Source organism: Acomys minous (genome assembly GCF_964271855.1).
Source record: "Acomys minous genome assembly, chromosome: 3".
Classification (NCBI taxonomy): domain Eukaryota; kingdom Metazoa; phylum Chordata; class Mammalia; order Rodentia; family Muridae; genus Acomys; species Acomys minous.
In genome coordinates, this window is record NC_140485.1 from 131,150,528 (window position 1) to 131,438,885 (window position 288,358).

At 44.8% G+C, this 288,358-nt stretch overlaps 2 protein-coding genes across 16 annotated transcripts in view; both read left to right on the forward strand.

Moving 5' to 3' along the window:
- The first annotated feature begins 16,993 nt into the window (after positions 1 to 16,993).
- Positions 16,994 to 158,421, forward strand: IYD (iodotyrosine deiodinase). Of its 4 annotated transcripts, XM_084777826.1 has the most exons (7): positions 16,994 to 17,215; positions 25,790 to 25,981; positions 27,296 to 27,455; positions 31,857 to 32,013; positions 77,730 to 77,823; positions 155,098 to 155,183; positions 158,398 to 158,421. In XM_084777826.1, exons 1-7 carry the CDS (start codon positions 17,053 to 17,055, stop codon positions 158,404 to 158,406), a joined length of 861 nt encoding a protein of 286 aa, XP_084633952.1. In that variant the 5' UTR covers positions 16,994 to 17,052; the 3' UTR covers positions 158,407 to 158,421. The 4 variants fall into 4 exon arrangements, with proteins under 4 accessions (XP_084633952.1, XP_084633954.1, XP_084633955.1 ...); XM_084777828.1 differs by lacking the exons at positions 155,098 to 155,183; positions 158,398 to 158,421 and adding an exon at positions 99,317 to 99,366 and having other exon boundaries at positions 16,996 to 17,215; XM_084777829.1 differs by lacking the exons at positions 155,098 to 155,183; positions 158,398 to 158,421 and adding an exon at positions 78,039 to 78,073 and having other exon boundaries at positions 16,997 to 17,215.
- Positions 158,422 to 183,266: 24,845 nt separating this feature from the next.
- Positions 183,267 to 288,358, forward strand: part of PLEKHG1 (pleckstrin homology and RhoGEF domain containing G1) — a 211,379-nt gene continuing 106,287 nt past the window's right edge. For 2 of the 12 annotated variants that reach the window (XM_084777823.1, XM_084777818.1), the window contains exons 1-2: positions 183,267 to 183,425; positions 242,603 to 242,664. Coding sequence is in view for 2 of the 12 variants with exons in the window: in XM_084777810.1 (XP_084633936.1) it covers positions 275,477 to 275,594 (118 nt within the window). In the remaining 10 variants the exon portion in view is untranslated. Of the gene's footprint in view, positions 183,426 to 184,977; positions 185,097 to 185,188; positions 185,597 to 207,271; positions 207,294 to 224,079; positions 224,134 to 242,602; positions 242,665 to 275,401; positions 275,595 to 288,358 lie in introns of those variants that run through there. The other 10 variants (XM_084777824.1, XM_084777819.1, XM_084777812.1 and 7 more) reach the window with 6 other exon arrangements.

Sequence of the window (288,358 nt, forward strand, 5' to 3'; positions counted from 1 at the left end):
CTTGGACCACAATCCTTCCTGATGCAACAGGATAGGAGAGTGGCATAGATCTTCCTGGGCAATGGGTTTATAAAGGGGCAAAATTGTCAGGGGGTTTGTGGGTCACAGGAATGTTGACTTTTAGGTGGGTTGGGTGGAGGTTGGATCTCAAGGGGAAGTTTTTTATCTCAGAGGAACATTGGATGCTGATTGTATCTAATCGCTCCAGTGGAGTTTCTGGAGACTGCTGGCAGGTACAGTTTATAGCAGTGCGTGGTCACTCCTGGAATGCAGGGAGAAGTAAGGGTCACCTAGAAGACAAGTTCTCACAGAACATACAGACCATAGCATTAGTTACAGAACATACAGAACATGGCATTAGTTATGGAACATGCAGAACATATCATTAGTTTGGTCCTTGCAACATAAAATGTTGGGTGCTAGGTACTTGTAATGCCAGCACTGAGGCAGGGGGACAGAAGGAGTCCTGAAGCTGGCTGGCCAGCCTGCCTAGCCTAAGCCAGTGATTCTGTCTCAAAGGAGGATGGTGGCCTTCCTGGGGATGATGCCTGAGGTTATCTACTGGCTGTCACAGCCCTGCACACACACACACACACACACACACACACGCATTCCCAAGAACATGTAAATGCATGCATGCACACATATACATTGGGGGGAAAAGCCATTGGTATGTGATCGCCTGAGCCCAGTCTGAAATGTGACTGGAGTGGGGTTGTACTATTTTTAAATGGCCTAAAAAAATGGTAGAGGAAAACTCCGTAGAGCCTGGAGGCTCCTCCATCAAGGCTAGCATTTTCTTCTTTGTTGTTAAGCACTCACAACTCTCTTGGTCTGCCATCCCTTGATGCAGCATTTGGACCTCCTCTTCCTTGTGTCAGATACCATTTGCAGACATAGGTTGCTGTTGTTGTTGTTTTCCATTCTACTCAGCAGTTGCTAGCCATCACTCCACTCCTTAGCATGGAAAGGCACTATGGAAGATTCCAAGGGTTTAAGAAGTTGGATGCCAGGAAGCAGGACCAAATATACATTTCACAGCATCACACTATCCAGGCTTCTGAGCATGCAAATTCCCTCCTCCACAGCCAGCACAGGGAGATCTGGCAAACACTCATGGTGGGAACACTAGCTATGGGCCTTTTTTGTGTTCTGGTTCAGCCAGCCAAGCACTTAGTGCTGTTGAAGTGTGACTTCCAGTCTTAGATGGGGAACCTGGTCTGTGAGCCCTTGTCAACAGTGTTGATCTGACCTAATGTTATGTTCCCCTGCTATTATTTCCACCACCAGACATGTGCTCTGGTGTCTGTCTGTCCTGGCTAGTTTTATGTCAGCTTGACATGAGCTGAAGTCATTTGAAAGGAGGGAACCTCAATTGAGAAAAATGCCTTTGTAAGAGCTAGCTGTGATGCATTTTCTTTATTCGTGATCATGTGGGAGGGCCCAGCCCACTGTGGATGGGACCACTTCTGGGCTGGTGGCTCTGGGTTTTATAAGAAACAAGCTGAGCAAAGCATGAGGAGCAAGCCAGTAAGCTACGCTCTTCCATGGCCTCTGCATCAGCTCCTATCTCCAGGTTCCTGCCCCATTAAAGTTCCTACCGATAAGCATTCTTCCATCTGATGAAATGAGCGAATGCAAGCCAAGTTAGAGTACATAAATGCAGGTTTATTGGGGGGTAGCTCCAGGTGGTTTCACCAGTGCCAAGGAAAGGGACCAGGGGAGTCACAACACAGGGGAAGACAGAAAGGAAGAGGGCAGAGAGAAAGCAGTGCTAGAAAGCAAAGAGAGACAGAGGGAAAATTCAAAAAGAGAGAGCAGGGAACCAAAATATCTGGATTATATACTGAAAAGCCTCAAGGAGGGGAAGGCACCACCCGACCGCTGGCCTGGAGAGTTCAGGGTAGAGGATGGGGTATACCAGCCATGCTCTGTAACTGCTAAGGACTGAGGGATGCTGGGAGAACCTGAAGGCTAGGTCTGCTTTGGTTAAAATTGCACCCCAGTTGCTTGTCCTGGGTCAGAAGCCCAATACCCATTATGACCATGAACAGTGCTATGGAAGAAGAAGCCAAGTTAACCCTTTCCTCCCCAGTTTGCTTTTGGTTGTGGTGATCCATCACAGCAACAGTGACCGTGTCTGTATTAATTTGAAATGGAAAGTAGTTGTCCCATAGTGTAATACTTCTCTCATGGCTACACTTGACACTTCATCTTTAGGATCCACTTGGGACTTGCGTCTTACAGACCTGAAAGGGAAGGGAGGAATCAGAGCAGGCTCTGAGCAGAGACATCCCAGAGTCTTGTTTGGCAACTGTCCCAAGGTTGTCCTTATCATCTGCACAAGTGTGGAAACAAAAATAGTATTCTTTGAGGAAGCCCAATTTCATTTAAAAAAACAAAACAAAACAAAACAAACCAACAGATCTCTTTCTTTGCAACAGAAGCCAAAGTATACAAATAAAAATATTAATGTTTCTCTAAGCTTGTGTGGCTACGGTCTTCCAGCTATTCTTGGAATACAAAGAGACGCCTCAAGAGTCCCTGCAGGGAAATCAGAAAAAGAAGAGTTGGCTGTGCAATTTACTGGAGTTTCAAGGAAAAAATGTAAGGTTTCACTGCTGAATATTGTTAGTCAAGTATGTTTGTTCGTCTATTCATTTACTGAATATTTGCTGAATGCCTACAGCAGCAGGTACAATCATGCTTACGCCATGCTTTGAAAGTGAAAGCCAGCTCAAACTATTTCCTGGGAAGGGAACTTAAGCTGGAGGAAGATAGTATTAACCTTCCAGTAGCTGTCTTTTCTCTTGCATTTTAGGCTAAGATGCCAGTCTCGTTAGAAGGAGAAGCAACAGCAACAGTGGTGTGTGGGGTGCTCTTACATATCCCCTGACAGACACTAGAGAAGAACAGACGCTGATTGGAAGGAGAAAAAGGGAGGTACTGCCATACTTTGTGTTGGTTTGGATATGAAATGTCCCCCTGGGAGCCTCACATTTCTAACTACTGGGCCCCCAGCTTGCCAGCTTGTGACTCTGTTTTGGAAGGTTGTAGAACCTTTGAGACTGTCACTTAGCTAGCTGAAATGGTTTGTGGGAGATAATATCTACTTTCTATCCCATCCTGCTTCCTGATCTAGTAAGATCAGGTACAGGACATGCTACACGCTCTCAGGATCACAGAGTCAGTGACTTCATCCACCATGCCTTCCCCTGTCACAGTCAACTGAAACTGTGAACCAAATGAATCCTTTTTCCCTTAAGTTGCTTCTGTCAGGTGTTTGGTTATGGTGACATACAAATAAAAGTGCAGAAAGATGATACCAGGTATTGGGGTTGTTACTGTGCTGATAACCATTCTCTTGTTCATTATCTATGAAAAAAAACCCACCCACAGAAAGAAAGTCACACCTACAGAGAAGAAGTCCCATCCACAGGAAGGAAGTCCCACCCACAGAGATGTTCCACCCTCAGAAAGGAAGTGCTACCTACAGAGAGGAAGTCCCACCCACAAAGAGGAAGTCCCACCCTTGGAGAGAAAAGCTCACCCAGTATAATAAAGTCCTACCTACATAGTGGATGGTCTAATGCTGCCTTCCCTTTGTAACACACCTACTCGTTCCCAAGGCTTCACTTACAGCTCCTGAATTTCACAGCTACTCTTTGAGGCAGGGAGAGGGACAAGGTTTTGTCATCTTCACTTTATAGATAATAAAAGGCCATTGGAAAGTGTTTTAGGGTTTCTGGTGCTGTAATAAAACCCCATTGCCAAAAGCACCAGTTGGGCAGTGGGGGCAGGGGAGTAGGGGAAAGCAGGTGTGGTGAGGGTGTTATTTCATCTTATAGCTCCATCTTGGAGGGAAGTCAGGGCAGGAACCTGGAAACAGGAAACTGAAGCAGAGGACACATAAAAACACTGCTTACTATCTTCTTCCTTACAGCTTGCTCTGCCTCCTGCTTTCTTAACATTCTTTAGGACCGCCTGCTAAGGGATGGCACCACCCACAGTGGGCTAGGCCTTCCTACATCAATCATTAATCACGAAAATGACCTACAGACTTGCCTGCAGGCCAATCAGATGGTGGCATCTTCTCTATTGCAGCACTCTAGCTTGTATCAAGTTGACAAATAAGCAACCAAGGCAAAGAGGCCCAGTGATTTGTCCAAGGTCAAGCAGCCTGGAGATTGTTAAGTAAGAATCAGGGTTTTGACACATAACTCAGTAGGAAGCATTTTGATCTGGGGATCAAAAGGTCTGGTTAATATTTTAGATCTGGTGAAAGCTACTTGTTATGCAGAAAACTGGGAGTTGTGGCTCCCTGAGGAACCCTGAGGGTCTGTGGCTCTGCTTGCTGGGATCTGTGACCATCCATTTCCTCCTTCTTATCTCTAGTAAGTAGTAGCACACACATGCACTTTCAGTACTCAGGAGGCTTAGGTGGGAGGTTTATGGCTTTGAGGCCATATGCAGCAAGACCCAATCTTTTTTTTTAAAACATATAGACATTGGCTTTGTAGGCTATTAATTACCAATGAGAATTCTCTTCTTGCCTATAAGCTAGGATAGTTGGGGGGCGGGGGACAATACTGGGGAATTAGCTAATCCCTTAGTATTCTCAAACCTCCTTAAGTAATTTGTGCTGCAGAAATCCAAAATTAAGCTCTGGCTTTGGTCTAGGCTGTTGGCAAGCTGCCTAATTACAATACTGCAGGAGTCTGTGGCAACAGCTTTACCTGTAATTCTTCCTCAGGAGAGCTGTCATTCAGAAGATGAGCGTCGGACGGGATGAGCCTGCATTTCAGTCTGAACTCCTGGAGTTTATGCCACACGCTGAAGCCACCTCTGTGTGTTCTTCACTAACCTGTCTGCAACTGGCCTTGTCCCTTCAATCAGGCCTTTTCCACATCGAATATGAGATTCAGCTCCCAAATAGAGCTTTGATTTCTATGATATTCCAGCAAAAGGGAAACAAAAAGGTAGGTCCATAACATAAATTCTCTCTCTCTCTCTCTCTCTCTCTCTCTCTCTCCCTCCCTCCCTCCCTCCCTCTCTCCCTCCCTCCCTCTCTTTTGGTTGGTTGGTTGGTTGGTTGGTTGGTTTTATGAGACAGGGTTTCTCTGTGAAGCCTTGGCTCTCCTGGACTCACTTTGTAGACCAGGCTGGCCTCGAATTTACAGAGATCCACCTGCCTCCACCTCTCGAGTGCTGGGATTAAAGGCGTGCACCACCACCTGGCCTCACTTTTTATTTCCTTTTCTTTCTTTCTTCCTTCTTTTTTTTAAAAAATCAATTCTCTAACCAAATCCACATGAAGAAATAGACTCATGGGTTGGCAACACCAGTTCCCTATAATCCACCTCAGCCCCACACCTTCCGCTCTCCCAGGAATACCCTCCTTTTAGCGTTGCTCTGTTATTCCGTGTTTTACTGCAGAGTGCTGGTGATCGCTGTTAACGCTCTATTAAACAGCTAAGGATAAGCCTGAGACATCTTGGCTAAAAGGCAGTTCTACCCAACTCGCTGAGCATCCTCTCCTAGGATTTAATTGTGTTCCTCTGGTGTCTGAGTAATGACAGCCTTTGAGTCACCTTGCTCTGTCACCATTCCCTGAAGATAAGAAATAAGATCTCCACTCGGGAGGCAGGCGGATCGCTCTGAAGTTCGAGGCCAGGCTGGTCCAGGACAGCCAGGACTGTTACACAGAGAAACCCTGCCTCAGAAAAACCTTTAAGAGAGAGAGACAGGGAGGGAGGGAGGGAGGGAGGGAGAGAGAGAGAGAGAGAGAGAGAGAGAGAAAGAGAGAGAGAGAGAAAGATCTCTCAGGCCTTTCTTTTGATGGGCCAGGGTTGGGGGGCGGGGCTTACGAGTTCACCATTGCTGGTAAATAAATGGGACAGGCAGCCTCTCTGACAAATGACAAGGAGGAAGGGAAGAGATTGTGACTGGCACCTAGCACTTGAAACACTACAGAAGGTCATTCTGCGGCACTCAGTGCTGGTAAATGCCAATCAGCAACTTGACAAGACCTAGCATCACCTAGGAGACACAGTTCCTGGCACAGGGAGGAAGGATTATCTAGAGCACATTAGCCTGGTACAGATTGTCTAGCTTGACTTAACTCACGTGGGAAGAAGTGTCTTAATTGTCGCTGGCACCACTCAGTAGGCTAGCGTCTCAGCTTATGAAATAAAAAAAAAGAGAAAACAGCATCATCACACTTTGTGTCCTGGCTGTGGATGCAGGTGGCTGCTCCCTGCTGTGATGGGCTGAGTCCATGTAGACCTTCCTTTCCTTAAGCTGCTTTTGCAGGGGGTATTTATCACAGCAAAGAGACAAATAACCAATGCAGATGCTGTGGCACTGTGGCACTAAGGACCTGTGCTTTGCAGGAAGCCCTCTAGGTACGCACTGAGGGCTGGTCTTTCTTTCTGCTTGGACATGTGTTTTGTAGATCCGGTGTTAACAAGGGCTTGGCGCGAACCTTTCATGATTCATCCAGCTTTGTCTACCTTCAGTCTTGTTTCTATGCCCTTAAGGCTTTGATGCCATCCTCCCATTTTAATTTCCTGGAGAACCACAGGAGCGCCAGTCATTGAAGCTGCAGTGGCCCTCTCCTGCCATCTTGTGGTGCAGTTGAGGTGTGTGTGTGTGTGTGTGTGTGTGTGTGTGTGTGTGTGTGTGTGAGAGAGAGAGAGAGAGAGAGAGAGAGAGAGAGAGAGAGAGAGAGAGAGAGAGAACATATAAATGTGTGTGTGTGTGTGTGTGTGTGTGTGTGTGTGTGTGTGTGTGTTGACATTTGGTGCCCTATTGAGTTTCTTGCTGCCAGGGATTTGCAGTGTCTTGATGTTTCTGGGGCTACAAATAACTGCCGTGTGTCCAGCTTTTTATGTGGTGCTAGGGATCCAAACTCAGGCGCTTGTGCAAGCACTTACTGAGCCACCTCTGCATCCCTGCCTTTAGCTCTTACTTTCCTTCTATTAGTTCCCCCAGCAACAGCATTCTCTCTCTCTCTCTCTCTCTCTCTCTCTCTCTCTCTCTCTCTCTCTCTCTCTCTCTCTGTGTGTGTGTGTGTGTGTGTGTGTGTGTGTGTGTGCGATGTCCTCCTTCTCCCCCTCTCCTTTTCTCTCTCCCTGAGACAAGCACTCACTATGTAGATGAGGCTAGTCTGGAACTCAGAAATCCACCTATGTGGGACTAAAGGCTTGCACCACCGCCTCTAACCACGGACAATTTTTTTAAAAGCTAAATTAGACCTAGTTTCATAGTACTTAAAGTCCTCCAGCCCAGTTAGAATAAAATCCATCTCTTCCCCACAGTTTGCAAGCGCCGTTAGTGAAAGCCCGGGCTGCAATAGGACCCCCTCTCACACTGACCCCGGGCAGGTTTGTTCCAGTGCCTGACACTCTGGCAGCATTGGTCATTGCTCTCTTTGACGCCTTCTATTATTTAGTTCTCAGTCTCACAGTGATGCCCTCACAGTGACATTCCTGAGCATCCTATCCACGCCCCACCGGAGCTTATCAACCTCCCCTAGTTACTATACCTAGAAGGATTGTCCTTCAGTATCCTGGAGGCGGGTGTATTCCAAGAAATTCCCTCGTGGCTACTAAGAATCAAGATTGTCTAAGTTCCTCATGTGAATGGTGCGCTATTGTCACATAGCCTACACACCTCCCCGTGTGTGCTTTTAACCGTCTAGATGACTTATCATCCCCAATTCAATGCAAATGCTATATAAACAGTTGCCTCAATGATTGTGTTGTTTAGGGAAAGGCTGTACAAGATCACAACGGGAACAGTTTTCCCCAGATATTTCAAATCTGGTTGGTTGAAGGAGAAGATGCAGAAGGCGTGGCAGGGGAAGACTGTGCTGGCAGGGAGGACCGACTGTGCTGGCAGGGAGGACCGACTGTGCTGGCAGGGGAGGACTGACTGTGCTGACAGGGGAGGACCGACTGTGCTTATTGTCAAAGCACGCGTTGCTTTGCTTGCCTCCTTGTGGCTCCCTGTGGGTGTCAGCTCCAGAGGAAGAGGCCTGTTCTCGACTCTGAGGTATGCCTTAGGGCACAGGCACTGATCAAGGCCACCTCTTGGGATCAGGAGAGGGAGAAGCAGGATTGGGCATGGGGATGCCATTCCGCTCAGCCTCAGCCCATCTTTGAGGGATGTCTAAGAATGGGATGGCCCTCAAGGCTGTCTAGGTCTGAGCCTGAGGCTCTTCGGTAATTCATAACAGGCATGTGAGATGCCTCTGGAGGATGTGATGTTGGCGGGTTTTCTACTACCCAAGGCCCAGCAGGCTGGTTGGTGGCAATACAGCCACTGTTGGTACAGGGTCCAGCAAGCTTCACCACCTCCTCTCTTTTATTTCAGGTCCTCATTTAAGTCCCCAGACTCAATATCACCTTACTATGATCCTATGTGTGATCTGGTTGCCCTTCTTGACAGATTTTTAGCCAGGAACAAAAGGTGTCCAAGTACTCATATAGTTCCATATGTTGCCAGGAGGTGGCAGTGTTGCTCCAAGAGAAAACAGCGCCTTTCAGTAAAAATCTAAGGTTTATTTTGAGTTTGTCAATTAATATTAAATAATAGTATTTTAATAAAAATATAATTATGTCAATGCTGCCACAGCATTTATCTTGACAGGTGGCCTATACTGCGAAGGCCATCTCTGACTGTGTAGGCTCCTGCAGGAGTAACAGGACATGCTCCACCTCTTACCTTATAGTGGAACACCAGTCCTGGCTCAGCACTATTGTGGAACTGGGTTGTGTCAGGAGGCAGGATGGAAGAGATGGTATTAAAAATGAGCCTTGCTTGTGAGACATGTGCTGTGCAGCTGGGGCAGACATTTTCTTTTTGTTCTATACAATGAGAACTGTCAGAGGGGTAGTAAGATATAGCGTTGTATATATAATACAATACGTATATAGTATTAATTATTTAATGTATTTATTATATGATTAATTTATAATTATATAACAATATGTTATGTTATATAGCAAAATATATAATGCAGTATATATTTCTTACTCATTCATGTGTACATGCCTGGATTTTATTATTTATTTGGGTATATGTACTCATGTGAATTTGTAGGTGTCCAAGTAGGTAAGAAAAGATCACCAGACACTCTGGAACTGGAGCTTAAGGTAGTTGTGAGCCCCATGTAGGTGCCAGGAACTGAACCCCAGATTCTCTGCAAGAGCAGCAAGCACCCTTAGCTGCTGAGCTATCTCACCAGCACCTTCTGTACATGTGTTTGTTTGTTTGTTTGTTTGTTTGTTTTTGAGACAGGGTTTCTCTGTGTAGCTCTGGCTGTCCTGGAAGCCCTTTGTAGCCCAGGCTGGCCTCAAACTCACAGCAATCTTCCTGCCTCTGCCTTCCTGAGTGCTGGGATCAAAGGCAAGTGCCATCACACTTGGCTAGGAATTTTTACTGGAAATGTATTTTCAGCCTTTAAATGCTATAGAAATATTACATATATTTGTTGAAACTATGAAACTATTGAGAAATATAAATAGACCACTTAAAGCCTTGCATTACTCAGAGTTTAGTAATTTTTATATTATTTATACAAGGCCTGCATTTTTCTGTGCTCTTTCTGATATTTATGTAGATGGCATGTGTACTGGCTAGTTTAAGTTAACTTGACAGAAGCTGGAGTCATCAGAAAGGAGGGTGCCTCTGTTAGGATTTGGGCCCCAGTCTGCGTACCTGTGATGTCACTGCCTACCTGCCACTGGGGGTGGCTCTGCCCACCTCACCCCTCCCTCGTACCTCCTACTCCCTTCTTACCTCTCTCACATTTTATTCTCTTCCTCCCTCTTCCTTTCTTCCTCTCTTGCTGTCTCTGTCTCTCTGTCTCTCTTTGGGGTACCCCTCCCCCCTTTCCTCCTCTTCCATGGTCATTTAATAAACCTCTCCACTTAAGATCTGTTGCCTGGCATCTTTTTTTTTTTTTTTAAATCATTAAAAGCCTCTAAGACCAGGCTGTGGACAAGCCTGTATGGCATTTTCTTAATTAGTGGTCAACAGGGATAGTGCAGCCCATTGTGGGTGGGGCTATCCCTGGGTTCTATAAGAAAGCAGGGTGAGCGAGCCACTAGGAGGAAGCAAGTAAGCAGCAGCCTCCGTGGTCTCTGCATCAGCTCGTACCTGCATGCTCCATTCCTGTGCGGGTTCCTGTCCCAACTTCCTTCAACAATGGGCTACAGTGTGGGGGTATAAGATGAATAAACCCCTCTCCTCCACAAGTCGCTTTGCTTGTGGTGGTTTTACCCTCAGACAGTATGTTTTATATTTTCATACTGTGCTGCAGGCTTATATGATAGTCCTCTCTCTTGGCTGTGACAAAGTACATGAAGGAAGCAACATAAAGGAGGAAGCATTCCTTTGGGCTCACAGTGTGAGTGGTACAGTCCGCCGTGGAGAAGTAGGTATGGCAGAGGGTGTGGCTTGCAGCTATGGCAGCCGGGAAGCAGAGCGCTAAGGATGGAGGATGAGAATGGGACCAGGCTATAATCCGGAAAGCCTGTCACTCACTTTCTCTACGTAGTCCCTGTGTCCTAAAGGTCCCATCACTTTACAGAAGAGTGCCAACCAAGTGATGGAGCCCATTGAGGGCATTTCACACTCCCACCACACCAGTGCTCCAAATAACTTAAACAGACTTTTTTTTATGACCAACGAGACTGAAAGAGCAGCAAAGAGTCTTTCAAAGAAATACCCAATGTTGTCAAATCCCACCAAACTATTCCAGAGAACAGCATAGAGGAGAAAACAGAACAGTGGATCCATTATGAGATTTCAGATTTGTGTGCCGTTGGTCATCGTAGATTGCTATTTACCCCATCACCCTTTCTTGTGCCCTTTCTACTCTCCCACTGCTCCTCCCCGCCAATAGTCTCCCTTCAATGTCATGCTCTCTCGCCTTTTAAAGAGAAATATAGATTTTACACATGAAATGTGATGTTTATCTTTCTGAATCTGGCTTATTTCTCATAGTGATCTTGAGTTCCAGCCATATTCGGGCAAAATAACAAATTTTTTTTTGTTTCTCTTTATAAGTGAGTGAAGCTACATAATGTTTATATGTTGCCATCTATCTATCCATCTATCATCTTTCTATCTATCTATCCATCCATCCATCTATCTATCATCTACCATCTGTTGTGGGCATCCAGTTTGGTCCCATGCCTGAGCTCTCATAGATAGCATCACAGTGAACACACCTATGTGGACATCTCTGCTGTGGACTGGCTTAAATTCCCTTCAGGGGGCCACGGGAATGGTGTGTTTGGATCATAGGGTAGTTTCATCTTAGTTTTACTGAGGAATTTCCACATTCAGTTCTACAGTGGCTGGATTAACACACATCTCACAAACTATGTACGCGGGTTGGCATTGCGCACGTTCCCCCCAACCACTCCTTACAGATTTTCTCGCCTAGAGGATACCTTCTGTGCCTGGGATGGTGGCGTCTCAGCATAGTTTCATTTGTATCCTTCTGGTGGTGAAATCGGTTCAAGGCCATCTGTGCTTCTTTTGAAAATTGTTCAACTCATTTGTTCATTTATCAGTTGAGTGGTTTGGTTTAATGTTGTAATTTTTTATAGTCTTTATGTTTTAGATCATAGTCCAGCTGATGAAGATTTTTGCCCATTCTACCTGTAGCAATTTTAAATATATGAAACATTTTCTCCCTGTTATATTTATCATAACTGTTATGGTTTGTTTTGAAATTTTACATTTACTATTTTTACAAGTAGATGCTTTGAATATCTCCCATTCAGCCATATACTAACCAGGTCCTACCAGCCCAGCTTCTGAGGTTGGCCGTGCTCAGGGAGGTAAGTGTGGCCACAGACAGTGGTTTGTATTTCTATGCAGTCGGTTTTATGAAATGTTTAGCTTCTAATTTATTCTGTTACTTTGACATTTAAAAAAAATAATAATGTGTGCCTTGGCCAGGTGTTCTGGCCAAACCATTTGCCCAGAACGTGAGCAGTGTGGCTCTGACGTCCCTTCTCCTGCTGCGTCAGGTCCCGCTCTCACGGATGAGGTCACCGGCCGTTCCTGCTGGGGTTCACTCTGCACAATGAATCTTTGTTGGCCAGGCTGCTGTCAAGAGGGTTCTAGCCCAACTACCTTTTGAGGGTTCTTCTTGGCCCAAGGAGACTCACTCATGCAGGCGAGTACAAGCCGCTCAGTAACTGTGTCCTGTGGGGACAATGTCACTTGTTGATGGACATGTACACCAGCAGAAACTTCCAGACCAAACTCACCTCCAACAAATGATACAGGCTTCTTGACCAGGTCTATACCTGGGCTCCATCATCATCATCCGGTTTAGTCCAGTTTTGGAAACAATCTTGCTGAGTCAGTTTCGTTAAAAATTCTCCAGTGTCAATAACTAACCAAACTGATCTTACCTCATTCTCAGTATCTCATCACCCAGGCCCATCTGCTGCTGAACGCCTGTTATGCATGCCAAGCAAGAATCCCTCTAGTCTTGATGTCTCCATAGTAACTCTCTATCCACTGACCCCAAGCATCTCCCTTGTTAACAATTCCCACCTGTCTCTGTTCTATTTGACGCAGAGGCCAATCTCTCTCTCTCTCTCTCTCTCTCTCTCTCTCTCTCTCTCTTTCTCTCTCTCTCTCCCCCCCTCTCTCCATTGGTTGCCATCTTATCAAATGAGGGAAGGGGTTTTTCTTTAAGTTTATATAAAACACCAATAGGAGTGAAGAGTGATTAACACGTGGAAGCCTGTCTGATTATTTTACAAAGGTGAACATTTGTTTGCCCAGCACACGGAAGCTCCCTTCCTAAGGCATTCCTCCACGGAACACTAACGCACGGGTCAGGAGCTTGTACACTGGGACCTTCTGGATGATGCTACTTACACCATCAGTGTCCTGTGGAAGCATGGTGGTCTGTGATGAAGACACACAAGGATGCTGTCCATCTTTCGAGGTTCTACTTCTTCTGCAAAAGAAAGGCAGTAAGTGTGTCCCTTTGTCTGCTTCTTGGAATTCAGACCCAGACCCAGAAGTTACACAGTGCAAACCAAAGTGTTGGTTTTATTACTGGTGAAAGTCAACTGTAGGCTGACACAGGTGCTGTCAGACCTTGAGAGCCACACAGGCCCCTCCTTTGATGTGCTGTGAGCATGGGCGGGTGGGAAAATGGCCCGGCAAGACAATGGGACAGTGGAAGGGAAATGGGAGCTTTATATAATTTTGCATAGATAAAGCCAGGCTCACCAGGGCAAATGCTCAGGACAGCACCAGCTAGCTGATATTGTCAGAAATGGTTGTTAGAACTCACCAAGAAAAGCTGCTGTCTCCTTTGCCTTGCCATGTTGTCTGTGGCTGAGCTCTTTCATAGAAAAGTATTGGTTTCAAATGATGACGTAACACAGAGATCAGAGTATTGCCATGACTTTTCATGGGGGCCCAGCTTGTACTCTGAGAAGCACATCTTGGCTGGTGCTCCGGTGAGGGAACTCCCTAAGGGACTCCTCCAGTCTCAGAATTATTTTCTTAGGATCATGATGGATGGATACATGCTGCCACTGTCCCCAGCTCTCTGAGACCCATAACTTCTCCTATGCTTCTTATGTGAGAGCTGTTTATGGCCAGGAGTCTGTCCCTGGAGGCTCCCAGAACTGGCACTCACCGCTTAGATGGCTTAGATGGGTTAGATGCCCACTGGGTTAAAAAAAATACATCAAGCCTGTGAGATCTCACACCTTTCTCCTATGGGGGACATAAGGAGGCAGACCAAGTATAGATTTGAATGTGAGGTTTGCTTAGAGAAGGAAGGTGTGACCTTCAGTTGCACTGTGTAATCCTCAGTGTCTGTCACTGTCACATCTGGCACTGGTGAGGCAGCTGCCCCCCAACATTCCTGTTGTCCGTGATCTGAATTCTAAGCATTCCTAGGAACATGGGACTGCTATAGGAAAAGGCACCATCTGCTTCGTCACCCACAGCCTTTATTGGTACCTGATTTTGTGACCAACATCATCTTAATATAAACTGAGACAACCAATTTTCATTCTTTACACCCTGAATCGATGTTTATGGTATTTTGTTCTCTGTAAGATACTGTGGGCGGTTGAAACACAGTTACCACTTAACTGTAGGATGCTCTGTCTCTCTGCATGGTGTGGGGGCTTTGGCTTAGAGTATCCAAATTTCAGGCAAAGTCAGGATTGAGTGTCTTTAGTCTAGTCTTTCCCAGGCACTAGAGTCAACTGGAGGGCTGAGGGCTCATGGAAACCAGACTGCTGAACCCTGCCCTCAGGTGTTTGCATCAGTAGGCATAGGATGGGCCTGAAATCAGCATCTCTAAAAGCCCTCAGGGGCTGCTGCTGTTAGGCTAAGGTCTTACATGGAGACCCCCTGGTCTAACCTGTTCCTCTGTGTAGCCAATGACACATAGATCTTCAGTCTCTGTTCTCTTTCTGGAGACTGGAGTTTCATTTATAATGTCTCATCCTGCAGATTCAATGGGATAATATTAGCAAACAGAGGAAGACTTGCCCGACACTGGCACACAGACTCGATGAGTGTAGGCGTGCTGCAACCCAGTGAGTGCTGGGTAGAGACCTATCCTCGGGTGGGATCCTTGTGTCTCCCTGACTTCATAGTTGATCTGAGATCAGATCTCCGAGTTCAGCCCACCCCTTACCCCCATCCCCCCACCCCTACCCCTACTTCCAATTTTTCCTTGAATAATTGCCATCACAGTAACTGGCCTCCACTCTGGTGTCTCCCTCAATCCCCCTGGCAGCCTCCATTACGCTCTGTAAACACACACTGGGGACTTTAGGAAGCAGGAACACAGACAGATGTCTTGGGTTTAACTTCAGCATCCTATTTGTCTGGAGGAGGGGGTGTCTTCTAGACTAATCCAGTGCCTGGTGCCAGTGTGCAAGGTGGCTGCAGGTCCTCAAATAATAGATTAAAACTGATGACTCTATGATCAAGAGCAATGGTGTGGAGACATCTAATGGCTCCTCCTGTAGCTTCCCTCAACACTTTCCCCCTTTTCTTTACTATATACGGACATAGTAAAGAAACTAAACAGACCAGGAGCTTTTATAGCTGGAGTGGTTCTCAACCTGTGGGTCGTGACCCCCTGGCGGGACGTCAAATAACCATTTCACAGGGGTCACCTAAGACCATGGGAAAGCACAGATGTTTACATTGTGACTCAGAACAGTAGCAAAGTTACCATTAGGAAGTAGCAAAGAAAATGATTATATGGTTGGGGGTTCGCCACAATGCAAGGAACTTTGCCGCCACCTTAGGAGGGTCTTGAGAGTAGAGAGGGCCCATCTGGGCCTCCCCCAGATCAGCCACATGGAGTTCTTTGACCCTTTGCCATAGGCTCTATTTCTCAAGGGAGACCACATTGTTCCCGCATAAGCATGCATTACGGTGGTGACCTGAAGCTTTGTCCTATAGTGACACTCTCAGAAGCCAGAGGCTTGGCCACTGAGGTCTTAGGTTTAGGGACCTGTGAAGCTCACTGGGCCCAGCTCAGATGAAAATTGGAGGAATTCACAGGGCTGAGGATGGATAGCAGGGAAGACGCCCCGCCTCCCCCTTCTCTGAGACCTGCAGGTGCACAGGAGCAGGAATTTGGCTGGGTTTCAAGCCTTGAGTCCCAGTGTCTTCCTTCATGAAGCCTTGGTTGGTCTCCGCTCTCTGCTGTGCCCACACTGCTGCCGATACAGTTGCTAGGCTTCTTGTCCCTGCGTTGTGCATATTTTAAAAGTCTTTTCTGAACCCCACCCTGCTCCCCCTAACCTCCTCCCCAGAGCTGAGCACTGAGCATGGGAAGACAGGTACCAATGCCTCCTACACCTGCACGGAAAAGCCTTGCCCCCGCCTCCCACTGTGACGCAGGCAGGCTCAACACTGCTGGCTCTGGACCAAGAGTTCTAGTCCACGCTGCAGAACTACACAGCATGGGCTCCTTTTAGGCAAATATACGGAGGCCATTTATGGTCCATTTATCTTCTACGGGCCTTCAGGCATGTTATTTGACCTATTTGTGCCTCATTCATATGAGTGAAAATGGGTGTTAATAGTGGGCTCTATGGCACGAGGTTCTGTGCACTGTGTGTGATTTAGCATGTGGAATACGTAGGAAGCATACGGTAAGCTTTCAGTGCGGTTCTCTTTCTCCCCCTTTTCTTCTCCCACCCCCACCCCCTCCCCCACCCCCAAGTTGTGAGAACAATACAAGCCAGGAGGGACAAAACACGCTGGCGCCTGGGCCACAGGCATCCCAATCTCTAGAACTGTGAGACACGCAGTTCTGTTATTTAAGTCACTCAGTCAATGACATTTTTGTTATGACAGCCTGAACAACAAAGACATAAGCGAAGATAAAAACTAAGACAAAAAAAAATCTCAAGTTTAGATGTAGTCATTTTAAACTTTTTGCATCACTTTTTCCAGATTACAGGGTTTTTTTTCCCCCCTCTAATATAAAACATGAGCCTTTCTTACAACCTCAGGGGAGTGACTCATACATGTGCTGCTGAGAATGCACTTTGACAGCCTCTTTCAGGATATCAGAATCTATGTTTATAAATCTGCTTTAAAACAAAACAAAACAAAAACAAAAAACAAGCTCTCAGGTAGTTCCTAGCTTAAGACAGGTTGACAATAGCCTCAGAGAAAATTTAAATAAGAGAAAGGTCAGATGCCTTTTTTACCATGGGCAGCAATCTAGCACATTACAGTGCGCAGCACACTCTATGGTGATTAATGTCTGAAAATATATTGATCCAGTGCATGGTTTTAAAAATGCATGCATCAGAGCAGGACCAAACCCATGTGCACTGGACCATGACCTTTGCTCCTTTGCAAAGTCCTCATGGCGTATGAGAGTTTGTACTTTGCCCCTTCCCTGACACACCTCCCTCATTCTGCTTCTACTCCCAGAATTCCCTGCTTCCATCTGTTTGCATAAATGCGAGTGTGGGGGGTGTGCACACCTTCCGGGTCAGACTTCAGACCATGTTTCTCCTCACTCCAGCCTTGGTAGCAGTTGTCTGTATCTTGATTGTGTGGGTCTTTAAAAATGCTGATAGAAGCCTGGAGAGAAAGGAGGAGCCTCGCGCTCGCCCCTGGGTGGATGAAGACCTGAAAGACAGCACTGACCACCCTCAAGTGGAAGAAGGTAAAAACCCAAGGCAGCACCCAGGGCTTTGCCTACATGTGTTTGTGACGGTGCAAACTGTGCAACTGAAGGTAGGGCTATGAGAAACAACCCGTGCAGTCAAACCATCACTCCTGCGGTGAAAGCAGAAAGGCATGTGACAGAGATAGGTCATCTCTCTCAGGTCGCTTGCTGGTACCAGCCCCTACTCAGTCCAAAGTCCTGGAGGCTTAAATCTCTCCTAGCCCAGCTCCTCTGCTTTCTCTTTCTCCACCCCCCCCCCCTTTCTCTCTCTCTCTCTGCAGCAGGGGCATCTCTTTATAGAGTGGCAGCGAGCATGGCCAGGTTAACTTGGAACTTTGAAACTGAGAAAGTGGCATGACTAGGAAGCAGGCAAGCCTTGAAGAGCTAGCATAAGGGGTTAGGAAAGGCTTGGGGGCTGGTGGGGCTTTGGGAAAGGACAAAACTGACCTGGAGGGTGAACAGGTGCGAGCAGCAGGGGAAGGGCGTGTCAGGGAGGAGCAGAAAGCCTAGACCAAGCCAAGCCTAATGCTTGGAGGAGATTCCGGGAAGGTGGAAGGCGCGCAGGTGAGGAGGTGGGAGAGAGGGCTGGCTAGGGCTGGCGCAGGTGAGGAGGTGGGGGAGAGAGGGCTGGCTAGGGCTGGCATTAGACCAGCGGTCCTCATCCTTCCTAATGTGGGGACCCTTTAGTATGGCTCCCCATGTTGTGGTGACCCCCAACCAAAAATTTATTTTCGTTGCTACTTCGTAACTGTAACTTTGCTACTGTTATGAATTGTAATATAATATCAGATATGCAGGATATCTGATCTATGAAGCTCCCCAAAGGAGTCTCGACCCACAGGTTGAAAACCACTGTACTAGAAAGAGGAGGTGATAAAGAAGGCAAAGAGCTAAGGGGGTTCTTATAGAGTCACGAGCAGTCTGCACTTGAGACATATTGCCTGAGCTGGGTGTGAGAAATAGATTCTATTTGGAAGAAGCTGTTTAATTTTCAGTGAGTCTTCACTCCCAAGAGGCTTCCTGATGTGCGTGTATGTATGTATGTGTGTGTATACATGCATGCATGCATACATGTCTACATATATGCACTTGTACATGTGCCTATATGCATGTGTACATATATGTACACATGTACATGTGTTTCTGTGTGTTCATGTGTGTATGTGTATGCACATGCATGCATGTGTATGTGTGTATGTTTGTATGTGTGTGTTTGTGTGTGTGTGTTTGTGTGTGTGTGTGTGTGTGTGTGTGTGTGTGTGTGTGTGTGTGTAGGATTACCCTGATCTCAGGACTAGGGTCTTGCCATCCTTTGACATTGGGAGTTAGCAGTTCTGCTGAGTACATGCACAAGCCTCATCAAGTTAGAGAGTTTCTCGGGAGGACTACATCTAATTGTCATGTGATGAAAGACACCCTATTCAGAATGCCAGCTGTATGGCCGTGCCTCACTGTGTGATGATGTTATGTCCTGCAAAGCCTGTGGCAAATTAAGAATACTGTGAGTTGAAAATGCATAGGCATAAGGCTTTTGTGTAATTCAAATGCTGGTTTCTGTATCCCCCATATCTGGTTGTAAGCCTTGTTCTGAGAAACTCCTGTCTCAGTGTTATATGCACTCAGCTCCCAATTGTCCCTCTGTATGCCAATAATGCAGCTTCCAGCCAATCAATGAGCAGGAAGGAAATAGAGCTGGACTTCCTGGCAGCCAGGGGAGGAGTTAGAAGAGGAAGTAGGGAATTCAGCAGGGGACTCAGCCATGGGAGAGGTCCAGGAAACATCAGGAGAAAGGAGCTGGAACAGGAAAGCTACAAAGTACAAGTATTGCTGGGAGAAAACCAAATTAGCTTAGAGGGTTAAGAATAGAGTAATCAATGCTCAGTTATTGTGCTTTGAAGCTTATTATTAAACAGATATGAAAGAATTTCAATTATTTGTGTGATAGCCAGGTTAAGGGAGAAACAGAGGAACACAGTTATATAAAAATAACACTAGCAAAAATGCACTTGCCACACCTAGCCTGCCAAGCACCACAGCTTAGCCAGACATCCTGAAGCCTGTGCAGAATCCAGCCATAGCCGAGAGTGAAACAAATCAAGTAACACGGAGTCTACCTCACAATCAAACACTGAATCCCATGTGGTTTGTCAAGTATTCCACGGAAAGTGAGACAAGATGGTCTTATGGTTGTGTTTTTGTGACTCTCCGTCGTAAAGCTCAAAACTTCTAAGTCAGACAACATAAATAGTGGACTGTCTGGTCCCACTTGGGGAGCACTCCTCTTAACACAAGAAAGCACTTCTCTTAACACAGATGTCTGCTCTAAGCTTTGGTGAAGCACGGTGCTGTGGTGGGAGAGCAGTGGATGCCAGAGTTACTGTGAAATGCATTGGGTTTTAGATATTAGGGAAGACGGAGGGAGGGGTAGGGACACTGTCATCAACGGGCAGGGGTAGGAGCATCCAGTTTAGGGGCGGGGAGCTGGGAGGGGGTGCAGGCTTTAAGACATCAGTGATGTTGGATGAGAGACTCTGACCAGAACAGCATCAGCTTGAGGGGGCACTCGGAAGCTAGAGAGCTGATGACGTCACCAAGTGGGTACTGTGAGAGAAGGGTGAGGTCAGAACTGGGGAGACGCCCAAAGATAAGAGAACTGTAATGGACAGATGTACTATAAAAAGAGGATGACGTGGTCAAAGAGCCTTGGGGACCACAGCACATTCTCACAAAGCCTGCAGCAGAGCCAGGTGGTGCCCTGTTGCGTGTGGAGAAGGCTCCTTCATTTTCACGGTAATTCAATGAGGTAGGCATCATCACTATCCCCCACTGCAGGAGACTGAGGCTCTAGTAGGACCCCATCCACCTAAGCAGGTAGAACTCTGGCAGTCTGCTGCCAGGGTCCAAGCATAGAGCTGTTTGCTGGGTAGCCTCTCCCACACACAGAAAAGCCTAGAACAAGGGAGGCATGAAAACAGAGTTTCAGAGTTAGTTTTCTTTCCCTTCCAAGGCCACATTCCTGGGAGCAGTCAGGAGTTCAAGAGCAGAGAGGAGTGAAGCTGCTTGTTTCTAGAGGTCCAGGCTAGCTCTCCACTGCATCTCTGCAGGAGGTTGCTGAGCTCTGAGGCTGGATGCTGCACCTCCACCCAACAAAGACCCTCTGTTCTGCCTCATCCCCCCAGACAGAGTGGGTACCTTCTGTCTGTCCCAGAGGAACAGGCTGGGGGTCCCGACAGTGCACAGCCTGGGGGCTTCACTTGGGATGATCCCAGTGGATGTGATGAGGTCTTTGTTTGACTTGGTCAGAGATAAGAGCTAGCACTGGGAAGCCTCCAGCAGCTCCTTGGCGCCACATCAGGAGAATACCTTGGATTTGGAAGCCAGCTATGCTTCTGAGTTACCTATAGATTATGCAAAGATGGCTAGGTCTTAAAAGTGGGTAACTTAGGGTTGGAGAGATAGCTCAGAGGTTAAGAGCACTGGCTGCTCTTCCAAGGGCCCTGAGCTCAATTCCCAGCAACCAGATGGTGGCTCACAAACCATCTATAATGAGATCTAGTGCCCTCTTCTGACGTGTAGGCACACATGCAGGCAGAATACTGTGTACATAATAAATAAAAAGATCTTTAAAAAAAGAAAGAAAGAAAGAAAGAAAGAAAGAAAGAAAGAAAGAAAGAAAGAAAAAGAGTGGATAACTTGTCGGGTTTTGGAACCAACCTTACATGGTTGGAGAGTGTCGCCATTGTGGGAAGTGTGTGTGGACACCCGACAAAGCTCAGGGCTGTCCAGAACTGATTGCTAGCTACGCGTGTGTGATGCCTCTCTCAATCACACCTATTTCCTTCTGACTCAGTGCTTCTCAGCCTTCCCAAGGCTGTGACCCTTTAATACAGTTTCTCATGCTGTGTCCCCCTCCAGCTGTAAACTTATTTCATTGCTACTTCACAACTGTCATTTACCTACTGCTATGAATTACAACGTAAATATCTGATAGGCAGGATATTTGATATGCAAGACCCATGAAAGGGTCATTAGACCCTTCCCCTAAAGAGGTCACTACACACAGGCTGAGAGCTATTGTTCTACCCGGTCCCAAACCACTGGACACATTTCCTCACAACCAGCTGAGAGCTGATATGGTACCATGAACACTGCTGCTGGGTTTCTCATCTCTGAAGCCAATCTCTTTCTGGTGAGCATTTCTTGTCTCTCTCCTCCAACACACAGGTCACCCCAGGTGCACATGTAATATAGATGTGTGGAAATAATCCTGTGCTGAGATTCTTCTGGACTCTCTCAGGGCTGGCTCTTCTACTCTCTTGCTTTCGTCTCTGAGTCTCTCGTGATTGCTCTCCTCTTCAAGCCAGTGCTTCTAAAGTGGCATCTGGCCTCTGGGCTCAGGCACTTATAATACAACAGACGTCTCTACTCACAGGTACCTTTGATGTCAACAGACTATTGATTACTGTTGCAACCTTAAGGCCCTGTGATCCCCAAATGGATCCTTTTCCAATCTTCCTTATCTCAGAAAATGGTCCACCACTACCCAGGTCCTGAAACTATAAACCCAAGAAGGACCCTGAAGAGGAATTTTAATTCAGAACATGGCTGCTCTGGCAAGAGATCACATCCAAAGACCTTCTAGGTCTGTGTGATCTGGCTGAAATACAAACACACCTTTAATCCATCAGACAGAGGCAAACAGATCTGAGTTCAAGGCCAGCCTGGTAGAGAGCAAATTTCTGGTAAAGAAAAGCTTAGGTCCAGGCATGGTAGCACATGCCTTTACGGTAAAGCTAGTTTGTAGACGGAGGCACCCATATTTAAAAGTGATGTCTAATTAAGTGGCAGAAAAAGAAAGTGATGAATCAGAGAAAGATTTGACAAAATAGGATACGACCAACTCTCAGAAGAGAGAAAAAAGGAAGGGACTTAGAGGCAATGCAGAAAGAGAAGTTTTACCAGGTCAGTGGTAGAAGGGCAGGTTGCAGAGAGGAGACTGAACAGGCCTGAGGATAAGAAAGAGCCAGGATATTAGAGCAGATATTGTAGTTAGTTTGAGGCCAAGAAGAGCAATTTAGATGCTGAGAGAAAATCCAGATTAAATAAGCCATCTGGAAGAGGAGTTTGAACCAGAACAGCTGAGTTGAACCAGCCAGCCTGAAGCTCCTCAGTAAGAAGAAAGGGTGAGCTTGTTAAGCAGTCTCAGAGGCTGAAACATTCTAGGCCTATGTTAGATTGTATGGAGTCTAGAAGCTTCCAGGACTAGACTTAGGTTAGCAGACAGAGTCAGTAAGCTCCCAAGACAACAATTACCTCAGGAGAATAAAAGATCCTTTTTACAGGACTCTTCTTTCTCTGCATGGACAGGACCCTTTTCCTTCTCCTCATGGAAGCAAGTCTCCTGGGTTTTGTCACCACGATGCTTTGGGAATCTGTTGTGCCTTCTTCTTCCCTGATGGACCCAGTCAGTGTCATCCCTTGAATAAGTTATAGCCACAGCATCTGTGTGGCCTCTCATTAGCATTCTTGTCTCTGTCTAATATGTCCCAGCACAAGCAAGTTAGAGCATGTAACTCTTACTCACCATGGGTGGCTTTTGGTGGCACCAAACCTTAATCCACAGTCGTGCTAGAAGCACACTCATTGGGCCCACATACCCTGGCTTTTGGGCTGCTTTATATTCTGTGAATGTCCTCCCTTCCTTTTCTAGTGAGACACAGCCATAGGTTCCTTTCAGCTGCTGAGACTGGCCTAGAATGCATTATTTCACACTGTCACTCTCCCAAGCAGAGTGTTAAAATTTGTGTATTTTAAAATGTACTACTTTTAATGTTTACTTATTTATTTAATATATATGAATGCTCTATCTGCATATACATCTGCACACCAGAAGAGGGCATCACATCATTTTGTAGATGGTCGCGAGCCACCATGTGGTTTGCTGGGAACTGAACTCAGGACCTCTGGAAGAGCAGCCAGTGCTCTTAACCTCTAAGCCATCTCTCCAGCCCTAAAATTCACTATTTTTTTCATTGAAAAAACATCATTAGAAACAACCTTCATTTTTCTTCTTACTTATTTTGTGACCTTGTGTGTATGTGTTTGTGTACACAGGCACGTATGTGCCATGTCGTGCAGGTTTATAACTCAGAAGACAAGTCGAGGCGTTGGTTCTCTCCCTCTACAGTATGGGTCCTTGGGATTGAACTCAGCATGTCAGGCTTGGTGGCGATTGCCTTTGCTACCTGAGCCATTGGTCGTTTCTCTGCCCCTGACTCTTACAGCTCAGGGTCCTCCCTTGTGTCCACCATCTCAGACACCCCCTTTGTCCTCCTTCTCTGGTCATTCCTCCAAATCCCTACAAATTCATAAAGAATCAATCTACTCCACTGGGGTGATCAGAGTTTATTATTCTATCCCTAAAAACACCTGCTGGTTTATTTACATATATAAATTCTAAGGGTATAAAAATTGGGCTTATCTTATCCATAAATTCTCAATAGGATCTTCTGGAACTGCCTATTTTAATATTCTAGGAAGGGTATGTGGTTGCTGTTTAAGGTAACTTATACATGCATCATATTTTGTGTTTTGCAACTATGTACTTATAATATTGAAAAACATTTCCTGTCAGTCACACCCAGTAGACGATCTCTCTGCCCTCAGCCCAGAATACCATCACCATCACCATGGTAAAAATCACTGCTACTGGCATCTCCTGAGCAGAGGCCTGCTCTCTGATATAAAACAGCCAATGCATGGATTTGGCTTGCTTTTCCATACTTTGCTTCCTACAGCCAATGTATGTATAGCATATATGTAACTCATGTGTCAGCCAAGCTTGCCCTATAAGAGTCAAAGCAAGCAAACAAAAGAACCCACAATCAACCAACCAGCCAATAAGCAATGGACCAGACAAACAAACAACAATAATAAGTCAAAAACAGTCTGAGGGTTAGGTACTGTGGTATGAATGGGCTGGCAAAGTAGGAACAGATAGATCCATGAAGCTTGCTAAAGCCACCACAGCCTACGGTGGTATGCCCCAGGCCAGTAGAGACAAACTATCTCCAAAAAAGATGAAGGGAATCCAAGGTTGTTCAGAGAGAGAGAGAGAGAGAGAGAGAGAGAGATCTCTTTTGGGAGACTGATGCCCTCTAAGTGATTTTTGAGAACATCAAGGAAACTACGGGGCCATGCACTTCTGGCCCCATGGGCTCCTGCGTTCTTCTGTGTTCTGATTTACCTGTGCGGAGCAGCCACATTAATTCTCCATGCTGCCTCCGGGTCCCTGCCACAAATTGTGACTGGCTAGCTATGCTCTCTTCCTCCTAAAGGCCTTTTCAGATACACTTTGTAGGCCTGCCTTTTGGTATTCTCTGCAAACTCCGTTTCCTCCACAGCCTCATCCCACCCTAGAGAAGCCACTTTAACTCTGAAACTTATTGCTTTCTTTGCTTTTCTCCATGGTCCTAAAGAAAATGGCTCTGAGTTTTTTTGATCTTCTATGTTTTCAGTCGTTTGATCTTTACACTGTTCTCGCCTCTTGTTTTTCTAATTTCCCTCCCACTTAGCTCTTGTTTATGTAATTTAATCCAAATAATTCTATTATTTTTCAGAAGTTCTATTTTCCACCTCTGCTATGTTGCTATGTTACCTTTTATTCTTTCTTCAGTAATGCACTATATCTTTTTTTTTTTTTCAATCTCTGAGCACAGTATTACAGCTGTTTCTTCTTCTACACCTGTGAATTCTTGGAGCCCTGGGGCATCTGATTTTATTGCTAAACATTGGTTTTACTAAATTTGCTCAAGATATTCGGTTCCTCTGTGTGCAGGATTTCGTTGGTAAATTACTGGAAATTGTTGCTAAATTCTTTACATATTATCATTTGCTTCCGCTGGGCAACTGTGGTGCTTCCAAAAAGAAACACCGTGCTAGAGGAAGAACTTACCAAAAATGTCATAGGCCCCTGAAGGATGACTTATTTATAATTCACACTTTCCCAACTGATTCAACTTCCTATTGTATGGCAGTGTGGGCTTTGGTTTTGCTTGTCCTTGATGCTCACGGATCAGAAAATGGCGACTGAACTTGTAGGAGCCGTCTGGTGCAAGCAGGGAGTGTGAGCCTCTGCCCTCCCCTCTCTAGGTTCCTATTTTCCCTTTGCTTTTGGCTTTGGAATTGCTTGTTGGGTTGCCATCCTAGTATTTTGACAAAGACAAAACCACTTTATTTGGTGACCTGAGTGGGAGACTGTGTCAAATAACCTACTCTACCATTTGTTTGGGTTTTTTTGTAGGCAAAAAAAAATCTCTTTCATTTTGATTTGTAACAGGTCTAGAACTTGAAGAATGGTCATGATCAGTGGTCAGGATTCTGGAGATTTTAATTTTGAATATTTTTCCCTTTTAAAAAAAATTTGGTTGATTAATTTGACCTTACATAACCACAAATATTTTTTTGAACTTTATTCCATTCCCCACCCCTACCCCCCCACCCCCATCCCCGCCAGTGACCTTATGACCAGGGAGGTGGCTGAATATGTTGCTCTTTGGCTCTCATTTGTAGATGCTGACGAATGGCAAGAGTCAGAGGAGAGTGTGGAGCACATCCCGTTCGCTCACACCCGGTACCCAGAGCAAGAAATGAAGAGGAGGTCTCAGGAGTTCTATGAGCTCCTCAATAAGAGACGCTCGGTCAGGTTCATCAGCAGCGAGCAAGTGCCAACGGAAGTCATCGATAACGTCATCAGAGCCGCAGGTTGGTAACTGAATGCAGAGCCTTGGAGAGTGTCAGCATTGCGGATGCTGCGTCAGCCACAGCAGTGAAATAGCGATGAAGTCCACACACGCAGGCAAAGCACGAATGGCACGTTCATGAAGGTTTCCACTGTTAGTGACTGACAGAAACATGGGTTTCTACTCACTACGTTTTGATACTTTATTCTTTCGAAAACAGAAGTGATGACAGTTTAAATCTTCTGATGTCAGTACATTTTTGAACTTTTGTTTAAATCTAAAAAATTCTGAATATGTTAGCATACATTGCAGGAGAACCACCTCTCCCTCCTTAGAAGAGGCCCCTTCCTCCACACTTCATTCACATTTCTTTGCTTATCCTCCAGGAAACAATCTTCCTGACACTCTAATATAGTAACTGGCTGAGCTAGAAATGTAGCAAGGTTTACTTATGTGGATCTGTAAAGCAAGATAAATTCACTTTAAATGTAAATTAATATCTCCACTCAAGGGAAGCTAAGAACAGTGATGTCACACACTCCGCTCTGACTGCCTGTACTCCCCTCTAAGCCACACTTAACATCATGAGATCCATCTTGAATTCAAAGGGCATCACAAGTATTTTATTTCAGTCAAGAATACAAATGTCTTGGATAGTTGTATTCTTTACCTTAGTGGCAACAGTCACTACTCCTTACCCTGTGAGTGTATGTATTTAAATTAAGGTAAAATTCTTCTAATTCTTCTTCTTCTTCTTCTTCTTCTTCTTCTTCTTCTTCTTCTTCTTCTTCTTCTTCTTTTTCTTCTTCTTCTTCTTCTTCTTCTTCTTCTTCTTCTTCTTCTTCCTCTCCTCCTCCTCCTCCTCTTCCTCCTCCTCCTCTTCTTCTTCTTCCTCCTCCTCCACCTCCTCCTTCCCCTCCTCTTCCCCCTCCTCTTTCTCTGCCTGCTTTTCTTCCTCCTTCTATCACTTTTTGACATAAAGTATTACTTCAAAGTATGATCCTCCTGCCTTAGCCTTCCAATTGCCAGATGGGATTATGGACACATATCACTACAATACCTGCTATCATATGTTTTGTTTTGTTTTGTTTTGTTTTGTTTTGTTTTGTTTTGTTTCGAGACAGGCTTTCTTTGTGTAGCCTTGGCTGTCCTGGACTCACTTTGTAAACCAGGCTGGCTCGAACTCACAGAGATCTGCCTGCCTCTGCCTCCGGAGTGCTGAGATTATGGGTGTGTGCCACCACGCCCGGCTGATACCTGCTATTGTATTTCCTCTTAATGAACAGTTGTACGTTCCTCTGCAGCCTTACGCTTGTTTTCATTTAATGGGCAACAGGAACGGCTCCAAGTGGGGCCCACACGGAGCCCTGGACCTTTGTGGTGGTGAAGGACGCAGACGTAAAGCATAAGATCCGTGAGATCATTGAGGAGGAGGAAGAGATAAATTACATGAAAAGGATGGGAGACCGATGGGTCTCAGACCTGAAGAAACTGAGGTACAGACCTGATGGAATTACTGTGGTTCCTGGGTTCAAGGGATTTAAAATGTTTTGTATTAATCATCTTAGTTTGGTGCCGTATTAGGTGTTCATATTAATATGGCTTTCATGTGGTATTTCAGAGCATGCATACAGACTGCACAGATCAATTTCACCTTGTCTCTGTTTTGCTGCTTCTTCTTCTTCTTCTTCTTCTTCTTCTTCTTCTTCTTCTTCTTCTTCTTCTTCAGTATTTGTGAAAAGTCAGACCTGGTGTCTGTAAAGGCTCTGATCCAAGTACTTGTCACTTTTAATTATTTTTAAAGTGTTTATAGATTTATTTTATATTGTAATGTAAGAGTGTGTGTGTGTGTGTGTGTGCACGCGCGCGTTATGCAGGGGGTATGTATGTGCAGGATTCTATAGAAGCCAGAGGTATGGGATCCTCAGGGGCTGAAGTTACAGGCACTTAATAACTGCCTGGTGTGGTTGCTGGAAACTGAACTTGGGTCCCCTGGAATAGCAGAAAGTCCTCTTAACTGTCCAGCCATCTCTCCAGTCCAGAAACAATTGCTTCTTAGCTAAAAGTGAAGAATTACTTCACTCTCCACCAGTCCTTAACTTAAGACTGTGACATGATTTTTAAGATCTTAAATGAAGCAAATCATGTTTTGCTACAGTGATAGGACCTTCCAAACCACGTTACTGCATGGGTTTTAGGTAAGGGCCACTTAGTAGGCCTGTGTTACTGCATAGGTTTTACACAAGGGAACACTTAGTCTGCACTATCAAAGAAACATTAGGACTGTGGGCTCCTCCATTTAAAAAAAAAACAGGGTGGAAATCAGGGTGACAGGGAGTAAGTGACAAGCAAGATGTGTGGGTATTGGCTCCCACCTCTCAGAGGCCCTAAAGGAGGCAAGCACAAGTTCTCAGAAGAGCGCAGAAAGGCCTAAAACCTCTGTCTCCAGCAGTGGCCTACTGTGGGTGGCTCTGTCACCTGCCATCTGAAACTCCACAGCGACAGGGGCCTGGGAAAGAATGATGGGACAACAAGTGTGGAGACGTGGTGGGACTTCTAGGAATCAAAGTGATAATAAGGAGATGTGGTCCTCTTAACCCTGCTAGCAAAAGGATGCTGTTATCATGAGAGGATGCCATTATCACAAAGGGATGCTACTATTGTGAGAGATGATTTTCTCTTAAGATATTTATGCTGTATTGGAACTAATGGATTATGGACTGCATAACATCAAACAGTGCTCTCAGATAAGTGTAGAGCATTAAAAATGAAACTATAACTCAACGTATATTCATGAAAAAAAATGAATGAGTACAAGTCAAAGTGAGCTCTGCAGTTAGTAGGACACTAGACTATAGTTGGACACAGAACCTTCAGAAATTGTCACGCCTCTTGCTGCCAATCACTGAGCCAGAATTAATTGTTCTCTCATCTATGTAATTTCTCATCTCATCATTGTCCATGCATAACCTTCCACATACCTGAAATAACTATCACTGTGCAGCATTTTAATTATTAGCTGACTTTGCTTTCCATTTCACAGACTTTTCTGTTTAGAAACCTAAAATCAAATTCCTCCTGAGAATACAATAAAGTTACAGAGCTGCTTAACCAACAATATACACACACACACACACACACACACACACACACACACACAACATACATACATAACAGAGAGACAGAGAGACAGAGACAGAGACAGAGAGACAGAGAGAGACAGAGGGAGATAGAGACAAACAGAGAGATGGAGAGAGAGAGAGAGAGAGAGAGAGAGAGAGAGAGAGGGAGGGAGAGAGAATAGCGAATGAACAATGTGCCTAGTCACGTTTTTTTCAGCTGCCTTTGAAGCTCATAGCTGGTATTTTCAATATATAATGTGGATCCAACTTACTTTTCTAACTTTACTGAGCTTGGGGAGCCTTCTATCCAGATCTGAACATGCCAGTGCTCCCTTCAGTGATCCTTGTTCCTTGCAGTCCTTTTATTCGCTCTAATGTGAGGTCCTAATAAATTAGTATAAAATTGAATTAAGTGAAACTAAAAAAAGATCAGTGATAAAGTATGCTTAGGAAAAGTAAGTATGAAAATATTTTTTGAATTATCAACTTGCCTTAGAATATAGGCAAATGGCTTAATCTTCCTCAAATTTTTAAAAACTGAATCATTTACCTCTTCTCAATACATATTTTACACACGTTTAAAATCTATTCAGGTCTGGAGAAAGGACTAGGTGGTTAAGAGCCCTTGCGGCTCTTACAGAAGACCTGAGTTTGGGTCCCAGCACCCACATGACAGCCCATGGTGGTCTGGTCCTAGGGGATCCAATGTCCTCTTTTGGCTTCCCTGGGTACCAGATATGCACATGGCACACATACGTAATGCATACAAAACACCCATACACATGAAATTTATAAAAATAAATAAAATTTATAGTTAATTTTAAACATTAGGAATATGTTCAGAATCTTGTTATGAGAACATCCAAAACATAATACAATTGACATGGCAGAATGCAGCCTGGGGGCAAAGGCTCGGCCTCTTGGCAGCTTTCAGCTCCCCCCGCCGGCCGCATGATGGAGCACAGCTGTTGGCCTGCTCATGGCCTGAAGGCAGCGCATGTTCTGCTGAATGCTAGAAATCTAGCTAGTCCAGAAAGCGATTAAAAGGGACCCTCTTATGCTGGCATTTCTGTGATCTCTAAGTGTGACGCTTGTATTAGTAAAAGCCACGTTGCACATTTTAACTTACGTCACCCTCACGATGGCCGTGCACGGGAGCAGGCTTTACACACGGGGAAGCAGCAGCGTGGATGTAACCAGCTACTCCTGGCTCCAGAGCTGATCTAAATAATGAGTGTCCTCCCTCTCTGTGACGTGGAAAACATACTAACCAGTGGGGCTAAGCTGTTAGGGGGGAGAGCGAAGAGTCCTGAAAGCGATGGCTTGAGATCAGCAGAATGTGCCTTTCTGATGTGTTTTAAAATGGTGAAGCGTAACCAGGCTAGACCATTAAAATGAATAGTAACCATTTCTTATAATGCATTACACATAATACCCGATGGGGAAAAGGCAGCAGTTTGTAATAGATGACTCTGTGGGCCTATAGCTCTCTTTTCGGTATCCGCTCTAGAATGAAGGTTCAGCACAGATGTAGGCGGGGAGAATAATGGAATCAAGGAAGATGTGATTAGAGTTGGAAAATAAATAATGTCAAGTTATCACCAGCATCCACAGGAATGACCACCTGCTCCCTCAGAAGTGCCCTGCCGCTCTCCACCGCTAGGATTTCTTCCTGTTCTTCTACCATCTGTTAATTCCCGTTGCCACCGATGCTGTCTCTTTCACATGCTTCTTTCTTTGCTCTGCCCGCCTATAACCCTTACCTCTTCCCCAGCCTGGGCCATGTTTGATGCCCTCCTGCCTGTGCCGTGGCCATGGTCCTGTGTCTGGTTCCCCTCCCACTAGGATGACTTTGTGCTTCAAATGCCACTCGTGGTGATAGCATTCTCCCCAACACAACACACGTATCTGAAGTGGATCTGCTCACATGATGCTTCGGCTCAGTGGTACAAGGTAAACAAACCATCTATCACCTACCGTATTAAGGCCAAGACCCTGCCAAATCTGCAGGTACCTTCCATACCACCCATGTCCCCGGCATGCCCTCCACCCTGGCCTGCCACACAGCCCCTTTTCTGAGTGGCTATACTCACCCATTCATTCTTTCTGGGACACTTTTTGCAAGCCCTGCCCCCTCCTATTTGTTGTTACCCAACTGGATGGCATTTTTTTTGTGTGGCTTCCACTGTTCTTTTTCAAATCAACACTTTGCTTTCATAGTGGTCCAATGCATTTGCTATCTAATTCTTTAGTAGCACTCAGCAGGCTTCACTTTGCTGAGCATCAGCTTGGTGGTCTAAGGCTATAGGATCTTTCTGTCTCTTTCAGCATTTTGCATGCTTTTCCATGCTGGGCACACACTAATGTATGCTTATCAACTTCATTAACCTTATAGAAAAAAGATAATGTGGCAAAATAATTAAAATCTAGTATTTTTCAATCTAAATAGAAACAGTAAAATAAATATGTATTTAAAAATCATAGATAAGGGGTTGGAGAGATGGCTTAGAGGTTAAGAGCACTGACAGCTCTTCCTGAGGTCCTGAGCTCAATTCCCAGCAACCACATGGTGGCTCACAACTACCTATAATATGATCTGATGCCCTCTTCTGGCCTGCAGGTGTACATGCAGGGAGAGCACTATATACATAATAAATAAATGCATCTTTTTAAAAAAAATCATAAAGAAGCTAAAGTAGTTTTTTTTAAAGAGGAGGAACCCCAAAATTTAGAGGAAATATTCTCCTGAGTATTCTTTTTACCGTGTCCCTGCAGAACTAATTGGGTTAAGGAGTACTTGGACACTGCCCCGGTTCTGATTCTTGTTTTCAAACAAGTCCACGGTTTTGCTGCAAATGGGAAGAAAAAGGTCCACTACTACAATGAGATCAGCGTGTCCATCGCCTGTGGCATCCTCCTGGCTGCACTGCAGGTACGTGGCTGGCCTGCAGGCCCAAGGGGGACACTGAGACCAAGAGTGGCTTTAGCAGGAAAGTTTCAGCCAAGTTTCCAACTAGGGGTCATTTGATGATTGTTTGTCTAGAGCTGTGTTCCTCAGAAAGGTAACTCTGGTGTGACAACAAGCCCAGAAACCTGTAGTGGTGAGTAACATGCTTCTGCCAGCTGAAATTCTCCCTGGAAACTCACTTGTAATAGCTCGGTCACAAAAGCTGCTGTGTTTGCTCTCCTCGGTAACAGCCTGTCCCTTGAGAGTGGGCAGTCGGAAGAAAATAAAGCCCAAGCTTGGTGGTCTTGAGGTGCACTCCCTCCGTGTGCATACTGCTGCTTTGCAGGCTGATGGGATGATTTAACATGATTAAACAGACTCCAGACTCTCCGCTGTTCTCTCGAGAGGTTTACCATGCTGTCCGGCCTCAGAAGGATGGCCATGTACTCACAAACGTCCTCTCTACTGAGGTGCTAGAGCAATGCAAATATGAAATGAGGCAGGGCTGAGTTTGGCCTCTCGAGCCCCATGCCCCCTCTGGGAGACACTGGGGATTAGATAGTTCATAAAGAGTTCATCTGATGGAGACTTGGGGTTCAGGTGAGGAATGGGGGCAAGATGCTAAACTGTCAAAGTAACGCAACGAACACGACTGCTAAAGAGAATGACCCTGCTTTGGAGGAAGGGTTAATTCTGTGTGTGTGTGTGTGTGTGTGTGTGTGTGTGTGTGTGTGTGTGTGTGTGTGTAAGCTTCCTCACTCTCTTAAAGAGAGACATGGCTTGTGTCTAACACCTTCTAATATATGGCTATTGCTGATTCTCGAGGCATCCTAAGGAAGCTGGCTTTTGCTTTTCCCTCCTGATGCTGTAGGCAGATAAATGAAGGTGACTTGGGACAGTGTCAGACCAGAGAGCATTGCCATTGATTTAGAGTTCAGGAGTAGCAAGACGAGCCTGGTGCCAGCCCCCTTCCCTCAGTGCTAGCTTTCCAGTTAAGCTTGCTACCTTCTTGTTTCCCAGAATTCCGAAGTAGGTTATGACTGAGGGGAGAGAGAAAACTGTTCCTGGAGCCTGATTCCCAGCACAGTGACTCAATGGGCTGGGCTGGCCATGTATGAAACCAAAGGCAGCTCCTGGCCTTCCCTGGGACTCAGGCTCCAAGGCAGCCAGGTGACTGAGGAAGCGTGGGTAGAAAGGGAAACAGTCAGAGGGGGGCCTAAAGGGCATTCTTTGTTTGCACAGATAAGTCCGTCTCTGCTACCTTAGCATCTATAATCATGTGTTGATTTTTATTATTTTAATAGTGGTTCTGTAAGGTTGAACTCAGGTTCCTATGTGTGCAAGGCAAGTACCACACTTGCTTTGATGACGGACCAATCTCCCTAGGCGTTATATGCTTTCTATGGATGGAGATATGTGATGATGTGTATAAGACCTCAGGGGGGGCCCATAGTATCTTATGCCAGATCCTTAAAAATATATGGGTTCAAATGTTACTGTTATGGCTGTCAATAACAAAACATAGCCAGATAGGTGACTGGGACTCTAGAAAAGCCATTCGTCAGGAAAACTATAGTGGACTTAGTCTGAGGACAGTGCTGATGGACTGCTGTTGCTGTCATGGTCAGATACGAGGTACAGAGTAGCCCCCGAAGCTCAAAGCTTATCTGTGTCATTCTTTAAGGACAGTTACACTCTTCAACCTTGTTCCTATAAAACAGCCATTGCTATTGCTCAAACATCACTGGTGGTGGTGGTGGGGAAGATGAGTTATTCTAGATGTTTCCAGCTACTTGTCTAAAAGAAGGCAGCAGGTCAAGGGGCACAGGCAAGGTTACAATATATTACCTGAGCGGGCAGCCTCTTTGCTGCTCAACTTCAGGGAAAAAAGGAAATGAGCAGGAGTAGAAAAGAGGAGAATGGCCCCAGGCTAGGAAAAGAGCTGTGGTTTTGCCTAACCTTAAATTGCTCATTTGTTGTCTTGTTTTAGAATGCAGGGCTAGTGACGGTCACTACCACTCCCCTCAACTGTGGTCCTCGTCTGAGGGTGCTCCTGGGCCGGCCCTCACATGAAAAGCTGTTGGTGTTGCTTCCTGTGGGGTACCCCAGCACAGAGGCCACAGTGCCTGACCTCAAGAGGAAAGCCCTGGACCAGATCATGGTGACCATATAGTTAGCCAATCTCAAGGAGTTGCTGGGATGCTGGGATGCTGGGATGCTGGGATGCTGGGATGCTGGGATGCTGGGATACTGGGATGCTGGGATGCTGGATGATACCAGCTTCTCTCCTAGGTCTGCTGGTTCCTCTGGCTCTCTGAGTCAGGTCTTCTCCTGCAAACTAGTATACAGGGAAGGGCACTTTTCACACAGTACTATCTTTCATACTTTCTAGAACTTAGCATCCAGGAGATAGTTTTTGATGAAATGTTTTAGTGAACATATGGGGGGGGGGGAGAAGAGGTCAATAAGCAGGGACACCTTAACTTTGCCACAAAATTATAGATGAGATTTTTCAATTACTTAAAAAAATTCATATAGAGAAGTCACATTAGAAAATCTACTATAGTTATATGCAATGATTTTTTTTCATGTAAGTAGTGACTAATCAGGTGGTCTATCTGTTCTGTGCTTTCTGGTGGCTTTGAGACTAAGATCATGCTATTGAAACCTCCACAGAGATTCTGCCAATCTTAAATGAACAACCATTAATGTAACTAAAATATGGCATTCATGGAACCGGAGAGGCATGTCTGCTTGCCATGGGTGTAGCTGACAATTATCTACACATGAGGTGCATGGGCTATGTCAGAGCATGCTTGTACTAGTGCATAGGAGCTGGTGGTTAAATATTCTGGAGTTATACAATAAAGTATTTGCAGTTTGAAATTGCCTGTAGTGAAGGTATTTGCACTAAAGGAGCCAGCAAGCAGCATGAGGCAGTTTCCGGCCCCTCAGGGACACTGTTTACCACACACAGCACCTCCTTCTTACTTGTTCTCATGAAACACACTTCCCTGTTCTTCAGATAACAGCAAAGCTGTTTGGGACTGCCCTGGCCACAGGTGTCATCTGGACCTGCCAGAGCCAGTCAATCATCAGTCCCCACCCATGTGCCCTCCCAGGGGCCTTTACTTTGTTGTTTGGGCAGTTCTCCATTCAGCTGGTCTACTCTCCTCTTCATGCCACTACCATGGCTCCTCCTCCTCCTCCTCGTCTTCCTCCTCTTTTTTTCCTTTTATCCCTTCATTTCTTCTTTTTGTCTTTGCACCTCAACTGGACCGTTAGTAAGAGAAAGCTGGTGCAACTTCGTGTCTGAGAGAAGGAAGGCATTTCTTTGCTCTGAAATAGAAGCAGCGCCTTCAGCTGTGACGTCCTCCGATAGAGCTGAAAGCTTCCAGCATCTACACAAACTTCAGTTTTCTATGCATGCGCTTTCTGTCCCTTCACTGAGATAAGTGTGTGTCCCTGGGGCTTTACTGAACCGAGGTTTCTTTCAATGCTATGTGGCTTTAGTAGATTCTCATGGGTGGGAACGGGAACCAATGGCTGTATGTGTTACTGTTATATTGGGCAAAGTTTCTCTGTGTTCCAAATATGAGAATAATAATCATACTTTCTTGTCACAATATAAGTAAATACACACACACACACACACACACACACACACACACACACACGTCCTTTTTCTAAGGTCTGGAAATGGAGCTTAAAAGTTCTTTCTTTTTTTTTTTCATCTGTTCTACTGAGTGAAACTAAGGCACAAAAAGGACCTCATCCCCTTTGTAGGGCCCCAACTGGCCTCCACATAGGGGATCAGGGCATGAGATGGAGAGGGAAGACGGTTCCCAGTGTGACAGTTCAAGTAGACAGCCACTTGAGAGGATGAAAAGAGTTGAGGATCCCACATGAGTGGAATGAGGGGTCCTCAAGCAAACAGCAGCATAGAGAGCCAGCTAGTCATTGTCCTATCATTGTCCCTAAAGATACATGACACTGGTTTTTCATGTTGGAAAAAAAAGCACAAAAAAATGTAGCTCTGGGAAGGTTTGTGGCAGACATCTTTTGGGAATTTGAGACATAGTGATAGTGGTGGTTGTGGTGGTGATGGTGGTGGTAGGGGTGGTGGAGGTGGTGATGGTAAGGGTGGTGATGGTGGGGGTTGTGGTGGTGGTGGTGGTGGTAATGGTGATGGTGGTGGTAATGATGGATAATGCTAGTGTTTACTAGCTAGGGAGCTCTGTGGGTTTGGTGTTGCTTATAGTACATATGTGACACATGATGGAATACATAGGGACAAAGCACCACATATACAACTTACTACAAAGTCAAAGAAGGAGCTTGTGGTACTTACACAAGTAGGAGGAGTGGGAGAAGGCAAAGCCTCAATAGTACCCTCCAATGATAGGTAGAGCATATGTTGCTCTGGTTGAAATTTGCATATCAGGAGTATTGGGAACAGTCTTTTTCCTGTTTTTTATTGGGTCTTATGGGAAGAAGAATGCTTTCTCTGATAAGCAAAATTAGGGAAAAATGAATATTGCACATGTTCAAACACCAACAATATGAACTCCATTTTAAGCCAAGTGGACAAATTGGGTGATTACTCACCTTGGAAAGATGTTTTACCAAGTGATGTCTCTGACAATTTGACTTTTTAAAGAGCATTCAAATTGATAAGCTATTTTTTTAAGTATATAAAAAATTTAAGGAATATTTATAACTGGAATAAATGTGGTTATCAGTGGATATTTTGCTTGAGAGGGACAAAAAATATAATGATGATTTTCCAGCTACCTATGGAGTATTCCTTTATGATTTGGGTGAAATAGAATTATGGAATTTAATATTGCCAATCTACACAGACATACAAATAGTGAACGATTAGAACAAAAATTGCACCTCCCCCCTTAAAACAAAGCAGAGTGGGAAAAGAAGCCAACGCTCTTCTGGGTGGCCTCAGCTAATGTGGAGAACGTGATGGGGAGACTCATGAGGGGACAGTGTCCAAGCCGCAGTGCTGCCAAGTTAAACAGAGTGGTGCTGACGGAATGTGGAATGCTATAATCCCATTTAGGGGAGTTTCAAAAATGTCACAGGAAGGGGAGCAACATGACTCAAGAGCTGTGCCCCAGGGTTAAATGAGACAGCATTGGAGCATCATCTTTAAGGCAGGATGGAAACATCTGAGCAGCATCTGCAGAGCCGAAGCACAGCCACAGCCTTTGAGGTCATGCAGCGAGTAGCACAGCCAGGTAGAACTCCCATTTAGGAATCCATTTGGGTTCTAGGATGGCATCCTCCTGAAGTGCACAGAATGGGAGCCCCCATCCATGCCATAAAACCCCAAACAAGGCTCAGGATCCCCATCCCCCTGCTCTGGAGGACCAACCTCACTCCTGTGCACCCTCCTCAGCTGATCTGAGACATCAGCCATGCTGTGCTCATGAGCTGCAACCCAGTAACACTGAATCCCATGGGGTATAAAGTCTGCCCACTTGTCGAACGAGTGACTTACCAACACTGGATTGGGTGGAACTAGGCAGAGAGGTGGTGAAAACCATCGTGTTGTTGATACCTTTGGGCTGACTTCTGGAGGAATCTCACTGTGTCATGCTTTCCCTGTTTAAGTGAATTAAATGTTTAAAGAGCCCATGATCCAAAGCTAAAATACAAAGTTGGGTTGTGATTTCAACAGAAAGGAAACCTGACATAGATCACTAACAATATTAGAACAGACTCATTATAACTTTACCAGAATTAGTACAGATGTTTTACTAGATAAGAATGCCAAGGCACGGTGGTACACACCTGTAATCCCACCTATGAAAGAGACTGATGCAGGGGAATCCTTGTGTTCAAGGCCAATCTAGGCAACAGTGAGACACCATCTAAAAAATAAATTAAAAAGTACAAGAGAATGGCATAACTGGCTGTAAACCATCATGCTAATTCAAATGTAAGGCATTTTTACAAAAGTTGGGGAAATTTTTAAAGATTTTAATTTATTTTTTGCTTTGTGTATCTCTGTGTGGAGGTCTGTGCATGTGTAAGTGCAGGTGCCTTCAGAATCCAGTAGAGGGCATTGGTTCCCGGGAGCTGGAGTTACAGGTCATTGTGAGCCACCTGACGTGGGTGCTGGGAACTTAGGTTCTTGAGAAAAGCATCCAGTCAGTTTTAGTTTATGTTGTGCTGCTGTAGCAACATATCAAAGATGGGGTCATATATAAAGAAGGAAACTTTCTTTAACTCAAAGTTCTGCAGGCCAAGGGCATATATTTCCTGGAGGGCTTTGTATGTGTATTATAACATGGCTGAAGACATCATGAATGAAAAAGCAAGAGATCAAACATCTGGGCTCAAATCCTTTTCATAATTGGCATTAATTACATCACAGGGGTGCAGCCTTTATCTGCTTCCTAGTGAGGCCCTGCCTCCCAGCACCATTGCCTTAGCTATTGCGTATGCTTTTAGGGAGTTGTTTTAAAACCACAGCACAGCCAAGAAGTAGCAAAGAAGCCAACAGTGGTGGCTTCCAGAAACAGGGCTTTCTTTCCTCCCCTCCTTCACTCCCACAGCCCGCATTGTGCTTGGAGAAAGACATTTCAAACCAAATCCATCAGGTCAGAGAAATCAGGACGAGCCTCAATGGTTCTCTTGCCCTTATCTCATAACCACAGGGGCTGCCGTGGCCTCAACCGTGACTACTACCTAGCTCAATTTTGGAAGCACAGCAAGCATTTGAAGATATGGTGTGCACATTGAATGTATGCAGAAGCACCAACCTATTATGCATCTACCTATCTTTTGGGTCACACAAATTCAAATGAAAGAGATGAGAATGATCTAGAAACCTGTATTTAACAGCAACTGCAGCGGGGGCAGGGGAGGGGCAGGGGGAAAGCTCAGGCAGCAATCTCTAGCAGCTCGTCAGTCATGAGATGGTCCAGACCTTGCATTTGGGGGATGTGTGTAGGGTGGGGGTTACCAGCTGTACCTCCAGCCTTGGACCTTGCTCCTAAGCCATGAACTCGCACCTGACTTTCCATGACCCCCTCCCTCCCCCCCCCCCCCGCCTTGCAGGTCTTGTTCCACCATAAACTTCCCCTGTTCAATGTAGCACTTTGAAGTCATAGGCCTTACCGAGACCATCAGTTCACACCCCTTTCCACGGAACACCAGCTTAGAAAGCATCTTAAATTCCAACCATCCTCTCACCCTCAATGTCCAAATCCAGTAGTAAACCTTACTGACTCTACCCTCAAATGTTGTCCGTGGCAAGGGAACAATAAGAAGTAATGTGAACAAGGGGCTCAGGCCACGTGCTTCTGGGAATAAAATATTTGCTCTGGCCCAGGAGTCTTGTGTCTGCTTCTACCACCCATAGTGTCCAGAATCAAGGCAGGCTCTTTTGTGAATTCCAGTGGTGTGTGTGTGTGTGTGTGTGTGTGTGTGTGTGTGTGTGTGTGTGTGTGTAAATTCTCAGACTCATGAGAATTGGGGTGCTCTCTCTACCCCAAATACTCTAGATTTTGTTGTAGCTGCCTGCTTCCTCTTGGCCATGATTTTAGCTCAGTTATGACCTCTTCTCTGAGAAGCCTCTGGTGACCAATCAGTCCTCCTATGTTGTCATCTTTCAGTCACTCAAACAAATACCTGTGGTGACTGACTTCATGGAGGACTTATTTTCAGTCCTACACCCAGTATTCAGCTCATGATATGTAGAGCCATTGTTTGCATGTCTCTTCTAGTACTCTGTGGGATGAACGCATCCTAGCAAAGTGCTTTTTTCATGGCCCGGAAGTAAAAGAAAAGAAAAGGGGTCCCATTAATCCCTTCCAGGGGACATCCTCAATGACCAGAAGACTTCCCTGTCATCAGCTAAAGGTCCATTGCCTTCCAGCAGCTTGTCTGTGGGCAATCAAGACCTTAAAATGTGAGCCGTTGATAACATTCACCTCTGTATGTTTAATGTATAGGATAATGGGTTGTTGCTATGTGTGTCTGTGTTGAATGTCTGAACAAAGAGAGGCTGGAGAGTGCCATGATTTCTCTAAGGTCACCCACCCACTGGGATTTGAATCCCCACTATTGACAGCATCAAACCTGACTAAGAGGGTCCAGCTGTTGTCAGAAACAATCTTCAGAGCTATGTTTCCACATGTTCTGTCCCAGGGAAGAACACTGAGCCTGAACTCATGCCGATAACCAGGGGCCTTTACACATCGAGTCAGAGCTGCCAAAAGCCAACACATGCTCCCAGTCCTGATGAGAATTGCAATTCTCCAGCAATTTCTTCAGCAAATGACCTTACCCCTTCTGTACCCGGGAGGCAAGGGCCACTCCAAGAACTAACGGAGTCTCTCTTCTAAATCCCAAGGTCACATTGATCTTTAATTTAAAAGGCAAGGAAGTAAGCATCAGAGGCCTTGCCCCCAGTGCTCCACATGTTCTTGTGAGGGCCTCCTGGACACTGCTCTGAGCTAAGGCTGGCCACCCTGGACAGCTCAGATGTATGCGCAGGCTTAGAGGCTGCTGGCTTGTGTTTATCTTGGCTTCTCCTTCTAGTCATTTGCATTTGCTTCTCATTCCACTTTGTCTTGGAGGCAGCCTGGGGTGTATAAGTCACTTGGTGAGCAAGCAGACGGCAGGGCCACCAAAGAGATGAAAAATAAAACCCCCAAAGAAAGGTCGGAGAAGAGCAACTGGGGAAAGGGGAAAGGATGGGGGATGGGCAGAAAGAAGCCAAGAACGTGCTCTCCCAGCAACTGTGCTAGTGCTGCCTCATCCCCCAAGGACCAATCTTATCCCCACCCACTGGTTGGCTGAACTAAGCTCTATTCTTCCCTTCCCATCTTTTTTCCCTATTTATGTCTTTTCAGATAGAGAGAGACGAGAACAGAGATAGAGAGTAGGAGAGGAGGGAGAGGTATCCAGCTCTGGGGAGTTTGACTATTATTCTGATGTTTTTGTTTCTCTGGAGGACTGGTTGATCAAATTAGGTCAAGGGCTGCTATATCTTTGAAGGCTTGTTTGCCTCCCTACCAAGACCCAGAATGCCCTTTCATGTCCTCTCTGGTTTATGGTCCCATCCTCTAAAGTCCAACTTTATATCATGCTTTTGAAAAACTGTCCCAGTGCACTCCAATCACGTGATAGTGAGTAAGACCTATCCAAAGGGAAAGACCAAGGCATGCCTCTTCTGGTCATTCTGAACCATCCGCTCCACTTTCAGCTGTTGGTGGCTAAGAGCCAAGTCTACAGCTGTGTGTTCTCAGAGCGCCTGGCACGGGACTGACCTGTGGTCCACCCTTGGTAAAAGTTGATTGGATGGACGAACACTGTAGAGTCACATGATATCTGGAAGATTTCATCAAAACCTTCTCTGAATTTTTGGTGGGGGAATTAGCATGTTTGAACCCAAGAATTGATAGCTAGGGGCTAGGGAGATGGCTTAGTCCGTAAAATGCTTGTCTGGGAAGCATAGAGACCCGAGTTCAAGCTCCAGAACCTATGGTAAAAAAATGCTGGGCATGATGGTGCCTGTTTGCGATCCTAGCACTGAGGAATACACCCAAGTTGAGCCCTGACCTACACACACACACACACACACACACACACACACACACACACACACACACACTTTCACACTAACACATCTCAAAATGTCCACATATACACAACGATTCAGCTAGATAAAGCAGCTGTGATGTGCTTGGAGGCTGCTGTAGTGGGAAACCACTTGATCTAGGTGATGATTCTCCACTCTTTAGCACTCACATTTTATACTTTCATTTCTGGTCCAAACTGGAGCACCGAGCTGAGTGAAAATTATTTCTGTAAGATCTTGGACTTAAAATGGACCCAGAGAGCTATTTCTAAGCTCATATTCGCCCTCACTGTTATTCTACACATAGGAGCCAGCCAGGTAGACAGACACGACTCTAACTTCCAGAAGGAGACTTTAAAACAAGAGATGCTTGTGGAGGGGGAGAGGGATTCTGGAAATGAAGTGGAGCAGTAAGGGTTCATCTGCCTGGAAGTGGCCAGAAGCACAGATGGCCTGCCTTATAGGGGTTGATGCCAAGGCAACACAGCCAAAACTAGGGAACCAGCTTGAGGCAGAGAGAGGGGAGAGGGAAGTGACCTGTTCCTTTTCCCAGCCACTGGTTGGTTGAACTAATCTCTATTCTTCTCCTTCTTCCTCTATTTTTTTTAAGACACACACATACACACACACACACACAAAATTAGGTGAAAGGGAAAGTGTAGGAATACAAACATGGAAAGTAGCACATGAAAAATGCAAGATGTATAAAGCTTTCAGACCTCACAACAGCTGTGGGGAACTGTTTCCTTTCAACCAAATCCCAAAGCATCCATGTGAACTGCAAAGCATGGCCCCATCTTACCTATGTCATAGAGTTATTGGTGGCAGGAGCATGGCCCTGGAGCCACAGGACTTGGCTCTGGTCCTAAGGGTGATTGCAGGTAAGCATCTCAACGCTTCCATTAAATATTTCCTTTATGAAAAGTGGTGGAGGCTGTGGCTAACTGTGGTCCTGGCCTTCTAGGGTTGAGGTAGGGTTGTAGAGTTGAGGGTTATGAAGCCAGCATCTAGACAAGAATGTGACTGATCCCTGAGAAGCTTCTGCTGTGGGGCAAGAGCTCACCTGTCCTCAGATAAAGCCCTTCCTCAGAGAAGCCCCCTCCCCCGTGAGAATATTTGGACTTCGAGATCAAATACCATACATGTTTAGCCTTTAGTCAAACATACCCCTTTTCAGTCAGTGGAAATCTAGCGTTGCCTTGACATCCTGCCAAATGTCACCTGGCTCAAAGGCGGTCAGACTAGGAGCGGAAAGCCGGAGGCACAAAGGGAGGCTCTTTTGTGTCCGGAGAGTGTTTCAGAGACTGCCAAGCTCAGGTCCTGCCCCATCACAAATCAGGCTCACCTGCTGCAGCGGTGGAGCGAGGGCCCTGCCATCAGCGGGTGAAGTATTCATCTAAAGCTGTGCCACAGGGCCAGACCAGTCCAGTGAACCTGGTGGGGGTGGAGGATGTCTGGGTGTCATCGCAGGTTGGTAGCTGAGCCAGTTTATTAGAAACCTGGGCCCCTGAAAATGCATTTATCAGTGAACTCCCTACTAGGAACTCAATAGTCATCCCTCTTTACTTCCTTATGCCCTTCCCTTCCTTTCCTGTGTGTGTGTGTGTGTGTGTGTGTGTGTGTGTGTGTGTGTGTGTGTGTGTGTGTGCGCACTAGGGTGCATCTGCACAAGTGTACCCATGCATGTAGTAGCTAGAGGTCAACATAAGATGCTTTCTTCTGTAACTCTCCACCTTATTACTTTGAGGCAGGGTCCCTCACTGAACCTGGAGCACATTGATTCAGCTAGGGTGGCAGGACAAGGATTTGTAGGGATGTGCTTATCTTTGCTAGCCCCTCCCCTGCTAGGGTTACAGGCTCACAGTGTCACATTTAGATGCTCACATGCATGCTGCACTCAGTTCCCCATGCCTTTGTGATACATACTTTACTGACTGAGCCATCTCCCTCACCCTCTACCAAAGTCTTTTTGTTTGTTTGTTTACTTTCCTTAGAGATTTTCTTATTTTGTGTGTCCTGATATTTTGCCTACATGTATGTATGCGCACCATGAAAGTACCTCATGTCTGTGGCTAAGGGCTGAATGAATAATATATTTTAGTAAGTATAGTGGTAATTTGTTAAATAATAAAAATAAAGGCCATGCTTCACAAGTATTTATAGTGTTAGAAACTATGTAGTGAACCTAGTGAAATAAACCAGGACTATATTAAAATCTAAAACTCCAAACAGACCAGCATTTGTTTTATAAAATTGAAACGTGGTCTTTGGACTCATATCACAGATGTGCTGTGTGCCTGAAGCTAGTGGACTTCTGACTTTCAATGAGGTGTTTAAATGTAATTAAATTAACACTTCTGCAACTCCCTTAATTAAGGGCCAAGGGGATGAAGTGATTTGGCTTCTGCCAAATTTTCATCTGTGTCTGATTTTTTTTTCCCACATTGAAAGTGGTTCTCAGAGTTTCCTAGCTTAAAGGCAGAAACTAAACCAGAGCCAGCATGAACCCTGGCACTGACCTATGAAGGGAAAATTGTTAGGAAGAAAGAAGCTGGGGCAAAAATACAGCTTAAAAGAGGCAGGATGTCCATTAATTAAAACTAATGCAGGGTGTGAAAATCAAAGCGGATGGACAATAGCTTTCATCTGTCAAGCCTTCACAACCAAAGACATGCCCAATGGCCACAGGCCCGCACTAGATGTAATCTGCTATTTGTTAATTACATGAAATTTCTTTCTCTTTCTCTGTCTCTGTCTCTGTCTCTGTCTCAGTCTGTCTCTGTCTCTGTCTCTGTCTCTGTCTCTCTCTCTGTCTCTCTGTCTCTCTCTCTCTCTCATATCAGCTTGCCTGTGACTAACGTCTTTTTTTCAATTTGTTCACTTTACATCCCTATTGTAGCCCCCTCCCTCGTCGCCTCCCAGCCCTATCTTTCTTCCCTCATCCCCTCCCCCTCCCCTGGTCCTCAGCAAGGAGGAGCCCTCCTCCCCTATCATCAGACCTCAGCCTATCAAGTCTCATCTGGACTGCCTGTATCCTCTTCCTCTGTGGCCTGGCAAGGCCACCCCACCATGGGGGAAGTGATCCATGAGTGGGCACCAGAGTCCATGTCAGAAGTAGCCCCCCTACTCCTCCTATTATGGGACCCACAAGGAGACTGTGCTGCCTATCTACTACATCTGAGCAGAGAGTCTAGGTCCTCACCATGCATGGTCCTTGGTTGGTACATCAGTCTCTGCAGCACCCCCTCCTCTGCCCGGATTTGTTGGCTCCATTGGTCTCCTTGTGGAGCTCCTGTCCCCTCTCTCCAGGTCCTTCTATACCCTGACTCTTCCATAAGACTCCACCTTGAAATTTGGCTGTGAGTCTCAGCATCTGCTTTGATCCCCTGCTGGGTGGAGTCTTTCAGAAGACCTTTATGACAGGCTCCTGTCCTGTTCCTTCTCCTCAACTGCTTCTGGTGTCTATTCTATTTGCCCTTCTGAATGAGAATTTATCATTCTCCCTAGGGTCCTCCTTGTTACTTAGCTTCTTTAGGTCTGTTTATTGGAGTATGGTTATCCTGTATTATAGATTAACACATACCATATGTGTCTTTCTAGGTCTGGGTTACCTCACTCAGGATGATCCTTTCTACTTTCATCCATTTGCCTGCAAATTTCAATATTTCCTTGCTTTTAATAGCTGAGTAGTATTCTATTGTGAAGATGTGCCACAGTTTCTTTATCCATTCTTCGGCTGAGGAACATCTCTGTTGTTTCCAGATTCTAGCTATTATGAATAAAGCTGCTATGAACATAACTGAGCATATGTTCTTGTTGGATGGTGCAGCATCCTTCTGAAACTTCTTTCCCTCCTTGCTCTCCTTCATTCCTTTTTCTTTTATAGTTGTACTTGCTTAGAGAATTTTTACTCTGCAATCCAAACTGGCCTGGAATTTACTACATAGCATCAAACTTATGGCAACCCTCCTGCTTCAGCTAAGTGCTAAGATTACAGGTCACCCCAGTGTGTGTGTGTGTGTGTGTGTGTGTGTGTGTGTGTGTGTGTGTGTGTGTGTGTGTTTACACAATAGGAATTGAATGTACAGCTTCACTTATGTATGGAAGGTAAGGTCTTTATCATTGAGCCTAATCTTCAGTTCTCTTTAATTTCTTAAATATCTACTTTTGAAAAGATTTAAAGCAGTTGACACTACTGAAAAATAATTAAAACAAACAAACAAACAAATTGCAGAAAAGACCATAAAGTAAAGAAGACTGCTTGTGTTGAGGCACACACCTTTAACACTTGAGTGCAAATTCATAGACTTTAATTCCAAGCCGTCACACTGCACTGAGCTAGCCAAACAGAACATCTCTTGAAAGCAGTCCTGAGCGTGGAGAGGCTTTTCTCAAGAGTACTTTACTATTTACTCTTCAGCTCATAAACCTGAAGCCACGGCCAATTTTCTCATGGCGCACCACATTCAGGTCCTGGCACAGGCTATAGATCACCGCCATTGAGATAAATGGCTCACTTCAGGATGATAAATTATCTCATGGCGCTAAAATAACTCCAAGCTTTTCATACAAACAGAACTTAAAATTCCATTTTCCCCTTTAAGCCATATTTCTATGATTCATTATTAAAACAAAAAAACTTAAACTGAGATGTGCCAAACAACTCCCAGGTCTATCTTCACCAACAGGAGGGTAAGGAAGGAGAGATTCTGAGGCTCACTGGCTTAATTCTCCAGTGTGGTATCCACAGCTTATGAAATGGTTTCTCAGATGGAGACTTGAAGTGAGGACTCATTATCATATTTGAAAATTAGAAAGCAAATATGGACTTAAAGCTATTAGGTCAACACAGGCCAGGATCCTACTGATTACAGAAATCCAGATCGTGTCAAGGGTGGATGCAGGCAACCACTCTGATGTTGGTTCTTCCATCTCAGAAGTCCAAATATAGTCTTTTGTTTGTTTGTTTGTTTCTTGTTTTTCCAGACAAGGTCTCTGTGTAGCCTTGACTGTCCTGGACTCACTTTGTAGACCAGGCTGGCCTCGAACTCACAGAGATCCACCTGCCTCTGCCTCCCAAGTGCTGAGATTAAAGGCATGTGCCACCACTGCCTGGCTCCAAATATAGTCTTGATTTGGCTAACATCATCTTGTCTGCACTCACTGTTCATTTAAAGTCTCAGGAAGATTACTGTTGAGGGTGCCCTCAGTTCAGATTCACAGCATTGACATAAAATCTGGGTAGAGTGGTGCATGTCTATAACCCCAATGCTGGCATGTTGGGTAGTGAATAGATCCCTTGGAGCTAACTGGCTAGCCCACCTGAGTAGCTCCAGGTTCAGTAAAAGAGCAAGAGCATGTCACAAAAAAGCTGGAAAGCAACTGAGGAAGACACTTATTGCTCTCTGGCTTCTACAAGTACACACATGTATACACACATGCACACATATATACACCACACACACACACAGACTCAATTTTGAGCTTCAATAATGTGACACTGTGCAGCTGTGCAGCACCACTCGTATTTAGACGTGGCCATTGTAGTGGGGACAGGAACACTGGAGATGCTGCAAACAATTGTTACTCTGTACGATGATCCCAGGTCTGTTCCTAAGAAACAGAATTGGTATAATTATCATTGAGTGTAAAGGACAAGGAAATAAATAGCTATGCCAAGAGGAAGTCAATCATTGGGATTTTTGAAACACAGCTTATTCTAATGAGCTACAGCCACAAAAAAGCACAATAGATCAGATAAGAAATTTCTTGCGGGTGAACATAAAATTGTGTTGAAAGACATGTTAAAGTCACAACAACTGCGATGATAATATGCTGGTCACACTGTGGGAAGCTGAGTCTATCAGCCAGATAAAGCTCAATCCCACTTACTTAACCATGGGATACAAATTAAGAGAAGTGGCTTCAGATAAGGCTAGGGGACTGGGCAGGGGGGTAGGGGGTGGAGGGTGGGAACAAGGAGGGGAACCAAGGGGTGAAGGATGGGGGGGTTGGGGGGGGGCGATAGCTCAGTCAGTGGCCTGCCTGCTGCACAAACATGAGGACCTGAGTTGGGATCTCCAGCGAAAACATTAAAGCTAATCCTAGTGCTAATCCTCGTACCAGGGGGTAGAGATAGGTGAAGGCTTGCCTTTCTGTGGCCAGCCAGTGTCCCCAACTGGTGAGCCCCTGGTTCATTGAGAACCCATCTTAAAGGTAAGGTGGAGAGATGGTAGCAAAAGGCTCCAGATGTCAACATCTGGCCTCCACATACAACACACATACACACACACACATACACACATATTTTCTAGGTGTAAAAAATCAGAAGGGCGCACGTATAATCTTGGAGGCAGAATCAGGCATGTTAGAGGCCAACCTGGTTTACCTAGTGTGTTCCAGGTGGGCCAGGACTATAAAAACAAAAACAACAACAACAACAACAACTGTGTCAAATACCAAACAAACAAAAAACAACGGTAACAACAACAAATAACAAAACAAATAAACAAACAAAAACCCTAGCCTTGTTATTTAATAAAGTACAGAAGTGGCTCACACGTCTTGGTTGACTTGCAGAGCTGCAGCAATCTACCCACAAGTTCTGTAAAGGAGAAAAATGAGATTTGTACATAGCTCCTACCAAACACAAGAATGACTCACTGGTGGATGCTTAGATATGTGCAAACCTTCTAGCTCATGAGCCTCAATCCACAAGAGACTTTTTTTTTTCTTAACTAGGGGCATTAAATAACTCACCCCAGACCCATTCTAGAGAACAAGATCTTCACAGTAAAGGTCTTCAGACAAGCTGAGTGTCTGTTTCAAACAGTTGTCAATGTCATAGTTGTCTAGTTTCTCATGACGTAGTCAGTTGAAATAGAAATTTAGAAGGTAAGAGAAGGGGTTAAAGTGCAAAAAGGAACACCTTAAAGAATGACATGACCTGGGATTGGGTAGATAGCTGAGACTAAGAGTGCTTGCTGCTCTTCCAGGGGACCAGAGTTTGCTTCCCAGCAGCTCACAATTGCCTGGTACTCCAGCTCCAAAGCCCCCTTCTGGCCTCTGTGAGTACTGCACTCACATGCACAGCCCTCACTGCCGACGCATGTAATTAAAACTAAAATTTAAAAACAAAAGAAAGACACAATTGCTACAGTCTACTAGCTGGTTACCAGAGAAAGATCAGAAATGCATTTTAGTGTCAGAGAGATTTAATTCATTGAGAAATTTGTGAACTTAATAATGTTTATGGTTCTAACATGTAAACAACAAAATGTTGCAAGACAAAGAAGGTGAAGATTTATTTTTTATCTCTTCAGAAAATTTGGAGCTTCTATAAGAAGCATGGAGGGAAAATCCTTTCCTATCTGGTAGCATAGAAATAATCTGTGGCAGTGCTGTGCTGTATTTCCCTCAGCCGCTACCAACTGCAGTCAATTTGCGTGAGATATTATGATTCACTTCCTAATGGCCTGGCTCTTTAAATAGAAGCTAATTGTTGGAGCTACTTGGGAGAATCTGCAGGCCAAACTGGGTTCTGGTTTTCCTGGTGTTGTCAGTGAGTGCCCTTCTACACTACATTATGAAGAATGCTATAAACAAACAATCTCAAGTAAAAATTTAAAGTCACATCTTTACTGACCTATGCTAAACTTGTTGTGATAAGCTTAGGCACCTGCTTTGACTCACCCCTGTAGCCTCAGCTACAAGATGGAGGACAACAAGTTTGATTCTAGCCCGAGCATCTGAGGGGAACATGCATCTCAAAATTAAAATGTAACAGGCGTCAGAATGCAGCTAAGTGGGAGAACACTTGCCTATTATGTGCGAGGCACTGGACTCAGTGGGTGCCTAGAGTAGAAAGGAAGGAAGGAAGAAGGACCAAGGGATGAAGGGAGGGAAATTAGATATGCCATGTCAGTCTGTGATTGATTGACAACAAAAACTAAGATATGGTTGGGTGGATCCAAAGAATTCTAGGAAGATACTTAATAGGGATTCAAACAAAATCATATCCTTTAGGCTTGAAAAACCAGATCAATTGCCCAGGAATTGTGGAGTGAGAGCCGATCATTTGTAACAAGTTGGGAATTTTAGCTGCCTGGTAGCAAGCCCAATTTGAGGAAATGTGTTCTATTGTCAAAAAGCCCCAAATTTGGGGGGGTGGTGGCAATTATTAAAAGAAATACATTGTGTATACATTTACTCATATTTAAGACTTGTTTAAAAGGACACTGTACTGACTTGGTACAAGCTAGAGCTATCAGAGACGAGGGATCCTCAGTTGAGAAGATGCCTCCATAAGTTCCAGCTGTAGGCAAGCCTGTAGAGCATTTTCCTAATTAGTGATTAATGGGGAAGGGCCCAGCCCATTGTGGGTGGTGCCATCCCTGGGCTGGTGGTCCTGGGTTCTATAAGAAAGGAGGCTGAGCAAGCTAGTGTGGCAGTACCCCTCTTTGGCGTCTGCATCAGCTGCTGCCTTCAGGTATCTGCCCTGTCTGAGTTCCTGTCCTGACTTCCTTCAGTGATGAACAGTGATGTGGGAATCGCAAGCCGAATAAACCCTTTGCTCCCCAACCGGCTTTTGGTCGACTCGCTTCATTGAAGTAATAGAAACCACCAAGCCATATGCTGATGTATTTTACACCCAGGAGAAGGCGTCAAGAATGACAAAAGGACAGCAGCTGTGATTTTATAGAAATGGCACAGCTCTGAAGCTGTTTGCTTAAAAGAGAGAAGAAATGAAGAACCGGGCATGGTAGGTAACTTGACATTGTGTTAAGACTTGTCGTGTGGTCTCAAACTTTATGAAAAGCTGTAAGACAGCACACTTTAAAGATAAACAAGGGCCTTGTAAAAATTACAAAGAAAAGGGTTAAGTCTCGTAGAGGGTAAGTCCCTAGAGAAGGATGAATTCATGCAGTGACTATTAGAGATGGAGTTACATCAGCGGGAAGAACTTCCAAGACAGTCCTGGCTCCAAGAAGACTGTGGTTCCGTAAAGCACCCTGGCAGCAGGGCACAGAAAGAAGGTGCACAGCTGTGATTATTCTCCTGTGGGCTGGGTAAGGTGAAACTTGTGGTTAGCTTGGATATGTGGGGCATGCTTTCCATCCCCAGATAGCCATCTCTTTATTTCCCATTAATGCTGTTCTTGAAGAAATGGAGCCAAAGCAGAGTGTGGATGGAGAGAGAGAGCTCAGCAGCTGAGGACACTTGCTGCTCCTGCAGAGGAACAGGGCTGGAGTCAGGAACCCTGCACCTCCAGCTCTAGGGGGTCTGATGCTGTTTCTGGACTCTCTGGGCACCAACACACACACACACACACACACACACACACACACACACACACACACTTGTTCATGCTCACCTGCATGCTTGTGCATGCACACAGGCATGCATGCAAATAAAAATAGCGTATACCCATGAGACCCTGAATACACACAAAATCCTCTGATTTGAAAATGAGATAGGGTCGACCCTGATTAGATGGAGCTTAGATGGAGCACATAAAGATGAATAATATAAATCTAAAACAAAAACCCTCAAATAGCCAGATATGGTAACCCATGCTTTTTAACCTCAGCATTCAGGAGGCAGAGGCAGGTAGACCTCTGTGAATTTGAAGCCAGCCTGGCCTACATAGTAAGCTCCATGCCAGCCAGAGCAACATAAAGTGACCCTGACTCAAAAATAAATATAACCAATGACCACTTCATAATATTAAGATTTCTTTAAGTGTTTTAAAAATAAAAAGCATTGGTTATTATATAAAGAAAATGGCCCTATAGACCCATATGTTTGAATACTTCCAGTCAGTGGAACTGCTTGGGAAGGATTAGGAGGTGTGGCCTTGTTGGAGAAGGTGAGTGATGGAGGAGGAAGGGATGGGGTTTTAAAATGCTTCAACTATTCCCATTATGCTCTCTCTTCTGCCTACTTGTAGTTTGAGACGTGAGCTCTCAGCTGGTCCTGCTGCCATGCCTTTGCTCCACCATATGGACTCTGACCTTCTGAAAACATAAGGTCAATTAAATACTCTCTTTTATAAGTTCTTGCCTTTATACATCAGCAAGTATTCTACCACTGAGCAGTGGGATAATTTGGTTCCGTTCAGGTGACATGTCAGAATGGGACAGTCCACAGAGACAGAAAGTAGGTTCCTGGTGACCAAGGTCTGCAGCAGGAAGGCGCTAAGAGGGAGTGAATGCTCTGGACATAGAACCTCTTCTAAGGCCGTGACAGCGTTCTAGAGTTAATCTGAGCTGATAATTTCATGAAACCATGCTGCTGTACACTTTAAAGCAGTCATTTTTCTACGATGTTCGTATTATTAGTTTTAAAAGGAGTATCTCTTTGAACAACATGATGTGGGATACTCTAGCATAGTGGAAAGTTCTGGTGCCTTTAAAAGATCAGTTTTGTTATGTAAACATGGTTTTGTTTTAATCCCAGGTGTGGAATATGGGACTGCTTCAGACTGTCCACAGCAGCAGCCTATTTGCCTCTCGCAGGCTGTGAGAGGGGCTCTTTGCCAGCTGCAGATAGTTTAATTCTGAGGATTCTGGAGCTGGAATAAATGTCAGATCCAGATAGAGAGACAGGGGGCTCCAAGAAAGAAGAAGACTGCTGCTCCCCTGCCCCCTGCTGCTCCCCTGCCCCCTGCTGCTCCCTGCAACCCTGCTACTCCTGGTTGCTGTTGATACAGTTTGATGAGAAGTTGGAGACATCCTGAAATGAGGATTGGACTTGCTCCAAGAAACCCAACAACCCTAACTAGCAGTAAGCAGCTAAGAAAAACTATGACCCCTCTCCCTGCTATATCCTTTTTCTCCTATCTGGTGTTGGGGTATTAGAAGGGATTGGGATGGAGAAGGGAGAAAGAAATATAAGAGACCACAATAAATTAAATAGTTTTGTAAAAAGCCGCCAGCACTGTAGCTTTAAGGGTTTTAGTGAAGCCACACTTCCTTCCCAGCTAAATCATTGCACTATTACTTATAGTTATTATATATTTAGTCACTATGTATACATATATATATATATATATATATATATGCACATTGATGCATTGATGTTTCTATGGATTCTTCTTGGAAGGAGCAGTTGTTTCAAAGTAACTTGTAAGATGCACCTTAACTCCTCCTTTGCTGGGGATTGTTATCTCGTTTTCCTTCTCTTAGCATCTTTTTTGCTCTATCCTGGTTGGCACTGAGCTCCCTTCTCCTACTTGAGAATGGAGATGGCTGAGCAGGGACCTGCACAGACCTGAGCAAAGGCCAGAGTGTGAGATGGTTCCACCTAGAGCAAAGGAGAGGCAGAAGCATCACTAGACATTCAGTTGTGAAGTTCAGTGTTAGGGTTGGGGATGAGCCTTGGTCTCCGCTTCCTGGAAGGATGGCCATTGAGGCGGGGAATTCTCCTGCATGCCTCAGTGTTAGAACCAGCATCCTCACTGCATCTTGCCATCTACACTACTAAAAAGAAGAAAAGTTGAGCAACAATTATCTTCAGCAAGCAAGTTCTAGAATGTAGTGGCTGAGTCTACAGCGTCATCTGATGTTTGGTGCATAGCCATGGCACATTTTGGGGCATGGAGTAGATACTTGGGCATAATGTCATCAGCAGTTTGAAAATCTGGCATCTGTGTAATGGTCATGAGCTCGCCCTCCAAGCTTAGGCTGAGAAACTTGAAAGTAGCCACGTGAGGGTACCATGGCTGTTCTGCTTCCGGCTCCTTTCATTGTGACAGGTGGGAAACAGAAGGAAGGCACCCTTCTCAGCCTAGTCTGATTCCCATCTGAGGCAGCTGTTGTGAGACCACTAGATGGCACAGTCTTGCCAGATGTGAGCCAGACCAGGGACAACCCAGACAATGAGTCTTGCTGGATGACATCACCAGAAGCTTAAGGGATCTCAGTTGACTGTTTGCTATTTTCTCCTGGAGTTTTCCTATGTGTTGGCAACTCATGCCCTCAGATTGTGTAAATACAGATGTGTTACTGTTACTCATCTGAGTCAACTGTTCAGCAACTGGAGCCAGGATGGAAAGGGCCACTTCTCTTTGTTTTCCCTTCAAATATTTTGATGACTTCTCTGTCACACATTCTTTAGTCTTTCATACAGTTACATCAGTGCCGGGGGCCTCTTTTCTTCTGTACACATAGAGATACATAGGGAAAATTACTCATCTTTAATACACAGGAAATTTTTGTATAGCAAATACATTTTCCATCTCTCGTATGCCATCTATTTTCTTTTGCAATGCATTCTCTTGGTGATGATTCCAGGACAAGGAAATGTCTCAAGACCTAAAGGAAACAACTACTTTCTTTAAAAAAATTTTTTTCAGTACTTATTTGTTTGTTAATTATTTGTAAAGATCACATATGGAGGTCAGATACACATATAGTGGTCAGAGAACAACTTTGGGGAACCAGTTCTCTTTTTTCCACCATGTGGAGCCCCCGGGATTAAACTCTTGGTAGCAAGCCACTGAGGCATCCTGAAAGCCTACGATTACTTTATATACCCATCTGTGAGATTTTTTTTCTCCCCCCAAAAAAAGCAAAGAAAAAGTTTTGTTCATAGTCAGGAGGTGTACCTGCAAGACCAGGCAGCTTAGTGAGCCTTTGATACAGGCCATTTAACATAGGCTACCTCCCAGCCCATCTGTGGTCTCCACCTGTACCCACTCATGCAGACCCAGGGAAGAAGTTTGGTAAGGCTTCATGACAGGCAATTCAGATACAACAAAGGAAAGCCATGGAAGAGAATAGGCTTACTTAGCCTGAAGTCACATGATGTGGCCAGCAGGAGGCCTGTCCACTGTGACCTGAGAGCCAGTGGAGTTTCTGAACTCTGGTGAAAGCCAGAAATTTGGGGCACTAGGTCCCTGCTCGTGCCCCCTGATGTGTTGGCATTTGAGACCTCATGAGGCATGAGGGAATCCCACTGAAGCCTGGGGCGATGGCTCTGTGGGTCAAATGCTTACTTTGCAAGCATGGGGACATGTGTAGATCCCCGAGGATCACCAGCTGTCCAGCTTAGCCCATTCAGCAGTCCCAGGACCTGGTGAGAGAGATTCTTTCAAAAAACAAGATGGCAGATGCACATCTGAGCTTGACCTCTGTCCTTGATACAATGCATACATATATGAATGTACCCCACCCCTCCCCCCCAAACACTTTCTCCTTAGTCTCTTGCGGTGATAGTAGCCCAAGAATGGACAGTGATGAAGACAAGACAACACATCCAAGGTGGGAAGTGAACAGAGAGAAGAGACCCATTGGTCAGTTCTCCTCCAATTTCGTTGTGGCGCTTAGTTTCCTCAGTGAAAGAACAAAAAGAATAGAGGCCAAATTATAAAGCAAGGGTGTGATCTAGGTTTTGTTTTTCTAAATGGGGTTTGAGAAACAGCCTTTGATTGTGTCAACGGGATTGTAGGAGCTATTTATGGTTGTGTTACTGCACTCTTTGGAGATGACCTTTAGCTCTAGAACCGTATGGTTAAATATTTTATTTCTAACTGGCCCATTCTCTGGGATATAAAAAGAACCTTGTGGTGGTTTGATAATTGTTGCGTGGCAGGATATCTTTAATTTTTGAATATGTGGGCTCAGTTTTTACATGCCATTACAGCATTTTTATAACCTTTTTTCACCTTTTGTCTTTAAGTCCCACCTTCCTCCTCTCTGTTCTTTTGACTCAGATACTATGAAATGAGCTCTGGCGTGGCACTCTTAATTTCCAAATTGTGTATCCTGTAAGGTGACACAAATATTAAAGAAAGTAGGCATAGATTCAGTTTTGTAATAATTAAATCTCAAGGTGGTAGAGACTCATATGATGTATTCTTTGACATTAGCCATAGAAAGTAATGATGGATACGGCCATAATATCTCAGATGTTTCATAGATTGGCACAGTGCAAGTATACGTACCATATCCATCACAGTGCAATGTGGATCTCTTAAAAGATGGAGAGGAAACATGCTCCATGCACTTACTCAGAGATCCAGGCTCTCTCCACCTGCTTACTCTACAGTGTGCTTCTCAATCTTCTTAATGCTTTAACCCTTTAATATAGTGCCTCATTTGTGCTGAGCTCCAACCATAAAACTATTCCATTGCTACGTCATGTAAGCATACTTTTGGGGGATATTTTATTAGATTTTTATATCTACCACATTTCCCACCCTGATTCCTTCCAATCCACCCCACCCCACCCCACCCCATCCAACACCTGGGATTAAAGCAAAAATATTCACATAACATAACTGGTTTTTAAAAGAACCAAAATTATCACTACAACGTCATAACTTTAATTTTGCTGCTTTTATTAATTGTAATGTAAACACTAAGTAGGTGAGACAGAAGGTTAGAGGGGAAAGTGGGCATAGACTTCTTTATACTGCATCCTGCTGATTAGGGCCATCAGGTTCCTTGGGGCAAGTTTGACCCTCCCTTCAGAGCATCTCCAGCAATCCAGCAAACCAGCAAACCAGCAATAACAAAAGCAACAGCAGTGCCCAATAGCATCTGGGGCAGCAGCAGCGGGGAGCGGAAGCTGCTGCAAGCACTCTCAAGGCTCTCCCATTTATACCTTCTGCAGAGCCCTCAGAATTAAACTCTCTTCAGCTGGCAAAAAATCATGTCCCCCTCCTACCTCACAAGACAATCACAGTTAATGGCTGTGGACCAACTGAAGCAGCTCCATATCCCACTCCTGGGATTAAAACAAAAGCTTATTCACAGAACATAATTGGGTTTATTAAGAGACTAAAATCATCGCCACAATTTCATAGCTGCAATTTTGCTACTGTTATGAATTATAAATATCTGATGTGCAGGATATCTGATATGTGACCCCTGTGAAGGGGTCATTCGACCCACAGGTTGAGAACCACTGCTACACTCTTCTATTGCCTTGGCTTCCTCTGCCAATGCTTTGCTTCCTGTCAACAGGTGAAAAGGTATGTGCATGCATGGCAGGGGGTACATAATGGAGGATTCATAGTCCACGAACCTGCCTCACACAACAAGTGGCACATCGTTTCTGCTTATATTCCATTGATGAGAGCTAGACACCAAGAACCATCTCAGGGAGAAGAGCTCCTGGGCATCCATGTAAAATGTTCTAGCCTCTACTACACAACAGAGAAATAGAAAGCTCAGAATGCTAAAGCTCAGGGGTCAGAAATGCCTTGCCTTGCCCTCTGAGGCAGTCCTTCAATTGGGCCTGTCTGATCACACCGTACCCAGGCAGGACTTGAAACATGCTAGTCTAGGAAGTAGCTTTCCTGTCCACTTTGTGTCTAATCTAAGGAATCTACATGAGGCATTGACCAAGGACATTTGTTTCAGGATTTTTCTCAAGTTGATTCAAATTCCTCCTTATGAAAATAGATCTATGTCAGTGTTTCTCAACCTGTGGGTTGCAACCCCTGGTGGGGGTGGTCAAACGACCCTTTAAAAACACAGATATTTACACTACAATTCATGAGAGTGGCAAAATTACAGTTATGAAGTATTGACAAAAATAATTTTATGCTTGGGGGTGGGGGGTCACCACAACATGAGGAGCTGTATTAAGAGGTTGCAGCATTAGGAAGGTTGACAACCACTGCTCTAGATCCATAAACATTTATCTGCTTGTTAATATGGGCTCCTTCCCCCATGATTTCTGCCTCCTAATATTCAGCCTGCATGTCTCCTTCTGGGGTGAAGATGGCCGACTGTGTAGCCAGTCAGATACTTTGAAACTGGTGGAGAGTAAGTCAAAGACTCTTCGTGGCTTCATCGCTCTTTCTTAGCTGACTTGCTTTCGAGGGAAGCCAGCTGCCAGACTGTGAGAAAATACTGAAGGATCCCTAAGGAGAAAAAAGGTCCACATGCCAGGGAATGAAATATCTTCCAACAGCCAGCACCATTGCGCCAGCTGTGTGAATATGCCATCTTGGAATCACAATCGCCCTCCAGGGCTAGTCAGAGCTACAGATGGCTACAGCCTTCAGTGATCTTCAGCCTACACTGTCCCGTGAGACCCCATACCAAAACTGCTCAGTCAGGGCTCTCTTAAACTCCTAATCCACAAAAATAGCAAGAGATAATAAAGGGCTATTGCTTATTTAAGCCAGTTAAGTTCAGCAGCAATTTACTCTATGGGGACTGCTAGCGTAGTCTGTCTATCCAGTCTATTATCCTGTCCTGGGTCACAAGGTTGGCAAAGGCAGGAGAGTGGACTCCTTGGTCCTTCCCGTTCCTTTTGGTTAGAATCCTCTTTGACTTAAGTCAGTGGTTCTCAACCTTCCTAAAGCTGTGGCTCTTAGTACAGTTCCTCATGGTGTAGTAACCCTCCTCCCAAAACCATCAAATGATTTTTGTTGCTACTTCATAATGGTTATTTTGCTACCATTATGAACCACAATGTAAGTATCTGTGTTTTTCAGAGGTCTATTGGGGGTCATGACCCACAGGTTGAGAACCGCTGACTTAAGTGGATTCACTGTCGTTTTTTAATGGCCGTAAAAAAAAAAATTGCCACTTCATCTAGATTAAGTTTGCTAACACGAAATTTAAATTTTACCTTAGCCAGTGTATTAGGTAGGCCTCTATAAAAGAAGAGAACCGATAGAATGTATTCACATTAGAAAGGGGATTTATGGGCTGGAGAGATGGCTCCGCTATTAAAGGTTAGGCTCACAACCAAAAATATAAGAAAGGGTATTTATGAGTTGGCTTACATCTTAGGGGCTGGGTAGTCTGATACTTTCTGTCTCCACATCAGGAAGATGGGCAAACCCAGTAGCTATTCCTTCAGTGCAGCCAGATGTCTTGCGAGTCCCAGTTCAGTGCAGGCAGTTCTGTAGGTTGCCCAGAGGGTCTAATGTTTATGTTTCGGTTACAAAACTAAAGAAATGGAGGAGTCTGATGAGAGAGAAGTACAGCAACAGTAGCAACAGGCACACTCGCTTTATACCCATGGGCAGCTGTCACCTCCTTTGAGGGTAGGACTGCCCCTGCTCCGTTAATCTTCTCTGAAAACATCCCAGGGGCTTATCTCCTTACTGAGTCTGAATCTCTTCAAGTAGACTGTCAAGAATTGCAGCATGGTTGTTTTACTTAATTTTTTTCATCATTTTTTTTCTTTGAAACTTTCATCCATGTGCACACACACACACACACACACACACACACACACACACACACACACACACAGAAGCTCGCACGTGCACAAATATGATCTTATCTATTCCCCATTTTCTCCTCCAACTTCCCTTACATGCCTCCCAATGTATACTCTCCAGCTTCATGTCTTTCACTTTGTTCTTGTTTATTTTGGATAACCCTCGGGCCTGTGTGTGTGTGGATGTGGGCCATCCATGGCAGCATGGAAAACCTACCACTGGCCAGATTCTCAATAAAGAATGCCTCTCCCTCCCTCGGCAAATGTCTACTGCCAATAGCTCCTCAGCATGGGATGGGGCCCGATGGTCATCTACCCCATCTATGCCAGGACACCGGCTAGCTTGATCTTGTGTAGCTAACCACAGCTTCTGTGAGATCATAACAGCTGTGCCAGGTCCTGAAGGCAGCATTTCAAAGCACTCCTCCCCATACTCCGCCTCTTCTTCCGCAATGTTCCCTGAGCCTTATGGGTGGTGAGGTTAATGCAGATGTTCTGTTTGGGATTAAACACAGAGTCTCCTACTCTCAGAACTTTTACCTATGCATCTCTCTATTGGTTGCCGCCCACTGCAAAATGAAGCTTCACCAGGCAGCGTTGATCTGTCTGTGCCCACAGCTCAAGACTGATTTGGGTTTGGAGTAAGGTGCTATTCATTTACATTTTTACACAGACCTTAATTGGGAGGTTACTGTCACTCACAGCTGAGCAGATGAAGCCTTGGAATGTTTAAATACATTAACCCGGATTCTAGCTTACAGTCAGAATTCAAATCCAGAGGAGTACCTCTTTAGGAGGAGGAAGTGTCTCATCATGGACTCACGCAAACCCAACCCGATTTCTCTGTCAGGAGTGAGAAGACACCACAGGGAGGCCATCATCTATGGGAACAGTGTACATGCGGAACAGGGAAGGACCCAGTTGCAGCTTGAAGTCAGTCCAGACCAGTTTAACAAGTATTTACAAAACACCAACCCAGCAATATAAAAGCCTCCTTAGATCTTAGCTGCTTGTAGATATTTGGGGGTGGTGGTCGGGGTGGTGGTGGTGGTGATGATAATGATGGTGGTGATGATGATGGTGAGAGCCTGATTCTAACCATATTTCAGGTACCATTCCAAGTCATTCAAGTAAATTAATCTGTTTCACCTCACAATTATATGATAAGAGCTGTTAATCATCCTTTTACTGATTGGGCACCAAGGCAATAAGAGAGGAGATAACCTGCCCGGTGTCACCTAAAAGTAGGAGGTGGACCATACCCACGGGGGCTAGCCCTATCGTCCAGGCATGTGCATCTTTCCTGGGCTGTATACCTATCTAGACTGATGAATTATTAAGTTAGGCTTGCCCCACGTCTGCTGCCCTGATAACAGCTCCCTAACCACATCTTATGTCTCCGCCGTCTCGCTTTATGTGTCTTGCCGTTGTTCAGACTACTGGCCGTTCTTTCTGGTCTGCACCTATGGGAGTGCAGCGTGATCTACCAAGCTGCTTAGCACTAACTCTGTGTGTGAATCTGTGTGGTGACTCCTGGGAACATGCAGGATGTCCTTCCTTGTTGTAGTCAAGCATCTGGGTACCAGTGGCTATGTTCCCCAATCTTGCCAACCTTCCTGCAGCCTGAATCAGTGAGCAGTAAGAAGCCCGTGCTTAGTCAGGGCAGGGCGGTTCTCAGACTGTGGCATGAAGGGGAAACATACAGGGGGTGGGAATGGGCAGGGACATGGCAGCTCTCAGGGGCCTCTTTTATGACATCGCATTCATGAGGACTCTGCACTTATGGCCTAATCATGTCCCCCTAGATTCAGTGACATTTCCACAAAGGGCCATATTTGAGGAGAGTATGAAGCCATAGTCTAGATCCAGGTTAGGAGCCATATCCCTAGGCCAAGTTCAGCCCCTATGTATTTGGTAAGAGCCACAAACTACAAATAGTTTTTACTTTTGTTGTTGGTGGTGTTGTTTGCTTGTTTGTTTTCTGAGACAGGGTTTCTCTGTGTAGCCCTGGCTGTCCTGGAACTTACTCTGTAGACCAGACTGGCCTCAAACTTAGAGATCCACCTGCCTCTGCCTCCCAAGACTAGGATTAAAGGCATGCACTGCCACCACCGCCCAGCTAGTTTTTTACATTTTTAAGTGATCATAAGTATCAAAAGATGAGTTACATTTTATGGTGCAATATAAAAGTCCAGTGTCAATCTGTATGAAGCAGTCTCTTATTGGAACGCAGCCATAAGCGTTTGTTTACACACTGCCTGTGGCTTCTTCTGGGAGTTGACTTGCTGCAACAGAGTGTGTGCCCCAAAAAAAGCATCAAATATTTACCATCTGGCTCTGGAGAGCAACCGTGTGGTGACCTTTGGTCCAGGTGGAAGAAGTGCTCTGGCCAGAGGCATAAGGCCAGAAAACACAAAGTGTGCAGGAAACTGTCTGCTCTGGGCAGAGTCCTCAGAGGAAGGGGGCTGTGGAGGAGAGAGGGGGTAGAGCAAATTGCCACATCATTATGGCATTTGGAACCTTACTGTGATCTTTGGTTGGCTTCGGGTGAGTCTATGACTCCTCCCAAACACTTCTTCCTCCTAAAGCGATACTCAACCAGATTTCAATGCTGACTGGAACTGGAATACGGTTAATGTATTTAAACCCTCCAAAACTTCCTCTGCTCACCTGTGAGTGACAGTAACCTCCCAACTAAGGTCCGGTGTAAAAAATTTAAACGAATAGCAACCTGCATAGGAGATCTCTTCTCCAAAATGTGATTGTCCCAAAGAGAACAGAGCTCTAGGAAGCAGGGCATCACAGCAGAAAAATGAACGGCAGGGGACCGAGTTGGCCATTTGTCAGTTTGAGAATGTATTGCTTACTCTTATGATCATGGTGACCAAATGCCTGACAAAACAAAAAAGGACTTGTGTGTGTGTGTGTGTGTGTGTGTGTGTGTGTGTGTGTGTGTGTATGTGTTAGTCCATGATCTCAGAAGGTTCAGTACATAGGTCCTACCTCTTAAAGTTTCCAGAGCCTCCCTAAGTACTGCCACCAAGTGGGAACCAAGTATTCGGTATGCAAGCCTGCAAGGGACACTTTATACTGCAACCATGACAGGCAGGATGGAGACAGATGTGGAAGAGCAGGAAGCCCAGACAGGTACCAAGGTAGCATGTGAGGGACACAGGTCATCAGGCAGTGTCACAAGACAGGCAGTCCTTGGCTGTGACGATGGTTACGCCATCTTGTTCTTTTGGTTTGGTCTAGTGTCTGAATAGACTATAAATACAGGTCTTATCTGTGTTGCTTATTTTTCAACTCCATAAGGAAGACTCCTAGTGAGAAGTTACACTTTTATATTTTTTTCCCAGACCAGGGTAAATATGATAGCATACCCCAAAGGCAATTTAGAATTGATAAAGGATCATATTTGTTGATTTATTGAGGTACAATCGGGGCAAGGTCCCACACAGTGGGACACTAAAGGAGAGACAAGGGCTACCTTTTCTTCATTATTGATTGTATCTGCACTTTTATTTCAGAGGTGGCGATTGTTCGCCTGTGTCTTTTCTCCTCTGACTTTCAGCATGCGTTTGTGCCCACAACTCACTAGGCTGGCAAACGGGTTAACTAGCTCCCATGTGTTCACAGCAAACAAATACAAGGCTCACCGCCTTGAGGGATGCTCGAGGATGGCTTGGGAAGGGAGGACTTTAGCCTTGTCTTATATGGTAATTAATCACTCAAGCCATTCTTCCAGTAAAAGGCAGGGACTCTGTGAAGGACAGGAACTGTGGGAGGGTGGCGAGGAAGGGTGAAGTACTTAAGGGAGTCTTCTTAACCTCAAGTATACCCAGGGAGCCATGAGTCTGGGCATGAAGACAAGCAAAGTGAAGAGGAAGCCACACGAAATGCTTTCTCAGCGCTATCTTGCCTTCTTCTATGTTTGGTGAGAGAATGAAGTCAGAATTATTTTTAAATAAGATTATTTTTTTAAAAACCCCAACCATTAAAAGGTACAAATTAAATATTCATAATCACAAGCCCTCGTCCTTTCTAGGCTATCTCTCACCACTTTGTGGGATGCCTTCCTCCTAGGCAGGGAGAAACAGTGGTCTCACCTGGAATCAGTCCCAGGGGATTCCCCACCCCCAGTCCAAGCCTACACACCCTACATCTTAAACCAACTATTCTTGGACTCTGGACACTGCCCACCCATGCTCATATTTCTGCGTTTTCTAGATTTGTCTTTCGTCCATTGCCATGAATGCAAGCTTTAGTTGGCTAAACTTATTGCTTGCCTCCTCCAACCATTATCCTTGTGTGCGTGGAAAGAAGCCAGCTTGGAATACTAAGCAGAAACCTGGGGTGCTGGGGGTGCCCTTCTGAGCTAACTGGGAGAGATGAGAGGGAATATTTTACTTCCCCTGGGCACAAAGGCCTTAAGATCAGACTAGCTCCTGTGACCTTGACCCTTCCCAACACATTTAAAAGGGGTGAAAATAGCTTCTGAAAGCTTAGTCTAGCCTGGAAGAAGAGGGTGTAAGTCACTAGAATGCATTCCAAGCATGTGTGTGAGTTAATAAACAATCACAAATAGAGCAAAGGGTTCTGAAGTGTCGTTCAGAAACAGCCACCAAAACGTGGCCCCGAAACACAGATGGTACTGAAGGGCTTAGTGCAAAATGAAAATCAGGGTTTCCTGTTCGGACACCGTTAAGACTCTCACAACAATGGGAGCCACTCATCTAACTTGATTACTAATCCCTTTCACACCTGGCGCCCTGTGCAAGCAGCCATGCACTCTGCAGACCTAGGCACGTTCACTGCAACTTTGAAAATGTGTCTAGTTTCCTAAGGAGAGTTCATCCAACTTCTAGAAATCTGCCTTCCATATGCAGAACAAGGGTACACTTGCCAGAGGCCATTCTTTTTTCCTTAGTTTGCAGAAGAGTAGGTTTGCATAGGATTGAAAAGTTGCTTAGGTGTTTAAGGGTCAAGATGTTTTTAGGTCTAGGTAGATGTTTTAAGTTGACAGAGATGAGATATGATAGATACTGAGTTACGTTCAGAATTTTAGACTCACAGAGACAGGAAAATGTTTTCTTCAAGGTTGCCAAATGCAAACAGCCAAAGCACTATGAATATAACATGAATATAATGCCTGATTGTTCTGTGGTTCTTCCTGTTGTGTGTAGTTTATTTTATATGTAGGTAATAATATAAATGTATATGTTAAAAAGGAAATTTAAAAAAAAAGTTACTTGCTTCAAACAAGACCTCTGTTAGTGAGGTGCTCAGCGAAGGACAGTCAGGTTTGAGTCCCAGCACTGGAGGAATTCAACACTTCTGGTTGTATTATCTTTGGATGGACAAACCAATACAATGGACTTTGTCAACACAATGCTGGGTTTTGTAAACACACTTGTGTAAATGCCAACCCCTAACTTTGTTTCCATCTGTTCTATTGCTGAAATCATCATTTCTAGCTCCCAAAACTTTAGTTTTGTTTTTTGTGTTTTTTGTTTTTTTGTTTTTTTAGATTCCTTTTCAGGAAACTGTCACATTGAAGCTATTTGTCAGAAATAGTCAATAATGTGAATTTTAGCCACAAGGCGAAATTCAACAGGTGAAGCATTTCTTTACCTTCTAGAGTGAGCGTGGATGTGGGATCCGATGAAAAATGGGGGTAGCAGCTGGCGAATATGTCTGGGGAACTACAGAGCAGCCCCCCATCATAAAGACAGCTTATTAAGGAGTTCTAGTTCTGCAGTGGAGAAGCATTGAGGCACAAGGGTCCAGGAAGCCAGTTAGGGAGTAAGTGAGCTGCTAAGTAGATGGCTACCGTCAGCCTGGTCTACTGACCAGCAACCGCCTCTACTATATATCCAAAGTGGTAGATACATATGCAATGTATGCAAAGTGGGCTGAGATGGTGCCTTTCTCAAGGGCGGAAAGCTGCAAAGCTCTGTGGGGTGAGCTGGCACGAGTGCCTTGAGGGGCTCTGATTCCAGGTAGATAAAATTTCCTTAGGCAAAGTGCCTTCCACTGTGGTAAGACTCTTTAACGCCAGATCTTGCCTCTAGTGTCTGCAGAGAGGCATCAGAAGGGCATCAGGACCAGACATGGGGCGACGGCAAACCTGGGAGGCTGAGGGAGAGTGTGTAGGGGCAACATGTGGCTTCCCAGAGTCCAGCGTGTGCAATATGACTTGTCAGCCTCCCCCTCCACTCTCTCCAGCAGTGAAGCTGGGGTCCAGATGGTCAGCTGGCTGCTGCGTTGTGGAGTAGAAGTGGGCTGACGTGACAAAAGCTGAGTGGCAGGCAGGTTCTAAGAGAAAGTACACAGCAGAGAAGGAACAAGGAGGCTGCAAAGTTAGAACTTAGAAATATTTTGGGTCCCTAGAGGCCTGAGGGGAAAAGATCCTTTGGGAGGATCCTGCAGCACCTAGCAACAAGAGGGAGAAGGATGTCCCTCCCGTCTGGACAGCTGTTTCATTTGGCTATGAATAAAATCACATACATAGACAACATAAACGCAGCATGATACTGTCTAGGGACAGTATCTAGGGACAGAAAAAGGAGGGAGAAGGCTGTGGGGGGAATATGTACAGTGTACATCATGTGCTTGAATGGAGATGACTTTATAAAATCCAGTACAATAAAATGACCCGGGAAAAGGCCTTTTCTGCACCGTCATTAGCTAAGCAGCTAATAGTGATCCATTTGCCAATAATAGCTCTTTCGTGTGTACAATTTAGAGTGAGGTGAGGGCTTTTGAATAAAACTTCCCCAACGTATTGAGTAACCAATATGTTGGTTAAAGGCCCTTGGTGCCTTTAAATACTTAGATCAAGCTGTGCTGAACTAACATCCATGCAGGATGTGACCCTTGCAGGAAGAGGCTTCAGCAACAACAATGACAAGAAGGACCCCACTGCTGCAACCTTCCCTGCTGGGTTGCTGAGCCAGCTGCAGAGGGCTAAGGCTCAGGGCTGGCTGCTCTGCCTGCGGGAGATAAACCAGCCTGGGTGTGTGCCCGTGTGGGGGTAGTTAATTCCGCTCGGCTTTTCTGGGGGAGCAGTGCTAACATATGCATGAGGTCACTCCACCACATCTTCATTCACCACCCTTTCCTAGCATTGATGTAAAAACAAAAGACTTCCCTCCCCCACCCCCAACTAGGGCTTATTCTCACAGTAAAAATGTAATAAAAGAAGCCAGAAGGGCTATATTTATTGTATATAAATATTTGAGCTCGGGAGATGGTTTAGTCAGTCAGTAATGTGCTTGCCAAGCAAGCATGAGCACCCCAGTTTGACCCCCCAGAATCCATGTTAAACAGAAATCAGGCAAGTGTTTGTAACCCCAGTATTGGTAAAACAGAAGCAGGCAAGGTCCCCAGGGTTTGCCCATGAGTCAGTCTCACCTACTCAGTGAGCGCCAACCCAGTGAGAGACTCTGTTAAACAACAAAAACAACAACAAACCTTCAGATGGATGGTGCCTGAGGAATGAATGACGCGGAGATGGCCCTCTGGCCTCCAGGCACCCCCCCCAACACACACACACACACACACACACACACACACACACACACACACACACACACACACACACACACACACACACACTTTCGCATGCATACATGCCCCTATGTGAACATATACACACACACATTTAAAGAAGGCAAAAACATGAGGTTTTATGAGCGGTCCCTGCTGATGGGCTCTTTTTTCACCTGCTTGGTTGTTTTTGTGAAGGCAGAGCTTGGGGCAAGGTGGGTGTGGCCTGGGTTAGAACAGATGAAGATCAGCCCCTCTGTTGGGTGATTTCTGAGGACACCCCTTCCCAGGCTTTAATTTCCCTGATTCTATACTCCTTTCCAGTACTGATTATTATTTTTTCCCCTCTCTGGAAGGGTGTTTGCTTTATTTCTGAATAATAGTTGGGTTTGGATGATATGGGCAGCTGCGCAAGAGTCAGTGGACGTCTCGTTTCTGATTTTTTAACTGACCTACAATCACAAGGTTGTTATGGTGAGTTAGTTACTTCTTTAAAAATTCTATTATAAAGTACCCGAGACAATCAGCTTATAAAGAAAAGAGGGGACCGTAAGACAGTACCACTAGAACTGGGTGGTTATCCAAAACTCATCATAGCTCTGTCCCAGCAAGCAAACACTGGAGCCACACTGTCATGATTGACCAGCCATATGCTGCTGCTGCTGCATCAAACCATAATGGGTCAGCATCTTACTTTGTCACTTGTTGCCTTGCTTCATTTACTCAACTCTGTGACAGAGCCAGAAGAGTCGTCGAACAAGTTATACCTACTGGCGGAGGGGTTCCAAGAAAATGGCACTCCATTCCAGCTTAGGTCCAGGGAGCTTTGAGGTTATTCCTGGCAGCAATGCTTTGTCATTGAGATGGTACTAGAAGTCATGTATTACAGTTTGAAGATCGGGCCGTACAACAGATTTCATGCAGGTTTCATGTGCTCCATTGTGAATGCAGGAGTCCATCCACTACCCACAGGATCTCCACCTGGTGTTCATCACAAGTCTGGAAGCTGAGTAGTCCAAGAGCATGCACTGGTATCTGGCAAGGGCCTCGCTGCCCCAAAACATGGAGAAAGGCATCCCAAGACTGAACACATCCGTGCATGCAGATCTCTCTTCTTCCTATAAAGTCACCAAGACCAGCATGGGTGCCCAAGCCTCATGGCCTTATCTAGCCCTGATTCCCTCCCAAAGACCTTACGTCCAAGTGCCATTAAGATAGGAGTTTCAAGATGACGTTCCTAGTATTTGGACTTTTGCCATCACATTCAAGCCACTGTTTCCTGGTTTCTTTTCATCCAAACAGAACAACAGCTGCTTTTCAACCCACATCTTATTTAACCAAACAGCAATGTTTAGACAAGTCTTACTTTTAAAAATGCTTGCTTTCCAGATGACAAATTATTCTTTTTTTTTCTTTTTCTTTTCTTTTTTTTTTTTTTTTTTTGTTTCTCTTCTCCCACTGGTTTGTTCTTCCTAGCTTTCCTTGTTGTACTCTGGGCCTACCTTAGGATTCCCAAGAATAAGTTCAGCCATCATCACGATATGATGCTTATACATTGATGGTTTACAAACTCTTAGCTCCAGTCCTAACCTCCCCTTTGATCTTGGTTAATCAGCAACCTGACATGTGATGAATAACTCAGATTGGGCGTGTCCAGGCAGAACTATTGAAGGCTTCCTTCATCTAGACCCTTATCTTGTCTTTTTCAGTCCCATTAGATATGAAAATCTTCTCCAATTTTTGCACCTTAATGCCTTAGCATTTATGTCTTCTTGCTGGTAAGTAAAACAAAAGAAATAAACCCAAGACTCCAGAACAACATAAAGCAAGCAAAACCATGGTCTAACCTAGCAAATGAGTCAGGGTTAATTTTTGGAAACAAAGTGTAGACACTCACGTAGAATATATTGAATGAATTATGAAGTAGGAAACTTAAATTATCACCTTAGGCCTTCATGATGCCATTTATCTGTGTAGTCATATACTCAGGGATTTAAAGAACTTCTCTGGCTGGCCAGACTTCTTGCCTACCATCTGTGGATGGTAAGATGAAATTTTAGTCTTGGGATATCAACAAATGGACCCTAAAGCTGATTCTGACCTAACCTTTCTTTTGTCTTGAGACAGGTTCTAAAGTAGCCCAGGTAGACCTGTAATCTGCTGGGGCTAAGGTGAACTCAAAACCCTGGTCCTCTAGCTTTTATCCTCTGGATTGTATGGGATGATGGGGATGATGAGGATGATGATGACAATGATGATGATGATGCTGGTGATAATTATGATGATGATGATGATGATGATGAGTGTATGTGTATGTGTGTGTGTGTACACATGCGCATGCATGTATCCAACACCTTATTTTAGGCAGTGCTGGGACCAAACTCAGGCTCTCTAGTTAGTGAGCCAGGCTCTCAACCTGTAGTGCTACATCCCCACCTAGAATTTTGATATTGAAAAGGTATCTTAAATTTTAAAAAACCCTAGGTCATATGCACTAGGCTCTCAGATACCAGTCTCCATACCAACTCAATGCACTTGAAACTGATCACCTGGCTCAGTTGTCTTTCAAGTGGTTGAGAAGAACCTCAGATATGAATCTTGATGAGTGTTTAAAAGAAGGTGGGAGCTTGTATTTCAGCTTAATACCCCCCCCCCACACACACACACAATTGCATGGACATGGACAAGATATGCCACAGGTCAAGGGACTGACTTAGGTCATCTCTCAATAAGCTTTTGAAAATAAAGTGAATGGCACCCATGTAGGTCATGCAAGTCATTTTGCCTTCAGATTCTTAAATTACGTAAACCCTTGATGGTATCTTCCTGTGGAGGACCATCCTTTAAATGACCTCCAAACAATTCTTCTTGTTAAAACTGTTAGTGATGAGGGAATTGGGAGTGGGTCAGAGAAACCAATTAACAGAGGAAGTGTGAGGTCATGACGGGCTGACATCACTTCTCTGCCGCTTGATAAAACCTCTCATTATATGCTGTAGGCTCCTTTGCAAGGCACAAGAAAAGGGCCAAACCCTGAAACAGGCTGTACTGACATTACTGATTGAGGAAACCAGCTGTTCTCTCTGCTCGGCAGACATGTGACTAATGGGAGGTGAGAGCTGGACCGGATGTGATCTGAAGAGGAAGCAAGCGGGGAAGAAAACCAGGCTTTGGGGGCCATCTCCGCTGTAACCGTGGAAAGCAGCGTGGGCTCCTTATTTGCTTTGGTGCTTTCCCCTCTTTCCTTTGCATGCCCTACCCTGGACCTCCCTCCAACTTTTCCTCTTCTGTCCCTGTTCTAGTTGCACCGCCGCTCCTTGTCTTCTCAAGTCTGAAGGCAGTAGAGGCAAGGAAGAGCCACCTCCTCTGCTGTGCCCCATCCCCCTTCTGGGGCCTTTGATCAGGATTTATCCCCACAGGAAACTTCCACTTGAAGGCAGAAAGCTGCTGTCTCCAGCATCTCTCACAGCAGAGCCAATATCATGAGAGTCCAGGAATGTGATACTCTTTCCTCCAAATCCCACTTCAGGTCCAAGCTGACTAGCCGAAGTTACTCACAACTTGGTGCCCTACACAGGGGACCACAGTGAAGATGAGGTGGGAGAGGAGCCTTTCTCTATCACCTAGCAGGGTAGGTGAGGTGAGCGCAGAACCAAAGTGGGGAACCAAAGTTGAGGTGAGGCGCAGAAGCGAAGTTAGTTATGCTGCCAGTGGTGTGTGTGTGTGTCAGGGCAAGAAGGAAGAATGGCCCTGAAGATAAAGGCTGAGATTCATTTCTTCATGGGAAAGTCATTCAAATAGTCTATGCTTTCTTTGATACTTTTATATTTGAAATATGCATACTGATGTGCACATGTTATCTTATGCTGATATACAAGTGTAGCATACAAACATATTCATAAACATAGGTCTTGTTTTGTAGAGCTAGGGATTGAGCCCTTGTACATGTATGCCAATGGCTCTGCCACAGAACTACAGCTCCATCCCATGGAAAGAAATATTACAAATTTGATGGCCCTACTGAGGCTAATATCCAATCCCCATGTATTTTACCAAACCAAACTAGAGGAGACAAGCCCGCCACTTGCTCAACACTTGCATTGCATAAGTATTTGAACTTGCTAAGACAGATGCACAGCAGCTGGTTACCGTGTAGCTGTTCTGGATGGTTTGCCCAGATATCCACCCTGAGCTGGGGGCTGTAAACTGCAAGTGCTTCCTGTACATCCTGAGATGGGTAAAGCCAAAGACAGGGAGGTTGAAGAGGAACCTTGGAAATCAGCACTGGCAAGGGGGAGGTGGGTCTACTGGGAAGCTGGATTTGACATTTTCATGTCTGAGAAAAGCTTGGGAGGCTGAATGGCATGAGTTGATTTCAGGCATTCTTGCTGTAGGCCGTTCTGGCCACAGAGCACTGTGGTCTGGTCAGTTGTGAGACCCACTCCCCATTTACCCTCCTCTCTGTGTGTTAGGTCATTGGAGCCATGGCCACAAGTATCTGTGCTTTATGCACCCAGGGGGAAAACTCAAAGGTAACATTGGCTTGCCTTGCTTCTAAGTTTTGCCTCAAAACATTTGACCACATCCAAGAAGCATCAAGGGACTGACTTGTATCAGTAAAGCAAGAAGGAAACCCAAAATAGCCTTTGCAACAAGGGAGGGGAAGGAAGATTACTGAGGTATTACTAGGTCTTTTCTTCCCCCCATTGCATCCTGGGTAGAGAATCCTTAGAAAAGGAAAGGATAATAAATGCTGTTTTCTAAGAAAAGAACACATGAGTAATCCCTCTAACACAGTGCCAAAGAAGTATGCGCAGGCTTCCTCTAACTGGCTGTGTGGTTTACATGTGCTGCTGTGCTTCTCTGGTCTCTGGTTTCCTCACAAATAAAGTAAATGGGCGTCCAGGACAGACACGGTTAGTTGCCTACCACATGACGACATTTCTCTTCCCTCTGCTTTGCTTTGGTGCCGACAAGCTCATGGAACATGAGTCCAACCTGAAGCCCTGATGGATGAATCTCATTGTTCTTAGCCACACACAGCAGCTACCTGTTCTGCTTGGGGGTAGGCATATGCTGTGATTTGCCTTGTGCCCCCCGCCCCCCAACAGATAGGGTAGATTCTTAATTTCCAAAACCTCAGGATGTGAGGTGATGAAATGGTGTCTTTATCAAGATGGTTGAGTTTAAAATAAAAATGATGTCATTAGGATGGGTTCTAGTCCAATGTGAATAGGGTCTGCACAAAAGGGAAAGCTGGAAACAGAGGGTGACACATACAGAGGGAAGCAGTGTGAAGGAAGGACATGAAGAGCGGTTGGCCAGCTACAAAGAGGCTACTGAAACAGACTCCAGCCTAAGGAACAGTAATTTCTGTTGTTTAACCATCCAACCTGTGGCAATTTGTGAGGAAAGCCCTAGGAAACAACGCAGAGTGTTCCAAAGAATCAATGGGAGTCAAAAGGGTCCTTTGGCCTCATTTTACACAACATGTGAAGCTGCGGGGCATGGAATTCTGACAGCCATTTTTATTTGCATGCCAAGAACATCGTAATCCAAAAAGTTTCTCCTGATGATAGGAGAACAGAAAAGGCCTGGGGCTTTAAGAGAACGCTTGTGGGGGCTTCTCTGAGGTTTTTAGTGTTATAGCTGTTTTTGGGCAATAGCATCTAGATCTGCTTTTTTCCCTCTGGAACATTCAGACAGCGCCAGAGCATGGAGGTACTAGACCCAAAGGAACCTAGCTAGATAGGTGGGTCCGAGGGTCCCAGTCCAGTGGTAAAAAGCCTTTTTCTGAAACAGCGCTTCACGTGTTACAGCCTGGGCCTCTCCCTGTGACACAGCAACTGTTAGATGAAATTCAGTGAGATAGCTTCTGCATGTTTGTTTGGGGGTGAACAAAGGTTATATAAACCTTGGGAGTGAGAAGGGATTTCTAGGGTGGGTGCATGTCATTGGCTGGGGCTGAGATGCTGGGAGTCCTCTATTTGCATGGAGAGGAATAGCAGGTGCTAGGCTACATGGCTAGCTCCAGAATTGTGGGGGCACGCAGGCACAGAATAGGGAGGGAATGATCCTTACTCCTGCAGGTCTCAAGGTTGGGATTTTCAGGTTTAGTCACATCTGGACTTCACTCTGGCTCCTGGCCAGTTTCCCAGCTGATACAGTCCACGTGCCCCACACTGAAATACCCAGCTGTACTCGGACCACTAGCTTCCAGGCTCTGTGTTTGTATGAGATATTCACACTCCTTTCTTGTATTATCTACCATAGGTAGTGGAAAACACATTATTCATGAATGGCTGAGAAAGAAATGCTTAGCATTCTTGGTCCTTAGAGACACACGAATTAAAACTACTTTGAGATTTCATCTTACACCAGTCACAATGGGCAAGACCAATAAGACGAATGATATCTCACACTGGTTGAAATGTGAGGTAGGAGGAACACTCATCCATTGCTGGTGGATACTTTTGGATAAGCACTATGGAACTCAGCACGACAGTTACCCGGAAAGCTGGCAATAGACCGACCTCAAGATGCAGTTACACCACTCTTGGGCATACACCCAAAAGATGGTACATCCTGCTTCAGAGACATTTGCTCAACCATGTTCACTGATGCTCTCCTCATAATAGCCAGAAACTGGAAACATTTTCCAATATCATCCAATAGATGAGTGTATCAGAAAAATGTGATACATTTATACAATAGAATATTACCCAGCTGTTTAAAAAAAGTGAAATCATGAAATTTGCAGGTAAATGAATGGAAAGAAAAAAAATCATGCCAAGTGAGGTAATCTACACCCAAAACAACAAATATGGTATTTATGCTCCTGTATGTCCATGTGTGCTTTTAAACCTTCTGTGGGCATATTGCTATCAGAATAACCGCAGGGGTTAGCTATAGAGTAAGAAACTGGTGGTGGGTGAGGAGCAAGTAACTCCCAAGGAAGGGGAAATAGAATATATAGTTAGAGTGGATAGGGGAGTAGAGCTGGAAAAGGAGGATTAAACAGAGGAGGGGGAAGGAAGATGCAGGTAAGGAAAGGAATATGGGTAGGACAATTAACAGAAAGGGCCATTGGGATCCTGCGGAAAGCCACTACAGTAGAAGCTTCTTAAACTATATGCATAGATGAGAGAAATCTAAAAGCAATCATCAGATAATGGGGAGACAAAGGCCCAACTAGACATCTCTAACCACCAGGAGTGGGTTACATCCAAGTGAGTTGTTCGTCGTAGGGGCCCCATGGAAACGCCTCCATAAGACAGACTATTGCCAAGGCTATTGGTTGCTCTCCACAAGCTGATGGTAAGGCCCCATTGCTAAAGAAAGCACATGCTTCATTGATCACTGAGAAGATGGACAAGTGTTTAACCAGACTCTTCACCCCCTACTGACTAGTGTTCCCGGTACTAGAGGGTACCTGTGTACTAGCAGAGTAGAAAGGTAAACATCAACACTGGGCCAAACCCTTTGATGCACAATAGTGACCTGCCTGCAAGATACAATGTTGCACTAATGGCAACACTATCTGAGTGGATTTAAGACCCACCCAAGAGTTAGAACTCATGCCTGAGTGGGACTAGATAGGTCGTGGGCCTATGGAAAAATCAAATACTATTTTTTTTATTTTTTTATTTTTTTTATTTTTTGCCAAAGGAATCTAATGATGAAATGGCTCCTAACAGTATTCTGTAAAACTCATGCACTCAGCGATCATCAGAGAGTTCTTCGGCAGCAGATGGGAAGTAACACAGAGATCCACAACTGAACAATGTGCAGAGAGTGAGAGACCTTGGAACAGTCGGTCTAAAGGGAATGTCGTCATCAAATCCCTCCCTTCAGGAAAAGGAGGGAGAAAAAGTGTAAGAGTCAGAGTGGAAGCTGGGCACGGTGACACACGCCTTTAATCCCAGCACTAGGGAGGCAGAGACAGGCGGATCACTGTAAGTTCAAAGCCAGCCTAGTCTACAAAGTAAGTCCAGGCTACACAGAGAAACCATGTCTTGAAAAACAAAAAACAAAAAAACAAAAAAATTAATAAATAAAAAATAAGAGTCATAGGGGATGAAGGACACCAAGAAAACAAGGCCCTTTAAAACAGCAGAAGCAAGGTGCATACAAACTCTCAGAGACTGTGTAGCATGCACAGGGCCTGAACAGGTCCAAACAAGACCCAAACCCAGTCTGAGATAGTAGGTATGCGAGCTTCCATCTATCTCCAGCTAAGAAATGCTTTTAAGTGAAAAATTAATTTTTCTAAGGGAGTCTGACTGGAAATCCAAACCACATGGAAGGGCACGCTCCAGGCCCAGAAGAATATAGCCAGCACAAAAAGAATGCAAAGGTAGTTTGGAGATTTTTTTTTTAAACTTATTGGTATTTTGCTTGTATACTATGGTTTCTGATTTTGTGCTCTTTCTTAGACTTTGTTATTGTTAGCTTGTATGTTTTGTTTTATCCTTGTTTGTCCTTTTATTTGTCTGTTTTTTTTTTTTTTTAAGAAAGAAAGATGGTGTGGAGTTGGAAGAGCCCGTAGGATCTGGGGAGATATAGGGGAAGAATAACTATAATTAGAATCAACTGTAGGAAAATTACTTTATTTTTAAGAAAAATAAAATTAAATAAAAAAGAAAAGGTGACCCATATTTTACCAGAGCCCATATCTAATGCGTTCATCTTTGTGTGCCCTCGGATCTGATCTTTGCACCTCAAAGCGAGTCTCTGGAGGGAAAGCAGGACTTGTTGGTTAACATGATACATTTTCTGCATGTGGAGCTCATTTATCTTCTAGATATGACGGGGAGAACATGGGCGGATGTTGTTCAAGTTAGAGTGGCATAGAATTCATACTAATTTATATAAGCCATTTTCAGGAAGGCTGGAAACGCTAGAAGAAGACCCTTCTTCAGACAAGGGATCACAAGACCCTCTGCCATGAAGCTGCACTCTTGTTGAATTTTTCAATCACCCTAATGGACAGGTGGAATAAAAAGTGGGGCCTGTGTGTCTCAGCCAGGAGGTTGACACTGGGCAGATACGGGTGTAATTGAATGTAATTGAAAGCACAGGCAGGCGTGAGATTGCCGCAGGAGGGATGCTGAAAGGGAAAGGAAAGTGGAGTAGGCGAAGCCTCATGGACCTCATTGTCAATGACTAGGAGATGGAGGAGGGACTGCCAAGAGATAAGGAGCACTGGAGACCCTGGGGAAGCAGGCGTAAGGAGGCTCATGATGAACTACACCGCGTGATGCTGGAAGCCAGAAGCCCCAGCAATGCACAGCAGCTTTCCTTACACAGAAGTCATTGCATCTAATTCTTAGTACATGTGGGGTGCAACAGCCAGATGAAACTGAGTGAGTGATAAGCCAGAGGCAGGGCCAGTGGAGAAGAGAGCAAATCTGGGGGAGTTTGGTTATGAATAACAGCAAACAGATGGGGTCAGCTGAAGGGATACGTGCAGTCAAGATTAGAATAATCAGTAAATATGTAAGTAGTGGCAGGCAAAGACTGTGTGGCACTAAAACCAGAGCTAAGCTAGGTAAATGGATTCGTGTGCAAATATTAAAATGCGTCCGCTGCCCTTCTCTTTCTACCTGCTTTTAAAGAACCCAATCTTTAAAAGAGGAGGGAGGGAAGAATGGGAGGATACAAGGGATGGGATAACCATTGAGATGTAACAAGAATAAATTAATAAAGGAAAAAAAGAAAAGAACCCCATCTTTTTGGTAAGGGAAATGTGGCTCTGCATTCCAATCTGTAATGCAGACTCTTGTGGCAACTACTTGAAGGTCACCTAACCAGAGTCCTTTAAACAGGCGGCGGGCGGTGGCACACGTGGTAACAAATAAGCATTCGACAGTGAAATGTTGTTTATTTGACATAAGTTGCAAGGATCCTTATAATACAAAATACAGAAGAGAAGAAGAAAGTGTTGCTCTCAGAATGCTATACCTAAACTTATACAAGCTGATTATGCTGCTGGGCAGGAAAAAGCCAGAGCAAAAAACAAAAACAAACAAACAAAAACAAATCAAAACACCCCCCTCCACCACTACCACCTCCCCTGCCCCCCCCCCATCACATTATCCCTAAAGCTTCCCAGTGGCCATACAAAGTGATACATCCAATCACAAGTTGCCGTAGACGCACAGGGATAGCAGCTCATCATGATATAGAGACCCAGGAAAGCTGGGATTCTTACAAGGGGAGGGGAGGCCGGGATCCAAAGGCAGCATCCTCCACAATCCCTTCTTCAGCACAGTGGGATGTTTGATGCACCTGTTTTTCATTTCACTCAAGAGGATGACAAGAAACATCAAAGTACCGTCTAAGCAAAGCAAGCAGGGGAGAGAAAAGCAATTTCCACACACATAAAACAACTCTTCAAATTACTCTGCAAACCTCTTCTTTGAAAAAAAAAAAAAAAAAGGAATTTACCTTCTCTGGGAAGAAGAACAATCTTTTTGTATTTGTACAAACCTGAAACACACTTACTTAAAACTAGATGATCCTGATAAAATTCAATAAGCACAACAGTATGATTTTCAATAATCCTGTTCTTCAAAAAATAACCACTGATTTTATTTATATTATAATAACTCTGAAGTGTGTTCTTTTGATTGTTTTGTGCGCATATGTGTTGACTTCTGCGAATTTACAAATTGGTGTCATAACCATTGTTACAGTTTGGGTGTGAGACATCCCTCACAACACCTGCGTTTGAGCACTTGGTCACCAGCTGGTGGCACTATCCGGGGAAGCTACAGAACCTCTGGGGTGTGGTTCCTAGCTGGTGAAGTAGGTGGCTAGAGTCAGGCCTCTAAGGTTATGCTTGCTGCTGGTTCCCGCCTGCACCCTCTACCCCTGGTCACTCTGGATGTGGAGACCAGCAGCCTCCACTCCTGCTGTCACAAACGGAGCTGCCTCTTGTCACCAGGCCCTCCTCCCCATGATGGGCTAAAGATCTCTGAAACCGTGAGCCAAAAGAAAGCTTTCTTCCCTGAAGCAACTTCTACCAAGTACTTTGTCACAATACTAGGAAAGAAATCCATATGCCCAGCTGAAGTTTAAAGCCTGTATTCTTAATAGACCTCAGGCTTACCAGATAGATGTAAAATACTTAGCAAACTCTCCGGTAAATATACGTGACTGTTATCAACCATTTTGCTATTAAAAAGGAAGCATCAATGAGTTTCCTGGAAAACGTAATTAATCCCTTTCAAAATTCTTTAGCGACATCTCCCCATTCCTTCCCTATGCCCCTCGTGCCATCAGACCTAGTATATTAGCTCCATTTTAAAAATCTTCTTTAACTTGGTTACCTTTTTCTTTCTTCCTTAAGGCCCTGCCTCTCCTGGTGACCCATCCCTTGGAAGAAAACAGTTCCCAGCAGGCAGTGTCACTCAGCACTCGAGACTGTGGAGTTTGCTATCCAGGTTAGTATTCATTTCCAGAGCTATCATGTACCTTCTAGCAACACATCAGCTTTTCAAAAGTGAGTGTGGTGGTCTGAGTGAAATGGCCCCCATAGGGACTCATAGGAAGAGCCACTATTGGAGGCGTGGCCTTGTTGGAGGAAGTGTGTCACTGGGGTGGCTTTGAGGTTTCAGAAGCTCAAGTCTGGCTTAGTGGCTCCCTCTCTCCTCCTGAGGCCTTTGGATCCAGATCTAGAGCTCTCAGCTCCTTCTCCAGCACCATGTCTGCCTCGTATGACACCATGCTTCCCGCCATGATGGTAATGGACCAAACCTCTGAACCTGTGAGCCAGCCCCAGTTAAGTGGCCATGGTGTCTCTTCACAGCAATAAAACCCTCAGACAGTGGGAGTCAGGAGGCCAGGTGAGGGGGTCAGAGACAGCAAGAGAGTAGGATGTAATTCTGAGTTCTAATTATCACCTGAATACAACCCATCATCCTCTGGCCAAAAATCCAAAAAAAAAAAATCTCAATGAAGGATTTCCTGTGTCAGATTGGGCATGTCTGTGAGGGATTGCCTTGACTGTGGGAAGACCCAGCCTGAAAGCGGGTACCATTCCAGGTTTGGGCCTCTACACTGTTTAAGAATGAAGCAAGCTAGATGGGCAGTAAGTGTTTATGGGCATCTGTTTGTTTCTCTTTGCTTTTGACTAATTTTGACTCCGAGTTCAAGGTAACTAGCTGCCTTGGGCTCCTGCTACTGTGCGACTCCCCTTCAATGAGGAACTGTAACCTGGAGTTGTAAGCTAAACATGTACACTTTATTCCGTGAGCTGTTATAGTACAGGAGGAGAAATAACACTAGGATAGTCGGCTCTGTAGAGACTGAGCCAGGGTTGAAAGGTCACAGAGACATCTGGACTGCATGAAGGCCTTGGAGCAGAGTGGCTGGTGGAGAGTTGGGAGCCCAGTGCTAGGCCTTGGCTCTGGGATCCTCTACTGGGTGTGTGTGTGTGTGTGACCTTGGGCAACAAATCTCGATGCTTCTGTTTCCTCAAATTTGAAGTAGATAATGAGTGAAGTCAAAATACATGATAAGTGCAACGTCCTTAGACCAAGGCTGGCACACAGTCCACTGCAGTAAATGTGTCTCATGTCCGAGGATTGACTCCAGGACCTTCTGAGATGCCCAGTCTTAGATGCTCATGCCCCTTATATAAGGTACTATGGCATGGCACAGAGCCTTTGACTATTCTCCAGTGTGTGTGTGTGTGTGTGTGTGTGTGTGTCTGTGTGTCTGTGTGTCTGTGTGTCTGTGTGTGTGTTGTTCTTTTTTTTTTTTTGAGACATGGTTTCTCTGTGGAGCCTTGGCTGTCCTGGACTCACTTTGTAGACTAAGCTGGCCTCGAACACCCAGTGATTCACCTGCCTCTGCCTCCCAAGTGCTGGGATTAAAGGTGTGAGCCACCCCCAGTATATTTTTAAACCATCTCTACTAATGGACACAACGTAAACACCATGTAAGTAGTTATGATGTTTTGTTGAGTAAGTAATGGTAAAAATGTAAGTATATACTCAATGCAGACACATTTTCCCAAGTGTGTGTGTGTGTGTGTGTGTGTGTGTGTATGAGACAGACAGACAGACAGACAGACAGATCAGAGGACAAATCTCAGCATGCTGTTGCTCAGACACTTTGCACCTTTTCTATGAGACAGGGTTTCTCACTGCCTTGGAACTTCCCACACAGGCTAGGAAGCCTCAGAGATCCACTTCTCTCTGCCTCCTCAGTTGGGTACTACCATATCCAGCTCCTGGTTAAAAACATGATTTCTAGGGGTTGAAGTCAAGCCTTCCTGCATGCCAGGCAAGCACTTTACCAGCCACGCTGTCTCCCCAACCCTTCCAAACAGTTTTGATCTAGTGTTGACTGAATCCATAGATGAGAGCCCACAGTTACAGAGAGCCTAGTGTGTGTTTTGTGACATAAGTATAATCCACTCTCAGCTCACCATTCTGACCTAGACACCTGGAGCCCTCCTGGCTTTGTGTCTCTTACACTGGGGTGATACCTATGGCTTGCCAATGTCAGGGCACAATTGTTCTTCAATGACCTAAGTCACCTCTTTATCCAGGTCTGCACCTGCCCTTATGCTCCAAGACTAATTTTTGTTGAATGCAATGTCATAAATACCACTGAAATCTCTTTTAGTCTATCATTGTAGAAATCAGTATTTCTTTAAATTGATTTATGATAGATCAGAAATTAGCATGAGTTACTTTTGGGGGTTGGGTTTAGTGAGAGACCCTGACTTTGAAAAATAAGGTGGATTAGCCATTGAGGACACTCAGTGTTAGCTAGCCTCTGACTCTCTCTTTCACACATTCATACATGCATGCATGAGCACACACACACACACACACACACACACACACACACACACACACCACATTCGAGCATACTCACACACAAGAAATAATTGCTACTGGTAGATTTATAATAGTTCAAATCCTTTGGATACTAGAAAGCATGACCATTACCAAGTCACTTGATATTAGGTGTAATTATTTTATATGAGTTTTTCATGTTTTTAACTTTGTTTGAAAACAAATGATACGACCAAACACCACAGGAGGAAAGAAAGTACTCCATCCATGAGCCTCACAGGACAGAGCAACTTTTCAAAGCAGGCCCTCACTCTGCAAGGGATTTTTCTAGGCTCTTTTCCAGATCAGCCTAGTAAATCAGTTTTATTATTTTTTGGTGAAGAGAGACTCAACAATGTCCACCTTTATTCACCTACAGAAGCACATTCTAAAAACATCATCACCCGTGCTTATAAACAATGGCTTTCCTATGCTCCATGTGGCCTGCCACAGAACCGTTACCAGGTGCTCTAGGAAGACTAAAATCACACACACACACACACACACACACACACACACACACACACACACACACACACACACACCCTCCATAAAAATACACTTTTAGCTCATTAATTTCTTCTGGGAACTTATTCTGAACTACAGTAGCTTCATCCTTGGTGACCTGAACTATCAAGGACTTTGCCTCACACAACCAGCTGGCGTCCTAGGACTGAGGAGCACTGTTGTCACCATGCATGTAAAGCAGTGTATTTTAGAAACCACTTTCCAATCCTCTCACAGATAGTACCTTGGGGCAAGACTTAGCTTTTCTTTTTTTCTTTTTTTAAAGGCCTGGCATGTAGAACCACTTGATTATGATCTAAATGTAGTATAATTGTGTAGGGGCACCAAATGTCAGTTCTTTACAGTGCCAGAACAAATGAGGCTCCCATCTCCTCTTGGGAGGAAGCATCAGGTTTTTCATTAGTCAGGGGATTAAATGCATGAGCAGATGCAGAACGCATAATCTGGGAAACACTGTCATCCCAATAGCCAATCAAGCAGCTAAAAAAAATTAATGAAACAAGTCAGTTGAAAACCCTACCTTTAACCAGGAAGGTTTTCTGGAAGTAAAGAAGGTATTTTCAGGGCTGGAAAAGATGGTTCAATCAGTAAAGTGCTTGCGTGCAAACATGGGGACCTGAGTTAGATCCTCAGAACCCACATTTAAAAAAAAAGCAATCCAGGTGTGACAGAAGTGTAATCTCAGTGTGGGGAGGCAGAGACATGAGGATCCCTGGGGCTTGCTGGCCAGCCAGCCTAACCTACCTGGCAAGTTCTAGGCCAGTGGTTCTTAACCTGTGGGTCAAAACTCTTTTGGGCTTTGAATGACACTTTCATAGTAGTTTCATATCAGATAACCTGCATATCAGATATTTACATTAGGATTCATAATAGTAGTAAAATTGCAGTTACTAAGCAGCAATGAAAATAATTCTATGGATGAGGGAGGGGGTCACCATAACATGAGGAATTCTACTAAAGGGTTGCAATATTAGGAACATTGGAAACCACTGTGCTAGGCCAGTAAGAGATCCTGTCTCAAAAAAACAATACTGAGATTTATTGTCTGTCACAGGCACATACATATACACACAAACACACACCATGTGCACACAAATTCACACACAGAAATAAAAAGAATTGGTGAAAATCTCCAGTGAAATATTAAATCAGCTTATTAAAACTATGTGCACACTCCCATATTTATTACCATATTGCTCCCAATAGCCAAGGCAAAAATCAAAGTGCCTGTAGATAATACAATGGATAAAGAAAATAGTACATATACACAATGGACTATTTACTCACCATATAAAACAAATGACATCCTTTCATCTGAAACAAAATGGATGCGCCTTAGCAGAACACTGTGAAGTGAAAGAAGCTAGGCATAGTTAGACAGACATCACACTGTCTTTACTCTCATGTGGAAGCTTAAAACATTGATTATGGTTACAGTCATGGTTACCAGAGGCTAGGAAAGGCCGTGTGGAGAGAGTATAGCAGGGGATGGATGATGGGTCCCCAGCACAGTTACCTAGAAAGAATACAGTTTAGGGGTTTATAACAGAAGGATGGCCACAGTCCCCCAACAACCCGATGCACATTCCATGAGCAGTCAGAATACACTAGCTTGAAAGCTGCAAACACAGGGGAATGCAAAGAAAATGGAAGTCATTGACCAGTACACATCATAGACACCAACTGAAATAACCCACCATGCCTTACAAATAGGTACAATTACCTGATAACTGAAATAAATAAGATGAAAATTGAAACAAACAAACAAACCTGTATTGGTGCAGATCTGTCTTAGAGGTTTCACCTAAAAGCAAGAGCACTACTTGTAGATTCAAGCACACGACTGTACAAAATACCGGCTGGCCGGCTCGTCTGGTATAGGAGCCTTGCCATTCATTTATCTCCAATGCCCTAGTGTGTAAGCGAGGGTGGGAAACAGAACTCAGGGTTTCCAGGGAGGATGGTAAGAACGGAGACTGCAGACCTGCTGCAGCTAAAAAAGGAGAAAGCTGAAGCAGGTGAGAGAGAGCTCAATGCGAAAAGGCACTTGCCACCAAGCCTAACAACCTGAGCTTGTTGCCTGGTGCTTCAAAAATTATCCTGCGACTTCCATATCCGCATATTGCACACACATGCACTCTCACGCACCTGTGTGCATTTGCACACACACACACATATCTCACACACACACACACATATCCCACACACACTACAGAGTAAATACATAAATAAAATATCTACTAAAAGGTGACTTTAATGATGAGGATTAAAAAACAAAATTTTAACCAAAATGATCAGAAGGATGAACTTTTCCTTAAAAATACCACATAATACCTGCCTTCTATTTCTGTTGCTTGATGTTTATTTCTTTTAAGGACTGAGTGATCTCTCTTTCTTTCCAATATAATTTTATTTATTTTTAATGTTATGAGCAAGAAGCCTTGGGTTGACCAATATGAGAGGAAATGGTAATTTGCAAAGCTTCTTTTCTTCCTCTTCACTCTGTGAGTTTGTTTACACAGGGAGAAAGAGTCCTCCTCAGAAGGGCCGTTTCCCTCTCAGCATCTATCATCTATGATTAATTTTGCTTTTTAAAAATTATTATTAACTTCTCTCCTGTAGGGTTTGATTGGTCTCTTCCTTGGCTCTTTATGGATTTAAGCATACTGTGAACCATTCATTTTAGGTTCTAGTTTCTTTTTTTTTTTAATATATTAATTTATTTATATGTATGAGTGCTCTATCTGCATGTACACCTGCTGCCAAAGGAGGGCGCCAGATCACATTATAGATGTTTGTGAGCCACCATGTTGTTGCAGGGAATTGAATTCAGGACCTCTGGAAGAGCAGTCAAGTGCTCTTAACCACTGAGCCATCTCTCCAGCCCCAGGAGCCTCATTTTAAAGGCAGGCAGGTGGACTTGAGTCTATGTAGGACAGGAAATGCATGGCACTACATCAGTGTACTGGCCTCGACTCATTCTGGGATGTGTTTAATGGTTGACTTTCTTTTCAAAGGCCATGCTGTCTGTTCGTTTCCTTGTGCCTGTCTAACTGCTCGCCCCAGTACAGAACATTTCCAATAAGTGATCTCATTGGTCAGGTCCAGGAAGCAGAGTCAACATACCCACTTGACACAGGACACTCAGGAATGTGCAGGGGGAGGGGCTTCTGCTGCCCAGGTGTCTGAGGCTTACAGATAAGGGTGGGCGGTGCAGACGGGTGCCACCCATAAAAATCCCAGGCTAAGCATATGGATGTGAACTGTGGACAGAGCTGCTCAGCACACACGGGCTTCATCAGCGACAGCGTGTGGAGGCACACAGAGCTCTTTGTGGGTCTTCAGGAGCATCCGCAATTAACCAAGAATAAGAGCCTCTATCTCTGTGAGGTGTGGTGGAATGGCTGCCCAGAGGCAGCAGCCTCGAGGGGAAGATACCCAGCTCAGGAAGATTTCAGCACCTTGTCCCCTGGGAAGGCTCTGACAAATGAGAATGACGACTGCTTGCTTGCATAGAGTCCCTCATTGCTTGACAGGGCTTTGCAGAGATCTGTCATCAGGGAGCTAATGAATCGCATAACGGCCCATGTCTGTGAGAATAGCAGGCCTGGGAACTGTTTGTTCAGTTGAGGCATTCGGAACATTTCTTGCAGCATGGAATAGTAGCTTTTTTTTTTTTAATCAAAAAGGTCTTGTGTTTTTAGCACAGGACATCATGTTGCTAAGAACCTGTGTCTAAAAGCCATAGGTCCTATGAGGAGAACTTACTACTGTCACCCTACTAAGTGAATAACTAACTAAACCAACTCCTGACGCCTCATAATTGTACCCATAGATTAGTGCACCTCTCAGTCCTCGCCAAGGGGCTATTATTTGCAATAGATGGAGATTAGCATAGATAGTCACAACTTGTCAAGGTGCAGAGAATTTCGTGCAGAACGCTCAGCCTCTAAATGAGACATCTGTATCACACTTCCTCCAAGACTGAGGGGTCACTGCAGAAGAGAGGATGGAAGACTGCAGGAGCCAGAGACAGTGGGAAAGAGTATTTTCTGCATACAGCAGGGCACCTGCATACGTGGTGGACTCACCGAGGTTATGATAGCATGCACAAGACCTGTGCTATCCTCACCCAGACAGAACCCTAGCATGGAGGAGGGGCGGTTAGGGTATCCTGCCCTAGCCAAGGAGCTATTGGCAACTGACAGCTCTCAGGAAAGCAGACTAGTTTTCTTAGTGTAGCCTCTGCTAAGCCAGTCAAAGCCATATATCCCACGATATGTAGGTGGCACATATTTGTCTTGATGGATGCTTAAAAGGACATAAAGTTGGGTCAGTAGGGAGGCAGTGGTGGATTTGGAAGGAGTTGAGGGAGGGGTACATGTGGTCGAAATGCATAGTGTGAAATTCTCAATGAAGAGAACAGAAGGAAGGAAGAAAGGAAGGAAGGAAAAAAAAACAAAGTAAGCAAGCTGTTTTCTGTCACCTTCAACCTCAGTTGGTAGGTAAGTTGACAGCAGGGACTTCTGGTTTTGTTGCCATTCCTGGTTAATGACCTTGCCTGGGCTCTGTTCCTGTTGTGTTAGCTACATTGGTGAGCACAGCTCAACTCTGGGAAGTACAGCTTAAAACTACATAGGCCAATCCCCCAGAAACACAGTGGGGCATTTTCCTAACCTGTCTGTCAGCCTTTGCTTGGTTCTAGAGTCCCCGAAGTCCCCTCGCTGGCCCCGCTTCCTTCCTTTGCACCAGGCTGTCTCCATACCTGTGACCCAGGGCCAGCGCCAGGGCCCACGTGTGGCCGCCGGGTGCCAAGTAGCCACCCATTCTCTTGGGTTGTTTCCTAATGTCCGTGGTTCCTGGCAACGGCAAAGGGCTTCCAGGGACAGGGCCTAATGGTGGGGCGGAAGAGGGAGGGGAGGAAAGTGCTGTGAAGGCTGCTGACACGGTGGAAAAGGCCGCCCGGAGGTCCCTGAATCCGTGGAAGGACACCTTCCTTCCCGCCAGTGCCGGGGTCAGTAGTTCATGCATAAGAAATCGGGATTCTCTGGGGCCACTCATGCTGCCTAAATGTAAACTGACAGGCCCAGGGGCCCAGCCCCCCTGTAGGTAGGTGAAGGTCACTGTTCTGCATCCTGCACGCTTGACAGTTGCTCAGAGCGCAGTTAGGGAATGGCTTTGAACACATGAGTCACTTGCCTCGGTTTCACACCCTTTAGTCTTATTCAGACACATGACCATGACTTTCCTTGAACAAGCTGTAAAGTGTCCCTTTCTGTTCCCTTGTCCATCGGATTCAAAGAGGGAAAGAATATGATCACCTGTAACCAATCCCCTAGTGACATTGGTGAGTGGAGGGAAGGGCGGGAGTAGTTTGCCATATTCACAGGAGTCTCAAGTTTTTCAGCCAATCATAATATATTTTTAGTGAAAATCAGATTAGCTCGCTAGGTGTGCAAAGGACCAACACGAACTGTCTAGTCCACTGCTTACTAATCCCCAAGGCTTCCTACACGGAGGCTAAACTGAGCAGACGCCATCTCTGCATGAGAACAGGAGCCCAGACCACCATCCACTGGGATCCAGGAGGATGGCCACCACGGGGACAAGGTGGAAACCCTGCATTCAGTCCTCAACTCCAGGAAGTCCTCAAAGGGACTTCCTGCACAGCACAGCCCGCTCCCTTCCTACCTGGCATGAGCAAGATTTTATGGGGTTATACTAATAACGTTTCTCACTGCTGTGACCAAGTATTTGACAAGAAAGAGAGAGGACTGATTTTTGCCTTATAGCTTAAGGGTGTGGTCCATTGTGCCTGGGGGTGGGGAGTGACTTGAGGAGAGGAAGCTGGTCACATCGCATCTACTCTCAGGAAACAGTGAATGAGAAGTTAGGCGGGGCCATACAACCTCAAGCCCCTTCGCATGACCCACTTTCCGGCCATGCAGAGCCGGAATTCAGGTTTGGAGATCCGTCCGTTCTACCACTGTTGGCTTTCAAGTATGGTGTCGCTCCTGCTGGCATTCTGCGTTGCTCTCTAATAGCTCTGCTCTCCTGGGCCTGGGTCTTCCATTCAACCCAGCTGTCCTTTAGATCAGCATCACTCGGGGTTAGAGAGGGCTGAGTCCCTCCATGATTCCGGAAGCCACACGCTGGAAGGGCAGTCAATATGGATTCCAGGGCCTAATTCTGCCTTTCTGTTTTGTTTGTCGCTGAATTCTCCCTTCTTATCTCCGCCCGTCTGGTCGGTACAGACAAGCGCCCTGTTTTCCTCTATTTAAAAAGTTCTGGATGAGAAGTTTGTAAACAGTTCAGCAAGTGACCAGATGCTAAGGAAGTGGAAACAGCTGGCTGGGCCCGTGCAGGGGAGGAAGCAGGGTTGTTTTCATGTGTGTGTGTGTGGGGGGGGGGGGTAGGGTGGCCTGGAGTGTCCCGTCCCCGTGCCCCCCCATCCCATGGGGTCCACAAGCCCTGCCCATCCCCGTCCTCTCCTTCTTCATTTCATGCCCTTCCCTCTGCTCCTGCCTCCTTCCTTCCCGGCCCCCCACCCCCTCATACTCAAGGGTTTAGGGAGGAGTGGCTCTCCCAATTACTGTCATCTCAGACTCTAGGAGTCAGCAATAGAAGGAACAGATGGTGTCACCCACAGTGTCTATGGCTTGCATGGCCAGCCTCAACCCTAAGCAACTGCAGGAGAATAGCCAGGACTTCAGGAGCTCAGGCAGAGGACCGTTTAGAGAGACAACCGTCAACTAATGGAGAAAGGCAGATGAGTGACCTAAGCAGGGCAACAGAGCCTGGGCATTTGATTGGGAATGTAGTGACAGTTTGGAACTAAACTTAAAACTCCCTTGCCATTTATAACAAGAGACAACACCACCACAGCAGTACAATACTGTCCTTGTATTTAGGCGCTGGCCTAAGGTCTTTAGACACCCTAACTTCTCCCAGCCTTCTAACAGCAGACATATATGAATGCATGTATGTGAATATGTATGTATGTATGTATGTATGTATGTATGTATAAGTTATTGTTGGTTTTTGTTATTCCTACCTGTTATATGAATGAGGAAACAAAGACACAAAGAGGCCAAGTCACTTTCTCCAAGCCACAGAGTTGGCAAATAACTGGGGCTCACTGGACGCCAGGAGCACCAGATCCCCTGCAGCTGGAGCCACAGACAGATGTGAGACAATTAATACAGGTGCTGGGAACTGAACCTGGGTCCTCCTGAAGAGCACCAAGTGCTCTGTACCACTGAGGCATCTCGCCAGCCCCCTGAGCTACAGTTCAAAGAACCTGTCCTTCTGGCTTGGTACAATTATCATATGAGACAGTCCACCTGATAGACAATGCATTACCTCCTGTGAGTGTGCGTGACACATCCGAGCAGTGGTTTGTGGCAAGAACGTTTGCGTGTGACCTCATGCATGGCTTCAGAACTCTGTTGCTGAATGTACATTCTCCCTAAGGGAGTTTTTGCTAAGTGACCAGCTTCTCTTTCTCAATAAAACAAAAAACACAAAACAGGTGAGTTACCTCTTCACTCAGTCATCTGCTGTCCACTTGTTCTGAGACCACGCCGAACACTAAGGATGCAGAAGACGACACGCTTGGTCTGGTTGAGAAGGCACTCAAGTAAAAACATCAAGTATAAGAACAACTGTAGGATAAAGGATGCTTCTGGAGTCCCGTGGGCTGTGCTTTGCGAGTGCATGTGTGAGTTCATGTATGCACGCATGCGTGAGTTCATGTATGCACGCATGCGTATGAGGGATTACACTCCCTAGCCCTACCCTTTGTATTGCCTGAGTCTCATAAACATAGTCATGTGCTCTATCCTGAGCCACATCCCCAGCCCCCCCCTTTTTTAAATTACATCTAGAGATAAAATCTCATCAAGTTGCCCATGATGGCTTTGAACTCACTTCACGGTCCAGGCAGGCCTCGCACTGTCTCAGCCTGCTGAGTGGCTGGGGTCACCAGTTCTGTGCTACCCAATCTGGCTCAAGTTTTTCTCTTTTGAATCTCAACCCCTGTGCATGGCCAGGGAGAAGTTGGCACTGTACAGGAGTTTTCAACACAGCTTAGTTGGAAACTCCCGCTGCTGCCTAGGGTGACTGTGGGTGTCCCTGACACCCTGACATGCATGCTCTGTGAAGAGCTGTGCGTGTCAAAGTGAGGTCATCACCTTATTCAGTCTGGGGAATTCTTAGATGGGTGGAAGATTACTACCCCGCGTGAGGAAATGAGTTTCCAGTGAGCTCGGAGACCACCTCACCCCTCTAGCCTGCATTGTACTAGAGTTCCCATGTCTTTGAAGAAGGGCCTTCCCACATAGCCCAGGCTAGCAAGCAGGGCCTTCCCACATAGCCCAGGCTAGCAAGCAGGGCCTTCCCACACAGCCCAGGCTAGCCTCCAATCTCCAACTGTTCTGCTTCAAGTGCATGTGCCACCACGATTGGCATTTAAAGTGCTCCTGGATGGAAACCCCTAGCTGAACAACTGTGGCTTGCTAGCTGGGGGGACAAGGAAATGACACCCCACTTTCTTGTGATAATTTGTGTTCTTGTGACAATCCATGAGAACATTTCACGTAAATCAACTGAGACGGTTTTTCTCCTGAGTGGTAAGAGAGAAAAGTCCATTCCTTCTCCCTAATCTAGCGTGATTTAGAGGTTGATTATAAGCCATTTACCCCAAACTCTCCACTTATTTCTAGTAATAATTTTTTTTTTAAAAAGCAGATGGTTCAACATTGCTTATTAGCTAGGAATTCCTTGTAATTATCTTCCAAATAAGGACATTTTTTTCCCCTTAGAGTAAGAGGAAACTATTAAAAACTATGCCAAGATAGAATCCTGGTTTGTTCTAAGCAGACACGAAACAAGTGTGCACACACTTTGTCTCCACTTACAGCTGCCACGGAGGCATCTTCCAATGCATTGTCTCATCATGAGCTAAATCATAAAAGTCACAAGCACATTTTCTTTTCGTCGGACAAAGTCATTCGGATGAGCTCAGGGTATCACGCATGTTTTGTTTTCCCTAAAGCGTTGCCGTGTGAACACTGCATTTTTGGGTACCACATCTGGATGCTCGATGCTTAACGGACCACAGTGTTGCTGGTTTGTGAAACACTGAAGTTTGGTAGATGAATTCACGGGCTAGGGGTTAGGAATCCAAAATTCTAGCTCCAGTTTGGCCACTTAGATGGCTGTGTGAACAGAAACTGTCTTTCCCTGTGGAACATGGGAGTAGACCACGCCAGCTCTGGGTTCATCCCCAACACCGACAGCTGCCTCCATAGAGGGGCTAAGGGGCAGGAGTGGAAGGAGTGGGGCTGCTCTCAGGCCCCATTTACATAATCCATCCTAAGACCGAGCTAAAAACTCATGGAGTGGGTGGACAGTGTGGTGAGAAGGTGCAGGGACAAGCGTGTCTGGCATGGCTACTTTCAGGACCCAGCCTGTGTATGCACCTCAGGTTACGTATAAGCATAGGGGCGAAAATAAGAAAAGGGGACGCTGGCCACAACACTGTAATGACTCCTCAGTGTTAAAATTATTAAATAAAACCAGAACATTGGTAGCTAAATGAGTAGGTTGAAAAACAAAACAAAACTATTTCTTGACAATTTTCATTCATACATACATACATACATACATATACACATACATACATACATACATACATACATAATGCATTTTGGTCACTTTCACCCCTCATGACCTTTGTCATCCTTCTCCTCTGGCTGAGCCTCTTCATCCTGACAGGTCCCCCTCTCATTCTCATGTCTTTCTTTGTTTTGTGACTCATGGTGTGCGGTGGTTTTAGTGAGAATGGCCCTCCACAGACTCATGTGTGTGAATGCGTGGTCCGAGCCGGTGAAACTGTGTAAGATGAGGCAATACGGGCTTGTTGGAGAAGGCATGTCTGCTGGGGATGGGCTTTGAGGTTTCAAAAGCCCTTGCAGGCCCAGTGTCACCCTCTGTCCCCACCTCCTGCTGGGGAGCCCTCAGCTACTGCTGCAGAACCACGCCTGCCTGCCTTCTGCCATGCTTCTGGCCTTAGTTGTCATAGATTCACTAAATGCCAAACGCCTACTAAATGTTTTCATTTGTAAGTTGCCTTGGCTGTGGTGTCTTTTTGCAGCAATAAAAAGATAACTAGGTGTGCATGAGCATTGGTGAGGTGTTGTTACCTGGAACATGAGCTACTTATCAGAGGCCACACCACCAAAAGACATGACTTCCCTTTCTCCAACTGCCCCATGGCTCCTGAGGGATGGTGGAGCCTGGAGCCCTGCCCTATGCCCGAGGGTCTTGTACAAGCATCTCCCCACCTTCCGACCACCTCCCCCCAACCCCCACCAGCCTCCCATCCCCCCACCCCTCCTGCTGCTAGGAGTTCATGTGTGCAACAAGCATGTCATGCCGTGTCCAAAAGGCGTTGCTTCATTGCTCCTCCCATCGCCTGGCTCTTGCATTCTTTCCAGCATCTCTCTGCAAACAGAAAAAAATTCCTCATCAGCTATAACTTTGTTGGCAATGACTTTCAGGGCTTGTAGCTCTAAAGCTCAGTCTTCTTCCATAGAAACCTATTCTCTGACAAGATGAGAGCCAAAACTGGAAATTGTCTTTCTCACTCACTAGAGCAGCGAGAAGTCAAGAATGCACTAAACACCAATGCTCTGGGGCTGTCAGGAAGCAAACCTGGCAGGGAGAGTACCCATGGCTTCTATTCTGTTTCAAACAACTACTTGTTGCTTTGTGCTACAATTTACACTGTGTATACCCATGCAGAGTGAGCAATAGACGTCACATACCACAGGTCACCACAAACAGCCTTATAAATGATGCCTATTGTACCAAAATAGCTTCTGTGATCCATTTCAGTTAATAGTCTCAATTCTCCCATCCTAGGAAGCCACAGTTCATTTTCTGTCACCATAAGTTAAACCTGTCTTTCTTTCTCTAGAGTTGCATACTATATATTCTTTGTATCTTATTTCTTTTAGGAGCTCACTATTATGTGCATGTATATATATATATACATACACATACACATGCATGCATACACTTACATATATAAGTCCACATATACATACACATACATACATACATACATACATACACATACATACATATATACATGCACATGCATACATATATCACTATATATACAAACTATATATATTATATACATAAAACAAGGTATATAGATATGCTACCTTGTATATAGGGACACCATAAGATATATAGATACACCACAAGAAAAGCACTCACCTTCAGATGTACATTTAATATTGTGAACAAAGCTGCCATGACCACATATGTGCCACCTTTGTATAGATGGAGGATTTCATTTATCTTAAATAAAAACTTATGAATGAGTCACATCAAGGTCATCTCGCACAGACACGGCCACAGGCCAATCTGATTAAAGTGTTCCTTCTATTAGGTTCCCAGCAGACCATAGGTTAAGTTGAGAAAGAAATAGCCAGAAATGCCAAGAGTTCTTAATTTACTTTTAAGATTTGGTCAGATATACATACCAAGAACATTTCTACCCACCCTGCCACTTGCTTTCATTTCCTTAACAATGTCTTCCAAAAAGGAGAATTTTATACTTTTCAGAGTCCAGTTCATCAGCTTTTACTTTATGATTAGTGCTTTTTGTGTTCTAGAAAACTTTTGCCTAATTTACAAATCACAAAGTTTTTTCCTGCTCTCTTTTTCTTTAAGAGTTTTATACTTTTTAAAATAATTTATTTAATTTTATTTTATGTGCATTATGTGAAGGTGTCAGATCCCTTGGAACTGGAGTTACAGACAGTTGTGAACTACCATGTGGGTGCTGGGAATTGAACCTGGGTCCTTTGGAAAAGCAGACAGTGCTCTTAACCATTGAGCCATCTCTCCAGCCCCAAGTTTTATACTTTTAACTTTACATTTAGTTCTGCTTTGAATGGACTTTTGTATACAGTCTGAAATAAGGGCCCAAGTTCAATTTTTTTTGTTATTTCTTATTTTGTCAATACTTTTGTTCTTAGAATTGTTCCAGATTTACAAAAAACAAAAAACAACCCCCCCCCAAACAAAAAACTGAGCAAAGCACACAGAGAGTCCCTGTATACTCCATGCCTAGGTTTTACTGTTGCTACCATCTTATATAAGTGTGGTACCCATGTCATGGGAAGAAGACAGTATTAGCACATTATAGTTGTCATGTCTCCCTGGGCTCCTCTTGGCCTTGAGAATTTCTCCAATTTTGATGACCTTGCCAGTTTCAAATAATGCTAATTAGGACTTCTATAGGCTACTCATAAATCTGTATTGGTCTTATTTTTTTTTTCCTCATGATAATAGTGAGGTCAATTTGGGGGTGGGGCAGATAAAAATCCTCAAAGGTAAAAAGCACCATTAGTAATCTCACTGTATGTTCTAGCAATGCGAGTGTCTCTAGCAACGGGCATCAGTTACAGTTGTCCTTGGTCGCTTCACTCTAGCAGTGGGTGTCATATTGTCAACTGTTGTCCTTTTTCTAGTTCCCACACTGGGTTCTGTAGACTGCAGTTGCTGTGCGCTGCTCACATTGCAAGAGTGAGACTTACCCTGGCTCTCCAGGTAGAGCCTCCTCTGACCTGGAATTCTTGAAAGGTTATTGATCTCTTTCCAGTCATTTGTTTCTGGTGTCCTAAATGCACGAACATTTAGTGTGTGCCTTGGGTTATAGTCTGGTGCCACCTGATTTATTCTGCTGCTCAGCTGTGCCTGCAGTGGCAGTTGAGAGCTTTTATCCCCCTCACACTGATTCCTGTGTGATTCCCAGGCAGGGAAAGAGGACTCTCCTGCAAGTCCTCTGCATATGCCTTCTCTGTGTGGTTATGACAGTCACATTTTCTTCACGTGAATTTCCAGTCTTTTTTTCTTTAAGGACTGCCATTTGCTCCCTTGACACCTGGAAAGCAGTTGACCACAGGTGTGGCTACCATGTCCTTCTGACACCATCGGTGCTGCTGCACCCATTTGCTCGCATTTAGGGAAAGGAAAATGATGACCTCCCTGTTGCAAGATTATCTGATGTTTGTGTGTACTCCCTCCCAGGAGCTTCCAGGTGGCACATTGCATCATGGGACTGTAGATACTACGGTATTGCACCTGCTACTATTTGGGAGTCTGGCTACCTCCTAGTGTAGCTGATTCATACAGTTTACATCATCGTCATGATCAGAATGCATGGCCTAAGTGAATGTCTTTTGCTACACTGGTGATCTAGTGTGGTCTCTTAGAACAAGGACATTGAAACAGTCAGTTGACTGCCATAGCATGAAATTTAAAGAGGCTCTTGCTGGTCCCTTGATGGAGAGGGACTTGTATTTGGTTTTGGTTTTGGTTTTGCTTTTCCAGACAAAATTTCTCTGTGTAGCCTTAGCTGTCCCATCTATTTGTAGACCAAGATAGCCTTGAACTCACAGCGATCCACCTGCCTTTGGCCCCCTGAGTGTTGTGATTAAAGGTGTGCCCCCACAACACCCAGTGGAGAAGGACTCTTAACTAGAAAGCCTAGACCCACAGTCCTGAGCTCCTGTGTAGGAAGCACGAATACCCTCAAAGTTGCAAAGGGTAATGAGAGGAAAGTAAGTGGGCCATTCCTACTTCTGCTTGTTCCTGTGTAGCTCTGTTACACAACCTGGCAGGGAAACAGCACGGAGCATGGTGGTTGATTTAGTGTCCGTGACTCATTCTTTCGGTGTCATCTCTAGGTTGGAACTGGTTTTGCTTTCAAGACTCAGGTCCATCCCATGGTTATGGCAGACCACGAGCTTCCAGGTGGCACAGTACATAGTGGGAACACTGCAAACTACGGTCTTGCACCCACTGCCATTTGGGACTCTGGCTACATCCTAGTGTGGCTTATTCATATACTTCTTTCCATACTTATGTTAAGTCCTAGAGGAGGCTACTCCATCCTAAAATAACTTGTTGTTGAGTCTACTCAACCTTTGAGTTGGTGGGTCTGCAGGGACCTCATGCATGACTTATAGCTCTAAAAACATGATCAGCTAATGTTTCATGAGTAAAAGCTCCATCGTTGTCTTAAGCAAACAGCACACCAAGAGATGGTTCCCAGGTTCTCTATTTTTTGCAGAACTATGGTCATGCTTCATGGACCCCACATTGAGATTCTCCTGTTGGGTTTGCTTTAATCTTCTCATAGTGGCCTTTCTTACATACCTGCCTTTGGTATCATAGTGTCCGGTGAGTCAAATGGACCAAGTGGTAGAGATGCTTGTATTTCTGGCTGGACGTATGCAGAGGCATTCTCTGACTCAGCCTGATTCCAATCTTGCAACCCCCATGGCATTCAGGAAAGAGGGCATTATCCAGTGTGAAATATGGTGGTCCCACAAATGAGAGGAGGCTAAGAGTTGAACTACCTTCAGAGGGCTAAGGAGGAACAATTTGTCCTTTTGTTTGACGAGGTGTTCTAGCATGCTTCTAAACCTTTTACTGATGTTGCAGGCCCCCATGTCTTCAGAATTTATCTTCCACTTTTACCGCACACATTAAGACCATCTATGGACTGGCTATATCTTTCTTCATAGCTAACATTATGATTAGCATAATGTCACTCTATGATAATATCATTGTGTGATGAAGTAATCTGATATGTCCCAGTATTTTTAAAATATACTTCTCTGCATGTAACATCAATACCAGTGATGTTCATTCAGTTCTAAGATAATTGTAAAAAACAAAAAACAAAACAACAACAACAACAAAAAATCTACCCTGAATATATACAATCTATTGCTGGGCCTTCTTCTAACAGCATTGGAGAAGGACGTACTCACCAAATCAATGGCTACAACCTCAGCCTACGACTGTGGGAATCCGTTCCTACAGGACCCCATTTCTAGTGCTGCAGCTGCATCTGGGACAGAGAGTAGAGTGTGTGTGGTAGAGGGTGAGCCTGGAGCAGTAGGACGGTGTCAGGTCACAAATGGAGCTAACAGGCTCACCACAGGATCCTACTTTATAAGGAACACAGACAGAGGCCCTTTCAGGTTTACAAGCAATGAACTCTACCCACTCACTACTCTCAAACAGAAAGCGGTGATTTCTAACATTTCAAGAGCCTCCAAATGAACTGACTCACTGGGAAGAGTGGGTGGTCTTGCCCACATCCTACCTTCAGCACTGGAACACATATTTTGTCAGCCGGAAGCATTGGCCTCTGGAGCATCACAGTTGTGTCCCAACCACCGTTATTGCTGGAATAATGTGTACTGTCAACACTCTTTGCTCTTGCTACTCCTTGTCTGGAATGTCCTCCATTTCTCATGCCTCTAGAGATGCCATCTACCCTGAAAGACGATGTAGCTCCCTCCTCTCCCTCCAAGGAGGATTTCTGTTTTCATCTGTTCTCAGTATACTTTCCTCAGTGTGATTGATGGAGGCAGTATCTGTGTGTCACTGTGAGGCTGCCATTGTCCGACCACACTCTGCACTTCCTTATGTCCAGGCAGGCCCCACTGTTCTTGCCCCCGGAGGTTTGCTCAGAGCCAACAGTGGTCAGTGGTCAAAGAATGGTTAGTGAACTAAATGTTTTGTTTAATCAAACTGGTTCTAGTGTAAGGGGGTAAAAAATCCAAGGCTGGCACACCCATATGTTTGCTGCCACAATACAGGGGTCTCAAAGAGTCACACTTGTGGCATTCACCACACCAAGTCTGGACAGTAAAGCTGCCGTAAGTCCAAGCCCTTTATTTTTCCTTCCATCTGGATTAGATCCATTTAAAATCACAAGTTTTGTGTGTGTGTGTGTGTGTGTGTGAGAGAGAGAGAGAGAGAGAGAGAGAGAGAGAGAGACAGGGACAGAGACAGAGAGAGGCAGAGAGATACAGAGACAGAGACAGAGACAGAGACAGAGACAGAGACAGAGACAGAGAGACAGAGACAGAGACAGAGATAGAGACAGACAGAGACAAAGACAGACAGAGACAGAGAAACAGAGAGATACAGAAACAGACAGAGAGAGAGGGGGGCAGGATATATGTATGGTGTGTGTGTGTGGTAGCTAGTGTTTAGAGACTTTTGGGGACTCTAGCTTGTTGCACTTTTGTCTTCAAAGCCCGACCCTTAGAGTAATGAAAGCAGGGGCCAGAACAATGACAGCAGTGAAGAGCTTTCCTGTTCTTGCGGTGGACCCATGTTCAGCTCCCAACAGTCAAGGCAGCTCAATCATTTCTAACTCCTGTTCCAGGTAACCCAGTTTGCTCTTCCGGCCTCTGTGAGTACCAGGTACACACGTGTTACACAGACATGCTTGTAGGTGAAGCATCTATGCACATACATTTTTATTAAAAGATTGAAAATAACAGTGAAGGCAACCCAACAGTGCAGGAAGCAAATATTTTTTTAAATATCTTTAAAATTACAACTGAGTTTTCATTTTAGTACAACCTAATGCTCTTTCAAGTTTTCATTGGAGCTTAAATTGCGAACTCCCAGAAAACAAAACAAAAAGTGAATTTGGCATGTGTTTCCACCTTCGCAGGTATGAATGCCCAATAGAAAGACCTTCCACACAAAGCTCAAGTCCATATTTATGTGAAATTATGAACCACAGATTGGCATGCACTGGCTTTGCCAATGCCAACACTAGAAGCCAAGTATCTGCTTTTTTTTAAACTATAAAACAAATTATTTAACCAATGTAGAGTCTTTGTACTATATTAGACTTAATTTCTATTAACTTTAAGGTCCCAAGCCATGGCAGTCTCTGTATGACAGCAGATGGGTACACACACACACACACACACACACACACACACACACACACACACTTATTTCCACAGTATTAGCAAAATCAGGTCCTCAGTTGTTCTCATTAAACAACTGAAGTACACAAATGTTCGCTTATCCCGCCTTACTGGAGCGAAGAGGTTTCCACTAGAAAACAGGTTCATTTTTAAACAGTCTTAGCAGAGTAGCACAAATGGAGCAGGAATCTCCATCTTGCCAGCGTTTCCAGCTTCTCCCCAGGCCTCCCACACGGTGGCTGAACCTGGTCCAGCCCCGCAGTACCGCTCTCCTCCAGTTCCCCCCACGCAGAGTTTCTACTCCAATTAGTTCCACTTCCTTCATTGCAAACAAGACTTGGTCCCGCCTCTCTCTGAAATCTCCACGGCAGGCAAGGTGATGTAAGTAGACACGTAGGTAAATATAAGGTTATTGCTATGGCTTCTCTCCCAGTGTGTGTGTGTGTGTGTGTGTGTGTGTGTGTGTGTGTGTGTGTGTGTTTGTTTGTCTATATGTTCACATGAAGGCACATATGTGTGTGTACATGCATGTACTCCTGTGTGGAGGATAGAGGTCAACGTCCCGTGTCATTCCTCAAGTACAAGTGCCATCTCTCGACTTTTTTTTTTTTTACAAACCATCTCTTTCTGGCTTGGCATTGCCAAGTAGGCCTGGCTGGCAGGCCAGGCTGCCCCAGAGACCACGTGTCTTCCTTCCCCTGGCACAGAGATTACAACCATGCAACCATTCCTAGTTGTTAAACTGCGGCTTCTGAGGAGAGAGCTCAGGTCTCAGACTCATAAGGCAAGCACTTCCCCGACTGAACTATCTCCCCAGCCCTCTCATTGCCTTCCTCATGCTGGTTGCTAGCAGTAAGGTGTGGTCCAGCCTAGCTGAGGAGCAAAGCCAGGTACGCACTTGAGTTTGCAGGCACATCATTTCATTTCGGACTGAGTTGCTACATGAGAAACAAGCAAGCCAGGCACTCCTGTCTCCCCAGGGACTCCTCAAGAAGAAAAGACACACTTGAGATGCCTTTGCCCAATCAGGCCATCTCCTCAAAGACTCTCTTGTTTCTGAAGTGGCCTCACACCTTGACAGAATACGGAACTATTCCCACTTCCCAGGTATTTCCTGAAAGATAAACACCGGCCTAAAATCTTTTTAGTCAGTAAGTCTGGAAGGAACCAGTCCTCACGTGAGCACTTTTCCCGGTCTTGCTGCTGTTGTTTGCAGCCTCAAAGGCTGGGGCAGGATGTTTCTCTCCTAAGTCTCATCTCTCAGATGTCCTTGAACAACCAACAGAAATGACATCATTCTCTAATGGAATCTGTCTACATTCAAGGAGAATGAAATGACTCCCTGTGCCTGGCCATGTCGCTTTGTCTCATGAGGAATGTGTATATGTGTGTGTGTGTGTGTGTGTGTGTGTGTATACATGCGTGTCCCAGGTGTGTGTATATAACCCCAGTGTTCACATATATAAGCATGTGTGTGTGTGTCTTTGTAACCCTACTCATCATTATATTCCTATAGAAACACTGTGGGGAAATTATTTAATTCCATTCTGAGGATAAGTCTACCACTTTAGTACCTACTAGGTACCAAATAACATACCTCTCATGGAGTCCTTCATGGCAGCTCTATTTTGCAGCTGAGTAAACTGGGGCTCTGGGTGTACAACTGCTGTCTAATGTCTTGGCACCTTGACCTTTCTCCCCATTTCCTCTCCCGCTCTTTGTTCCAGCTGCTTCCCTGGAAGGCTCCTCCCTTTCCTTCTAGTCCACCCAGCTTTAGAATCTACTTCTGTCTGAAACCTTCATCTCACGAATGCTCAGAACAGCCACTTTTGTCATGGTACTGGGGCAGGTGGAGCCTGCTCACACGACCTCCGAAGAGCTGACCGTCAGCATCTCTCCTACCCCATCCATGTCCAGTGACCTATTGACCGTGGTGGAAATTTTTACACCACAGAAATTGTCAGCAATACAGATCAGACCTTTACTTGGGGGAAGGCAGTTGTTAAACATTTGCCAACACAATACCTTCCTGTGAAAGTATAAATGTGCATCCATTTGTCTTTGATCCACATGTTCTAGGGTGACCCCATTTATTCAGGACTGAAATGTCTCCTGGGACAGGAGGGTTTTTTTTGCTAGAACCAGGGTTTTGTGTTGGACGAACCTGAAGAGTTGATCACCAAGACTGGGGCCCAAAACAAAGGATCCAGAGGGGCAAACACCCAAATGTAGGGGAATTGCAATCAAGCAGTGTCAGAGGCATTTCTACAGCAGAGAATGGCACCCAGAGGTCCTCAGTGGGGCTGTCTGCAAGACACCCCCCTAAAGAACCCATTGGTCATGACTTTTCATTTGCACATCTCCCAGAAGGCACCAGGTAGCAACTCTCCAGTGTGATGGGACTATATATGCCTTTTTCTCTGGAGCTCTACCCTGGAAGAGCCCAGATGCCCTGATACAGGTTGGGTGCTTGGCCCCAGCTGATACGGTGTAGCCTGCAGAGTCCTGAAATGCTAGTTGCCTAGATACTGTAGTCCTTTCTGGGAGGAGGGAATCAACAACTGATACATGAAACAGAGACTTCCAACCCTCTCGTCCCTGCTTGGGACAACTGTGAGCATCATTGCCCCAGCTTTAGAACTCTCTGGAGCTTATGAAGGCTGCACGACAGCTCTGTGTTACTTCCCACCCCTGCCCCAGGTGCCTATGGCAAGGTGTCATACAGAGAAGGGAAGGGCAAATGGTTCCAGTGGGTGAGGGTGGGGCTTGGATTCACACCTGATGAATTTGGTTCAGTCCATAAACCATTTACAGTACTGTCTACTAACTCTTTCACCGTCCCTTAAATGGGTACAATCTTTCTGCATTTACTCCTTAATTCACAAAGACCTCAGTGACTCAAACTTTGAGATAAAGATAGTCAAAGGTCCGGATGCACCGTAGGATTAAACATGTCCTCTGAAGAGCAGCAGTCAGTGGACCACAAGTCCGGATATGGGGATTTTTTTTTTATCAGTGTCACTTAGTCCAGTTAATTATTAACCCAGATTGCCAAGGGGGCTTAGACTGTCTAAGAGGAACAACATGGACCACGGGGAAGCCCTGAGTAAATGTGGCTGTTTGAATTCTAGCCCGGGCTTTTCCTGGGCCTTTGAAGACTACTGATTGTATTTGGACAAGGGGCACACGTGGTTTTGTTGAATGGTACTTTATGTGTGGCCGGGGTCAGGTCACCAACAGTCACGCCAAGAACGAGAAGCTTGGGTCTGTTGTCTCAGGGGCATGAAGGTTGTGACCTTCTACTCTATCTCATCCCAAGTTCTTAGCAGGTGTGCTGGACTCTGGCCTATTTGAAGCCCAAGAAATTAATGTTCATTCATTTTGTGTTCACATTACAGGTGTGTGTGTGTGTGTGTGTGTGTGTGTGTGTGTAGAGAGGGGGGGAAGGAGGGAGAGAAAGAGAGAAGAAAAATCATATCAAAAATTGTTTAAAACATATCAAAATCCTGCTTCAAAAGGAATCATGAAAGACAAAAACTAAACAAACACTTTATCCATAGTATACATATATAAAAATGTATTTTTTAAAAACCATTTTTTTCTGTGTAGCTATCTGTCTGGCTACAGGTGTGTGTGTATGTGTGTGTGTGTGTGTGTGTGTGTGTGTGTGTGCGTGTGTATAATTTTTTTGTATATATATATATATTTACCTCAGGATCAGAACATTAAAACTGGAACACAGAATTCCATCAAAAAAAATTTTTTTTTACTGTAAGTAAGTGTAGAAAGTAGAAAGAGGGAACCAGAAAGGGGGCTTCCAAGTTAGCGACAGGATTCACCCTAGCGACAAGGGGCAGTCTGAGGTAACTACATTATAAACATTCACTTCAGCATGTCCCGGTTCTTCAGTAGATGAGAGAGATGTTTTCTCCTCCAAGTAATTCTGAAAATAACCATCTTCCTTCAAAGATGGTTTGAATAGTAATACCACATCTGTGTTAAAAATTCTTCCCACATATTTTAAGATAGAGTGCTTCTTGGTGCCACCTTCTCACGGCCACATTGTCTCACGGGTCCCTCCTGGTCACAGAACACATCTTCTATTCATCGTACCTGCGTTCTCACAGACTATGCTTTTCCCAAGAGCCCTATCTTCTCACTGATCCTGCCTCCGGATAGCCATGCCTTTTCACCATTTCTTGTTGTCGTCTGCTGTCCTGAGGAAATTGCTGGGTGTGGTTTGGAATGCAGCCCCATGCTAGTTGTATGGGGTATACCCCCTGAGATGCCCCCCTTGCCCCCTCTCAGCCTCCCCTCACATCCTCCCCCCACCCCGCCCCAAATCTGGTTTCTCATTGTGAACTGAGAAGCCTAACTACTCAGCCATCCCGATCCTGGGCTTTGGCTGCAGAGGCAGAGAGGGAGGAGGGGAGAACTCACCTCTCCGTGGACACACAGAGCACCACAGACCGTCTCATCACTTCCTTGACTCCGAAGCAAAAGCAGTTGTTGTCTCCAGATTACCCACCCATTTCAAGAGAGCAGCGAGTAAGGGGGTGCACTCACTGTCTGGAGCTTTAGGGGCTTTCTTGAAAACATTTTCAAAGCATGAAATATATTTCTTTTAATGGAGAATGCAAATGAATGAACGAAAAATATAACTAGTCCCTAGAGAGAGCACAAATGAAATATCATTTTGCCAGGGAGTCACCCTCCCTGCTATTTGCTGGTATAGTGTCTAATAGTGTCCTTTTCATCAACATGATAAATATTTATACAACTCTTGGCTTAGCAGCCACCTTGTCAGCTACAGCATGCAGCCCACTTCTCTCTCCACTGTTTTATTCCCAGCACCTGTACATCCTGTAGTGCAGAGGCAGAATCAAATAAATACCAATTGAATGAGCAGCTACTTTCTTTAGCTGCCAACATATGGGCCACAGATCTTCAGCAGCTCTCTTCACCTGGAACCTTGTTTGAAATGCAAATTTGAGGGCCTTTCCCCAACCCAGAAATGGCAATCTCTTGGGAGCACCCAGCAATCTATTTTAATAAGCCTCGAGCCACCCGCTTCAGTGCTCTGCGAGGGCTCCGGTGGAAGACATTAACGTTGAACACAAGGCTGTCTCATGAGGGGTCTGGGATGATTGTGCACAGAAAACTTAGCCTTTAAACCTAACCAGGAACAGAGGGCATCCTTCGGGGGATGGGGACGGCAGCTGTGTGCATACAAAGAATAGAGACATACAAAAAGCTGTGACGCCAGCTACCCTTAAGAGATTGCCCCCTCTGACTTCCTCTCCCATATGGTTTGAATGAGAAATGACCCCCTCTCTCTATGTTTGAACACTTGGTCCCCATCTGGACGGTCTGCGCAGCGTTTTGGAGACAGTGCCCAGCTGGGAGATGTAAGACCATAGATGCAGGGCTGGAGAGTAATAGCCCTTGCTCTACTTCTGGGCTGAGCTCTTTTCTGTTTCCCAGTCTGCTGAGAAGTTACGAGCCATGCCGCTAGCTCGCACCACCACCCACTGGGCCCTAGCTCCTATGATCGACTGTACACGCTTAAACTGTACACGCTTAAACTGGAGTCAGAATCAACTTTCCTCCTCCCCTTAAGCTGATCCGCCAGGCACACTCTGCCTTCACCCAGGGTCCTGAATTCAAAAGAAAAGCCACACCTAAAAGATGTTAGCTGATGAGTAAGCCTGTAAGCCCAGTGCAGGGAGGTAGAGGCAGGGGCATCGCTGTTGTGACTCAGAGGCCACTGTGGTCTACACAGGAGGTTCCAGGCATATCAGAGCTGTAGAGTAAGACCCTGTTTCAAAGACAAAACAAACAAACAAAACAAACAAAATTTGGTGTAAAAAAATTATTATTTGGGGCTGGAGAGATGAGTAGGCAGTTAAGAGCACTTACTGCTCTTGCTGAGGACCCTGGTCCAATTCCGAGCATACACATCAGGCAACTCAAAGCTGCTCCAGGGCCTCTGACCCACTCTGGTCTCCTGTGCTACTCATAAACTCACGCAGGCATGAATTTTTTCTTTTTCTTTCTCTTTTTCTTTTGGCTTTTCAAGACAGGGTTTCTCTGTGTAGCCTTGGCTGTCCTGGACTTGCTTTGTAGACCAGGCTGGCCTCGAGCTCACAGAGACCCTCCTGCCTCTGCCTCCCCCAGTGCTGGGATGTCACCACACCTGGCTTTGATGATTCCTTTAATTAAATAAATCTTTCAAAAATATCAAGTGTCACATTAGTACCAAAGAGTGAGTAGAATGAATGTAGAGAATAGTCTCGGATCAGCAGGAAAGAGAAGAAGCCGATAAATAGAAAACCCTGATCATGAATGAGCTGGGCATCCAATTGGTAAGCCCAGAAGATCGTATTAGCACAGAAGCAATATATCATTTTGGAGTCACTTTTCAGAATGGAACTGAGAGAAGGCGGCTGCCTCAAGTAATTTACATGAGAAAATGATCACTGGTCTCAGAAACCCTGAGTCCTTCCCTCTGCTGACACCTGTGACTCAGAGGTGGTCTCTGTAACTCTAGGTGAGTGGTGATAAGCCGCCTGATGGAGGGACTGGCTGAATTTAGGTCCTCTGCATGAACAGCCAGCTCTCCTAATGGCTGAGCCATCTCGCCAGCCCAAGATTAGGATGTGTTTAAAATATCCACGGTGCCTTTGAAAATGACCCACTTTATTTACTCTTTCAGATCATTCATCCAAACTGCTCTATTTACTCTACCAGATTATTTCAGATCATAAAAATGCCCTTTTCAGAGTAGTCTGAAGCCAATTTCCAAAGAGTAAAAATAGAGGGAAAAATCGTTGAGAGCCTGCACGTCAGTGGGCCTCTGTGGTTCATGACTTTAACAGGAACCACTTTTCAAAGCTGTGTGTTTGTTCTGCATGGGTGTGCCCTGGATTCCACTGTCAACCTCCCTTGAGGACCACAGCCATATCTTCCAATGAAACCCAGAACTGAAACACCCCCACAAACTCAGCAAGGCCAATGGGAGGGGTCATGACTGGAAAAAAACTTTTCTCCCTCTCCCTGGCTAAGGCTCTGAGTCCCTTCCTGTAAGCATCTCTTTCATGCTAGGAAAATCTTCCTGAATTCATCAGTGAGATCTGCATTTGAAATATGACTCCACTATCAGGCTACACACTCTACTTAGACAGCCTCGTAGCTACCTACTTATTTTTCCATATTTTTATAAGTGTTTCTGCTGAGTCATCTGTATGATTTGCTGTTATTGCAACTTACATTCATTCTCCAGATGAATAGACATTTTTGTCATGTCTTAGCCATTTACTTTTACTTTTGTGAAATTTCTAATTATCTTCTTTGGTCATTTTTCTATTTGAATTTTTCTTTTTCATTGCTTCTTGAGAACTCTTTATTTGTCACAACCCTGTTGGCCGTTGTTCCTTGCCTTGCAAACCTGTTTCCAGATCCATTGTTTATTTCGACGTTGGGTGGATGGGAGTAGCACAAGTGCACAAATGTGCAGATGTGCACACTCTTGCTGAACATGGCGGGAGCGGGGGAGGGGCAAAGAAGGGTATTGACATCTTCCCATATTGATCTCTCTGCTTTATCTGTTTTAAAAATGGGGTCTCTGACTGAACCCAAAGCTTGAAGTTTGGGCTGGGTGGACCGGCCAGTGAGGTCCCAGATCTGCCTGTCTACCAGCCTCAGTATTGGAGTCACAGGCACATCCAGCTGTGCCCAACTGGCCTCAGTATTGGAGTCACAGGCACATCCAGCTGTGCCCAACTTCCTTGTGTGGATGCTTAAGATTCAAACTCAGGTTCTTGCGTGTGCACGGCAAGCACATGCTTACTCACTGAGCCGCCTCTCCTGGCCTCCTCTTTGTTTATTAAGTGTACAGTTAAATATCTCTGATTAGGACTTACTCTCTTTGATTTCTAGTCTCTGGGCTTCCAGTCTTGCTTAAGAATATTCTTCTTTCCTTTTAGATGTGTACAGTCATGGGTCTATACGCCCAACTACTCAGGAGGCTGAGGCAAGAGGATCATCATTAGTTCAAGAGCAATCTAGGCTACATATAGTGAGAACCTGTTTTAAGATATTAAAATAAATAAATAAATAGGCTGTAGTTTTGTCTCAATGCTCTGCTCATGAATTAATCTTTTAGTTATGTTTATTTTATTTATTATGTATGTCTGTGTGGGGGGGACTGTGCAGTCTTCAGGTATGTGCATGTGTGTGCTGGTACTTATGGGGGCCAGAAAAAACTGTGTGATCCCCTAGATCTGGACTTACAAGTAACTGTGAACCCAACATATGTGTGCTCCCAACTGCTGAGTTATCTCTCTAGCCTCTGCTTATTAATTGGTTTGGGTGCAGTTCGGTTTGTTTCCTAGTAATTGGTAGGACACTTTTTTTTCAAAATTTTATAGCCAGCATCAGGTGTTCTTCCTTACAAGTTTTCAAATCCTTTAAAAATAAGCAAAAGCTCACTTTTAATCATAAATACATCTTGTCTGCCTGAATTTCCAAGAACTGCCAGAGGCACCACTGAACTTACTTGAGAAAGCAACACCTCTGTTTAGTGTGTGGTTCTAAGTGAAACTGTTTTCCTAGTATGCTGCTCGGCACAAAGCTGTGGTTGGCTCTGATAGCCATTGTGTGGATGCTGGTAGTTCTCATGACTGGCGTCTGTCCGTCATTTTTCACTGAGCAGTACCTGCATCAAACGCTCTATGAAAATAAGTCTATGCCATGCTTAGCTTTTGGTGGCTGTGGTGATTAACCTTGATTATCAACTTGAGGTAATTTAGACTCACCTAGAAAACACAGCTCCAGGCGTGTCCTTCCTGCTTTTTCCAGTATGTTTAGCTGAAGAGGGAAGACTTCCCTGCAACAGGAGGGTACCGTCCTTGGGACTCAGGTGTGGACTAAGTAAAAAGCAAACATTGAAGGGAGACCCAGAACTCAGCTTTCTGGATTTCCTGATGAGGACGGGAGCTGTCTCCAACTCCTGTGACCAAAGCTAGTGATGCTCTCTCTGGCCTGCGTGCTTTCTTTTGTGACAGATGTTAGCCTCCAATTGTGAGCCTTCCTTACGTTGCTTTCCCCATGCACTTTGTCATATCGATGAGAATAACTAGCACTATGGCTATACATAATTCAAACTCTAAGTCTTGGTTTCCAAAAGCTTAGCAATATGAGGGTAGCAGCAAAGACATACACCATGGTGGCGCACACCTTTAATCCCAGCACTCGAGAAGTAGAGGCAGTTGGATCTCTATGAGTTCAAGGTCAGCCTGGTCTACAAAGCAAGTCCAGGACAGCTAAGACTACAAGAGAAACCCTGTCTCGAAAACAAAAACAAAAACAAAACAATTCAAACATGTACACCATGCTTATCTGATTCCTAATCTGTGTTCTTCAACACCCAGTTCTTTAATAGCTGAATACTATCCCATAATGGCCTCTTGGTGTAATGGTTGATCTCGGTTGCCAGGTCGATTAGTTGAGAGGTAGCCAGGACATTAGCAGGACACACTTATGTGTATGCAGCTCATTTCCAGATAACAATGGATAGAGGACGGCAGTTGAGTAGGCATGGGATCATCCAGTCTGCCAAGGGCCAAGTGGAACAAAGCTAGGGGGAGGAACTGTGCCAGAATGTTACTGGGGAGCAAGCTTGTGTGTTGCTACTGCCTTGCTCGTGAGTGAGTGCCAGACTCACTTCTTCAGGCTTTACTGTGGACGCTCACCAGGAGTTCTCCAGGAAGCTTCAATCCTTCAGCCTGGACTGGGAATACTGAGGCTTCCAAATCTCCTTGGACATAAAAGCTGCTGTGTTTTCTGCTCTCTAGCAGGCAGGTGGCCATGGATTGACAGTGCAGCCTTCAACTGTGTGATCCAGTCTAATCAATACCTGCGTGTTTATGTGTGTGTGTGTGCACATGTGTGTGCATGTGTGTATATGGTCTGTGTGTATGGTCTGTGTATACAGACTGTGTGTGTGTGGTATATGTGGTGTGTATATGGTATATGTGTGTGGTATGTGCATATGTGTATATGGTGTATGTGTATTGTGTGTGTGTGTGTGTTATTATTTCTGCTTCTCCATTGTGCCCTAAATGACCTGATTATGCCACTTTTTATTCCATTTCACCACTAATGGGACTTCAGCTCTCCACTCTCTTTTCCTGCTATAAATACATGTGTGTATTTCCTGGGCTTCTCTTGGCTGTAGGCTAGATTTATAGACACAGAAGTGCTTGCTGAGTCAATAGTTTAGACTCAGGATGTGTTTATCTTGCCAGATTGCTTTCTCAAAAAGATGTGGCCGGGTCCATTCTGCGGCAGTAATCCTTCCAGGAGAGCATGTGTTCTATTTCCTTTGTTCTTTGCTTTCCTTTAAATTTCTTGTGCATTCTTCATCAACAAAGAATGTCTTGCTCTGCTTTTTACTTAGGGGAAGTACTGGCAAATTTAATCTCATTGTACTGATTCTATTTATTTTGTTGTTGTTTGTTTGTTTGTTTTGTCTATCCACTTTCTTTTCTCTCTTCTCTTCCTAGATCAGCCAAAATGAATGTTCCTTTCTGACTACTCTGCTTTCAGAAGTTGCCTCTGCTTTAGCATTGGACTGAAAGTTACCTCCTTCATTCCTTGCCTCATATTCGAACCCTTTTCTACCACCACAATAAAGCAAAGGTAGCCAGAAAGCACTGACATCCACACTCGTTCATCCACACAGGAGAGAACAGGATAGGCAAGGAGCATTTCTGTACCTTCTAACCATCTCTGTCAGCTACACAATAGTGAATGTTTCTCTGGGAAACATTCCTTCATTCATTAGGTTCCAGTCCAGCCGGGGACAGTGGATTTCTATGGAAACTGTCTGTAGGTCTCCATTGGCAAAGTTCTTGCTTTATAAACACCAGGGTCAGACGTCCCTCTCTTAGAAGTTGCTAAAAACAAAAACAGCAAACAAACAAACAAAGCTGGGGTGTGATGGTGCATGCCTATAATTCCATCACTGAAGATGGGTCGGGGGAAGGAATGGCACCTGAGGAATGACTCCTAAAGTTGTCCTCTGGCCTACACACACATATGCACCTGTATTCACATGTGTACTTACACATACAAGCACCACACACCACCACCACCACCACCACACCACGTCATATCACACACACTCATAGGGGGAAAACATGAGTCAGGATAGGAACCAATATGGCCAAATGCAAGATCATCACAGGGAAATCCCTCTTCCTTCCAGCCTGCAACCCTGACCAAGCCAAGAGTGGGAAAGCAAACCCTACAGAAGATCTGGAGAGCATTGGAAGTATCAAGGGGGAAAAAAAGGAAAACAAGCCAGAAATTTTCATGACCCTCTCTTTCCAGAGAAGACCACCCCTTGCCTTGAGGGGCACTTCTTGAGGGTGCTCTGTAAGTGTGGTTTCATGTTCATATACTATGGAATTTTAATCCTTCACTTACTGTTGGATGTGGCCGTAGCTACTTAATCTTTCTTATACCTCACATTCCCTTCTGAAAAATAGATGCAAGATATCACTGACCTCTCGGGACTGTTAGGAAAGTCAAATTGCGCACGCCATTTCCGAGCCAACTCTCTGAGAGTATTAGCATTCTTTCTCTTTTCTCTCCTGTCTCCGGTGGCTTGCCTTATACCGTACAGGATCGTGAGGACAAGAGATAATTGTGAACCAGGAGGTTCTCAATGGATTGCTAGTGTAGCGGATGCCACCATTTCCACTGTACTGGCAGACTAAATGTTTCCTCTTCCAAAATAACAAATTTGGTAATCACTACTATGTCACAAAAGCTGGGCAGATTCTATGAGGAATGCTAAGGGATTAAAGACAGTATGCCTCCCTGAATCCTAATTACTAGTTTCCAACACTATTCCCTACAACACTAGTCAACAAGTTGTACTCCAAAATTAAGTAATTAGGGACTGTGTAATTGGAGCATGAATACGAAAAGAAATCAGCAGAACATATTAGAAACATCTTAAAAGACAACACTTGAGCATATGAAAATGTAGCTAACGAGAACCATGACATTTCAAATGGGTGGCAAAAGAAACTTCAAAAAATAGTGTTGGAAAAATTCATTATACATTCAGAATATAACAAAAAAACAAAACAAAGCAAAAAACCAAAAAATCCATAAGGCCCTCTGCCCACTTCACACAGTACATGACAATGAAGCTTATTTGCATTAAAGCATTTAACCAAAAGTTAAACTCCAAGCAAAATTGTGCAGAAGAAAATGTGTGACATAGTCCTTCATGGCCTCAGAGCAAGCTGCCCTTAAGCGTGAGGACTCAAGCTGTGAGGGTTGAGATTAGTGGACAACTCTCTAGACAGTCCAGGTGGTTCCATTGATCTGGACAAGGTGTGGCTTGTCTCCAGGAGGCTTGCTCAGTCAGTCACCAAGTAGGCCAAGGGCTGGACATCTTGGATGACTTTGCCCATGACATCTTCTGTAGCCACCATACTTGATACTGGCACCCTATATTACGTCTCAATATGACAGTCTGGCTCTTTCAAACACAGAGGAGGGTTTCAAAGAAGAGGATGGAATGGTGTACCTTTTTTCTTTCCATTGGCAGAAGAGTGGTCCCTGCAAGGAAGCAGATAGCATCGTCAATGGGAGAAACAGCCAAGTTGGATTGCAAAGAGTGCAGATCCAAGAAATAAAACCAGTGACAGTCTGCAATGTTGCACAATATGAAGTCAGTTTTTTTTTAAGTTTTATACTTCCAGGATTGGCTTCATAAAAATTTAAGATCTAGGCACAGTAAAAGATAGAAGTGGTGTTTAAAAATGAATATAATATTGAGAAAAAGTATGAGCAGTGTATCTGGCAGACAAAAAGTTCCCATTCGTCAATAAAAAGACAACATTCTTATTTCAAACCAGGCAAAATCCCAAAATGCTCAAGGCTATAAAAGAAGAATACAAAAAGCTAATAACTTTAGGAAATGATGTTTAATCTCTGGTAATCTAAGGAAGCAAATCTAGAGGAACACAAAATAATAATCGTTACAGAAAAGATTAACAAAGACAAAAAATGATTCAGTGTTCAGAGACTCGGGGTCCAAGAAAAGGACTCTGTCCACTTTGGGAACTTGTAAATCTCGAGCAAGTCATCAGTGCCCATCACAGTAGGTTTAAGATGCGTGAGGGTATTCTGCCCCCAGCAAATTTTCTCCCAGGGATGTTTCTCAAGGAAATGATCAGACAATTATTTATTGTAATGGAAGACAAGACGAGCATTCAGCAATGGGAACTAGATAGTCAAATGACAATGCACCCACACAGCATTGTTTTGAGCTTTTAAAAAGAGGGAAGCTTGTCTCTGTGAGGCGTTGGGGGAAAGACAGCATGGCTGACTGTTAAGTGAAACAATGTGTTGAAGTCAGGACACGGCTATTCTGTTACTGCGCTGCTCCAAGCTGTGTGGGACGGAGGCTTTGGGCTTTGTGCCTTGCCCTGAGTGTCTCCATTTTACAAAGCAAACACTGGTTCTATTTTAAATCAAACAAGGAGACAGGATGACACAGTACAGCATCTCATTGGTACATATAGAAACAACTACCTGTCTAATATAAACCACAAGGCATGGACTAATAAATAATGTATTTATATTGATTTTAAAAAAGTTATCACTTATAAACCCATTGAAGTACATGGAAAACACATAGGCATACGGGTGCATTAAAAACCATATCAGAAAAGCCTGGTCTAATAAGCATACTGAACAGACAAGGAAGAGTTACACATATGGACCCATAAAAAGAAGGACACCAAATACTTTGACGTCAACAGCCCTACCAACCTGTCATCTGGCCATCTGACTGTGCTTGGGATCAGCTTAGTATGGTCCCAACTGCTTGATGTAGATTATTCAAACAACCGCCTGTCCATTCATCCATCCATCCACCCTCCATCCATCCATCTAACCATCCAACCATCCATCCAATAGACCTTTATTTCAATGATAGTCCTACACCTCTCTAGATCTGCAGCTTAGCCCATGTGCTTGGCTAGTCTTTAGTAGTCTTCTAATGGGCCCCTTACTAACCTGTTTAACCACCTCAGGGACTCTCTCTGCATCTCCACCAGCTGTCTTGCCTCTGCTTTCAATCAGGCATCTTTGAACTCAGTGGCCTCTCTAATCCTGTAGTAGCCAATTTGTAACCTGTATCAATACATACACATTTATATAATTGTATGAAATATGAGTGTCAATAATAGCAATTAAGGTGGGAATAAAAGAACCTGTGATGCCAACAACTAGCCATCAAAAAAAATTTGGAATGTCTGGTAAATTGTAGCTAGTGAAAATGACATAGCCTGTGAATTATTATTATGCAACAAACTCTGGCATTATAGAAAGATACATGCATGTCTATGTCTGCCTGCCTGTCTGCCTGTCTGTCTGTCTGTCTGTCTGTCTGTCTGTCTCTCTCTCTCTCTCTCTTTCTCTCTCTCTCTCTCTCTCTCTCTCTCTCTCTCTCTCTCTCTCCCAACACAGGGTCTCTCTGTGTAGCCTTGACTGTCTTGGACTCGCATTGTAGACCAGGCTGACCTCTTACAGCGATCCGCCTGCCTCTGCCTCCCGAGTGCTGGGATTAAAGGCGTGTGCCACCACCGTCCGGCTTCTATGACTCTTACACAGGCAACTCATGACAAAAAGACAGTAGGCCTTATACAATTATATCTTTGAATGTTTGTGGCCCAGAAATCTTGTCTTGGAAGCTTACTCCCCAAAGTTATCTGGTAATGGTGTTTGGTGGTGAGACCTTTGAGTGATTGAGTCACTGATTAAAGGACCAATGACTCCGTGGGTTATCGTGTGAGTGGCCCATTCATCTACCCATCCTTATGTGTCCCTCTTAGCAGACAATGGGCTGCCTAGCCTCAGCTATATCAAAAAGGCCCTCACTAGGTATGGCTCCTTGACCTTAAGCCTATCAGCCTCTAGAATGTGACCTGAATAAATCCCAGTTCTTTATAAAGAGCCCACTCTGAGATAATCAGTTACAGCCACACAAAGCACGCTAGGACAGTTAGTGTATTTCAGATTCTAGGACTTTCCCTCATGCTTTTCCTCCTGGATAGAACTAGTCTTCTCAACTCCAGATCTTCGCAAATGCAACAGGACAATCCATCGGATCAGCTGCCAGGTAACAACCCTTCCCCCCCCCAGGAGGCCTGCCTGCTTCCTTCTATATCCTCCCTGGCTATCAATGACCAGATGTACAGAAATGGAAAAAAAGGAAGAGATTTTAAAAATGGAGGGATGGAGGAAAGAGGGAAGGAGTGAGGAGAAAAGGAGGGGTAGGAGAAGCCAACCATTGTGTCGCTAAAGGGGAAAAAAAGGAAACTGCTTGTGAGCCTATGCTCATTTACTGTATAGAATTCCTCACGGTGCAGTAAGCAGTTGTCTGGGTTCTGGGCTGTAAAACATGTGTGTTTACACTTCGTTAAAGTGTAACCGTCTAGCAATATTCTTCCCAAATTACTCCCTTGTATGGAGTGATTAAATGTTAAACCCTGTCCTCCTCCCTCTGCCCACCAGAGTGAACCCAGAAAACAATCATAAGCAACAGTGCTTTTACAGAAGCATGGTTGTGTAGAAGTGTATGAAAATTTTCAGGCATGCGGAAGTATTTCCAAGCTGCTCCAAGTCCAGTGCTGACCTAATATGGGAACTGGTTTGAAATACAATCAGAACAATAACAATACACATAAATTCCATGACCTCCCTTTGTTTGCATAAACATTATAGAAGCTAAGAATTAGGCCATGATCTTGTCCTTGGAGATTTCATCTTAACATGGTAACTCTATTAAACAGAGGAGTCTATGGTTTCCTGAAATCTTATTCACCAATGGAAATGCACCAGATTATGTGTCCTCTTATTGTTAAGGTTTATGTCATTTCTCACTCATGGAGTTGGCCTATTACATCTTTGCCAAGTCTATATTTTCTGGGCATTTCTTCTAATGTCCAAGGAACAAATTCTGCAAGGAAGGAAGATGTTTAAGACTTGGAAATGGCCTCATCCTGGCAGTACAAGATAATGAAGTGCATTCTTAATTGTCAGATTCAGAAATGTTGTCAAAAGACAGAGGTACTGCCACATGGGAAACCCAACTGAACTGAGATCTGGTGCCATTTTGCTGACATCTTCTTTGTGAATGATCTGATGAAAAACATCATCAGCTTCCACCTGTCCATGAACTCAGTTACTGGGGACACTTTAAAGGGGTAAGAGCCATTCCTTCCAGAAATTCTTTATAGATGAGGGCTTCAAAATCCTGCTCAGTCATGAACTTCCCCTCAGAAGCCTGGTGCCTTTGACACTTAGACTGTCATTATGTAAATGAGGTCCCTTAGCTTTGTTTTGGTTGTCCATAGTCTCCATGTGGCACAGACAGAACTAATATCTACCGCACCTTCTAGTGCATTCAGCCTTTGCAGACTGAGCATGTTCAAAAAGGCCATCACTAGGCTGGAGAGGTGGCTCAGCATTAAGAGCACTGGCTGCTCTTCTAGAGGACCCAGGTTCAATTCTCAGCACCCACATGGCAGCTCACAACTGTCTGTAATTCCGGTTCCAAGGGATCTGACACCTTCACCCATAAACACAAGAAGGGAAAGCACCAATGCACATAAAATAAAAATTTTAAATTGTTTTTAAAAAAAAAATATGTGTGTGTGTGTGTGTGTGTGTGTGTGTGTGTGTGTGTGTGTGTATGTACATATATATACACATACATACATACATATCCTGTATTATACCTGTCTACCTAGGCTTGCTCTGGCTGAAGAAACCAAGAAATTTGGTTGTATAGATAGTTTCTCTTGGTTCTGGCCAGATTTTGACAATACTCCAGATAAAGCCAGGAAATTAACATTGAGCCCTTGGCGTTGGCCATACTTACTGGCTAAGAAGGGCACCAGAAACAACCACACAATGCCAGCGACATCCAGTAAACACTGTGGCAGTCCAGTTCTTCCGTAATGTTTTCTTTCCCCAGAGGTCTTTTGGAAGAAAGATTTGGCCACTAAATCATTGAAAAACACAGATTTTTCTCAGGTGGTGACACTTAACTTGAGCATTCAGGGTTGGAGCCAGGGACTGCTGACCTCAGGTCACATACCCAAGCCTGTCTTCTTGGTGCCAATCCAGGATCCAGGCAAACGACCTGGCTCCAAGGTCAGTTGAAACCATCCTACGGTTGGATGAAGGAAATTTCCCTGGCAACCTCAGAGCCACGGGGCTCAAGGCCGTGCTAGCTTTGCATGAAGGCAGTTGGGAAGAGCTGGGGTTGTGGGGAGCCTTGCTTGGAAGCCTGAGCTCAGGAGCTGGCTGTAATGATAGGGGAGGTGGAAGCAGGAATAGCAGGAATTCAAGGCAAGCCTTGGTCAAGTAGGGAGTTTTGGCCAGCCTGGGCAATTTGAGACCCTATGGAGAAAAAACAAAAAAAACAAAAAAACAAAAACAACATAAGCAACGCATAAGTAAATCTAAGCTCAAAACTTTCTAGGGAGATTCTTTTAAAAAAAAGGAAAAACCCCACCTACGCCCAAGTCAATGGATAACTTTGAATTTTACTTTGTGGGCTGTCACCCAGCTTGTGCTGTTTTTTATAGTGTACTCCACTCAACTATTAACCACAATTAGCATTATAATGGCAGCTATTTTGCTTCTAGACGTCTTTATTCCAAACCATTCTCCAGAATTTACACCCTTTCACCCAGGATCACATTCCCTAACTTTCCAAAACTTAGCAGGAAGAGGAGTCAGGAGGGGAGCTGACCAGGGTCTTAGCTCACAGCAACCACCAGCTCACTTCGGAATGGAGTGGCCTCCCGGAGGGAGGTGAGAGCTGGGTATAATAAGAGGTGAACGCGGAGTACAAAATTCCCTCCCCCGCCCACGGCCTCAGCTTGTGAGTGTAAAATTTTAGAAACGCTCAAATGGTCTATGCTTTGACAGTTAAGAAATTAAAAATTTCTTTGCAATCAAGAAAGGCTGCTCCGTTGGACCCATTAGGCTTGTTTTGTGTCTGCAAAGGGATCAGCCCTCCAGCTGTTAGTCTAGTAATTTCTAAAGCTCTGGCACTGGTTACATAGGTGGGCTCCAGAAAGCAACTGTTTTTTTTTTTTTTTAATCTTTGATGAGGGAAAGGATGGATAACGCTGCTCACTGTACCAGTCTGAAAAGGCTTGGTCTTAGCAGTAGCCACGAAGAGGAGGCACAGGGGTACCCATTCGTGGCGCAGGGTGTGTGATGGTGGTAACAGCCAATGGGAAGTCTTGCTGAGACCTCAGCAGCCCAAGGCTCTAATCTTTCCAGCTTTACCTCTCACAACCTCCCACACACTAACCTTATGTGCTCACGAAGTGACCTGCCCTCTGGGCAAGCCAGTTGCTTATTTGGGAACAAGGTATTTCTCTGTCACTGCACCACACAGCCACAGGTTATGTAGGAGTGGCTGTGCTTACCCTCACATGTCCACTTGCCTTGCAGTGACCCCACAGTGCCACCTCTGTGGTGTGTACATGAGGTACAGGCCATGCAGAGGCGCTGCCTAGGACCTGCCAGATTCACAGAGGCCTCCACTGGTTTGTTCATAAGTGATGTCTGCTTATTAAGGCTTTCTGATGGGTTAGGAAAAATAAATAGATTTCTTGCAAAATAAAACTGAATGCCACCTTTTATGCCTTTTGTTAATAAGTATTTGAGAGTCAAGATTATAATTCAAATCTTTTTCAGGTCCCCTATATGATAACCACACAACCTCAAAAGCTGTACATTCTAAGGATTTTTTTAATCCATACTAATAAAAATATAAACGACATTTGTGTGAGGCTACCCAGTAAAAATCCACCTGTGATAATGTTTTAAAAATGAAAAATTATTAAGGCTTATTAACTAGGAAGTAGATAAAATAAAACAACTGCAAAATAGAGCAGTACTACACAGCTGTGAAAATGGAGACAGTGACACATTGCAATGGAGCAATTTCAACATACAGGAAGTCAAAAGGCTTGCTGCAATAGGGCAGCAGAGGGCACTTGCCTAGAAAATACATAGTGGGACCTGGGTTTGACCCACAGCACCACAAACAAATATAACCAACAACAAACCCTAGAAAGTATGAACACTTACAATGAATCTCTGTAAGTAAATCTGCTTATAAAACAAACTGTGAAATGTTTACATAAATACATAAACTAAATTAAGTCACATGGGATCTAAGAAAGTAGTAATAATTTTTTTTTAATGTAGATGTCGTTCTCTCTCATTTTCCCTTTTAGCTAGCATAGCTTAGTTGTATCAATAAACGGCCTGGATTAAGACATTTTCCTACAGATGTATAATGAGCTTTGAGCATACTCATTATTCCTTATACTTCTTCCCTCCCACACTAGTCCCTTTTTCAAATAGTCCACTTGCAAGAGTAATATTCTTTCTGAACTAGGTAAAATCCAAGCCCCTTTACTCTCAACATCTAAAGGACCGTGCAAGCAATTGTTGGATGATACCTAGGAACCTCTCGAGAAATAAATGATTCTGAGGTATTCTACAATGAAGCTAACCCTAAATATTTAATTATCTAAGCCCCAAAATCTTGATAAAGCCAGATAGATGACTACAGTAGATAGTAGATTAGTTAAATAATACTCTGAAGCCATGATTAGTTTGTTTGTTTGTTTGTTTAAGACAGAGTTTCCCTGTGTAGCCCTGGCTGTCCTGGAACTCACTCTGTAAACCAAGCTAGCCTTGAACTCAGAGAGATCTGTTTGTTGGCCTGTGCCTTCCTTGCACTGGGGTTAAAGGCATGAGCCACAACATGTGGTCCATGAGTTTTACTCCTTCTGACACTAAATATAATGGAGAATTGTAGTCTCAGTGATGCAAGGACTGCTTGCATACTTTTACTGTTTCGTGGGGTATATTTTTCTGTAAATATGTTGTCTACCTCTCTCTCTCTCTCTCTCTCTCTCTCTCTCTCTCTCTCTCTCTCTCATACACACACACACACTGCATATAAATGTTACATTAGCTTAGTATCTTATGTTAATATGACTTGGTCTTAGAAGGAGTTTGTGATGGAATTGGATTAGTAAAATGGGGGACTTGTATTTTAAGCAGGTGAATAAAATTCAACTGAGTTCCAGAAAGAGGGGACACAATGTTTTAAAGGCACAATCTTGACAAAAGATGCATCTGTGTGTACAAAGAACTTGTATGAAATATCAGAGGGACTGAAGGTAACTGACTTTGCCTTCTGCTTCCCATGGATGCTGATCCACAGCTAGGGCTATGAGGCCAGTTGGTCCTATTGATTGGGGGCTGTTGTGTGTATCTAAGTGTCTGTAGGCAGTCTCTGGGATGCTCTTTTGGGGATACTTTCCTCTCTATCTTCTTGAAGGGCACTAGGCAGGTGTGACAGACAAGAAGACACTGCTTCTTTTTGCTCATTCCCATCATTTTCAAGACTTTCCCCTTGTCTTTATTTTCCTTTGTTCATCTTCCACTTGGTCACACTGATCTCTGTGAGGCCTTTCAGCATCAAGGACAATGTTTGGAGCCATTTGTAGGCCTCCATGGTACCTCCCTGAAGTACATTTATTTTTCCCAATGAGGAGACCAGTATACAGGTTTATTACATAAGCTATTCAAGGTCACATAGATATGGTGTGTGTTTGCTGCATTTTGTTATTGAACACTTAACTCTCCTGGCAGATGAGGAATTGAAATTAGTACTGTGTCTGTGTAAATCAGTGAGTACATCAGTGAGGCATGATATGGTGCCACCCCACCCTCCACAGACTCATACTTAGTTAAAAATGGGACTTTCTTTGGAGTCCCAGCTCCTGAGTAATGACACAGAGACTTATTATATTTATTATAAACTTAGGCATTATAGCTGGGCAGATGCTCAGCTAGCCTAACCTGACAAGACTGGCCTGGTCTATGTCCTGCCACATGACCGATTGATTGCCTCTCCTTCATCCCAGCTCTTGTTTATTCCTCCATGTCTGGCTACTCTTTCCTGGATTCTTTCCCAGAGTTCCTGTCTCAGCCGGAAGTCCTGCCTATCCTCTCTTGCCTCTTGCCTTTTGGCAGTTGGGCTTTTTATTAAACCAATCAGATGGTGTTGGGGGGAGTGTTTACAAAATATGACTAACAATACAAAGTCAGGCCTGTACTCTCCCCCATTGCTTGGTCCTCACTTGGTGAAACTGGTTGGGAAGGATTAGGAGGTATAGACTTGCTAGAGGAGGTGTGTCACTGAAGCCAAGCTTTGAGGTCTTATGCCACTCTCAGTTGGCTTTCTGCTCACAGTTGTGTCTCAAGTTGTGAGCACGCACCTGTCATTCCTGACCCACTGCCTGCCCTCCTGCTGCTGTGCTCCGTGGCCACAGCACCTTATCACAACATTAGAAAAGTCAGTAAGACTGCTAACAAGAGGCATTTGAGGAAGAGTCACTCAATGTACCAGGAGAAGAACCTACGGCAGCTGCCTGATGAGCAAGAGGGTCGTCAGGAGACATTGGAGCTGATGGGAACATAGAGAGAGCTCAAAGCAGCCTTGGGAACATTCAAGGGAGAGCCTCCTGGGATGCACAGATCTCTTGCTGAGGAGTCAGCTGGCAATTTGTAGAAATTAAGGGAAGGATGATACTCACTTTATAGTTATAATAGAGCCATCCCCCTGGAGACCGCCTGTTATAGACTAAACCGTGTGTCCCTTGTCTTTCACATGCTGTAGGGGTAGTCCTCAGTGCTGCCACTTGCAGAGGGAGGGCGTTACAAAAAGTAACTCAGATCAAGCGAGGCTATGGCTGGGATTTAATGGTCTGTGTATCTGGAGATACTGCCTTCAAAGAAGTCACCCAATTAGAATGGGGCCCACTGTGTGGGGACTCAACCCAACTGAACCCGTGTCTTTAAGAGATACCGTAGATATCTCTTAAACACAGATAGAATGCCACCTTTGAGCCAAGGAGAGAGATCACAGGAGACACCAAGAGTGTGACCCTTTGATCTTGATCTTTCTGGCTCTAGAGCTATGACAAATGAATCTCTATTGTTTCACCTCAGGGCAGGGCTTGGTACTATGGAGACCTGATCAGACTTTAGTCAGAAGTCATTTGGAGATAATGTCCAAAGCCCCATGGGCCACACCTGTCCCCGACCTCTAGATTCCATAATACCTCATAGAAATCCTTGGCTTGACCTTCAGTGACTCCCTACAGCTCAACCATCCACTCTGTGCCCACTTTTAGCCACTGCTCCAATTTGTCGCTCAGTTACTGCTGGCTCTGTCACTTCGTCAAGCACCTTATCGTGCTCCTCCTTCCTTCCCTCAGGTCTTCTCTGTCCCTCCCTGTTTGTCTCTGGGTCTCTCCCTCTCCCCTTCCCCCGACTCATCTGTATATGCACACACATGTATTGCCTTCTTCCTGTATTATCTTCGCAATGGGATTCTGTTTTCCTCCACTCTTAATCCACAAGATGAAGTGACTTATGATATCATTGTCTTACCGTGTGACAGGGTGTATATGGGCTTCTGCAGAGGGTAGTGTGATGACCCTCTGCATCCAGCCAGCCTAGGAAGAAGCCTCAGTTTCCATCACAGTCTCCTAGCCGCCAGGCCTAAAACATTACTGATATGCTGTCAGTACTCAATGAATTAACCATATCTATGAATTAGTTCCATCCCTGACCATACCCCACCCCCAGCCACTTACTGTTTTATAAAGAAGAGTCACACTGGGCAGTAAAATGTAAGGAAGAAAGACATTCATACAAAGAGCAACCAAGGAGGGAACAAAGAGGAGATGGGACAGGAAATGACGTCTGAGTCTGGGTGTAACTAGTTCCCAGAGTAGAGGGCTCATTAGGGAGGCCCCATCCTGCAGGAGGCCAGTGATCTGGAGCGCCCGTTGTCGGAGGCCTATTGAAAGACACAGGCTTCTCTTTGCCACTTTGAGGAATGAGCACAGTGTCTTTGTTCCTAGAAATGAAGATGAAGGTGCAACAGGGTAGAAGGAAGTGGTATTTGGAGATCAAACTGGCAGGTAGGCACATCCTCAAAAGGGAGGACACCTGAGCTGAATCATAAGGTATCTGTAAGAGTGGGACATAGGGGTACAAATCTGCAATCCTATGACTGGAGAGGCTGAAGGAGGACAGTCATGGGTTCAAAGCCCACCCTGATCTACATAGCAAGAACCCGTAGCAAAAATAAAACAGATATTCTATTTGCTTACTTGTTAGTTGGGAGTATGAGATGGACCCTAGAGGCTGAGTGGATGCCTCAACACAGACAGGGCTTGGGCTAGAATAGGCTTGGAGTCTGCAGAACCCATAGGCAACTGCTACACATGGTGACCATATGGTGAGGAAGAGCTGCAGCAGACGTCAAGTCTGGAACAACCATATTTTATGGCAAACCTTGTACCACACTGTAAGGGGCTGATGTTGTATCACACTGACAAGACTCTTCAGAAGTACCCACCTTTTTTGTAACATGCCATATATTGAGTGGAGAAAGACTGAAAGCTCCTGCCAATGTCTGAGAGAGATGAAGAAGACCAGACCAGGAGACTTAATACTGCAGAAAGAAAGAGAGCTGAGAATCACTTCATAGACTGGGATCCTTGGAGTCGGTGCTTGAGGAACCAACAACAGCTTTGTCCTTGGACAGAACATTGTTGTAGGACTTTTCCCTGTATTGGAGTTAAGTGGGATGCCCAAGGATTTGAGGAGCCAAAGCAAATATTCTCAGAGAAGACAAGAGGAAAACAAAGAGATGCCACTGGGCTCAGGGGAACGGAGGGCAAGGGGTCAGTGGTCCTCTGCATGAAATGTGGTGAAGAAACTGGGATAACAGGTGAGAAATATCCCCTGGTTTTAGAAATCATTGGTTTCTTTCATCAAAGGAATTTCAGTAAACTGATGAAGAGGCATTACCGTTCAGATGGAAATGTCTGTGAAGGCTCATGTGTTTGAACATTTGGTCTCCAGCTGGTGTGACTGTATGTGGAAAGTCTTGGGTAAGAGGCATAGCAGCTAGGGGTGGCTCACTGTGGCCAGGCCCTTGAAGGTTGGACCTTCCTTCTTTTTAAATTTATTTATTTATTTATTTATTTATTATGTATACAGTGTTCTGCCTGCATGTAATGTCTGCAGGCCAGAAGAGAGGACCAGATCTCATTACAGATAGCTGTGAGCCACCATGTGTTTGCTGGGAATTGAACTCATGACCTCTGGAAGAGCAGCCAGTGCTCTTAACCTCTGAGCCATCTCTGGAAAAGATCTCTGCTTGCTGTCTGCTGTGACAGGTCGCCTCGCACTCCTGGTACCCTAGGTACCCTAGGTGTGAGCTCCCATGCCATGTGTTCCTCATCATCAAGGTGTTTCCCCTAGAAACTGGGGTGCAGATGAGCCCACTCTCTCTTAAGTTGCTTCTGCTGTGATGGGAAAAGTGGAAGCTGCACTTCAGAGTGCTGAGGAGAAAATGCAAGAGTTGACATTGAGAATGAGCTTTAACTATGGAACTGTCTTTCAAGAAACATAACTGAGGGAGGGACGGGGAGATGGAGCCATGCCTAGAGGCAGACGGCAGGTCAATAGCCCCTCTTCAGGCCAGGGTGCTCGGGCACATTTAGAGGCTTAAAAGAAAGAGATGCAGATGTTGAGAAGCGCATGTGGGATCAAGGATATGAGTGACACACCACCAGGCTTCCGCGTGAGAGAAAGTGAGATTTAAAGTGTAGGTGGCTGTGGGTGAAGCCTTAGATTTCAGAAAGGAAGCTGTTCTTGGTGGGGATATGTGGACAAATGGAGAGATACTGAGTTGCAAGAATTTGGAGAAAAAGAAACCACAGAAGGGAAGCTATCATGACTCACGGGAGGTAGCTCTGTGCGCTCCATCTAGGTCGGCACTACAGTGACGCAAGAACGGAGTCAAGACTTGGGGCAGAGGGATGGAGTGCAGTTGTGTTGAAAGCCTGTGGGAAGGTGGGGAGTAAAATACAATGTCAAGAGAGGACTGTGAAGAAACACCAAGGGAGCACCTCAGCTATGGGACATGAGAGAGTCCAGCAGAGCAGCTTTCTGCCTGAGGGCATACGATTTTATACCTTAACAAGCACGGCTTGAAACTCCAATTCTGTTCTTAGAATATTCTACGAAACTCCCGTTGCCTATTGGATAAGATATTAGCCTCCTAGGATTTGTACGACTTCAGACAAATTACCTAGCCTTGTACGCTGGTGTGAAAACTCTAGGAAAGAAAAACTGATATACAATGGCAGAACTCACAGGCTGTCTAGAGGCTGCAGGATGACACAAGAGGCCAATGGGACATCTCGGAATGAGAGAAGTGGCCTGTTCCTCCACAGGAAGATGTCTGACCTGGGAGTGCACATTTGCTGGGGCACGGTGAGCTGTGCATTTTAAATGGATGCATCTAAGCGATTCATCTTCCCACCAAGAAGGATGCAAAGCCTAGTACCCACTCAGACCCGTCTCAGACCCTGGTCCTTTAAGAAGCAGGACCTTTTGTGAGCCAATGTCAAGAATATCAGGAAGGTTTCTGGGTAGCTAATTACAGGATGGAAGAGACCCACTGTGAACAGAGGGAAAGTGTTTCTGATAATACAGAAGTATTTTCCAAGGTTGACATTCTCTTCCTCTCCATAGTGACTATGTTTAATTGTCAACTCGATGCAATTTAGACCAACATGATAAGAGAGTCTCAGGGGGTGACAGTCTTCATCAGGTTGGCTTGTGGGTGTGTCTGTAGGACTCCATTCCCTGGTCTGGAGCCCTGGACTATATAAGAGTATAGCTAGCTAGCTGAGCACAAGGCATGAGAGGGTGAATTCATTCTCTCTCTTCTTGGCTGTGGATGCGGGCAGTTGTTCCTGAATTTTCTCTGCAGTGATGGACACTGGGACTGTGAGCTAAAATAAGCCCTTCACCCTCTAAGCTGCTTCTGTTATTTTATCACAGCAACAGAAACAAAAGCAGGAGATGTTTGACCCAAGAAACAGATCCATGGAAACAAGAGACTCAGAGGGCACGAGTTCTCCCTAGACATATTGGTATACACGTCTTTTATGCCTTACTGCAAACACCAACCAGATGAAGCCTTCTGTGGGTGCTTTGGGAATAAAAATGCATGGAGGTCCCAGAAATTCAGGAACTAGAAACAAATAGACCCATCTAAAACTCAGTAAATGTACTAGGGATGGTTAAATGGAGTAATAATTGAAAACATGAGAAAATCAGAAGATTACATCATAACTTATCTTTGATGGGTGTTTCTTATAAATTTTTCTCCTCCGTGAATCATCAAGCTAAATATAATAATTACAAACTTTCTGCTTGGTTGTTTCAACAAAGCTTTGTTTTAGTTTCAAACAATTATGTCTCATTGGTGGAAAGAATGTCTAGGTTTGCGTCTGGAAAGAAGTCTATCTTTTTTGGAGCAGGAGGCTTTAATTCTGATACCACCAGGATAGGCCCCCCCTTTCCATGTGTGCATCTCTGGGGACATGGCTTTGAAAAGCCAGCCTGGCAAATATTAGTCAGGAAATAAGGATTGTATTGTCTAAATAATTGTCATTTTAAAACATCTGTGTTCTCCCATCCAAGTACTCACCAGGCTGGACCCTGCTTAGCTTCTGAGGTCAAATGAGCTAATGCATATTGAAGGTGGTATGGTTAAGAGCACTCACTGCTCTTCCGAAGGTCCTAAGTTCATTTCCCAGCACCCTCATGTGTTCCCTGCTCCCTAATAAGCCTCCTTGTCTCCCACTGGGAGCAAAATCTTTTTCTGTTGTAAAAACCCACCTAGCTCACATTACCTGTTTATTGACAGGTAAAGAATCCATACAGTATGCAAGAGACTCTACCTACAGAGTAAGAAGAGCATTTGATGGTCTTTTGTATATGTATTTGAATGTTCGTGATAGGGCGTTGCACATGTATATTGTTGCACCCTCTCTCTCCTTCTGCACCATGGTGCCTTCTTCTTAACGACCCATCTGTCTGTAGTCTCAAGTCAGGGCCAAGTTCTGAATGTGGTCCTCATTACCCTGTTCCATCCTTTGTCACTCTGGCCTCTGACATCCCAGCCAGTGCAGCCCTGGAACTGTACAGTTCTTTCTAGTCTCCAAAGCCACTTGCCTCCCTCTTCCTCCCCACCTTGGCAAGAGGCCCTGGGACCTGGAGCCCTCTTCCTCCATGCAAACAGCACCTCCTTGCACTGTGACGTTCATTTTCCAAAGAGATCTCACTTTGGGAGCTAATATTAACAGGGAAGGTGGCTTACCCATGGCCTGATGCAGGGACTCCAAGGTGGCTACAAACATAGAAAGGGCCCTGGAATTCAAATGTACATATTCAAAGCAAGAAGTAAAGCCACTTGGGTGTAACTAATATATGCCATGGAAACCCTAGGCGATTTTGTAACTGCTTATACCTCAAGCAATCCCATTGAGAACTGAAATACAGGGCAAGTTCTTTGCCCTCTCCATGGACTACAGGAGGTTTGGACTTAAAATATTCCTGAGATGCTCACTTAGCGGGGAAATGCTGTATGTGTTTTTGTTGTTGTTTTGGTTGGTTGGCTGGTTAGTTGGTTTGTTGTTGTTTGTTCACCAAAAGGATAACTTTCAAGCCAGGGCTGGTGGTATACATCTTTAATCCCATCACCTACATTTTCTTACCCATTACTTACCCAGTAATTGTAGTTCTTAAGATGAAAAGATACAAGAAAGCCAACTTTCCATGCTACCAGCAGAATTTAAAGATAGACATTCTGAAATATATGAAGTCTTCCTCCCTCTTAGTAAAACAAACAAACTAGTAAAAAAAAAACACTAAAGATACTTTACACAAAAATAAGGTCATTGGAGGCTAGGGTGATAGGTCAAGCCTAAAAGTACATGCCCAGAGAGCATGAGTACCTCATTTCTATCCCCTAAAACTAATTTAAAATGACATTCATGGGACTGGAGAGATAGCTCAGTAGTTAGGAGAAGTTGCTACTCTAGCAGAGACAGAGTTCAGTTCACTTTGTTCATATTGGGTGGCTCACAGCTGCTTGTAGACCCAGTTCCAGGGATCTGTCAGCTCTTTCTGTCTTCTGTGGGCACCTGCACTTGTGAATAATACCACACTTATAAAAAAGTATAAGCTATATTATTTTAAAATTTTGGTTGTGGTGGTATGTGGTTGTAATCCCAGTGCTGGGAAAATGGAGAGAAGCAGATCTCTCTGGCCTGCTAGCCAGTCAGCCCAGCCTACTAGGTCAGCTCTAGGACAGTGAGAAACCTCACCTCAGAAATACACTGGACAGTGCCTGAGGAATGACACCCAAGATTGTTATCTGGTCTCTAGTGCACACATATACCTGTACAAGGCCCCATCACAAACATTCAAATACACAAAAGGCCATCAAATACTCTTCTTACCCTGTAGGTATAATCTCTTACATACTGTATGGATTCTTTACCTCTCAATAAACAGCTGATTGGCCTATAGCTGAGGCAGGAAATAGGAGGGAGGAGTTTCGGTAGAGAGAATGAATGCTGGGATAGAGTCAAGTACAGGAAAATTCACTCTGGGGACACTGAGGAGGACAGGCACGTGAAACCTGAGCAGAGGTAACCAGCCACATGGCAGGACTTAGAACAGAATATACAAGGTATTAGTTATGAGCAAGTCAGGGAACATGCCTAGTTATATTGGCCTAGGCTTTTGTAAATATATTTAAGTCTCTAAGTAGCTATTTCTGGAAATAAGAGCATGAGTGAAAAACATGAGTTACAGAAAACCCCTTCATCTTACTCTATCATGAAGGATTCAACATAAAACCTTAGATTGGCAGCTATCACAGGCAGAAGACAGAATAAAGTGCCTGACCTTCAAATACAATTGCATGGAGAGAAATGAGAAGACCCCAGGGAGAGCAGGATTAACTCCTTACGATGACTGGCGAGGCTCAAATGTTTGCAAATACGAGCATGGAGATGAATATAGACCTTAGACAACTAATTAAAAAGCATGATACATGGTTGGTTGTTATTCCACAAGCTTCATGATTTTAAAGGAAATGGCCCTTCATTTTAGTATTATCTTGGTTGGCAGACAAAAACCAGAAGGAAAAATCCCAACATGATGATTATAACCCAACATCTTCCTTACTTAAGTGAGGATGTCTAAGGCGTTTGTGCAGATAGTCTCACAAGCCAATTTGGCCATTTCATGAGTGTGGCCTGCACACAATCCTCCACAGACCAGACCATGGAAACCTGTACAACTTCATACCAGAGTAGAAAGAGCAGATACTTCATTATTCATATAAGATGCATGAAATCCTTGGAAAGGAAAAACAGTTCTGAGTCTTTTCGGTTTCCTCTCCCAAGAAGGAGCAATTAGTACGGGCAACCTGAATGTGGCTAGCGTTACCGTCTCGCCAGCAAGAACGACGCTGCACACACACACAGGATCCTTCTGCAGTAAAGCTTTAATGCATCTTGAGAGGGAGAGCATAAGCTTACAGCAAGTAAAATGGAGACCCCCAAACAGCAGAAACCCATCCCTTATATAGGAAACTGTCCTCCGCTTAGGATGTGTCAGTCCCTGATTGGCTGTTGCTCATCGGGCTAGATGACGCCACGGGAGAGGCAGAGCACAACGAGTGGAAAATCCCTTCGCACATGCGCAGATTAGTTGTTTGTCAGCATGGGACACAGGATGTCAGCGCCATCTTGTAATGGCAAATGTGAGTGCGGCCTCTCACACCTGAACACGTGTTGAACTGTTTACAATGATTCCTAGATGTTTTGTCTTTCTATTCAGATAAGGATGTCCCATGGGTTCCAGGAATTCTCATTTAAATTATTTTTATTTGTATTTCCTCTCTATGAGTGCCTTGCCTGCATGTATATCTGTGCACCACACATGTGCCTGGCTCCTTTGGAGTCCAGAAGAGGGTGTCAATCTCCTGGAACTGGAGGTACAGATCGTTAAAAGCTGCCACGAAGGAAAGTGGGACAGAGGGGAGGACATCCTATTGAAACTCTAGGTGAGAGAAGCATGGGAGAATGGGGAAATAGAAGGATCCAGAGGGTCCTAGAAACCTACAAGAAGAACATTATGACGGGCAGATCTGGGCCCAGGGGTCCTGCTCAAACTATGGCACCAGCCAAGGACAATACATGCAGTAAACTTCAAACCTCTACCCAGATCTAGCCAATGGACAGGACATTCTTCACAGTTGAGTGGAGAGTGGGATCTAACTTTCACATGAACTCTGGTGCCCCATATTTGACCATGTCCCCTGGATGGGGAGGCCTGGTGGCACTCAGAGGAAGGATAGCAGGCTACCAAGAAGAGACTTGATACCCTATGAGCATATACAGGGGGAGGAGGTCCCCCTCAGTCACAGTCATAGGGGAGGGGAATAAGGGGAAAATGGGAGGGAGGGAGAAATGGGAGGATACAAGGGATAACAATTTAGATATAATATGAATAAATTAATAAAAAAATATATATTTAAAAAGCTGTCATGAGGGTGCTGGGAATAGAACCTGGGTCCTCTGCAAGGGGAGCCCACACTCTTAACTTCTGAGCTATTTCTTCAACCCCAGGGATTTAGATCACCAAAATAATCCCCATACTTGCACACAACCTTGTTTCTTTCAGCCCAGGGCTTGGTGTCTGAAAACACAAGTTACACCTTGTAGAAAGTCAGGCATCTTCCTCCAAATGCTAAGATTGTAAACTAAAAACACTATTTTCTTAATAATCCAACCCAGCCCCAGTGTCATCACCTGTCTTTCCACCCTCCCGCATCTGTGTCTTGAAATGACTTGGGACATGGGCGTCCCCACCGCCTTCAGTTCTGAACAGTTTTCCTTGGCTCAGACCACAGCTGTCTCCTTTCACTCCCTGGCCTCAGCTGAGTTTCCTGTTTCCATTCCTACCGCCCCCTCTCTTGAAAAGTCCTCCTTGGAATCTCCCTGCTCCATGACTTGTCTCCTTCCAATTGTTTGTGGCTCTCTGCCTTGGCCCCGCCCCACCTTCAAGAGACCCCACCCAAGCTCTCTGATTTAGACTTGTCTGTCTTAAGTGCACTTGTAGGAATCAGTCGGCACAGATTGTAAACAGGTGTTTGCATGGACATTCTGTTCAGTCCTGGAGGTAACAAATAGAACTTACTTTTTATAAAAAAAAAAAAAAAATTACAAGTGCTTAAGAAAGGATGCAGGCTATGACCATCTTCCTGTTTTGCCAATATGCTTCCTAGTAATGTTTATGATTTGACTGGATTTCCTGGTTCCAGAAGCAGGTCAGTGGGTTGAACATTTTACAGGTGATTATTTAACCTTATCTGGCAGGTTTTTTCAACACTGGCAGCTAATGGCACAGATTTATTTCTCTCGTATGAACTCATAAGCACTTTGCCACATACAAACTTAATAGTCAGGAACTATTCCTGACACTCTATGAGGAAAATTTTCTCTATGAAATTTCATTTTCTTTTCTTTTCTTTCTTTCTTTCTTTCTTTCTTTCTTTCTTTCTTTCTTTCTTTTTCTTTTTGATTTCCGAGACAGGGTTTCTCTGTGTAGCCTTGCCTGTCCTAGACTCAATTTGTAGACCAGGCTGGCCTTGAACTCACTGAGATCTGCCTGCCTCTACCTCCCTGAGAGCTAGGATTAAAGGCATGCACCACCACACCCAGCTTGGGCTCTAATTATTTTGTTTGGATTTTTAAAACTCTAGCCTGTACATGGGAGAGAATTCAGTCATGTGATCAATCGGTCAGTCAACTAAAGTTTATATAAAATGTGCATCCGTGTGCAGGGAACTGTGGAGATCAAGAGGATGTGTATGCCTGACCGTCTTGTAGAGGCTGGAAGTGTGAGTCATGGTTTTTTGGATCGCAGGATAGCCCTGAGCACCGGCCAAAGGATATAAATAATCCTGACACGTCAGCAGTTCTTGGCGGGAAACAGTGTTCCTATAAAATTAAAGTTGAATAGTTTGATCAAGAGGTACAGTTTCACTTCACCCCCTTTGTGGCTTAGTTCATCTTGGCTGTCCATAGCACTATTGCATCCTGTTTATCCACCACTTTATCCGTTCCAAATGATACTTTTGGAGTCAGAATCCTAAGATTTTTCTCTGAGGGTATGTCTAAAAATGAACATATTCTTTCCTTTGGGAAAAAATATGAAAATCATTAGCAAATTCATCATCAAGAGGCAGTGAGAGCTAAGTGGCTTTTTCTTGTTGGAGGCATGCGATTCCTGGTTTTCCCTAACCTAAGCATTCTCAGGTCTTCTTGCTGTAGCCAACAGTGCACTGTCCTCAGCATCCCTGAAGCCTTTGGTCCATCTAGAAAGCCCTCCTTGTTTACTGCAATCCTCCTTCATGGATTCTCCACAATGGAGTTCCCTTCTTCACAGGAAATAAAGACCGTGTCCACTGACTGAGATGATGAGTGTGGGTTTCAGACTTACCTGGGAGACATCTTGGTTCCATGTGACCTTGGGGGAAACTCATATATAATCTATTTCCATCCTTTCCTAAGTCTTAAAATGGAGACGACCCAACAGCTTCTCGGTGGGCTCTTTGGAGATAAAAACAAGTCGGTATTGGGATAACTTCATTCTAGTGCTAACGGTTGCTAATGGTAATATTTAGAAAAATTAGGATATATCTATGGGAAAAGTGGACACGCTCAATTTCTGAAAACTTGCAAACTTTCCTCTACTCTGCTGATACTCAAAGAAAGGGATTCAGATTGACCAAGGCCACTTCTTCGCACACTGTTTCAAACACGCCCCCACGAACTCTGCCTTCCTGGCAGCCACTGGTGGCTACCTTTTCCTTCCTTCCCTCTATATCTCAAGCCTGTGCACTGTAGTGTCTGTCATCAGCATTAGGCATACTTTCTCATTAAAAAAAACAATGCTCCACTTCGGTTAGCAGCATCGCTTCCTCTGTTCTTGCCTCGATTCCCTGGGCTCTTCACCCGGGCAGGCTGCCCTACAGCTGTCTCCAGCCCCTCCAACTGCTCTCTCCAGCGTCTCTTCCCTCATAAACCCAGTGGACACTTGGCTGCCCTAATGCTGCTGGAATTCTTGGCAGTATTTGATGCTTCGACCACTCCCTCTTTCCATCAGCCTCTTCCTTCATCTGACTACTCCAGGGTTCTTTAACTTTCTTCCCAAATTCTCTCTATTCCTTTTTTTCTTAGCTTAAACTGTTGATATATTTCTTGAGGCTCTGGTTGGTGTTCGCGGGGCCTCTTTTTCTTGCCAGTTGTTGCTTTCCGTGTCCTTTTTTTTCCCCCTTGGCATCACAAAGATATTATTCTAGATCACTCCAGCGAGCTTCATTGTTTAATGATTAACATTTCAATCTCAACCCAACTGGAATGTTTGGTTTCAGTGAAGTGAGAAGAAAGAGAAAATAAGAGCAGGTGTATGTCTGCGTGTTCGTGTGTGGTTATGTGTTGGTGTGTTGTATGTATATTTGTAGCTCTGTGTTTGCACATTCATTCACGTTGATGTTTATGCACATGTGCTAATATACATGCAAGTGTGTGCACATGTGCATGGGTACCAGCAGACACCTCAGGTGTCATTCATTAGACACAATCTACCATTTTGAAATGAAGTCTCTCACAAGCCTGGAACTCACCAAGTAGGCTAGCTAGGCTTGCTGGCCAGTTAGCCTCAAGGATCCAGCCATTACTTTCCGTCTCCTGCACTGGGATTCCAAGCATGTGGCACCATGCCTGATTTTTGTGTTTTCAAAGTAGGTCTAAAGGATTCATTCATGTCCCTGTGCTTGTCAAGCAAGCATTTTTAACCACTGAGCCATCCCCTCTGTCACGGAAAAAGCAGAATTCTCTCTCTCTCTCTCTCTCTCTCTCTCTCTCTCTCTCTCTCTTTCTCTCTCTCTCTCTCTCTCTCTCTCTCTCTCTCTCTCTCTCTCTCTCTCTCTCCTTTCAGTGGATATGCAGTTGACATGGCACCATTTTGTGAAGGGCCATGTTTGACCCTGCTTTGTGACTCCACAGTTGACATGAGTGCAGATGTGGATCTGTCCTTGGCTTATACTCTGCTATGAAACCCATTTATCCTTCTGACAACAGCACATCTTAAAACAAGTCCTCATGCAAAGGAAGCAAGTCTTTACATATCTGTCTTTTTTATAAGTTCTTTTGGAGTCGGGACTGTCTTGAACGTGTGTTTTCGATACAATTTTGACAGTGTACAAACACGGAATAACCTCTGTTTACTGAGGTTTAATTGAATTGTTTTTATGTTTAAAAAAAAAGTGTTCTTTACATCCTTGTGAGGTTTTATTTCTAAGTGCTTTTATTTTAATGACTTTTAAATGGAATCTTAAATTACGTTTTAACTATATGTGCTGATATATAGAAATGAAATTATAAAGCTCCCCACATACCTTTATATAATAATGTTGTTAGTTTTATTTCTTATTTCTCAGTTCTTGTAAATTGTTTTCTGAGGAAAAATGGTGAAAATGACAATATTTGCTTCCTCCCATAAGACATTTGCTTAACATAATTTTCTCTAATATTATTTCCCTGCCCCCTTACTATAGAAAAACACGTATCAGATGGGGAAAAAAACTGGAAGAAGGGGCTGGAGAGATGGCTTAGAGGTTAAGAGCACTGGCTGCTGCCCTTCCAAAGGTCCTGAGTTCAATTCCCAGCAACCACACGGTGGCTCCCAACCATCTATAATGGGATATGGTGCCCTCTTCTGGCCAAGAGGTGAACTAGATTCCTTAAGGCCCCACCAGGACACCAGGGATCAGATCACCAGCCTTCTAACTCATAGTCTAGAGTTCTTTCCTCATAGCAAAAACAGTCCTCCCAAGAAGGAATACCATCAAGAACAATTGCTCTTATCTCTTAAGTTTAAATAGTTCTTGAAGATCAAGGCTTTTGTGTAAACCATTGGCTGGGCCATCAGTAAGGCCACCAAAACAGGGTCACGTTGGTGGGTAAGGCCCAACTCATTTCACTAAGACAGTGGTTCTCAACCTTCCTAATGCTACGAACGTTTGATGTATCTCTTCTTGTTGTGGTGACCCACCCCCCCAACCATAAAATTAGTTTTGTTGCTACTTCATAACTGTAATTTTGCTACTGTTAAGAATTGTAGTGTAAGCCTGGTCTGCAAAGCAAGTCCAGGACAGCCAAGGCTACACAGAGCACGCTGTCTCTAAAATATATATATATATATGTATATATATATATATATATATATATATATATATATAATGTAAATATCTGTGTTCTCTGAGGTTCTTAGGTAACCCCTGTGGAAAAAGCAGTTCAACCTCCAAAGGGGTCTTGACCCATAGGTTGAGAAGCACTGCACTAAAAGTCCCAGACTCATAACAGCTGCGGGGAGATTCCAGAGCAGGCACAGGCTTCCTTCAACTCTAGAATCCCTAGTAATTTCACTGACCCTGTCCACAGTCTCTCCTCAGCCTTGAGAACAGTGATGAAAACAGCTATTTCTAAATGCCTCTTATTTTGGTCTGGTTTCCTATGATATCAAAGGAAATAATTTTATTCTTTTCTCCTTTCTTCCCGGAGTTAAACTATTGGCAGTATGTGACTCATGACGCTGTATTTGTCCTTGCTGTAGCCAGCTCCTGGGGCTCCTGTAGTCTTCACCTTTGCCCCGGTTCCTGCTGGTAAACTTTGGCACAGACCTGCCACTTGACATCACCTTTTGTGCTGGCTAGTTTTATGTCAATTTGACACACAAACTAGAGGTATCTGAAAGGAAGGAACCTCAATTGAGAAAAATGCCTCCTCCATAAAATCCAGCTGTAAGGTATTTTCTTAATTAGTGATCAATGGGGAAGGCCCAGTCCATTGTGGGTGGTGGTATCCCTAGGCTGGGGAAAGCAGACTGAGAATCCATGGGAAGCCAGCCAGTAAGCAGCATCCCTCCATGTCCTCTGCATCATCTCCTGCCTCCAGGATCCTGCCCTGTCTGAGTCCCTACCCTGACTGCCTTCAATAATGAGCAGCAATATGGAAGTGTAAGCCAAATAAACCCTTTTCTCCCCAACTTGCTTTTTGATCATGGTGCTTCATCGCAGCGATAGAAATCGTATACACCACTTCTTAAAACCAGACTGCTGAGGCCTGCCGGGACCTAGTGTGTAATGTGCATAAGAATGTATAATGAATGATATTCAAGAGGCCACTTCAAAAAGACAGCAGAGGAAGCACTCATAGCACAGGTATTGAGAGACTGTCATCTAGCTGAAGTGACTAGATTAGAAACTACGAATGAGAGAATGCTATAAAGTGGCAGTATAAAGCCAGGCGTGGTGGCGCACGCCTTTAATCCCAGCGCTCGGGAGGCAGAGGCAGGCGGATCGCTGTGAGTTCAAGGCCAGCCTGATCTACAAAGTGAGTCCAGGATGGCCAAGGCTACACAGAGAAACCCTGTCTCGAAAAAAAAAAAAAGTGGCAGCATAATCCTTAGCAAATAGTGTCCAATAAACATAGAACATAGAATCTTAGAACGCATCTAGCAAATAGCATAAGCACCATCAACTTAACATGAGTAACTCACGTCAATGTCTATCGTCCCAACTTTTACTTTGAACTTGTTCCTGCTTTCTTCAAGTTTGTATTTCTTTCTCAGCTCTACTGGCTAACCCCTACCCCAACCCCAACCCAACACCCACCTTCACCAATGTCAATGAGGAGATGTTTGCTTTGGGTAATGAGGAAGTTGGCAAGTACTTTCCTGCAAGACACAGAGGTGTAAATACTTCAATTACATTACAGGTTGAATGGGCTTTTGTGAAATGACTATTTATAGCCATTTCTTTGGAAACGCTGTTCTGAATACAAAATGACCTGCTTTCGGATGAAATTTCAGACCACAGACCCGTCTTTTGGCTAGGAATACTCAAAAATAAGCACTCAGGAAGGGTGTCCTGCCAGTCCCCTGATGTTCTTTTTATTCGTTAAAAAGCACAGAGACAGGTTGATCAACAAAGCGTGAAGGGGCACACACTCTTCTTTTTTGTAGAGACAATTTTTCCCAGGAGCAAGAGGATCGAAGTCAGATGAAGAGAAGCAAGAAGGGGCCAGGCATTTTTTTTTTTTTTCTGTACACCCAAGGCAGCCAGGCTATGAGATGAACCATGAAAAGCCAAACCTGGCTTCTAAAAGACGTCTTTCAGAATACATACGATTCATAACTCAGAGGCTGCTAAATGACAGGTATAGAGCCAGATTTAAGGATGAGGAATTCCCAGTGTGTTTTTCCTCACATTATTCAGGTGTGGGCACTGGGTCTGTGACATTAGACTCACTTGGGAGGTAGTCAGAAACGTAGGGACTTGACTTCTCCACAGAACACGTACAATAAGACCCAAGTATTCCAGACTTCACCACGTTTTCCAGGTGGCATATGTGCACCTGGGAGAGTGGGGACTAAGTTTTTCTTCCTTCTCCAAGCACTGTAGAAGCAGCAGTCATAGTGGCTCCTGGAGAGAGGTGCCCTGATGGGCTGTGATGGGGTAGAGGGTTGGCTAAACTTAGGGCTGGATACAGACCAAGCACTCCTACGAAATGATCTGGTTTGTCTCTATGCAGCTTCTGTGTCTCTCTCTCTCCAATATGATCAAAATGAAGTAATATTTTCAATTAAGCCACCACCAGCTTCAGGCTGGGTTGTGTCATCTCAAAATTCATGGGCTGAAGTCACGGTCTCCAGGATCTACCTGGTGAGATCACGTTAGAGAAAGGGAAACTGAGTTCAAACGAGGTTGATAGTGCAAGCACTCACACAATATGATCGGTCCCTAAAAGAAGAGGACAGCAGGACACAGACACACAGAGGAATGACCTTCCAGAGATAGAAGGCAAAGACTACCACTGACAGAGGGGAGAGGCTTGGGAGAAACCAACGCTGTTGTCTTCTAACCTCATGAACCATGAGGAACGCTTCCTGATATTTGAGCAGCCCAGGGTGTCTCCATCACAGTCTGTGGCACTTCATTAGGGCAGCCACAGCAGGCTAACAGGAGGACCCCATCTTGCCCCTCACACACCAGAGCTTCATACAGAACTCCGCTCAGTCTTCTTAACCAACTTCTTCACCATTGGTATCATTGTAGGGGGGTAGCTAATGAATTCTTCTCTCTCTCTCTCTCTCTCTCTCTCTCTCTCTCTCTCTCTCTCTCTTTCTGGTTTTTTTGAGACAGAGTTTCTCTGTGTAGCCTTGGTTGTCCTGGACTCACTTTGTAGACCAGGCTGGCCTTGAGCTCACAGCACTCTGCCTGCCTCTGTCTCCCAAGTGCTGGGATTAAAGGCGTGGGCTACCACACCCTGCTGAATTCTTCTCTTATGGGTCATTTGTATAGAGCACCCAAACCCAGTCCTAACTCTGGTAGGAATATGATTATGTACCCTCTGTCTCTCTGGGAATAAAGACTTGATGGTCCAGGAGAAGCTTTGGACTATGAGCCCAGGCTTCATCCTTTACCACTAATTATATATGCATCATTTACAATGCCCTAAGCTTGTTGCTTTACATGTAACGTGGAGATCATAACAACTTCCACATTGACAATTCTCTTACTCATGTTGACAAGATCAAATGAGGTGGCATGTGTACAAATTATAAATATGAGATGAATGAAAAGTGGTTGTATCAGTTACTTTTCCGGTGTGATAAAACACCCTGAGGAAGGCAGCTTCTAAGAGAGAACATGTATTTTGGCGTACAGTTCCAGAGGGACAAGAATCCATCAGAGAAGGATGGAGGCATGGCAGTAAGAAGTAGGCATGGTGGTAGGAGCAGGACGCATCTTTAACCACAATCATAAAGCGAAGAGAGGGAACGGTGAGACAAAGCTACAAAGTCAAGGCCAGGCTCCAGTGATGTATATCCTCCTCGGAGGCCCCGCCATACCACCAAAAAGCATTATCAACTGGGGACCAAGTGTTCAAACTCAAACCTATGAGAGACATTTGCAATTAAACTACTATGGTGGGCTTATTGTTGTTGTTGTTGTTATTTATTATTATTAATCATTGCCACCATTACCAAACCTTCTCTAGAGACACATCTTGGGAAATGCAGCAGCTAGAGGCCACTGCAGAGCCCCCTACTCCGTCACGTCTTAGAATACAGGGGCCCCAGATCTAACCTGGTAGCCACACATCTGGAAATTTGTTAAAGGGTCATGTGACGATGTATTTTTGTGATCTACTTGTCACTCTACATTTTTTTTAAAAACTCAACTTCAGATGGTATAAGAGCAGTGGGGGTGGATTCCAGTGGGTGGGCGGGAAGTTAGCTTTTGGAGGAAAGATGCCAAATTAGAATCTTTTCAGCCTGGAGTACCATCAGGACAGTGGGAGCCATCTTATAGGCAGCTGGGCTCAGAGAATGGTGTCTAATTGGTGCTGAGTTTAGTTGAATTGAACAGGAGACAGAAAGGATGAACACTGGGTGATGATTTAGATGGAGCTGCCAAGCAGATGAAAGGTCTGGGGCAAGAGACATGGAGAAGGATGAAGGCAAATAAATATTTGTAGGTTTTGAGGGGTTTGTTTGTTTGTTGTTTTGTTTTGTTTTTGTTTGTTTGTTTGTTTGATAAGGAACAGGCAGGGAAGAGAACTATAGGGGTGGTGCAGGATCAGGCAAAGAAAAGAGCCAACAACACAGACATGATTTTAAAATGTTAAAGACATTTTAAAAAAGACATAGCTATCAATAAAAGTGTCCAAGACCAAAGGGAAGCTGAAAAGAATAGTAAGACCGGGCTGGAGAGATGGCTCAGAGGTTAAGAGCACTGTCTGTTCTCCCAAAGTTCCTGAGTTCAATTCCCAATAATCACATGGTGGCTCTCAACCATCTATAATGAGATCTGGTACCCTCTTCTGGCATGCAGGCACACATATGGGCAGAATACTGTATAAATAATAAATAAATAAGTCAGAAGAAGAAGAAGAAGAAGAAGAAGAAGAAGAAGAAGAAGAAGAAGAAGAAGAATGGTATGACCACCAGCCTACTGAAGATGAATTTTTAGTGGGAAACCTGAGAGATAGAGACAGACAGAGAGATCATGAGCATATGATCAGACCTAGTTGTCTATAACAGACTCCATCTTTCCTATTTCCTTAATTTGAGCCACCTTGTTACCTCCTACTCTGTGCTACATAAAATGCTGTATCTTAGATCAATATGGAAACAATTAGATTGACAATATGGCCCCCTTGTTTCTGAGTTTAGGATCTCATAACAGCAACAAGAACAACAAAGTCACATCAAGGGCTCTACTCAGCCAGGAAGCCCAGCAGTATGGGTGCTAAATGACACCAGACAGAACAAGAGAATGTTCTTGAAAAACCATTGGTGGAATTTATACTCAAAGACTTCTATTTAATTCAAACCACGTAACAACTGGGAGTGATATCATTAAAATAAATATCCCACATGGTCTATCTCTCCCCCTCCCATCCAACAGCACTGACATCACTTTTGCATATTATATTAATGGCATTTTCTGTATTCTGCTGAAAGGTCACAATTCTGTCAGTAATGAGATTCAGCCGCCAGTCAAGCTGTTCCAAGACACCACCGCCCATTTCCAAAACAGTCTGGTGGCCTGCCTCCCAGCAGTATAAATTCCAGAAAGCAGATGGCTCCTTGGGTGTGAACCTTGAGTTGAAGGGAGGGAAGGCTGTGGTCCTTGGTGCTGTGGCCAGGCAACACAGGCTGACACATGAAAATGCATGACCCCAAAGGATCTGGGCTTCTCCAGAAGACATGGCAACAAATCATAAGGGGCCAAAGGGCATAGTGTCAGGGCTGAGTTCAGAATCCCCAAGTGCCATCATGACTGTCAATTAATCCTAAAACACAGACTAGGAAGAATCATTTGTTTAGAGATTAAAAGCATGAAGGTATGTCCGATCTAAATCCTGTGGGCGGCAAGTGGCCCAGGATATCTATGATCGCAGGCCAACATGAAATCGAAAACTTATTTAAAATATCATGAGTGGTGTGTGTGTGTGTGTGTGTGTGTGTGTGTGTGTGTGTGTGTGTGTGATTGCTTTTGTGACTCAATTGCAAGGTTCAGGTATTGACTTTGTAGATGACAACATTGTGTCACAATGTCAAAACGTTGGATGCATCTGGTAGAGTGAAGAACTAAAATAATCCTGGTTTTTTGTTGTTTTTGTTTTTGTTTCTGTTTTTTGTTTTTTCCCTGAATATGGCTTTAAGCAAGCACATTGCCCAGGCTCTCTGAGTTTATAACAGCCCTGTCTTCCTGGGGTTATTGGTGGGTGGAGGGAGGTTATGACTTACTGCACTTAGCACAGTGACCAGAAATGTCAGCTGACATTTTACTGCTGGTGGGGATGTTCACGTGCTAAATTTGAATATCTGATATAAGGTCCTGCCCCCTCCCCCAACGCCTGCTAGGGTAGGAAGAAAGGTACATTTGGAATGTGTTATCTTGCTGCTTCTCAGACAGAAGGGCATGGGCACTGGGATCCTAGTGTGTATCTGTTTCTCAGTACAAAATGTGGTTCTGCACATGGATCCTGTTTTCCTTCCCCATGCAGCTGCCGCTGCGCACTTTTTACATTTCTATTATGAACCCTTCTTTGCCTCTCCCAGGACCCAGCAACTCTCTCTCTCTCTCTTTCTCCCACCTGAGTCAGAGTAAAACACAACGTGTTCATCTTCTTAGGGGAGTTGGCATTCTGAAAGACGGTGCCTTAGAGAAAGACAGAGACTCTTCCAAGGACGAGGTCAAAAGAATGCTGTAGGCAGATATCTGGATTTCAGTGGGGAAATTGACAAACTCGCTCCAAACTTCCATCTGGAGAAATCATATAACAGAAAAGAGCACACTTCTATTTATAACCAACTCAATATCCCCGGCATGAAAAACTGCTTATCAGCTGAATAAGGGGTTGGCGTCCTTGGATAGGGTCATAGGGCTCTTGTCCAGGCCACATCCTGGTCGATGTTTTTATCAATAGCTTCAGTGAGAACACAGACACCATGCTGGCTGAACAAACTCTCAGACTGTTGATTTGCAGCTGCTGCACTTGGATGACCAAGTCCATCCCATGCTCTTATTGGGTTAAGAGCATGGTGTGAAGCCGGGCTGTGGTGGCGCATGCCTGTAATCCCAGCACTCGGGAGGCAGAGGCAGGCGGATCATCACTGTCAGTTCAAGGCCAGCCTAGTCTACAAAGTTAGTCCAGGACAGCCAAGGGTACACAGAGAAACCCTGTCTAAAAAAACAAGCCAACCAAACAAAAAATGGCTGAGTTCCTGCCCAGCCTCAGAGATGTGCCAAGCAGGCTGCACACACTACTGCCGTCCCTCCAGAGATACAGTGTAGTGTCTGTCGCAATTAAAGAAACCTGGCCTTGGCATGGCTAGGAAGACTGAAAGGATTCAACAGCCAAGAAGGACAGAATAACCATCGTTGGATGTGCGTGGTGGACCTGCCTGAAGCATAGCGGTTGGCAGGGTGAGGCAGGAGGATTTGAAAGTTCAAGGCCACCCTGGGATTCATAGCACCACCATGTTCCAACCAAAAGAAAGCAAAACCTTAGCTCTAGGATCTGTGCTCTTTCTTGACCTCACCACACTGCATAAAGTCCCTGTTCCCCTTTAATATCCAAGTCCTCCAACTGGACAATGGAGGGAAAGCGCATCTAGCACAAATTCTGGCACTTAGATGCAGAAATATTTGTGGGAAGAAAAAGGAGTGGGCAAGAGGAAGAGTGGGAGGGAGCATATCTGCTTTAATCTGTGCTGGTGATCATGACCAGGGGACAACATCTGAAGATAGCCCCTTTGGCAACTGTAGACACACGGGTCCTCTCCCACTACTTCAAGGACTGTGTGTAATAAGCATCAAACAGATTTAAATTCCATGGGAGCTGGGACTTTTTTTTTTTTTTTAAATAATGAGCACTGTTTGTGCATGCAGAAGGCTGGCTCCTGGGTTCACATTGTGTCCCCAGGGGAGGCTTTAGCTCATATCAGATCACAGCTCACTGAAGGCAATAGAGGAGGCTAAGGAACCGGAGAGGCAGACTATAGGAGCCTTTCCTGTGGAAAAGTGTTCTCTACCGTTTCAGATGCTTTAAGCTGAACTTGATGTTATACTAGGAAGCTGACTTGGGTCTGGGTGGATACTTTGTTTTCTTAAAGTCTACCCCTTTCTCCTTCCTCTTCTCTTCCTCCTCCTCCTCCTCCTCCTCCTCCTTCTTCTTCTTCTTCTTCATATGTAAAAAAACAAAAAAATAAAAAAACAAACAACAACAACAACAAAATGTGTCAAACAGATGTGCCCTTCACTGTAGCAAATGCCAGCAAAACAGTGACCATTTCATTCTCTGAGGAAAGGAGCTAACTGTCCCTCCAGCAGGCTTCTGGGGTGGGGGTGGGGGGTGCGTGGTGAGGAGTGGGGGAGAAACCCTCGAAAGTACTGCAGGCCCTTCTAAAGGACAGAGTGAACTTTGTGTGTTGCTACAAGCCTGAGCCAGAAGAACAGTGAGGGAATGGAAAACGGGTCCCAGCGTGCCATGTTTATCACCCACACCATCTTGAGATGTTCACAGACGCATACACAGACTTTCTTACCCGGGTGCTTATGTGCTTGTGGTGAGGAACTATATAAAGTGTTGTGCCCCCCCCCCCTTTTTTTTTCCTTTTAATCTCCAAGGCGATAAACCAGGAAGAGGTTTAGACATCCTCCCAGGGCCTGGAATATTAACAATGAAAGCACAACAAGAGTGCAGGCTGCTTGGTGATTTCCTCACATTCTCTTTATGCCGCTTCCAGCCCAGCATCCCTGCCAGATGCAGAAAGCTCCCCCCATGGCAGCACAAATCGTTTCCATTTCCCAGCCCAGAGCCAGCTTCATCCAAAAGATCCTCTCATTTGAAACTGAATGAAACGAAAGATGGCCCAGAACCCCAACTGTAGCCAGGAAACGGCACATCCCATGCCAGAAAACTCAGCAGTGTCCCAGAAATCCCCTGGGCTAGAGGGAGGGGTACCCTGGCTACTCTATGCAAGCAACCATCCTAAGGGGTGGCCACCCAGCTGCTAACATATCATAAATGCCTTCAAGGGCTTGAGGTTCCCTGTAGCCACATGACACTCCTAACAGCGTGTTCTAGCCTTCCTGGCTTCTCACTCATCTTTCGGGAGTTCATTGATTCATTCCCAGCTAAGGCACTTGGTTTTTTGTTTTTGTTTTCTCTTTTTCATTGTCTTCTTTAATGACTTTCAGCACCATGTATGTATCTTGATGCACCTTGTATCGATATATCAAAGTGTCTGAGGTTTAGCAACATATAGAAAAAAGAAGTTTACTTGGTTCATGATTCTGGTGGGCTGGAGCGTCCAAAAAGCACGAGGCTGATATCCCGGTGAGAGGTCCTGGCTTCATCACAGTGTGATGGAGAAGGGACAATGAAAATGGCTACACGCACAAAGGACAGGCATGTAGGGTGGCCTCATTTATAACTGACCTCCGGAGAGCCGCCCTGTGAGCTGTGACCTATCCCACAAGACATCACCAGTGCATTCACGTGGGCAGCGTCCCGTAAGACCCAATTACCTCCCCCTGGGCTTCACCACTCTCTTTTTTTGCAAATATATCCAGTTTTGTCCATCATAGCCATAATAAAATTGAGGGGAGGAGAAAATGTTTTCATACATAATTTCATAATATTTTATTCATTATGGAGGACTTCATGGATATGTTGTACTTTTTTATCATATCCATCCCCCCCCCATTCACTGTCTCCAAATCTCTCCAGGCCCTCCCAACATGTCCCCATGCCACCTTATGTCCTCTTTATCGTTTAAATAACCCGGGGTCCGATTAGTTCTGTTCTCGTATGTGGGGTGGCAATCTACTGGAGCATGGGCAACCTCCCAAAGGCCGCCTCCTCACAGGAAAAGGCGTCTCTCCCTCCCACAACAGCCATCAACAGCTCCACTGCTAGGGGTGGAGCCTCACGGCCCCTCCCCAGTCTGCTGGAATGCTGACTGCCTTGGCCTTGAGAAGGTCTTATGCAGGAAACCACAGCTACTGTGAGTTCCTGAGGACAGGGCTCTATTTAGACATTTTTACATGCGCTCCTCCCCACTCTCCAGCAATTGCATTATCCCCACCCTCTCTTCTGTGATGTCCCCTGGGCCTTGCGTGGGGGTGGGGGTGGGGGTGGGGGTGGGGGTGGGGAATGAGGGAGTGGGGGTGGGGGCTGATCTAGATGTCCCCCTTAGGACTGAGCACCCATAGACCCTTGTCCTCGGCATTATAACCAGTTATCAATCTCTGTATTAACTGCAAAAAAGAAGCTTCTTTTAGGAATTGCTTGTTTCTTTTTTTTTGTCAAAAGATAAAGGCACAGTTCAGACTTGAATCTGATTTTTTGGGTTTTTGTTGTTGTTGTTGTTGTTGTTGTTTGTTTGTTTGTTTTGTTTTGTTTTTTTCAAGACAGGGTTTCTCTGTGTAGCCTTGGCTGTCCTGGACTCAGTTTATAGACCAGGATGGCCTGGAACTCACAGAGATCCGCCTGCCTCTGCCCCCCCCCCCCATTGAGTGCTGGGATTAAAGGTGTACACCACCACGCCCGGCTTGAATCTGATATTTTAAATTATTTTATTTCTAGGAAAAATATATATATATCAATAGAAATTTATTTTCTCCATGTCCGGGTTCCAGTGTGGTTGACTCTGTGGGGCCATCTTCCTGCAGACATCTGCTTTCTCATTGTGTCCTCACAGGGTGAGGACAGAGAAAACAGGACTCTTCTGTGACTTTTAGGAACTTTAATATTATCCAATCACAGGGCTCCACCATTATGACCTCATTTACCTTTTATTACTTCAATGAAGACCCTTCACCAAATACAGTCACATTGGAGGGCAGAACTTTAACATGCCAGTTCATAACTTCTCTCTCTCTCTCTCTCTCTCTCTCTCTCTCTCTCTCTCTCCCTCTGTGTGTGTGTGTGTGTGTGTGTGTGCATGTGTGTGTGCCCGCATGCGTGTGCCCCCCCCATATGCATGTATGTAATATCATCACTTAGAAATACCTAATAAGAGTTAGTAAAGTGCACACTTTCCAAACATAAGGACTTGAGTTCAATTCCCAAATCCCATGTGGAGAAAATAAAGAGAGAAAGCAGACATGGTGGCCCAGGCTTCTAATCACAGCACTGGGGACCAGAGACAAGTGGGTCTCTGCAGCCCAATTAGGGATGAGCCAGTCCACATGTACACACAAATCAACAGCACATTAGATTATCCCCTGGCCTCCACACCCCTCCCCACACATACCTGTGCCTACTCATAGATGGACAGCTGGAGGAACCCACAAACACCCATTTGCAAATACACACACATGTGCGCGCGCACACACACACACACACACACACACACACACACACATTGAGTCATTGCCAGGACTTGTAATAGTTTAGTTTCTATTGTCTCTCTGGCCTGAGATGATGAACAGATGAGAGTGTCCCATGACCATAAAGCTCCCCCTCAGGATCTTATTCTCTTCTTTAGCATTAATGCTGTGCCTCATACTTCTTTATTTCACTTAATAATGTTCTCCTGAAAACAGTACAAATGCTAATAATTTTTATTCCTATCTTGTTCCAAGCAAAGGTGTTGGAGGTGGCTTACCAAAATACAGATAGGACAACAGAACTTTAAATTAAATTAGGAAATGGGAAAAGAAATATCAGGAAAGAAGATAAAGCCACAAATAAGGATAAAACATGAAAAACATCCACAAGTAACTGAGCAATTGCCTGCAATAAATACCAGCTTGGAAGCTGAGCTCCCTAGCAGCAAATGCAAATTAGGAAAGTAGCTTTGCACATTAGTGATTTCTATCAAGAGCAGGTTCCTGCATGGGAGGGAAGAGGGAAGGAAATAGCTGGCATGCTTTAAGGAGATTAAGAGTCCTAGTTAAAGGCAGCACAGTCACAGGGTACTGAAAGTACACCTGTGACTAACGCCAGTCTTTTCTCATCATCTTTTTCCTTTTCAGCATAGAGTTTGGGGTTCTAGAACTTTTGTATTCAAAACACTACCTGAGGGTCCATCTCTAGAGACCGATGATGGGTTACAGAAACCAGTGTTTTCAGTGAGCCTCACTGTGTGTAACAAGCTCAGTCTGATGGTCCACAGATCACCCCCCTCCTTGAAAACACCACATCAGAGCATGGCTGTGAGGATTCTACCAAGAGAAATGTTCAAAGCAAAATGTACTAATCCCATAGTGTACACAACACACACACACACACACACACACACACACACACACACACACAGAGGCACACACGCAATCCACAGAAATCTAACTTAAGCAGTGCCACTACCTGGCTAAGACTCCAATATAAACAGGCTATAAAATGCATCCGTAGGAAACTACAACATGTTCATTTTCTATACATGGGTGTTGGAGAGAAGCCAAGTGCAACTCCCGTCTTCTTTACATAGACTGCACTTCAGCTATTGATTTTTTTTTCCAAACTCAAACATTGACTCTTATTTCTGCCCACTGTGCCACGTGATTGGCTGGCCTGAGTCCATGAAGCCGACCCCGTTTGCCCTATGTTCTCAACAGCTGAATTCATAGAAGAGGGCCGGTCGCTTGAGCTTGCGGACCCTGGAGTCAGTCTGCTTTCGTGAACGGGTAGTGAACAACACACACATTTTCTTAAAGTTTTTTTTTAAACTTTCTTCCCAAATTTAATTTCTTGTTTGACAATTTAGGAACTAAAACAACAATAGTAATAAACAATTTCATGCTTCTTGGAGGCTCTGGGTGTTCTCACGAGCCAGGGCTACGTTCCGCACAGCTTCAGGTAAGATACCAGAGTGATCACTGACTGTGGGAATAAAGGAATGAACTCGTGTCTAGATGAGCTCAGAAACCGAACTAAACTTTTCAGTGAAGCAAAATTCTCCTTCACGGTTAAATGACAACATGAACACCAAGACCCAGTTAAACAACTCTTCAGCACCGGTGCACTGGTCTCACATGTGATTTTTTTTTTTTCCTTCCCACCTATAACAACGCCTGAATACTTACCAAATGCAAATTATGGACCCCATCTCAGATGAACTGACTCAGAAACTCTGGGGGTCCCCAAGCCATCTATGGGTTACTGTTGCCAACCAAGTAACACCAATGCACGTAGTCTTGAGAACCACTAATGGGGTCTTTCAGAGGCCATTGATAAAAGGCAATGCGTGGCTCCAAAATATATTATTGATGAAGGGAAGGTAGCTCAATTGGCAGATTGCTTGCTTATCATGCATGAAGTTCCGGGTTCGATTCCCATCACTTCGTAAACTATGTATGGTGTGGTGAACGCCTGTATTCCCAGTAAAAGGTAGAGGCAGGAAGACCAGAAGTTCCAGGTTGTCCTCAGTGACATAGGTCAGCCTGGTTTGCCTGAAGCCCTGTCACAAACGCCTTCTCATTAAGCACTAAGAACTGAGGTTGGGACTCAGGACAAAGATAGTGAAAATGAGGTAATAATTGAATGTGCTGTGCTTACCCCCTTAGCATTGGCATCATAGACTTGTGGTAAAACTTTTTATTTTATTTTATTTTTGTTTGTTTTTTGTTTTTCGAGACAGGGTTTCTCTATAGTATCTTGGCTTTCCTGGATTCACTTTATAGACCAGGCTGGCCTCTAACTCACAGCAATCTGCCTGCCTCTGCCCCCCGAGTGCCGGGAGGTAAAACTTTTTAAACATGAGAAGGTACATAAACAGGAAGGGGAAAGATACATCCACACACGCCCAGAGGTAACACCCCAATTATTTCAATAAAATCTAGGTAGTAATCTCAACAGTAACCCTGGGTCTTTGTGGGACGATTCCCCGGGGTAGGGCAGTGTCCATGAAGAACAGATGCCCACTCAAAACGACAGGAGTTCACCCATCTAACTAAAGGATGCTGCTTGGTTTTCAGCCAGTGTGTAAAGTGACTTGCTGCCCTGTTTTGTACAGGACTGACAGTCAGTCCCTCAGTCCCTCAGCCCCCATCAGCCAGAATAGTCAACAACTGTTCATTTCAATAACCCAAGATAATTTACTGTTAAGCAATGCTACTTCCTGGTTGGCCTCATGACTCCCCAAAGCTCATTAAAAAGGGGAACTCAACTCATAAAAGGAGGAAAGGGTCATTTGACTCACTGTCCCAAAGGTTTCATCCCACAGTCACCTGGTCCCATGGCTGTGGGCTCGTCATGGTGGGGAACACCTGATGGAGCAAAAGTCTTACTTCATGGTTGCCTGGGAAGTGAGAGGGGAAAGGAAGATGGGTTCCTTCTCTCTCCCTTGTGGCACGTTCCATTGGTTTAAGATGTCTCACCAGACCTCACTACTAAAGGCTTGACCACCTCCTCACAATACTAAACTGGGGCAAAGCCTTTCACACAGCAGCTGTGGCGTTTGGAATAAAAATGGCCCCCATAGGCTCATATGGGTTGAGTAATTGGTCCCAGTGGGTAAAAGCTGCCTGTTGACTCCAGTGTACCTCTGCTTCCTGCTTGTGGTTCAAGATGCCAGCCCTCGGCTGTTCCTGCTCCCTTCACTCAGCCATCATGGACTCTGACTCTCTGGAACTGTAAGACCAATTAAACACACTTTCTCTTATAAGTTGCTTTGGCCATGGTGTTTTGTCCTGGCAACAGAAAAGTAACTAAGACTGAGGTCTTTGAGGATCAAACACATTTGGGCTCCAACCCACAAGAGTGAACCAAGCAGATGGCCCTGCTTAGGATGGGCTGCCTGCTCTTGGTTTCTTTTTGTCATGAAGAAAAAGGCATGAGGACTCCAGACAGCTGGTCTGTGATAGAACACTGGAGGCAGAAGTCTAGACGTTAGGTGAACTCTACTACTTAAGGTGTGTTTCTGACAAGTTATGGAACATCCTCAATTTGAGAACCAGAGACGGCTTCTTCTATAGCTCAGGGTCAAGCAGAGTGTTCTCACTCTTCTACTGACTCACCCTAACCATCCTGACCTGTTCTTAGACATCATGCTCTTCCAGTGTGCCCTCCATGACAGCCTTCTTGCTAGCTCCCCTCCCCCGGCCCCTGCAACACACACGGGGTGCTTCCACTGCAGGACCGTTGCAATGGCTCATTATAACCCAGAACACTCCTTTTCACTCAGTCTTAACTTACCCTCTGTCTATGGTAGTTTTAAGAAGAACAGCACCTCCCCCCCCCCCCATAGGCTCATAGATTTGAATGCTTGGTCACCAAGGAGTGGCACTGTTTGAAAGGATTAGGATGTCTGGCCATATCTGAGGAAGTGTGTCACTTGGAGCAGGCTTTGAGGTTTCAGAAGCCTAAGCCAGGCTCAGTAACTCTCCTCCTTTCTGCTGTCTCTGGACCCAGATGTAGAACTCACAGCTACTTCTCCAGGGCCATGTTTGCCTGTGTGCTGCCATACTTGACACCATGTTGGTAATGGACTAAACCTCTGAAACTGTAAGCAAGCCCCAGTTAAAATGCTTTCTTTTATAGAAGTTTCTTTGGTCATGGTGTCGCTTCACAGTAATGGAACACTGAGACAACGTATTTAAAAAAAAAAATAACACAGGGGCTGTCAAAAAGGCTTAGTGGGTGAAGGTACTTGCTTCTGAGCCTGATGACTTCGGTTCAATCCTTGGGACCCACATGGTAGAAGCAAAGAGCAAGAAGCAAAGAAGACAAGTTGTCTTCAGACCTCTGTACATATACCATGGCATGTGTTCATGCCACACAATAAATAAGGGGAAAAACAGTAACAATTGTCACCTCCCTTCCCTTCTCGCCCCATCAGTCTCTGTAGCAGTCCCACCTTTTACATGTTTATTTCTCTCTGTGACACTCATGGCCAGTAGACCAGTGCTTGTATGCTGCTGGTGAGTTTCCCGTCGTCCCCAGAAAATGTGTCTATAACCTTGGCGACTCAAATAGAACCAAAACTGTGAGCGGTAATTATCTAATGGATGGATGAGTGAGTGCACAGGTGAGTGAAAGAGTATATGTAAAGTGATTTGGAAAAAGTATAGGCACCAATACAAATAAGCTTTAAAAATAAGTGGCAGGTGGAGAAAAGTATTTATAACATACAAAAAAGTCATCTATATACTTAAACCATAGATATCAATAAACAAAAGATTGTAACCCAAACGTAAAAAACTGGGGAAAGATATTAAGAAACTGAAAATGGAGGGAATATGACTGGTTAGTAGCTTGGAGAAAGAAAAAAAAGTGATGCCTGGGTCTAGTTTTTTTCTACATGGTAAAATAGCTCCTCACTCCTCAGGTTAGAAGAATAAAATATATCAATAAAAGTTAACTGTTTGAAATAGTGGGTGTCAGGTTAGAAAAATAAAATGTGTCAGCCAGGCATGGTGGTGCATACCTTTAATCCCAGCACTTGGGAAGAAAAGGAAGGCAGATCACTGTGAGTTCAAGGCCAGCCTAGTCTACAAAGTGAGCCCAAGACAGTCAAGGTTACACAGAGAAACCCTGTCTCAAAAAACCAAAAATAAGAAGGAGGAGGAGGAAGAGGAAGAGGAGGAGAAGAAGAAGAAGATAATGTGTCAATATAAGGTTAGGCGTGGTGGCGCACACCTTTAATCCCAGCACTTGGGAGGCAGAGGCAGGTGGACCACTGTGAGTTTGAGGCCAACTTGATCTACAAAGTGAGCCTAAGACAGCCAAGGCTACACAGAGAAACCTTGTCTCAAAAAACCAAACAACAACAACAACAAAAGTGTCAAGATATGATAACTGCTTGAAATAGTGGGTGTTATAAAAAGTGCTAAGAAAGAGACTAGAGAAGGCTCTGTAATTGAGACCACTTACTACTCTCATAGAGGACCAGAGTTCAGTTTTTCCCAGCACCCATGTTGAAGTGGCTCACAGCTGCCTTGAACTTGAGCTCTGGGGGGTTCCAACATCCTCTTCTGGCTTCTGTGGGAACTGCACCCACACGCACTTACACATACACATAACTATAAGTAAAACAAATTCTGGCATGGGCTAAACTTATGACAGCAACTGTTCTCATTGGTGGCAATCAGAGAGCTATAAACTGAAGCAAAAGGCCACTTTTCCCCCACCGCACTGAAGGAAAACTTCCTCTGAAGTCAGAGAATGTTAAGGGTGTGGGGACATGCATCTCTTATACTATGTGGGGGTAGCATTCAGTGGAAATATCCCTTTGGGGAGCAGGAAGGTGGTGTCTAGTAAAACTGAGAATGTGCTGGCCTGTGCTCACATAATGCCTCTTTTGAGACCAGAAGCCAGGCCAGCACTTCCCAAGCCTCCCTAGCTGCAGTACTCTTGCAGTGGACACCAAGCATCCATACCTGCTGTGGTTTGGACAGTCGGGCCCCACAGGTTCTTGTGTTTGAAGCCTGCTCCCCCATTAGCAATATTGAGACATAGTGAGATTTGTAAGTGGCGAGGCTTGGAGGGGGCAGTAACTGGTCTATTGGGTTCATCACTTTCCAAGCATATTAATGGCTGACTTAGGGGCTGTATCGTGTAACCACACTGGTAGAAATGAATATATATAATATATATGTTATAAAATATATTGTATGTATTACACACATACAATATATAAATATATTACATACTATATGATATATATTTTTTTACATCCAGACCACCATTTCCCTCTCTCCCCAGTCCCACCCCCACCTCTCCTGTGCCCCCTCCCCATTCACTCCTCTGTTTCTTTTCAGAAAAGGGCAGGCCTCCCGTGCATATCAGTCAACCATGGCATATCAAGTTGCAGTAAGACTAAATACCTCCTCTTGTATTAAGGCTGGACAAGGTAACCCAGCATGAGGAAAGGGTCCCAAAAGCAAGCAAAAAGTAAGAGACAGCTCCTGCTTCCACTATTAGGAGTTCCACAGAAGACCAAGCTACACAACCGTAACATGTATTCCGAGGGCTCCCAGGTTGTTGGTTCAGTCTCTGTGAGCACTATGAGCCTGAGTTGGTTGATTCTGTGGTATTCTTGGCAGAGTGCATATATTCTGAAGAGATGCATGTTATCAGACTGTTGAGACTATCAAAACTTGGGGATCGGACTATTAAAGCAATGGTTCTCAAGGAATTAGACTTTCCCCCGGGGCTCTGACACTGGGAGAAGGAGAAGGCTGGAGCCTGTGCCAGCCAGAGGAGGAATTGTCTCTTGGAAAGAGATTTCACACAGCTCCAACTGATTATCAAACTCCTTTGAAGGAAAGACTAGGGCAGAGACTGCAATGGATCGAGATGGGCAGGCTCCTGCCTTACTCAGGACTGTCTACTCCTGTGTACTCTGGCTCTCTGCTGAAGCGTAAACCTCATGTCAGTACCCAAAGGTGGACTGTGTATCACTGGACCTCTTATTTGCTCCTCTTCCCATCTATGTAGACAGCAGGAAGCGTGCACAGGAATGTTTACAGCAGAATCAGCTGTACTAACTGGAAACTGGAAAGGCTTGGATAGCTGTTCATGAGAGATGGACAAACACACTGTTGTGCATCAACAGGCCTGGAGACGACAGTGCAGCGAAAATGAGTGGCCTAAGGGCACGTGTAGAAGCAAATATCAACTTTCCGTTGCAAATAGGAAGAGAAACACAAACCATGTCACAAGTAGAATTCAAAATCAGAGTAGAGCTAAGGTTTTGGTATATATAATTTATTCATGTACATTTCCCTTCAGTTAAAAACCTATTACCCTACATATTAGATGCACTTTTTTTAATGGACATGTGTAACTTGTAAAATAGGAAAATACACTAAATTATCTACTCTAAATCTTTCAGACTCTTCATGTAAGTACACAAAACTGGGGCAGAACTAAAAAATGAGGGTTGAAGTCACCTTAAGCTACATGCATGTTATTTTAGTTATTTGACTATAGAAAGGAAAGAAGGGGGAAAAGCTGGAAGCAAAAATATTAAAAACACAATATTTTTTTAAAAACATTCTATATAATAAAAAGCATTCTAAAAGGTCCAGATTGTGAAGTAAAGAATTGTGTCATTTGAGAATACATATGCTTGAGAGACAAGTCCCAAAGAGATAGGCATTTTTCTCAGCCGCTTTTAATGAAAGTGACAGTCCTTTGAAATCACATGGCCAGTGAATTTGGAGGATCAACTGAAGCAGATATGTTGGTCATACCCTCACTCCGCTCACCCACTGCTGGGGGACGCCATGAGATCCCCCAGCCATTCACGGCTCCCTCTGTTCTACTGTTAGTAATAAAACAGAAAAGTTTATTTGCTTGCAGGGGCATGAGCAGTAGAGCTTACACACATCTGGCTGGGACAGCTGCAAAAACAGAGACAGGTCTAAATGGATCTGAGCTACGGGAGAGTTTAATCTTCTCGTCTGCAGAAAGCAAAATTGCACCTTACAGGCAAGGCTGGTAGCTCAGGAGCAGTCTGGGACTCCTATGTGGACTTTGGGGAAAACCTGAGCTGGCCTTGGGCTCAGGATGCTCCTCAACACAATCAACTTCCTGGCCCCTGGCAGGAGATAAAGCCATCCTCAAGGAAGGATGCCAACAACAGGAAATCTTAAAATACAAAGGAATCCGACTGTTTTTCCCCCTCTTGAAATGAGCCACCAGAAGAGATGTCTCCCCTTAGAGAAGGGTTCTCCTAAATAAGAGGCATCAGAATGGCACCCGTGGGCCATCCCATCATCAGTAGCTCCCCAACAATGTCATAACCCCACCTTCCAACAGCTGGACTTCAGCGTCACAGTTCTCACTCGGTCTCACCCTCCTCCTCAGCAGCTTTTCATGCCGCATTTACAGGCAAACACAAAGGATTACACTGTGGCTCTTTTCCTGTGTCTTTGCTTAGATGGAAAAATGTACAGCTAGTTGTTTACTTTGCCTGCTTGGCCTGGATGGCACGCCGGTCAGAAATGAACAGGCTGACACCCCAACAGAGGGGCACATCTGTGCTCCAGTCCCTGGGACCTTTAGGCTGAACCAAGAATCCCCATGCTGCTACTGGAGTTGTTAGGGTCAATGTCTGGGCTCTAACAAAGAAAGGACATTTATTCAGTGAGGCTAGACTGGGAAGAAGGGAGCAATGGTGTTCAGTGACTGCCTCAAGTCTACCTTCAGGGTCCTGACGTGAGGTTTAGGTTTAAAGCTGGGAGTGGTGAGAGGTGTGCCTCCCGAAGCAGTCTGGGACAAGGTGTGGTCCTGTGCATTTTTTGAAATGTCTTGTGTAAACTCCAGTTTTCTTCCCCAAGGTAATCTGACAAATCTCCCTGCTTGAGATTCCTGGGGGAGAAATTCTTATTTCCTGGGGACCGTATCAGTTTGCTTTCTAATGGCTCCCATGTCCCAGTCCCACTACACTGCCGAAAGGAGTTGGGGTGAGAGCCCCCAGGTGTGTTTCTTACCACCTTTCTTCCTGTCCCAGTTTCTCTGTTCTGGGAGAGAATGTGAAAGGGTGAAGATCAAGAAACAGGTACACCATAGGAGATCCCAGGGAAATGGGGGTGGGGGGGAGGGGAGGGGGAATGAAGTCACCTAAGTTGTTACTGTGATACTGAATTCTGAGTTGTGACCTCATTTTCCAGAGAATCTGTCTGTGTCGGTTTTCCAGGATTCTCTAATGGAGTTCTTAATATGTCTACGGCCAAAAGACCCAGCCGAGTGCTTTCCTTAAGGGAGGCGGAGCACCTGGTTCCCTGCCTGGAGGAGTGCCTCTAGACTTTTCATAGTTCCTTGGTAGACATGTCTGGAAGACAGGTGTGAAGGACTGGACAGACAAGAAAGGCTAAGTCACAAGGATACCTCAGTGGCATCACTAGATACTTCAACCCATCTCCTAAGCCGTGGCTTATTTCTCAGGCCTGGTGCCCTTGGTCACTTGATTCCCTCCCACCCCATACCCCACAAGAGACAGGATTTCTCTGTGTAGCCTTGACTCTTCTGGACTCACTTTGTAGACCAGGCTAGCCTTGAGCTCACAGAGATCCGCCTGACTCTGCCTCCCTGAGTTCTGATTATAGGCGCGCGCCACCACACCCAGCTGGTCCCTTGATTTGTCTAAGCCTTTCCCTTTGCTAAGTATGGCCTGCTCCTTAAAAGACCAGACTTTGACCTCTAACCCATCCACAGGTTGTCCATATTCTTTCTGGCTTTAATGTCTCTGAATCAAAAGTAAATTAGCTAAGGGCACGACTACATGCACATGTGTACACATGCAGGCGTACATCTCAAGGCCCCTGTATCAAGGGAGCAGCTATTTCTGTTATGCTCACATTTTCATTTTGATGTTTTGCCAGAGAAAGGGTGCTAATTGTACTTTCTTCAAGCCAGAAGGGCAGAAACTCAAACAAGCCGGTATGAGACAAAGCCATTTAGGCAGGCAAAGGCTTTTGGTGCAATATCCTACTCATTTGCTATGTTGATCTCACAGCCAAGGTGAGCTCCAGACTCCTTCCTGGAGCCTAATTAATAATGATTGCTTCCATGGTCAGGCAAGAGTAATTTGGCAAATGACTCAAGGCTTTCGTGGCTTGAAGGCAAGAAGTTGTCTTCTCCCTTTCCCAAGATAGAAGACATGCTACAGAGAGAATGATGCTTAAGATTTTTCTGAAGCTAAACCAAAACCGTTCCCTTGGAATTTCCAACCAGAAGCTTCTTCCAGTCTAAAGGTTTGATTTCAAAAATCAGGGCAGAATATCTCTTTTATGACATCAGTTTACTTGTCCAGTCACTCAATTGTTATTGCATATTGACAACCCGGTTGAGAGGGCAAAAGACAGACTTGCCTTGTCAAAGCTTGAAATACAGAAATGCAGCCAACAAAGAACTAAACATCCAAGTGTTCATTGTTCCTGGAAAGTAAAGAGCAAAGAAATGAAAACGGGCCAGCCTCGCATATGATGGCAGAAAAGAGATGATTTCCCAAGCCCAGAGCTCTCTCAGCAAAGGCACCTACAGGCATAGAGGGCTGGAGACTTGGGGACTCAACTGATTAAGGGATTGAAACCCTGTGTGAGCCTCCTGAGCCTGGCCTCAACCAAGCTGCTTCTGGTTGCTGTCCTTCTCCCTGCTCTGCATACTATTGGAAGTCTCTTTGCAGAAGGGGTAGTGTTTGGGTGGAAAGAAATGAGGGAGAACCCAGTTCTGCACCTCAGCAAGCCTGGTGTTAAGATGCCTCAGAGGGATTTGGGCTTTGACACACAATGCTACATTTGATATTGACAGCCCTGACTATCTCATTACTAGTGGTTTGGAGTCATTCTCTGTATTCTAATTTCCTTCCATTGCTTTAGAGTCTTCCAGAATGTCCTGTGAGATTCTCGGCCAGATTGGCGGCATTCGGAGGGAAATTGAGACAGGATCTACTTTGGAAGGCATGGCAAGATTTTTTTTCTGAAGCCAGACTAAGAGCGGTATGTCCTCCTAAAAGCCAAAGTAGCAGCCGCTTGCTGAAGACAGGAAGCCTGGGGGCCTGGTATGCTTAACTATGCTCCTAACCAAACAGGTGCCATCTTGTAGAGTTCAACTTCACCCTCTTGCAAAAGGATTGTTTCTTCCTGAGCGTGCGGTTCACATCTTCTCATGGAGGGATGGGGTTACATGTGGCCTCAGCCAGGGGAGACTGGGCTGTGGGCTCTTTCTGGGCTGTGAGAATGCGCTCTTGCTCCTGCTGAGGTAAAGACTCCCAGGTAGAGGCTTTTGCAGAGCACCCCCACTCCTGTGGCTAAGCCCTTACCTGTTCTGTAAGTATGCTCGAGAAAGCCACTGGTCCTCCAGAGTGAACTTGGCTGTGCCTTGGTTTGTCACTGGCACCTTGGGAAAACAGGTAGGCATTGTTGGTCTTCCTCACAGGAAGGGATCTTAGCAACTGGGTCCCATAGTTGATCTACCCAGAAACATGGCATCCTGACAGGCCAGGGAGAGAGATTGAAAGTGAAGGTGCCTCAGAAGAGCTCAGAGACTAGGGGATGGCACAGAAGATATGGTCCAGAGGGCTTGGCTGGGCACCCCCTGTGTTAAAGCGGCCGGAGGCATGTGGTGTCTTCAGCGTAGCATGTGGCAAGTGTGCTCCCGACTTTGGCTGACTTTTTCTTCACTTCTGCTTTCCATAACCCTTGGTGTCAGTTGCCGCCTGACATTAGAGCCATTCCTGCTGGCTTTTGGGACCTGGGACAAAATCATCTGTGTTACAGTTGGGAATAACAAGGAACTTTTAGACAGTGTTTTGAGAGCTGGCTTAGCTATTGCTACAGGAAAATTCCTGAGAAAATTAATCTGCAAAAACTAAGGATGTGTTTTTCCTGATGCTCATGGTTTTGGAGGTTCTGGTCCACAGTTAGTTGACCCTGTAGCTTTGGGCCTGTGACAAGGACACAAACAATGGGAGAATGTGGAGGAGGAACTCAGCTCACAGCCAGGGAGCCACAGAGGAGAAGGACTAGAGTCTTACAAGCCTCATCGAAGGCACAATTCTAGTGTCCCCATCACCTCACTCTAGGTCTTAACAGCACACACTTTGGGGACCAAGCTCTCAACACACGAATCTTGGAAGTTCCAAACTATGACAGGATCTTTGAAACATTTTCTAAAAATCTAATCCCTAAAAAAAAAAAAAAAATTTAATTCTGTATAAGTGCTTTTTTAAAAACAGACTAAGCCGGGCATGGTGGCACACGCCTTTAATCCCAGCACTCAGGAGGCAGAGGCAGGCAGATTACTGTGAGTTTGAGGCCAGCCAGGTCTACAAAGTGAGTCCAGGACAGCCAAGGCTACACAGAGAAACCCTGTCTCAAAAAACTAAAAAAAAAAAAAAAAAAAAAAAAAAAAAAAAAAAAGACTAAAAAAAAAATTGCTGTGTGGGGCTTACAGCAAGATTGAATGAATTTTGTAGAAAGCTGTCTGTCCTCCAAGTGTCCCAGCCTTTGCTGTTGTCATCAGAGCAGCTGTGACTACACGCAAGAGACTCACTCTCAGGCTTGTTGACTTTCCTCAATGAAGAAGCAGATGGGGCAGGTCATTAGGACCCAGCTGTGTCTTCCCCGATCCCTCCCTCCCAACTGTGTGCAATTCTGTCCCAGCCGCCTATGACCCTGTGCTCTCAGATGGGAGAACACATCAAGGGTAAACACCATCTATGCAGCTATGAGGAAGTCATCACCCAAGGTGAGGGGGGACTTTACAGGGATGGGGCTGCTTTAGCATCACCCACAGTTCTGTTGGTAACCTGTCATCTAGGCACTATAAGGAAGTCAAAATAAAATCATTGGTTCACCAAGTTGGACTGTGGTAGTATTGTTCCTTCAGTCTGTTGCTGGTGACCTATCTGTGATGGGTAGACATTTGTCTGTGTCGCCCCAGGAAAATGTCATGCAACTATGAAGTACATGTAGTTCCCCATCACTGAGCATAGCATCTTCCCACCACTGTACACAGCATCTCCCCCTACACACCACCCACAGAGCAAAGCACCCCCCCCCCACCCCTTTTTAAAGAAGTCATTACTTGAAGAAGGAAGTGGTAAAGCTTTGGTTTACTTCCCCAGGACATTTGTTTTCCCTTTCTGAAAAGCCACACCTCCACCGCTTTCCTCTACTGAAATATTCTACCTAGGATCATTTTTAACAAGCCAGAGGAGACTACAGCCTTTTCTGTGGTATCTGAGACACTCTTAAGATACCAATGTAGATAAACCTTTCTAGTTTGAATAGTGTTTACCACTTCGGGGAATTCTTAGGGTCAAATTGGATGCTAACATTCTGCATACTCAACCACTACAAGCATTTGAAAGCTGAGGTTTGTGCTGAGATGGCTCTGTTATTCAATCCTTCCCCCCCCCCCACCCCCACCCCCACCACAAGTCTCAGAAGACTGGTCCTGAATAGCACCAAATCTCAACTTTCCCACATGCCAGGGAGGAAGCCCTCTCTGACAACATCAGGCATTCTTCTTAAAATGAAATTCTCTCTGACTTGGGTGACACAGAAATGGGCTGCAAACAATAGCGCTGGCTCAGTCCAGGGTTTCTGGATGTTGCTTCTTAACATAAAGCATGCTCACAAAGGCTGGGCTTGCATCGAGGGGATATCAGATACTTTAAAGACTGTACACTTTTGTTTCCACATATCCAAAGTCAAGCAGTAAATTGGGGCAATTATCCTTCCAGTCCCTGAGTCTCCCTGTCCCCACAGATGCAGTTTAGCTTTCATTATCGGAACATTTCAGCAAAGAGCACCCTTTCTTCCCACTGATAACAATTGCTTTATTTCTCTACTTTATTCCATACACATATAGACATATAAAATTCCACCCTGTACATAGGTGCAAGGGAGTTGAGCATTTGTAAATCAGTTATTCTAGAATCACAAGTTTTTTTTTTTCTGTGACAACACCCCTACCATATGTGGCTATACAGGAAAAAAGAAAAATACAGTTTACCTGGGAAGTCAGAGCTTTATTCAGGTAGGGATAGCCTGTCTCCCCAACCCCAAGTCTGGAAGAGCAGGGATGCTGGCAGATGCCCAGGGATCTGACAGCAGCTGTCATCCAACAGGCAGGAAGGCAATTCACCTGTGGCCTGCTTGCTCTTATCACAGGGTTGTTAAGGCCTGTTGACAGGCCCGAGGATGGGAAATGAGAGAGGTGATGCCCTATGCTGGCTAAGGGAAGGCCAGCAGGTTTCCTGTGCCATCCAGAGGAGCTGAGAGGCTGCTGTCAGCACCGAGGAATAGCAGGAGCCTTCCAAGTCAAGGACACAGATCATGGACACTTTGTGAAATCCTTCTCAGGGCTCCAATGTCGAGTGCACATACTTCGTGGCTTGTGCTAACCAAAGTAGGTAGAGAAGCCATCCTTCCTCTCATGCTTTTATTGGTATAAGGAAAACCACGGTGTGCCCGCTGGCCCATGACCCAAGCGACCCATCTTTTTCATGGTTGTTTGTCCTTTTTACTAAGCTATGAAAGGACCTTGCAGATATCTCTTTACATGGTGTGCTCATTGAGATGTGCTCACAAGGAAGGGCCACACTGATGGAAAGGCACATACACACAAGATACATACATCACTGCTCATTTCCAACAGGCTTATGTTAGTTATTGAGAAAAAATAAAACAAAACAAAAAACAACCCTCACACAACTGAAGAGGAAATTGTAGTTATTCAGACCCCAGGAGACTGTTAATATTTTTGTCTTGAACTTCTGATCCTTTTGCCTCCCAAGTTCTGCAAGTACAAATGTATACTAACACACCCACTTCTTTAAAAAAATATTTATCTATCTATCTATCTATCTATCTATCTATCTATCTATCTATTTATTTTTATGTATATAGTGGTCTACATGTACATCTGTAGGCCAGAAGAGGGCATCAGATCACATTGTAGATGGTTATGAGCCACCATGTGGTTGCTGGGAATTGAACTCAGAATCTCTGGCAGAGCAGTCAGTGCTCTTAACCTCTGTGTCGTCATCTTTCCAGCCCACACACCCACTTCTTTTCTAACACTGGAAAGCAAACCCAGAACTTTATGCCTGATACCCACTCAAAAAGCAAGCTACCTACTCCATGACGCCCCAAGCCTGAAAGGCTAAAAGATTCTTATTTCCCTTGACAGAAGCAGGAGAGCCTGTTGATTCCCTAGAGATGTGGGGAGAGAGAGTGTGTGTGTGTGGGGGGGGGGGGGGGTGGCTCCTGTTCTACAGTCAACCCCTAGGGCAATGGAGGCCACACAGTGACAGAGAATTTGTCTCCTGTGCACAGGACTCTCACTAGTTCCACCCCTCAGTGCTGCCAAAGGGAAGGGCAAGTCAGTTCCTTCGTAAGCCAGCCAGTCGTGCAAACGAGATGCCTTGTGTCTGTCAAGGGGGAAATCAATGCAGCAAGTCAGCCAAGGGATGTCAAGAGGGTCAGTTCATCACAGCTCTGAAAGATGGGGTGCCTGGCTTCCGCACTTTAAGATGAGCGGCTCGTATAGAAGTTCTTTTATGAGGTCCTGGGAATTGTCCACAATTGCTGTGGCTACAGGAATGAAAAAATTATGAAGTTGGAGTTTTCATTTTCCAGTCATAAATTGATTTGTTTATGTCAGTGTGCCTTAAAAGGGAAATGTAGTCCTAGAAGACTTTTAAAAGTGATTTATTATTGCTTTAGATCCAGAGCATCAGAAGTCGACAGCCAAAGATGAAAGAAAGAATGAATCCTTGTCTGACCTGACATCACTCAATGTCAACACCCGAGCCAGTCTCCAGCCACTTCTTCCCTTCCTTCAGTGGAGTATTAGGGATCACCTCCACACCCCCTGCTTACACCTACACCTCGGCTACCTACCATCTAACCGCTGCCATTTTTCTTCCTAAGTCTTCCAGGCTGTGTCCAGCGTCAGTCACTGTGTGTTTATTCAATCATCCTTCTTCAACCCTTGAATTTTCCATTTCCACTTCTACATAGGACCTGGGCTTTTAAAGTCTTCCATGGTGGTTCTCCCTCTCCTCTCCGGCATCTTTTTCCTCCTCCTTGGCAACTCATTCCTCTTAGGCCTTCTTTGGCCTTGGACATTGTACAAGCCAGCCTGGTTCTCTATAGGTTCAGAAGTGATACAGTAACTATATATCACAAAGGGGATTCACTGCATTGCCTTACACAATACGGTCGGGCTATTCCAACAGGGGGTTTCTTTGCACTGGAGATGCTGAGAACCTGGTAGTTACTTGGTACCAGAGGCCAAGTATCTCAGCAGCCCAAGTCTGGTGCTGAAGGCTTAGAGGGTTGCTCGAGAGCCATTAGTCTTCAGTCGACACTGGAAATCTGTAAGAAGCTGGATGCTGATATCAGCCAGGGAACGTAGCAACAACTGCAGCAGCAACAGAGCAGGTGAACTACCTAGCACCAGGTGAAGACGAGAGAGCAAGAAGCAAAGACCTGCCACACCATGCTAGGCTCCTCTTTTCTCTAGGCTGCCACCCCCATTTCGGGTGTATCTTCCCATCTCAAATATGCCTGATGAAGAGAAACATTGCATGTGTGCCTGGTAGCTCATCTCTTAGTTGGTTTCTGACCCAGTCAAGTTGACCACCAGGGATAACCATCACAGACACTTTTTCTTAAAGCCATAAAACACCTTTGTCTTATGCATTCTTGGTCTTACTTCCTAATCCTGTGTCCCCTGAACTGCTCCCTCTCTCTTCTCTTCTCCTCTCCTCTCCCCTCTCCACCTCCCCCTCTCTCTCTTACCCATTATGCCTCCAGATGTCACCATTTCCTTCATCTTTTTCCCAAGACTCTCACTTAATGGACAGCTCTACCTAATGTGTCACTTCCAGAACAACCTTCTCAATGTGTTATGGGCAACTCAACTCAGCCCAGCACCGACTGGGCCTTGTCCCCAGTTCCCAGCTGCCTACAAGGATTGTCCCAACAGTGCTATGGGCTGAAAATGCCTAAACTTGGCATCTTCCTCCTAATCCTGCCTCCCTTCCTCCTGGTGCTCACCTGGTATCACTCGTCACACTTCCTGTCTTCCAAAGCTACAGCCGCTGACTTTAAGTTCTGCACTGATATAGTAGTTGTTCTGCCTCTTGCTTCAGCGAGGCCTACCGCCATTGCCCAGGCGATGGATACATAGAGTGTTTATCTGATTGGCCAGCATCTGAGCCCTAACTCTGGGGTGTAGGTTACCGGGGGCTTTATTATCTGCACATATCGCTATCCTATCCTCCTTATAACAATCCTGTGCAGTGAAGCCAACAAAGGAGCAGGTGAGTCACCTAGAGATAATCAGTGTAAAGTCTAGGGTAACCCCCAGCAACCCACTGGTTACCCGAGGTTTTAGGGATAGGGACTGGGGAAAGCTGACCCCCAAACCCAATCCTAGGCTCTGGGCCGTGTTTTTGCTTCTCAGTCTCTTCAGATAACCAATAAACATATCGTCGATTTGATGGAGTCTCTCAACGATTTCTCACTGTCTTCAAAACAGATGCTAATTTGCTTTTCTTTTTAAAATAATCACATTTATTTCATGTTGGGGAGCGAGAGCACCATGCCAGAGGGTATCTTGTGGGAATAGGTTCCTTCCACCGTGTGGGGTCAACCTCAGGTCATTCACCTTGGCTGCAAGCACCTTTACCTGCTAAGCCATCTTGCTAGCCTGGGAGGCTGGCATCCTTAGTCTGTCCTCATTCACAGTAGAATTCCTTTGGTTCTTCCGGCCTACTTCCTGGAAAGGTTAACTAGTTCCCTCCTGTGTGATGTCCGTCCCTATATCGTACTTTAGGGAAAGAAACTGTGCAGCTGATCTCTGAGCTGCAGCCTGTTTCATAATCTGAGCTCTTCAAGGCAGCCACAGTGATCGCATATCAGTATGAAAAAGACTGGCAATACACACTGGTAACCACAGCACTCAGGAGTCAGAGGCAGGAGCATCACTGCAAGTTCCAGGCAAGCCTGATCTACTCAGAGAGACTCTGTCTCAAAATACTGAGGAAAGAAACTGCGGAGAGAAAGAGAGAGCGACAGAGACAGAGAAAGTATTTCTAATTAAAAAGAAAATGTTCCAAAATCCGAAATTATTTGAGCCACAGGAATTATGTGACACCACAGGAAAAAATTCCATGAAATTTTACTTTATTCACAAAATATTTTAAACATTATATAGAACTACCACAGAGCCTGGAGAGCTGGTTTCCTTGCTTGGCTTGCAGAGGACCACATTCCCTCCCCAGCACCCACATGGTGACTCATAACCATCTGTAACTCCATTTCCATGGGATCCAGTGCTCTATTCTTGATCCTCAGGTGCCAGGCATGAATATGGTATACATATGTACATGTAGTCAAAACATTCATGTATATAAAAAATAAACTTAAAAAAATGAACATTGGACTATGTGTATAAAGCATACAGGAGGCACAGATGAATTTTACCTTCAGACTTGATTCCTGTCCCCAAGATAACCTGTGATGTATTTTCAAATATTCAAGAAATCTGAGGGTGACGAAACAAAGAACTGCAAACTGAAACACTTCTGGTTCTAAGATACTTGACTGGCTTTGTAAATAGACCAGGAAACTACCATTGTGTGTTGCTCAGACATGACAGAAAAGTAAATGTGAAGAAACGAGACTGGTGTGGTAGAGGTGCACAGGTAACAAAGCCGGAAGTGGAGGGAACCAAAAAACTCTGGCGGTTCCTTACCCTCCCCCACTGTACACCCTTCCTCGGTTACTCAAACTCTTTCCTTGAGAAAGTGACCTGCAGACTGTCCGTGATTGGCTACAGATGACCTGGATTTCCATGTGCCCACTGAGAGTCAGTCAGGCATGGCTGTGTGGGAGCAGGGAAGAGCCGAGCTAATGAGCACTGTCTATCTGTCTTCCCACGTAAGGGGTCTGCTCTGCCAGGGCCTGGGACAGTCAACACTTTCTAGCAAGCTCCTGCTCTCATTGTCCTGACACAGCCTGTGCTCCACCAGGGAGTGCACTGACCCCTAACTAGCATGGGTCATATGTCCTTTTCCAGCGTCATCAGGGATCACTCTGGGTTGTGCACTGACCCGGCACAGAGGTCAGTGGGCAGTGGTGTCACCAGCAGAAGTGGGACAGTGCACCAGTCCCAGAAGAAAGCAAAAGCGCTGACAGAGGGAGCCGCCCAGCTGGGATTGGCTTTGGCACAGCATCCCAGGGGCTTTAGCTTATATGAAGGGAGGGGTGCTGCCGGTTGCAGCAGCTGGACTGGCAGTTGGCCAGCAGCTGTTCCTATAGCTCCAATGCCAGTCATCTTCTACCGTCACCCCAAGTTCACCTACCCTGATTTTCCCCCTTTGAGACAATGTTTTCTTGTGTAGCCCTGTATGTCCTGGACTCACTCTGATGACCAGGCTGGCCTCGAACTCATAGAGATCAGCCTGCCTCTGTCTCTGGAGTGCTAGGATTACTCCCGTGCACCACCACGCCCAGCTTCCTACTCTGATATCTAAAGCCCTCACATCCTCCAACGAGAGGCATTATATATAGGAACCAAGGATGGTTCCTATAACAACAGAGCTCACAAAAGGTGCCAGATGACCTTTGTACCCCAACTTTCTTATCTACATAATGGGTAGGAGACTATGCTACCCCAAAAGTCCTCCTAAAATTACTGGTAGACAGGCTGCTGCTGATACAGGTGTTAGTGCCTGTCACCCTCTCAATCTGTTCTTGAGTTGCTTGTCTTTTCTTACTAATTCCTCTACAAATCTTTTGTTTATTTGTTTTTGTTTTGTTTTGTTTTTTCAAGACAGGGTTTCACTATGTTAGCTTTAGCTGTCCTGGAGTCACTTTGTAGACCTCAGTGTCACAGAGATCCGCCTGCCTCTGCCTCCAGAGTGCTGGAATTAAAGGCATGCGCCACCACGCCTGGCTTACAAATCTTTTTCAATACAAGCAGATGGTTAACGTGAATGTGAAATTAAACTAGGTGGAAAGTTGCCCCCAAACCACTGAAAGATAGCTTTGAGCTTATGAATACCAACCGAAAGCAAAATGTTATTTTTGTCCAAAGTTCCAGAATATTGCAGAAGCCACTGAAAATTGATTAGAAATGGATCACATTAATTACATTTCAAATCTCCTCAGTGGGACACAGAGAATGGCGCTCGTTCCATGTATGCCCAGCATAAAGGCTGGGATTTCCAAACATGGAGTACTAAGCTGCTTTGTGGAGCAGTTCCAAGTGTCCACAGGAATGGTTTGGGGCTAGCTTAATGCCTTCTGTTCCTAAACTTCTGTCTCGCCAACCAGCAGTTACCTAAAGTGTTGGCATCAGTTAAATAAACCAGTGCTCCTAACTAAAGTGAGCAGTTGTGTTAACTTATCAATGATTTAACTCGAGGTCATTTCCCACGAATGACAGCTTTCAGGAGAATGAGTTATAGTGTGCACATATGTCATCCAGCAGAATTGTTCAAAACACACATGCACATTATCATCATCACCACCACCACCACCACCATCATCATCTAAAGAAGAAAGAGGAAGAGGAGGGAGGAAAGGTGCAACTTGGATCTGTATCTGGCCTCTGAGAGCTCCTAAGGGTTAAGAGGACATCTCTGCTCCAAAGAAGATGTCTGTCTGGTGTGGACAGTCCTAGAAAGACCTGTGGAAAAAATACCTCATCCTCACCTATTAGTGAGACAGCAGAGCGTATCTGGCTGCTCACTCAGGACTGGTTCACTGTCTGCATGTGATCTGCATGGACTGAGTGACAAGACAGCGGCACTCTTGCATTTTTTCTTTTTTAATCCTGCTTGTGATGGCTGTTCTTGCTTGTCAACTTGACTACATCTGGAATTAGTATCTGCCAGGGTTTTTTTTTTTTTTTCCTTAATTAAAACATTTGAAGTAGAAAGACCCACTTCTAATCTGGACCTTTGAGGTGGAAAGATCCACCTTTAATTTGGGCCACACCTTCTGCTGGCAGCCTACACAAAAGACAGGGAAGAAGGAAGCTTGTTCTCTGCTTGTTCTAGCTCTCAATAACACGACTACCTATCCACTGACATCAGAGCCTACTTCTTCCGAATTCTAGCTGAATTCCAGTTGAGACATGCAGCCTCCTGGATTGAACAACTACTGAATTCTTAGACCTTCATCTAGTAGACAGTGTTGTTGGATTAGCTGGACCACAGCCTGTAAGTCGCTCGAATAAATCCGATAGATAGATAGATAGATAGATAGATAGATAGATAGATAGATAGATAGATAAATCTATAAGTTCTGTTCCTCTAGAGAACCCAGACTAATACACTACTCTAATAAAAAGCTAGGATTTCTTCAATATTGTGTCACATGCTAGTTGAAGCTCTTTGCCTTTAAGGCCCCCACAGCAGCTCTCTGAGGAGATCCAGCTGCCCCCCTACTTCATAGATAGGGGAAAGAAATTGAAGGCTGGAACCTTTACATTAACGGCCCAGGGCTCTCACCCTGTAGATGAGGGAATCCAGGATTTGAACCCACATGCCTAGATGCTGGCTCCCCCCATAGCTTGCCAGAGACCAGGGAAGATTTTCTTTCTCTCAGGACACTGACAAAGCCAGGAATAGATCCTTGCCCCTGTAGCCTCTCCCTGCACAGCACCAGCCACTTCCCTTCCCACTCTGAAGACCGAGGAGGCATTTGTGAAAGCCTACAGCAAGAGTTAGGCAGGGAAAGCTGTCTCCCCACCTCACCTCTGCCTGGCAGGGAGCCAGTCCCTGGAGCCACAGCAGGAAAGTCCAACAGGATGCTATGGCTCCACATCCGGAGGCAGGCCCTTCCCATCTGTGTCATGTGGGATGAGGACTTGAGCATCATGGGTTAACAATCACTTCTCTCCAGATCCACCTGGCCATACCTAAACGTGCAAACTGTTGAATGGGAAGGAGACAGGCCTAGCAACAATGGCAGCTGGCTGAGAACGTGGAGCGTTCTGGTATCAGAGCTGTGCCTCGAAAGACATGCAGGACTGCAGTAGGCAGAAGAACAGACAAGCTGTGCTCTGGAGAGCTGGAGAGCGCTCGGGAAACTGGAAGACAGTTCCTTCAGCTGGGGCTTGAAGGGTGCAGGTCTAGCTGCAGAGGACAAGTTTGGGAGGCAGGAAGGCCTGGAAGCAGGCAGGAGGGGTTGCCAGCTTCCGTTTTCTCCCCCTCTCCTCTTCCTGTGGTTCTGAGAATTAGCTCCTCCTTCAAAGTGGATGGAGGGACTTTCCTAGCCTCCTATCTGGACAGAGGCTAGACTGCCTGGAGCCTACAACAATGGCTTTCCACCGAGAGCCAGAACTCAGGCTTAGGGACAGCATTCTCCATAGGGGAGGAAGGGAGCATATTGTTATCTATTTGTGGAAGGACTGACTCCACACAGAGCATAATGCTTCTAATTATAACCAGCTCCGGCAGGCTGCTTTCTTTTGCTATTGATATAAAACTTCATTCAGGACACATACATACAGCCCTTGAAATTCCAAATTATTCACCTGGACTCCTTGTTGGGGGGGGTGGGGACGGGTGAGAATAATTGACAAGCCTGCAGCGGTTTCTAGAAATAAGGTGAAATGAGTCCAGACTCTTCTCTGTGTTAACCGTGAACACAATGCAAAGAAGGCTGAAGCCCCTTTGATGATATAACTAAGTTGCAGGTGTGTTTCTCTGTCCATCTTCCCCCACCCTCTCTACTGAGTCAACAGTTATTCATAATATGCTATATACAACTCCAGATTTCTTTACTATGTCTTTATGTATCTAAACATACGCATCTGTGGCATATGTTCACATACCTAAATGCATTGTGGATGTACTTTTGGATGAAAGGTCTGAGGATGGGAACAGACCGCTCAGTGCATGTGGAGGTAGAAGTGGGGTGGGGCTCTCTTTGTATTCGCTAAACAGAAATATGTGTCTGCTTCAGGTTGGGTTTTTCTTTCCACATCCAGAAAATACAGAAGGATAAAGCTGCCCCTGTAGTTCCCTGCAGGGATTCCTCATCCCTTCGTGAAAATCTCTGCTAGATTCGCAGCCCACACAATCGCTGACTGACACATCTAACAGAGTCTAGCAGGATCTTGGAGCTAGAGAAACCCAAGAGTTGACACGCTGCCTTCCCTGTTCGCACAGAGGGATAGTGTCCTTTTGGGTCTACCGTCAACCTCCTGTGAGAGCACCCTGGTAGCCAGCGTCCCCCTGTCATAGCTCCCACCATTCCTACAAAGAAAAGCTTGCCCCAAAGTCCAAGAGGTTAGGAACCTGTCCCCAGTGATTGCTTATGACTTTGCTTAATGGTGATTCTGGGCAAGCTCTCTTGTCTTCCTTTTTTTTTTTTTTTTTAAACTCAAAATTTCTTCTTTATATGAGAAGACGCAGGGCCTTGAAAAGAGAGACATTCTATCAAGAAAGACAAGTTGGTTGCTTGGGTAACTCATAGGCTGGGAGAGTTGAAGTGAACTATACATTAATCCAATAGTAATGATTTCTTCATGTGGAGAATAGAACAAGCCATGCCACAGTATGGAGAACAGAAGGTTCCACTGCATTTTCCTGTCATCTGTCACTAAGGACAAGCTCTCATTCTTGGTACATTACCTGCTGGTTCTCACTTTGCTTCTTAAAGAGACATGGCTAATTGACCTGTGATAGCATCATCTGAATGTGAGCTAAAGGGATGTTATTTTTTCCTGATAATTTGTCTTCTCTTTTAGAATTTTTAATCAGATGACATATTGGCTATTGCCAAATGCTATAAAAAAAATCTTTTGCCTTTGTTGTAAGGAACAAAGGTAAATTGCCTTGGGGTCAGGTTTTATGGGAATGGTTCAAATCCCCATAAATGTGTCCCAGATGATAGATCCCACTGGCCATCAGGCCATGCGCAGGTCACTGCATGGATATTAGCATAGCTCAGGGATATTGACAGAACAGGTGTGCTGGCATTTTCCTTCTGCCACATCTTTGGAATGATTTCCACTGAAATCTGGACATCTTACATGCCAAGGGTAACTTAGTAACAGGGAAACAATTGCATTTTCCAACTTTCCTCAAAGACTTTCTTTCTGAGGTGACATACAGTATTCCAGTTTCTTCCACTGCCTGCCTAGTACAATAAGATTGGTGACACATCCCTGTCTGTAGCCAAACCTGGTTCCTCAACAACAGTCTGTGACCGTATTCTAACAACATGCTAAGGGCCATCTTCTCCATGTAAGTAAGGGTGATGTTGTCTTCAGGTTGGGACCCTAGGCTGTGACCTCACAGGTCAGCATCAAGGAAATCTATTGTGAAAGAAAGAACAAAGCCCTGAGACAAAATCGTACTTCCCGTTATTCCAGTCTTGCAAATGACAATGCACCAAGTTCACTTAACTTCTGCTTACCTGCGAGATTCATACTAAAGTGTTGAAGCCACATATGAAGTCATATTTATCTCTAGAGGACGGAAACCCTGGAGAGCGAGGAGAGTAGGAAAATGAACTTGATGCTGTCTGAGTTATTCCAGAGAGTGACAGGCAACCAGCACCACCCCTGAGTGTCTCACAGGTGGCATGGCAGAACTCTGTTAATTCTCACAACAGGGAGCAAAGACCCAGAGCCTCAGGGAAACGTGACCCCTCAGCTCTGCAGTTCTTTCCAGACAGTGTAACCGAGCTCTCACCCCTTGCCCAGGCTCGCCTCCATACCACGCCATGCCTAGCTAAAGGGAAGAATCAGAGGCCTGTTCCCAAAAGGTTACCCTAAGTGGCTTCCGACAGCTCCTCTGGAGTGTCAGCAGTGGTGACAGAGCTGTGGAGTCACACCCTGTCAGGAGCTGGGTCCCAACCAAGCCCAACCAAAGGGTCTCTGTGCATGCCTTGTTTGCCTGATGGAGTTTTCCTTTTCCAAAGAAAAGGCCTTTGAGTCAGTTTGGTTTTTAAAGCACAGGGAGGTTACTTTCCCCTGCATAACACATAGGGGGTCATTGGTTTACTGTGGAGACTGGACCATTCAACTGGACCATTCAACTGGACCATTCAACTGGACCATTTACATGGCTTCCCTAGTAACCTATGTTTTTACCCATAGAGCTTAGCAACTGTGGTGCTGATGCTGACAAGTTATGCCATTTGCATAGTATGTGATGCCCTAAGTGAAACAACACAAGAAAAACTCTCAGTAACATTAGCAATTCAGACATCTCCAAAGAGTTAACTGTTAAGTTTTCTTCTTGATCCCCCAATGTTCTACCACATGCTATAGAATTAGTAGGCATTTTGTGCATTTTTCAGCTTCAATACAAGTTATTTTGGTTGACGTGTATGTGTGTGCAAGTGTGGGTTCCTGAGGAGGCCAGGAGCAAGTCTGGGTCTCCTGGAGCTCAACTTACAGGGGCTTGTGAGCTACCTGGTATTGGTCCTGGAAACTGAATTTGAGTCCTCTAAAGAACAGGCAGCATGCTAAGCTTCTGAGACATCTGTCTTGCCCCCTTTCCCCACCTTTCAACTTTAAAAAAATATACGGGTGCTGGAGAGATGGCTCAGCACTTAAGAGCACTCACTCATTGGCTGCTCTTCCAGGGGACCCGAGTTCAATTCCCATCACCTACAGCTCACCTGGCAGCTCACAACTGTCTGTAGCTCTAGTTCCAGGGGATCCAACACCCTCACACAGATAAACATGCAAGAAAAACACGAATGTATATAAAATAAAAAATAAACTAAAAAAGAGATTTTAAATAAATAAATAAATAATCTTTACAACAGCATGTTAGATCACATGTCAATCATCTAGATGTTAAGTAGAACTCAATTACATAGAATAATTATATACATTCTTCTAGGTCCATGGTTCTCAACCTTCCTAATGCTGCCACTGTACTTCCTCATGTTGTGGTGGCCCCTAACTATAAAATTGTTTTGTTGCTACTCATAAGTAATTTCCTACTATTACGAATCACAATGTAAATATATAATATGTGATCCCCAAAGGGGTGGAGGCCCACATGTCGAGAACCACTAGGAGAAACAGCGAACACTAAAATGCATTCAGAGAAGCAGTATATATATATATATTTTTAAAGGGTCTACCCTCATCACATTCAGTTTAACATTATGAGAATGAATATGCCAAAAAAATGATATTACAAAGTCTGTACTGATGAAGAAAATGACCCAGTTACCTTGAAAAGATGACTTAATGAACATGTATGTCTAATGATCTTTGCTACATATTGCAGAGGAAAAGGAATTCTAGTGACCCCAAATTCAATAAGATAGAACATCTTTTTTGACAAGATTTTATTTTCTCCGGACTTGATTGAATTGAGTGAAGAATGCCTGTAACTAGAAGCTCCCTGGTGGTGTGTGTCTGAACCAGCATACAGTACATTTCTGTTTTCTATGTCTTCCAATGAGAACATGTCATTAGTCATTATCCACGGTTTAAGGTCCTGGGGCAGAGCGCACAAGATATAATTATCAAATAATGTGCTGCACTCAAAGCATTTTTGTTCATGCTCTAGCCCTGAAAATAGGCCTATGAGGCAACTATTAGATGCAGGAATAGCTCTGTCTATTGATGGAGAGAGGACGGACAGGCAGTAAGTAGCTGAAAGGCTACTGACATGCTCCCTAATGCCAGTGTACAGGTCCCTGAAGACAACCCACCCCACCCCCCACCCCACCCCCCCGCCATCCACCACCTCCCCTCCTCCATAGCCTTTGAAGAGTTGCAAAGTGCTGTGGTCCTGACTTCAGAGGGAATATGACTGATTTAGGGGAGAACGATCACTTTGGGGAGGCAGTGCTGAGCCCCCCTGGCCGAGAGCACAGTAGCCCATTCACTGAGCTGATCCCACAGTGACTCATAAAGCAGCTGCTGGGATTTAGGGCCAGCTGATGGATTTAAGGGCCGTCGGTTCTTTGTTGAAATTCATATTAAGGAAGAAGGGGGCTCTATAAAAACTTACTGTTGCGTACAAGGGATCCACAAGGGATCACAATGCAAGGATTATTGTGTCCGCACAGCTAGAAGTAGGTACATACAGTGTGTTTCCTTCGTTTTGGGTTTTGCATTCTTAAAAGCAAGTAGGCTTTGGCAGAATTTATCCATAAAATCTGCAGAATGAAATCAACTCCAGCAATTAGATTTAAGCCCTCTTTTCTTCTTACCCACTGCTGCCACCAAGAAGTTAATATTACTGCCAAGATTGTGGGGCGTGTGTGTGTGTGTGTGTGTGTGTGTGTGTGTGTGTGTGTGTGTGTGTGTGTGTGTGTGTATGTGTGTGTAAAGCCAGACATAAACACACTAAGATTGAATTGAATTCTAGAAAATTCTTCTTCACTCCAGCAACTACAGCGAGGCAATATAGTAGCATGCAACCCTGGACAACATGAGCCATGTGAGCGGGAAATGGGTGAAGTCAGGAAACCTGCATTCACATTTGCAGTGTGACCCAAAGGCTGCATTATTTAACTTAAAACACAATTGTGGGTCCAGCCATGGTTGATGAGGAAACTCAAATGGAAAGAGAGTGACACTGTCATCAAGGTCACTTTGAACGCTGTGGTAGAAAGCTACAAATGGCTAATGACCTAATCCCCAGAGCGTGTGAGTGTGCCATCACTTCTATGACTGTGCTATGATGTATGGCCCTGCTGAGCTTCAGATAAAGAGATTATTCATGAAGCCCAACTTCATCGCAGACATCCTTAAAAACAGAAAACTCTCTGTCAGTGGAAGAAGTTGGAGAAATTTGACAGTATTGGCTGAACTATGGTTGGCTTTGAAGGAAAGTAGAGCTCTTCTTTTCTTTCTTTCTTTCTTTCTTGCTTTCTTTTTTTTTTTTTTTTTTTTTTTTTTTTTTTTTTTTTTTACTCCTTTTGGTTTTTCAAGACAGTGTTTCTCTGTGTAGCCCTGGCTGTCCTGGAACTTGCTCATTAGACCAGGCTGGCCTCAAACTCACAGACATCCATCTGCCTCTGCCCTCTGGAGTGCTGGGACTACAGGCATGCGCCACTATGCCCAGCCAGAGAGCAGAGTTTTTATGCTTTTTTTTTTTTTTTTTTTTTTTGGTTTTTTTCCAGACAGGGTTTCTCTGTGTAGCCTTGGCTGTCCTGGATTTGCTTTGTAGACCAGGCTGGCCTCGAACTCACAGCGGTCCACCTGCCTCTGACTCCCAAGTTCTGGGACTAAAGGCGTGCACCACCATACCCGGCGAGCAGAGTTCTTAAGAGCTGAGAACAACCCTGTTTCAGGAACTCTGACCCTGGGGAGATGTAAACAAACATTTGTGCCCTCCTTATAGGCACCGAGGACAAGCCAAAGTCCAGCTTGGAGAAGTTGGGAGTTTGGGGACTTACTTACAGAGCACAGGCGGGGGGTTATTTGCAGGAGTGGGGTAATCCCTAAAGTGATCACACTGCCTAAAAATCACATTCCAGCTCGGAGGACAACTTCCTCACAGTTGTACAGACGGCAACTCTCCTTCAGTTCTTTCCATAGACTGTGCACTCAGGCACCTCCTGAGACTATGAAGCCATGTGGAATTAGTGGGTGACTGAGACGTCAGTTGAGTGGTCAGTGACTTTTCTCATCCCCTCCTTCTGAGAAGGAATTTCAACAACCAGCAGGCCCCATCCTAGGAGTCTCCTACAAGTAGCCACAGCTGCTCCAACAAAGACGACAGCTGTCATGCTCAAAGGACAGCATTCTGCAACAGACCCCCAACAAAGGAAATGGAGACCTGAGTCCTGTAAGAGCAGCAAAGCAAATTCTGCTAGCCATGTAAATGAGCTTGGAATACTTCCTTCCCGGAAGCTCAGATGGGGCCAAAGCTAGTCAACACCTTGGTGGAGAGTCCAGCTGAACCAAACCAGACCCTGGACCAACGGGAACTGTGAAATGCCAAGTGCTTAAGGGGGTTGGTTGGTAAAGACCAGAGATCAACTTCAGACAATTCTGGAACCCTGGAAGGGCAACACATGGAGGCAGCATATGGCACTGGCCTTCTGCTCTATCATGGTATCCCAGAGGGCATCCCAGGATGAGGCAGGTGCATGCTCTCGCTGCTGAGCGGAGCCAGAGTCAGTGGTACTCTATGATGCCATGAAACAAAAACACAGCAAGCCAGCGAAGACTCAGCTGTGTCTGCCTTCAACCAAGCTGGCAGAAAACCTTTGCTCTAATCACAAAACTGATTTAGATTGGTGAACGCAGAATAAAGAAGAAATTCATCTGCAGAGCAAGTTAGAAAAAAAAAATTAGCTCCTGATTTAGTATTGGCTGCCACCATACCCCGGACTCCATCCTCAGATCGGTGGTTCTCAATCTGTGGGTCGTGACTTTTGGGGGTGGAAAGACCCTTTCATGGGGTGTTGCCTAAGTATACTGGAAAACACAGATATTTACATTACAGTTATGAAGTAACAACAAAAGTAGCCTTAAGGTTGAGGGTCACCACACATGAGGAACTGTATTAAAGGGTTGCAGCATTAGGAGGCTTGAGAACCATTGGCTTAGATGCCCAAGGTTCCGCAGACTGTGCTCACTGACTCTTGTTGGAGGTGTAGTTTTGTTATGAGTGTCTCATACCACACTTCCCAGTGTTTTAAAACATGTTCGTGATCCTTTACATTTTGTTGTTGTTGTTGTTGTTGTTGTTATTACTACTACTACTATTATTATTATTATTATTATTATTTGTGTAAATGTGTTTGCAGGTATATCTGTGCAGTGCACGCATATAGTACCTGTAGAGGCCAGAAGAGGATGTCAGATCCCCTTGGACAAGACTTACAAAAGGTTATCAGCTGTTTTGTGGGTGCTGGAAATCAAACCCAGGTCCTGTGGAAGAGCAGCAAGTGCTCTTAACCATCTGAGCCATCTCTCTAGCCCCATGTCCTTTACCTTAAATTGTTTTCATAACTACACTGCCAATAGGGGTTAGACAGGGATGGTTTTCTACCCTCTCAAGATGAAAACTTAAAGAGCTAAGAACTTAAACCAATTTTTTCTAAGAGTCACCCAATTAGTAAGTAGGAGAGCACGGGCCAGCCCTGGTCTTTATCCAAGCGCCGCCTCCTCCTCGGAGAGATTAAGAAACTGAAAGTCACTGAGATGGATCAAGGCACAGCAGGTCACAGATCCACTGGCTCAGTGACCCCGTGTTTTCATAGCACACTGACCTGGAACTCTACCAGAATCCTCTCACCCCACTGCCCAGCCTGTTGTAACCAGTTACTCCAACCAAGCACCCATCGCCTCCTTTCCAGCAAGACCCTCTGATCTGGGCTGTCTTCCTGCAAGGGCCCAGAGGCTGCGCCCTCTGCCTCACAACAGTGCAGACAAGTCATGTACGCACGCTCCGACTCCTTTGCCACGATAATTTTACTTATCTTTGAGGTTCCGCATCAAAGTGTAGTTTCAAGGGCAATTTCCGGACAAAGTGCTAGGTTAATTTTCTGCATATTGTCTCATAGCATCCTTTACTCTCTCCAGTTACTAATTTATAATGACTCAGACATTACCTCACTAAGGTCTGCTTCCTCTATTACGTGGAGAATCCATGAGGACGGGAACAGTGTTCCCTTTGCTCATACCGAGTCACCTGTGTCTCAAGCGGTCCTGGCATGTAGGTGGGACCTGGGGATGGTTAATGGGAGCCCTTCAGCTGTTGCTGTATGGGGCTGTCTAGTGGTCCCTCAGGTAGGCAAGCAAGGGCTTCTCCAAACAGCCAGCCTGCGTGGGTTCCCTTGGCAACTCTAAATGACATGCTTTGGTTTCCACCATCCCTACACCAAGGTGAAGACGTGGCTATGGGGCCATCTCCTTTAAAATATGACATTCCCAGCCACTGAGAGGCCCTCCAAGATCCCGCTGGGGAAAGCGCCATGTGCCACCTTCGTGCTAGATCCACGTCTCACTTCGCAGGCTGCAGAGCTATTACCCCTCACCTCCTCACACAGAGGGCCCTGCTGACAGACCCGCTCCTATGTGGCAGTTACAACTACCTCAGCCAAGAGAAGTCCCAACTCCCAAGATGCCTCACTCCTTCCCACAGCAGAATTCAGTCAACAGAAGCATCCTTCTGACTGCCCATTAGGAAACCTGTTCCTTTGTATGCTAATTTAAAAAGTAAGTTAATTAAAATGCCTTTGTAGTGGAAAACCAATTAAGATACATTCTAAAAAAGGCCAAAGACTTGCCACCCACAAGCAAACGGACTCATCTCTGCTTTTCTCTTTTCTTTCCTTTTTCTGTTCCTTTCTTTTTCCTCTCTCTTTTCTTTCATTTTTGATCCTTGGAAGAGGTTTGAAAAGCTGCACTAGATGGTGTGTGTGTGTGGGTGGGTGGGTGGGGTGATGTTTTTGTTTCTTGCTTTGTATTTGAGATGCAGCCATTGTCACTCAGTTAAGCCCAGCAGGCTGAAATACTAGGTAGCAAAATCACCAAGTACGGAGGACCCACTTCTGGGGGGGGGGGAGGGGAGGAAACAGACATGAGAGGGTATTTCTTTTAATCTAGCCTAAGCTTATTTATCCCCTAAACCTCTGCCAGCTGGCCAGCAGTCTTGTAGAAAACACTTTCGTAGAAAGGCTTTAACTAGCAAATCCATCAATGAATCACTTTGTTTTATGAATAACTACCGCCAATTACATCAATTTTGTTTGCTGAGCCTTTGCAAAAACACAAATTCGTGTACTCACAAGTCTCACCATTATGAAATTAACTAGGTCTCACCTGCCTGCCTGTAGCGCTGCCAATAATCGCACAGGGGGAGCACACGAGGCCAAGCTGCTTAGTCCTTGCTGCCCTGACCGAGAGACGATGTCTACCCATTGTATGGTTTGCACATTCCGGTGGAGTTTGGAGAAAACCTGCTGGAGCATCTCCTGGGAGAAGGGCTCATCTCATAGAACCCCAGAAAGCCCATCCCACCATCAAGCACAGAAGTACACTTTGTATGTCTGGAGAAGGCTTACTCTACCCTAGCAGGTTTGGTCTGAAGTTTTGGGGGAGAGGGCAATGTTGATGATGACGATGAAATTGGTACTGAGAGGCGCTGTGGCCAAACACCTGCTGGATAAATAGACTTTGAATATAAGGCTCATGGGTTTGACCTTCAGCAACAGGACGCCCTCAGAAATGTGTGCAAAGGGTAAGTAATGTGTGCATTCATGAGCTCCACCTCAGCCTGCTCCTACACTATAGTTAGGAGCTTACCTGACTTTTTTAGCATCCTCTGAGGTGAGGGTGAGTTTCCCTACTTTCATTGACAACCCAGGTGGGCCATTGACATTGTGAAGCCATCAAAGAAGAACCCGGTTGAAAGTTGATGTAGCCGCATTGTGGGACAGCTCTTCAGATACAGTTTGTACATCAAGAATGCAATGTAGCATTAATAGACGGGCCAGCAAGGGTTTGCGCCTTTACTCTAAGACATTTGTGAAACAGATAACTTAGGAGCTGTAACCTTGAAGGCCATATCTTTTATCCCTTACCTGTAAAATTCATCTTTCCGTCTGAGTTTGGATAGAGTGATAATGTTTATATATATCCAGCTGAGTCATATCCGACACTAATCTGCAACGGGTTGATTATTTCCCTGCAACGGAGTTCAAAGAGGTGATAATTTGGAGAATTAATTCCCAATCAAGTCCGCATTTTCCCAAAATGTGAGTCTTCCGGGATGGTGATTTTTAAACTCAGCTGCATTTTTTCCACTACCGCCTGAGCAAGTCTGAACAACGTTACCATTTAATTAGGTGTGTTCTTTTCCAATGCACACCTTGATAAACTACCTGCCTGGCTCAGTGTGACTGACTAGGAATCACTTCCTCTCTGCCCAGGGCTACATTAACTGGGAGCATTGTATACTTAACAACACAAAAGAGCCATAGGCAGAGTTCCCCATGAGGACATGAAGGTGGCAAGCCACTCGGCCAAACTCCTGACAATGGAGAAGTCCATGGTTCCCTGTTTACTCTCTGGATCCTATTTTCCAAGTCCTCCTTTGCAGCACAGATTGATTGGGTGGATTTACACTGAGCCATTTGGACTCACATGTGTACTGTCAGCTGTGCAGGTGTATTTCAGGTGGGGGCTTGGAACCACAAAGCTGGAGTAAGAGAAAAGGAATGAAAAAAACGCATTGGAGGAGTTATGCGGCCATCTCATCTTAGGTGTTATATTTTGACTTATTTGGTTACAGATGTGTTTGTTAATTTCATTAATCCCTATCAAGATTGTTTTTTCATTCTTTTTATTCTTTCTTTCTTTCTTTCTTTCTTCCTTCCTTTCTTTCTAACTGGAAGAATAGTTTTAAAAGATGCTTCTGTTCTTGAAAATTGAAAGGATCTGTGTCCTAAAGGAAACAGGAGATGAAACATCTCACTAGGAATGTGGCCATCAGCTCAGGCAAGTATTGGGTTGCTGGAAACTGAGCATGTGCTTGGATTCCTCAGGACCAAGTCTTTCTGTAATTACAGGAAAAAAAAAGGTACTTTGAAACCAGTGTGCTCGGCCAGTCTTCAGATAATGACATCACGAAGGAATTCAACCTCTACAGGTAGCCAGGGCTGTAAGATTTGCAGGGCTGCCCATCTTCTGCCATCTTCCCTCAACTTCCTGACTTGATCTTTGGCGGACAGTTTATGTCAGAACTCAAGTCACTTGTTGAATGACTGAGAGTCATAAAAACAAGGAAACTGACTGATTCAAAGAGAGCTTGGGTGGTTTGGTTTTTGTTGTTGTTGTTGTTGTTGTTTGTCTTTTTGGTTTTTTTTTTCAAGGCAATAAATTCTGGTAGGAAAAATTAAATTAATTTTGCTACAAAATTCCCAAAGTAGTGCATGTCTCAGCACATAGGCACACATTGGGTGTCCAAGTTCCAGAACCAGCTTGACTGAACGAAGCCGGAGGAGAATATTGTTAATGAGGTCAAGATTTTTGGTGTTCAAAATAAAGCTAAGTTTTAAGCCAGTGGCTCTCAAGCTTCCTAACGCCGCATCCTTTTACTACCGCTCCTCATGTTGTGCTGACCCCTCCCCCAACAGGAAATTATTTTTGTTGCTACTTCGTAGCTGTAATTTTGCCACTGCTCTGAATGGTACTATGAGTATCTGATATGCAGCCCTCTCATGAAATGGCCGTTAGCCCCACCAAAGGGAGTCGAGGCCCACATGTTGAGAACAACTGTTTGAAGGGGTCTTGGCGGGGGGGGGAGGTAGGACTCAGAAATTGAAAGGTAAAAAGGAAAGCTGGAAGAACGCAGCCTGTCCAGAGGCAGAACACATGTGCACATGTGACTATGGCAACACAGCCTGTCCAGAGGCAGAACACATGTGCACACATGAGTATGGCAGAATGGGTTTTATTTCTGTCCTTCATAAGAGCAATTGATATATACCACCGACACAGGTAATCCCGCCAGTCTTTAATTGATGTTAAGATGTAATAGTGAATATTTGAGGTCAATTCACTGGGCACACACTGAGGGATCAATATATATTTAATTGGACCGTTCAGTGCATGACTGCGATGCACTTGGGGAGCTGAAGCGGCAAGGATTCCAAGTTTGAGACCAGCCTGTGCTGTGGGCTGGTGAGAAGGAACAGCCGCCTGAATGTGCAATCAGTTGGCTCCTCCTGGCTGCAGAGGATTTGAACACGCGTCATCTTAATCGTGGATGCTTGCATGCCTTCCATGAGACTTGTATTAGATGCTTTCCTTCTTGCTGTGACAAGCTACGTAGCAAGAGAACTTAAGGAAGAGGGTGTTTGTCTCGGCTCACAGTTCAAGGCTACAGTTTATCATGGCGAGGGGAGTCATGGCGGCAGAAACTGGAGGTGGCACATCGGGTCTGTCCTTAAGAAACTGGGCAGCAAATGCTGGTGCTCAGGTTGCTTTTCTTCTTTTTTAAAAAAAAATTATGTATTTTTATTTTATGTGCATTGGTCTTTCGGCTGCACATAGGTCTGTGGGAGGGTGTCAGATCCCTTGGAACAGGAGTCACAGACAGTTCTGAGCTGCCATGTGGGTGCTGGGAATTGACCTTGGATCTTCTGGAAGAGCAGCCAGTAGAATGAATCCTCCCACCCCAATTAACTTAATCCAGATAACCACCCCCCACCCCGACAACCCAGACACGTGTCTCCAAGGTGATTTTTGAATCTATGAAATTGACAATATTAACCATCACAGGACACATTGCTAAAGTGTCACCATAATACACTTACCATAAACTTTTACATGGCCAAGATATTCTAGAATTTATTTATCCTTGAGACAGGGTCTCACTGCATAGTCCGGGATGGGCTTGAGCTAGCAGCATTCACATCTCAGCCTTTCTAGTGCTAGAATACAGGTGTTAGGGTTTTTAGAGGATTTTATTTTTTTAAAAAAAAGCCTCACAAATCTAAATTTGAAATAATCAAAATATATTTTTTCCATTAAAAAAAAGTAGATCTATGCTTCCCAGGCTTTCTCGGAGGAGTTCTATATTCCAGCAGACTTTATTTTTTTCTGATCTTGCAAAATCATAAATTCAGTATAGTCATCATCAACACCATAAACATTATCATCCTAAGTCATAAAATTAAAGCAGGGCGTGATGGAGCCATTAAACCCCATGAGGTTTGCAAACATTAACTCCCTCGTGTGCCTGGAAGGGGGAACCTAAAGTTGCCCTGCCCCGCCCCCCACAACCCTCCCAACTCCCCCTCCCAGAACAGCTGAGTTCCTGAAGCTGCCCCCCTCCCAACCCTCCCAACCTCCCACCCCACCCCCACAGAACAGCTGAGTTAATGGATGGACTGAGAGCCATGCGCAGAGCTGTGTTTGCAGTCTGCTGTGCCAGGTAGAGCTATGTAGCTATCAGCAATCCGCTGAAGCTTCCTCAGAGCTCTGCGACTTCATGGATTACAGTGTCTGTCTGCCTTAATGGCTCTGTCTGGGGAACAAATAAGATGCTATGGGAGACATTCGAATAATCTCAGAGAGCAAGTGTGTTTCTTCAACAGACATCTAATTGACAGACCCAGCCTTTCCGGAGAGGGAACAAGGTATGATTTGAGCATAGACCAGGCCCGGGCCTGTCACCCTCAGATGTTCTCGCCCTTCTCTTCCTGTACCCCTCCTTTTCAATGTGTGTGGGGGGGGGCGTGTACATGTTACTGTGGATGTGTGCAAGTTTTCCTGTGAGTGTGTGAATGTGAGCACCTAAATATGGGAATAAGGGATCAGCGTCACTGTGTTTTTGGAGACGTGGTCTCCTGCTAAAACTGTAACTCGCTAATTAGCTAAACTAGCTAATTAGGAATCCTCCTGGCCCCACCTACCTGACACTCAGTTTACAGCTGCACATCACCACGACCAGGACTCGTATGTGGGTGTTGAGCATCTGAAACACAGGTCCTCACGCCTACGTGGTCAATACTTCACCTATTGGGCCATTTTCCCAGATGGCCTTCCTTCTTTTTTTCTTGCTTGGTTTCACCTAACTGGGGACAAGGGACTGCAGTCAGTATACCCAAATTCCCCTGTCAGTAGGGCTTAGTCAAGGAGGACTGAGTCCTTGGTTTGCAGAGTGATGGGAAAGAAAACCAGTAAATTTCTCCACGGCGCTACATCTCCAGCTCTCCAGAAGGCGGCTTCCATCCCCAACACAGCCACTCTGCCCACCCTCCGGTCTCAGGGGTGGCTCTCTGCTGTCTTTGACCTCTGGAGACTCACTGTCTCGGCTTAGATTCTTGGCTCTTCCCTTACATGTACAGACAGTTTGTTCCTATGATTTTAGTTTTCCTTCTTTTTTCTCCTCCTCCTTCACTTCTACTTCTTCCTCCTCCTCTTCATTCTTTTATTTTATGTTTAATTAAAGTCTTTCTGTAATAAAGATTATGACTGACTTCTCTTCCCCTTTTCCTGATATCAGAATATATATATATATATATATATACACACACACACATACATAAAATAAACTATGTACAGCATGAAGAACCACAAAACAGGAATTATATTAATGTTACATTCATAGGTCATAGTGTTTTGACTGTTTGTATTTAGCAACCTTGAAGAAAATATTTCCTGTCTTGGTGAGTTTAAAATTCTGATAAATCAGAGATGAATATCTATAATATCTCATCTCTATCAACTTAAAACATCTAGTAGGAGCTGGGCGTGGTGGCACATGCTTTTAATTCCAGCACACAGGAGGCAGAGGCAGGTGGATGGCTGTGAGTTCAAGGCCACCCTGGTCTACAAAGTGAGTCCAGGACAGCCAAGATAATATAGAGAACCTCTGCCTTGAAAAACCAACTAACCAAACAAACCAACAAAACCATCTATCTAGACCGAAAAACACCTTAACCCCTAAACAACTAAACTTAATTGTGAAACTAAGCTACTTGGTCTTTAACCCCATCAGAGACTTGGGAAGGAATAAAATTAAGTACCTGAGTAAACAGGAACCTTCCAAATTGAAAAAATAAATAAATAAATAAATAAATAAATAAATAAATAAGAGACAGAGACAGTTTGCTGCCCTGATATCAGAATATTAAGGAGGCTTCTCAGCAAAAGAATTGCCCTGATACTGGAAATCCTCAAGGAAAGCCTTCCCTTGGTTCTTTTCCTTAGAGGGGGAGGAGTACCATATTGCTAATATAAAATGTTACATGATAACATTGTCACAGCCTCTCCATTCTGCTCCATCACACCCACCCATCTATCCATCATCATCAATCTATGAGGGCTGGGATGGGAGATAAACCATCGGGCATTCATGAATGAACTAGACCCAGGAAGGACAGCACACGGGAACCAAAGGACTCCGTGCTCAAATCACGTGAAGGGCAAGAAATGTTTGCTTGGAAACCAAATGTGAGTTGGGCTCCCAGGCCACTCTTTGGCACACAATCAATGAGACTTTGTTGTCTTTTCTGCTGATTCCTACATTCCACCTCACTGGTAAACTGAGGCAACCAGAAAAGAAGAAGATGGGGAAGGAAGTATTATAACCACCCCATAAACACTCAACTGTCAGCTGCCCCGGTAGAGTGGCTAGATACAGAGCTTGTCTTGTCACTGGATTGTGATCGCGCCACTAAGCCACTGGGCTTAGACCTGCAAGGGCCTGAGAGAATCAAAGACAGTGGCAAACTCCAGCTTTGCTTCCTTCTTCTCCAAGTGCCCTCAGTACTCACCAAATGGCTTCTCTGAATCCTAGGCCTTTATAGAAAGGTTAATACCAACACACAGGATTGGCAGAAAGCACAGGTGTGGTTGGTAGTCTTCCTGAATCCTGAGGGGGGGGGGGGGCGGGTAAGTTCCAAAACTATGAGTCAGCACCTGAAGCCAACGATACACAATGTAACATTTCCCGATCATACTTATGGATGGTAAACAGTAATTTATAAAGTAACTGTATTACCAGGCTAGGGAGGGCTGTGAATAGGATAGATCAATTCTAACAATGTAGTGTAACAGAATGACTAAGCATCATCACTCTTAGACTTCTGGGCCATCAGCAAATAGAATAGGGTCACTGGAACGCAAGCACTATGACCCTAGAGCGGTTGATCTGATGCATGAGACAGCTAATAACGAGTACTGGCGTGCACAGTAGGTTTGTGCTGGCTAGTTTCATGTCAACTTAACACAAGCTAGAGTCATCAGAGAGGAGGGAGTGTCAACTGATAAAATGCCTCCATGAGACCGGATGTAAAGTGGGGAAGCTCTGTTGAGTCTTGAATGCTTTGAAAATTGGGAATCCTTACTCAACATAAAAAATCACCCCCCAAACAATCTAAAGCCACCTACATGCCAACGGTGAGCCAAGTAGGGGAGTTTGTTACCCATTGTCAAATAAAATGTTCTGCATTGGGGGGAAAAGAAAGATTCAGCTGTGGGCAAGCCTGTAGGGCATTTTCTTAATTAGTGATCCTCGGAGGTAGGCCTAGCCTCTTATGGGTGGGGCCACCCCTGGGCTGGTGGTCCTGGGCTTTGTAAGAAAGCCAACTGAGAAAACTAGGTAGCAGCTTCCTCCATGGTCTCTGCATCAGTGCCTGCCTGTAGGTTCCTGCTCTGCTTGAGTTCCTTGGGTGACTTCCTCCAGGTGACTTCCTCCAATGATGAAGAGCTATGTAGAAGGGTAAGCCATATTAACCCTTTCCTCCCCACTTTGCTTTTAGTCACAGCGGTGGTTCATCACAGCAATAGTACCTATAACTAAGGCAGTAAATACACCAGACAAAAGAATGATTTGCATCCCAGGGAGCCACTGAGGACAGCCAGAGTTCATTACGCTACTCGGGGTGGTGGACAAGTTGAAAGATGAACTGTTTATTTATGAAAAATTTCAGCAGGTACCATATGAGTTCACAAAACATGGCCTACTTAGCTGGAGACGCCACCACGCACGCCGGCTGCAAAGGGCATGGGCGTGGGGGTCAGCGAAGTTTTTCTGGGAGGTCCTGATGCCATGAAGATGCTGATCAAGCCTCCTAAGGATAGGTGTCCTGTCTGTGAAAGGAATCCAGCACCTGTCCCATGGGCCTCCAAGCTTATTGTACAACTCCTCTGTTTCAGTCCCACAGCAAATCCACCGTGTTAGTGTATTTCAGACACAGCTCAGGCCCATAGCTTTAGAGATGCCCGTAAGTTGTAAAGCATAAATGACAGTGAGTGTCATACTGCATAAAAGTGTACTTTGTTTCAAATCTTTTCTATAATTTTCACAACTATATACAGCTGAGCATTCAACAACAGTAATAGCGAACGCTTACCCAGGAGTTGGTAAATGCGGGGTCGTTTCTGAGGTTTCGGGTTCATCTTTTTATTTGGGTCACGAGCACAACTCTGTGAGGGCAGACACTCTCACCATCACCACTTTATACATAAGAAAACTGTGCTACGGAGAGATTACCTAATTCCCTCAAAACCGCACAGGCTGTGAGCGGAAGGTTTTAGAAACAGGTGAAGACGGTGTGGGCGCACCTTACAAGCCTGGCGTAGCCCAGCCACACCTGACAACCGGTTTGAGAGGTGCCAAGTGGTAAGAAAGAATAACGTCACTGCGAAGGCACCTTTGATAGAGTTTTTGCTTTTATTGTCCTACCGTATCGGTGCCTTTAAACATCTGGCTGTTGCAAAGGTCTCTGCCTCCTTTTCCACTCTTGCTTTCTATAATCAAAGGTCATCCGGTACGTTCACTCGGGTGATGCCTGAACCCCAGTGTCCTTTTCTCATTTAAAAAGGAAAAAAAAAAAAGTCTTTTGACCCCACAAGCTACAGTGTGAAACTCTAGTGTGAACACAAAGCAACCGTTTTTGGATCCGATTTCAGAGCGCTCTAGGAAATGGCCACGTCCAAGGTTTTGCTGAACCTGATCAGCTCATAGGAGGGAAAAAAAAGGAGATGCGTCTGTGAAAACAGTAGCAGGGATGAAAGAAAGAAAGAAAGAAAGAAAGAAAGAAAGAAAGAAAGAAAGAAAGAAAGAAAGAAAGAAAGAGGGGGAAAGCCTCCCCCCCTCCCCAGGCTGTAATTTGACTGCTGTCTTTGGCAAAACTCCAGAGAGTAAGCTTAATCTCTTTCTGAGCAGCCTTCTCCTCCCTGCCTGGTCCGCCCGCAGGGCCCCGAGGAGGCGGGCCGGGGATCGCGACCCGCGTCTGCGGCCGGAGGAGTGGGGCGGGGCGGGGCGCGCCGGGGCGCGGACTGGGAAAGAGGAAGTGAAGCCGGGAGGGCTGCAGAGCTCCGGGCCGCGGAAGCCGGCGCTGGAGCGCAGCGCACCGCGGAGCCGGCGCTCGGGAGCCGCCCCTCTCGGGTAAGCACGCCCAGGGCTTGTCTGGCGACCGGACAAGGGAAATCGGGGACGTCGGCCACTCGCCCTGAATCTGCAGGTGGGACAGGCGGAGCGCGGTACCCCCTGAGGGGTCCCTGAGCGCTGCTCCAGGGAGGGTACTGACCGGGTCGCCGGCGGTGCTGCCGGCCGTCCCGGGAGCCTTCAAGTCCGGCCTCAGCCCTACTCAGCCTGAATCTCCCGTCCCTCGCTGCAGCCACCTAGGCTGCAGTTTGCAGCTCCGAGAAGTTTGCTCAAATGCCCCCCTCCCCCAAGTCCAGCGGAGCTGTCCCCAAATAGGACACTCTGGGCCGACACGCCAACCACGGTGCGGGTGCGAGGGAGGGGAGTGCTGTGTGGTCCAGCTAGGAGCAGCTCTGCCGGGGCAGAAACTCTCGTGGGCGCCCCAGATCAGCAAGTCAGCGCTTTTTATATGCGACTCTGGGAGTCGAGAACCTGTGCCCCATCCGTCGTCCGGACGTACGGTAATACCTAGTGGGCTATGATTGTGTGGGCTGTTGGCTGGAGGGGAAGGGTTGGAGGGATGGGGTGGGGTGGGGTGGCTGTGAGCCCCAGGGTGACGGCCAGAGCAGGTCCCCTCTTTGTGTCCCGATAGAGTCTCAGGGCTCTACAGTAAGGAAAGTCAGGACGCCCAGTGGAGGGTCGTTGGCTCGCTCAGTTTCACAACGTTCGCGAGAAACAATGAGGCAGGTGATTGCTTTGGATGTTACTGTATGGAGTTGGTATGTGTAAAGCTGACCCTGTGTGCAACGCTGGAATTTCATTAAGCTCTGGCAGCTCTTAGCGCTCTCTTTGTACCACCCTCAGGTGGCCCGAGCTACTGCACCTATTTTTGAAGCCCCCAGGGAAAGCAAGTTTGGCTGGCAGGACATCATATTGTCTCAGAAAACTCCAATCACTCGAGGGAGAGTTGTCTTGGGGATTTGACATACAGGGGATACAAAATATACAGACTGCATACAAACCCGATAGGACTCCAGAACGCCAAGTCTAGGTCAGATTTAACACTTAACTGAATTCTAGGCTTAGATTGTGTTAATGCCAAGGGTTAAAGTCAGCCTCTTTGAATTCTCAGTTCTGGAGTTCAATTCACATACTTTCAAAAAAAAAAATGGATTGTTTTAAAGCTGCTGTTAAAGAAACAACAACCAAACCAAAAAAAAAAAAAAAAACCTTATCTAAGCCTATCGTGTCAAGGATCTCAACCCTCTCAACTTTAGCCCTGGCTTGTTGTGGGGACGTGAGAACAAGCAACGCTTTGACTTCCTCCCTGATAAAGCGCTGTATATGGACCAGATAGTTTGAACTGGCTTCACTTCTCCCAGGTCCGGCTATATATTTGTTCTACAGGAGTTAAAACACTTCTGTACAAAAGCGATGGCTTAGTGTTTGACCCTTTAACATCTTTGAGCCTGGCTTCCTGATTCTTCCTGGTGTGGCTTGGAATCTCACCGTGTCCAAGCCACTAAAACCAACCAGGAAGAAACTTTCTTCTTTGGAGTTCACAGAGCTCCCTGGCTTCCTCCTTAAGTGGGTCCCCACCAGGAATCCTTGTGTGACCTTCCTTTCTTTGCCCTTGCATGACGGATTCCTCAGGACACCCCAAGCTTTTTTGCAAAAGGACAAAACAAAGTGAGAACAGAACAGCTGTTTGGTAGTCAGATCTGTGCCCTAAATTGGCCTTACTTTGATAGCATCTATCTGCTTCTCTCTTTCCGGAGCCCACTTTTTAGTATAGATGATTATTACCAAAAAAGATACCTTTTAAACTTTCCATGGGAGGTTACAGTTATCATTCAAAGAGGTTAAAGTGTCACATTATAACCCATAGAAATTGGCAGCCTAATTTTTCAAAGCCAAAGACAATCAGTAGTATTTTACTTCCCTCATTTGTGGTTTCGAGTTCTTCTGGTGATTTAATTCAGCTTTACTAGCTTGTATTGATGTGAAAAAAAAATGGGAAAAAAAAAAAGACTGAGTAACCGCAAGTCTTTTGAGCCTTTGGTAAACTAAACACCGTTTCTGATTTATACTCTTACTTGGTGCTGCAAGCCCCTCTTTTGTGGGTTTTTCTTCTTTCCACTCCTGGTAGTTGGGCCTTTGAAACAATTGTCACCTTGTAATCCTGCTGCAAAGGTGATTAGATCTCCAGGCTATTCAAGCAGGATGGCTCTTGGATGATGTGGCCCAGCCTCTGAGTTTTAGGGATTTGGATTAGGGGCAAGCACTCTGGCATTAGCCCTTGAATATGAAGTTCCCTCACCCCACCCCACCCCCCACCGCCGCCCCAGCTTGCACGCAGGACCCTGCTAAAGGGATAGTTCTGGCCTGGTATGAATTATTTTATGACTAAGGAAAGAAAGTAACGATTATAGCAGATAATTCTTGGTCTTTCCTTTCTCATCTTTCCTACTTTTTTACCCGCCCCGCCTCCCATAACTTTCAGAAAGAGCATCCCTTAGCTCCAGAGCTGGGCTGAGGATTGAATGAAGTAATCCATATTAAATGTATGGCACATATGGTGTGCTTTGAAGGTGATAGTGGCTGATAAACTGCTCCTTGGAGGGACAGTCGCCATTGGCAGAGCTGTGGTTGAACTCAGCGGTGACTGGCCTGGTCCCTCCACGGCCTCAAAGCAATGGTGGCATGGGGACACATTTTCATTTTCATAAACCATTTGTTTGTTTGTTTGTGGATTTTGTCTCTACTTTTCTTAGGCAAGGAGCCCAGACTGGCCTTGAACTCACAATTCTCCCCCTTTAGCTGAGATTGCAAGTGATTGAACATTACTACACCAGACAGTGGTTTGCGCTTTAAGAAAAACAATAAACAAACAAACAAACAAACAAACCCTCACTCATCTTTTGACATAGGAAAAACTTGATTTCCAATACAAAGCATTTATATATTCAGGCACACATGAAAAAAGCCACCTCTTTTTTTTTTTTTTAAACCAAAGTCTCTCTAAGTAACCTTAGACTTATGTGTAGCAGGCATCTGAGACATTCAAGTTTTATCCCAGGCCTGCATCAATCTCACTTGATGAAATGAAAGGTTGACTCCAATCCACTGGACCATTCAGAGTCATGGGCAGCTGTGCCAAGTAGAACGCATTGACAGAAGAGGGAGCCCCACATGAGTAGGATCTGGCTGACTGCATAGCTAGCGATGGATGCCTCAGCGAGGATGACTGGCATGCCTGCTGATCCTCTGGCTGTCGGCCCTGGCTCAATGCTGAAGGGTTTGGCCCTGGGGAACCTAAATACTGGAGAACAACTTCAGGTGTGCATGGTGAACCCCCTTGCCAGTGATTAGGGGTTCAGTGGAATGCTAGCTCTCCTGTTGGAGTCTGAATATCTTTTCAACCATGTATATAGGTTCCTGAATATTTTTTTTTCCAATGAGCTATAGACCAAGTAAAATTTTCCAAGCCACATCTTCTTTAGGCGAGCAGAGGGAGCCTCTGTACCTGTGCATTTTGTAAATCCCCTCACCCCCCCACCCACCATTTTAAGTGGCTGTTCAACGAAAGGATTTGCCTTTATTTCCCAAATACCCATAGCCACAATGACTTTGTAGTATTTGCTTGGCATTAGGTGCTTAGGAGAGCTGCCTACTCTTGCTGAGAACTGGAGTGTGTTTCTCAGCACCCACATCTGGTGCCTCACAGTTGCCTGTAAATTCAGATTCAGGGGATGTCACATGCTTTTCTGGCCTCCTCTGGCACATGACTTCAATTCAAGTGCACACACACACACACACAGACAGACACTCGCGTGCACACACATGTGCACACACACATGCACTCATGCACACACACACAGACACGTGCATGCACACACATGTGCACACACACATACACACACATGCACGCACCCTAAAGTATATAGGAAATATTGAAGATGTAGCTCAGGATAGAGCACATGCTAAGCTCTCATACTGGCCTGGGCTCAGTCCCAGTATCTTTGGCCTTAAAGTGGACTGTAGGGAGAATTTGTGTAAATTGAAAGTTCCACTGCATCTTCTAGAGAGGATTGAGCATCCACAGAAGAATCCTGTGAGAATACCGAGAAAGGTCTGTATTAAATTACTGTTTGACAGGAAGCTAAATCCTGCTAGACCCACAATTCCACAACCGCACTCTTTCTCCCTCCCATACGATCCAAGAAGAAGAAAGCCAATCTGAAGAGTGTTAATGTTAGGGTAAAAAATTTAAAACTAATTCCAGCTACGCCCACTTGTAATAACTCGATGGTGCTGGGATGGCGGGGAAAGCGAACTGGGGTTTTCCCTGGGGCCTTTAATTAAAAAGCTGTTTTGGTAGCTTTAATAACCACGGTGCTACCGAAGCCACAGAAGGAGCTTATCAGCAGATGCCAGCCTGGCTAAGGGATTTGGCTAAAAGCTAAGCATCCATTTGGCAGGTGGAGGGGGTGGGATGGGGTGGGGGCATCCTTTCAAAATGTCAAAGGGAAAAAGTTAGGTGGTTGTGGATCTCAGGATAGCTAAAGTTTCATCAGGAAAGATTATACCCATAAGCCACCACGGTATTGAGTTAGCGACAGTAGTTACAGTACTATGGAGGGGAGGCACACAAGCACACGAGTGACCTGTGGCGAGACAATCATAGAAGAGCCCCGGTGCTGGCAAACCTCCTACAAAATGGTATGCTTTTAAGTATTTGGGGCTTTGAGGTTCATTTGCATCTCGGTCATGTGCTATTTGATTTGGGGGGATCTTTTGTTTGCAGCCACTTAAAAATGTTTACAACAACGACAAGGCACAGGGACTCATGACTGTAATCCCAGCTTTGAGGAGGCTCATACAGAAAGATTGCCATGAGTTCAGGCCAGCTGGGTTGCAGTGTGAGTTCGAGGCCAGCCTGGAATACAGTGTAAAATTCTGTCTGTAGGCAGTAAATAAATGAATATATACATTTTTAAAGAGTGTGAAAACAGACCTTTGTCATCTAACATAGAAAAACAGGATGTAGGGCTTGGGGAGGGGCACAGTTGGTAATATTTCCTTGCAAGCACCAGGACTGGAGTGTGTATATATCTGTGGAAAAATGTCAAGAGTGACAGCATAGGCTATCTCGGTGCTGGGTCAGCAGAAATGGGCTGATCTCTGGGGCTCCCTGGCCAGTCAGCCTAGCCTACTTGTTGACTTTCAAGCCAGTAAAAGACCCTGTCTCAAAAGAGAAAGGAAGGGACTGAAAGAAGGAGGGAGGGAGGAGGAAAGGAAGTAGTCTGGGTATATGTCACCTGGGTAGTGACACCCAAGATTGTCATTTGCCCAGTACATGTCATACATATGCTTACAACAACAACAACAACAACAACAACAACACACACACACACACACACACACACGGAGTGCAGGTTGTATTCGGCCCATAGGTGTTGGTTGCTAATTGTTCTGTATGAAATACTTGATGTTTATAATATCATTCAGCATTTCCATAGAGACCCAAAGTAAGAAATTTCATAGCCACCATCTGAGTTGATACAATGCTGACTGGTTTGAAATTGAGATTTTTGTTTGTTTGTTTTTCTCGAGACAGGGTCTCTCTGTGTTAGCCTTGGCTGTCCTAGACTTGCTTTGTAGACAGGCTGGCCTTGAACTCGCGGCAATCCTCCTGCCTCTGCCTCTGGAGTGCTGGGATTAAAGGTGTGTGCCACCACGAGATCTTGACTTCTCTCTGTCATTCTGCCTTCTCTTTACACTGGGGATGGGAAGTCGCTGCTGGACACTGCAGTCACCATGGAAATGGCCAGCTCAGAGTTAGACATATAACAGGGCAGTTGGTTGGGTTGAAACAAAAGCTACATTGAAACTTATCATCCGTGACTCCATATGGAATGGGGACCGAGCCCCTGAGCATGACACCCCACATCTGTGTACCTGCTCTTCTTTTAGGATACATTCCAGGTATACCTGTGTCCTTTTTAGTCAGAGACACCCGCAGAGCCCCGAGGGGGCCATGTTGTTTCACACCCACAGTACATCTTCTCATACACAGTGTAAGGACATGTTGCCTCCTCAGAGACCTTGTTCGTCGCCCTGGGTAGTAGAGACTTGTATACATCTCGATGCTTAGCCTACAGCGGAAGCTTTTAAGAGTCCAGAAGAAGCAGCGATCCCTGTTGATAGACATTCTATCAAGCTAAGTGAATAGTCCTGATGTCTCCCATCACCTGCTATAACCTACCCATCTTTCTCTTTTCAAAGGCGGGATTTCACGTAGCCCAGGCTGGCTTTTAACTCCCTATGTAGCTAAGGCTGACCTTGAACATTTTATCCTCTTGCCTCTTCTTCCCAAGTGCTAGGGTTTCAGGTGTTCGCCACGCATTGGTTTCATTCAGTACCAGGGGTCAGACTGCGGTTCTGCACAGGCTTGTCAGTCCGCTACCAACGGAGCTACATTCCCATTCCCCAGTTCTCCATCTTTCCAGAAACGGTGGACTCTTAGTTCTTAGTAAACATTAGGTCTCACATTAGTAATCAATCTATCTCACATTAGTAATTGATCGATGAATGTCAAATTTTATTCAGCCCAGATCCATTTATTGAGAACCTACCTCTACGTTTCATTATTCTGCCCCGCCTAGAATAGTGTCTGACCAAGATGGGAGGCGGTCTCCATGGAGATATGCTGAGGGCGATGATGGATGGGCTACTCTTCTTTAGTGGTCTAGGTATCCTCTAGAGGAGGCAGCGTTTACTTGGGACCATAATGATAATGAGATCTGCTGCAAATCAAAATGCTAGCCGAGCACTCCACGTCATGTCACCACTGAGCTGGAGCGCCAGCCCTAAATATACCATTTTCTATCTTTAAAAAAAAAAAAAGTTGTCTGTGTTTTTGGTCTCACTCTGTAGCCCAAGGCCACGTCCAGAATCCTGCAGTGAAACCTGTTTTTATTTGTACTCCATGCACATCCATGGCTGCACAGTGTCCCACGGACGCCTTGCACAGAAGTGGAACTTTCGTTTCTGTCCCTTAGCTCACTTGGGTTAAATGAAGTTTAATGAAATATTAACATAATAATTAAAAAATACTGCAATACATTTATGACTGGATGGGTTTTGGTTTCAGTTTATTTTGTTGAGACAGGGTTTCTCTGTGTAGCCTTGGCTGTCCTGTACTCTCTTTGTAGACCAGGTTGGCCTTGAACTCACAGAGATCTGCCTGTCTCTGCCTCCTTTTTTTTTTTTTTTCCCAATAGTTTAAAATTTCACTTTGGTCTGGCCAAAGGGTCTCAAGTGAATCCTGCTTTTTTTCCCCCCCTTTTGGTTTTGTGTGTGTGTGTGTGTGTGTGTGTGTGTGTGTGTGTGTGTGTGTGTGTGTGAATCCTTCTTAAGTGAACTTGACCTACAAGGAACTCGTGAAGGGTGAGGTTAAGCAGTTCCAACAGCCAGCTTATTCCTTTGGCTGATGTCTGCTGAGGTCTGTGAATCTTTGCTGCGTTGTAGCTGCCTCCCTAGTGCTCCAGAGGCATCAGCTGTGAGCTGGCTTTCTTCTGTTCTTTAGATTTTATTGAACATGAATGCGCCTCCTTTGCCCCTCCCTATCCCAGGAGGCTAACTGTCCCACTGAGGGAGGTTTCTTTGTACAATCAAATGGAGGAGACTCTGCTGGACTCAGGCTTTCGTCCCTGCCCTGGCAAGCCTCTGGGTTTTCACACCAAGCTGATTTCCTTCCAGGACAACTCCACCCTCCTCCTGGTGAAGGAGCCATGTGCTGCTCAAGTGTTTCTTTCTCTGAGCACCTCCCAAATTCCCAACCCTGGCCAGGACCTTTGCTCTGCACCCTTACTTGGTGCCTGCTGGCTTCCCCGGCTTGGCTCTGTCTCCTCCTTAATCCGGCAGCAAGCACATGTGCTTACCTCCAGCTGTACCTTTGTGCTGTTTTTTTTTTTATCTTTATCTCATCAAGTGACCCAAGTCCCTGGCCCTCAATGTCTCTCCTACCACTCTCTCCCATCCTAACTGCTGACGTCAGAGCAAAATCCCCTTCTTGTATCCAGGCTGACAAGTAGGGTAGATGCATACCTGGCCTAGAAAGAAACAAAGAACAGGCCCTTCCCCTTCCTGAGCCACCCCTGCTTTCCTCCTTCCACCTTCCCTATGATTAAAGGTCCTCTATGTCCCTGGAGGTCTTCAGAACAGATACCCAGTCTGACTGAAATCCAAGTCTTAGGAAACAACTAGGTTGAAAACAGAAGCCATTTCTAGCCATCCTGGGGATGCTTGTTAACCACAGTCCAGCCTGGGTCGAGGTGATTTAAGGCTGTTACCAACCTGTGATGGGAAGGCTAGTGAAGAGGTGAGGCCACCGGGAAAAGAGAAGGGGCCATGGCTAGCAGAGCTCATCTCCCATGGCTGTGTGATTACAGGCATCCTCAAGGTCTGACATCTGTGCTTCTCTGATGTTCTACGAGAGAGAGGAAGACTGTAATCTGAGGCATAAATATACCATCTTGCGTTTGGTCCCTTGAACCACATAACCCTGTTATTAGCCTAAGTATCCATGTGGTGGTAACGTGTTATAGCTGCCTCAAAGGAGGATATGGCTTCTTTTCTGAAATGACTTGCTATTAAAATGTCCAGGTATCTCACACTTTTTAACCTTTGAAACTAGTGAACACATGAATGAAGGAGCCCAAAAGTGAGTCCAACTCAAAGATTTAAGAAGATGTGTGGGAGATTTAGGGAAGATGTATATAGGCTGCTTCTTCTTCTTCTTCTTCTTCTTCTTCTTCTTCTTCTTCTTCTTCTTCTTCTTCTTCTTCTTCTTCTTCTCCTTACCCTTCTTCTCCTTCTCCTCCTCCTCCTCCTCTTCTTCTATTGGTTTTTCAAGATAGCATTTCTCTGTGTAGTCTTGACTGTCCTGGACTCCCTTTATGGATCAGGATGGCCTCGAACTCAGAGATCTACCTGCCTCTGCCTCCTAAGTGCTAGGATTAAAGGCATGCGCCACCACCTAAAGGTGTGCTTCTTAAATATAAAGCTAAGGCTTCTTAAAAATGAAATGACCTCACGGCCTTTCCAGTCTATATAGGAGGCTTGATAAGGACTAACAAGGGAGGAGCTGTAAGAGCAATGAGATAGTTTGCAACAGATGGGACGTGGGGACCTAATGGGCTTGACTTTACTGAGGAAAGTGCATCAAGAGTTATTTGAAGGCTTCTGCGACATAGTTATGAAGGAAAACCTTGGTGGTCTTGGCTCTTGTCCACTTTTCCTCAGTATCTGTACAAGATAATCCACTCCCCCACACACATGCCTTTAGCAACTGGGAGTTTGGATTGACTATAACAAAGGCTGTTTAATCCCAATCCTTCATGATATCTCACCTCCAAATTAGTATAGCAATGAGAGTAATATGAAAATGGTCATTTCATGGTCCACAGGTGTGCCTAGCCACAATGAAGCACAGAATCCAGGCAGCATCTAAACAGTATTCGTATAGTGAAGGGCTCTTCCTTGTAACCGCTTCCCTTTTTAACTTACCTGGAATGGAAGCAGATACTATGAGGTTAGAAAAACAGCTGGGATGAGGTCCAAAATCAGCAACAGATTCCAAAGTCCACAATGCCCCTAGGGAAAAAAGGGATACTCACTCTGTTCTGTGATCTGTCTTGTGTCAGGATTCCATCCAGCCCAGCGCTATTGCTTAAAGAATTTCTGAATTGGAAGTTAACATTTCTTTACTCCTAATGTCTTATAAAAGTAGGAGGGCTGGAGAGATGGCTCTGTTGGTAAAGTGCTTGCTGGACCTGAGTTCAGATCCCCAGCACCCACAGAAAATATAGGAGTAGCAGTGCACACTTTGAACACTAGTGCTGGGGGAGGGAGGGAGAGAAGACAGACAGGTGGGTCCCAAGGACAGCATGACCAACCAGTTTAGCCAATCAGTGAGCATTAGGTTTAGTGTGTGACCCTGTCTAAATAATGACAATGACAATAACATAAACAATGTGGAGAGTGATTCTGGAATATATACATCAACAACTTCCAGCCTCTATTTGGTATACACAGGTATGTCCATGCATGCCTACACATGTGTGGACACACACACACACACACACACACACAGAGAGAGAGAGAGAGAGAGAGAGAGAGAGAGAGAGAGAGAGAGAGAGAGAGAGAGAGAGAGAACACTTTCTGCACTAGCTAGAGACATACAAGCAACAACTGTTGCAAAATTCAACTCAGTTTTTGGTTGCTCATATATGTACAAAACACTTTGTGAATGTTCAGAAATGATCCTTCAGTGAGAAAATACTTTGCTACCTCAGTGTGCATAATGGCTATTTATAACACTCATATCTAGAATCACCTTGCATTTTCCCTTATTTATTTATTTATTCTTTATTTGAATGCTGCTTAGGGGTAATTCACCATGGAATCGCTGTGTGCATGGAAACTACATGTGTGTTTTCCTAAGGTCTTGGTTAGTCAGAGTTGAAATAAGTAACTAGGAAGGTCACATATGTCACTGGAAGGTTAAATGCCACCTAAACTAGAGATTTACAACTATATAGTAAAGATTTTGTGAAGCTGGACATGGTGACCAACAGTTGAAATCCCAACACTGGAGGCCAAGGCAGGAAGAATCACTAGCTTAAGGCTAGCCTGGGCTACATGATATGATTCTGCCTCAAAAAATACTAAAAGGAAAGAAGTGGGGAAAAGACACTGTAAGTTTTAAGTGCATAATAAAACTATGGTAAGGTGTGGCTATCCTCCTGTGTTTTCTGCACATCATGTTGGTTTTATGCTCTGTTACTGGATAGCTGGAGCAATAAACCAACATGAAGGTGACTGGGCAAGGCTATCTAGGTGTTACAAGATTTCCTTGAGTTTCCTGAGGCAGCAATCTACCTTTGAAGATAAGGAAGTGCATTCGGTGTGTTGCGGTAGAGACCAGATATTCAGCTAAAGAAGTAAGTGCATTCGGTGTGTTGCAGATACTCAGCTTGCTAATTTGCTCAACAAACATGCTTTCCTAGTCTGGTTATACAGTGAGGAGCAGAGCAGACAAAGTCTGGGGTGAAAAGGTCAGCTCCAGGTTGTCATACAATACTGTCTTTCCCTTTCTTGCTGTAACCTTGCAAACTCAACAGAGATTGAGTTCAGTCTGGAACAGAAGTATCCACCACAGACTGTAGTGATAAGAGGTATTTCTAATACCCAAGTCAACTGTGTGACTCTTGGACACTTGTAGGTGAAGTAACAACTATGTCTCAAGATTGCACACATTCCCTCTTGTGTCTAGGGAAGCATCTTGAGCCTTCAGTAAGCTGTGAGTCTCTTGGGACATAGAACTCACTCCCAGTTCATCCTTCTACTCACACCAGAGAGTGTGGTTACCCTGTTGACCTTGAATTGGTGTTTTGACTAGAATGAGTTGCCATCCAATTCTCTCCTCCTACTCTCTGGCGGAAGTGTGTTCAATGTTGATGTGTGAGTTCTGGACACAAATTGGAGTGCTGGGTCACTGGCCTGTGAATGCAACCCCAAATTGGATACGTCCACTTTTACTATTCTCAGGATCAGAGTGAATCTGTTGTGAATCAGAATGAGGAATGTTAAATGGTACAGCCATTAGCCTATGGTGTGTAACCTCAGTTTGCAAAGGCGTGTCCAAAATGCCCCTTCGTATTAAAGAAAAATGGGCCCTGCTAGCCCAGTTTTAATGATTATATTGATTAGAAAATTGTCAAATAACACTTCCCTGGAATATTATGACTTAAGATTTCTGGCTCAAATAGTAAGTCCCAATTGTGTTTCAAAATCAGTCAATGAAAGAGTGGGAAAGCTCCATGATGCAGTAGGTTGTTTTGAGCCTCCCATTTCTATTCCGATCCCTTCTGGAATTTATCTATCTTGCTTTTGCACAGTTGACTCAAAGTCACCCATCTAGAATTGGACTCACAATCTCTATTTCCAGACATACCTCAAACTTCCTGGGCTCCCCCACCCACACATTATTTTCCAATTCTTTCCAACAGCACCACAATTCAATGGTCACAGCAAGGCTTTTTCCTTCCCTTTCCTGTTAACAACAACTTCTTAAATGGTCCTCAATCTACATTCACCCACCTGTGCCTCTTCCCCATCCTTTTAGTATCCTCCCTCTTGCCTAGACTATTAGAAAGCCCTCTGTGGATCTACCAAGACCAAATCTGAACAGTGAGTGTATTTCCAGGGGCCTCTTCTGTTGGTTTAATTCCAGTGACAGTAGGTGGGAAAGCCAAGGTAGAGATGGAGACATAAGTCCCAGATAGAAGGCAGTTACAGCTTCTTGGTCACATCCTTCTCTCATACCTGAGGATCAGCCCATAGGCAAACACATAGGATTTGTTTGCAAAGCACCCACCATCCAACCACTTTATCTGGTAGTCAGTAAGTTCATTTATCCGATCACTGCTGCCTCTCCCTTGGTTATTGCCGTAGGTCTAATTTGTCCCCTTGCTTGACTCTGTTTTCTGCACAGCACCGAAGTGATCCTGTTCACTGTTCATTATATCGACCTTCCCTGTGAATCCCCATCTCATTGGGTGAGGAGCTCTTTCATGTAGTTTTGTAAGAAAGATGCTCCCTGACCTAGCTCCTACATTGCTCTCATCCCATCCCATCCCATCCCACCCCATCCCACCCCATCCCATCCCATCTCATCCCATCCCATCCCACCCCATCCCATCTCATCTCATGTTATCCTATCCCATCCCATCCCATCCCATCTCATCCCATCCCATCCCACCCCATCCCATCCCATCCCATCCCATCCCATCCCATCCCACCCCATCTCATCCCATCCCATCTCATCCCATCCCATCCCATCCCATCCCATCCCATCCCATCTCATCCCATCCCATCCCACCCCATCCCATCTCATCTCATGTTATCCCATCCCATCCCATCCTATCCCATCCCATCCCATCCCATCTCATCTAATCTCATGCCATCTCCTGATCCTCCCAGGTACTTCATTCTTCCTTAGCCCACTGGCCTCTTTAAGATTCCCTGATATTCCAAGCTTCAGCCTCACACTGTTTTCATGACCACTGCCTGGAACATTCTTGCCTTACTGTCCCCCTCTCTTGTAGGCTTCCTGCTCAAGTGTCTCCTTACTAAAGAAATGCTTTTTATACAGTCAGAATCCCATAGAATTCTTGTGGGCACATCCTTCTTGCCTCGCTTTGTTTTCATGGCTACATTTTTATCAATACCTACCATTGCTTATTGTCTGTCCTCCCCACCCTTACCAGAGCAGAGGTCCCAGGTTGTTCACTGCTGTGTTTCCAACACTTTAGTGCAGCACCATCATTGAGACTTGGTTAAATGTTTGTTCATTAAACTGATGCTGCTTTGTCAATGGCCAGCTCTTCCTGTTTGCTGTGTTCTGGTGCCTGATTCTTTTCCATCACGTTCTAAAACACACTAGCAGCCCAAGCTATTGTGGGTGGCTGAATAGTGATGAGGATAATGGTGGTGGAATTGATGGTGATGGTTGGGGTAAAGAGGCAGGTGTAGAAGTAAGAAGAAGATGGAAAGCCCCTCTCCTGTGACTCTTTTCCTTATTCTTGGCCTCACATTCTGGGGCTTCTGGAGAAGAGTCCAGAAGAATACCTGACCCTTTCCTAGAGAGTCTGCTCTCTAGCCCCATTTTTTATCTAGTAGATTTTTTCTATATCACTGTGCCCTAAATCTGCCTTCTGCTCCATTCAGGCTCTGCCTTCTAGGTCCTTATCAAAACAAGCATGGTGGCATAGGGTGTGGGTAGTTAAAGATTTCAACTCTGGAGCTAGACCTGGGTTCAAAGCTTCATCGCTTAGAGGTTCACTAACCTTGGACAAAGTGTTCGGCCCCTGTAAGCCTAGCACCATTATCTTACACATGGTAAATGAATAACAACTTCCTGGAGTTATAATGAGGATTGAATGTAGCCATTGCTTAACATGCTTACAGTCCTAACGTACAGAAAAAGTGAGGTAAACATTAACCCTTATTTTTTTATCAAATTTCTTTCAAGCAAATTTTCTAAAATTCAAATTATCCTCTTATTCCTCAAAAAACAGTTGTTTTAATTTTTATTGTTTCTTGGGTATTAGCTCCTTACCCTGATATAGACTGTCAGCTTATCCACATGTTGTATTTGACTACTATGTAAAATACACATCATATGGATGTCCGGAGATGATGTTTATCTACCCACCCCTGCCTCTCCCTTCTGTGATCTAATTGACATACCATAAATTGCCATTTGTTTATTATTTTTCTAAGTTCCTTGGAGGGAACTCTAATTAGGGAAATTTCCAAATAGAAGTGAGTAGAGAACACACTGTAATGAGTCCCCACGTTCCCAACTTCAAGATTCAGCAATCACTAGTGACAGTTCATTCATTCTTCCTCCCCTGTTTTAAATTATTAAAAGTAAATACCAACACCAGGGTGTGTAGTTCAGTGTAGTGAGGACAAGAGCCCATATTCTGTTCTCAGTCCCTTCCAAAAAGCAATTTCCAGATATCATGTTATTTTGCCTACAAATACTTCAGTTTCTGCCTGACAAACTTTATTACCACTGCACAACTCCAATGAAAATAACACACAATTCCTTGATACCTACTTCTATCCTCTCTACAGTCTATTTAAATTCTGTTAGAGCAATATTGCTAGTGTATTTAGCCCACTGTTGTACCCTTAGAATATAATAGGCAAGACAGTGGTTAAATGAGTGAACGAACTATTGTATTCAAATTGAATTTTTGGAGACAGCACTGTTAAAAAAATTAGTGTAAGTGAAGCTTGTGGTCTTGGGCTAGTGCATTTTAGTTCTTTGGCTAAGAGCAAATGGGACTGATAATGTAGGCCACAAGACTCATATAGTAACTGAGGCACAGCTGCCTTGTGCTGGTGAATACCACAGAGCAGACATCACCATCACCCAGTGAGCAGATACTTTTGGAGTGCCACCTTTTGTTAAAGTTACTTTTCTAAAACTCTTTGTTTCTCAGTTTCCCTCTTAGCCCTGCTATCACACAAGTAATTGAGACTCTTTTATCTTTGTTTAGTAATAAGCTTCACAACACAATAACTGAGCAGTTACTATTGTTCTTAACCCTGTATGCTAATCTGGTTCCCTCCCAGTGTACATCCCAGAGACACTTGCACTTTATAGCTTTCCATGCTCCAGCTCCTCTCCCGATGCCACCTGGGCCTCAATCCCCTCCTTCCTCATCTAACTCCTCCTCTCCTGGCCATTCGGAAGTCCATCCCATCCCCTTCCCTGCTCAGTGATTGGCTGGAAGCTGCTTTATTGGCATATCACGGGGCAACATTGAGACAGGAGATTCTCAGAACAAGGATTGCAAACAGATAAGGGGGGGGGGAATGGGTGCAGAAATCAGCATTTGAATTACACAAGAACCTTATGCCTACAACCTTGGGATACACTGTGTGTGAAGTCCTATCTGTCTTCCCTTTCCTGAATGGGGAACAAGGGTCATGTGGTTCTTGCTTTTGAGTTGGATAAGCTGTGTTTGGCTCTGAACTGTACTCTTGCAGCTGGCTCTTCACCATCAAGTGGGGGATAATTATACTACTGGAGGAGGTTGTTATGAACACTTACTGATAGCAGCAAAGTGTTCTACCTTGCTGCTTGGCTTATGCGGCTGCTTAGTGGACTGTTGTGATCATTCTTTTATCTCAAAGCCATATGGTTGGCAACGCCCAAGGCAAGAATTGTTGAGACAGAGGGAACAACCCCTCATGGAAGCTATCCCCCCCCCCCCACCACCACTTCCCCGACCCCTGTGCAGTATCCTTTCATGGTTTCCTTGTTCTTGCATCCAAACTCTTTGTTTTTAGGGTAGCTTTCCCACAATTATGGAGGTCACCTGTGGCATGAAGGGCAGTATTGTACTTTTCTCTCTGGTCTGTACACCACTCATCTGCAGCCTGAAGGGTTTGTACTGCCATTAAGATTTTAAAAGAGATATGTGTGGTCCTCCCTTCTCTTATGAGCATATGATAGGGAAAAAGTGATTTTTGCATGAAAATCAGATGTTGTTCTGAACTATAAATTTGGAAGTATCTTCTCCTGGGGTTAAATCCATGTCTAAAATGATTCGTATCTGCTGGGATGCCATTCTTGAGGACAAATGAATAGTACCGGCTTGTGTTGCACTAAGAACTGGATGTTTTCAGCGAACACTTCATTGTGGAAATGGGTATCTACTATATTGCCAGATTCAGCCTGGAGGGGACATGACTGAAGATGTCAGTCATCACACAGGCTTGCCAGTCATTCATGGTGACAACAAGAAACACTTGAAAACAAATGTGGGGTCCCCATTTAGGTAACGTCCTGTCAGGGCAAGTTCGCCTGACAACAGCAGTGTAATCCCCCTGACAGTAGCTCTAGTACTCCACATTTGGGCTGACTCCATTCATCAGAGGTATGACTGAATATGCTCAACCTCCTATGATACAGCTAAAACACCGGTAAATGCTGATGTTAAGACGTTATGGCTTGAATGGAGGGAGAAGACAAGAAAGCAAATAGCCAAGATGAGAGAGTTGAATGTTTCACTTGTGTATTTTCAGAAATGTTAGGTCTGTGTGTCTGTCTGTCTGTCTGTCTGTCTGTCTGTCTGTCTCTCTCTCTCTCTCTCTCTCTCTCTCTCTCTCTCTCTCTCTCTGCCTCCCTCCCTCCCTCTCTCCTTCCTTCCTCTTTTTTCTTTCTTTCTTTCTTCTTCTATTACATATTCCCAGTGAATTCAGGAAATCCTTGTAACAGGGTGTCCTGAGTTTGGAGGGCTTGTTAATTAGAAAAAGACTCCTTTGGCGGTATGCTTTTGGTGAAGATTATAGAATCCATTATGCTCTACTGATTTTGAAGAATAACAATCGCTTTAATCACACTGTTTTCATGGTGGCCCACAGAAGAATTTTGAGACTTCCTTAAAGAAAAAAAAAATACTATTAGCCCTAACAAAATTTTTGCTGCAACTGGAATTTAAAAATCAAACTTGATGTCCTACTGAAATTTAAAAGTACTCAAGGACTAATTAACCCATTAACTGCTGGCCTGGCAAAATTATACTTTTAGATGTACTTAAGTACCTCAAATGGCCCTTAGAAGAGTATCTTTGAACTTCTATACAGAATGCTGTATCTCTTTGACAGTATTTTCCATAGAAATCAGGAAGGTTTGGTCTGATTTAAAGATTATTTCTCTCTGAGCTGCCTAAGGAAGTTACATACAAATGGCTATGCTGATGGTGAACTGTGAATGCAACTACCAGGCTGATCTAAGTCAGCTTGTGAAGCCAGGCAAAGAGAGGCCTCCCCAGGGCTTATAAATGCAGGGGATTTCCTCCCATTCTCTGAACACAGACAAACCCATTGCAGCTCACTCATGGCCGTATCAGCAAGCATTGTTTCATGGAAGGCCTAGGGTGTGGGAACAAGTCTGCAGGGGACAGGGAACACATTCAAACCCAGGAGCAGAAGAAAGCAGATGCAGATCCACAGCAGGGGTGGGAGTGAGGTCTCTGTGTGTGACATTGGTGTGGATGGAGTGTGTGTGTGCACAGAGACACGCATATACATACATAAAGTTTACTTCGAATTATACTGACACATAGTGCAATTTTGAAGTAATAACAAAAAAGGGCAGTGATCTTATGGATATTTCTACCCATGCTTGGCCAGCTTAGATTTGCGTTCAACACACATAAGTCAATGTAATTTCCACAGGAATACTGTTTGATATTTTCCTTCACACTAATAAGTAAGATAAGGAACTGAGGACATAGCTTCGTTTGTAGAGTATTTGTCTACTACGCACAGAGCTCTGGGTTCGATCCCCAGTGCTGTATAAACAGGTGCAGTGGTGCACACCTGTAATTCTAGCACGCAGGAGGTGGGTGAAGTAGGACCAGGAGTTTGAAGTCCACCTCTGATGTGTAATGAGTTCAAGGCTAGCCTAGAATACGTGGGAGCCCCCATGTCAAAAAGAAAGGGGACAAAAGAAAAAGTACGGCAAAGGTGAGATAAGGAACACTGTGTTAGTGCGTCTCTCACTCTTCAAGCTGCAGTGGCTGATTTGGATCAGCCCATTAGTATCTAATGCAGTGTCGGGTTTCTTCAGTTGCATATGCTACCTCATTTATATTTATATTTATATATTTATATTATTTATATATTTACATATTTATATTAAGTCTGTATTGTTATTTACCCTATTGCTGGCTGGGACATGAAGGGGAGAAGGCAGACCTATGCTCACTGAGGTCCCTGCATAGCCTTAGCTAGGAAGCCCCAAGGGCCAGACATCTGATGGCACTCTCAGCCTAGAAAGCATGCTCCACCTAGGATGGCTCACTTCTGTGACTCCTAGCCACACTCAAGCCAGCTCTGGAGGGTCCCTAATTGGACCAGAGATTGCTATAGTAACCTGAGCTACCAGTTGGCTCTATCTCCTCTGCTCCTCCAGTATTTGTGCAAGAATAGAAGAGCTCTGCATCAATACTGACATCCCCTTGGTGACCGTTATGTCCACCCAGCCCTTCTTAATCCAAGGGAGGGGGATAAACCAATTCCGTATCCTGTTTCATGCCCTTTTGTTTGTTTGTTCTATATTTTTAAAAGATAGTCTGGCTATGTTGCCCAGGTTGCCATTGAACTCGCAGTCACCTGTCTCGGTGTCCCACATCAATGGGACTAGAGGTGTGTGCCACACAGTTGGCTTTTGATCATCTTTGAAATGGTCATCTCTTTTTCTACTTGACTTCCTTGTGTTTTTGTTTGTTTGTTTGTTTTGTTTTGTTTTTAATTCAAGGGTTCTTCTGTAGAGACATAGATACATGTTTTTATTCATAAAATTGTCATATACCTTCTTATGCCTAGTGAACCCAATCCTTGTGCTGGGTACCTGGGATGTTGGGCTGACTGAAACTGAAATCATGTCTTGTAGGGCCTATTCTCTGCAGGAGACAGAGATGGACAAGGTTATAACAGTTGTTCTTAGGAAGGATCAGCAAAGTCAAGAATGGAGAGAGAATGAGTGAAGATTAGGAAAGAAAAAGCCAGGTATCATGGTGCACGCCTTTAGTCCCAGCACTCAGGGAGGCAGAGGCAGGTGGATCTCTGTGAGTTTGAGGCCAGCCTGGTCTACAAAGCAAGTCCAGGACAGCCAAGGATGTATAGTGAGACCATGTCTTCGAAAAACCAAATCCAAAACAGAAACGACAATGATTAGGAAAGAGAGTTCTTTGCTTTACCAATCATCATCACTATCACCACCACCAACAACAACAACACCAACAACACTAACAACAACAACACAACTGCCACCACCAACACCAACAACACCAACACCAACAATACCACCATCACAGCTGATGCCAAATCTCTTCTGTTACTTTGCAAGGTAGTCAATAGCCCATTCATTCTGCTTCTGCTAAAAAAGGGGAAATCCTCAGACCCTGTGGATTGGCTCCCTAAAGCCTGGACATTAGCTCCCTGCTCCTTAGCTTTTCAACTTTAAAACGAATTTAATATTTTTGATTGTGAGCCCAACCTTGAAGGCTAAGTCACCTCTAGAGAAACCTTGTCTCAGTCCCCTCCACCGAAAAATGAACTTAGTAATTCTGAATGCCAATGAGACTGGTCACTACTGATGCTCAAAATGTTTCTGATTTTGGAGCACTCGGGATTTGGGATTTCGTATTTTCAGATTAGGGGCACTCATCCAGAAAGGGACATGCCATGCAAAATCAAAAAAAAAAAAAAAAGCAAAAACAAAAAAACAAAACAAAAACAAAAAACCCCAGCAGTAATGGGAAAAAGACCGCTGAACTCTCAAGCAGTTCATGCCAGATGAGGGATTCTCAGTTTTCAATAGTGTATTTGAGGAGGGGCTAGCAAGAACAATGGAGTCAGTACCTGCAAGGCTTGCGTGCAGCCGTCACCTGGTAAGCTGTCCTCACACGTTAACCCTAGTTAGGAGTGATGGGGATAACGAGTGCCTTTGGCTTGCCCAGAGACCTGCCTCCAAACTGCTCAATATCGGCATTCTCCTTCTGGCATCAGAAGAGTGTGACAATCTCTCAGAACCTCAGTTTCCCTCTGAGAAAATTGGGATCATATTAGCTTACCTAGGCTCAGAGGGTGTGTGTGTGTGTGTGTGTGTGTGTGTGTGTGTGCGCGCGCGCGCGCGCGCGCGCGCGCACACACACTAATCAGTTTGAACAAAGAGAGAACAATTTGAAAACTAGGAAGTGTTTCGGCTGGAGATGGTGGGATCTGGTTACAGCCGGGACCCAAACCAAGCTACCCGCAGAGTCTGATGTTGAATGTTCTTTGCTAGGGTGCCCACTTCTGTTCCTGTGACATCTCGTCAGATGGATACATTATAATTTGATTCACAGTGCCTTGCCACAACATTGCATCCCGTTCTGCCCTGTTGCTGTGGTTGACTTCATGTGGCTGATGACAGAGGCAAGTCAGAGGTCACCTCCCATTTCAGTCCCCTTCCCTTGCTGTGCACCTGGACATGACTCCCCTTCTACAGGTCTGTCCCCTTCTTGAATCTGTTTGCAGGAGCCAGCCAAAGCGGCACACTAGTTGAGGATGAGCAAGGGGGCTGAGATTATCACATGGTCAGAACTGGGCGTTTGTCAAAGGAACACATCTTGATAAAAACAGTCCGCCACAGAGGAGCATTATCTTCTGGGCTCTAATCTGGATATGGGAACGAGTGTCCACTTTAACCCAAAGGGAAAGAATAACCAGTTAGTATGTTATACCACCCGTCATGACCCAGAACAAGCACTCTTAGTGACAGGCTTGCTTTTGAAATTTATTTTTTTTAAAAAAATCAGAATGTGTGGAGATGCCAAGTTGTATTCAGCATGTGGATGGCTTGGTGGGTCACCCATCCTGTCCTTTATCCCAGGGGACAGTCTTTAAAGCCAAGGCTTCTCAGGCCCTGGAATAGGGAGTGGTACTGCAGGATTCTTCTACTGCACTGCCACTTTGGGACAAGCAAGGGCTGGGGCCAAGGGCCAGCTATCAGACAGGCCATGGGCATTCCTGGCTCCTCTCTGCATAAAATGAATATGGGACTCTCTGTTCTGTCCCCTGGTCCCTCCCAAAGGGACCCCTTCAGGAAAATCTGCATCTAGAGTATGTACTGGGAGGAATACCCTTCACCCACAACCCCTGGTCACTCAGGCTGCAGGTGTTTTATCCTAACAGGAAACTGGATACCTCTCCTTTAGATTGAAATAAGAAATCAGTGTTGGTTTCAAGGGACCCGCACACATGCACACATGCACACACCTTAGTGTCCAAGATTGTACTAGGGCCTTTTTCTTTCTTTCTTTTTTGAGACAAGGTTTCTCTGAGTAGCCTTGGCTGTCCTGGACTCACTTTGTAGACCAGGCTGGCCTCGAACTCACAGAGATCTGCCTGCCTCTGTGTCCCAAGTGCTGGGATTACAGGCGTGATCCACTATGCCTGGCTGTGCTAGGACCTTTTATGGGATAGGAAACAGATGGGAATTTTATAGGTGCACCTGATTCTCTCAAAGAGAAAAGCCTGGTGACCGTGTATTGTTCCTTTTGTGTCCAGTTGACACGGATTATTAATTAGCATCTTTATTTTTCCTGTGGGGAAATGGGCTGTGCCTTGCTGAGACCATTTCTGAGGCCATGTATGAGGCATCCCGTGGGTCAGAACACGTTGTTGCAGTTTCGCTTTCCCTGACCCTGATCTCCCTGTAGCTGCTCCTCAGATATCTAGAAGGAAAGCCAGGTCTACACCACCCAGGTCTACACCACTGTGCGCTGCGCAGGTGCAGACAAAAAGAGAAAAACAGGTGGGGAGGCTTTATTCTTCTGTTTCCCAAGTTAAGTTGCCTTGACAAGATCACCTGACAGCTTTTGTTAGCTGTGTAGTGAGGCCCTGTGGCAGTGGCCTTCAGTAGTGGAACTGCAAAGAGCTGGGTGGTCGAGTTCTTTCACTGCCTGCCTCCCCATCCACGAAGGAGGAAGCTTGTCAGATGCCTGACAAATATTGCAGGCTTGGCAAGTGTCTAGCTTGTCTATGGCATTCTCCTGTGATGGTCTCGGGAGGAGACAGGTAAGCTGGGACAATGTCTCAACATCAAGAGCCTTCAGAGTGTGGCAGTCACAGCAGCTTTATTGGCCTGCACTGGGCCTGCACCAGACTGAGCCTGGCAACAGCTCATCACTGATTGAGGAGGGGCTCTTAACCCCCACCCCCACCCCCACCACTCTGAATGAATGGCAATGAGTAGATGCGGGGGTGGGGGTGGGGGTGGGGGTGGGGGTAGGGGTGGGGGTGGGGGTGGGGGAGTCATGGCCTTCAGTTTCGCAGCAAACCCTAGTGAACCCAATGGATAGTTCCAAACGTGTTGTAACGATCATGATTAAAGTCAGAGGGTCACAAAAAGAAACAAAATGACAAGAAAGGAGAAAGGATCCTTTAGGGACAGGGGAGGGAGATTAAAAGCGGGGATAAAAAGGTAAACAGATGCTGTTGTTACACTTGTATGAAACCGTCAAAGGACAAGTTTAATTAATACAAATAAGCCAAGAAGGGAGAGGAAGGAGGACGAGAAAGGAAGGAGGGGGAGGAGGAAAACACTAGAGGAGAAGGAGGAGGGGGAAGGAGGAGGGGGAAGAGAAAAGAGGAGGAAGGAAGAGAGGAGGGTGGGGGAGGGGAGGAAGAGGAACACCGGCAGCAGATTGTCCTCACTTGTCACCTAGAGTGTGGCCGTGGCTCCACTTGGGAATAGACAGTTCTAGCAAGCCAGAGTCACCCCAGGCCTTTCCTGTTTGGGCGTGCGTTCTGATCTCATCAGCCATTACCTCTGGCTTACTCTCCAGCCCTGCCTGCTAGTCTCCTGACTCTTCCTCTGGGAGGTGAGCTGTTTTCCATCCTGCTCAGTTTGTTTTGGGGTGTTAGTTCTCCCTCCCTCCCTCCCTCCTTTCCTTCTGTCTCTGTCTGTCTCTCTCTGTCTGTGTGTGTGTGTGTCAGAGAGAGAGAGACAGAGACAGAGAGGGAGAGAGAGAGAGAGAGAGAGAGAGAGAGAGAGAGAGAGAGAGAGAGAGAGAGACCTCAGCAGTTTACACTGAATGGTCATTTATGCCAGCTGTGCTGCCCACAGAAAGTCGTGCAGGGAACACTGAGTGGCTACTGAATTTCTCACACATTTCCCTATGACATGCCCTAGCCTCTGCTTGCAGAACTCTCTCCCAGTTGTGCCCCATCACAGGCCTGTGTATGTCCCTGGCAGACTGCAAATACTGCAAGGCTTAGGCAGCCTGATACCTTCCCTTAGACACTCTCTAACTTTGCCCGTCTTTCCCAGCCGTCCCCAACCTTGCCACTGCTGTCCTTCAAATCTCTCATTCCAATACCTGGGTCTCAGTTTCCCTGTTTGTAACGCTCTCCTAGCATGACTGTGGAACACAAATGAGTTTTAAAGTACACAGGAACTTGGAGGGTTATTCTCCATGGTCACCGTGAAAGAGGTCAGAGTCACTGTGGAAACGAGTCCCTGGGCATGTGTGTGAGGAGGTTCCCACACGAAGTTCAGAGAGATAGGAAGACCTGCCATAAATGCGGGCTGTGCCATCCCCTGAGCTGAGGTCCAGAGCTAAATAAAAGAGGAGAAAGCAAGCCGAGCCTTCATGTCTTTCTGTTTCCCGACTGTGGATGCAGTGTGACCAGTCACCTCACACTCCAGCCATCATACCTTCCCTACCTTAGTGGACTTTACCATTAAACTGTGAGCCAAATGTGCCCATCCTTTCTTAGGTTGTCTTGGCCTTGTATTTTGCCACGACAGTGACATAAGTAACTGGTACAAGACCTAACCCAAAATGAATGCCAGGCATCACCATAAACAAAAGCATTTAATCGTATGTCTCTCTCCTCCCAACTCCTCATGCATAGAAGTCTTACCCACCTCATGGTACCACAGTGTGACTGCTGCAGGGCGGTGTCTATGGAGAGCAGTTTTGCTTGTGCAAATGACAATTGGGTACAGCTATGAAGCTGCTGACAGGCAGAATGATCCATTCGTCATGGTTGCTTCAAACATGTTTTTGGATTCCCATGTAGGTTAAAGGAATAAGACAGGCAGTTACAAAAAAAAAAAAAAATCCATTCTCTGGCACTTCCGTATATTTGTGGTTTTGTTCTGCTTTCACTCGTCATCGCCATCAGGCTCACTTTCACGACGGCAGGCAGGGGTGGCTGGTCTCTAATGAGAGCACTGATGTCTACAAGGATGGGACCCTTCTTTGAGTACCTTGCTCCAAGGAGGGGCTCTGTACATGAAAGGCTTAAACCAGAAGTCCCAATACAGTGGGTTCTCTGAGGTGAAACATTCCCTTGAGCCATCACAGATGGTCCACAGAGAAAGACCAGCTTCTGAGACGGGTCCCTCAACGTGAGGCTGGATGGTAGTAGGAAAAAAAAAATGTGTTTCTCTAATGAGCATTTGAGGAAGTATGATTTTATACAGGCCCCGTGCTGGCTGTGGGTCAGTGGCGAGGGAAAGCTCTGGGGAAAGATCCATCCATAGAGTCTGGTTGCTTCTGCTCACTGGGGTTAGCAGTAGAGATACATGTAGGGGACCCTGACTGTCGCTGTCGTGGGATCAAGTCAAAGTGTCAACATACTTTTGGGGCTGTGAAACAGTCTCTTGTTGGCTCCCTTCATCTCCTCACCCACAACCTCTGGCTCTTGTCATTAGATTTAAGACACAGCAGAGATTTTACTGGATCAAAGTCCAACTTGAATGAAATAAAAGCCTCTGTGTGTGTGTGTGTGTGTGTGTGTGTGTGTGTGTGTGTGTGTGTGTGTTTTAATACAAATGAATGTAATGGATGAACTTTGACCAAATCTCGGACCCAAACCACCACCTCCATAAAGGGCCTCTGTTACTTCACTGTGAGTTCACTAGAGACATCACAAAAAGGACCAAAGAAAGGGTGGCATAAACCATCAAAGTTTATTTCTTACCTTTCTGGAGCTTAGCATTCTAAGAAAAAGGTGCTGGCAGAGTCTGTTTCTTTGCACACCTCTCTGCTTAACTTACATCTTCTCTTTTTCTCCTGTCTTCCACTTGTCCTTTCTCTGTGTCCTAATTTCTTTATATAAGGGCACCACTATGCTGGACTGGGGTCCACTCTAATGACCCCAATTCAAAGAAATCACTCTTTAAAGAACCTATACTAGCAGCTACCGTCTCAGGTACTCAGGGATAAGAGGGTCACATACAAAATTTGTGGGAGACACAGTACAGCCCAGGACAGACAGATAACTGGTGAGCTCTGAACACAGTAAGACGGTAATATGGAATTCTTGTTAATTTCTTAGGTGTAATGATGGATTGTGGTTCAGTGAGGAAGTGGTATTTGTGGGGTTCATGGTGAAAATGTAGGGGAGGATGGTGGAGAAGTGCTCCTTAACTTCAGGTGTTCTCTGTTAGCAGAGCCATTTGTGGGGACTGAGAAAACTGATATAACAGGGTGGAGCGATGGGGAGGTAATACAGCAGAGACAACTGACAAGAGTTATGGGAGGAGGGAGCTCGTATGTGCTTCCAGGAAGGAGGCATGAGCAGAGACGCTGTGGATTTGCAGAAAGGAGGTGTGGCTGCTTCAGGGGCTCTAGGCAGAGGTTCAGAGGGCCTCAGCTGGCTGTGATGGCTCCCCAAGGCATGCAGGCTGGCTGTGCTACTCTCCAAAGGTGTAAAGTACCTGTGGCCAGCCGCCAGTGTGCATTCGTGTGTCTGTCTGAAGGGGTTGGCGCCCCTCTGAAAGGCACTGTCTCTGCTCCGTCCTGAACCTCTCAGGTGAAGGACACCATGCCCACTCTTGAAACACCCACTTCTGACCATCATGGGGCTGCGCTTGTGCACTACTGTTCTGTGTTTTCTTACTTGGTGGTTTTGCTGCGACGCCAGCTAAGCATTATGGGATAGGTAAGGAGGGGGTCCAGGAATAGGTGCTTAGCAACTCCATTCCAAAAGGCTCAAAGGCACATGAAGAACAAAGGTCCTTAGCTTAGAGACTGTAAGAGTCAATATCCCCCAGGTATTATAGGTGAATGGGGCACTGAGGAGAAAAGATGAAAAGCCCCTGCTGAGTCTCTGGGCACGACCAGTTTCTTGTAATAGATCAAGACAGAGTTTGTCCTTGGGCTTCTAGAACTGTGATTTAAAAAAAACAGGCTAAGTCATGAAGCCTCTTACATGTGTCAAATTTAGGACAAAGCATTTATCTAAAAGGTGAAAAATATCTAAGTCTTGAAAGATGTTTCTGTAGCAGTCAGAAATGGAAACTTTTTCATCACCTTTCTTCCTATAATTTATAAGCTCTGTAGGGAGCATGTGTTTGTGACAGGCTGCAAGGCCTCACTCACTTCTGTATTTTTGTTGTTGTTGTTGTTTTGTTGTTTTGTTTTTTGAGATAGGGTTTCTCTGTGTAGCCTTAGCTGTCCTGGACTCGCTTTGTAGACCAGGCTGGCCTCGAACTCACAGCGATCCACCTGCCTCTGCCTCCCGAGTGCCGGGATTAAAGGCATGCGCCACCACGCCCGGCTTCACTTCTGTATTTTTCTAGCTTTGTTCCATCTTCTGTTGTCACTGAAGTTTTTCTTTGTTCAAAACTAAAAGGGTATCAGGGCTTGTTCTGTTAAGAGTGAGCCTTGTCACAGTCTATGGGGTATCAGTCTCATGGTGAAGAGAAACAAAATTCAAATTAACAAATAACGATGCCCTTTGTTGTTTTCTATTTTTATTTGCTTATTTATAAGCATAGGTATGTGTATGTTAATGCCGTATGAGTCAGGGTGCCCAAAGAGGCCGGAGATGCCAGATCTCCTGGAGTTGGAGTTATAGACATGTGAGTTGTGTGATGTGGGTGTTGGGACTCGAACCCAGGTCCTCTGTGAGCAATACCTGCTCGTAACTGCTGAACCATCTCTCCAATCTCCCCCTACTACTTTTGTGAATTAATCCCAATGTAATTTTATAAAGAAAACTCAACTACTCAATTTCCTTCGGGAAATTTCCAGCTTTTACTTGTTTTCTGACCTTAATCTTAATTTTCAAAAGATCTTTATTTATAAGGCTAACAAGATAGAGATGGTTCGGCCACTAAGAGTGCTTATTACCCTTGAGGAGGATCCAAGTTTAGTTCCTAGCAGCCACCTCAGGCAGTTCATGACTACCCATAAATCCAACTCTTTAACACCTTCTTCTGGTCCCTGTGGGCCCTCACACACGTGTGTCCATATGTACACACGGGGGCACACACACACACACACACACACACACACACACACACACACACACGACATCCTGAAAGTTTTTATTATTCTACAAATAAGGAGATTCACTGCATTCAACACGGGCAAGCTATTTTGTTGTAATATAGCTACTTTGTTAGCACAACAGGGTTGATGGTGGTGGCTATGCACGCACTCTTTCTTCTGCAGAGGAAATCTGTGAGCCCCTTAATGGGGCAGGCACCTTTAAGTGCAAACTCTAATATTAACACACCTTGGAAGTGCCTTGTCCTTCTCTTCAGTGAAATGTTGATGAAATCTGAGCATGCCCAGAGGTGTTCCTGTCTGCCATCTTTTGACACAGTCAGTACATGCCCCAAATTGTTCCTGCCTACCATCCTAGCCTTTCAAACACACACTCATAGCCTTGAGCCGAGCACAACCCAGAATGCACCCACCACCTTTCATTCTTGGACTATGACTTTCGACTGAACGTGCGTGGGAACACACGCTTTAACTGCGTACTTAGAAATGTGCCGGCTCCTACAGTGTTTCCCTATATAAATATTTATGGGCTCCCTTCATAAAATCTCCATACTTTCCACATTGAAGGACAACATTGCTTTGAAATAACTCCCATGCTTTCCCTACCTGCCCCTGGGAATGAGCCTATCTCCACTCATAAAGGAAACAATAATAAAAAAAAGGGGGGGGCGGCTTTAGGGGGTCTGCAAGGATGACCTTAGGTTCAGTGTATCCTACACTAACGCAGAGAGTTCATCTTTTACGGCTGCAGGAAGTACGTGAGTCTTGCCTGGGGAACTGCTTATAACTATCTGCGTCAACATCTGCTCCTGCAGTTAGGCGAGATCAGCCCTCTCTGCCCCTGCTCTCCCACTGCCCCTGCCTTGAACGCCATTAGTGTTTATTGCCGTCTGTGATCATTAGAAACTTAAATCCACAATTACAGAGATAGTAATAAGGAACCACTGCCCTCTTGCTTTCCAAAAGATGTTCCTGTGTAACATCAGGGAGTTTTATGGGGTGTACGGCTTTAAGCTATGTTCTCAGAAATGGTATAAAATGTATATGCAATCACATGAAGGTGGAATTTTTATAGAGAACCTGCTCTTGTAAGAGTGAGTGTCGTAAGTTTAACTCCTCCTCTGTCTGCCATATGGACAACAGATTGAACCCAAAACAAATGTTGTACCGGCCTGGTAATCCTGTAGCGACCATCAGTGGGAACGCAGTTGCTGGGGTAATGGCTGGGTATTTGAACTGCCACTTTCCGAGTCTAAGTCCTATTCTCCCCAGAGTGGGCTTATTCTGTTTTGCCATAAATTGCCACCACTGCTTAATATGTGTAGGTGGTCTTTTTTGGGGGACTGAGGGGGGGAGGGATCCATTTTAAGGAGGATGTTGAGCTAGGGGAAAGCCCTTGGCTGTAGGAAGAGTGGAGTGGCGGCTTTGTGCAGCTAAAGCTTTAATCCTGGCTTCTCTTTAGAGCTCATGGAGATCAGTTTTCAAAGTGCTCTCAGCAAATGGATGTTTGTTTGAGGATGGTACGTAGGTGAGAAAACATGTAAACACTGACACACACAGACGTACAGACACACAGACACGGAGATATGTGAGTGTGAATGTGCGTGCACACACACACATGCACGTACTTACACATGCATGTGCACATGCACCCTTACTCTGCTATGTTATATTATTCCTTTTCAATCAGAATTATGTCTAGACTTGATTCGAGGAACTCGGGCCAGTGATGGGGGGAGTGGAGGTTGAGTTCTTGTAGCTCAATGGAGATATGCAATTTTCCGCCCCTACTATTGATGGTATTATAATTTTTCAGGGAGAATAAAGCAGTTCACAGATCACTGATTTATCCTGAAGGATAGGAGCATGTACTGTAACAATATCCTCGGGTGACTGACAAGCACCCTGGTGTGAGAGAAGCCATGCCCAGGTGTGGAACGTGGATGGAGCACCATCATCTCCGTTCTCAGGTGGTGATGCTTAGAGAGCCTGATGGCAGTGGAGATGGAGATAGCACGCGAGCAGGCAAGAGAAAGAGAAAAAAATCTCAGCTGAGAGAGGAGAGAACAGATGGGGAGGAGATGCCTATTGAGACACTGATAGTGAAGAAACAGGAAGAGCAGCCTTCCAGGGGCGTTCTAGAATACTGGCCTTGGAGGTCATTTGCATGCGATGGGTAAGATTCCAGGCACCAGTCTGGAGCTTGTACTTTCCCTACCTGTGAGCAGGGCTTCCTATGGCCAATCTGAATGTAAGGACTGGGCACAGATTACATGGCAGCTTGAAGTAAAATCTTCTGAAAAAGCGTTTAGTGATTTTTGACCTAGTATTTCCATTTAGGGGAAATGCACTAAACAAAGGAAACTTTGGATACACTTGATCCTACTTACAATTTTAAGCCCCCATAACATTAAACTGACCTAATGTTTCAACACTAGAGGGTAGGACAAATGTACGGCACACTCATACACAAGACTGTTATGAATAGTTGAGATTTCTCATGAAATAGCAAGGCTAAAAGAAAGCCTTTAAAATCTGTGAGGAAGAATGAAGTCAACATTGAGTAACCCACAATTTTTAAAAGATCAGTATTATATAGAAAGTCAATGCCACGTGGAAAACAATGGCAGAAAATTAACCCACAATAGGATTTGACACTTGATTTTCAATATAGTCCTTTTACTTTTTGGGGGATTTATGCATTGTTCAAGATTTTTACAACCAGGGAAAAGTTACTTTATTTGTTCAGTATAAATTAAAGATAACTGTCTGGACGGGCTTTTCCTAGCAACAGTGGTTGGCACCATAGGCCATCTGAGAGAGTCATTGGAGGTATGTTTCCTCATGTGTAAGTTAGTATCCTGTAGCTGGGAGACCAGTGGATGAGGACCACCAGGGAACAGGTCCTGCTTAGCATGTTGGCTTTGCTCTGGGTACAGCAGGACGTCCCCAGAGGAGCTGGGACCCATCCTGAATGTGAAAAGAAAGCTACTGGCTTCTGTGTGGCAGCTCCATCACAGAGACACACAGGTGTCCCTCAGGAGAGGAATAAAACAAACAAACTAACAAGGGATGAAGCCAAGGACGTTAGCCTAAACATCCAAGGGTTGTTGGCATTGCAGTTTGTGCTGTTGGCTGAGGCTATAAATGTGGGAGAGAGACAGGTTCTCAAGGATGAGGAATTAAGAGTCTGACTTAGTCCTGTTGGCTCTCAAACAGGCCTTCAGTGTATGAACCCAGGACTAAGAAGAGAGCCAGGGCAAGAAGCACCCAGGAAACTATCAGCAAAGAGATGCCTTGTGTAGCCCTGGTGATGACATCTCTGAGAGTCAGCGTGGAGAGAGGCTGACCGTAGGTCACATTAGCACCTCCAGGGTGGGATGAGAGGAAAGACCTTGCCCAGGAGAGGGGGAAGGAACAGCTAGCAAGAGAGGAAAGGCTGGGGTGCGTGGAACCTCAGAAGCAAAGGAGAGAGATCGCATTGTAGCAGCTGAAGGGGGGGGGGCGGGGTAAAGAGCCAGCCACATCCTTTGCAGTGATGAAGTCATTGGTGACCCGAATAAACCATTTCAAAGGAGTCGGGGGAAGGATAAAAGACTGAGCATTCCTCTTGCTCAGAAGAGAATATGGAAACTCAACCCAGACTAAATATCATGACCCAGAATAAGAAGAAAAGGAAAACCTCCTATGCCCAAAGTCTAAAGGTTTATAGATTTCAGTTCCACTCTCAGTGTCCACATCATCTCCAGGGTCCCAGGCTCAGGTCATTGTCTGCCGTGCTTGAAATAGATGTCAACATGAGCTTCACATTTGCAGATACCTGCACAGTGTGACATGTGGTGACAAGTCACCACAGCGTCTCTATCTTCCTTGAGCTGAAGAGAGTGGTTCTGCCTGCCCTGCATCAGCTCCCTGGGATGCTTTCCAAGATGCTTCCAGGTGATACAGAAGACTTGGAAGAGTGAAGCATCGATGGATGTTATTGTCCTTTGGGCATTCCGTCCCCTATGCAAAGGGAACACTAGAACAAAAAAGGCCCCAGGTAACAAGCAGGTGTCTTAGTTAGGGTCATTGCTGCAACAAAAATAAGGCCAAAAAGCAAGTTGGGAAGGAAAGGGTTTATTCAGCTTACACTTCCAGATCATGGTTCATTATTGGAGGAAGTCAGAACAGGAACTCAGCAGGGCCGGAACCTGGAGGCAGGAGCTGATGCAGAGGCCATGGAGGAGTGCTGCTTACTGGCTGGCTTCCCATGGTTTGCCTGCCTGCTTACAGAACCTAGGTTTACCAGCCTAGGAATGGAACCACCCACAGTGGGCTGGGCCTTCCCTCATCAATCACTATGAATTAAGAAAATGCCCTACAGCTGGATCTTATGAAGGCCTTTTCTCAACTATGATTGCCTCCTTTTAGATATCTTCCGTTTTACACACAGACGGTGTAGTTGACAAAAGGCTAGCCAGCACGTATACCTTACACCTCACGTGGTCTGACAAAGCCCTGAGAGATGGACATGGAGTCTATGATGGGGACATCTTTAGGTCACTCAAGATAAACCCAATGTACCTGAGGAACCAAGGGCAGTGAGAGCTCCAGGAAAATGCAAGTTCTAAGCTAGGGTTTCAGATCACCTCTTCACTTGCGGGGATGGACTCCAGGCCTCCCCCATCCTGGCCCCTCCACTTATAGATACTTCTGAAGCTTGGCTAGAGGCTCCTGGAAAGGTTCGAGTTGTCTGGCTTTCTGTTACTCTAACAAATATCTGTGATGACCGACTGGCATAGGAAAAAGCTCCACTTGGTTTCAGAGCTTTGTGAGTCTCAGCCCATCGTTAGGTGGTCCATATTGCTTTGGCTGAGGCAGCATAGTACAGGGGGTCAGAGCAAGTCGCAGAGACACTTAGCACATAGCCAGGGAGACAGACAGAGAGAGATAGAGAGAGACAGACAGAGAAGGGAGATAGGGTCCCACAGTGCCCTTCAAGAGCATCCCCAGTGACCTAAAGACTTCTCACTCTTCCCTTCACCTTAATGTTTTCACCATCCCCCAATATTGCCAACCCAGAACCAACTCTTAAACACATAGACCCTCTGGTCATTACAGATCCAAGCCATAGCAGAGTGGGTGGGGGGTGGGATGAGGCCAGAGAAAGGAGAGCATGGAAGGTGTGGGCTGCACAGAGGGTGCGCATCGATGGAGAGCACTAGGGAGCTGGAAATGGAACTCTCTAAAAAGGGAGCTTTAAGGGAGAGGTTCTCTGCCCCGAGTGTCCCAGGGTAGTCCGCCTGCTTTCCCTGCCGTCCGCTGCAAGCCTGCCTTCAGAGCTTCTCTGTTCTCCTGCTTCTGAGAATCAAGCTTCCAGAACTTTCTGGTTCTTATGACGATGGGTATACCACACAACTTCCAGGACTCCAGTTCCTAAGGCAAGCATGTGGTATTTCTGACATTCTTGAAGAATTTTTGTTGCAAGTAGGAAAAGGTCAATAGTTGAAAGCTCTCTTGTAAAAATGCCTGTGTTATAACGTCCAGTGGGAGAAAAGGTCAGATGACAGCTAACGCTTTGATTTGCATTATAAACAAATGAGAAAAAGGAGAAGGAAATTACCCAGGATTAGCCACAATCATCTTATTTCTAGGTAATGATGGTGTCTCTTGGGGCTTCTTATTCTCTTGATCTTTTAGAATGTGCATCTATTGTTTCGTTTTAAACAAAGTTAAATGGTATAAAAGTTCTTCACACTTTGATTATTTTTTACCTAACACTACCTATTTGTCTTGACCAATTGTATGCCAAGGGCACTGTTGTGGGTCTTAAGTGCCATGGTAGGCAGTCGGGCATGGATGTGAGCTGCACTGTGCTGTGAAGGGTAGAAAGAGGCTGGTGCTTCTGCACATGCAGCTGCAGACTCAGCGACACCACTGCCCAGGACAGCCAAGCCTATCCCATTGCCTCTTCATCCATGTCTTGTTCCCACCAGCGTGACAGCGTGACAGCGTGACAGGGTTAAGTCCTGGGGCCATTATTCAGTAGTGACATGAAAGTCAGGACTTGAGTGGAATTTCTCATTCTGTCTTCCAGGGACCCCGTGAGGTAGACAAGAAGGATGTTACTGCTTCTCAATTAGTTATAAGAAAGTTGACATTCAGGGGATACCCACTATTGTAAATGCAAAGCACAGACAAACATTTTGAGCCCTTTTATGTTTAAACTAATCAATGGTGAGTTTTTTGTTTTTTGTTTTTGTTTTTTTCAATGGTGAGTTTTCTTTATATATTTTATTAATTTAGTCATATTACATCTCAATTGTTATCCCACCCCTTATACCCTCCCATTCCTCCCTCCCTCCCACTTTCCCCCTACTCCCCTCCCCTATGACTGTGACTGAGGGGAACCTCCTCCACCTGTATATGCTCATAGGGTATCAAGTCTCTTCTTGATAGCCTGCTATCCTTCCTCTGAGTGCCACCAGGCCTCCTCATTGAGGGGACGTGGTTGAATATGTCGAATATGGGGCACCAGAGTTCATGTGAAAGTCAGTCCCCACTCTCCACTCAACTGTGCAGAATGTCCTGTCCATTGGCTAGATCTGAGAAGGGGTTCGAAGTTTACTGCACGTATTGTCCTTGGTTGGTGCAGTAGTTTGAGCAGAACTACTGGGCCCAGATCCACCCATCATAATGTTCTTGTAAGTTTCTAGGACCCTCTGGATCCTTCTATTCAATGGTGAGTTTTCAATTCACCAACTCCATATTGAAAGCAATTATACATGGGGAAATATACATAGATACAAAAAAAAATCATATTGAACAGATCGAAACAAAGTAACAAACAAGGGCTCCTTCCTGGTTAAGGAGGAGTGGGGTGGCTGACTCCTGTTTGCTTGCAAATCCTTCAAGGAGCAAAGATGGAACCTATTGGTTCAACCACATTCTGGTAGATGGAATCAAAAGAATTTGAGGACAAAACAGCAAAAATAGGGGCTTCAGACAAGCTTCGTGTCAGTATCAAACAACTGTAGGAAATTTTGGCAAAGTGGAGAGATAAGGAGGGGAGGGACCAAATAAGGTATGGACTTGAAATGGAAAGAGGTCGGTGTAAGGCGCCAGAGAGATAGATGGCTTGGTGGTTAAGAACACTGGCTGCTCTTCTAGAAAACCCAGGCTTGGTTCCCAGCACGAGCATAATAGTTCACAGCCATCTATATGTACCTCTAGTCCCAGGGCTCCGACACTTTCTTCTGACCTCTGCAGGCACTAGACACACACATGGTTCACAGACACACACATGGTTCACAGACACACACATGGTTAACAGACACACACACACATGGTTCACAGACACACACACATGGTTCACAGACACACACACATGGTTCACAGACACACACATGGTTAACAGACACACATGCATGCAAAACATTCCTACACACGAAATAAAGTTAAATTTAAAAAATATTTTAAGGAGGTCTGTGTGAGTTCTGGAATTATCTGGAACGGAAGGACACTCTGCTTAAGGAAACTATGTGTGGATTTGGGGCCCTTTGATCTGTACTCATTTTCCTTTGAAACGGGAGGGAGACAGTCAGCACGCAGTACAAGAATGTGGCCAAGCCTGGGAAATGAGAAAGCAGGAACTCAAGGGGAGTGCCAGTTAAGCCAGTTAATAGTGAATGGGGAAATGTGAGCATGATTGTTAGTTTTAATTGTGACACAATTTAGAATCACCTGAAAAGAGTGGTTTCACCTCTTGTGAGACAGACAAGACCTTGCTCACCTGTGTCAGCCCAGCGTGTTGACTATGGCTGTGTGACTGGCACTGGGGTATACCCAAATGTCCTTCTTCTCAGCATTGGCAGAGACCTGCTTGGGCCTAAAACACACCTACCTGCAGACTACCCATGAGCATCTCTGGGCTATCCTCACCTAAAGAAAGGCCTCTGGCCTCATTACTTGTCAGTTAATTGAATATTCTATCCTGATAGCTACTGGGGAAGCAGAGTGTTAAACACATGTTGGGGTGGGGTGACACCCCCTCCACAAAGTGGAGGACGCTGTTAGAGGGGCAGAGTAATCTTTCTTCTCCCACTTGTCAGGTACTCTTCTGAGCCAAACGACAAGGTGGCCACCCTGTTGGAGCTCTGGGTTAAGCAGGAAACACAGAGAGGCATCAGTGCTACACCACAGGAGACTGAATGCCAGCACTGAGAGAGTGCAGAGAATTGTAGAGCACTTGAGGGAGAATTGGTAGATTCTTGGATAAAATCCTGTGTAGATGCAGTTTCAAAGGATCCAAGGTTAAGTGACTTGAAATCTGTTCATAGTCCATGTTTGATGTACTTGTAAGTTCTTGTCAGCCACAGATACACTGATGGCCTGGATGTCTATCTCAAAATTATCCTCAGTCCTCAAGACAACAAGTTTCCCTCCTCTTCTTGACCAAAGGGGAGTTAGAGGCTGACGGCAGGGCTTAGAATGATGCAGGGGGCTCCCTCCAGGGACTGGGTGTGAGGGAGCCTGGAGTGGGATGCATTGTAGTCTATTTTATCTTGCTTACATTATTTTATGAATGCCTTTTTAAAGTATGTGAGTGATACATGACAGTTGGGTTGGGAGTAAAACTAGAAACACCATGAGGGTTGCAGGGGAGAGCCTTATATCATCCAAGTCTCTGGCCAGAGAGAATGACTTAAAACAATTTGCTTTTGCATCCTTCCAGATGCTTCCCTAACCAGCACATCTCCCCTCACCCCCTAAAATCAGTCTCCATGCCACTCCTCAGCCTGCCTTTTACAATCGGTACACGGTGAGGACCACGCTTAGCTTCTCTTCAAGTCTTTGTCTTGAAGCTAGTTCCAAGTGGCTATTTTGTCTTGGCAATAGGAGTGCTTTGTATCCCGTGTCCCTTGGTACCTGGAGAGACAGGAGAGAACTGTGTTTCACCCTTTCTATTCTCTTCCAAGTTAAGTGATGGTGGCAGTAGAAATACTAGTGATCAAAAGACAAAAGGGGGCAAGTGTTAAAGAATAATTTACCTACAAGTTCTAATTTAAAGAATACGTTATCAGACCATTTTCCAAGAAATTATACACATTATAAGTATCACTAGTTATAGGGGTATGCAGGTGGAGGGAGGCCAGAGGTCAACAACCATTACTTATAGGGATGTGCAGATCGAGGCCAGAGGTCAGAATCAGATGTCTTCCCTGTTGCCTCTCTACCTTGGTTTTTGAACCAGGGTCTCTCACTGAACCTCAAGGTCACCCAATTTGGCTGCACCTGTTGGCCAGCAAGCCTTGCGGATCCTGATTTCATCTCCCCAGCACTGGGATTGTAGGTGTTTCCTGCCCAGCCTGGCTTTATGTGTGTGTGAGTTCTGAGAGATGGCGCTTAGGTTCTCATGTCTGTGCCAAACTTTACTGGCTGAGACCTGTCCCTACTCTCTAGTCATTGATCATATTCACTAAAACCTTCAGGAGAACCTGGCTGAGTTTTAAGTTAGAGCATATCAAGCTAAAAATCCCATATATTTCTAATAAGAATTCATTTGAATTCTTTTTTTTTCTAACCCAGTTGGTATTTTGTTGATGGCATCTCCCCCCCCCCCCCCCCGCACCCCTTAGGATTTTCAGCTCTTCTATGAAAATACTACACAACACTTTTTGTTGTTAAGCTAAATCGTAGGCTCTGTTTCTGGAGATCTCAATAAACTAATTGCTTCCTCCAAAGAATCAAATTCCGTTCAGCATCTCTAAAGGATGGCCCTGGACCTGGGATCTAAAGCTGAGAAATGGCCTCTGCCTTTGAGGAATTCCAATTTTAATCCAAAGAGGCAACAGTGGAAGCGCCCTGCTCATCCATGTTGGGGCTGAGTCTCAACGGCTAAGAATCAGCCATGTGGAGAAGGCAAGACCATAAGAGAAGCACACCACAGCGGGCAGAGGCAGGAGGGAGACAGGGTCCCAAGAGACAGCTTTGAGTGGGCACAGCAGACAGCTCAGCACTTCAGGAGGGAGGACCTGAGGCTTGATGGAGTTGTGGGTGCAGCTGGCCAGGGTCAGGTAGCATGGGACTTTGCCCTGGGCGGTGACAAGCCAAGATGGTGGCCTGGAGCTGCTGTCCTATTCCTGGAGATCCATGAGTGAAAGCTTCGGTTCAAGCCCTACATAGATGGAGGGTAGAGCCTCAAGGGACTTGGGGCGGAGCCAGTATTGATGGAGCGTATCCTTGAGAAGATGAGGTCACATTAGGAACACCGTGACAGCCTTCCAAAGGCAAGGGGAAGTGGGGGCCATGGAGGAGTGGCCCTAAGACCTGCTGCTTAGAATGTCTGAGACGCCATCATGGAAGTAGGCTAGAACAATAAGCCAAGGAAAGGGAGAGACCGAGCGCACATGAGCAGAGGAGAGTGGTATGTGGCTGCCCCATTCTGAGAGAGAAGAGAGTCGGTGCCATGGCTCCCATAGTTCCAGTTGTCAGGAAGCTGAGGCCAGAAGATGGCTTGAGGGCTGCCAGATAAACATACTGAGATTTGTCTATGGAAGGGAGAATAAGGGCAGGAGGGAGGGAGGGGATGGGGGGGGAGGACAGATGACAGAGTTGGGTGCAGGACAGGAAAAGTTCAGGAAGTTGAGTTTTCTGCCACTGGCTTCTCTTTCCTCAGCATTGGAGGAGATTCTGGGAACAGAAGGGTTAGAGAGTTTGAAAAAAGCAGAAGATATCGCTGCTGCAGAGACCAACTGCAGAAGGGCATGAATAAGGACAACAGCACATTAGTTATTCAGTTAGCACCCAACAACAGTGACTACAAACTAATAGTCAAAGACTGTTGGAGAGCTTTAAGAACATGGCTGGGATTAGTGACCTGGGTTTGCCATGGGGGATTTCGTTCTGCATTTGTGGTTTGTTAGGAGTCTTCTTCACTCGCTGGGAGGGGTGTGTGTGTGTGTGTGTGTGTGTGTGTGTGTGTGTGTGTGTTGACGAAGAAAAACAGACAACAGCCCAACATTATTTGTTTGTTTGTTTGCTTGTTTGTTTGTATTGGGCTTCTATGGACAGTCACAAAATACAAGGCTGGAAAGAGGTGGAAGATATTGTTGAGACCAGTGCCGGGCCTTTGGCAGCTAGGTCAGTGGGAAGTGAGAAATAGTGAATAAGCCAAGACCCAGCCCACTAGAGAAAAGGAAGCTATGGATGAGAGAGAGGCTGAAGAGATGGCTCAGCTGATAAAGGCCTTGCCTGCCAGGCAAACATGAGAACGGAAGTTCAGATGGCTAGGACCCAGCCCAGGTGGGCGGGTGGTGGCCTACTTGTAATTTTAATACTGCAGAGGCAGAGGACCCAGGAGCAAACAAGCTTAGCCAGACTAGGCATATTGGCAGGCTCTGAGTTTATCTGAGGAACCCTGCCTCAGTGACTGAAATGGACAGCAGTTAAAAAACGACTTGTGACCCCGGCCTCCTGAGTGGCGCTGTCAGGTTTTACAGTGGCCATAATATATAAATTTCTTCATGGCAAATGATAATACTCATTTATTGCTAATTTTACATTTTTATCAGGTAAAACAAGAAGCTGTCTACCTACTTCCAAAAGTAACAAAATTCAAGTTCAAGGTAATATGATATCACCAGAAATTTTTAATCATATCACCCCTGGCGCAGGCAGATGTGACAGAAATCCCCATCTCAGGAAAAATCAAGTCTCCTGACCCCTTGCTGTGGAGATATAGATGCCACTGGATTTCCACAAATTACATGAACTCGCTCAGGTAGAGGCCTACTGTGTGCAAGTCACAGTGGGAGTTATCAATGTATGCCAAGTACAGGAGCAAGAAGGAGGCAAGTGAAAGACCCCCACCCCCCACCCCCGGCCTTTATGATAATGGCTTGTACCTCTCACCTAAGCATGCCTGGGAGCAGAAGCCCTTTAGATTTGAGATTTTCTTTTAAAATATTGGCATATACCTAATGCTGTATTTCAGAGTTGGGATCCAAATTTAGGCATGGAATTCATTTATTTATATTTTGCATATATGTTATAGACATAGCTTGACTGTGATTTTGTACACTATTTTCATATGTCTGTGTTTTCGCTGGCCTATCACATGAAATGTGAAGTTTTCCCCTTGTAGTATGATGTAGTATGATGCAGTTTTTCGATTTTTGTCATTTGTAATGATCATGGTATGGATAAAAATGATAAAAATTTGTGGCCTAGGGTGGCCAATGACTCAATGGACTTAGTGACATTTTAAACAGTAGTTGGAGATGGAAAGGGTGGCAAGTTAAAGGGCACACAGTATGACCTCACAAGCTGCCTAGCACCATACCAAAGGCACATAGTATGACCTTACAAGCTATCTAGCACCATACCAAAGGCACACAGTATGACCTTCATCAGCTACTAGCACACTCAAGCACATAGTATGACCTCACAAGCTATCTAGCACTATAGACAAGAATAGCTTGAAAAATGCATCAAGGCAAAGAACTGCATTGGGTGAAAGCTTCAAAAGCTAACGTGAACTTAAAAAAAAAAACATTTAATTTACAACAAAGAATCAATCATTTTCCTTGTCAGTAGAGCAAGTGGTTTAAATTCGGACATATGGAAAGATTTAACTTTCAATCCCCAACTCTAAGCCTTCTTCTGGGAGAAACCCATTACAATAATGAAGTAATGAAACAATTGGACGATAAATCCTGATTTTTGTAGCGAATACAGAGAATGTTTGATGTACAGCATCATTTCCGTGCTTGCTGGTTATTCCAAACACCCGGGTCTTTGCCCACGAGTTACAGGCAGGCTGCGGTTTGTAACCGACTTCAGAGAGTGGATGGAATTTGTTGAATCTTATCCTTCTAAGAATAGTTAGTAGCATTGCGGAGAATGGATGGGGAATGCAGCCACTTAAAGCAATCCAGGTTTTAGAGCAATTGGAGGACACATCCCTGGAAAAATAATTAATTCAAAATGCTGTCTGTTTTGATTACTCAACAGAGCTGTCACTGAAGGCCGAAGGGGCTGAAGAAGAGGGTGGGTGTGGCTCCTAGCTTCCAGCCCTCCCACCAGAGTGCTCCAGATTCTCACAAATGGTTTACATTGTCTCCCGAAGCTTACCCCAGCACCTCCCAATTCGCTTCCCAGAGAGTCAGTAAATTGTAGCTTTCACTGGCTTTTTGTTTTCCTTTTTAATTTTTCCTCACAGCTGTGAAAACTGCAAATTTTGCTTAAAATACATACCAATGAAATGTCTTCACTCCCTGAAATAACTGAATGGGATGTTTTAGTATTCCATTCATTAAAATGGCAAACGTGGAGCCTGCGGATGCCCATTCTTGCAGAGTCAAACTTCTGTTGGTTCTCAAAATTCCAGAAACTATGGCTCAATTATATGTAATTTGTGGCTCAACACAAGTGCTTGCTTTGTCTTGCTCCTCATTCTCAGTTTTTTATTATATGTGTTTGTTTGTTCGTTTGTTTGTTTATAGTAGGGCAGGGCATGTGCCATAGCTTGCTCATGGAGGTCAGAGGACAACTCTAGGAGTTATTTTTCTCCTTTCATCCCATGGGTTGAAATTCAAGTTGTCCAGGTTCCAGGCATGTCCTCTTCCTGGCCGACGCATCTCACGAGCTCCCACCATGCTCTCTTTCAGAGATCGTATTTAATTTTATTACACATGTATAATAATATCCCTATCATATAGGTACATATAATTAAATATATTAATTAATGCTCTGGACTTGGAATTATAGGCAGTTATGAGCTGCCATGTAGGTGCTGGGACCCAAACTGCAGCCTCCTGCGAGAGCAGCAAGCACTCCTGAATCACTGAGCCACCTCCCCGGCCCCTTGCTGCTCCCCATTTCACAAGCTCTCATATCCAAGTCTTCATCATTTGTTTCCAGCGCACTGCATGAGTGAAATGGGTGAAGTTGCCCCCCTCTCCACTTTTGTTGGTGTTTAAGAGTGGGAATATGTAAGAAACACAATTGACTTTTAACAGCTTTTCAGGAAAGGGGGGTGCATTCAGTCCTGTTACATTTCATGCCTAATACAAGTCACAGACTGATTTCAGGTATGCTTGTAAGATGCTGGTTGCACCCTAAAATGAGGAAGCTTGACGGATGTTCATGGTTTGGCAGAGACCCGTTAGGTTGTTAAATGTATGAGGGCCCCCCTCCTTTTGTGCAAGGAAGGAGACCAGAATGAATTTTTGATTATATGCTCCATAATTAGCGATTTCCCGAAGGCAGAACAGGTAGCATTTCTTAGATGAGATTTAAAATGAACATATGTTTGGGTGTTAACAGAGGCCGGGGCTTAGGGTAAAGGCATGAAACTGTTATTATCTTTAGGTCTGAGTTATCATTTATAGATAAGCTGATGACTTCTGGTGCAAACGACTGTAGAGTCAGCATACGTACGATTGAGGCGCTCTGTTAAAGACACACAAAAAGTTATCTGTAGATAAGAGTCCCTCTTTGGGGTTGGTGGGGTCATTGGACTTCAAAGTGTTAAGGCTCATGAAAAGAATCATTATCTTAAAAAGGAGGAATGATTTTGGCCTAAAACACCATGTTCAATGGCTATTGTTTTAAAACTCCGGCTAATGCATAGCACTGTAAAGCCACACAGGGAGGCGAAGGGGTCGCTTGCCCATCTCTGAGCAGCTTCCACTCAGACAAGCTGAGGTTCTCCCAGCAGCAGCTGAAGGTAGTGTGGTCTAGGGACCTGGCATGGTCAGTGGCCTGTTGTGGAAATTAACTTGGTTCTGATGTTAGCAATGTCTTGTTCCTTCCCTTTCCTGTGACCATTCACTGTCAGCACTTATGAATGCTGCCCCTGCACCACACATGGGAACAGATCTTCCTGTCCTGGGTTTGTTTATAAACTTGTTTTCAAATGGAGTTTAGGTTTTTTTGTTTTTTTGGTTTTTTTGGTTTTTTAATTCCCCGTTTAATCCTTTCTGGTTAACTCACCTGTTTGGAGCAGAACATCACACCCATTTTTGGAGTGTTCTCTTTGTTAGAAGTTTGATGTGTCACGAATAGAGGTTGAGTAGTCCAAACAAATGTATTGTTTAAAGCTCAAAATGCTCTGGGAAGAGATGAAATCGAATTTGGGTAAACCCCGTTCTCCCGGCACACTCTTCTATGTCAATATCGGTGTCGTCGGATATTTCCTCTCTAAAGCATCCGCTGACCTCTGGGACCAGACAAAGGAGGACATTATTAACACTGGTCATTCGTCTCTTCTGCCCTGGTTTGCACAGGACTTTCCTGGCTTTACCAATGAAAGTCCCACATCTGGGAACCCCCTGTCCCCAGGGACAGCCAGTCGCTCTACCTGTGACTCATCAGTGTGTTAAACTACCATGTTTTACATTTCCACAGTGGAATACATTTATGATTTTTGTTCTTGATGCTGCTGTTGGTGGTGTGCCATAGCTTTGTTGTTGTGACATATCACTCTCCTTTGTGGCTAAAAAAAAAAAAATTAAAGCCAATATTCAAATATTATTTGTTGTCAAGTCAAAAACCCTTCCCTGGCCACTGATTTTTGCTAGTTGAAAGAGGCTTTTGCAGTTTCTTTGTAGACCAAGCTCTACTCTGGGGTTCTAGTCAACGTCGACTGCACCTTTTTCCTTAATTTCACGTAGAACGTTCTCGTATTTCGATTATTTTTTTCAGTGTATTATTCCTTTGGAGTAATTTGATAGGCAGTTTGCCTGGATGGTAGGCTGTGTTACTTACTACATGTTTGAGATGATTCTGTCCTCTTGATTAGTGATCTCAGTCCAGACTCAAAATATTGTTCCTTAACTTTGTAGACCTTGCTTCTGTGATCAAGGTATTTGCCTCTGTCACATCTATCATCTCGTGTAGCCAGAAAATCTGCTCTAACGGTGACTCTTATAACACGTGTGTGTGTGTGTGTGTGTGTGTGTGTGTGTGTGTGTGTGTGTTATGAAGCTAGGATTTTTTTCCCTTGAGACTAGGACTTGAATTTGTAATCCAAGATGGTGTTAAACTTGCGTCCCCTGGGCCTAATTCTGAGATAATAGACACGTACAACCATGGCCAGCTAGGAAGCTTTGCAGTAACCTAAGTTGCACCATCACCTGCTCTCACTGGTCCTCTTTTGGATGCAGTAGTCTGCCATCTCCTTTAGCTGAAGATAGTCTTCCACATCCATGTCGGTGCATCTCCAGGTAGATGACCAAACCGCCTGAGGCTGATTCTTCACATCTTCCCAGTTTTTTGTCTCCTGAATTTTTGCTGTTTATTATAAAGTTTTTGTTCTTTTTTAGCTTAACTTTTGTAACCTGCTGGAGGAGCTTTTTTTGGGTTGGTTTGTCTTTTTTGGGGGACAGGGTTTCTCTGTGTAGCCTTAGCTGTCCCTGGACTTGCTATGTAGACCAGGCCGGCCTCAAACTCACAGAGATCCGCCTGCCTCTGCCTCCTGAGTGCTGAGATTAAAGGCCTGTGCCACCGCTCCCAGCTACTGGATGAGACTTTCAGCATGTAAGGGCTATTAGTTCTCTGAGTCGCCCATATAGATCTGTTTAGTAACTTTCTCATTCTGTCTTTTTTTTTTTTTTAAGAGAGCTGTGAATATCTTTGGGTTTTATTCTGGTCTTGGGAAGGTACAGTTTCTCGAGGATGACCATGAATTGCTTAGAAACATTCTTTTCCAACATTAAAAGACTTATTTAATCTGCTGGTCTATACATAAGTGCCCTTCCATAGCCCCCGAGCACCCAGCTCTCAAGAGCACATGCCTTCTGCCTGCCTGTGCTCTTTGTTGCCATTGTTGGGCTGTATTCTTTCTGTCTCGTCTCCCCCATGAGCTTTTCTGATTGCTACTTCCTTCCATCTTAAAGATTTTGGAGCCCTTTCTTCCTGCTTAACAGCCACTGACCTTTGCTTGAACCTTTCTTGGATTTGCTTCTCCCTCCTGCTGAGAGTAACCCCAGCTAGCTAGCTCGGAATTCTGCATTTAGGGCAAATCAAAGTACCAATAAGAACATTCCAGAACACGGTGGGGAGAAGATGGCAGTTTCTACTAACCAGGTAGCAACCCTTTTGTCAGTATTTATGTGGAAGAAAGGATTCGACAACTTAAGTTTCTGCCTCTTACCCAGAAGTCAAATTTAATAGTGGATTGAAACTTATTTTTTGAAGTTGTTGTATGTTCCAAAAATTCTTCCAACTAAGAATTAGTTAGTAAGTGATCAAAATAGCAGTTATGGTGTGTGTGTGTGTGTGTGTGTGTGTGTGTGTGTGTGTGTGTGTGTGTGTGTGTGTGTGTTTGTGTGTGTGTATCAGGAAATAAAATCATACAACCTGCATACATTCTTGAAATTTCACTGTGGCTTGGCTTCAGCAAATTACCACTTTGCTTGTAGCTTAAACAATATATTTAGACCTAAGTTTTAATCGTGGGAGCCCCATGTGTAAACATCACTGGATGCCATTCTTATAATTAATGGGGGGACAGTATTTTCTTTCTTCATTCCTCTGGAAAGCCCCTATTTTTTGGGAAGGCTTAAACGCATTGTACTCACCTTAAAAAGTGAAAGACATTCACTCAAATTTAGTTTAACTCATCCACAAAATCCTCACTACTGGCACTCAGATCCCAGTGCTAAAAGTGGATACAGTGTGTAAAACCTAGTCATCCACAATGGAAAAGGCCAGAAGACAGGCGCTCCACCAACCCTATAAGACCCAGAATGGTGAGGGAGCCACCAGCACACTTGAAGAGCTGTGTTATTGCCCCTTTTCCTTGAGACCTTAGGGTTCACGATGCTGCTGCTCAGTTGAACTAAGTGTGAGGGGTTTAACTGGGCCCTGAAGAAGCAGGAGCCAAGTGCCAGTGCTGGGTGCCAGAGGCAAGATGAGCATGCGTATTCTAATGGGCAGTGTAGACAAAGCAATGTCCGTAATGGCCTGACACATAATGGTCAGCACAGGCAACGTGATTTTTATGGTGGTGTGACGCCGTATGGACCTTTGGTACTGGCTAATCAGTCAAGGTGTTTCCAGACATGACATAGATAAGAAGCCTACTGCTTTTGTTTGGTCTGTATAAGCAGGAAAAAAAAAAAAAAAACTCAAACAAACAAAGAAAGGCTGCACTGGGTCATGGCAAAAGGGAATCGCAGACTGTGAACCAAACTGGCTTGAGCCAATTTGCAGACCCAGAACCCCTTGAGTGAATGGACGGCCAGGTCCTCCTGAGGAAGGACCTGTATAAAAATTTCTGATAATTTTACTGTTAGCCTTTCTTTCCCCAGTCCTTCCCCAGAAAGCTCTAGGGTGTTTTTTACAAGGGTAACTGCATACTGGGGAAAGGGAAGCAATCTAAGTCTGGTGGCACTGAGGACTGGAGAGACACACGTGAATCCCTGTGGCTCACGGACCTGCCAGCCTAGCCTACGTGGCAAGCACTAGGCCGAGTCCCTGAGAGACTCTGTTTCAAAAAACCAAGGTGGATGGTACCTGAGGAAAAACACCCCCAAGGTTGTGCTCTGCCCTCCACACACATGTGCACATTCATCACGCACAACTTCAAGCATGTGTGTACATACACACTCGCTCTACTGTAAATCAACCACAGTTCACATAGCCTACCTAAAGTGGCTACACAGATAAGAGACAGCTCCACCAGTTTCCTGTGAAAGATGTTAACAGCATGTTGCCGAAACATGGACCTGTGAAATTGGGGCTCCCTAAAATACTTCCGAAATGGGAATCATATTAAGTGTTGAACCTTCTAAGATCAGCAATACCACTGTGCTCACATCCCAGGCACGGAGAGTTGGACGTAAAGATCCTTGGCTCCAGGGAATGTCACAAATGGCAGGACTTTCTTGCATCGAGTCCCTTCTTAGTCCCTTTGCCTCCCTGGGAGTGAAATTACTCAAATTTAACATTTACTTTCTTTTAGGAAGTAAAAAATCCACATTCACAAAGCCAGAGGTTTGCAGGAAGTCTTGGTGACTGTGCGGCCAAGGGCCACACGGATGAGTAGTGACTGAGCAGGCACTGTGAAATGTGTTACTGCAAGTCAGCCCTCTCCACTTGTGTGTCCTTTTTCTCCCAAAGAGCTCACTAAAATCTCGAGGCTCATATTAAATAAATACTCCTTGATGTATTTGGTAATTTACTTTTTTATTGCTCATATGTCAAAGCCCCTTTTCCTAGACCGATGTGAGGAGGTGTAGGAAAAGGAAATTTCCATCCCTTCTATAACACTGGTGTGGGTGGATTAGAGTTTTCCATATGCCGTTTGAGTGAGAACAGTGTTTGCACAGAAGTCCATTTCAGTTCAAACCAGCTCCTTACCATTAAATACATAGCTGGATACAGATTCAAATGGTTAAAGCCATCTCCCTAAACATGATTTCATTAAAGAGCCATCATAGGCAACCTAACGTCCTCTATTTCTCTTTGCCAAGTATATTTTAATTATGAAAAAAAAATCCAACTATTTTCTATGTGTGTGTATGTGTGGTGTATGTATATGTGTGTGTTGGTGTGGGATGTGTGCACATACATGCTAGTGCACATACATGTGGAGGTCAGAGGCCAACACTGATTGTCTCCCTCAATTGTTCTCCGCCTTCCTCTTTGAGGCAAGGACTCTCCGTGAACCTGCAACTCATCCATTTGGCTAGGCTGGCCAGGCTATGAGGGTCTGGGGTCCTCTCTCCCTGCCTTGTCCCCCAGCACTGTGGTTACAGGCACATGTCACCGTGCCTAGCTTTTTATGTGGGTTCTAGGGAACTGGACTCAGGGCCTCTGCTAGCATAGCCTCCTCCCCAGTCCTGGGAAATTCAGCTTTTAGCACCACACCCAGCTTAACCTTTTCCATTTTTAAGGACGTTCACTATGTCCTTTAACGCGTTTCCTCTTGGCCATAGAGGCTAAGTTGTTTCATATCACTGAACAATGTGGAGATGCTCTTTTTTTAAATATATTTTATTAATTTATTCATATTATATCTAAATTCTTATCCCATCCCTTGTATCCTCCCATTCCTCCCTCCCTCTCTCCCTCCCTCCCATTTTCCCCTTACTCCCCTCCCCTATGACTGTGACTGAGGGGGACCTCTTCCCCCTGTATATGCTCATAGGGTATCAACTCTCTTCTTGGTAGCCTGCCATCCTTCCTCTGTGTGCCACCAGGCCTCCTCATCAAGGGGACGTGGTCAAATATGGGTCAACAGAGTTCGTGTGAAAGTCAGACCCCACTCTCCACTCAACTGTGAAGCATGTCCTGTCCATTGGCTAGATCTGGGTGAGGGTTTGAAGTTTACTGCATGTATTGTCCTTGGCTGATGCCATAGTTTGAGCGGGACCCCGGGCCCAGATCTGCCCATCATAAAGTTATTTTGTAGGTTTCTAGGACCCTCTGGATCCTTCTATTTTCCCATTCTCCCATGCTTCTCTCACCTAGAGTCCCAATAGGATGTCCTCCCCTCTGTCCCACTTTCCTGATAAACTCTTAACTCATAAAAGATGCTTCTTCTGACGCCTGTCTGCTAAGGAAATGACTGTCAAGTTCTGTGGCTTCCTCCATATTATTATGTGCAGACTCTGCAAAAATCTTCCTAACTGTCACAGCTACCACCCTTTTCCTTATTTAAGTGGGTCTTTGATCAGTCTTTGCTTACCCACAGTTCTCTTCCACTGCTGTACTCCCAAGACCCTGATTTGAACACCATGGTTGCACTAGTCTATGCATTCAGAAGATGCTGATTTTAACACTATGGTTGCACTAGACTATGCATTCAGAAGCACGTGTGGCTTCTGTCAGCTTGGGCTTTGCCTTTGGCTAAATCTGCTCTGACTGTCCCACGGGTTGGAGGTTCCCTTAGAAGTAAAGTCTACACATGCCTCAATCCTGACTGTTCTCAACCTCGGCAAACCACCAATGCTCAAATGTTGGGGGTTTTTAAGGCATTTTAGGAGTCTGCCGTGGAATGTGAAGACAGGAGAATTCCTGGGAGTTCCCAAGCCAGCTAGCCTGCTATATACACAGTGGAAACAATAAGACGCCCTGTCTCAAACATCTAGGGATGCTCTCTGGCCTTCTCATGTGAGCCATGGACTACAAACACTAACACACACGAGTAGGTGTGTACATGCATTCTTGCACACACACAGAAAGAGAGGAGAAGGAGGAAGAGGAAAAGGAGGGAGGGAGAGAGAGAGAGAGAGAGAGGGAGTGAGGGAGAGAGAGAGAGAGAGAGAGAGAGAGAGAGAGAGATTTTTTGCTTTAAGATCATTCTTTGCTATGAAATGTGACAAGAGGGCAACCTGCAGGGAATTGAGGAAGGGTCCCCTACTGGAAACCCCAATCTTTGGTTCTGCATTTGAAGGAATGGACCCCATGTTAACTCAGTTTGCTAATCATCAGTCTATTTTGCAAAATAAATAGAAAGTGGCAACATCATAGTCTGTGAATAGTGTAGTTGTCTGGTTTTGCTTTCCTGTTATACAAGCCCACAGCCAGCGTACCATGAAATCTGGCCCAGGTTTGGGAAGTACCTCTATAGCTCAGTTTAGTGGCTTTTAAAGAACCTTCATCAGTTCTATGGGGTGCTCTTGAATGAGCCCATGGAAGCCAGGAACTGATATAAACTAGAGGCTGAGCTTGTCTTAAAAGCTCAACTCATTTCATAAACATTATTTATATATTGCATGCAGAGCCTGGCGAGACATGCCGACCTGACACATAATACCTGAATCGAGTGTGGCTAGACCCTTCACTTTGACAAATTGTTCCTAATATATCTGTCAAAATGCCTCTGAAAACAATCCAGTTTATTAAAAACTGTTTGATATATGCATTTTCTTTAAAAACGCATCCACTGTACCGGAGAGATGGACTCCTCACAGACACTATGCCCCACTCATTTGGTAATCCCTGGGCCTGGCACAGTGCCTGGCACTCATAAGGCATTCACTGCATAATTGGATTAAATTATGGGTAAAGTTAATAGGTGTCCCAGATAGGAGACCAAGAAATACGAGCTCTTAAAAGCTTTCTCCATTTTCCATAGTCTCACTCCTAGGTCCTAGGTGGCTGGTCACTTAGTGAGTTAGTTAGTTTTAAAGTGATTGAAACTCACCAGGTTTCTGTCAAAAGAAGAACCAGCCAGCGAGAGACATGACGTTAAACACTGACACTGAATTGAGTTTTTAAGAACTATAGAGCATGTCTTTGGAGGGCTCCGTGTGAACACAAAGTGTGTTGTCTGCGTGATGGAGCCTGAGTATACAGCAAAGGCGATTGACAACCGATTCTGACATTGTTCATCATGTCTGCGAATGAAAGCTTCAAGCAGCTGTCTCATGTTCTTAGCCCTGAGACTATGGTCATTTGAATTCCCTACTTCGCTCCATTCCCATCTCAGCCAATGAGTTTCTACTGTGAATTCTGTAGCTACGGGGTTTCCTTGCTATGTCCAAGTATGTGGGCATATACTGCCCAACAGTAGAACTTCCTTCTATGGAAAAAAAATACCAATAACATCATCAGTGAACATTTATAACAAAAGAGAAATGGGAAAACAGAATATTCTTTAAATTCTATTTATTTGTGTAAGTTTTTACTTACTTATTTTAGTTAGTCATAACCTTTTTAGGAAAAGCAGGGTGACTTTTAGCTTGTGTGTGTATGTGTGTGTAGTTAGTCATAACCTTTGTAGGAAAAGCAGGGTGACTTTTAGGTTGTGTGTGTGTGTGTGTGTGTGTGTGTGTGTGTGTGTGTGTGTGTGTGTTTGTGCGTGTGTGAATGACTAAGGTCTGAACCTAGAGCCTTGTGTACACTATAACCAACCACATTAACAATTGAGAAAATACAAATTTAAGCCACAATAACACCATGTTATACCCCTTTAAACAGATAGAAATGAAGCATTGTGGTATCACGTGTTGGCTATAATATTTGATGCTTAAGAACACGCACATACTTTGAATGGGTTGTAAGCCAGTACAACCTCTGTTGAGTATGACGTTCAGCATGTGCATGTGGAACGGTTGAGCCCTTCCATCCAAGCAAGTGCAATGTGGACTCTCCTGCATGTGAAAACAGAGGACATGTGTGATATGGGCTACATTGAAGAAACCCTGGAAACAATTTGAGGATTCAAGACATAAGCATATTCACAGTTGTGTCTTTGGGACAGAGTCTGCCAACTGTAGTTGGGCACATCCGTCATTGTGAAAACATAGTGCGCATACACTAAGACGGCTATGATGTCCCTAGCAGACATGACTGTGTGGGACCACTGTCCTATGTGTGGCTCATCGTGGACAGAAATGTCCTGATTCAGTGTCACTGTGAATAGATCACAATTTATCTAACGACCTCGCCCATGCAAATGGTCACACCACGTGATTAGTGAAATGACATGACAGCTGCTCTCAAACAGATCACTGAACAGGGACAAAACAAGTCTCCGTATATTCTGATTTGAATATTCTGTCAACCTACAAGCCAGCATGAACTGCTGCCATGTTGATTCATTCTCAGGCCCTCATGTCGTCAGGAGGTCTAGACTCTAAATTGTCTCTTGTTCACATCTATGAGGAGCAGGGGAAGGTCCGTTTTCCAGGCGACCTTAACTGGTCTGGGTTGGACAATGTGACTATCCGTGAATCGATCACTATAATTGGGGGGAATCATTATCAATCATAATTAATAGCATATTGTGTTTAATAAACTTCATCACACATGGGCTAAGGTCAGGGCAAGGAAAAGGAAAGTACTGGCTCTCTTGAGGACTGTAACAAGGGTAGGTGGATGCTGAGCATCTGTAACAGTGGATAATGTCGTCCCACCCACGAGATAGAACATTGTGGCTTGATTTATGGCCTATAAGTGATATGAAGCTGTTCAAAGGACTTACAGAAGCAGGGAAGTGTTGCTGCGTGCAGAGAGTGAGAGACTTTGGAGCACTCAGTCCGAAAGGACGTGTCTTCATCCAACTCCTCCCCTCGGGGCTCAAGGAACTCAAGGAACTATGCGAAAGAGGAGAAAGAAAGATTGTAAGAGCCAGAGGGAATGGATGACGCTAAGGATGCAGTGTCCTCCAGACAGAGCAGTGCTGACGCACATCTGGACTCACAGAGATTGTGACAGCATGCGCGGGGCCGGCACATGTCCAAGCCAGATGGGGTCCCACCACTGAGAGAAGCAGACATAAACCCCCAAGCCTAACCAAGAAGCTACCTCCAATTGGCATCTACTTGGGAAGAAAGAAATTACTCCAATGGAGTCTCACTGGGTTTACTAACCACACACTAAGGTTAGGCCTCAAGTTTAACAGTAGATGGCCAACACAAAATGAACTCATTGGTGGTTTTGGAGATTTTTTTTTTTTTGTCTCATTGTTTCGTTTGGTTTTTTTTTTTTTTTTTTTTTTAACTTTACCAATCTTTTGCTTGTATGTTATGGTTTCCAATTTTGGGTTTTATGGGTGTATTTGTGTGTATGTGTATTTCTGTGTGTATAGTTGTGTGTGTATATATATATCTGTGTGTATGTGTGTGTGTGTTTGTGTATGTGAGAGAGGGAGAGAGACAGAATGTGTGTCTATGTCTGTGTGTATGTTTCTTGTGCTTTTCTTCTTCTTCTTTCTTCTTCTTCTTCTTCTTCTTCTTCTTCTTCTTCTTCTTCTTCTTCTTCTTCCCCCTCCTCCTCCTCCTCCTCCTCCTCCTTCTTCTTTTTCTTCTTCTTCTTCTTCTTGGTTTTTTGATATAGGGTTTCTCTGTGTAGCCTTGAATGTCCCAGACTCACTTTATAGACCAGGCTGGCCTCTAACTCACAGTGATCTGCCTGCCTCTGCCTCCTGAGTGCTGGAATTAAAGGCGTGCACCACTACGTCCAGCTTTTCTTCATTTCTTATTCTGGGTTGGTTGTTGGTTGGTTTGTTTGCTTATTTGTTTTCTAAGGAGGATAGGTGGGAGGTGGGGAGGACCTGGGGTGAGATGAGAGAGGGAAAACTATGATCAGAATATACTGTATGAAACAACATTCACTTTCAATAAAAATATAATTAAACAAACAAAAAAAAGAAAGTGCTTCGATGTGGCAGTAGACCCAGAGTCCCAGTATGTCTTAGCAGTGTTCCCAGATCTACAGGGACAGATGAGACATTTGTGGAATGGTACCCCAAGGTGGCAGGCCTGTGGAGAAGCAGGACTGTGATCCCAATAGGAAGTCTTTGGAGTTTTATGTGATCAAATTTTTTATCTCCCTCAATAATACTGTCTTTGTCTACTTGATCATCCAGGGTATTGGTTTAAAAAAATACTTTCTAGACACTTCAAGGGATATGAGAGATTTTTGTTGGTGGTGGTTTGTTGGCTGGTTGGTTGGTTAGTTAGGTGGGTGGCTAATTGACATTACCACCATTACACACACTTCTGAAACCTTATCATTTCTAATAGGTCATTGTACAAGCATCCACCCTTGCTTCATTTCTTTATGAAGTCCATGTGTTTTACTCTTGGAGGTAACAGATCTATGGGTGGGCCTGCTATGCCAAAGAAGTAACATCTTATGGAAGCTGTGCATGCTCTAGGGTTTTATACAAGAATTATCCTAAGTAGAATTGGTCCCTTTTAAGACCTCTCATTGAGAGCTATTTCTAGCAAGTCATGTAACAGTCCTTTCATTTTGTCCTACATATAAAAAGCAGAGTTGGTTCCTTCCCTGGGAAGTTTTGTTAGCATTTATTCTGAACCATCTAGATTTGATCCTGCAGCGGTTGCCACACAGCTTTCCATCTTGTGTCTGAATGTCACCTCAAATTAAAGGTGGGCCATCTTATTTTAGACACTGGACTTAAAAGGACGTAGTGCTATGTTGGACTCACATTTCCTCTCCATAAAACCAACCCTGAAATATTATTTATTTTTATACACGAACTCGCATTACCTCATTTTGCCTTTGTAACTTACTTTAAGCATCACCTTGCTTGCTCACCTTCCAGACTATATAAGCTTAGCACTGTGCTTTGGCCAAAAGCAATAAAATGAGACCCGTTTTGCTGTGACTCAGCAAACGATGATCAGCATTTTCTTGGCACATATATTACAGAGATGGCTATTTTCTAACATTTCCCTAACCTTCCTTCTGAAGTGTAATGAAGGGTCGTTTCGTTTTTACATCAAATTCTATTTGCATTTAATGCCCCAGCACACTCCATTAGTGGATTTTTGCACTTAGGGCCAGATAATCAAATATTCTTGATTTAAAAAAAAAATCCCATATTGAATTTATAGAGCAGCCAATGAGGCTCCCAGGTATTGGCCTATAAATAAGCAGAGCTGCTTGTAAATGTCCCCTCCCCCACTTGCCTTGTATTACTCTCAGGCCAAAAATACCAGTGTGCTGGGTTACCTCATATTGAATTTCCTGACTATATGGTGGTGTGTTTCTTTTGAAAAAATAAATGCATCAATACTTTTCTCCACTTCTTAAGAAATATTATTGAACCTAAAGAACTCTGTTACGGTCTTCTATGTGTCTTGTATGGGGGTAATTTTTTCTGAACATGTCTCCTTAGGGTATCGTCTCAGGTCTCAATGGCTTGTGACTAGACATTGCTGTCACTGGGCCAAACCCTCTGTTTGGGGCATATTGTGTTTCCTATCATCTTATGAGACTTCTACACTTTTCTAGTGTTGGTCATTCCCAGTTACGTAGTGAGTTCAAAGCCAACCTGGGCAGCAGGCAACCTTTTCCCCTAACTCCCTCCCTCTTGAGGGAAAAAAAAATTTTTTTTTCCCTTAGGATTGAGGCTAGATCAATGGTAGAGCATTAGCCGCACTCTGTACATGTGGCCCTGGGTTCCGTAAAGCAAACTAACTCTACTGTACTGTCTAAGCATTCATTCTTGTCCCCTGTCCACAATGGTAACTGGTCTGTGCATTCCCTTTCACCATTGTGTAGTGGCCGTCTAGTCTGCATTTATCTATATTTAAGTGTTTTTAAAGGCTGTAACACAGCGGTAGGTATTGATGGAACACAATGTGATGTATTGGAGCTCTTGGTATCTACTAATAGCACACAGTATCCCTATGTTTAAATATCTGTAGACTAAAAATCTATAATGATGTGGTGTTCATCGGAAACTGGGCTTCTGGGTGCTGTTTAGGGTTCTTATGTCTTATCTATACCAAGCAAGCTTCTGACTTTTCATTCTTTGTACTAGATTTGATGAAGAGGCATCTGTGAGCCCCATCAAGCAAATTAGCCTCTTTAAAAATACTATTTGAACCCCTTCTCAGATCTAGCCAATGGACAGGACATTCTCCACAGTTGAGTGTAGAGCAAGGACTGACTTGGACATGAACTCTGGTGTCCCATATTTGACCACTTCCCCATGATAGGGAGGCCTGGTGACACTCAGAGAAAGGATAAGCAGGCTTCCAAGATGAGACTTGATAGCCTATGGCCATATAGTGGGGGAGGATGTCCCCCTTGGTCACAGAGATAGGGGAGGAGAGTAGGGTGAAAGTGGGAGGGAGGGAGGAATGGGAGGATACAAGGGGTGGGATAAATTGAGATGTAATCTGAATGAATTAATTAAATAAAAATTAAAATTTAAAAACACTACTATTTGGAAAATCTGTAAAACCACATTCTTCCATATTTCAACATTTGTATTTTGGATTCAGTTCTCATAACTAAATATCGTCTTAGAAAACTGCTCTCTCTGAGATCTCCTCATTGATTACCAAAGATATATTTCAATGTTCTTCATGTTTAAATCTTGTCCACATCTGCAATGCATTCCTTGAATAATTTTTTTTCATGTGTTGTCTTAAGGCTGCATTTTCCAAAAGCAAGTCTATGAGGTTTTACAATTTGTAAAGAGGCAGCATTTTAATTTTAACTATCTAAATAGCGCGTTCTTACTTATATATGTATACATGCACACGTGGTTTTCTTTTAACGTAACTGAAACCAAATAATCTAGTTTGTTGATTTGTTTTCTCCAATTTAAGAAATAAAACAATCACCAAGTATTTGATTCACAAATAAAATGGCATTATTTTGACTTCCCACATATGAAATAAAATTAACCTACCCCTTCCTCATTTTTAATGATGTAAGCTAGGATTTCATCATCAGGTGAAGCTAAATATAATAATAAAGACTTCCTTAGATGGATTTTTTCAAAGGTTTAACAAGTTTGCACCTTTTTGCACTGTTGCAGTAATGGCCATCTTTGCCCCCACCACCTGCTTTGCATGCCATTTCTCAGCAAATACCTTTTTACTCTTACAGTATGCTTACCCTTCTATCAGTCACCTACAATAATAATTTCTATCAAGCTCGTAAAGACATGGAGTTGGGGATGAGAGAAATGGCTCAATGGTTAAGAGTACTGGCTGCTCTTCCAGAAGATCCAAGTTTAAGTCCCTGCACCCAGCTCAGAACCACTGGAGAGATATATGATGCCCTCTTCTGGCCTCTTCAGGAACTACACACACATGATGCACATATATACATGCAGGCAAAATACCCATACACGTTAGACAAAAATAACTTTTTTAGATACACAGTTGGTAAATTTCTAAGCACTTTCATTTTTCTTTTAAAAACTGACAACCCTGGCTTCACTTGGGCAACATGTATATTGAAACTTCACACACTGAGCTAAGGTTCTTCCTTTCCTCTCTATTTTATTTTTTATTTTGTTGTTGCTGTTGTTTTTGTTTGGTTTGGTGTTACTTTTAGTTTTTCAAAGTAGGGTTTCTCTGTGTAGTCTTGGCTGTCTTGGACCTCAACCCTGTAGACCACGCTGGCCTCAAACCCACAGAGATCCATCTGCCTCTGCCTCCCAAATGCTGGGATTAAAGGCATGCACCACCCCCTTTTCAAACACAGTGAAGAGGGGGGAAAATCCAAAATCTTCCAGGGGTAAGCTAGAAGATTCCATCTTCCAGCTATTTCATTGAGATGGAAGCAGAGAAGAATTTGTGGGTAGAGACATGGAGAAGAACTCAAGGGACACTGGCCGTGATGTTGGAAGCTGGATCTTAGAAAAGCTGCCTCTGAGACTGGGTGGCGTCTTTACTCCCACTCTGCTTTTATGCCTCTGGGTTCATCTTTCCGCTATGAGGGAAAATATTTCCTGGTTTGTGGACAATGGTCAGAAACCTTTGCTTTCAGAGCTACTGAAAATTTAAGTCTTGAATTTTCTGAGAAAAGAAAAAACAAAACAAAACAAACAAATAAAACAAAACAAAACAACAACAACAAAAAACCCTCGGGCTGGAGAGATGGCTCAGAGGTTAAGAGCACTGACTGCTCTTCCAAAGGTCCTAAGTTCAATTCCCAGTGACCACATGGTGGCTCACAACCATCTATAATGAGATCTGGTGCCCTCTTCTGGCATGCAGGTGTACATGCAGGGAGAACATTGTATAAATAATAAATAAAAGAAATAAATCTTAAAAACAAAAACAAAACAAAACCCTCAAAGATAAGTGGCCTTAGTAACCTTTCAATGTAACATTCTATAAGATTTGTGGGTTTTTAACTATTTTATGATTATTTTAGAATACTTGTGACATGTTCTTGGGAAACTCTGGCCTTTTGGCAGAATTTTAGTTAGTTCTGGTATCCCGTCCGTGTTCCCTTAAAAGAATTCTGGGGCTGAGGAGATGGCTCAGCATGTAAGGCATGAGGACCCAAGTTCAAATCTCTAGCAGCCATTAGAAAAGCCAGGTATGCTCATGTGCGCCTCTAACCCCACTGCTGTGTGGGTCGGAAATAGGATGATCATTCAAGATTGCTGGGTTCCTCTCTCAAAACTGTAAAATGGGGAATGATAGATCAGGATGCCCAGTAGTCTCCTTTGTCCTGTATCCTCATGCATATAACACACACACACACACACACATACACACATACATACACACATACATACACCAAATATACCTATATAATATATATTTATGTGTGTGTATATATACATTATATATATGTAAGCTTATGAAAAATAGCATCACTGTAAAATCTATTTTTTGTGTGTTTCTACTGTAGGTGAGGACTGACATTAGAAGTCGTGGATGAAGACATCAGAAAAGTGAGCTTCAGCCATAAAAGTGAGCTATTTTCTTTTTTCTTTCTTTCCTGTCCTGGTTTTTCTTTTTGTTACTTGACTTTGAAATATCTGTCAAAAGATTAATACATTTATAATTTATATTTATTAGATATTTTATATAGATATATGCTAAAGCCATTTTTTAAATTTTAAGTAGTTTTTTCCAAAAAAAAAAAAAACTATTTTAAACTAGTGTTTAATAAACTATTTTGCAGTCGAGAATAACACCTATTGTTATGAAAGAATGTGAAGTAAGACAATGCTTACTTCCTAACCATACACACTTAGGGTAAACACAGGGTCAAAAAGGAACCTATCCTCTCTAGACCTGTCTCTTCTGGTTAGCCTGCAGCGAGCTAGTGTGTTAGTGTTCCTTTTAAGTGATGTTCATTGGCCGGACACAGTTCTAACCGTCCCTTTCAGCTTCTTTTCTCACACTTTAAAAAATCCCACTCAGGCGCTGTAGTGATAAAAGGCAAAGGGAGGACACGTGCCTGGTAGGCCTGGGCACTTGTTTGCTGCCTCCTTTCCATACTGTTTGAGGCTATAGACCCTCACCACAACTGAGGCTATTTGTCAACCGATGGGCACTGCTCAATACCATATCAAAATCCCATAAAATGAGAGGAATGTATGAGGAACTGCATCGGGTGAGCACAGCGTTCCCACTTTGTGTGTGTGTGTGTGTGTGTGTGTGTGTGTGTGTGTGTGTTTATACCTTCAATTTTATGACAAAATGAAAAGAAAAAAAAAAAACCCTGAAGTCCAGCAATGGGTTAGAGCAGTAGTTCTCAGCCTTCCTAATGCTGTGACCCTTGAATACAAGTCCTCATGTGGTGGTGACCCCCCAACCATAAAATTATATTCATGCTTACTTCATAACTGTAATTTGCTACCCTTATGAACACAGCGTGAATATCTGTGTTTCCCAATGGTCTTAGGTGACACCTGTGAAAAGGCCTGTCAGCCTCCAGAAGGGTCGCGACCCACAGGTTGAGAACCGCTGGGATGGCGTTTAATGGCCTCGACCCACAAAGTAATACTGCTTCACCAGAGTCATAAATAGTTAATGTACTGAGCTGTTCTGGAAGAGTTCAAAAGTGTCACAGAGACCATCTTTCAGTGGAGTCAAGATACTTCCGCCTGTGTCTGAAATCGTTAGAGTTCCATTACTAGTGAGACAATGGTTTGCCCCCTGCAGGTCTTTGTCACTTCCAGGAAAAGTCCCATAAATTCTTTTGCTTAAGTGTGTCTAGAAGTCTCACCAAGGGTTTGTACACACAGCGCCCAGAGCCACCTGTAGTGACCTATGAAAATATTTCAACCAACTTCCTTTCAAGGTATAAGAAAAATATCAGTATGTTAATGAAATATGTAATATTGGATCTGAATTGCATTTGTCTCGATACCAACATAGTTAAGATACATAATTTTAATTTTTTATGAATAAAAATATATATTTTGAGCCAATACACCCAAAGCCCATAGAAGCCATGTGTCCCTGAGTCACATTCAGACACAACATGTTTGGAAGAGTCGGTCATTGTGTGGTTTTGTTTGACATAGAGTAGAAATTTTTTAAAATATTTATTATTTATGTGTATGTGTGTGTCCATGTGGGTTTATATGCACCATGTGCATCCAGGTGCATGTGGAGGCCAAAAGAGCCGATCTCCTTGGAACTTGAGTTTCCCAAGTGTGTGGAAGGGGCTTGATGTGGATGCTGGGAACTGAACCCGGGTTATCTCCAAAAGCGATGAGTCGTTGTCTTTTTCTTCCTCCTCCTCCTCCTCCTCCTCCTCCCCCCTCTCTAGAAAGGATTATGTTCTCTGTAAATGAATCTATACATTTTCTTCTTAGACTAATACTTAGCTATGTCTGCACAGACAGAAAAACAAGGCATATTGATACATTAGATAGTTATAATTATTCAATAAGTTTTCCTAAAGTTAACTTTTCCCTTCTGGACACCCATAGATATTTTGTTTGCTTTGTCATATGATGCAGACAGTAAAAGAAAAGAATGACACTTGACTTGGGGTCCCTTGGTTCTATTTAGCTGTATGTCACTGAAGGCTTGTCCTCTTTGGAAACTATGGCCTTCTATGACTCCTTGCTGCCATTTTGGGGGAAGGGAGCCCAGAATCGCAGTTCTGGTGTGGCAGATCTATATAACCAAGTGCAAGTAGTTTTAAGTATCTAGTTTCACTTGCTTTCAAAGCCATGTTCTGGTTCTGTAGAAAATATTTTTTGTTGGTCTTCAACATTGGTGACTCTCCGTGATGCAGGGACCACCTCCTCAGAGCTGCTTGTTGACTCAAAGTAAGTTCATTGACTACCTGGGAACTCTTCTTTTCAAAGATCAGTTCCCTAAAGACCAGGGCCTTCATATGCTGTGTTGACAGCTCTAGCCCTTAGGAAAAAACAGACATATGAGAGAAGCTCAAATGTTTCCAGGAAGAATGAGCTAATTTCCTCCTTTAGGAAAATCAGATCTCACTCTGAAATAGCCTGCTGTAGAGTTGGGGAGGGGAGGGCACTGCTCAACCTTTGTTCTTTGGGACCAACGGGCTGGGCTTCGTCAGGCATGCAGAAGTGATGTGGTTCCTTAGGAAAGAACAGGAGCTTGGGAGCCAGACACTTATTTATAAGCCATAGTGCTGTCCTCTTGGGGGCAGCACTGATGTCAGCATGTGCTCCTGTCTTGACAAAGCCAGTGGTTCCTACTTAAGCAAATTGAGTAAGAAAGCCCAGAAAACGATAGACAGAGGCATTGCCTCTTTCTAGCTACTGAAGACCTAAGACTAGGAAGTGCGAAGACTGACCATAATTAGCAAGATTAGGTTAGGCAACTCCAGAAACTTCAACGATCAGAGGATAGGTCTGGTATGTACAAAAGGGGCTTGTTCACTTGAGGAGAACCAAAAATGGATGCTCTTTCTGTTGGCATGATGTGCATGTGTGTGTTTTCAGTTCAAAGACTATGTATTTTTTAAGTACAACACCACCACCACAACAACAACAACAACCTTTGTTTTTCTGAATAAAAGCATACAGCCAGCCGGGCAGAGGCAGAGGCAGAGACAAGTGGATCGCTGAGAGTTCGAGGCCAGCCTGGTCGACAAAGTGAGTCTAGGACAGCCAAGGCTACACAGAGAAACCCTGTCTTGAAAAACAAAACAAAACAAAACAAAAAAAAAAATAGCATCCTGGTGTGTTATATCGTGTCTAGGATTTCCTTGTGCTGGATCGTTGATGAAATGGCAATGGAGTAGAGATGCTACAAGAGCATCTGGCTAAAGGGCAGCCTAAGGTACAGAAGCATGCCCGTTACTGTAACACCTGTGTGTTACACGTGTAAGGTAACACCAGGTGTCTTGGTCATTGCTCCTCGGTTGGCATTTTCTGAGTCCCTTACATTACTGAATTGGGTAACTGGCCAGAGAATTCCTTTTTAGTAAAGATGCTAAAGATTCAAGATGGTAGATTTCCCATGATGGCTGGAGGAGCTGTGACTGTACTCAACCCCATCTGCACTGGGATTCTCTCTGGAGTATCATCGTCCTTTTCTTCCATCCCTGTTTGAGGTGTTTATCCATCATGAGAAGAAGGGCCAGGCCAGTAGCCGCCACTGTGAAGCAAACAGTCCTGCAACCAAAGTCTTTGTGAGATTCGAGTTATAGCTTTTTACCCCTAAAATTTACATGCAGTTTGGTAAAGGTATGCTGGGGGCAGAAAACAAACCCTATGTGCCTTACGGGTCTTGTAGGTGACCTTGCTCCCATGTCTCCGGGCCCTGTAAATATCTGACTAAGGGTTGATTGATTTGTCGGAAGTCAGCTAATAAAACAATAATCAGTGTCTACATCATTAATGATTCATATGATGAATAAGTAACGCATTGTGTCAGGCTAGACACTGCCGATACAACCATCCGGTGAAGTTCTTGGCAGACTGCTGGAAGACAAGAATCAGAATGCAGTGCCACTTAAAAGTGCCACTGAAGCACTTTTTTTTTTTCATTTTCCGCTCATTGCAAAATCTTCCAACTCTCTCTTGGCCTGACCTGACAGCATTGTGATGATTTAAAAAAAAAAAAAAAAATATATATATATATATATATATATATATATATATATATATATATATATATAGCATTACACAAACTAGATGTAGCAGCTACTAAAATCCAGCACAGATTTGACATCGTTCAGAAAAATACCCAGGTTTGACTTTACCTACACAGTGGGCATCTCTCTCTCTCTCTCTCTCTCTCTCTCTCTCTCTCTCTCTCTCTCTTTTTTTAATGTGCATTTGTTGAAGGTTTGGATGCATAAGCTGGGGTAGAGTCTTCCCCAAAGTAGACCCTTCAGTTATGACTGGTGAAGGGTACCAATAGGTCACTAAATGTTCTTTACAGAAATAAAATATAAACTTTAAATGGAGACTTAAGCTTTGAGAATCAGAAAGTATGGTAATAGATTTTTTTTGTGGAAGTCAAGCTGGAGGATGGAAGGAGGAAGCCCCATAGTCAGATGAGTGAAACGCAGGCTAAAATCGATCCCCTTTTCTGCCATCTCTACTGTGCTGATCGGAAGTACATGCGTGCACTAAACAATGAGAGGTGTTATAGGGACAGTTTCCCAGAATTCCTCAGTGCAGCCACTGCTTCCCCACAGCTCCGCCTTTTTAACCCATTACTAAGCCGCCCTGAGGAACGGCTTAGCTAGCTGCAATTTATGGTCCAGCTCAAAGCAGACCCAGAAGTGTGCTCCAGGAGGAAATTCAGCTGAGTCAAAGCAGTAACCGTGGGGAACAGACATTAGGATGACAAGGCTCCACCCGGGAGTTCCCTCTGCTCTTTACCTGGATTACCAGCGGCTGACCTCGTCATCCACGTGTAGAATGTGAGTGGCCTCTGGAAGCCATTAGCTAAGTCCCTGGCTTCAGCAGCCCTGAAGGGGGTGGCATTCAGCTGCCTCAGAGTCTAAGAGAGAATGTCATCTCATAACTGAAGTTCCTCCCAGCTGACACCATTTCACAATCTGACACCAAATGTCTTCTTCACCACGTAGGCGTGCTGAAGAAATGACCTGCCTAACGATTGCTAGATCCTTCTTTGTATTCAACGCTATGTTGAGTATGAGACAGCTGGCAAGGCAAGGAGGGCATTTTCCATCCATCCTTGGAGGGCTTAGGAAGCGGATCTGGGAAGGGAAGCACATGACCTCATGCGGCCTTTTCCGTGAAGCAAGGCGTGATAAAAGAGAGATGGGAAATCAATTAGAAAAGTAGAATAAATTTTAAAAATCCACATCGAAGGTACTAGAAAGGACCAGAACAGTCCTCATGAGCAAGCTGTTTGTTCCTGGATGTACTTAGGTCTGTTGATCTGGCCCAGAGCTGTTGATTCAATCAGAATTACTTTATTCTCATTCCAAACACTGAGATCTGTCTCTGTTTTACTTGACATTCAGAAAGAGCCATTTTAGGCATTTTTTTTTTTTAGTGGACTGTGGATTTTCTTCTTTTCATTTGTTTCCCGTTTATGCACTGTAAAGCGATTTTATGAGCAAAAATCAGTGTGCCAGTGGCTTGTTTTAGCCAGATCCAAGGTCACTGCATTTTAGAAAACCCGAGAGAAGGTCATCGCTCTGTCCTGCATGGAACGGTGGTGGGTCATTGGAGGTTTCCTGTTTTTGACATCAGCAACTGATGGTGACCTTGAGTAGACCTGCTAGGGCCTTGATGAATAGCCATGCTAATAGAAATGGAAAGGTCCTCACCTCCAATGTCAAAGGAACCAGATGTGTTCACCATGACCAGATCTGCTCTCAACAGCTGGAGATAACAAATGAATCCAGGCCTCCTCTAGTTAGCTGCAATATTTGAAAACTTTGTGGGAGGACTCAGCCAGATTCCCCCAGATCTAGAAGTCAATAAAATACAATCACCAGAGACAGCTTTAAAGAACCAAGGAGGTCTGTGTTTTTGGCTGAGCAGAGGCCAACATCTTGCCGTGTCCCCTGTCTTCTCTCTTTCCAGAACCTAGCCACCCACTTCCAGTGTCATGGGGCGCCAGCTTTTAGGAGTCTGTGGGTTGTTCCTTTCACCACCCTGCGTTTTCTGAGTCATGAGGAGAAGTCTGCGCCTGAGGAAGGCTGGGTGGTTGATAAGGCCTTTGTAGAGTTAGAGCAAGGCAGCACAGTCATCATTGTGGTCTGAGTTCAAAAGACTCGAGACTGCAATTGACCTCAAGCCCTGAATTAAGTCAACTATTTTCTTTTAATGTTCTTTGTTTCTTTAAAATGTGAGGTCTGTTTTCATGCAGTGTTGTAACTTCATATATGTGCCTTTGATGTAGGGAGCATGGTCATTCAGAGGGGAGTGGAGTTCAGTCATTTCACCGGTTCTCAGGGATGGAATATCAGAGGAACCGCTCTCAGCCAAGCCCTCAGCAAACCAGGTTTCTCCGGTTTCCCATTTCTCCCCAATCCCCCGGTTCATTTCTAATTCTTTTCCGGGTATTTTCTCACTAGAGGTCTCCCAGAACCTTCTGGGAGCATGCCTTCTTTCAGCTGCCTCTCTGCCCACTCTCCTATTAGAGGAACTGAAGACATACTGCAAGACCTCATTAGCCAAGGCACATGAGAGCTGTCTTCTCTCTTCCTACCTCCTCCCCGCCCTCCTCCCTGCCCTCCTCCGAGCCCTCAGGACCAACTTTCCCACCAGCTCTTACTAGTGTCACCTCTTCACCTCATCCTCCAGTTCCTATTTCCCGTGCCTTTATAAAAGACAAAATGAGCACTTAACCACTTGCTAAAGCTACATCCTGTATGTTACCTGATCTGAGTCTTAGCCTTGCACAATTACAGTCACTAATTGAATGATTACAGGGTAGAGGACTGAAGCTTTTGAGAAATTGACATAAACAGTCTAAAATTAAATGAAGTGTGTGTGTGTGTGTGTGTGTGAGAGAGAGAGAGAGAGAGAGAGAGAGAGAGAGAGAGAGAGAGAGAGAGAGAGAGAGAGAGAGAGAAGAGAGAGAGAGGTGTTGTATACTAGAGATAGCATCCAAAACCAATATATTCTAAGCAAGTACTCTACTACTAGGTAACACCCCCAGCATCTTTGCTTCTACATTTGAAAGGAATTTGAGGCAGAAGTACCCAAACACAGCATCTTCTTCTCTGCCCTAGAGTGGTACCATGCAGGTCGTGATGCTGCATGCACCCATAGTAGAAGTGGTTTCTGCTTCTCTCTAGTGTCCTGAACTCACGTATCCCCTGGCCGTTCTGCCTACCGCGCTGGTATATCCCAAACACAGTGTCGGTTATTCATGTGTCTGGCCTGAAATTCACGACAACCTGTTGTTACTTGTTCCAATATGTCTGTCTGTTTGAAGTCTTTATGTTGCCTGTTCTAAGAAGTGTTTGGGGGTGAGGAGTTGTGGTTGTTCTATTTTTGAGACTGGGTCATGCTGTATAGTTCAGACCAGCTTGGAACCAACATTCCCCCCTTTGCACCACCAGCACTCCCTTGGTTTGGGGGTGTCATTATATCAGGACCAGGAGGCTCTGGGTGCAGCTGAGTCTGTCTCCTAGCTCACAGGGAAGGGACAGACAGATCATTGGCCACATTCATTCCCTGGAGCCTGATGATGACCTTGCCTTCTCAAGTGGCATCAGGGAAGAGAGCATGTGTTGGTTCCTGCTATGGTGAGGGTCTAGCCTCGGCAGCTTCAGCAGCAGCAGGGACAGTAATGTATCTAAACTTTCTCCCTCCTTTCCAGGTTGACCAGCCTCCTTCTCTATTTAAGTTGCTCTGACCTGATTTTATGCTCAGCCTCTGAAGGGTACATTTAGCAATTTTAATCACGTGCTGCTGCCCGTCTCTTTACAGAGCTTATACATCTTTCTTGAAATGCCTCTGAGTGGCTTCTCCCCTTCCTGTCCTAATGGGCTCAGGCCACTGAATGGCAGGCAGAGCAAGGCCATTGGCAGGGCACATAGCTCGTGCCTTCTGTGTAACTATTCCTGGCACATATAATGCATTTGAAAGTACAAGCTGCCCCAAGCCCATCAGAGATAAATAGCCGTGATGCTCTGATGTGATGTTGCCAATTATGAAAGGCATCCATACCTACAATAGTCTACATTTTAGGGTTTCCATAAAAATAGATTTTTAAAAATTAGGTATGTATCAATTTTAAAAATTAAAGTTCATTTGTATCCATATGAAAACGATAAGCTAGCCAGGCATAGTGGCACACACCTTTAATCCCAGCACTCAGGAGGCAGAGGCAGGAGGATCTCTGTAAGTTCGAGACCAGCCTGGTCTACAAAGTGAGTCCAAGACAGCCAAGATTACACAGAGAAACCCTGTCTCAAAAAACCAAAAAAAAGAAAAAGGAAAACAATAAGCTGTTTGGTTTTAAGTACAGGGGCTTCCCAAGAAGCTGCTTGTTGAGAATAGAACTAACACAGATTCCTTGTTCTTCGTCCTGCAAGTGAGAATGCTGCACGATAAATAACGGTCCAGCAGCTGGACTGTCCAGGGTTTCTGGATGACCAGCAACTCTGGCCCTATTTGTAGCCATTCTAAACTAGATAATAGTCTGGCTTTTCATAATTCTTATCTTTCAGGATTCAATTTTATTTTTCAAGTGCATTTCCATAGATCTTTTTAAAAGTCTCTTTAGTCCAGAAAACCTTTTTTCTCTCCCTTCCTTTCAAACCTCTCTTGAGGAGCCTGGTAGGGAAGCTGGTGTGAAAATGCACACCCCTGCAACGATGGACTCATCCTTTTCACTTCTGATAAAACTGCGGCGGGGGGTTTCAAACTAAAACAATGGTGTTATTCATTATAGAGTCCCTGGCTTTGCTTCGGGTCCTCACATTCAGAGTCAATGTTTAAAATTCCAACCTTTATAACTCTAACATGAGGGTCTGAGGCTCTTAATGTAGGGATTTGCAGCAAAAATCCGGGACAAACTGCAGCCAAGTTTCACATGCCATCATGTTTGTTCCTTTCCCAAAGTCCACGGATTTGCGTGGTCTATTTCTAAACAAAATACTTTTTATTAACTTAAAAATATTTTGTCTGTAGTGAGGTTATTTGTTGAAATATTTGCCGGAGGAGAATAGAAGTCCCCTTGATCTGCCAGGCTTAACGTTGCTAAATTGAACTGTGCTGCAAGATGCTTCAAGGAGCCACTCCCTGTGGGACGGCTTCCTTTTTTATTGGGGTCACGGAGGAAAGTGAACCCCTATTCCTTAGCTGTGGAAGGATGCCCTCCTTGTGAAGAGAGAGTTCCTTGCAGAGAGCCCTCCCAGCAGATAAAGTCTCAGAGTACGGGTGACAGGCTTCTTGGTACACAGCATCATTAGACTCCTTTAAAGATCTCTCTCAGTAAACCTCACAGTGCCATGATTCAGTGGGTGGAGGCACCTGCAGAGCCGAAGACCTGAGTTCGAGTCCCAGATCCCTACAGTTGGCAGGAGAGAGCCGACCTGCAAGAGTTGTCTTGTGACTTCTCACACGTGAAACTGTGGCATGTGCACACATGCACCAGCACATAAGTCAATGCGTGAATGCACAAATAATAAATGTTCAAAAATAGAAACATTTGGAAAGTAGTTGCACATTTGCCTTGAGGATTCTGCTGGGAAAGTGGGAAATAATAAAGATTCCGTCATTCAAGCTGTGTGTGTTCATACCATCTAGTAAGTGAAGGTGACCGTCAGTGTGAGCCAGGGTTGTTTTCCAAAAGTTCATTTGCAAACCATTTTGGAGTATATTAAAGCTATATACAGGGAGTCTCTGGGCAAATTAAGACTGTTTAGCCATGCCACACCTGAAATATTGCAGGCTCAAGAAAGAAAGTGGAATGTTCCATTGTTCTGTAGGCAAGTGAAATGCTAGCATTCGTGGACTTTTACGTTGTGGCATAAACACATTAGACACTAGATCCTGCCATTGGGGTTGACAGATATATTTATTAGCTATGAAATACAGTGATGTAGAAATGAGTGACACTGTGTAAAAATGATTCACAGAGCCTTACCTACAAGTCCTAGCAGTGACAGAAGTGCTTCCTAATTATATCGCGCTTTAAAGTTTTGCAGATGTTTATGTGTTCTTCTAGCTTTAATTCTGAAACTCCTCTAAGATCCAGATGCAAACAATACTTATGTACTTAGAGGCAGACACTGAGGTAGGATGCCTTGAAATAAACAGCAAGATAAAGCCTGAATCTTGACAAGAAGATGAGGGGACAATCAAAATGGCAGCCTCTGAGACCGTCCATCTTAGGGGGAAAGGGGAGAAAAAGAGTTCGAAGGAGTGTTGTGTCTCATACTAATGGGTCTGTCCCTGTCTTAGTTAGGGGTTTCTATTGTGTGATGAAACACCATGACCAAAAAGTAAGTTCTGTCCATAACTGAAGGAAGTCAGGACAGGAACTGAAACAGGGCAGGAGGCAGGAGCTGATGCAGAAGCCATGGAGGGGTGCTGCTTACTGGCTTGCTCCCCATAGCTTGCTCAGCCTGCTCCCTTATGGAACCCAGGAACAGCAGCCCAGAGACGGCACCACCCACATTGGCTGGGACCTCCCCTCATTGACCCTGAATTAATTGATCATTAATTGAGAAACATGTCTCACAGCTGAGTCTTATGGAGGCACTTTCTCAATTGCGGTTCCCTCCTTTCAGATAACTCTAGTTTCCAGTCCGGGCGTGGTGGCGCACGCCTTTAATCCCAGCACTCGGGAGGCAGAGGCAGGTGTATTACTGTGAGTTCTAGGCCAGCCTGGTCTACAAAGCTAGTCCAGGACAGCCAAGATAACACAAAGAAACCCTGTCTCAGAGGGGAAAAAACAAACAAACAAACAAACAAACAAACAAAAGCCCTCTAGTTTCCATGTCAAGTTGACATAAGACTAGCCTGCACAGTCCCCATTCACAAATCCTACCACAGTAGAGATGTGTGTGTGTGTGTGTGCGTGCAAACTGAAAGGTTTTCTAGCCCTTATATTTCTTCTGTCTTCTTGGGCCAACCCCAGTACTTTATTTAAAGTGAAATTCAGGGTTTTTTAAAATTACAGATTATATCATGATTTCCTCATGTTTTACAATCAGTAGAGCATTTAAAAATCAACAAAGCAAGAAAACAATCTAACAAACAAACACAAACAGTTCTGTATAACCCCAATAAAGCATATAGCAAAGGTCAATCAATTTTCTTTTTCTTTATTTCTTTCTTTTTTTTTTTAATATATTTTAGGAGACACAGTAGAGACTTTTAAGTGTCACCTACAGGTTGATGTGGTGAGGGCTGGGTCTCCCTTGGGGGAAGGGGAAGGTACAGAAATGTAGGAGGTGAAGCCTAGAGGAGGTCTGTAGACAGCTGGGGTGTGCTGTGGGAGGAATAATGACATTCCAGCCCCTTCCTCTTCCGCTATTTGTTCCCCCTTGTGCCCCTGTTGATGATGTGCTGTGCTGCCTTAACCACAAGCCTTAAAGCTAGGAGTCCAAGGCACAGGAGCGCCTCTGAAGCCTCACTGTGACTTGATTGTCTCAGGTACTCTCTGTAGTGATGGAAAGTGAACTGACCATGCATTCCATTGCAGATATGAAAAGTGCGGACAATGGCAGTTTGCAAGTGATTAAGATGAGATCTTTGTCTTTTTTCTTCTTGGATTCCTAACCTTCCTGGTTATGGTGGTTAGCTGCCTCAGTTCATTGCTCTAAAAACATTGGTAACCTATGGTTAGCAAAGTGATGAATCCTCCCTCCCTCCCTGCCTGCCCCTCTCCCTCCTTCCTGTCTCTCCTTCTCTCCCTCCCCTCTCTCTCTTCCTAACACACACATACACACACACACTGAAATCTGGAGTGCATTTTTCTATACAACCACTTACCAAAAAATCCTTTGGAGCATCTTACAATGGATTCTGCCTGTACTGCTGGCCAAGGGAACCTGAGAAGAGACAAGTGAGGCGCAAAATTCTCGTAGGCAGGTGGGGTGGGGGAGCTTCTTTTTCTTTAAAATTCAGCAAAGTCTTTTACTACTCTGTACATCTAGAGAAAGCTCAACCATGTATTCTTTAGACTAAATGTTTTCCAAATTTTCAGACGTTATGATTTTTTTTTTTTTAATGAAGAGGGCTTTCTTTCCTGAGAAACTTGAAGCACTTATGAAAAAGATGCTCATGGGGTCACTTCAGAAAATAGAGAACCGTTGCTAAGAAGTGGCACAACCCATTAGACTCTTCTGAAATGTTAAATGTGATCATTTATTTTTCCCCCTCTATGACCATTCTTCTGATGATCTTCAAAAATAGTAAGAAAATCTTTCCTTAGGTTGTTTTGATACTTTTCCAAAGCCTGATTCAGACTTACAATTTCAAAACACACCCACACTTTGGGAATACTGATTTTAAAAATCACAAATGCTTATATGAGAAGAATTAATTCATTCTTACTTTATTTGGCTTTAGCCTTGGAAGCAAGTTATTTAGTTTTATTTATTCTTATATTCAGTTTGTCATCCACACCCAGGTCTGAATGTATGGATTCAACCTACTGTGGATTGAAAATATGTTTTTAACTGAACAATACAGAGCACGTACAGACCTTATTATTGTTATTCCACTGATGTACTATATAGCAACTATGTGCATAATGTATACATTGCATTGGTTATAATACAATGTACACTGAGATGTACAAATGTACAATGTACACATGAGATAATTCCAAGTCTCTAGACTGGTTCTGTAGGTTACATGCAAATTCCATGACATTTTTATCATCCTTTGATATGAGTGTTTCCAAAGACCCTAGAACCACCCCCCATGAACGCCAATGCATGGCTCTCTGAGCAGATGTTTATTAAACAGACTGAATGATGTGGTCTCCTGATTCAGGGAACATAACTCACAAGTAAGCTATCTCAGAGTTGGAGCACAGGAAGCGCTTGTATTCTAAAGTTTCTGTGAGCTGGAGATGTTGCTCAGTGCTAGAACACTTGCCTAGCATGTACATGGCCCTGGGTTCCATGCCAATACCAAACCCCAAAGTCAAAACAAACAAGTGGCACACACACACACACCCTCCCACACACCATGCATACATACACATGCATACACACACAACACACATACACACACACACCCTCCCACACACCATACATACATACACATGCATACACACACAACACACATACACACACACACCCTCCCACACACCATACATACATACACATGCATACACACACAACACACATACACACACACACCCTCCCACACACCATACATACATACACATGCATACACACACAACACATACACATACACACCCTCCCACACACCATACATACATACACATGCATACACACACAACACAATACACATACACACACCCACACACCACTCATACACACCCCCCACACCACACATACACACACAACCACATAAACACAAATACATATATACACCACACACATACCACATACTCATACACACCACACATATACACACACGCATACACACACAACACACATACATACACACATGCATGCCCACATATGCACACACATGCATAAACACATACGTATACACACATACACACGGATTTTATTTTCACAGATAATTATATATTCAGGAAAAAAAAAAACCACTTTCTAGCCTAATAGTCAAAGTAAATTTAAATTGCTGCTGAGGAAATGGAGTGTAATGTGACTACGAAGAAAGGGTGAGGAGGTGGAAACTTCAGTAGCACAAGTGTCAGGAAGGGAGAAGTGAAGCATCAATGCCACGTGGTCGACATTATACTTAATCGTTGCATGCTTCTTATTCCTAAATAAAGCAAAGTGTTTAATACAGTCTGTCAGCACCTAACTCCCCCCCCCCCACCTAGTATTGCAAATGCTCTGAGTTATGCCTCATACCTCGGTGGGGACATGTCTTCTGTTATAAACAAGTGTGATGTCACTTTCACTTAGGATCAAGGTAGCTGCAGGCTCCTTGAACAGCAGGTACCTCAAGTCTAGCTGTTGCTGTATCCAGAGCCAATTGTGCCGAAAGCCTGGGCTAGGCCAGCGATGTTTTGTTTGTTGCAACCTGTGCTGGAGCCCACCTATATACCTTGTGTACAACTGGGATGTGTCTCTTCTAGCGCTTTCTAGGTGAAAAATCACCATTAGAAGTGCTTTCCTTTCATCTATATTTAGGATGTGGACATGGGCTATGGGGACAAGGATCAAAAAGCAGGAGACAAACCACGAAGCTGCTGAGGTTGGTTGGAGGCCATTGGTTCAGATCACCACATAGAACTAGGTTGCAGGCCAGGCCAGACACATTGTGGTATTTAGTGACTGGGCCAAACAGACCCATATCAGCAGCTTGGACCCTATCTTTCCGGTCTAGTGCTCTGCTGATGGGAAATCCATTCCACACTCCAGATGCCAAGTGAGGCTCAGGGTGATTTCGGACACAGTCTTGCAGGCTGAAAGCTACTCAAGACAGCAGCCAGCAGCCCTCTGAGGTCAGAATTCCCTGGTGTCTCCCTTCCCCAACCATACATATTATGAGGAGAGAAAGCACTAAAAATTGAACTTTTCTTCCTGCCTGTCAAAGCCTAGAATGTTTTGATTTAGTCACTGGAGTTGACGTTGGGAATTTGGCTTTTCCTCCTTTCGGAACGTGTTGTCTCCGCTTCCTGAATGGACTCGTTACAGGCCCGTGCAGAAAAGTTGCCCTTAGTTATAAAATAGGACACAAACTGTCCAACTTTTCTGGGTGTTAAGGTTTGGCGAAGGGACGTGGGCCAAGGTAGTGTGCAGAGCCCTGCCGTGGAGTTCACTGAGTGGGAAGGAAGCACAGTGAAAGCTGCAGGGCCCTGAGTACAGACATCCCGGCAGCCTCTCTGCTTCCAAAGCCCAAGAGGACGGGCTCTGCAATAGATGACGAGCACTGCCCACCTTTCTTCCTTTCAAGCTGCAAATGGCCTTATTTCAATGAGAGCTTCTTGTTGCAGAGTGAATACAGGGGCTGGAGAGGTGGCTCAGCAGTTAAGGACCTGGGTTTGATTTCAGGCGCCCACATGACAGCTCACAACCATCTGTGTAACTCTGATTCCAAGGGATCCAATACCCTTTTCTGACTTCTGTGCGCACCAGGCACACATGCTGTCTACATACACAAACATACTGACAAAACACTCATATACATAAAACAAAAAAATAAATTTTTTTTAAGCAAACAGTATGGTGAAGATCTGTGGTTCATTCCGAGTCTTTCCCCTATTCTGGACTCTGGTTAAAAAACAAGTTATGTAAGTGTCATGCAGCATCCTAAATAGACTATATTAAAAGGCTTAGATGGCCCATTTTCTGCACTTTGATGGGGTTGTGGGTGTCTGAAATCAACCATGACACTCAAGTCAGAATGGTGCCTGGGGATGGAAGGGAGTTTAAAACCAAGGGTAAATGTGATGTTCTTATCAAGCCGAGGTCATCGCAGGCTGGCACCTGCTCCCAGCTTCAAGGGCTTCTGTGGTCTCCACCTAATTGGTTCTGCCTCCTCCTGTTTGTTTCCCCGACCCGTATGCCTGCCTAGCGCCCTCCCTCCTCATCTGTGGCTCTTAGCCTGGTTCTACTCTCCAGGCAACCTGTGAGCTAGTGTGTCTGTGCTCACCTCAGCCTTACCGGGGTGTTAATTTTTTTCGGGGTGTTAAATTTTGACCGAGAAAAGACCTGTTCATAAGCATCTTGTGTTAGCTGTGAGAGAACTGAGGTCCAGAGAAAATCAGTGATGCCATAAAAAAAGTGAATTCGGGGAGTGGAGGGTATGACATAGAGTGCTTGCCTAGTGTGCATAAAGCTCTGGGTTCAACTCCTAGGACTACACAAACTAGTGTGGTAGCCTGTGCCTGTAATTCTATCTCTTGGAAAGTGAGGTCAGGAGGCTAAAGAATTAAAGGCCGGCCTGAGCTATATAGCCAGCTTAAGGCACAGCTGTGCAACGTGAGACCCTGTCTAAAATTTAGAAAACAAAAAAATAAACAAACAAAAACCCCTGAACTGGAAAATATCTCTAGCCTAGGGTACTGTCGCCATATATAACTGCATATATATTATAAGATTCTTCATAGTCTCCATAAAAGGAACGTAGGGGATGTACATGTAATACGTGTGTCCATGTGCATCTGTACATACCCATCACTCATATTATTTAGTGCCAAGAAATAAAAACATAGGTATTCTAGGTTCGTTTATGAAGCAGCAGTGAAAAAAATAACCTGACAGAAAGCAACTTAAGGAAGAAAGGGTTTATTTTAGCTCACAATTTCAGGTCATGGTCCATCACTTTGGGAGTTACAACAGCAGGTTACACAGCCCAAGACAGCTTGTCACATCATATCCACAGTCAAGGGTGGAGATGGAATGAAGTGACGCTCACTTGCTGTTGGTTGCGCTGAGCTTGACTTTTTCACTTAAACTGTTCAGGACCTCTTCCTAGGGAATGGCGTCGCCCACAGTCAGCCGGATCTGCCTACATTAAATAGCTTCAGTAGAGCCGGGCGTGGTGGCGCACGCCTTTAATCCCAGCACTTGGGAGGCAGAGGCACGTGGATCGCTGTGAGTTCGAGGCCAGCCTGGTCTACAAAGTGAGTCCAGGACAGTCAAGGCTACACAGAGAGACCTTGTCTCGAAAAAACCAAAAAATAAAAATAAAAATAAATAAATAAATAAATAGCTTCAGTAAGCCCGTCCCCCATACACATGTCCACAGGCCAATCAAATGTAGATCATCCCTCGCTGAAAGGCTTCTTAAGTGATTCTGAGTTGCGTCAAATGGGCAATTAAAGATAAACCATCATGGTGGGTTATTTAAAGTTGATTGACTGCATCAGACTGTTTAAAACTTGGACCCCAAGTGTTTAAGCCATTTGGCATGAAAACTGGGCCTGATTAAACATACTTTGTGTCTGGTTTATGCTGCCTTTGGTTGCCTCACTCCTACATTTCAGACTTTTCTTATCCCCCAAATATTTTAGGGCTATAGTTTTCAATCCTTTGTTTTGATAGACACATTTTTCAAGAAAAACAATTTTTACACATGAAGTTCTTTTGGCCAATGATCAACAAGTAGTGATGGGTGGTGTCCTGTTGTCTACCTAGGTCTCTTTAAGGGAATTTGAACTAGAATAGGCTTCTGTTTACAGATCACATTCTAACACCCTCACAGACACACCCAAGAGAGTGTTTCCATAGTGACTCTTAACCCAAGCAAGTTGACAATGAAGATTAAACCACCACAACCAGGAATCTGTTTCTGTAGCATAAAGAGAAGTACAAGGAAGTTCTTAAAGACTGCTTGTAGACAAGGATGTTTTCCAGACAGTGTTTTCCAGAAGTGTGAGAGTAAAGACTAAGGCTGACAGGCTAATGTCTGGCTTTTAAGTGAGTTTTGGATGCATATGAGAGCTCCCATGCACTTGGAAAGCTCCATATGCCCAGATATTGTCGTGTCTTGGTGCCCACAAATAGACTGGCCAACGCGCATTGCTACTTTGATCTGCTAAGGACAGATGTAAAGCTTTGGCCTGCCTATCTGTGTCTTTTGCAACCAAAAACAAAAATTAAAAGTATGTGTGAGAGAGGCAGAAACAGAGACAGAGACACAGAGAGAGACACAGTGAGAGGGACGGGGGGGGGGGGGGGGAGAGCAGGGGGGGCAGAGAATATTATGGCCTACTTGGAGAGCCCTTTGTGAGTTTCTAGAATGTCCATGTGCGAATGCTTGTGTGTGATGTTTTGAGATCTTCCACAATAAACCTTAATGGTTCTTTTGAGAAATTGTACCCATATTCAGCCTAGTTTCTATTATTGGGAAGTCTGAGGCAATTCTTAAGCACTAAACTGTCCTTTGATCTGTAGAAACACTGGTTTCCATGGAGCCGTGCTGGCTAATGACCAAGCTGGAGTTCAGCATTCCAGTGAGCTGGGTCCTGTGTTCCTAACCAGGCCTGCTCTGAAGTATTTGCATAAAGGCTTTAATATCTTGGGTGTTTTGTATGGGAGTGCTGAAAATAAGTTGAATATTTGAAGGTGAAAGTACAGCAAACCATTAAAAATTTATTCTACTTATCTAAATGTAAGCTTATTTCTATAAAAGGTATTTTAATCTTTTGATGACACAGAATACACATTTTCCAAATACTCCTATTTTGTACAAAGTAATGCAAAACAGATTTTGTCTTATTTGACCTTAAATGCAAGTGAAATGAAAGCCAAATTATTATGACCGATATATTCCCTACGTCTGGCAAGACTCTTCTCAAAGCAATTGTTAATCCCAACTTATTTTTAGACATTTTAGGCTGAGCCTTCTTCTTTGGGCTTCTTTTTCTCCCTGACCCAGTTCTGCAGAGCAGCCTGACTAAGAAAGAAGGCTGCCAGCCTCAACCCCAATGGCTGTGGTTAACTCACATGCTTCCACAGCCACACGGCAGCTTCAGAAAGGACAGAAGGAGGTTCCAGACTACAGCTTACCCTCTGACATAGGGGAAAGAAACATTAATAATAGTAATAATAATAATAATGATGATGATGATGATGATAAATAATAGCAGCAGTGTTTCTATTGTAATTAATGGGATTAAATAGGAGCCAAGAGAAAAGAATGCTTTTGTGTGAGTGGACTGAAGCTCAAAGGCTTTGGTGATAACCTTTGGTTTCTACAAAAGTCCTTACGTGATGGAAGCCTGGCTCCCTTCCAACTGCATCTGCTAGTATCCAGAGGCCTTGGGCCATGGGGACAATTAGCCCCTTAGTGGACATGTAAAATATCAGGAAATCTGGGGCCAAATTTGTGCTTGTCTTGAGACCAACTCTCGTTATGTGTCCCGGGCTGGCCTTGAACCTCTAACAATCCACCTACCTCAGTCTCTTGAGTGTAGGACTCATGTGTGAACTGTGTTTGGCTTCAGGCTAAACGCTTACCTGTTTTCACTACCTCATTTGATATTACAGTCTGTTGTTTATGTAGTTCCATAGGCCACGTGTCACGAAGCCCGGAGACTCTCAGCCTGTAGTCGCCCTTGCCCCCTTTGCTCGCCCTGTGCATGTGGCTCTAATCCAGGTTGTGGTCCTAAGATGGAATTCTGACTTCCTTGTAAGCCATTCCTGGAACAACTGAAGGGTTTTGCATTCAAGGAAAACATTGACATTGTTTTTAACCCCTGATCCCTTAATGAGTAGTTATCTGCTTTTGTTCATGTGTCTCATGGGTTTTGGTGGAAGAAAAAAAAAATACTGGTTTTTCATTTGTATCTTTACACATATTCATGCTTCCAAAATAAACAAACAGTGAGGGAGAAAAATCTGTTTTCAAAAATCAGCAGCACTCTGGGAGGTAAGAGGCTCTAATAAAAAACTGACTTAATAACTAGATACTATTTCCATAGATTCCCACTTTTCTTTTACTAACTTCATAAAGGCTATAGTCCTTTCAATCATGCTTTTAAGATGTGTAGGATAAATGTTGGGTTTTTAATAAAGAATAAACCTACAAGCAGCTGGATGAGTAATCCAGAAAGAGCACCCGTGATACACCAAGCAGAAGTACCACCAGCCACTACTAAAAGTGTGAGCACCTTTTGTGCACAGTTCTGCTGACCCCAGATCTGTGAATGGCGCCCCCTGGAGTTGGGCCACCAAGTTAGCCCTAAAAGTGACATTTTTGGGTTCCTTCTTCGTCCTAGGAACAGTGGAGAAGCAGTGAATCACACAAGCATGTATGAAGAGCCCTGAAGAGCTCATGACCATGTTAGTTGTGGGTATGAAAGAGTAGTCTGAGGGGGCTGGAGAGATAGCTCAGAGGTTAAGGGCACTGACTGCTCTTCCAGAGGTCCTGAGTTCAATTCCCAGCCACCACATGGTGGCTCACAACCATCTACAATGTGGTCTGATGTGCACTGTATAAATAATGAATAAACAAATCTTTAAAAAGAGAAAGAAAGAAAGAGTAGTCTGTTTGGCTAGGGAGATGGCGCTATGGAAACAGCTCTGCTTGCTCTTTCTTTTTTTCCTCCATCTAAAAATCATCCCTCAAAAGAGGAAAGGATGAGGATGCTGTGAAGCAGGAACCAAAGCAGCAAACTATGAATAAATGGTCAAGTCATGAATCAGCCAAGGCCCTCGTGTGCTCCATCAGCCTTCCACACAGGAGCGTTAGCAAGGGCTCCAATCAGCCCAGTCCTGTGGTAGGTGCTGAGGACCATTGAGTCACACACACAATATATAACCCACAGGGAGCTGAGAGTCTTGTGGAGCTGGACAACAGTGGCTTTAAGGCCATGATAAGTGGGTGAGCCTTAAGAGATTTGGATTGGTAAGAGATTAGAGAAGGCCCATGGGACATCAGTGAAAGAAAGAACAAATGGACGAGGCTAGAGATCCATGGCGGTGGGGTTGGGAAGAGGCAAGGAATCTGCCGTGAGGGTCATGTGAAGGTGCTTCACTTCCATCTGAAAAGGCAGTGGGACTGTGGTTATAGGCTTTAAGTAGGAGAGAGGCGAATCCAGGCCAGCCTTTTGTAGATTCACGGTAGCTATTGCACCCAATTGTATTAATGGCTAATAGCAATGGAACAGAGCCAGGAGCCTTGTACTGTAGGCCAGTCATGGAGCTGACCATCCTGTCACCCAGGGGGTTCACTCATATATAAAGATGTATAGATATTATCAAGGAAACTCTATTTGGATAATTGATAAAGAAAGTGACATAAGAAGTCTTCATCTTAGTGTGTCTATTTCCTATCACTACCTTTTAAAAAGCTGTCCTGGGAGCCCTCTGCCAGGAGACCTGGATCGGCAGAGAAAAAGAAAGCCTGGCCGCGCACATGGATGCCTTAATGGCAGTAAGAACTAAAAAGAACCCAGCAAAGCCTAGCTGGCAGTTGCTGCTGTCCTATCTGCTTTTTCTTGTTCCTCTAAATCCCCAGGAGACACCAAGGGGCTTATTCACTGTTTGCAGAGAGGCAAAAACATGAAGATTAAAGATGATTCTACTATGGCTTTAGAGTTCTGTCCTTTGCGGGGGGGGGGGGGGGGGGGGCGGGGCGGGGGGGAAATACCTTATTACCCACATACTGTAACTGCAAGTCAATAAACTGACACTAGGTCACCAGTTGTAGGTTTTAGGGGATATAGGAGGGTATAAGAATTATTTGATAATTAAAGGGATGGAGAAAGGGAAAGAATGGTTATATATTGTTTCTCGATAGATATTTAAGATCACTGCCACACAAGTGGTTTTTGCTGTGACGTGAAAGGATACCTTTATTCACAGTGGGAGGAAAGATGTGCACGTGTGTGCATGTGTGAGTGTGTGTGAGCACATGTCTGTGTTTGTGTGTGTGTGCATGCACGTGTGTGTGTGTGTGTGTGTGTGTGTGTGTGTGTGTGTGTGTACATGTGTGGAGGCCAGAGGTCTTCCTTCAGTCTCCTCTCTACCTTGTTTTTTGAGACAAGCTCTGTTGAACCTGAAGGTCAACAATTGGCTAACCTGGCTGGCCAGCAAACCCTGGGATTTCCCCTGTCTCCACACCTCAGTGGCCAGGATATATGTGGTTGCCTACGTGCCTGGATTATACATGGTGTGCTGAGTATCTGAACTCCGGGCTTCACGCTTGTGGAGCAAGAAGTTTACCGACTGAGTCATTTCCCTGGCCCATGAAGACACCACTTTCCAAGTTAGGGTGAGAAAGAAGAGCTCCGTGTATGGGTAAAAGGAGGACAGCAATAACTAAAACAGCAGCCGCTTTGGCTATGTTCCGTCCCGTGTTCCCACAGCTCAGCCCCTCGGTGTGTCTTTGCTTCTGAGCAGCGCAAACTAAGTGTCTCAGCACTTTCTGCTGCATATCAACCCTGGGCTTATTTCCCCGCCCTCAAATTACAGATCCTGGCAAGATTTGCACTTGTAAAGCATTTAATTATTGTGTTTGGCATCCGTGGCTGGTTGCATTATGTAAACAAATGCCAACTTCAAACACTGGGGCTGATTTTTTTTTTCATAGGCTGCCAGAAAAGCAAGGCTATTTGATGTGCATTCAGATGCTGTTTCTGATTCCATAATGTAGGTGTGGGAACAGGAATCTGGCTCGCCTCTGAGGGACTAATGCTACAGAAAATTAGCTTTTAGCATCCTCAGAAGAAGGTGCAAATCATCTCAGAGACATGTTCCAAAGCCACTGTCAATGGATGCCCAACTCTACTCAAAGCTCTTTGTATCTTTGAACGTATGTACACGCACTGCATTCTTTTCCGCCCTTCTATGTGGTTTGTAAACTCTGCAAAGTGGAGCTAACTCACCGCCGTCTCAGGGACAGACTCCCAGGGTTTCTATGGACATCCTGGTCGTCACAGCTCATTGTCTTCTCCCTATCCATAGGCACTGGTTGCTGTCTCATATGTAAATGTGACCAAGACCACATCTCAGCTCAGTAGACGCTAGGATATTCTGTTTTCCTGCACAGAGCCCTTAACGAACGGTGTTGGGGGGAGGGGTGCTGGAGCAATGAGTTGGTAGATCAAGCACTTGTCACACCAAGTCTCGAGTTCAAACCCACGTAAAAAGCCAAATGCAAGGCATACCTGTAATCCCAGGACAGGAGCATCCAAGACAGTAGGTCCCCTGGGACTTGCTGGCCAGCCAGTCTAGCCAAGTCAGCCAGCTGCAAGTTTAATGTGTCAGAAAACAAGGTGGGCAGTGATAGAGGAGGAACCTGACGCCAGTCCCTGGCCTCCGCACATGCACACGCACCCACACACACGTGCACCCCCACATGAACACATACGCAAAAAGAACCATTGTTATGTCAACCCCATTGTTTGTTTATTTTGTTTTTAAGCATCCAACATTTTTGCTCCCCGCCCCCTAGAGTACTAGCCACCGGGAACTGGTTTAGGAAAGAAGAAAAGCCTACTGGGTGTCCCTCTTTCAGTTACTTCACTTGTCCCTCTGGTGTCCAGCGTCAGGCTCCTCATCCGTGCAGCTGACCCTGAGGCTGAGCAAAAGTCTGACTTGTCAGAGGAAGGTTATAGTTTCTGATACCGTGCTTGCTTACAGAGGTGAGAACTTGAATGACCCAGTGTAAAGAGGGGGGCGGGGGGAATCAACAAGGGTTGAGAAGGGGATTTGTGGTAACCCTAAAGTTACCAGAGAGTTTGGATAGGCAGAGCTTGCGGTATCTGGATAGTTGTTGTTTTAGTCTGGTAGTGATGACAGAATGAATGAGCTCAGAGTCCAGCCTCTCTCCAGTCTGTCTTCCTCAGAACCAGCCTGCTCTAGGGAAGGCAATGCGGACTCAGGCTCTTACCTGAGAATGGCATACCCACCAGGATGGAGGTCACCAGCCAGCCAGGTTCCCATGTTCGCTGTCTATGACTGCAGATTGTTAGGTAGGGAGGTGCCTGGTTTCGCTTTTGCTTCCAGTTGAAAGTGCTAGCCTGTATCTCATGCACTTCCTGCAGAGTGTGCAGACAACTTGGGAATGGTTTATTATTTGAAAATGCTGTGGTGAACTCAAAACTTACCTGTAAATTGGCATGGCATAGCAAGTGAGAAATATGGCATAACTGCCGGTGGCACGCTGGGCTCTCAGCATGTGTGTTAGCCGTCAAGGGGAGGGAACTTCTTTGTGTATACCTAACCTGACCATTTCTCCTCTCCCTCCTGATAGCAACAGCTCCTCTGGTGAGGTCCTCCAATATGCCTTATCCCCGTCGTCCGTCACCCGTCTCCTGGTACCATTTCCCAGTCCACAGTGGGGAAGGCTGTAGGGGGCAGAGACTTGTTTATGATGACACAGCATGAATAACAGAAGGAGGACTGGAGGATGTGACACACACTGCCCTAGGCTGTATGCAGCACCTGCAGTGTGCTGTTTTGACGGTGGATTTGATGGGGGGCTCTGTGCCTTCAGCCTTACCTTTGTTTTCCTAGTGGGAGTGAAGCACTAAGAATTACTTAACCCAAGTAAGTTACTAGCACCAGATAGAATATAAAAGAAAAAGTATCCAGGACTGAATTGCATTCCACTGGTTGGAGGTTATATGTGCTCTCCACAATACCAGGTACATGCCCCCGTGGGAAAGGCTGGGGTCACAGAGGAGGGGATTCTGTACTCTGAATTGCTGTGTCTACACAGGTTCTTTTGGACTTAAGTTGGGACAAAATTGTTTAGCACCTCGGTGAGCCACCAGAATGATGTTTTCTTTTATTATTTTGTTAATAGCAATAGTTACGGACAGAAAAAATGTCTATATTCACCTCCATCTAGATGCAAAAGTTAGAGCAGGTTTGGGGACTGATGTATTTGAGAGAAAAGGAAGGAGAGGAAGAGCGTGGACCATTGGAGGTCACAGAAAAATCCTTATAAAAAGAAGTTTGCTCCTGTCTGGGCTTGTCTAACTTTTGTTATCTAGAAAGTTCCTAGACAACTGCTCATTTATTTGTTTTGTTTTGTTTTGTTTTTTGTTTTTTGAGACAGGGTTTCTCTGTGTAGCCTTGGCTGTCCTGGACTCACTTTGTAGACCAGGCTGGCCTTGAACTCACAGTGATCCTCCTGCCTCTGCCTCCCAAGTGCTGGAATTGACAACTGCTCATTTATTAAAATATCCATAGCAAATATTTTACACTGGAGTAAAGAGAGACACCTTATACAAGCTTTCAATATATTTCCGTGTCCTTAAAGATGTCTAAAAGCATGTTGGTATGAGTGCTGACTGCTGCATTAAGGCAGAATGTAGCCCTTCCCACACACACAAAAAAAAATAGTAAATTGAGTTTCCACTCTTTGCAGACAAATGTTTTTAAACCACTCCCAGCGGAACCTAAATTCTCCATTGTCTGAGTAAGCTTTAGTAGTTCCATAGAGCAAGTAAAAAGAGACCAACTGCTTATGCCTTAAGTCACCCTCCACACATAGCCAGGAGCTCCTCCCTAATGGACCATGTTCAATGGTCGTCAGATACCCTGGCAAACAGGCCTCTTTATGTTAGGTTCAGCCTGAATTACCCATCTTGACCCGGTCTAATTGATGTAAGTGGTAGGAATTAATTTCGTGCAGGCAAGGATAAAGGCTAATCCCAGTCACTCAGCGCCTTGTAATTAATCCACATACTCTTAAAAGAGAGCGGGAGATGTTGGCACATTCCCCAGCTTACAATTCTCTACCAATCTCACTCAGAGTGCCCGGGTTTCATAGGGTTCACATTTCAGGCTAGAATTACAATTAACAAAGGTTTTGCTAGAGCAGATGGCTCTTTCTAGCTGCCAAATATTGAGGTCTTGTTCGAAATCTGTTCTAACCATGAAAAGCAAAGGAGTGTTTGAGTCAAAAACAAACATTTTCATATGTCTTTGAAATGTGGCTGAGCAGGTAGGTCTTACCATTTGGGGACATTGCTGTTGTCTCTGAAACCCCAAATCACTGAGCACTACTGAACCTAAACCAATACTAAACCTTAAACCTTCTTTTATGATTAAGAACATAAATAATAAGCTCTGAAAAAAAAATGATAAAAATATTGAGGGACAGTTTCCTACAAAATAAATATGTCAAACAAACTCTTACTATATTTTATATATAAGTGAAGGTAGCATATTACATAGCCTTTTCTTTTGATACACAAAGAAAATTAATGGAAATTTTTTTTAATATTTTAAGGGTTGGCTGTGAGATTGCTCCCATTCATCGCCTTTATTTCTAAGTTTCTGTGCCTTTTAAAAGATTTATTTTATTTTTATGTGTGTTTGGTGTGTGTGTGTGTGCATGCATGTGGTATGATGTGCGTGCATGTATATGTACCATGTACATGCAAGTGGTCATACGTGGGCCTAGAACTGCAGTGCTGAGGCCTCCAATACAGATGCTAAGGACCAAGTCCTCTCCTCCCTTGAGAGCAGCAGATATTCTTAATCCCTAAGGTATCTCTCCAGCCCATTTTTATATTTTTTAATAAGATGAAAATTAAACAGTTCCTGCATGTTTTCATCCGTATTTTGATTTTATAATGAATATTAAACCACGGTTAGGTTCCGCAAGCTTCATGGCTGTGTCTAGCGATGTAGCACTTCTAGGGGTGAAGAAGATGTACATATTCAATCCAAGTTGGAGATAAATGTAGGCACTCACATTTCACCCCGACTCTCTCTTTGAAGAAACCGTAAATTAAGGAAACATCAAAAAATAAATCATATTTTCCCCTAGGAATGGTTTAATAATTATGGGCTTTCCTTACCAGAACTTAGTACCTCATTATAAACAATAGCATGTTTTTTAAAATTTACAACAGTGATGATAGAAATATCTTATTCACTAATTATACTGATCTCTAGGGCATCATCGTCGTTCATTCATTCACTCATTCATTCAACAGGTTTTTATAAAATAGGTACTGAATTCCAGGTATGAATCTACACTCTGGGGAAAATGATACAAGTACTAAAAAAACAAAAACAAACAACAACAAAAAAAAACCAAGTACTCCCACCATCATTACTGTATGCATTTCCATTAGTAGGGGAAATGGCTAGAAACCAAATAGTTATTGCAAATTATAAATGCCAGGAAGAAAAAAAAATGTCCTCCTCACCTGAGCATCCAAACCCTGACAGTAGCTGAAGTGGGTTCATCAAAGTGACCCGGAGAAGACCATGAGGCCTGGAGAATCCCAGAGGAGAGCGATGGGTCTGGAGGGTGTTTGGGTCAAAACTGGGAAGGCTATCAAGGAGGAAAGAGTTGAGACACCCGGAAGGTTTTGACCATTATCCTAGAAGAGATGCGAAGGCATGGAAGCATGTCCGGGGTAGGATGACGTCAGATACAAACGCAGATGCAAGGTAACCTGGGGAGAATAAGCGATGGCTGTGTGAGAAAGAGCTAAGAAAGGAAAAGGTTGAGTGAACCTGGTAATGATCTGATCGTCTGGAGCGAAGGAGAAAGTAGGGTAGCTGGCTCGTCTGGCAGCCAGAGACCCAGTGGTGGTGCCACTCTCTGCCTGGGACCCTGGCCTATGAGGACGACTGTGCTCCATTGTGAGCAGATTGCACTTTCACTTCCTGCGAAATCTCAAAAGTTGGGATATGGAGCAGTCACTTGGCTCTCCGCCTCGTGCTCAGACACTGAAGCTGAGTGTATCTGAGTCATGGCTGCCTTCTGGCTGATTGAAAAGGAACCTCAGTGGAGGCAGGAGCAGAACCAGGTGAGAGGGAAGCGGCCTTGAGAAGCGGGCAGTGGCCAAACATGCCAGACGCCGCCAAGAAGCTATATGAGAAAGAGACTAATAAATACCAACTGAATTAGGCAGCGGCATCCACAGAGAGTGGCTGTGGTGGGAAAAGCCAGACTGGATGGAATTGGAAAGGGAAGAGCTGAGAGAAAAAGCCCTGAGTCAAGGGGAGGCGGGGCTAGAGGGAAAGGTTAGATGGGCACATGGCCCCACCATTCAGGCAGTAGGAGAAGAGACACACCCACGAGAGCAAGGAGACTCTAAATCCTAAATGAGTTTGCAAGTGATTTTTCCTCCAGATTGGTGTATGTGAGCAGGAGCCAATGTGTTTCTGCGTGTGTTCACATACGCCCTGTTTTCCTCTGCCTAACACTGAAGACCACACTTTGAACAGCACCTAGTTCAGTTCAGTTCAGCCCAAGCCGGGCTTCACGCTCAGAGACAGGAAGTGATCAAATTCCCCTGATCTTCATATTGAGAACTGTATACTGACCAATAGCTGCACATTCTGTGTCACAAACAGGACTATTTCCTCGGCCCTGGAGTAGTTGTAGACACTAGACTATCATCTCTGTGTGCAGTCCCTGGCTCCAAAAACCACTGCCAAGGCCAGAACAGAATTGCATTGAGAGAATTCGTTAAGGCTGAGGGATTGGGGCCCAGCACGAATCTCAGTTTTGTGCCTCCTCAGTTTCCTCCTGGCCCTGACCACAGAACTGACTGTAGCACTATCCAGGCCTAGCGTGATAGGCCAGGCACTAACCATTTAAAGCCAGGAGCTCAGTGTAATGTGGAGAGAGCTTGATGCCTGGCCACACTGCCCATCCCTGTTGCCTGTAACTCCTGTAAAAATCAAGTTTCTTCATAGCTTTCTAACATTAATGCTTTGCAAGTACATCTGCTTCCCAAATCTTCCGCTAGTGTATGTAGATCAGGAGCCACCCAAAAACAGGCTCCCTGGCAACGCCACCTATATACCCCTGTACTAGATCATATTGCCCCGTACTAGAACATACCAGCCATGTGCTTACAGGGTAGGGACTGGGCCCTGCTTGGGAGAACCCTGCAGCCCACGCAAGACACTTGAGAAAGGTCCACTCACTCATGTCAATGTCACCATAAGCTGACTCCACTATCAAGGTAAACACTGGACCTCAGCTACCCATAGGCCACAGTAGCTCATCATGACATAGACCTATTCAGTGTAGATTACCAAGGATGAGGGAGAGAGAGAGAGGGAGAGAGAGGGAGAGAGAGAGAGAGAGAGAGAGAGAGAGAGAGAGAGAGAGAGAGAGAGAGAAGAGAAGGTCCACGGTTATTAGACACCATCAGCCAGAAGCATTCATCTTCAGGAGATACTCTGTTCCTCAAACGCCACGGCCAGAAGCCAATTTCTCAGATGCTGAGGTCTGGGGTCAAAGCAGCAAAGACCTTTCAGTCTGATCAAGTTTGGACCCAATTTGCCAACTGGAAACACAGAAGTAAGACGGGTAGAGATTAAACTCTTACCTTTACTACAAACTTTGGAGGGCCTGGCTTATGATGGGTCAGCATCAACATACTTTGCAGCTGGTGGGCTGAGCTGAGGAGACCCCCTCCACATAGGAGGAGAGCATCAGGAGTTAAATCAAAGGTAGCTCTCTGGAAATCAACTAGTTTACACACACACTGTCCAACTCTTGATTACGGCCTGAAAGAACAAGTGTGTGAGAGAAAGGAGGTGTTAAATAGGGACCAGGAACTCATGCAGTACTGGCCCAAGGGGAAGGAAATCAAAGTAAAAATATCAGTACTGGGCTAGAGAGATGAGTGCTCTTTTAAAGGACTCAGGTTCGATTCCCAGGACCCACACAGTGCCTCACAGCTGTCTCTATCACAGTCCAGAGGATCCTGTGCAGGGGATCCAGCACCCTTTTCTTTGGTGACTGTACACTTGTGGTACCCAGATAGACATGCCCCCTACAAAATACTCATTTATATCAAAATAAATATTTTTTTAAATTAGCACTTGGGGAGAAATATACCCCACACAGTCCTACCCTCGCTCCAGCAACTTCTCTGGAAATAATAGGAGGAGGTCAAATATTTGCTAGTAGATGGCAGGTCTACATAACCCCCAACATCTTAGCACATGGTTCATAGTTGACAGCCACGTCATCCAGGCTAAGCAGGTGTCCCTTCAGTCAGTGTGTGCCAGGTGTCCCCTGGTGCCCGGGGCCACATTAAGTCCTAAAGGGTTCGTAAGAAGTGCATGGGCTGATTCTGCTCTCATCCCGTGCAGAGGGTGGGGTAGTACTTGTCTGTGAAATCTAAAAGAGTGTTAATAGTTAATCACACACACACACACACACACACACACACACACACACACACACACACACAATTTTACAGGAGTGTTCATAAAGAAGACAAATGTGGGGGAAGAGTGATCTCATGTCTCTGCCCTACACCTCCACTCTCCTGCGGTGTGACCTGTTTAAGGAAGTGCATTTGTATGGGCTGGGGAAGGGTGGAGTTGACCTCACAGGCAGGACATTACTTTTCTTCCTCTTCCTGTCCCTGTTTCTCACAGCAGTCATGGTCATTGCTCAGCTTCCTGTGGGGGAGATTGTGGCTACTGCGTGTCCCTCTGCTGCCACCAGCAAGTGGAGGACAGCACAGTGCCAAGTGCTGAGTGAGCTTACTTATGGGACCCTTTTCCGGAGTATCGAGGGTGGCCGCTCTGTGTGGAGTTGGGAGAGGCAGAACACGGGCGGCAGTTGTGATCTGGGCCGAAACATCACAGGCAAGAGAGCGTGGGAATTATGGGGGGAGTGGAGGGTAATGGGGTAGAGCAAAGACAAGTGTTACTAACAGCTGGTGCCTGCCACCAGGGTGACACCTAAGGTGGAAGCAAGCAAGATAGAAGATGCGCGTAGAGACGACAGCTATATGTTCCTGCACGTGGGGCCATGGAGCGGAGTTTCTTCACACAGCAAGCCATGTGCTGGCTACACACCCTATGCTGGGCAAAACAATGACAAAGGCTTGGGGCCCCAACTTCTTGAACATATTGTTACCCTCTCCTCAACCCGTGTCCAGCAAGAGCCCTTTTGGGGGGAAAGTCCTGAGAACCCTGTGCGGTGTTTCTGATGCCCAGTGAGGCTGGGGAAACAGCCAGTTGATTGGGGCAGACAGACCGATAGCCAACAGTTTAGCGTGGGGAGTACTGTGGTTGGACGCCTCGGGAAGATGAGCGCACAGGGAAGACGGGGAGGTTGGGTGAGGGGTTACAGAACTGTATATGTCTCCTTCCTCGCGTGCATCCCTGTTCCCTCTGCTGGGTGTCAACAGCAGCTCTTCAAGGGATGTCTGGATGTCTGGAATTGGGGCAGTTTGCTGTGCTTTTAAAATGGCTTTGCCCATAAGCCCTGTGCATCCTTATGCCCTTTGGAGATGAGTTCTCGATGATATAACGGCAGTAATGATTAGAGAAGAGGCTCACAGGAGGATTTTGGTAGGAGCTTTGTGGGCTTAATACCCAATGCTTTGCTTTTAGCACTGCCCATGTCTCTTCCACCTCACCCTAAGGAGGGCAAAGGTGACTGACCTCTGAGTGTGGACAGAGCCTCTCCTGCAATGCTAACAGCTCCTTTCCCAGACTGTTCTGCCCCTTACAGTAGGATACAGGGTTGCACAGAGAAACGTCTCCAGGTAACATCCAGCCATATTTCTGCCTCCTTATCCTGCCCCCTGATGAGACAGCTGGACCATGCCTCAGGGCGTCTGCTGATGCCCATCCTGGCTCTAATGCCATCCTTCTCCGGGAGCCACCCTACTCATGCAGGGAGTAGCCCCATCAGAAGGCAGGTTAAGCCTGTCTTTGTGAGTCTGGGTGTGGCAGGAAACTGAGCTCCTCCGAGGCCTCATTGCCCTTTTCCCTATAAGATCATTAGCGCTGCCCTATAAGTAGCTCCTTCTGGGCCCACCACAGGCCAGCTCAGCCCTCTGTGGCCAGTGCTGCTTATGAACAACAACAACAACAACAAAATGGAGATTCTACCCACATACCCCTCCCCGCAGGGAGGACCAGGACCTATTCCTCCTGTCGCATGTCCCTTTCCACCCCGCTGTGGGACCCGACCGAAGCCTGAGGTTGAGGTGTGGTTTGAGTAGACTCCAAAGCTGGCTCTCATGCTATTCTGAATTCCCGTCCCTCCATGCCTACTGTCAGGCTATGAAAGCGACACCACCGTTTTCTCAAACTCTGGAAGGATCACGCAGAAAATGGCACAGCATAAGCAATACAGTAGTGATTATAATAAACAAAAGCAGGACAAGATAGAAATAGACAAAAAGAAAGGAGTTAAAGTAAGTAGGGAACCAGAAAACAAATAAATATGTAAATTGAGTATGTAGTGTATGTCCTTAAAACACTGACTGATATGAGGTCGTGGAAATTATATAGCCTTTAAAAAGCAAACACAACAAAACAAACAAAAAAAACCCTTGTGATCAACTTCAAGGGATTTGCATAATTTGCATATCTTCTGAAGAAGCACTCTGAAACTTATTTAAATTAGCCAAGGTGTATCTTGGGAAAAGAGAAAATGTGAAATTATACATGTGTCATTCAATTAGTTAATCATTACGGTCATAGTGCCAGGAGATATGGGCACCTCTTGTGCCATGTGCATTTAATTCACTCTTAGTCCTTTCCACCTAGGCTGAGTGAATACAGGATCCTGAGATACTCAAGGGATTCCAGAGCCTTCCAGAGCTTCTTGCCTGGCCCCTCCTCTCCAGCTTTAATGCAGGTTTTCTCTCACTTGTGTGCACCTGTCATATTGGCCAGTAGGGGGCACCTGTGAGCAGCATGTGATATTAGTGTGGCCTCAGTAGCTCATAAAGAGAGATGGTCAGTCCATTGCAAACAGCTCGTGTTTTCAAAAGGCTCTGAGAACATACATGGCTGTGAACTACTAAGCCTCTTGGCCTCTCCATCCTCAAAAGCCAATAAACACTCATGTTGTAAACCAGTTCTGTTGGGGTGGAAGGATGGGCCCGCAGGGAACGGGTTAAGTGGAAGCAATTCTGGTGTGGTGGAGACTTGCTAGGCCTAGGCAAACTAGTACAAGCTCCATCTCACCTCTTACATAGCCATTTTCAACTCTGAAAATTTGCTTTTAGAAAAACAAACAAACAAACAAAATACATAGAGATAGACACATCTATGGCATTGCCTATTTCTTCCTTTGCTTCCCTCTGTTCCTAACTCTCCTTTTTAAATTTTTTGCTGCTGTCTGGTTTGGTTTCCCCCCCCCCCTTCCTTGTCTCATCTCCCATACTTCCCCTGGGCCTCCTGAGAGAGGTCTCATGACACAGGCAAGATGAGGATGTGGGTGGAGGACAGAGGTGGGAGGAACTGCCCAGGCCTGTCTTCCCTTGGGTGGAGCACCTTCCAAGAGGACACAAACCTCCTGCCAGTGGCAGCCTACCAGGCTGCCCTCTACCCCAGCAGGACCACGGGAACATGCTGTCGGCCACCATGGTGGGCACACTGGTCAGAGGGTGGAGGAATCGGAGCTCCCCTCGAAGAACAGAATGGAAGCCACCCACCCCACAGAGACAAGGAGGAATTCGGATTCAGAGTATGTTGTTGCTACTTTCCTGTGGCTGAAAAACTTTCTTAAAAGGGACTCAGGGAGATAGATGGCTACAAGTTTACTCGCTTAGATCTACAGTCTGTTTTTGGTTTTTTTGTTTTTGTTTTTTTTCTTAGCTTATATAAATTCTGGCTAACTTACTTCAGTAAGGAGTGGTGTGTTACCTTTTCCTCATCAAAGACCAGGAAACCTTCAGTGGGGCACAAAGCAAGAGCTATTTATTCCTGCATTCTTTTCCTTCAAAAGCTTCTATTTGAAAGCGGATCCCTGTTCAAGGGTTTGGACACCGAGAGAGGAAAGGTACCATGCTGGCTTCTGGCAGCTTTTAGCCTAAACTCTATTACTTCGTTACTTCTGATACAGGAAATTGGCAAAGGGCTTAGCTCCTGGTTTCCCCACTAATTATTTTTATTTTCTGTCTCATTTCCACTGTTCCGAGGCAACAATAAAGCGGATGGCAGAGATGCAGGGGCCTCGCGTTAACCTTGTAGTTCTTTCTGAGACACATTTTCACAAAAGGAAAGAAAGAAGGCAAACTTTTTGAAATACCTGACCTCATTCTCTTCTGTCTGGACCTTGAACTTCTAAAGATGCTTACTTTGAACTCTCTGGTCTTGCTGGCTGACCTATGGAGAGACTCGGAGCCAGCTGCGGAAGCGAATTGGCACCCAGCAGTAACAGGCTCCCAGGAGCTTTGAGAGCTGGCGGGCTGCCCCTCAAATGGCTTCTATCTGACCCTGAGTCCCAGAGCTGCCTAAGCAGTAAATGGAACTGCTCTTTCATCCTGGCATGTGTTAAAAGCGAGGGATTTCCAGATGTTTTCTCCTAGATACGGCACGCTCTTCATCTGTATAGCTCACGTGCTTGTTTTGTTTTGACACTGGGTCTCCTGAAATTGCTAGCTAGCCCAGGCTTGCCTCAAATTCAATCCTTGTCTCAAACGCTACTGTCCGTCCGTCCTCCAAGTGTTTACCATCAGGTCCTGTTTAACTACCGGTTTAAAGAGTTATCAAAATTAAATGTTGTCACTTGTGTAGTTGTGACTTTGACCCATGTCTCTCAGGCTAACTATTTGCAAGGAGACTAAAACCAAGCTTGAGAATGTAGCTCATCTGGTAGAGTGCTTGCCGAGCACACAGGAAGCTTTGGGTTCAATCTCCCGTGCCACATAAACCAGGCACGGTGGCGCATGCGTGTGACCCTTGTGCTTGGAGAGTGGAAACCGGAGTTCATCTTCAGCTTGTCGGATGTCAGCCTAGACCACATGAGGCTCTCTTTGTCTCAAAATAAAAAATAAAATAAAATTTTTAAAAAAGAATAAAACTAAGAAACCATTGAGAAAATATTCTAAGTATATTTATTGTAAGAGGGAAAGTAATTTCATTGTTTTAGCCAGATATCCAAAACGTGGAAGGAGCTAGAAGGCCAGTCCACGTTTTAAACTACTAAAGGGGACTCATTAGGGGTATGAGTCATGCTGCCTTAAAAGCTTAGCACCTGCTTCTGCTGCCTAGTCTCACAGCTTAGAAAGCAATGCTCAGGGGAGGAGCCTCGGGAGGCACCGCCCCTTCAGGGGCAAAGCTGGGCCTGATGCAAGGTTCCCACACTCTGGGGCCAGCCTTTTCTCTCTTGTCCTGAATTCTCCTGACAAAATGTGCTAACTTCCAGTAACAATATTCAGAGCCTATGAGGCAACAAAATAATAGCAAACATGTCAGCGGTGGAGCTTTTCAAAGTGAATATGTAAAGAGATTGAATTTTTTAAATATATAATTATGCATGTTTAAGGGTATGGTGTGGTGTATATTAGTACACGTGGGTGGTGTGTAATGGTTAGACCAGGCTAGCATAGCCATTACCTCCAATATTTGTCATTTCTTTGTGCTGGGAACAATCACAATCCTCTCTGCTGCCTATTTTCAAATTTGTACTTGCACGTTGCCATACTGTGCACAGATCACTCACAGTCTCTCCTCCTACCCGGCTACGCCCTATCCGTGTTATGGGTGTGGAGTTCGATTGAGGCATAACCCACAAGCCACCCTACCCAGCCATTTGGAGTCGCTGGCTTCTAGTATGTGACATTGTTACTTTTTCTTACGTTGTTACGGAACATACAGAAAATATAAAATCTGCCATCTTAACCTTTTTTAAGTGTTTGTACGGTTCAGTTCGGCAGCACTCATTACGTCCACAATGGGGTGTGACCATCACTGTGACTTCCCAGCTTTCACCATTATCTTAAACCCAGTTTCCGGGGCCACTGAGCAGTCTTGTCTAGTCTCGGCTTACCTTGAGTAACATTGCATCTGCTTCCTGTCTCTGAATTCACCCACTCTAACTATTTCATATGCAGATAATTATCCTATGTGCACCAGTCTGGCTTATATCACTTGATTTAATGTTTTAGGTCAGCCACATATAACAGAGAACTTCTCTACATGGCAATGGGTCAGATTCCTTTAATTCTCTTCCCTTCATTTTTTTCCTTTTAAGCATTCTTTAATGTCCAAGCTGATCCTAACCACCTTTGTTTTTTTTTTTTTAATTCTCTTATATTTTTATATTTAAAGGGTAAAATATTTTTTATATTTAAAGGGTAAAGAGGTTCTTAAGTCTTTATTTTCAGTGAGTTCTGTAAAGACAACAGCCATAGATAAATCATTTTTAGTGTATGAGAGGTATGTACACGTGTGGGAGGCCAGAGGTCAGTGGTTGGTGAAGGCCAGAGGTCACTGGTAGATGTCTTTTTTCATCACTCTTGACCTTATTTTAGAAGAGATGAGTCTCTCACTGAAACTTGAGCTAAGCTGGCTTGGCCGCAAGCCACCAGCAGTCTGTTTGTCTCTACTGCCACCCCCTAGGGCCACTGCCACACTTTAGCTTTTATGTGGATTCTGGGAACTGAACTTGGGTCCTCACGTTTGCAGCAAACTCTTTACCTTTGTGCTATCACTCCAACCCTATAATCATCTCTTAGAATCTTTTCATCTTTAATGTCTGGTCTAGATTAGGAAATGTGTTCCCTTGAGATAGATTGAATGCTTGTTTGTTTGTTTGTTTGTTTTTAAATTTACTTTTTTACTTTTTTTTTAAAGACAAGTTTCTAATTTGTACTTCTGGCACTCACTATGTAGGCCAGGCTGGCCTCGAACTCACAGAGATCTACCTGCTGAGATTAAAGGAATGTACTTCTATGCCTGGCTAGGTTGAGTGACTTTTAAAGTTTCTCTTAGATGCCAAGAAAGATATTTTAAATAAAAGTGAATATGGTCTTTATGCTTTAGTTCCGTATTTCCTAGAACAGTGATACTTCCTTTTGACATAGAAATGTATAGTGGGAGTTACTTTCCACTAAATATAAGAAAGCCATGAGTTATGTATCATCAGCGTCTCACTGTACCATGTCAGAAGTCCAGCCTGGATGGCTCAGGGCTTATTGCTCCTGCAAATGACCTTAGTTGGGTTTGTAACATACAAGTTGGGCAACTCGCAGCTGCGTGTAACTTCAGATCCAGTGTGGGCACCTGCAATCATGTGCATATGTACAAGATACACATACACACACACATACACACACACAAATAGAAAATTAATTTTAAAAGGTCAACCCAGGGGCTGGGCGAGCTGGCACACGCCTTTAATCCCAGCCCTCAGGAGGCAGAGGCAGGTGGATCTCTGTGAGTTCAAGGCCAGCCTGGTCTACAGAGTGAGTCCAGGACAGCCAAGGCTACAGAGAGAAACCTTGTCTGGGTGGGGGGGGGCGCAGGGGCAGGAAACAAAAACAAAAACAACAAAACATGTCCACGCAGGAAATCTGTCAAGGTCTGGTTCATTCCTTTAGAGCAATGGTTCTTTACCCTTTCCAGCTCTGCAACCCTTTAATACAGTTCCTCGTGTTGTGTTGACCCCCAACCATAAAATTATTCCTTTGCTACCTCGTAACCTCAACTTTGCTACTGCTAAGAGGCCTAATGTAAATATCTGACATACAGGATGGCTGATGTGCCACCCCTAAAGGGGTCTCTGTCCAAAGGTTGAGAACCACTGCATTAGGAGCTAGGAAGGTTGCTCTGAGAGGATGGTGGGGCACCCCAGCTGTTAAAAGTACTGCCTCCGACCTGCAGCATGCGGGGTCTAGAGTCATGCTGGCTCTAGGCCCTGCCCACTGGTGATTCTTTCCCAGTGTTGAACTCAGAAACAGCTAAACTGAAGCAGAATCTGCCACAAATTCTGAGACCCTTTTAATACCAGCTGGAACAAGGAGACTTCGAACGATATTTCACAAATTCTGTTCTCTGTCCTCAAGATAGCCCCTTCCAAAGGACCCCTGCCTCCAGGGAATACCCGACTGGGTTGTGGGTTCTGTCGTGGCTCCGTTCTTAACTCCTCATATGCAACTTGAGTTATTTAGCCCTCCTGAAGTTGCCTTTGCTTTATCTCGCTGATGAGCCCAGTCAAACAAACCTCTGTGGCTCGGTAGTGTCTTAAGTCCACCCTGGCCAGTGACCTACCAGAGTGGACACGCAGGCGGCATTGGAGAGCGGCGACTTCAGGAATGTGCAAGGTGAGGGGGTATAAATCCAGGAAGCTGTGTAATCGTCTTGATGCTTTTTAAGTTACGCCAGGCACCTAGGTTATTATGGCTTTTTACATTTCAGAGGCTTACAGACTACCATCAGGCCCAAATATAAAATAATCATTTCTGTGCTCAGAGTTGTATACCCTGTATTCGGGGGGGGAAAAAAAGCCCTTCCTTCCTCATTTTTTAGTGACAGCCTGTAATCATGTTGGAGTGATTTTTTGAGAAAATTTTACCCCCTCTAAACCACTGTTTGCTTTTCTGGCTGCTGGGAGGAAATTCTCCTTGTGTCAATGGCATGGTTCTCCTTGCCCTGGCCCAGCCACCCACCTAGGGAAGAGTGCCTGTAAATCTCAGCTAACAATTACACTGGGAGGAAAGTCCAAAGATAAGAATCAGTTGATCCGCAGATGTTTATTGAGGACCTGGGAGAAGTCCTCATTAGCAGAGTGTGGCTGCGGCATTGTGCATTCCACCACACTGCATGGCCGCCATGAGTTCCAGGGAGGCTTGGGAGAGCGAGCATCTGGAGCTGGCCTGAGACCTATGCAGCTGGCTCTGGCCCATTTCCACCTTCCGACCTGGAAGCCAGTTGAGGTAGCCCATGCTGGACACCTGTAATCTGACTGGAGTTTTTAATTTTTCTTTAGTAGCTGTCTAGAAACTTCAGACATGGGGGAAAGAAAGACAGAAAACTGTGCAGTTATAAGCTGATAATTTGGCTTGCTTATAGACTAGAAGAATTTTTATCTATGTAAACCAAAAATAAATAAATAAATTAACCCCATTTTATAATTAATGGTAATGACTAAATGTCAGAATAATGCCCCTAAATAATTTAGTATATCTATTACTATTTTCTGTTGGAATTTAATAGACTTATACTCTGACCTGTACTTATTTTAATTAGTTTAAGCCTCGCTATGTAATTCTTTTCCCATATTTCTCATAATTAACTATGTAATTACCATTTGGTAAGAACTCCTTAGCTTAATTGGAATAATCATGGGACTGAGATTTAATAAATACTCACTGAGCAGTTGCTAAGTGTAGAGCTAACAGGCCTGAAAGAAAAGAGCGCTAAGGTTTACTTCATTATTGACCTCATAGTGTATGGGATCCTGAGAAAGCAAATGTAAAGGCACAAATATAAAAAGATACATATGCTTAGTACCTCTCTATAAAAATATATTATATATATGATATATTTTAATTTAATAATATATTTATAAGTTTATATTTAAATATATACATACTTATATACATATATGTATTATATATATATATATATAATATGAGTAAACAATTAAGTTAATGCTAAATGGACATTCAAGGAAGAAATTATCTTACGAAACTGTATAGGCCTTCTCAAGCAAGTGAAATTTGAATTAGGCCTTCTAAACTATGGAGAATGCTGCCAACTCTTAAATTGGAGCCAACAGAAATTACATATTTGCTGTTGCCACGCCTTCACTAATTTTGGAACTCATAAAGGCTCTAAGTCCTACTGAAGATCTTATATTAATTTGGATGATGACAGTATTAACACATCAGCACACTGACATTCCACCTAAGTGGGGACTTCGGTGCTGGCTAAGTGTGTTGGTGGTTTCCACTCTGGCAGGAGGGAGGGCGTCGGGAAGGGCATCTGTTGCAAGCAGTATTACAAGCAAAGGCGGGGAGGCGTGAAGACCAAAGGGCGTGTGTGTGGGGTCTTGAGTTAAGGGGCATGGACTTGATCCCCAGACCTCACGAACTCCATCAAGCCTTCCTAGCAGAGTCACTCCCGTCTGGAGTCTTGGAAGGCAGCTGTGTAGAATGGTGACTTGAGGGGGCAAGAGACTGGGTTTGGCAAGTGTCAGGGAGGAAGTTGATACAAAACTGATGAAAGTCGGGGTGGAGGTCAAGAATGAGTGGAGGAGGCTTAAAAATGTCTGTGGGGCTCGGATTTATGGAGGAGACTAATAACTAATGGAGACATTAATGCCTTTGAGAGGAGATTTTTATTACATTTCTCCAGAAGATGAACCATACCATACCATACCATACCATACCACACCACACCACACCACACCATACCATAGCATACCATACCATACCACACCATACCATACCATACCATACCATACCACACCACACCACACCACACTATACCATACCATACCATACCATACCATACCACACCACACTATACCATACCATACCATACCATACCACACCACACCATACCACACTATACCATACCATACCATACCATACCATACCATACCATACCATACCGTGCCATACCATACCATACCATACCACACCACACCATACCATACCATACCATACCATACCACACCACACCACACCATACCATACCATAGCATACCATACCACACCACACCACACCATACCACACTATACCATACCATACCATACCGTGCCATACCATACCATGCCATGCCATGCCATACTACACCATACCACACCATACCATGCCATGCCATGCCATACCATGATATACCATACCATGACATACCATACCATACCATACCATGACATACCATACCATGACATACCATACCATGACATACCATACCATACCATACCATACCATACCATACCATACCATACCATACTGTAAAGGGCCACATTTAGGTCCCAGCATCAGTAAGGAGGCTGGAAGGACCTCAGGAAAAATTCTACCTGCCCAGGGCCTTTATTGGGGCGTTTGTGAGAAAGGTCTGGTAGGACAAGTGCACAGCACCACAGTTGTGGGGTTGGCCTAGCGGGCCTTAGGTCAGAGCAGTTGTCGCTTTTCTGATCCTGACTCTGGGTTGGTTTAGGGAGAAGTTAATGCTGGCTGGGGGTTTGAGAGGAGTGAATTGGGAGATGTTTCAGGGCTCTGGGTGACAAGGGAGATAGAGACCGTGTGGTTGTGAGTTTGGCTCTTCGACTAGAGACACCAACCAGACAAATACCGAATCTGAAGCTAAAGCGCAGAACCGTGCCTTTGGTAGCAGGCAGACAGCTTTACACGCACTACAGTAATCCTTTTAGCCCCTGATCTGCACTAAAAGCCCCCTTTAGCACTCAGTCACTTCACCGGTCTGTCCAAGGTCATGTGAATAATAGCAATGCTTAGAGCCGAAGTCCCACCTTCTGGATTAGTTCATGACCAGTCCTGACACCTCTCATCGTGCCTGAGGCACATGGCCTTCTCCGCTTGCTTGTGCCTCCTCAATCTAGAGTCAGCATCTAGAGTCAGCATCTAGAGTCAATCTAGAGTCAATCTAGAGTCGAAACAGGCTGGTGGAAACCTGTAGCACCTTCCCAGGGCTCCCAGGGTCAAGGAGTGACGTCAGATGCCTGGGGTCTGCTGTTTCTCTGTGTGAAGTTTCTGCCTGCCTTGTCAGAAGAGCATAGAATGTATGCAAACAACTGTGGTCTTTGTTCGGCACGTTTTAAAAATCAGAACAGTGATGTATGTGGCTTAACACCCCCACCCCAACCCCCACCCCTGTCACCTGTTAACTTTTAGCTTCTCTCTCTGAGAGACTTGGGTGCTCTCGTGTCAGCAAACAAAGCCCTAGCCTCTGAGCTCCCTGGAAGAGGCTCTGAAGTCTTGCATCTGTAACCACCCTTCTCCTGGGGCATTCTGCAGCATTACTCTTTAGGTTTGTGCCAAATGCCCACTAAGTGTCCCGCCAATTCAGCCTGGCTTTGTCCTCTACGCGCGACCACCTTTTTATCTGCGCTCTCTGCATATGCTCACTGCCCACTTCCTCTGAGAGCCCGCTCTGTGCTCGGCTCCTTCGTGTTATAAATCACATCTCTGTGCCTGTAGAGCATCTATTTGCACAGAGCTACGAGGATTCAGAGCCACGGGTACCCCAGCTCCGGGCTCCAGGGACCTTATGACTAGCTCGAGAAGCAGCTAAAAGGTGCAAACAGACCATCGGGAATATATATGCTATGGTACGTGAGTGTTTGAAAGTCGCTCCTGGCCAGTTCCTACAGGCTTTGTGGCTGGTTGCTATCTCACCTGCCTATGTCTTTCTTTATGTTCCTGGTAGTCAGCCTATGGGTTTTGAATCTTTTTGTAGGCTGAGAACATTACTTTGGAGGAGCCTCTGCCAAGCGTACGCAGCAGAAATTCCTTTTTGTGTGTGCCATTTGTGAAGTCCAGTGGGGATAGTACCTCTCCCTGAATGCAGGGCTCTACTGTAGTGCTCTGCGTAGAACCCTGAGGCTTAAGAGTTCAAATACCAGAGTCACCACTTAGTAACCGTAAGATACACACCCTAGGTCAAATGTGGTAGGACACACCTTTAATCCTAGAACTCGGGAGGTAGAGGCAGACAGATCTCTGTGAGTTCAAAGTTAGCATAGTTTATAGAGCTAATTCCAGAACAACGAGGGCAACATAGTAAGAACTTGTCTCAGAAGAAAAAAAATTACCTCCTGTTCAAATACAAAATAGGGATGATAGTAGCACCTGTGAGAATTAAATGAGTTCATGGAAAAGGGAAAGCTTGTAGTGGTCAAGACTACATAGGAAGCCAGGTGTGATGGTGCATGCCTTTAATCCCAGCACTCAGGAGGCAGAGGCAGGTGGATGGCTGTGAGTTCGAGGCCAGCCTGGTCTACAAAGCGAGTCCAGGACAGCCAAGGCTACACAGAGAGACCCTGTCTCAAAAAACCAAAAAAAAAAAAAACCCTCAAAAAAAAGAAAGAAAGAAAGAAAAGAAAAAGAAAAAGAAAACCAAAAAAAAGAAAAGGAAAGAAAAAACTCCATAGGAAATACTGGGTCGGTGTTGGTCCTGATGAGCTGCTGTTATGGTTCAGCCATCTCTGGAGCCGCCTTGCCCTAGGAAATGACTATTTATCATTTTCTCCTGTTCTGGGGCTCAACTGAGAGCCCCTCCTGTGCTGGGCAGGAACTCCACCACTGAACGGCACCCCGAAGCCCCTCGTCATTCTGCTTGAGAGTTTCTATAAACAGGGTTATTTATTTTATTATCCTGGCACTGACATTTTAATGTCAAAAAAAATGGCTTTTTAAAAGAATTGGGAAAATGCACAGACCTGTCCCTCTTCCTGTTGTGTTTTTCTTTCCGTGCGAACCCTGGTGGTTGTTATTGTTGTTTCAAGTTTCTGCTCCACAGTGACGTTCAGTGACCAGTTTCTGTTCTAAACAACAGTATCTGTCTTACTGGAAAATCGGCCCTGATTTCCATTTTCTTTACGAAATGATTACTCAGGGCTCTATGCTTCTAGAACTTAAATTTAGCATTTACAAACCCTAATTGCCCGAGTTGGATTGTTCTGAAAACTTGTGAAAAGATTTCAAATACCAAATGGCCCTGAATTGGCTCTAATTTCAAATGAGGGTATAGAAGGCATTGGGGATTTATTGGAGATATATCTTAGTCCTTTAGACTAGGAGCCTGCACAGCTAAAAGTGTTGGTCCCGTTTCCCTGACACTTTCAGCTACAGGATGGTGAGTGAGAACGCTCACACTGGGAGAAGCAGATTTGGGTCCGTGGACTCCCTCCTCTGCTTACCAATTGTGCAACCTTGAACTTGTTACATAGTGTGCTGAGCCTTAAATTGCTGTCTTCACAATGAAGACTTTCTTCTGAGGGCTGAAGGAGCCCCTGCCTTATCAGCTCTTGCGTTGGTGCCCACGCAGCCCCAGAGCCCAAACGTTCATCAGAGTCATCCTGCAGAGATCTGATTCCATGGCTTCCACTGTGAACTATCAGAATGAAACACACCCATATCAAATAAAGGAGCTTTTTGTGCATAAATCTCAAAAAAGCGACCAAGTACATTTCTTGAAATCACCCACCAGGACAGAAGTAGAGAACCATAAACATAATTTAAATTTAGAACCGTGGCCTTAAAATGTGGATTTATCATTATCCTTTACTGTGTTCGCAGCAAGTCAGCATGGGGCCATTTCTGCGTTAGTTCTGCTGGCAGTACAAAAAGCTGCTGTCATCCTAAAATAATGTTCTGAGTCCTGGCTGTATGTCAAGGTCGCAGTGAGGGAGAACCCCAGGCACCGTGTCCTGGACCATGCCTTCCTTCTATGAATATGCTTAAAGTCTGTATGCCCTTTAAACCAGTCCCTTAACAGCTTCCATGCAAAGTCCTAGCAAGAAGCTTTTAGTGAAATCAAGAGACAGACATTAGTGCCACAAACAGGGAGGAGTGGAGTGTTCCTGGCTGGTATCGCTTTCCCTGTCCCCAAACCCCTGAGTCAGGGGTGGCAGGCTGCCAGTTCCACAATAAAGTCTTCAGTTTTTAATTTGAAGCCATGAGTGCTATTGAGACACTTTGAATATCTGACTACGCACGCATGAGTGTGCCCACACTTTCTGCCGTCTTAGGAGATCAGCGGCACTGGTGGCTTTTTCTTCGGGCCCCATTGACCTGGCTTTGTGGGCTTGTTCCCGAACAAGCTCATCTCTGTGTAATGTGTGTACAGGTTGCCTCTCAAAAGTTGAGGAATGACCAACTGAGTTATGAGCATAGTTTTGTAAATGCCTCAAGTCCAGAGATGTAAGAAATCATCTAGGAAGAGGGAAAATGTCTCCAGGTATCTCTGTAGACATAAAGTTAAGTACTCTGAGACTGAAAAGGTGTCTTTCGGAGGAGCCTATTTGCATATTATCTATTAAATAAAAGCCTTCATTGCATCACAAAGAAACTATGAAAAGTTATGCTCTGACCAATAAAATATTCTTGGTCTTAATTGTATTGGTTGTTTTGAATATATATTTTATATGTCTAAATGCTATATGTTTCTGTGTATATGCATATACATATGCATAAATACATATACTTACACAGATACACACACACACACACACACACACACTGGAAAGCGAGGACATGCTGCCTTTGGCTGAAGACTGATTGAAAATCATGTGCCATGTAAGCATGTCCCCATGAGAAGTACTTTTAAATATGTGAATTTTTTTTAATACTTTCAGATTTCTCCAAGCACTAAAATAGAATGTGTGATTATTTGATTCTGAAAAAAAAAAAAGGGAGACCACGGGCCCAGGAGAAGACTCAGTGTACAAAGGTACTCACTACATGGCCTGGCAACTTGATGTCAGTCTCTGGAGCCCACGTGGGGTAGAAGGAAAAAATTAACTTCACACAGCTGTCCACCGACAGCCATGTGCGCTCCGTGGCTCATACACATTCCTCCATTGCCCCCACCACCACCACAATAATAGTGACAATTTTTTTCTTAAAAGAGTACAAACCAGTACAGACAATTTGTACATTCTTGACCTTAAAAATAATGAATCTAGCGGTAAAATTTTAATTCCTGAGGCCCTTAGGACTAGCTTGCCCTGTTGTAGGCAATTTAAATAGTTTTCAAGTGGGACATGGGATAGCTACTCTCCTGCTCCTTTGCCTTGGGCAGCTTTCTCAGTGTCTTGGGAATGTTTGTAGGGTGGCCTGGCGTAGGGCATCTGACCTTAAGAAGAGAGTTGTGAGGGGGGACAGACTTGGGTAGGTCACAGGACATTCAAATGGGTTGTGCTGTGACTTTAGTCCCTGGGGATTGGAGAGGTGGCACACTATAGACCAGGACAAACTTCTGTTTCAGAATCTTGCCTGGGACCAGCCCTGGGTTGGGGAGCCCCTTTATGGAAGTTGTGCTTGGTCCTTGAGAATGCAAATAACCCCAGCAGGGTTTGTCAGTTCTGTGTACAGCTGACGAGGTTAGCTTCTCCATCTCTTGAGACATCTGTTTACCCTGGCCAGCCTCGCAGGAGAGGGAGGATGCAGACAGTCCCCTAGAGTGAAAAGGGACGAGGCCATGTTTTGTTTTCTAATACCAGGGCAGCTTTCTTATAAGAAGGATCAAAAATGTCCCCACATCAGTGTCCGCTTAGGAGTGTAATCCTAGACCTTATTTTAATAGACTCTTAGGGTCTGCTTCTTGTGAACTGTCAAACATTGTTCTGGCTTTTTTTTTCCTCTTTAATATAATGCTATAAATTAGAACTAAATGTTGATAAGGCATCAAATTGATTTCTGTGTGTTTTGCTGACTGAAATTTCATTATTATATTCACTTTTTAAGTTGTAAGTTGTTCCTAATTATCCTTACTATTTCAGAATCAAATTCTCATATAGATTCTTTTTTAGT

Coding starts and splice junctions, on each gene's coding strand:
- IYD (XM_084777826.1), top strand. CDS start 17,053: ATGTTTCTCCTCACTCCAGCCTTGGTAGCAGTTGTCTGTATCTTGATT. Junction 25,982..27,295: donor TAACGTCATCAGAGCCGCAG/GTTGGTAACTGA, acceptor AATGGGCAACAG/GAACGGCTCCAAGTGGGGCC. Junction 27,456..31,856: donor TCAGACCTGAAGAAACTGAG/GTACAGACCTGA, acceptor GTGTCCCTGCAG/AACTAATTGGGTTAAGGAGT.